This window comes from Atractosteus spatula, chromosome 2 (assembly GCF_055471065.1).
Source record: "Atractosteus spatula isolate fAtrSpa1 chromosome 2, fAtrSpa1.hap1, whole genome shotgun sequence".
Lineage (NCBI taxonomy): Eukaryota > Metazoa > Chordata > Actinopteri > Semionotiformes > Lepisosteidae > Atractosteus > Atractosteus spatula.
In genome coordinates this window covers 4,909,683-5,139,993 of record NC_142707.1, presented here as the reverse complement: position 1 = coordinate 5,139,993, position 230,311 = coordinate 4,909,683, and the positions used below count along the sequence as shown (strand labels likewise).

Here is a 230,311-nt window from a genome sequence, read left to right as displayed (position 1 = left end):
GGGAGTCAATTACCTTTTCACTGTAAAATCAGTATATTACTACTGAAGAATAAAGTCGGTTTCGGCATCTTATTATCCAAAAAAACTAAATGAAATAACAATAATGACGTAATGGACAAACACAGAAAAAAATCTAGCTAGTGGACAAACGTTTAACCACATAAATTGAATGGACGTGCAATAGTTTAACCATTTAAAGATTTTACCCGACTAATATTAAGTGTGTATCCAGTAATTAGCTAAGTCTTTTCTGTACTTGCATACGAGCTTGTACACACCTCTCAGAGTCTTTGTAATCTCTTTTATTTGAACAAGCATGTATAATGAAGATACGTCCCGAGTAGAGGCCTGACACTTCAAAGAAAAAACAGTATTTACATATAGATAGATGTGCATAGATTAAGCTTAAATGGAATAAGGATTGGAATTGAGGAATTTATTCTTGCCCCGATTGTTGACAGAATTTTTGAGTATTTTCAACACATACTCAAAAATGCCCATCTTACAGAGTGAATTTTAACACCCGGCGATTTCATTCAGACCTTTGTTAATGTGTTAAAGTGAACAATTCTGCATACCAGCCTGCTTGAAAGTAAAAGGTGTTGAAAAGACAGCACTGCCTTCACTTTCAGCAGTATATGAATGATACTTTGATACATTCAGGTTTTTCATTCAAGCAATATTTGTCCTTTTTTTTGTAATGTGAAAATGTTTTGAGAGCTTTTTTTTCCTTCATGAATACTCATCAACTTGCAGCAATTCATCACTAAAACAAGCACACCAGTGGCTGACAGATGAGGACAACACCCATAGAATGTTGTCTAGTAGTTCAAACAGGTATTTGTGCCTAAAAGAGAACTGACCATATTTAACGGTAAGAATGCATCTCAAGAAACTGTGGGGCATGACATAGTCTATGAAAAATATCTTCTTTCTGATTCCTCCAGGATGATTATTTCTAGTTCCAGTGTCTAAGATCAATATTAAATTATGTACCCCCACCTTCCAGCACATACTCACACTTTCTGACAGTAGCGGCCAAACTGGACCATGTTCACCTGGTATCACGGATTTGTATTGGAAAAAAATAAATATTTCTGACTGGAGTCAGAAACAGAATCATCATATCCAATTACTTCTCATCACTCAAGAACCTGAAGAGGTCCTTTTGCTATTGAAGTAGAAGAGGTGACCTTTATGAGATTTGAAATGTACTATCTGCTGTGCCCAATAGACTTGATTGCCACAATACAATCATGTCAAGCTACACAAAATAAGTCATTGATTCTTCATCTGCAGAATTCTGCAGATAAAACTAGATCACTCTGCCAAATTATTTGTATAAACCCTCTTTTGTTAAACAATGTTCTGATCTGGGTGTTCAATTCAGGCTAAGCATCTTTATTGTAATCATTGATTATGAAATAGCAGACACATTAAAGAAATGTATTTGTCTGATGAAAATGGTTTCACTTGAAACTGAAAGAAAAGGTTTTTATAGGCTTCGTATGGTAGTCTGGGGTTTGGTAATTAATCAGTCTTTTTTGAAGAGCACCTTTTCACAATAGTTAATCATAAAAGTGGCTTGCAAAGTGTAATATGGTGGAAGTCTAGTGTGCAAATTAAGTGATAGGAAAAAAACGTATCATGTCAAGAAAATATGCACTAGGTTAGCAAACCATAAATCAAAGATGTGATAACATTTTTAAAAGTTACAGCAACTTCATTTCCAGTTAGAAGAAAATGAGCAGTATGGTTCATAGTGGATAAAATTAAAATCTAGGTCACAACTTTCAGAATTACAGGTGCTGTGTGATCATGGATCTCCGAGTCCATCACTACCTCTGTATGTTTCTCCCAGGCTGTAGCTGGTTGCCAGCAGAGGCCCTAAATCAACTGAGCGACCTCAAGATAGAATATAGAATTGTCTGTGGGAGACCCTTGACTTTCTGGCAGCAGGAGCCCACCTTTGGCCAGGTACCTGTGTGTTTTGATGGTGTAAGTGGGTGCCTGAATGTCCTCGATTGGGTTTTAGAGGGAGCTGTATCAAATTCCTGAAAAACTGTTCTAATTCCAAGTCTTAAGGGATTGAAGAAGCCTTGGTACTCCTGAAAAGTCCATATACATGAGTGCATAATGTAAACTCCACCCCATCTGTAGTTTAAAAAGGATCTTATACCTAGCGGTTTGCAGGGAATATAGTGATAATTCAGAGAATCTAACAGAATGAAACACCATTTCCACCAGTGATATAGGCCATGAAGATTGAAAGAAGTGTTTCAATACATTTTCCTGGATGCCATGCAAGTAACCGGAGATGCTCCGTGGTGTCAAAACTAACAGTGTTTGTGTTCTTAGTTGTCTCTGAAAGATCTTGCTTTGAAAACCATCTCCACCCTCCTGCTGTTGAAGTGACAATTCAGATAGCATTGAGAGCAGCAGCAACGACAAATGCTATAAGGAAAGGTGATGTCTACAGTGTGATTTTCTCATTGGATTCTTGCTGAAGGAAGCAAGACACTTAAGGCTTAAAAACTGTTTTAATGACTAGAATCATTACCGAGTCAGGTAAAGGTGAGCTTTCTTTGTGGACAGGAGTCCTACAGACAATCCTCTTGGCCGAAGATGAATTAAAGAACCCTAACTAGACAAAATATTTGTTTTTTCTGTTTTAACTAAAAGGAAAAATTAACTTTCCAGAAAATAAAAGCTTCAGAAGAAGCTCAAAAGTTACCATCTTCTTAACATGTGTAGTTAGAAACAACAGCACTATGACTGTGTGGTTTGCTGAAGGATTTAATTTCTGGGGGGAAGAGTTCATCTGTGAGCACCTTGAGACCAAGACCTGTGGGATCTTTTAAATGCTTATACCTCCATACTAGAAGCACAAGAAATGACATACAAGAACTGATGGGTGAACAGGGAATTCTAACATAAAAGTAATTGAAACAACACTGGGTGATGGGGATGAATATAAAGTTAACACATACACAGTAGTTCAGAAAGAACGGCAGGACAGATGGATGTGTTGTTGAGGGAATATATATGAATCATGATCTGCTTATGAGTGTTGAAGCTAAAGGATACAGACAGTTTAGTTGGAAAACATTTCTAGTCCTTATCAATAGATGTATACTACACACCACCTACTGTAGTTTAGAATGAGTTGTTACTTGATGAGATTAGTAAAATATGTAGCAGAGGTGACGTTATATGAATGGGAGACACTTTGTAAAAGCAGCAGCAAGAAAAGGATTTTATTGACCTAATCTTTTCAAACAACTAGGACAGAAGTAATAATAATAAAGAATGGGCATGATAGAGCTTCTGGGAAGTTGTGATCACAGTAAGGTATCTTTTGATGTATGCTTTCAATCTCTAAAATGTGAGTCAAAATGTACAGGTTATGATTTCAGAAAAGCAAACTGAAGGAATGAGGTAGTTTACAGACAGTGAACTTGCAACTGATAAATAAATGACTTAATAAAGTTAGAAATAGCGAATCAAGTTTATAAAGTTAAAGGTACAAAATTAATTAATCTCTATAGGGTAATAAAATAAATAGAGGTTCATCAATGTGGTTGGCACAACAAGGTGAAGAAGCTCTAAAAATATCAAAGAATGTGCTTGTAAGACCTCGCTTAGTATATTGTGTTAATCTGGGATCACCATACCACAAGTTGGATATTATAGTCTCAGAACAAATGTACAGGAATAATCCTTCATCTCACGATTGTCACCATGTGGACAGAAAAAAGGAGCTTGATCTCTTCAGAACACAGGAGACTGAGAGGAGATCTGTTGTAAAATTCTAAATGGTTCAGGATGGAAAAGAATGAAAGAGATCAGTTCATTATTCATTCGAATGAAACTCTGACATTTTATTGCTTTAAATCTCGTAGTCACTTTGAAGTCAACAGATGTTTTATATGAAAGAAAAGTTACAATTCTTTACAAAAAGAATCACAGTTAGTTTTGTGGCCTCTGTCTGGGCACAATAATAGTGGTTCACATGATTTTAGAATAAATACTCCATTCTCTGAAACGTCCCTCAGTCATGTAGTGAATTTCAGGCACAGGCTCAACAACTGAAGGTTGAGGAGTTTGCAGAACAACTCAGATATAAAGTTGTATTAAAACACGTACATCCTTAATCTCACTTCGAGCACGGTGAAGGCACCCAACACTACCTAGATCATGCTGTGCCTACAGTCTGAGCAGCTGGGCAAGGAGGAATCTCTGGACTCTCACATGGGCTTTTCAGCAATATACCTAAATAATGCTGCAAACATGTGGAAAAAGGTTTTGTGGATTAACATTACAAAACTGGAACTTTGTGATCTAATTGCAAAGTGTTACATCTGATGCAAAGCCAACATGGTGGGCAGCATTATGTTATAGTTCTGCTTCTCTTCAGCAGAGACTGGCAAGCTTGTCCAGATTAATGGAAGCATAGATGGAGAAATGTACTGGCACATCTTAGAGGAAAACCTGCTTCAGACCTAAAATCCACCTTTCAGCAGGTCAGTGATCCAAAGGACAGCGCTACACTGGGGTGGCTTAAGACTAAGAAAGTGAATGTCCTTCAGTGGCACAGTCAAAGTCCTGACTTGAATCCTATTGAGAATGTGTGAAAATCAGCCTGCCAAGAAGAATGTACAAAGATTTCTCCAAGCCACTGTGCAAGGTTGGTAGAACGTTACTCAAAAAGCTTGTGGCTGTAATTGCTGTCAAAGGTGCTATGACAAAATATGGAGTTCACTGGTGCATATTTCAGTTTTTTTCCACTTTCACTTTCGCTGACATTTACTGTTACATATCTAACCTTTAGAAGTCTTCATTTTGAACATTTTGAATGAGATGTTAATTTTAAAAAATGTAGGCAATATTTTGTATTTTACAAAACATGACACCATGGGAAGACTATATATTTTTGCAAGGGGCTGTGTTTATTGCTGTGTTTCTCTTTCACCTGTGTTCTTTTCTATTATTTTGCTTGTAAAATGGGAACTATTTGAAAAGCCCTGCAGTGCGCATTTCATTCTCAGCTTTTAATATCTTCTGACACCCGTCTTAGGCTATGTTTGTATTTGAAAAGTAGACCACCGAGAACCATCAAGTGAGATAATGGGCTGTAAGTTTTATTTAGAACCCATTTTGTCATAAATAAATATTAACTTCTAAAAGCCCTTCCAGGGTAGCTTTAATGTTTATACCCTGACATATGAAGTACAAAGCCCTAGCTTTTGACAATATTCACATTAACAGAAATGCATGAGTCTTTTTCCTATTCTTATCCTTGAATTGTTTCACTTTTCTCCTGCATTATAGCCATTTCCTGCCTTGTGCATTAGGCACAAGTAGTGCTTGTGTTGTTTTGTTCTTCCACATCATGCAGCACGTTCTCTGACTCATCTGTAGGGCACACAGCTTTACCAACAATCTACTTTTTAATACTGAAACAGAACACATTGTGCTCATTCAACGTAATTCCTGTCCATCCGCCATAGTACAGGTGGTACAGGCAACCCTCAATTATTGTTGTCACCTTTCAGTACTGCAGTTAATGTGTTAAAGCAGGACGTTTTGAAAGCCAACAGTAATTAACTGAAATTCAGGAGGGAAGACAACAACTAGTCAATCTCACACATCTGTATCTAATCACCATCACCACCAAACTAGCTATATAAACCAAACTCAAACAGTTCCCTTTGCATTCTTCTTAGGCGTCCCTACTGCACCCATCTCCACCTTGCAGCTGCCCCTGGGTCCCCTCAGTCTGTGGCCAGGAGGCTGCCCTTCAATTGAGCGGGTTAAGCAAAGCCCATCTCCTGTGGTCCTCCCACCTCCCTAAGGATTTCTGGGCCCAGTTTGAAGACTGGTTACAGGCCCCTTCACCTCACTTTTTCCTGACTCCTGCCTTCATTATATACAGCGTCTTTCCACTGTTCCCCACGGCCCAAATCCTGTCAAACATGTTCTCTACACATCAGAGATCTGTAGAGAAGGGAAGGAGGAAGCAGAAACTCTGTGGAAAACAGAGGGTATAGGACTGAATCTCCGTACCTCAAGTAACTGTAACATGCTGCAGTCTTTAGCAGGGTTTGCTCTTTAATGACTTCCTGTGCGTATACTTTATACAAGGAACTGCATCAATGTGCAAAAATACTGTGGAGGACTGAGAAGTTCATTCCACACTGTCAAATGGAAAAACCTATTATATTGATTATCATGTAAAGGAAAAAAGTGGCATTTCTCTTTTTTTGGAAGGGATTCAAAATGACCTAATGCACCAGAAAAAGTAATTATTGTTATGTAACAGTTGCTTTTTCTTAACCTCAAGGATATGTGTTCATATGTACTGTTTTAGGGATCTATAATATTGTAATGTTTTCTATTTCATGATTTTCGGTATTTATTTGTGACAAGAAAATAAAGTTCTTAAAAATCAAAATCGTAACCGGGTTCAGCAAAACTTATCTCACCAAGTATTCACAAAGCATCCAAACCTTGGATGTTGTTGTCCCTAGTGAACTTAAAAAAAAGAAAAAGAATAAAGTAAAAATCATCCAGCAAATCACAAAGGACCCCAGAGTAAAATCTAAGAATCTGCGTGACTCTCTCACTGTGGTTAATGCGACCTGTTAATGTAAAGAAAACCTAAAAGCAGTGCTGTCCATCCATTTTCTATTTTATTTAGGTATTCCATTAATTTAGGCCTGCAGACCCTACTATCACAGTATTGTTTATAAAGTCTTGTGTTGAGCTTTTAAAACGAGATTCTGAGTCTTGTAAACAGGTGTATTGGCTAATAGTAGATGCACTTCCTACCCTCCAGAGTTCCATATTTTCTTTTCTAGGTTATAAATAGCACTTCAGTTTGTTCTCTTGTATTTATCCATTCATCCTTTGAGGGCCATAACAACTCAAAACGTATCCCAGAAGCACAAGCAAACTCCCCACGGAACAGGCTCAGTCTGAAATCGAACACAGAACACAGAATCTGTGAGACTGCAATATTATCCACCATGCCCCTGTGCTGCCCTACACCCCACTCATTTGAAACCCAGCAGGGGAGATTCCAAAACAAACAAACTAAGACGTTATTTTGTTGCAATCAAATGAGTGGGGATATGAGTCAGCTGTAGAGTCTGCCACTTGGTGAAAACAAAACTGCCTGATGTTGAATGTCTCCAAGATCAACAATATGGCAATTGATCTCAGAAAGAGCCCTCATACCCCCCACTCAAACCTGGATCAGGGGAGGATCAGCAGAAATGTTAGATACATATAAGTATTTAGGGACTGTTTTAGGCTGCAAGTTAAATTTTGAGGCAAATGAAGCTTAAACATTTTAAGGTTGATAATTTGTTGTATTATCTGTCTTATTGAATCTGCTCTAACTCCTGCACTGATCTGCTGGTTTGGGAATCTGATTCTGAGGAGTAAAAACAAACCTGAGGAGTATTGTCAAACTATGTCACAAAGTCATTAGTGCTGAACTCTCAGCCCAGACGTACATCTATCAGTTAGGAGTCTTGAATAAAGCATATCCTATCCTAGAGGACTCTTCACACTCTTTGTTTAATGAATTTCAATTACTGGTTTTGTTCTGTTGAGGGAGTTGAGCCAGTGATTCCCATGTTCCACACTGCATTTGACATGTCTCCTGTGACAGGGAATGTGAGCCGGTGATGTCACAGAGATTCACCTGATTGTGCTCCCACAGTGCACAGTATCAGTCGTGAACACATCAGTGGAGAATCTGTGATGTTTTCCCGTGGATGCACAATGAATTCTGCTCACATACTTTTGTGAGAGCCGTTCTTGCTGCTGTTGATTTGATCCCTTGGCTCACAGTAAAGTACCTTTACTGCCAAAGCTCCATTGCATTTCCTAAGGCAAAACAGCCTTTAAAGCCTGAAAGATAAAAAAAATACTTCTTTACATTTTTCTGCTTGGGGCCTCAATTTTCCCTTTTGCTGCAGGTCTTAAAATATTGAGTTTCTCATACGTGTGGGAAACTACTGTTGAGTTTCAGGCAGAATCTCATTACTTGTTTACTGGAATGTCTCTCTTTTATTCTTTGACTTCCTCCAGTCTCCTTACTTTAGCAGGAGAACGTCTAGATGAGCAGGGACATGTAATGAACTGCAGATGCCCATTTTCTGAAAACCTCTTAAGACTCATTGTTTAATATAAATGCAATTTCTCCAGTAAAGTGCAGAGAGCAGAGTCAACGTGAAATATACAAGACTGCTGTGGTAGATTAAAGGTCAGCTTTTGTGGTCTGGTGAGCCATTTAATATTTGTGTTTAATGCAATGGTAAAATGCGTGATTCGTAGGCTTGAGTGCACAGTAATAGCTCGATTACATTAACACGTTTTATTGGGAGCTAATGCATGACACAGTGTAAAGATGGCTCACAGACTTAAGATTTGGTGAAGAAAACAAAAGCTTCTGGATCTTCTCCTCCTACTGCTTTTTTAACTTTTATTTTTATTTTTTATTGAAGAAACAGTTTACATGTAAAATATGCATACAATTTCTGGCTTTTTTCCTGTCATCTTTTTTAGAACTATTTACATTGCATTGTCCCATTAGTGATGGGGGAGTTAAACTCTGCAACATAAGTACTTCAAATCTACATTAGTTTAATCATTACTGCAAAAGCAACAATGCAGAAAGATGAAGGTCATATATTACAGTATTTGCTAAACCTTTCTGACTGTAGATTGAGAGAAAATCAACTATTATAATGGTACAAAGTCTCCTTCCATTTTGCATGAGAATTTTGATCACACCAAGAAACAAGTGATCTAAGATGGGTGGCTTGGTAATATGTCTCCAGGCAAGTTTGGGTTTGACACCCAACTCGTTAGTTCATCGTATCATCTTAAATCTAATTTTCGACTTCTTTCCATTCCAAATAAACCTTGAGATTATTTTGCTTCACTCATTAAAACATTCTGTAGAAATCTCTACTGGAAGAGCTTGAATCTTGATAGCGTGTTTATCTTAATGGCCTGTGATCTAGATCCAATGGAAAAGGGGGGGCACGTTCCAATATAATCCTTTATTCTGTGAATTAAGGAACTGTACTTTAAATTGAACAATTGTGAGAGGTCATTTGGTAAATATACTCCAAAGTATTTAAAGTTATTTGCCAATTTAACTTAAATTTCTCGGTTAATATACAGCATCTGTTGGATTGTAATTGAAAGACAAGTTCACACTTGTCTTCGCTATATTTACTTTGTAACCAGATATTTAACCCAATCTCTCCAAGGCATCCAAAACCTCAATAAGACATCATCTGCATATAGTTCAATCTTATGTTCTTAGCCATTGATTTCTTACCCTTCACTTTGGGATTTTCTGCTAGAGTTACAATATTTAGAGAAAACAAGAGAGGAGACAGAGGACGTCTCTGTGTTGTACCTTTTTTAAGTAAAATCTGGGAGGTAACCGTTGATCATAATTTATGCAGAGGGATTTGAATAATTTATATTAATTGCATATATAAATTTATGATCAAATCCAAATCTCTCAAGTGTTTGATATAGAAAGTCCCAGCTGACTCAATCAAAAGCTTGTTCCGCATCTTGATTAACCAAAACGGACTCTTTCTATTCGATCTTCAATGTGTTTTCATAATGTGCAATATACGCCTAACATACTATCTTGTGTTCTGGGTGAAACCGGTTTGATCTAGATTCATCAGCTGAGGTAGAAATTGCTCCACTCTGTTGGCCATGACGGCAGCATTAATCTTACAGTCCACGTTAAGAACAGAAATTGGGTGAATAGAACCACGTCTAGTCCGGTCCTTCTCTTCCTTTGGTATAACTGAAATAATACTTCTCTACTTCGTTTGCCCAATTACAGGTGGACAGAAGTAGAGGAGCTGTGGGTTCTCTTCCTTGGGCAGCCATCGGTCCCTGGTGATTTGTTCGATTTAAGGTTAGAGAGAGTATTATACATTTCCTCCCTGTTTATTCCTGCAGTTCATACGGTATGCTGTACCGTTCCGCTCCTGCCCCGACCCCCGGTCATATGGACTGTGCCGTTGCCCCATGACCCTGAAACGCAGTCTCCCCTACTCCTCCCTGTTCCCCTCTTCGCACCGCATGACGAGCTGTGGCGAGCTGCGTTCCCATTTCTCCCCCTGGTGAACAGCACACTTCTGTAGCCAAAGGGCAATAAATCCTCTGTCTTTGTGAAGCTGCAGACCTGCCTCCTGCCTGTCCCTCTGTCGCAGTCAATGTCCGCCGAACCGGGTTTGGGCTGATTCGCCACAAGACGAATTTTTTTTTTTTTTTAGCGCTTAGAACACGAATACGAAGGTTTAAGGACTCTGATAATGCGGTCCCCCGTACGTTTACTTGTCAAGTCAGTCCAAACAGTATGAATCGAGTAAAATCAAAATTGCACTCGGGCGTCACGGACAGACCACGGGCACTGTATGTCTCCGAGCACGACAGGTCATTGCTCATCCTGGTCGTTCAAACTCCCAACTCTCCCAGATAACAGATGAGTGTACAGGTGCAACGGTCTAGTTTCCCTTACGTCTGAACTGTAACAGCAAGACAGAAGCAAGCAGTGCAAAAAAGCTGCCAATTTTGTGCTGATTTCGTCTCTCCAGTTCATTTTTTTAAAGGAATAGAGTAGATTAATAATAAAAATTAGAAAAGTTATCTTTAAAGCTAGCAGTAATCGGGTGATCTGCTAACACACATACAGTACATACTGTACTGCAGGGACTACAGTGGATAGCCATTCTGTGAGTAGCGCTCCTACACTATGATGTACAATATTTAGATTCTTAATAACATTTTAATCTCAACAGTTGCGTATCTTAAACTGTGCTTTGCCGCATTTATTTTGGTCAAAAACATGCCTCAAAAATGTTCCCATAAAGCAACAGAAAAAATATTTTGCTTTAAACTCTATGTAATTATTATAGAATATAATTTCGCAGTGTAGATTTACACAGAACTGTTTTTTTTTTTGCTTGACTACTAACATGTGTGAAACATTGTAAAAAACGAGCTGGTTTCCTCAGTGACCGATGACATCAGTGTGTTAGGAAAGATTTCTCCTGTCAGCCAGCTGTAGTAAAACTGCAAAACGTTTACAGGCACGCTGAGATGCGCTCGTCCCTTTCACACAGCGTGAAATTCTGAACGCCGGACTGGACTGGAATTTTTTGGTAAGAATGGAGTTTATCTCCCGAATCGAATTGTTGTACTTTTATATATAGATTTATATATCCAGATTTTATACGTGATTAATCATTTTACTGCCTTGTTTGCTTACTTAAAATATAATTTCACAAATGTTGATGTCTCACTTTTTATGCAATTCCCGATTCCATACGCACACGGTGAGTTAAAAACTTTTTCAACATTCGTTAAATGCTCGGCAGAATAACTGTGATTAAATTTTAAACCTGCCAGCCTTAATGTACATTTGCAATTTAATAACCGTTGTATACGACTATTATTCTCAACGTTTTTTTAAAAAAAACTTTACTCTGTTATTTTCCGTTTTACAAAACCGAGAAACGCAAAGAATTGCAGAGAACCTATGACAAACAATACGGAAAGAAAACTGGTAGTTTTTCGCACTTAATTTACCTGAAAATATGGTCGGGCAAGTTTCCCCAAAGCCCCTCTGTTAGACACAAAAGTAGTGTATTAAAGTGTCCGATATTACACGTATTAATACCATAAGAACTCTGGTTCGTTGTGGGTGATGAATACTTACTTAAATAACTAACTTAAATTACTAAAATGCAGCTGTATTGTATGTAATCAAGTTATTATAAAATGCAGGATTTGCCTTTTTATATACAGGTAGCCTACTGCTCGTTCTGTCAGGTGCGTACTGCCATATGGTTCCCTCAGCTTTCTTTATACATAAATTGAAAAAGCAAGTACTAGCACTCTTATTATGATTCTACATCATATACTATAGACATCACGATAGGAGTCTGTATGTGTTGTTATGTTTTATCTTGACAGTTCTAATCTTCCACAGATCGAAGAGATACAACATGATTATTTGTGTTGGATCACACCTGGGTTAAGGCTCGCAATTCAACGCTACTGTACATTGTAAAAATTAATTTCGCATTTGATTGCCCACAATTCCATAAAAAGGAAACTTGAAGAATAGAGATTTTTTTCCCCTTTGTCTTGTGTAACAGATGTTCTTATCGGAAAACAGTCTTCATAATGTTTACAAGGTTAAATCATCGTGGGTCTTATTATTTTGCGTTTGAAAAGGAAACTCTCCCGAACTATTTTATAAAGGTAGGAATCTAAATGCAACATCCCCATTACGGATATGTGTGGTTTTAAATCCACATAAACAGTTATATTTAATATGTATTTAAGATCAAAGGGACTGAAGAAATGTATGTAGTTGTAAAATGTGGCAACTTTTTTTTTACATTTGTGATGTAACATTGAACTGAGTGATTAGTGCTTTATTTTCAGTTTGCTTTTGTATGCTTGGTACAGCTTAGTTGTTTGCAGGTAAATACTAATGCGGGTAATATTCCAAATTAGATCGGAAAATTCTTAGAACATAATAAAGATTTGGTTTCCAACAGGGGTAGATAACTAGCTTATATTTCTTCATTTACTACTTGCTTACTAATTGAAGTTATTGTATTAGCTATTATAATAGCTCATCAAGCTTTTTCTTGAAGCATTCCGGTGAAATCAGCTCATATTTTCAGTTTTAAATGCATTTCCTCAAATAGTGATCTAAGAGAAAGGACATTTTAAAATGTCAATCCTGAAAAGTCATTTGAGATTTGCTGCTTTCTTTTTTTCTGATTTTAGTTTTTTGTGTGATTTTTAAACTCGCTAAAGGAGGTGGAAATCTTTTCCACACTTTTTTATTTATGGCAAATCTTAAAGTGCAGAAATGATACTGTGTTTAGTAGAAACATATTTTTTTGCTGGTGGTATTCATCTTATCTCACCATCTCACCTTCAAACAGAGTGATCCTTAAGTAGATGAGCCTCTTACTGCTACTAAGTGTTGTTAAGATGTTGAAGAAACAAATAGAAAATGTGGAAAGGAAGTGTCCGTTGAAGGACAGATAAGACTCACTCCCAAACATTGTTATTTAACACAAGTTTCAGGACGAGGTTACAGTTTAAACTCGCAGGTCTGCTCTTCTATGTGTAAATACTCGCTGGCTGCCCACAATTTGGACACCTCTTTTCTAGCTCCCCATTCCTCCATCCCAACTTCACCCTTGCAGCTGTCTCCCTGGTTCATTCCTTGTAAGCGAGGGGATGAGGTGTAATATGTCTAACCTCCATCCAGCACTTTTATTACCTCATTCGGGCAAATGAATGCCAAAATATTAAGTATGTGTTAGCGCTTAATATTTTTTCATTTAATTTTTGTTAGAATTTGACCAAACTACTGAAGTCTAGCTTGGGAATTACAGTCATGTGGTAGTTTGTCTACCAGCCCAGCAGATACACTGGGAACTCCTTTTCGTTGTTACTAAGGGGTAGAATCTGCCTCTCCACATTTTAAAACAGCAGAGGCTGAAAACATTTTGCATCCTAACTTGACCTCACAGAGTGAACATTGAGTGCAAATTCCATCCTTGTTTTTTTAAGCCATTAGGTTTAAAAAAAACTGTCTAGTTTCTACTGCACATTTAACATCTTAAGACGCATTTCCTTAGCTGCCTCTCAGAGACTAATGCATGCTTTTACTTCATGATAAGTTTGATATCTGCATGTCGGGTATATTAAAGTGTGCCATTTCACTCCCACTCCCAGTGCTTGTTAGGAGCACTTTTCCTGCATGTCTTATTTAATACCAGTGAGGGAGACAGCCTTAACCCTCTTCAGTGCACTTGAGATTTCCCCCACAAGTGCTTCTCTTCTTAAGTAATTAAACAAGTTATTAAATTGGCATGCAATTAGTCTTGGGCATGTGCGGTAATCTTGAGCAGCAGGGGCAAAATCATTTTTCACCAGTTCACCAGAAGTCAAATCCTGTAAATATTTACCATTCTTATTGTTAAAAGTGAAATAATCAATTTGTTCTTTATTATTGCCGTTTGCTATGGCTCTAAACAGTCTTCTCTAGAAGAACAAGCCTTTGCTCAAGGTAGCAGAACAAATAAACTCACAGTCCATCTGGCTCAGACACTTGCTTGTTTCCTCTGTAGTTCCCCCAGAGATAGGTCTCTAGGAAGAGCTGGGATACACCATGTAAGATGTAAGATTTTAACAACTCCCTAGTTCCTTCATATTAAAGTGCAAAGATATTACATTGTCAACAAAGATCCATATAGTGAAAGCTATGGTCTTCCCTGTAGTGACATACTGTATGTATGTGAGAGCTGGACTATAAAGTAAGGCTGTGCGTCAGAAAATCGATGCTTTCGTGAAAATTATTGAGAGTTCCTTGGACTGCACGAAGATCAAATCAGAGAGTACTCAGGGAACTAAACACAGATTGTTCATTGGAAGGATTGATACTCAATACTTAAACTCAGATACTTTGGCCATATAATGCGAAGACAGGATTCACTGGAGAAGACTCTGATGTTGGGAAAGATTGAAAGGAAAAGAAGAAGGGGGCGGAAGAGGTTAAGATGGATAGATAGTATTACTGAAGTACTGAATATGAATTTGCAAGAGCTCAGAGAAGCAGTTGCTGACAGACAGATCTGGCATGCTAAAGTCCAGGAGGTCACGAAGAGTCGGACTCAACTAAACAACTAAACACACACAGTTCCCTTCAAAACAAATTGTTATGTCTTGATTGTAATGAGGTGTCTACTGAAAACGTGTTCTTTTGTTATTAATAAATCATATTTTTAAATCACATTTTTGGCATGGACTAATCATTTATTAAATAGACAAGGAAGTGATGTTGCTGCAAAACGGTTAATTAAATAATGACTCCTAGATATCACAGCAACAAGCAATTTAAGAAATGTCACATCAGAAAAAAAATTTCTTCTGAAAAATGTCATTCCTAGCAAAACTTAAGATTCAAATATCAGGAATCAGAAATAAATGTGATTTTTTTATATGTAACTGTCTGTAGTCTAGTGTCTAACATTTTCCTTAAACCTCAAAATATAATCTCTTTCAAAATGGCAGCTTCCATTCTTGCAGCTAGGGTGTGTCCTCTGTGCTGCCATCTGTCTGTCAGAGTGTGCAGTGACAGGCTGAAGTGTTTTTCTCCAGACCTTGATAAGATAAGATCACTTTATTGGCCATATACAATTTCTTGTATTAGGAATTTGTCTTTTTTCACATACCCCAACTTGCTCTCCATGAGACACACAGACAAGGAGAGAAGCTTGGGGTCAGCCATTTATATAGAACCCCTAGAGCAGTGGGGGTTAAGGGCCTTGCTTAGGGAGTAGGATTCCTCTGTCAGCCATGGGATATCAACTGGCAACTTTCCAGTTACAGGTGCAGATCCTTAGCCACAGAGCCACTGCTCTGCCCAATGGAAACCCTAGCAGTTAATGGTTGCTTATTGCACCATAAAAGTTGGCAGTGTAGATGAGGGAGTTTACGTTTACACTTGCTAAAAAAGAGGAAAAAGGGATCTTATTCTAAGAATTGGGATCTTAGGTTGGTTTTTTTTTTAAAAGGCGAGAGATTAATTTGAAAAATGACAGAAATAAATCATCTTTTGCTTTCTTTAATGCAGAGTTACAAGCTCACCATGAACACGACTGCTGAAACGCTACAGTCCAACAGCACCTTCCTGCCCTACTATCTCCATTCCACTGCTGTGGTAGCCAGCTACATTGTGGCCTACTTCCTCATTTTCGTGCTGTGCATGGTGGGAAATGGGCTGGTGTGCTTCGTGGTGCTCCAGAATCACAGGATGCGCACTGTCACCAACCTCTTCATTCTCAACCTGGCCATCAGTGACCTGCTGGTGGGAATATTCTGTGTGCCTACCACACTAGTGGACAATCTCATCACCGGTGAGCAAGCAGATTACACACTATTGCATATTGTGTTATATCAAACCTGATGTTGGTCAGGATCCTTTCCATTATATTGCAAAGGAACAAGTAATAGGTTTATTCCATGCTGAAAAGAGAGGAAAGAAAACACAACGTTTCGGCCGTGGAGTCTTCTTTAGGTGTGAGAAAGACAGGGCAGTACAAAGGTAATGTAGCAGGAGAACAAAAGCTGGGAGAGAGGAGGAGCGAGGGGTGGGAGCAGGGGACAGACAGAGAGGCCAATCAAGAGGTGTGAAGTCCGGATAGGTGTAGGGAGGTGTGAAATAAAACCTACAATGAATAGAGAGAATTGAGAAGAAAAGTAGTCTGTCGTTAAGAGAAGGGGGAAGGTGTGATCCTAGCTGCAGGATAATTTTGGTTTCTGTAGTCTTTCTGATGTATGAGATCGGAAAATCATCTTTGAGAACACAGACGGAGAGATTAGAGTGGTCGTGGCCGTCAGAGGTGAAATGAGAAACAGTGGGCTTGGAGAGATCTTTAATCTTCACAGCCCTAACATGAAGCTTCCATTATATTGATGACCAATGGAATGCAACAATTTATTTTACATTAAAAACTCTTTGGGCACATACATAATTATATGAGTTTTAAAATTTGAGGAGCTCTTTTGATTGAGTAGTACGGTTCATTGACATAACAAAATACTTGGTGTGAGTCATCTTGGTTTCAGGCATCTCATTTGGGTTCAGCGTGTCAGAATTGATAGATTAAGAATCTGTATGAATAGTCTTTCAAAGCAATATAGTTTTAATTAACACAAGAACAGAAAAAGATATGACCAGCCCCTATGTGAGTAAGGAAGCATTTTTGCTATCTACATGATTGAAGGTGGCCTGTTTGTGAAAGAAATTACCCAAAGTTGAATAATCAGCAGATTAGTCCAGAGGAACCTTTTCTGTGAGGGACAAGCGAAGTCCTGGAAGGCAGAAAGTCACCACAGCAGCCCAGAACCAGCCCAGCCCATCATATTTGTCCGATCCTCCTGATCCAGTCTGCCTTTAAAGACTGTAATGCCCAGAGAACAAATTGCAGGAAGAAATAGCTGTCATGCATCAGCAGAATGACGGTAGTGCACCATTCACATGAAACTGATCTGCAAGCTCATAAGCCATTCGGTGGTAACATTGACAACTGAGAGATGAAAGTTCCTGGGGGCCAGAAAACATTTGAGGTGCCAGCACAGAGTATGTCTGTTTTCTCCTTCACAGATGTGAGCACAGTTCTCTAAGAGTGCCAGTTATATACTTGAAAGTGATGGTTCAGTAGGACGTTGCCCCACACTGACACCAGTGCTGTATGGGCGCCACCTGAGCAGACAATTTGAGACTTGTAGTGATTTATTTGCTCCCCTCAGATTCTTCCTTGTCTTGTGTCAAGAGAAGGAAAAGAACGAAACCAGAACAAAAAATCCCTTTGAGGCTCAGGTCTGCTATTTCATGACAAACCTGATAAGGTGGTAATGATTCATCACTGCACCTTCAATAGGAGAATTGGGGTCGGTTGACCTTCGCCACAGGCTTCAGCTACACAAGAAAGATTGGCAGAATATGACACAGTTTATCCAGAGGCTGGTCATAGTATATGCGCCGGCATGCCAGGCTTGTGTTAGTAATCAGGAAGGGCGTATCTGTTAGCAGCTGTGTAATATTTTCACTTTGACAGTGTGTCTCAGTTCATACTGAAAGTGTATCATGATTTTTTGGTCCATATCTTTGTTCACATTCCCTGTGACATTGTTTGATATCTTACTGTTTGTTTCAAATATTTGATTAAATCCATTAGACCTGAGCTTTTCTAAGTGCATCAGTATATGTATTGAACACTAAGCTGAAATAATAGTTTGTTTGATTAGACATTATTATAATTATTCACAACTCTTACACAGTTGAAAAGCTCAAGCTGCCCTAAAAATGTCATGACAATCTTAAGGGTCCTCCGGTATGACTTAACCACAAAGGCACTCATCCCAGCCCAGACCAAGCTGTCTGACCACGGGTTTTCTTTAGCTCTGTCTAGCTATGATATGTCTACTCTGTCACAAGGTGTTACCTATCTCCTTGTGTATTTAAGGGTATCTATTATTGCTAGTCTCCACACTGGCACTGACGAGATTTTGAGAATGTAATGTGTGCAATTAATCAGTTGTGTTGTCCTCACAAGCAAAGCAGAATATAGATAAAAACTAAAGTTTTGCAGCTGTTTATGTTTGTCTGGCATCACGTATATTTTACTGGGGTTGATATTGCAATGTATTGATGTTGATCTCGCGTTGTGTTGGATGAGTCCGAGTCTCCGTCAGAATGTTCGCTGTCTTATGAAGAGCACTTGTGAGTGGGTTCTGCTTTGGATACCGAACCCAAAACAAGAGAGCAGCTTTTATTGATGGTCAGTGCTGCTGTGTTTCAGGTTGGCCCTTCAGTCAGTTCATGTGCACCATGAGCGGTCTGATCCAGGGAATGTCTGTCTCAGCTTCTGTCTTCACCCTGGTGGCCATTGCGCTGGACAGGTAGGAGGCCGTTGTCCGTCACACTCGTCTGCAAAGAACTGCCTAGTTTGTGTGTCACTGTCAGTCATCATTAGAGGTTATGGCCTCTATCATTTTTCCAAAGAATATTAGAGACAGCGTCTCAATTCCCAAATAATAAATTGGGAATCATTGCAAATGTTCATTGGAACCTAACAGAGAAAGCACAAGCAATTATGTGTCAATGTAGTTCTTCATAAATGCCTTGAGTGGGGGTGAGATGTTAATAGATTGCTTATTCAAATATGTTTGCTTTCTGTGCCTAGTCTGTGGGAGTGCTAAAAAGAGCATTGGGCTAAATGTGCTGTGCCTTTAGAACTGTCTGTTTTTCTTTGCAGATTTAAGCAAATTTATACACAGCAAAAACATTACTATTATCCTGGGTTCACATCAAGTCTGGAATACCTCCTGTGTGAAGTTTGCATGTATCCATATTGCTGCTGGATTCTTTACATTTAAACCCCTCACCCGCATGTGTGTGTGCAGTGCGATGAACTGAAGTCCTGGTGCCCTGTGCCAGCACATTGCCACCCTCTAGGAATAAAGCAGGCACTGGAAATGAAAGGATGGAGTATGGGTGTACTGAGAGGTTATTCTGATTTCCGTGCTTGTCATAAGGAGTATAAATAGTGGGACAGGGGGAGTTAGTGACTGATTTTATCATTTTTTTTAAGTGCAATGAAAAGGGGCAACTGCTGTAAATGGAATGAAATCTAATTAATGTGCAAAAAAAAAATTAACAAAGTTGATTGAACAATCAAGTGACTACTGTACAACAAGCAACCCCCCAATTAATTTAAAAAGCAAACCATTTAAGTCCGGTCCTGACTTTAAACACATTGCACCAAGCAGCTGTGTTCAGGTGCACATGGTGGCAATTTTGTATATAAATGTTTCATCTGACTCTGACAAAAAAACTTTGGCAGACTGTTATATTTTAAATCTTATTCGGTATGCGACTCAAAGCAACAAGGTCTTTATGTACGGAAGGATCCAAATTGCTGGAATGGTTTCTAAATACATTTGCTTCATAATCTTCATAATGATAGGAAGCAGGCATTTCGAAAAAGTAATAAATTCCTTTTAAAAGTGCAGCTGGGAAAAAAAAGTGCAAAAGGGCAGCTTTTCAGGTAACCATGGCACAGGCAGAGCTTTGAATGTATGTATAATGGATACTGCCTGTTCTTTTAAAAGTGACTTTTTAACTGCCACTCCATCCTCAACAACTACCAGGCAATTCTCTGCATTTGGCTTCTGTATAATTATTCTTCATGCTCTCTTTTTATTTTTTTTTGGAACCCAAAGCTAATTAGTAGTCATTAATATCGGAGTTTGAAAGGTTAGATTCATTTGTTTTTGTTCTTAGTTATGTAGGAGTAGATTATAACTGATTTGAGATTCAGGAAGTGTAAAAACATACAGTACATGCACACTTACCATGGTGAACGTTATGAGATGCAAAGTATAGGGGAGAAATGTGTACATGCAGTGTGTATATAATACATGCACATTTCGAAAAAGAAAAATTGTACACTTGAGCAAGACACCATTCTAGGCCAGCAGTAACCGTAAACAGTATTTGTACAGCTCTTATTGTGCAGTTTTTGTATTTTCCATCTATTTATCTATCAATTTCCTAACTGCTTTGTCCAATCCAGGGTTGCAGGGGAGCAGGAGACTATACCAGCAAGAAAAAATCAGCAATTAACTGTACCCCCCTTTCTGTATTTAAGTATTATGTTACATTGTATGAGTCATCATTAAGGTCTGTCTTTTTAGCAGCACTTATGACTTCAACCATTGTGTTGTCAAATTCTGTCCTGTCCACATGGCTTTTGGAAATCTTAAAGCATAGTTAAATCCTAAACTTAATCCTTCCTTTGTTAACTGTGTTGATTTACCCCCTCATCTACCCACCTTCTCATCCTTTATTTCTTGTGTCTTCCAAAACTCACCCAGAGGAGATACTTTTGTCTGTTTATAGAGTAAAAGGTCTCCCTGCACACACGCTTTCAGATTTAAACCTGGTCTGCACTGTTGGTGATCTGTGCAATTTCACCAACAATCAAGATCTCTCTAAATAGAACCTGCTTGGCAAATGTTTTTTGTGTACAGTTTGAGTTGTGTGTTTTGAAGACACGTTTTCATTACTCACTCATATTTCTACCAATTTCCAGCAGTGCAGGAATGATACCAGTGCTTTCACTTTCAGCTGACATTACAATATCCTCACGGCCTCCATTATTAAACTGCTTATTAAACACATAGGGAGGAGATCACGTTCTTCAGTGGTTGCTTTTTTTGTTTTGACAATGCTGACATTTTTGGCTGGCATTTAGCTTTCCTCTAGAAGGGCGCCTGCTGCAGAAATTACTCCGAAACTCTGAACCTCTGTCTCCTGCTGTTTTTTCCATCAGAGAGCAAGTCTGTCCTACTGGAATTTGCATCCATATCTCCCAGACACCACACGCCTGTTTTTTTTTTACTTGATTTGCCCCGAAGACACTGTTATCAGATGCTCATCATGCCAGACACCTCAATAATAAGTGACAAAGCTCCAGTAAAAGCAATGTACCGAAATGTCTGACAGTTTTAAAGTAGCATGGGAATCACATGATCTAGTGATTCAGAATATAGCATAAAGCTATTAGTATAGCATCATGACTCTTTAGCCTCTCAAAAGTTGGATTTGTATTCCAGACTCTGTATTCCTAGAAAATACTCAAATGCCGAGGACATATTTTTCAAAGATTCTCCAACTAGTAACATCATCACAGTGTTCTCCTATTGTTGAAGGCATCTGAAGCAGCAATTTCTTTTATTTTCTTGAAGAGATCTTCATTAATATTAATATTGTTGCTACTGGGTAGGCAGCTGAGTTTCAGCAAAGTTCAGCAATGTTTGCTCTTCCCAGCTTGCCTTTCTCAAAACGGTTTGGTACATGTCCTGTTGTTATTTGGTATTTACTGTACATAGCTGTGTTCAGGCTTGTAGTCAAGCAAACATGGAAAGAGATGCAGATGATCATAGGGTGTTCCTAATAATTTACTTAGGCTAATGAACTCTGCAGTAAATCGTTAAGACTATCATATCAAATAAACATTCATCATGGAATAAAGATTCAGCACTACCCAGTCCATTTCATTAAGCCAGCCTCCATAGGAATGGACCATAGCAAGCACAGACAGAACAAGGTAGAGGACAGGCAATGAAGAGAAGAGAGAAGTGTTACACGAAAAGTAGCTAATGGTTACAGGGATACTGGGAAATCAGGGAAATCCAAGGCCATAGTCCAAACAAACAGTAAGTCAAAAAGCCAAAAGATCTTGAAGCAACAATTGTCCAAAGGAGAATCCAGAATTTTGTGGTCAAAAGGCAAGGCAAAACATCCAAGGGCCAAAAGTGGAAGCAAAGAATATCTTAGGGAAACAGGATGTGTAGCTCTCAAGGAGTGAACATAATACTGAGCAAAGCTGAAACAGGGAGCAGGGTTTAAGTAGGCTGAAGGGGTGGTGATGGGTTAACGAGGTCTGATTAACCTACGCCTCCCCAGAGTGGATGAGGTACGTACTGTTTGGGTGCCCTCTGGTGGCGGGATGCTGGTACTGTAACAAGAAGAAAGGAACAATCATCACCATCTTCAAGGCTGTTCGAGCTGTTCAGTCTTCAGAGCTGTTCTCAAGGAAGGTTCCTCTTTCTGCCAACCTGGGGTCTAATTTCTTTCTGGAAGTTCACTTGTGGAACTGTTGTGTGTGTTATACAGTTGTGATATTTCTTAATAAATATTTGTCGTGTGTAAGTTTGAATCCTGCTTCATACTGTATCATCAGAGCTGTAATGGAGAAAAAAAGGACACATGCTCTGAGTGCTCAGGTATTTTCAGGAATTCTGTTATCTGATAGCAGTATAATTAATACTCCAAAATATTTATTGATGCACTATACCAAAATCATAGTAAAAGATATATTATAAGATATAAGATATATTAATGTTCTTGATACAAAAATGCATATGCATAGACTGCTGCTGTGAGAAATGATTCCTTACGTTTTAAAAAAGTGGAAAAGCACTGTTCTGGGATAGACTAGGCCCAAAGTCTAATAGGAAAATGTATGGAGATGAAGTGTGTGGCATTGCGCGGGGGCGTGTTCGGTGTGGAGGTGGAGCCCTGGAGGACTTTCGAGTCACAGCTGTGAAGCCTCTATAAAAGCACACTGGACACCCCCGAAGGGATGAGCTGGGCGAATCCCAGAAGTGGGGGAGAATTTCACCAGCAGTCCTGGAGGGGATTGTACCCACGTAATGCTGTCGTTCTTTTTCTTTTTGCCTGTCCTGTTACGTATCTCTATCAGGGCAGGCACTCCTTTTTCACTTTGGCTTTGGCCTTGCGCGCCCTGCTCTACCGTCACCGTTGTGCTAGACGATTCTGTTGCCCAGGCTGGAGCTCGTAAGCCCAGGTTGGATATCGCGATGCACAGTGGCACATTTTCTTTTTGCTTTTTTGTTTTTTTTTCAACTTTTTTTTTGTGCTATTTTTGGTCCCTGCTAACCTCACACTGCTACAGGTGTCCACACACATAATGTGTGAAGTCTAGAAGACCGCTTCAGACAACATGTTAGGGCTGTGAAGATGAAAGATTTTTACAAGTCCATAGTTTCTCATTTCACCTCAGACGGCCATGATCGCACTGATCTCTCTGTCTCTGTTCTCAAGGAAGGGTTTCTCAACTCCCATAGCAGAAAGACAACAGAAACGAACATCATCCTGAAACTAGGTCCACACCGTCCCTCTTCTCTCAATGACAGACTTATTTTCGTGTCATCTTCTCTATTCTCATGCAGGTTTTGACTTCACAGCTTTTCACCCCTCTCCACTTTGCACTTCCTGAGTGGCCTCTCTGCCCCTCCTGCCTCCTCCCCTCTCCCAGCTTTTGTTCTTCTGTGCTATTTAATCTTTGCTCTTTGCTCTGCCCTTCACAGCCGAAACGTTGTGTTTTCTCTCTTCTCTTTTCACCCATTACTTGTTCCTAATGTGTGAAGTGCTCAGTGAGGGTTTGTTTTTTCAAGATTTGTAATTATAATATTACTTACTTCTTATATTTTGTGATGGACTGGTGTCCCGTCCAGGGTATACGCTACCTTGTGCCCGTTGCTGGGCGAGATAGGCTCTGGCAGCCCTGGGACCCTGAATTACATAAAGTGTTTCAAAATTGGGTGCACACACAAAAAATTAAATGAAAAAACAGATTTCTATACAGTAACAGAAAAAACAACTTGATCAAAATCAAGAGCACTACAGTGACACTCTCCTATCCAGATGCTTGATTATGTTTGCTAAAATCACATCATGATAAATTAATATATAAACCATCTCCCTTCATTTTGGCAGATTAATTGCTGCAATTATCTGTTTCAAGAGGAAGATGAATTGTGTTTTCATACAAAGTCCTAATACAATACAAGATCATAGACATTTTGATACACGGTATGATTGCCTTGTCATGTCATCGTAACTTAATTTCTAAAAAAGTCTCTGTAGCCGAAACATTCTCTTTTACCTTTCATTGTGGTTCCTTTTCTAGCGTACGTGCTGACACCTCTCATTCTTAAAGAAAAATGTTGTTGTTTCATTATAGCTTTATATAATATTAAAGAGAAAGATTTATCCTGACTATGCCACATACAATAGACAAGGGCCTCTCAACCCTATAGTCTGTAGGTTGCTAACAATGCAATATTCTTAAATTGGGTGAGCAATTGTGACTTTATGACAGAGAGTGGACACAACATTCAGACCCATAATGTTTGTTTTGTACTGTAGAAACAAAGTGGTTACAGAGAATTTTACTCAAAATGAAAGAAACTTATAAGTGAAGTCTTACAGCAAAATGCTTCTCAATATGATGGAGACAGGCATCAATTCACTGGTCCAATATAAACCACAACATAAACCGTCAGTAAACACATGCTGTTGAACTAAGACACAGACAAGACTGAGTCAAACAGCTCATCTAAAGGGAAGAAAGGCTTATTTACATTTCATAAGGAGAGCGAGTTCAAAGAAAAATTCTTTATGTTAACAAAGGATTACCCTCCTACCACCTGAATCTGTTGGCAGAAAATATTTTCTTCTCTTGGTCTCCCAGTGCTAGAGTCTTGACTGGGGTTTTTCTAGCTACAGAAGTAGTGTCATTTTTTCATTTTTCAGGACACTATGCAGATGATAAAATCCGGAGGGGTGTGCATCTCAGACACAGGGAAAAAAGACTGGGATCGGGGCTGGAAGAAGAACAGGGGGGCATGTCGATGGTGCGCTGGTGCTCAGGGTGGGGGGCATGGTCCAAGGCAAAGTCCAAAGTCCAAAGGGAGTCTGTAGGAAAATGGAGGGAATGGAAATGTCCAGGGCTGGGTGGTCCATCCATGACAGACATGACAAAGTTAAAATCCGGAGTGGGATCCGGGAAAGGGTTGGAGGAATAAAAAGGGATAACAGGGCCAGGCACTCCAAGCCCCGGACTCAGATGGTCAGGACGCCGTGATGAAGCCTATGCCATCGAGCCTCTCCTGGACTCGCTGGTAGGCGAGCTTCCGGGCGTCCATCTCCCAATGCTGAGCCTGGAATGGTGGGAGCATCTGGCTTTTGTAGGCCAGAGACAGGAGGCAGGTGCAAAAAATCAGGACAAACAAGGAAGAGCCGGAACGTCCTTAAGAGGAGGGGCTTATGATCATGACAAGTAGCATGTTCCAGGAAAAGTAAAAAAGAAGTAGGTTTGTGTAGGCCAGGGATGTGCGGCCTCTCAGAAGGGGCATGCCAAGAGTTAATTCATGCACTCATTTCTATGGATTTGCATGCCATTGTTACTTTTTTAATACCAAGAATAGTCCTACTTACATTTTGATTTTTAAAAATTCAATACGAAAATATAATAATATCTAACATTATTAAACTAATATGCATGTCTTAGTGTAAGCCCTTGCTTTCTCTTTCTGAGCTACACGCAAGCCTGAGTGTAGTTACACAGAGGTATGTTGATCCAAATACTGAGAGTGGTGAAAATGACAAACAGTCAAATTTCACTGGGACTTCGAACAGGTCATGAGACACTGTGTGTTATGGACAGGGTCTGCAGTCCGTGTCGGGTTTTGTTTTTGACCCTGTGCGATGTGGTAAGAGCTGGAGAAAACAGGAGGCGTGGTATGGGAAAACACACAGGGGTTTAATAGTGCACCAAATAACAGTGCCAGTCCGTGTGACAGTGAGCAGGGGAGACAAGAACGGCATCCAAATCCGAGCAGGTCTGAAGGCAGGTCAGGGCACGGTCCAGGAGTCCACCAACAGTTAATCCAACTTCTGACGCGACAAGGATGAAATTCCCGGGATGGGGGAACACACGAACACACGCAAAACATGGAGGTCCTAGGGTGATGGGGCGAGGCCCTCCAGACCCCGGGCTCAGGAAGCGGGAGGTGTCAGGAATGAGACCTATGCCATCAGGAGACAGACGTAGGGTTTCCTGGTGCCAGGCGGTAACAGGGTACACCTGGGGAGCATAGCAACAATTACGGGGCTAATAACGGGAGTAGTGGAGCGCCCTCTAGGGGAGGAATGTCGGGTGTGACACTGATGGCTTTCAGTAGCCTCGTGTGTTTCACAGATCCTGGAACTTTGAGTTTCACAGAAATTAGTATGCTGCTTTATTTTCTGTACCTCACTATGGCCTGTTTTGATAGACTCAGCCTTGCCTACCTCATCATTAAAGTTTGTAGTGTTCTGTCTGAAAATGTCTTTGGAAACTTGGTAGGACAAACGACGCTCTCACAACATAGAGAACAAACGGCACAGTCTTCATGTGGAACAAATCCCTATTCATCTCGCCTAAAGGGTTGAAATGAGTGAACATCTAACCTTCCTTTTTTAGCGACCGCCATTTTGTCCAAAATGTTTGACTTTACACTTAAGTGTGAAAATATTATCAATGGCACTGTTTTGGAGCTTTCCTGTGAAAACAACAGGCTAAAAATAACGCAGCAAAAACAACAAGTGAATCTTTTTTTTTCTATGCCAAAGAGCTTTTATTGGGTAGCATGTTGTACAGAAAACTACACAACAGTCAAGCAATTTTTAGCACTTTTTTAACTTAAATTCTTTGTGGCTTATTAGACTTCTATTGCACATGTCACTTTCATTGCACAAATCATTAAAAATATCTATGCATGCCTGTAGCGGCATGCGTGCTGTAGGTTGCCGACCACTGTGTTGTGTGTACAAGGAAATCTCTCTTGTTGCTCTGCAGCTGCTCCCATTCTGCGGGTTCTGTTGCAGCCTAATGCAATCAGCGCACCAGTCAGAAATCCTTAACAGATGGAATGACAGTTTGCCTAGATGCTTGGCAATTACCAGACTGTCAGGGTGGTGCATTGGCTGTAGTCCAGACCTGGAACAGAGGGACAAAAAGAGAGCAAAAGTGAAAGGAGAAAACAGTACTCCACAACACTTGCTACGTAACAGACTGTACAGCAATAATACTATCAATGCACCGTGCAAAACTTCAATCATCAAACAGCCACTACCAGGAAAAAATGCTGTTTGATTTTTATTAGATTTTTATACCAATTTTATTTGCAGTCGTTAGTACTCAGAATGAGTTAAAAATGTTTTAGGTGTGCTTCATTGTTATTCATTATGGACATCTACTGTATTCCTGCCCCACAAAAAGCACTCATTTTGCTGGTGGAAGCCTGGAATGTGTAATTATCTGAATATCACTGAATTCTGCAAGTGACAGCATATAATTGGCCTCCTTGGCCTCTCGAGTTTTTCTTAGCTTGTGTTATATCTTGATAACCTGCTGAGTGCCCATGATCTTGCAGTGATTTCACCTTTAAGGCCCTACTCCTTAAATGAGCTCTCCTTCTTTAAGGCAGCATGGAGCCCACAGCATGTCAAATGCCCAGCTAACCAGCTATGAAAAACTGCAATTTTATGCAGAAACATTAAGTTTCTGCACATCTGTGGACTCCAAAAGATGTGAGAAGGAAGCAAAAGATGAAAATATTAACAGCTTAGACATTCTAAACTTAGAGGGAAGAATGCAATATATATATATTTGTTTTAGGTTACAAAATACCACAGCTTCAATAGTACAAATTACTCTAATGTTAGTAACGTAATTTGGCACCTCTAATAACCTGGTGGTTTATACTCTTACATTTCTTCTTTTTAGTAAACCCACAACCCTTTAAGTCAGTTTGGATAATGTGTCTGAGAAGCAGAGCAATAATAATAGTTCTGAAGAATGCTGATGAAGAATAATTATTAAGAACTTATTAAGAATGATTAGGTTGTTCTTGAGGTGAATTGCACACATGTAGCACAAGTGAATGCAGTGGGAGTCATTGTACTATGTGTAATGCAACAGGATAAACAGTACATGCGTTTTGAAATCATTAGCTACTTTAAACCTCGGAACTGTAGATAAGGAAGTAGAATAAGTGAATAAATAGCTCACCTAATTACCTTAGAGTTCAGGTGGAAGGAAAACCATGGGATTCTGTGTCCCACGGAGGCCGAATTTAAAGAACAGTGTCTACCACTTCAACACCCCACCAAGCAGGCTTCATCTAAGTCAAATTAGGGTTTTGTTTTACTAGGAAGACGAAAGGTTATGTCCATACTAAAAGTAAAATAACAGAATAAAAAACACAATATGTCAGTTGTGCAGTGTCTTGCGGTGTGTGGGAAATGGCAGAGACAGCAGGCAATAAGACAACAGGAAGATAGACAAGACTTTATTGATCCCGAAGGGAAATTGATGTGTTACAGTAGTCCAGCCCAAGACAAGCAAAAAAAAAACAGACATCAGAATAGATGAAAAATTAGAATACGTACAGTAATACAAAATAAATATAAAATAAAATAAATAAGGAAAGGAAAACAAATGGAAATGGGTCGGGAGAGGTGAGAGGGGGGCTAAAGAGATGGAAATGAGACAGGAATTCTAGGAGTGAAAAGAAGAAATGTGTAGGAGATTTTGAAAAACAAAAGTCTGTGAGTAGTTTAAGAATAATTAGGGAGTTTTTTTATCTTGACTGCAGTGTCATTTTTCCTGAAAAGTCTCCTTTTTCAGTCTTCTTCCTGCCTGTTTCTACTTCCACATAAAAATATCTGATAACATGCAGACCCACAGCCTTTTAATGTCCTCTTCAAACCTCCTACATTCACGGAGGACTTAACTTTATTATTGTGTGACTGAATGCCAAGTCAGTCAGGTTTTACGGTCAGCTATCTTTGGCGCTGATATGCAGCATTCCAGCTGTCTCAAGTTCCTACACACTTTTTGGGAAAAATTGTATTTTCAGAATAAATTAAGGTTTTCCTAAAGTTTTATTTTTTCTATATACTGAGAGGTATTCAAAACCCAACTCTTGGTATTGGTACAAGTACTCACTTGTTGCATTTTTAATGCCTTTCAGTTTATAACCTTAAAAACTATAAATATAAATTTATATCTCCCCTTTAATGCAACTTTGGAACCGAATTGCTGTGATATACTTCACATTGAAATTTGCAAGCTAAAGGCAGAACAACCGTTGAGACACTGAAAAATTTATTTTGAGCTCAGACTCCAAACAATAAGGCTGGAGTTCCAATGACACAATCAACAGGGACCTTGATGATAACATTCACACCCTCACAGGCATATATACAAAAGAAGTATTCTGGAGCAAGACTGCCTCTTCTCCAAACAACAGTGGGATAGCAGCTGGCCTTAAAGGGCAAATCGTCATCATCATCGGAAATCGGAAAATGCTCACTAGGCGTCTTTTTGAACTCACCTATATATATTTAAACGTTAAATACCGGTTTCGTCATACCTTTTCTTCCTCCCTGGGCCACTTGCCCGCTTCCATTCCGTCTCTTCACAGCTATCTGTTCCAAGACCAGGCTTTCTAACCACCTTCTATTCCTTTACAGATGTTGTCGACATAATATCATCCCTAAAGGATTTTGCGTGAAATTTAATACCTTTTCTTTTGACTCTGATGCCACCCGGAGTAACACTCAGAGACTTCTAAAACAATTTTCTAGGAAACTAATGCTTTCTACTATTTTCTCCCTCAAAAAACAGATTATCCTTTCCAACAACAACATCAAAGAGGCTAAGGAATTTCTGCGGCTGACACCTCCACATCATCTTCCCTTCATAACTAACCTCATTAGATCTCTCAACTCTAAACTCTACCAGTTTCTCACTGCAGAGAAGGACAAAAAACTCAGTCATCTTCTACAGATGAAAACCATCAACACCCCAAATACCTTCACCAATCCTAACCTTGTTGTCACTATACCTTCTGACCTTTCCCTTTCACAGGATGAGCGATCCCTCCTCAGCAAAGGCCTCAGTTTTGTACCAGTTCCCAGGAAGCTGGACATCCCCCAGACCAATGTCGACCTTAACCACTTTTACCGCAGGATCCGTCTCAGAGCACATTTTGCTGACGATTCCTCTTCACAGGCAGCTGATAACAATCCGGTTATTGATGTCATTAACAACATCAATCCTAAACAGAGCTGTTGGACTCCCCCTTCTGGCCGTTTTCCACCAGTCGATTATTTCATTAACCAATGCACCAATCCAATCAAGCTCCCAAGACACTATGTCCAGTATTCACAGGTCCAACCTCACCCAAGGAGAAATTCAGTTGCTCCAGTCTCTCCGCAACAGAGATGATATCGTCAACAAACCAGCGGAGGCGCTGTTGTGGTGTGGCGTATCTTTGAGGCCTCTAGACAACTAACTGACACTTCTGCCTACTTTTGACTACCAAAAGGAAGTGGTATCCACCATAAAATAAGCCCTGCTAGAATTTTTCTTTTAGGTGTGATTTACCATAAAAAAACAATGTACTGTAAATAATCAAGCACTTTTTCAAAATGTGAAAATGAATATGAGTGTGTTTTAGTTTTCAGGTTGCCCTTTTTTCACAATACTTACAAGTATCTAAAAAACATCACCTTGTACATGTCGGCCTCCTGAAAATAGTGCCAAAATAAGCTTGGTCTAAAGCATGTTAACAGTGTAATAGGGCCATTTTTGCATCAATGTAAGTTGCCTCATTCTGAATTACAGACAATGATGGCAATAAAGCACTATGTATACATTGAAACTTTGTCTCTTTTGCGATGTAAATTGGAGGTTGTATGTTATCGTGTACTTGGTAGTTTCACTGTGGTTTCAAACGCATCGTCATTGCTAATTCATTCTAACCCCGAAGTCTAAAAATAGCGTTGCCGTTCCCCTTTAAGATTCTGAAGGAAAGCTGGGACATATATTTTCAAATACATTTTAAAACATATTTCTTTTTCAACATCAATTAAAATCTAAAATATGCTTTTGAGTCCTGTTTATTGTATTTCCCTATCACATGGACAGTTAGAAGAGGAACAATGAAAGAGAGGTTTTGCTAGGAAATTGCTTGGTGTTGTGAGCAGGTTTTGGAAAACAGGAACAGACTTCTCTTTTCTTTCAGGTTCTTTTGTATAGTCTACCCCTTCAGACAGAAGATGAGCATGTTCAAAGCTGTCCTTGCTATTGCCTTCATCTGGATGCTGGCCTTTGCAATCATGTGCCCTTCAGCCACCATGCTGACTGTGATCCATCTGAAGGACACCTACGTGATCCAAAATAATGACACCTACCCACTCTTCACGTGCTACGAAGACTGGCCTTATCCAGAGATGCGCACCGTCTACACCACTATTCTCTTTGTGCACATATACCTCATGCCTCTGGGTCTCATCAGCCTGATGTATGGGAGGATTGTGGTGAAGCTCTTCAGCAAGCTTGGGCCAGTGGGCCAGAGGTCCAGAGAGCTGCAGGAGGAGAGAAACTCTGTCTCCAAGAAAAAGGTGAAGATCATCAAGATGCTGATCATCGTGACCATGCTCTTCATGGTCTCTTGGCTTCCTCTTTGGACACTGATGCTTCTGACTGACTACAGAGACCTCAGCGAAGAGCAGATTGACTTTCTAAGCAGCTACGTCTTCCCCTTCGCCCACTGGCTGGCCTTCTTTAACAGTGGTGTGAACCCCATCATTTACGGATTCTTCAATGAGAACTTCAAGAGGGGGTTCCAGGCTGCCATCTCCTTCCGATTCTGCTCCCTGGAAAACATCCATCAAGAGGTTTACACCCAAAGGACTCCCTGGTCCAGTGGTTTTTCCCTGCACAACAAGGTCTCCAATGGAGAGTCCTTGGAGTCTACTGTGTGCAAAGTCACCAACAGAAAAGGTATCCCACAAGGCACTCCCAAGGGAACCCAGGGAATAAACCTAGAGGACATTAGTAGAATCACCACTCGCAGTGGAGTCTGTACAGCCTGGGAGGAATGAGGCAAGAATAAACTGTTTTGTATCCATCTCTCCAGGTCCCCACATGTTTAAGACTATAAAGTGCTGTTTGATGTCATAAATGGATATTCAAAATATTTACTGAGTCAATCATTGATAGCACCACTTGTGAAATATAATTGTTCTTAGTTGTTCCCTCCACTGGGAATCTTACATTTACTTATTTGTCACCTGATGCAAAATTCTCAAAGGTGTCCTAATTCCTGATTTCCATAGTTTCTCCTCCTCCCACTGTGTGCCTTTCATACATCTCCTGGGTAAGATCTAATGTTAATGATGGTGGCCAAGGTTACTGCCCTTTCAAACAAGCTGTTTTGTTCTAGAGTACCTCCATTAATGTATCAGCACAACAATAATCTATATTACTGTATTATTTAAAGTTTGAAGCAATATCTGAATGTCAAGTTTTTGTTTCATACTGAAGCATTCCACTGCCCTGGAACTCAAGACTGTGTGTCTCATCATGTACAAGAGAATTCCATAGTCGGGGAGCATCACACAATAACCCTCTAGCTCTAACTGATTTCTGGAGTTTTCTAAGTATAACCAGAGTGTCAGAGATTTCATATCTCAGAGAGGGTACAAGAGCATATGGAGTTAGTAGATGCTGAAGATGTTACTGCAGCAGTTTATAAATGAGTTACAGAATTCACATTCGCAACCAATTCTAACGACATTAGAACTGGTGTAATGAACATAAGAACAGTTCCAAACAAGAGGAGACCAATCACCCCATCCAAGAGTGGTGTTTCTAATTTATTTTGGTGACACTTTTATCCAAAAAGACTTGCATTTGCACAGGTGGGCATTTATACACTGGAGCAACCTGGAAGAAGTACCTTGTGCAAGGTGACAACAACAGCAGCTTACTCAGAAATTGATCTTAAGTCCAGAATGTAAACTGTTGCTCCACACTACAACCCTTGAAAGAATGTCTATTGCCTGAGAGTGGGCTTGCAACTGCATTTTAAGCAAGGTGAAGCCTCTGCCAAATTATATCCTGGCATATTGATGTTGATGTGATCATGTGAGTGGCATTCTAAATTGCATTTTGCATGAAGTGTCTCATAGTGTGAAGACACGAGTTTTCAAAGCATGTGTTATTTTTCTCCTGCCGAGATCTCTAATTCTAGCCACTCCTTTCCAGGTAAAAGCTGTACAATGACAAACAGTACACAGTTCCTGCTCCAATCGCCTTTTAATCTTTTGCTTTCTAATAGAACTTGGAAGGTTACACAGAAACATCTATTGTACTGAAAAGAGACATTTTGTCTGCAACTGACATTTGGAGATAACATACACATTAGCACAATCGTGTTAAGCTTTTTCAAGGTCTGCAATTCCAGCACAGCTCTACAGTTAACCAATGCTGGCCAAGTGACCTTAAGCATTTTCTAAGGTGTAATTATTGTGTGTGATGATGTTTAAAACTAATCATTTTCACATGGCAGCTCAAAAGGTACATTGAATGTTTTCTTGTTCAAAGACATGAATCATAGTTAAGCATTCATAGTTTCCTACAAAGATGAATTTGTTAAATTTCTTACTTTTCTCTTTTTCCATTTGGATCTTTTCTGTTTAATTTGTCTTACTCTCCACCTTTGAATTTACATTGCTGCTTACTCTACATCTAATGCAAAATGCACAAAGCTCTGTCGTAACAAAATGCTTACCTCTCCAAAACGTTAAAACTGTTGGAACAATAAAAAAATATTCTGCAAAAAGGTGTGCAACTACGGAAGCCTTTTAGTGCCAAGGAGAATTATTTTTTGTGTTTCTATGAGATAGTTTTGCATTTAAACAAGAAAATAATTGTGCTTTTCCAAGAATTTTATTGTGTTTATATGACAAAGTAACGCTTCTACACGTGATAGTTAATTTGTGAACAATATTGCCTACTATATCAATATCTTGTATTATATATGCAGTTATATTGTCCCATGTAAAGTAGCTTTGACTTTAACAACAGAAGAATATTGTCACACTGCTCATTTTGCACACAAAAAAACCTAGGGGAACATGTGTACAGTCTTTTGTATACATGAACTACAGCACAGTGTCAGTGCGCATTCTTCGGTTAAACGTGTGTCATTTTCGCTGTTTCTATGAAAAGCAAAAATGAAATGGCTTTCCAAACGTGTTATTCGTGATGTGAAACTGCAGAAACGTACTGTACATACGTTTTTTGTCTACTCTTTAAACGTTGAATGGAATACATTTACGATGATTTGACAGTAAATCGCTCCGTGGCACTAATAAGCTTCCGTATTTAACAGGTCCTTAATGAGAGTGACGAGAGAAGCTACTAGGCATTACCTTATTTGCGCTTGGCTTCATTTTCTTTCATTTAAAGTCTTCTGTTTTAACATGGCAGGGTTCTATGTAAATGTAAAGATGTACAGATTATCACTACCTAAATTAATCAATGCGCGGTTTTTGTAATCTGCAGTAGACCCCGCTCCACATAAGCAGGTTAGGGTGCAGACTAGAATATCTGGCAATTGTTATGTATGTTAAGTGCAGTATGCAGAGCAAGCCAATGTGAACCACTGTTATAAAGTGAAAGTGTATGTACAGTATTTAAATCATGCTATTCTTTTGTATCATGGATTTTCAGGCCAACAATGTCTCCTTTTCTGGCAGTGATATGAGAATCCAGTATCCTAAAACCATGTCGTGATGTTACGTTTATGAGCTGTTCAACATAAGTAAATCACTTTTGCTTCTGAAAGACTTTGACCTTCTTCCATCCTTTGGAGAAGATGAACACCATTGCAAGCAGGATGGTGGGGGTCCGTGAATCAGATAACGCCTATAACATTAATCAAATTGATGCAATAACACAAGAACAAATGGAGTTTATTTAATGAAAGTTCGGGAGGGATGACAACAACCAGGCTCAATCATTCCCAGCCGTCAGTGATTAGCAATCACTCCCTTCATCCTTCCTCCACCGAACGCTATAAATACCTAATGCGATATCTCCCACCCTCGCGTGCGACTTTTGCATCCCACCTCCACCCCAACTCCACCTCTGCAGCTACCCCTTGGTTACCCTGCGTGGGGGTTCTGGTCTCCTCGTCCTGTGGCCAGGAGGTCGGCCCTCAGCCAAACATTCGCTCCACAATAGTTCGTTACGCTTTGATTTTGGGCGTTGTCATTCCTCATGAATGATAAAAGAGACCAGGCCATTTGTTCCATTTAACTCATTTTGCAGTTAGTAGCTAATTGATTCAAGGATCTCTTCCAGCTGATTCTTCAAAAAAGCCAGCTATTATCTTGGACTGAAAATAGCTCTGCATTCTTAACAAAATGACATGGGCTCTCTATTTCTGTGCGTTTGACGTCAATTCTTTATGCTGAGCTCGGTCTTACAATAAATGTGCCCTGTGTGTAGTGCTGTACCTAAAACACAATAGCAGGTTCCCTGCTTGTGCCAAGAACAAGCAAATCAATAAACGTCTTTGCTGTTAATGTGTGTTGGTGTTTGTACGGTACAGAAAAATGACTGGATGCACCAGATGAAGCCTTCTACCTGAACATCCTGAGGTAAAATACGTCTTCTTTCCTTTTGTTACTTACTGTTTGTATTTTTTTCTGGATACAGTTTCTTTGTTTTTAACACTATGGTACTTTCTCCCTGTGTATTTTCCGTATGCATATAATGTGCACATCTCTGGTCATTGTAAAAATATTGATACCCAAGCCCCTCACTCATGTATAAGGTTAAACTGCTTGTTTTGGATGTATCTTCAAGTTCAAGTTCAAGTTTATTGTCATTATACTCATATACAGGTATATGGTATAACAAAATGCTATTTAGCAAGCTCTCAGACGATAAGTAGTACAAAAAACAATACAATTGTATAATAAAAGAGAGACAGAGACAACAGGCAGTGTGCGAAACAACAAAAGGTAACAGGTAATGTGCAAAACAACATCAGATGTGCAAAAACATACATGAACAGAATGAAATAAAGGATAGACAATTATGGGGAGTGAGCTTCTTGACGTGAGGTAGAGGTAGATTTCAATGTGTGTTTGAGTTTTTGGTAAGAAAGAAGGTGCTGTGAGGTTCAGATCGTAGGTGAGAGAGGCTGGGAGTTTAATAGTTTGATAGTGCGGAGGTAAAAACTGTCTCTGAGTCTGATAGTCCGGGCCCGAATGCTCCAGTACCGTTTTCCGGATGGTAGAGGGTCATACAGTCTGTCTGTAGCTGGGGTGTGTGGGGTCTCTGTAGGTGCAGCCATTTGCACCCAGTGTTTTGGACACTCGCTGGCCAAATCATTAGAATCCTCCATCAAGCACACCTCTGTGAGCAGAAAGATCAGTTACCGGGATCAGTTTAGTATTCCACAAGAGTCTGAAACTCTGCTGTCTAGCCACCTTCTATTCTTCCAGAACAATTTTCATCTGGCTACGGAGGCAAACTGTTTGAGAAGAATTCAGTCAGCTGTGAGAAATGAATTTTATGGCCTGTGTGTGTATATATATATTTTTAAAAGTCAATCAAAACAGTGGCGCCCTGCATGGATCCAGTTCTGGCAGTAATTCTTAAAGATGACAGGGCTCTCTTCAAGCTGAAAGTCAGAGATAGGACGACTGAGACCTGGGAATGGTAGACAGAGGAGATAGGGCTTAAATGCACACGCCAGGCAGTAACTTAAAGAAATTATTGTTCCCAGAAGTGAGCTGAGACTGCACATTACTATTGACCCCTGCCTGAATTCTGAGTGCTGTTTTCAGTCTGACTCCAGCCCAGAACAGGTATAGTGGTACCTGTTTCACGTTCATGCCTTAATTGACACACCTTGTAACTAAATAATGATAAGAGCTGCATTAAAGAAACTCTTCTTTCATACAAGTAATATATTCTTGTTTCTAAGTAATGAGCACTAAATGCACAGCTGGCAGACCTAATTATGTGTTTACATTAAAGGGACTCTCTTTAATTCAAAAGGACAGTGAGAACAAAACTGTTAGAAAAACGGACTGGTCAGGGTGTTGAATAAGCGAAATGTTACAGGCTAAGGCACTGAAACAGCAATACCTGCTCTCTAAGATGAGAGATGAAAAACAATATTGATCTCACTATCCCTCTTTTCTTAGTGATTTAACAGCAATTTCAAACAGCACATCTATCTCTGCCTGAAGCAGGGCTGTGATAAGCACGCAGGGCTCCTGAATGAGTGATGTGCTTCAGCGTTTTTAGTTTTTATTTTTTGTGGTGTGGAATGAACAGCAGCATGTTGTCGTTGCCCAGGAGTCCCACTCGTTTATCCAAATATTTTAAAAACAAAAGAAACCACAATCCAGTATGACATTCACACATACACAAGAAACCATAACAATTTATTATTAAGCTATATCCATCTATCCGCTTTATCCAATAGGGGGTCACAGGGGAGCTGGAGCCTATCCTGGCAAGCGACATGAGCAAGCAAGGAGATATACCCTAGATGGGATGTCAGTCCGTCGCAGGACAGATACAAAGACACGCACAAACACATCCATTTGGTATTGTTACAGTCCCAGCATCCCGCCACCAGAGGGCACCTCAACCTGTAGGGCCTAGTTCTTCTGCGTGGCAGAGGAGCAGATCAAGCAGACAGCAGCCGTAGCCAATACCTGCTTGCCCAGTGAGCCTACATCACCATGCCTCCCCTCCCCAAACCTATTTAAACCCTGCTCTTTGTTCAAGCTGTGTTCAGTATTGTTTTCAACTCCTAGAGCTCTTGATCTAGCCTGTGCTGAATTCTTCCTGGACTCCTCGCCTGACTTCTGGACTTTGGCCTGTTTCCTGACCTTGGCTTTTGGATTGTGTTTCTGGCGCTTGATATTAAACTTGTCTTCTGGCTTCATACCTTCGCTCACCTCTTGACCCTGACCTTGGAACCCGCTTAGAGTCCATTCCTGGACCTCTGGGTTGTGAAACAACCTAACAGTTATTGGCCTGTGTGAGGAAACCAGAGTACCTGGAGCAAACCAATGAAAACTTGAGAACATACACACTGTATGCCATACAGATGGCACCCCATGAACTGAACCCAGTACTAAACTATATGTATATACTTTTCAAATATAGATTTTCTGTATGTGAGATGCATTTTTAGTGACATTGCCACAGTGTTATAAGAGATCGCACTTTTTTCTGTTTGAATTTTGGTTCTGGAACTGCTGGTATATAAACGACTGACATTCAATAGAATATATCATCATCTTAATATTTCATTTCGTAATCACAGGTTAATTGATTTCAGTTGGATTTTTAACACATATTTTTAAATGTCCCTTCAACTCTGAAGGAGCTGGGCAGGATTTGCAATTGTTAGCATCCCTGTGCCATTTTCTGAGCTTTTGAACTGCCCTCATTCAGGTGCACTACCTGAAATGTCACAAATTGGACTCATGAGTGTTTTTTCTTCTCCTTATAACTTGTTATTCCCAGGTATATCAGTGCACCAGGAATTAATCACGTGTCAGGAGTTATTTAATCAGAATTAAGGGAGCAAACTCTTAAAAGCAAGTTGAGAAGAGCCTTTTTCAAGGTCTGTAACTGTTAAAGTTATTGGAAACCATACCCATAAAGTAGGGTGATATGTGAAGTGCAGGCAGATCAATTAAAGGTGTCAGCTCTGCTCATTAGGAACATTATAGCAGTACATGGTTTGACCACTAGTGGGAGCAGTTTACTTAGAGGAATATGTGAAACTGAGTAGGATACTTCAACAAAACACTTGAGCTGATTTAATGTGCATTATTATTACTTCTAATATTTTAGGAGCACGATTTCAGAACATACTGTCATGAGCCACTAATGAAACTGAAGGGTGGGATGTATAGAATATTTGGTGGGTAGCTGCGTCAGCATGCGTAGGCTGCAAAGGAACAAGTAATAGGTTTATTCCATGCTGAAAAAAAGAAGAAAGAGAACACAACGTTTCGGCCGTGGAGCCTTCTTCAGGCTCCACGGCCGAAATGTTGTGTTCTCTTTCTTTTTTTTTTCAGCATGGAATAAACCTATTACTTGTATAGAATATTAGCCTAGCTAATGCACAGCCTAATGGATATTTTGCATAAACACTGTACTGATCTATTTAAAGAGTTCTGCTAATTCACACATCATTTAATTATGTCTTTACAACACAGCATCAACAGCACTTAAAAGCACACAGCGGCTTTTTAACCCCTTGACAACAAAGTATGTGAATGTTCAATAGCAAAAACAGATCAGTAGTTCTGTACACTTAATAAAATATGATTTAGTTTTGGCTTTGCCATAACACAGGAATGTACTAATGTTAACATTTCATAAGGACAAAGACAACAACTCAAAACATAAACTTGTTTTTTTAAAGGAATAGAGGAAGTCTGATATTTTCTAACTGCTCTATTCAGTACAGGTTTGCAGGGGAGCCAGAATCGAACAGGACACAATGTGGGGTACACCCTGGCCAGGACGCCAATCCATGAGACAGACACAAACACATTCACACCAGGACCAATTTCAGAAGCTACTTACTCTGCTTTCAGTATGTCTTTGGACTGTGGAAGGAAAACAGAGGAGCTGGAGGAAACCCACGTGAACATGCAAACTCCACACAGACAGCAGCCAAGGATTTAATCCAAGGGCTCCAGCATGGTAGGAATGGTAGCAACTGCACTGCTGTACCACCACTCCCACAGAAATAGATGTCTTCCTGTTTCTTGTTCACAGCCCTAAAACTATGCCATCGGCATGAAAAGTCAAAAGTGTTAAGTAACAATTAAGTAATGAAATGTCCAACAAGTATAGAAAATAGGCCAATGATTTCTGGTACCCCAGTGCAGAGCTAGATATTTTGGTTATAAATGTAGTATGAGAGCTGTATCCCCAAATTCCCTGAATACAATTTATGCATCTGTATTTCCACTCAAATGTTTGCTGGATTAGTGGTCACTGTAGATGAGGGTTCTGCATTCAAGAATGTACAGAAAATGTTCAGTCAAGTGCTCATCTTTTCTGATGTTTCGTCTGCTGCTGATTTTAACTTCTAACAAATGTCACAAGAATTCAGCACAGAGTATACAGAGTATGAGCGGTTGGTATGTCTGAGCAAACCAAATGGGCAACATTTGAGCATTTTTACAGTACTGCAGTCGTTAAAGTGCATACTCCACTGGCCCCGTGAACATTAGTGTACCTTTCCAGAGGTGGTACAGAATGAATTAATTTTTAAATCATGTTACCAGGAAATGAGGTTGAGCGGAGGTCACTGTATTCAAGCTGATGATACAAGATTAGATGGTCAGCAAACTAGCAGCTGCTGTGATTTTCCTTCCAGTTGAGAGCCTGCATGAACAACTGGTGTTAATTCTTATTACTATTCAGTTAGGTGCACATCAAAAGACACTGAGAAGCAGTCTGGGAACTATACAATGAAATATCTGAAAGAAATTTACAATATTTTTTTCAGCACTTAGGCAATAAATTGACATTTGTTACAGAGAAACATATGTGAAAAGGGACAGAATTTTTTTTTACATGACCCCAGTCGATATCAAAATTACACGGTGAATAGAAAACCTAAGCAAATTGCTAAATGCCAAAAGAGTCAAATGTCACTGTTGACAAAACTGTGCAACACGTGCTCGAACTACTGGTCTTTGGACGGTAACGTTTTTAAAAATCACATGGTGGGCTCGGTTTCTGGGAAAGGATTTTTAACATGGAACCCCCGAAGATTAGCCTTAGGTCAAAGGCTCAGGGGTCAAATAATTCGGAGCCGACTCTGATGTAATGTGCTCAGTTTATTTGGGGGAATCTACAGGATTGCTTCCGATGTTTGTGTTCCTGGAAAAAAGACGAGCCACACAACTGCGTCTCTCCTCCCTCGGGAACTGTGAGGCTTCTCTGTTTGCGTTTGCGTTTGCGTTTTCGGAACAGAACAGAACGTGCCGCCCTCGACTACTGTATCTGCGTGGAAGACGCGATGGCCTCAGGGTCACGCGGAGCCCGTGTTCCACGCTGTTTCTCTGCCACTTGACTGGAGCTATTACGTTACGTAAGCTAAATATTCAGTTCTGAGGTTCTCCGAACCGGCGTCAGACTTTAAGCGTTAAGTAAAGATAAAAATGACTTCGATAAGTGCACGAAATTATCTCATCTTACCGACCGATAATATAAGTGGACTTTCGTCACGTTTTTATCTTTACATGTGCCAAAATTCTAAACGCTTGTTTATTTTTTTTCACTATTGCCTTCCAGCTTTCGGTTATCTACAGGCAAAATGTTCTGGACAAAAAAAAAAGACAGTTGAGCTGTCCCTGAAAGCACTGCCCTTGAGAATATAAACAGTTATTAAGACAAGATTAATAAAACGATTTTATTAGAACAACCTGTGCTTTTTTTATTAAACATTATTAATCATTACTAATGGGATCAGTTACTGCTCTGTTACAAGTCTATTACTGCTCAGTTAATCTTATGCATTCTAAAGGATTTATGAACAGAAGTGCAGGGCCAGTTGTCCTCACCCTTTTAATCGATAGTGGCTTATTAGATCCACAAAAGCATTTTAGAAATATAACAGTTTGGGGAAAAATATGATCAGACAGTGTGTTCCATAAGCGCAGGGGTATTCCTTCAATCTGTTAATTTTGTTGTTCTTTTCTTGCAACTATTGCCTCATATATGAATGCGTAAATGTTTGAGGAACAAGGACACTGTGTAGGGAGGTTGCTGTTTTATAGCGGCGGTATTTGGCATTCCCTATTGGGATGATGCAAGCCAGTGTGTATTAGGATGACTTGAAAGCTTACTTCCTGAAAACACAGTTAAGTAACAAAGTCATATCTGCAAACACAGCATTGTCCTAATTTCTAGCAGGAAATTTGTTTCCTGGGCAAATCAGGCTTCGCATAGTGGGTTGCAGACTGTGAACTATCTTCCTTCTGTCTCTTTAAATTCACCAAGGAAATTCACTTTTCTAGAGTACTTTTTCTTGAGGATATTGAAGGCGTCTTGAGAGAGATTCTTAATAACCAACTAACCAAAATTGACTCACCTTCTCTTAACAGAGGAGGGGATGTATTAAAAATGGAAATCAGCAAATGAATTCAATCTTGAAGTGTGCCTGCTTTTAATTCACATTGAAAAAGTTATACAAATATGGAGAGAAGAAGAGTCCTGCCATGTTTGTAATTAATTGCAGATTCTAAATGGAAACAGCTGCCAGATGATTGCTGTCACTCTTTCTGTAGTCCCTTATTCTATAAATGAGTCTTCTCCTTACACAAGAGGCTATGTGATTCAAGTAATGCGCTCTGAACTTTTACATCTATGCATTAGTAAATTTAATATTAGACATCTTTTTGATCTTTTAATAGCATTCTTTCATGTGGCTTTCCTTTAAGTGCACTTCAGAAAACAGAACACAGTACAAAATATACTATTTGTAATGAACAGACATCCTGTTAACCTTATGTTTAGTTGTAATTGGAGCAGAGGTGATTTAAGTGCCTTGGAATGATGTATCATGAAAGGCACCATATAAAATGAAGATTGTTATCATTACTTCCAATGTACAGGCAAATGAGATCCCAAAGTAAAAGTGATGTTTATCGGAGAACAAAACAGACTTTGGTTTCTTTAAACCAAGCCATACGGAAATGTAATTTAAAGAAATGTAAAACTGAAAGCATTGTTTCGTGTCAGTAATTCAATATTTACTTAAAGTATGAATAGGAGATACGGATATTTCTGTTTTGTTGAGACATTTCGAAATATATTAACTGATATCTACATGCCACTGTGCTGCTTTTGTCAAGCCTCTTAAAAAAATATGAAAATATAGAACAATATACTAGGAAACTTAAGAAATTTACATTTATATAGCTATTTATCCAGTCTTGTGCATAGTATTTTGAGAAAAAAGCTATTCCCTCCTGTTCTTGAGCAATTTCTGTGTATTTCTCAGACTGACGCCTGTCACTCCCAGTGCTCAACAACACCAACAGGGGCCAGTGAGCGCTGTAAAACGTTTTCTGAGGGTCCACTGTAGAGCGAATCATGAATGGGTAGAATACCTGAAAAGCCGTAGCATGTGGGGGGAGGGAAGGTGTTCGTTGCTCATGGTTTTTGTGCTCTGCTCCAGAAAGTACCGTGCAGACTCATGACCAGTGCACACAAGCAACAAAATGTGCAAATTGCCGCACTGCGTTTACTTCCAAACCTGAAACTTTGCCCCCTCTTTTCCAGACAGATGCCAGCTCTGTGTTGCTGACTCTCAGTGTTTTAATGTTTTACAGCTGCTATGTTGGCCACAGTGCTCCTCTAAACAAGCCTTGACTCCTTGCAGGCAACTTGATTTGGAAGTAAACACAGAGATAACTGACCACACCAATACTAATAAATCCTCTGTGAGTCCAGTAAGATACCTTTACCACAAACCACAAAGAATGAACCAGCAAGATAAGAACCCTCTGAGTATTTACACTCTCCGCCAGCTTTGAACCAGCCACAGAGAGGGCGGGAGTTTTATGCCCAAGCACAGCGGTCCCTGAAATTAGTCCAGAGAGTTCCGATATTGTCCGATGGCCGAGTGACTGAAACCAGTCGGGTTCTTCTTTTACCACAGAAAGTCGGGTTCTACTTGCCTGACTTAGTGAGAGAATACATCATCATCCGTTACAAAGAACAGACACATCTATTTGACATCCATCAAAAACTATGATATTTTGTAGTTTAGAATTCATAAAAGAAAAAAAAGATCTAAAGCAGAGATGTTAAGCCCTGTGTCATGAACTAATTCAAAATACAGGTTCTAAACAGATGTCCATCCTAATTTTGTCCACTACTTTAGTTGTTAAACAGGGTTAAAATCTGTTAACCCTCCTCCATTCTAGAAGGAAAGGTTGCAGCGTGATATCATGTTTCTGAAGTGAAATGTCATCAAAATATTTTATGTTAGTAGTGTGTTTAGAACTTAGTAGTGGGGTAATGCATTTTTTTAAAAATTTTGTCATTCGAGACTCTTTTTAAACAAAAAAGAGCTAAAGATATAAATGTGGCAGGAAAAAAAGCATGGAAAATACAGTAATACAACATAAAACGATTTAAATTCATGTGTTTGGGGGCAGCACACTCTGCTGGAGAAATTCAGCTCTGATGGCTTCCTAAGATGTTTAATAAAGTAAAAGATCCCTATCCATGCGCTGAATTGTAAGTTACTTTTGGATAAATGCAGGTTAATTAAAAGTCCTTCAAAATACTAGGAACTGCTATACCTGTCCTCTGCTCTCTGCCATATGCTTCTGAAATAGGCTCCTGCTTTCCCCAAATCTTACCAGGAATAAGCAGCTTTCTGATAATAGATGGATTCTTTAGGCATCCTGCTTCTCTATCATATTACGTAAGCAGAGAAGGTTCTTTCTCAACCACAAGAGAAACTTCACTAAAAATCATTATACATTACTAGAGTCTCACCTGAGATTGAGAAAACATCACCTTAACCAGGGATGAGGGGATTTACTGCAAGCAATATATCGTCATATTCCAGGGAAGAATTATATTTCGATGTTTTGCAGGAAAAATATATTTTAATAATGCTATACACTTAAATAGTTTTGACTATTCTTCACTAATCCATAACATTTTATATTACTGTAGTTTTAAGGCCAGACATGTTAAGACACATGAGGCTTGTCTGACCTCAAGTTCAGTATACTGTTGAATCCACAAGGTGTGGTCTACTGTACAATTTGTAAAAAAGATATTCCAGATATAGTCCAGATATTTTTTTTTTTGCAGAAATGCCATTAGGGGGGTGCTGTCTATCTTAAAGGTTAGGTAAAATACTAACAATGAAGGAATTACACAATTTTAAGGATGAATAATGGCATTTGTGGAGCTGTCTAATTGAAATTGCACTTTAAAAGTGATGCTTCTTGGACAGACAGAACTGTGTTGCTTGGTTACAGTGTTTACCACTCAATTTGTGATACAACTCCTGCAAAATGAGTAACTTCGCCCACGGTTAGCATTAAGAAAAAAAAGTTCTAGAGCTGCCAAAAAGAAGAAAAGGGAACATTTGCATGCCACACAATGGGAAATATGGTAGCTCCATTTTTAATTAAATTGCTTGAGTTCTGATTACACTACTGAGCATCAGATTGCTTATAACCACAAGAAATTCACAAAGTTATAATAAAGAAAATAATAAAAAACTACACAAGGTGCACTGGCATTGCATTCACCTACAGTAATAACGACAGTAATAATAAACATTATTTTATATGGTGTCTTTAAAAGCAGATCCTTAAAGTGCTTAGTAACTTGTCAGAGTGCTTAACAATAGTCTATGCCATCCCCAAATTGCTTCATAAATGTTCAAAGGGACTCACATCTGGTGAGTAGGCATCCACAGTTTAACTGTCATGTACCCCTTCGCAAAAAAGTGACTGTTTCACAAGCAACATGAGGGCACTGTCGTGCTGAAATATTGTCAGGTCAGAATGAGCCATCGGGGGAAGGTCACAGGTCTGCTCCCAGGGTTTGATCAATGATTGCCTATCAGTCAGATTGCTATCAATCACCACTTGAGGAGTTCACCGGGTTTTCCCCATTCATTGGTCTGTTTGGCACAACATTTATCATAATGTTTAGCTGCACCACACTTGCTGATGTTCCTTGGGGGTGTTGTGCTCAAAACCTTGATTCTTCACTAAATAAACCTGGCTTTACAGCTTACAGCTTGGCGGAGTCTACATGATTCCTTACACTTATATAGCACTTTTCTGGACACTCCACTCAAAGCGATTTACAGGTAATGGGGACTCCCCTCCACCCCACCTGGATGATGCGACGGCAGCTATAGTGCACCAGTTTGCTCACCACACACCCGCTATCAGTGAGGAGGAGAACACAGGGATGAAGCCAGTTCACTGCTTCATTGGTAGGCCTCAAGTGGTAAAGGCCAATAGATGATTTTGCCAGGATGCCAGGGGTAAAACTCCTGCTCTTCAAGAAACGCCCTGGGATTTTTAATGACCACAGAGAGCCAGGACCTTGGTTTTACATCTCATCCAAAGGACAGTGCCTTTTTGTATTAGGACCCACACAGACTGTGGAGTGAGTGCCCCTTACTGACCCCATTAACACCACTTTCAGCAGCAACCTTAGTTTTTCCCAGGAGGTCTCTCATCCAGGTACCGACCAGGCTCACACCTGCTGAGCTTCAGTGGATTGTCAGATGTGAGTTGCAGGGTGATATGGCTGCGGGCATATATGAGATATGAGATGACTTTTTCCAGCTTCCAAAATGCTCACATGCCCCATCAACTCTCTTGCAAATTAGGTGATTTAGTGCTTATAAAAAAAGGCATTCAACTTCATCAACTATGAGTGCCAATTATTAATAGAAATGACACCAGAAATACTTAATATCCAAAATCTGTTTTTTTTTCTACAAACAACATGCAACGATAGAGTGGTAAACACCTTGTTGTTCACGTTGTTAGTGGAAGTGCCGTTGGTGAACCTCTGGAACAGCAATTCCAGTCTGCAGCCCCTGTCATCAGGGCTTTGTTATGGAGGAAGTGTAGTCTTTGCATTGAGAAATACGAGTGAGGACCAATCCCAGCTGCAGGAATTACAAATTACTTAGCACTCTCCAACAAGAGATGAGGAATCTGGCATGCCTCAGCCGACACCGAGATAAATTGTTTAATCAGCTCTTAAATGTGCTCCTGAAGGAAAGTATTCAGGGGAAAACGCAAGAAATTTACAGCTCTGCTTGCAATGAGTCATCGATAAGATTCAAAGAACTGAAATTGATATGCGATTCCACAGCACTTATCCAATCATCGGGATTCAAGAAAGATTTCCAGAAGCAAACCGTACTGGAATAAGCACAGGGATAAAAAGGAAACTCACAAATGGCCCAAAGAACATGGTGATCCAACTAGAAGGAAATAAAGAGAAAAAATATATATTGTAACACTTCAGGGTTCATCACTCAACAGGGACCCAGCCTCTTGAGCCAAAGGGAAATCTCCCATCAGCCCGGCAGCTGCGGTCCCTGCTATTCACAGGGAAGGACGGTGACGTCACCGCTCTGGTAAGCCGGCTCTCACAAGCAATGGAGGCCGTATGCGTTACAATATTATACTTGTATTTGAAAGTCTCCAACAATATTATGAAATGACAGTTATATGGTTTCAGAAGGGTATTGAGGTAACTCACTAGTTGTTATTAATAGGGTATTGAGGTGTGAACTAAGAAAATTGAATAATCCGTGCTCTGTTTGCTGTGCCACCAGCGGTCATTGGCTTCTGGCTTTTTAGATCTCAGCAAACATCCACACTTTTCACTGTGTGGTTCAGACATTTTTCAAGCTCTTATGTCCGGATGCTAAAAGCTCTTGCTACTGTTGACTATCTACAAAGCTTACGGCAGTTTTGCCCATGCGGATTAAAGAATTTCAAGAAGCACAGTGTATTCTTTCTGTAGGAGCTTAAAGCCTTCTGAGTAATTTCTGACAATGTGTCAATTAATTTCTACACAGCAAACAAATAATTTGAGTTCCATAAGGTTAGTCTGTTAAAAGGTCTCACGGTATACGTTTACTTTTGGGAAGGTAAGATAGACAACACAACCTATTTCGTTTTTCAGAAAAAAAAATCTTTAGAAAACCGAGAGTAAAAAGACTCTCGCTGTAAACTGAATTTTCGCACGGTACTGTAAAAAACTTTTGCTTGAGCAGCCCTGAGGTAAAAGGGCCAGATCTTGGCCACCGTGTCCCAGCAGTTACATCCTAAATGAATCTGAGATCCCGCCTTTGCCACGCTCCTTGAAACCGCTTCTGAACTAAAGACATGTTGCTTGTTAAACATATCCGGGCCCGCCTCAGGTTTGGCCTGGCATCGTGTCCGATCCCCGATTCACACTCGAGATTTAAGGCGTCCTCGTGCGTCGTCACTCGTGACTAAAAAAAAAAAAGCCCTCACACTGGCTTTTCCCAATTTATTTCGTAGACGTTAACAAGAAAATATCGAAGGGTGAAATGAAGTGAAGAGCTGCCGTAAACGACACGATTCCTTGTAACATTCTTAATGTTCCGCGTCATATAGCACTACTGCTCCTTAGAAAGCGTTTTATTAGCGTGTTTTGACAAGGCTCTAGGTTAACTGCTTTGGCCTGCTCGTCACTCCCCCCTTTAAAAGTTTCTGTAGTTCTTGTTTCCAGATTTCTCTTAATATTATGTAGGCTTTAAAATGAATTTACGTATAACCTTAAAGTCGGCACAAACTTTTGATGTTTTTTTTAATGTGGGGTTTACGGACCGTCACAAAGAACAAACCAAACGCTATGATGATTTGTATCAAAATGCTATGTGCCCATTTTACAAGTTTTATTATGCGCTGTGCTGAATGACAGGTTTATGTTTTACAGCTACCTCTATGTCACTTTATTACATAGGCTTAGCCTCTAACTATATATGCCTGAGACAAAGGATCCTTATCTTGTTCGCACACTGGCTTGCGTAAAGCAAAATACTATTACGTATAGTCGCAACGCTGTACATGAATTTCATAGAGACGCTCAATTACTGATCTAGTATTAACTGCGGCAGCCAACTACTATACATGGAAAATTAGAGCACGTGTTTCTTTCTGTGCGATACATCTCAGAAATAAAGGCGCAGGCGCCGGCTGATGATCACAGACACAAGTACCGTCACAAGCGGTTACACAAGCTTCACAATTTAATTTTGGAAAAACGAAACACCCACAATCTGCAGGAGCGATCACCAGCAGGTTTAAAGGAAACCTTTCGTGCAGCCCTCTATAACAGGACAGCATTTCTATTCATTTGAAACACAATTTTCCCACTACCACTACCAGTTAAGTGAAAGTTTTGCATCTGTCTGTAATTAGCACTACATTCTGTATATCATGGTGTGTTCCAGTTGCAGAAATAAACGAATGTATTGAGAATTTGCACATTCCTTAAAACGAATTACGGATACTGCTAAATACAGCATATGGATGTCTGTAACTAAAACAGATTTTGTGGACAAACTAAACGTTTCACCCTTATTAAAACAGACATGTTGACTTTGTCAACCCAAAGTCCTGTTTACCTTCCGAGTTTTCAACCTTATTCTTCACTGGTCGATATGACGGGAAAAGGCATCGCAGGGCTGACTTTAGTCTTGGGCCTTATCAAAAAGGTGGCCTAAATTTTGGTTGGCCCAGGACATTTTCATTTAGGGAAGTATTCACTCTTCAGGGAAAGAAAGCCAATAGCTTAAAGTATTTTGCCAAAAGGGTCTAACTTGTAACAGAAAACACTACAAATAAATAAGGGTTAATTGTTTTATAGCTTGTTGTTTTCAGCCTGTTGGCTCATCGTCTCCTGTGATGCAGGTTGAATGTCCACAACCGGTCCTACAGATCTTAATGAATGTCAGTGAAGACATGCTAATTGGAATGTATGCAAATTGTTTGGTTAATTGGAGCTTTGAGGTCTCCAGACTATGCCATTGGTGGCCTATACCGTTTTTTCTGACTTGACACAAGGGCAGTGATCAGACCGTGGATTTCAGAGGAAAGTTTTGCTGAAAACTTTGTCCTTCTCGCTCTGCACACTAAAACAGTCTGCCAGGACAGCTGCATGGCAGTTACACCTAGTTCACAAACACCTCTCAGATTTCTCAACCTCCACAAAAGACAGTTTACAAAGAAGGAGTTTATTTGGTCCATGTTTGATCATTAATTAATCCAAGGATCTCATCCTGCTGTTTCTCGAAGGACGCCAAGGTGATAGCTTCCTCTACATGGCTGGGGAGTTTGTGCCACACTCCCACAACCCTTTGCGTAAAGAAGTGCTTTGGTTTCCAGTTTTCAATGCTCTTCCCCATAGTTCCCCCTTGCGTTTCACCGTTTATCTTCTCCATCTCCAGGGGCTGCAAACAAGACAGGATTATGGAGGGGAAAAAAATGAATAGGGAGTGGGAGATTCCCAAACACTGCTGGAGCTTTCAAAGCAATTCACAAGTACATGCCTGTTGTAAAAGGGGTAGCTAACACCTCCCTCCCGCGTTATCCCTTTGTTCGCCGTTTCTTTGCCCATTCTGTTGTGTGTCTTCTCTAATCTCTGTTCTCTGTGCAGGTTCTTAAGAGACCGATAAAAGAAGCTTAGAATGCTCCTTCGCTTTGCGGAGAAGCAGAACACTCGGACGTGGTTTGGTTACAGGGAAGTAGATACCGTAGATATTAGCCCGAGATAAACTGAAAAGCCAATTGACATCTTCCGTCCAGAGAAAAACGTACACGGCGGCTCCCGCCGAGAGCAGGTTCAATTACCACCCGCTAAAGCGCTTTTTCACATACTTACCTGAGGCTCAGCAAACAGCAAAGTACGGGCAATGTATCGGCGGTGCGAGGTGTTTACAAAGACAACAGACTAGCGCCGTGATTTGCTTGTAATTAACATTTTAGTTCTGTGCACATCTAAAGCAAAAGGGAAAGAAAAGATTTCTTTGAGATCTTAAAGAAACAACCATTTAGCTCAGTTCAAAATTACAGTCGTACCATAGCAATCTATCCCCTTTCATCTAATTCACCTCGCAAATTAAAGAAAATTGTTAATGTATACGTTGATCTGCTTCTGCTACTAAGGAGCAGTTTTTAGGACTCGGCGTGCTCTCGTCTAGTTAACATGTTGTGCACAACATTCGGGAACACAGAAACTTAATCGACGAGGATATAAATGTGAGTTTGCCATTACTGACCTAAGACAAGGAATTTAAAAAGTGCTGCGGTGGCAGAAATTCCTCGCCAGCCCACTCCAGACTCCCCACCCCCTTTCAGATCAGCAGTATCCACATTGCACAGCTGTTTGTACTAAAGACTAATTGACACCACCAAAGTGCTTTGTGTTGCCTGAAGACGGCAAAAAGATACTGTTTTGTCCGAACTATTTGGGGGGGGAACTACTGCATTCCGGTAATGTCGTGCGTGATAAATATAAAATATTAAAAACTCCAAATACACAGCAGTCTAAAAACACTTGGAAATAACGAGGTCAATTCCAAGCATTTTGCGCATTTATTTTTATGGATGGTTAGGTCGCGTCTTCAGAAAACGCTGGCTGTAGACGAATGAATTCAGATTGCCATATTTTTATTCTCTCTGGGGAGTCCACTGTCATTTTCCACACATCGTTCAATCGGGGGCGGACAAAAAAAGAATGAATATTGTGCCCAAACCATGATCTTCTTTTGCAAACTTTGCAGGCTGCCGTGCTGGCCCGGAGCCCGGGTTTGCGAGCGAATCACTGCCCCAGAATCGAGGCATTCTGAAGGGGCAGAGCTCACGTTTTAAAACCCGCCCTCCGGAGAGATCTCATTTCCCCCAAAACCTCCCATTTTTTTCTTTCTCTCTCATTCCTCTCTTCTTTTCCTCTACGTTTCTTCTCTTTCCTAAGTGTTCCCCCTCCTTACTTCTTAACCATGGGTCTCATGGCGAGATGGTTGTTTCTGCTCTCCGTCTTCCCCGTGTTATTGGCGAACGATGCGGACACGGAGGACCCGAGCTACGATGTGGAACTCACTGACACTTCAGATGTGATCGATTACAAGGATCCCTGCAAAGCTGGTAAGCAGAAAGAAGCCCCTTTTTTGAGATCCTTCCGATACCTTTGCCGAAAATCATATATGATGTTGGAACCCGCCGCTTAAAAAAAAACACAGGGAAGGAATAAGAGTAGGATATATCCAGAATGCTACGTTGGCCGATGCGATAGAAAAACAATATGCAGTGCATCATATAGATCTTGATGTTACGACGTTGATACATTTGTTTCGGAGTCTTCGTTACAAAAAGTTACCTCGAGATTAAAAAAAATAAGTAAAGTTTGGGGTATGCAACCAGTCAGATGAAGTAAATCCCTTACCAGGCAGTCAAAAACTACAGCAGAGTATTGCAAAGCCTTCCTTAGTGTTGAGTGTTGATAGGATAGACACGAAGTTTGAAGTCCTTTGTTGTCTATATAAAGCTTTTTTTTGGGGGGGAGCGTGGAGCTCCAGCTGTCAAAACATCCCAGTACTGGCCGACGAAAACCTATCTTTGTTTTGTCCGTTTTGGTTTCTGGAGTTTAGTAGCTGTCAAGAGAGGCGATCTTCTGTGCTTGGTGTAACCCGAAATCTTCGACGCGCGTAAAGCGTCGTTCTAATTTAATACCATTTCGTTTTTATTTAGGTACGTGGCGTTTACAAAATTGGAAATATTTTTTCAGAACTCGTTCAAACGTTCACTGTACGAAGAATGAATATCGAAATGAAAACAGGAACGTCAGAGTACAACCGAGGTGCTTTAGGCAATTCAACCGTTCCGCGGAGGCTTTTCGTACTGGTAATTAAAAAAGTGTGAATGAATGTTTATTTCGTAACAGCTATTGTTGTACGATTTACTGCTGTGAACAACCACGTATTTTCTCCCAATACTTAATACACACTGAGTAACTGTTAAAGGAACCGTAATGTGACAGTTCTGGCTTCGCTCTGTAGTGAACTCCGGCTCCCGGCGGCGTAGAGCTCTTGAGACTAATTGAGTATGGTTAAAGTAATTAAATCCTTACTGTCAGCCTTCCGAATACAGAGCATGTGCTTCAACAGCCAATGAAAAGGCGCAATGCTTTTTTTTTTCCCCCACAAAAAAATGCAGGCTCCAACTTGATGCAATTGTTACGAACAGTTTACTGTGTGAGGAAGAGTGTCATGCTTTTTTTAAGCGGGTGAAATTCAGCCTGTTAAAAAAAACTGATTGCTCTGCTTCTGACTGTTCAAGTACGACAAAACAAACATCTCAGAAAACGAGTGAGTGTACTTAAATCCCTTTCAATCACCAGAATGTCAGTCAGGGTTATAATATCAACCGCATTGCACAGAACTGTGAGACACCCCTATATTTTTCCATAACAGCTATTTATGATGCATAGAAATCGATTTCTTTATATATATAGAGAGAGAGAGAAAGCTCCACGCGGCTGCAATGTATATATAGTGCCTTGCAAATGTTTACAGTTCCTGCAAGTAGTATTAGTATTTTTCTATTAATATTAAGAGTGATTTATCTTTTTTAAATGAAACTTTTTGATTCAAAACTGGAATAATCGAACTAAGCACTAATATATGCGAAGGAGGTTGAATATGATCAAAATCTGCATAGACGAAATACAAAGTGTACTGCTTGCATAATTCTTGTTTTCCAGCTCCTAAATCGGTACTTGATAGCCAAGCAGCAGTAAATGCTGCCAAAAGTGCTTCTATTTGGCTAGCTGTCCAGCTTTGCACAGTGGGATGGTGTAATTCTCTCTATTCTCTTGAACGTAGTTGGTTGGGAATAAGTGATGGAATGCAGTTGTCAAGCCTCACCATACATTTTGTTATGTAACTGGGATCGTGTAAGAACTTGGACTGGGCCACTAAAAACCAGGCCCTGCAGGGCCCTGCTGCCCTGGTGAATTGTGTTTGAGATTCTTGGGTGACTTGAGCAGGTTTTCCTCAAGGTTTGTGACTGCTTTGTGAACCATTCAGTTTTTTCATCCTGATATGTTTACTAGTCTGTGGTGATGAGGATTAACACCAAAACACAATGCTGCCACCATCACACTTGACCGTTGGCATTGTGGTGACTGTGTGCTGTGCTGTGCTGGGTTTGTGCCAGATGTTGCACTTGGCATTTAGACGAGAAAGTTCAATTCTGGTCTCAGCCAATCATAAATGTTTCATTCGTATATCTGATATCTAGGCAGTGTATCCCATATACGCTTTAAGATTAGTCTTTCATTCCTGCCACTTTGTGTGCCACAGTGTATGAACAGTGATTCCATTTCAGGCATAACACTATATAAATCTTTCACTATTGGCTTCACAGTGGCATTTCTAACCTGTTTCCTGCTTGTCTGTCTGCTTAGTTTGGAAATATGGTTTGATCTAGGTAGTGTCTGGGTGTTCCAATGCACATTCCACTTAATAACAGAAGTCACTGTATGCAGTGACCTACCTCTCTACCTCTCTGCTGCCTCTCTACCATTGTTTCAAAAACTCCATGGTCTTCATGTGAATTAAAACTCAAATTCTGTCAAAGGGAACCAACAGAGATAGACACATGCATTCTGAAGTCAGGTTAATCTACTTTGATTACGCACAGACCGGTCTTTAACACCTGATCAGATTGGAGTTGCTATAGCACAGGGCTTCAATAGTTATTCAATTGTGGGTCTTCTCGTTTACTTTACAAGCAGGATTGACATACTATCAGCATATTTAGCTTTATTAGTTTGAAGAAGAGTAGATCACAAATATAAAGTCCTGTTTGAAAGTGTCATGATTGTGAGCTCAGACAACAACAGTATTTGGAAACTTTTCAGAGTGGAGAAGTCTTTTGCAAGACACTGTATACACATACTGTATACCTGTGCTACCCACACATGGTTAATTTGCTGCATGTAAGTATAGTGAAGGCAATTTTTCCTGAAGCCTTTAGATCAGAAACCTGGGATAATCTTTCATTTCATTAAGTAATAATTCTGTGAATGTGATAAAAAGTATTTTTGAATGAAGCAGTCGTTTTTTTCGACTGTAAGAGGAACTATTTTAACACTTCCAGTATTTTAGTTTCTAATGGAGAGGTTAGGCATCATGTATGTTCTTAACCTTAAACTATGGTACACAGAATTCTAGACTAAAATACTACAGTATGTTATGTACCTTTTTAATATTACTTTGCTGCTTGCATGATAGTCACATTTCTCAAAATACTATTACTGTATATGAGTAGTCAGATTGAGATCAGCTGATTATCCCATTTTAACCATCTAAAGTGTTTTACCATCTAACAAATTGTACATTTCCAAGCAACTGTGAAAAACCTGCTACATTAAAGACCCCGACTAACACATTAACTAGTGTCTTTGTAAAGTATTGAATTTTTTAAATTATTTGCTATATCTTATATTAAAAGATTATTTTGAACATTATACATTGAAGAACAAAAAGGGCTTTATTTTTTTCCCCCTGGTCACCTGTGTGATATCGTTTGTGAGGCTTCTGTAGAAAGGTACCATCCAAATGTAAATTGCAGAAAAGTGTGCGATGCCAAATGTTGTTTGAATTTTCCATTAACATGTTCTAGTCAAGCAGTAATAGCCATTGAATCACAGCAGCAAATGAAATAAGTCCAGTTGCAAAACACAGGCCATTCAGTTCATCTGGCTTGTTTGGTAGTTAGTAGCTGATTGATCCAGGAATCACTTCCAGCCATTCTTAAACAAAGTCAGGGTGCTGGTTTCAGCCACATAGGTGGGCAGTGTGTTCCATATTTCCACAACATATAGGATAAAAAGGTGCCAGCGGTTCTCAGTTTTAGATAAATATCCCAAATTCCCACTTGTTCCACTTCTCCGAAGAAGTCTGTTGGGCTCACCTTGACAATATATTTGAGGGTTTTGAGTACTTCAATTAACTTAAGTCATAGACTTCTCTATTTTATGCTAGAAAAAATCCTTCAGGCTATTATTATAAAACACTTCCTTAAGCCCTTAAGTCAGTTACTGTTGTGTTGACTGTTTCCAAAGAGGTAATGTCTTTTCTGGAATGTGGCGAGCAAAATGGTATACAATATATTGTGTTTTTAATTGCTTTCTCAAATTGTGTAGAAAATGTGTAAACATAAACACCTAAGTCATTTCATAAGTAGACTCTTCTATATTGGTTTCCCATTTTATAGTTTGTTTTTGATACCTTTACTTGTCTGTATGAAGTCATAACCAATGTATCCAGTCCCTGTAATTTCACAATTAATGTAACAATATTTACCTAGTACTCTTGCCCCTTCTATGCTAATACTGTATAATACAGGACTGCTGTCCTTCCTTCACCTGGGGCATGCTGGTGACTTCTTCCTGAAGTCATTTTAGTACATCGTTTAGTACTAATCATTTTAGTACATCAGCCATTTCACTTTCATTGTCTCGAAGTTTGCCATTGTTGTCCCAGATAAATTGTACTTCATCCTTAGATAACTTATTTATTTTAGCCTTTATCTCAATATTTCTTTCAGTTTCTCTCTACTCTTTTCAATATTCCTTTTTACCTGTGCTAGTAATACAGTGTACTTCCTTTTTAACTTGATCCTGTTGTTTTTAATTGTTTTAGAGAGTGCTTTCTTTTGCATTATATTTTTCAGAATTGATTGGTCGAACCATTTGGGATAGTATTTTTCGGGCTAAAATTTTCTCAAAAGTGGGATAAATATGTTCTGTTCTTGAAGCACCAATTTAAACTGCTGCTGTTTCATATTTATATCCCATTTTAATTCTGTTAAATGCTGTCTTTCCCTCAAAATCTGCTTTCCAGAAATGGTAAACTTTTGCTTTCGCACTGAACCTGTTCAGTTTCAAAATATGCAGGAAAGCATTAGGACATCATGATCACAGTTCCCTAATGCTTTTCTCACCTGTTTGCTTTAGAACTAATGTTCTGTTCTTCACCAATGTTTGCAGTGAGCCGCTTTTCTGTGTTTCCAATATCATCGTAATTGCCTGCTAATGTGGTACCTTCTCGCACTTCTGTATTATGTTATTTGTGTAGAATACTCGGCATTTAGCTACAAGGCTGTAATTAACCTGTCCCTTGTTTTGTTTTTCTCCTCAGTTTTTCCTTCAGTTCTTTGCTCCCAATGTATCTTCCACTAGTGTTTTTGGTTTATACCACCCCCCCCATTCTAATTTTGTGATTCTTGTGCAAAGATGACTGGAGCCATCTCATTTAGGTGTAATCCATCACGTCTGTTCAGATCTCCTTTGCCCTGACAAGATTTCCAGTGACCCAGAAAGCTGATGCATTCTTCTGCTCACCATGACCTCCTTTATGTGTTATGATGTTGTCGGATTAACATTTGTAGTTGTTCACCTTTACCTAGATCTGCCCAGAAGTCTTGAGTTTCTTCAGTTTGTGACCATGCTACCCACATTTGGTACAGATGGAAAGGGTGCCATTTGTACCAATGTCCCTTGTGCCACATTGGACAACAACAACTTTGGTTGTTGGCTTCTTAGCTAGGAAACTAAGCTTAATGACTCTTGACACTTTACCTCCAGGGAGAAGGCAAGCTGTCGTCTCATGGTCTCTGGTGCAGATTACCGGCAGTAATTGTAGCTGAGATCTGAGTTCAGCGTTTGAGATTTCAGGTCAGCGATAGAGGTTTCCTGTGAGCTGCTTTCATGAGCTCCCATATCTGATTCCAGGACCTGAAGAAGAACAAATGTTTTTGCCAATGTGCTGTTGGCTTGTGTTGTTTGGATAACTTGTTGAAATTTCTTACCACCTGGGACCAAGATCTCTCTGTTAGTTTGTCCCTGTTTCTTTGCCAGTTTAGGGTTTCTTCTCCAAACAAAGGGAACATTTTGTGTTTGCAGAAGAGAAACAGATGAGCTGTTTATCTACAACTGGTTAAATGCTGTCAGCTTTCCTGCCTGCAATTATCACCTTTTCACCCCCCCCCCAACAACACTTTGACTTGCAAACTTCTCTCTTATAGTTGACAATCTGTCTGGCCTGAATACACGCCTCCTCTCCAATTCAGTTTCAGTTTTGTGCTAATGAAGGCAAATGACTGACTATAGTAACTGCAGTCTGGCCAAGAATTTCTTAGCAAAGTAGAAAATTTCTTCCCCTGGCTTGTTTGTACTACCCTCAGTGGTCTCCTTCTTAAGTTCATAATATCTGTGGAAGGCATGTCTATGATCTGATGTAATTACAATAAGTACTCAGTTAAAATTCCAGTACAAACTTAAGTTTGAAGTTTTTGTTCCTCGCTGACTTTGAACAGGTCTTAAAGGTCTGAAAATTTGATGTCAGTTTCCCTAGAATTCGAATCTGACAGGAAAGTTGGAATTCAAATTAAATGGACATAAATTGAGTCTCGCATAAATGTAGTTTGTATACTGAATAAATATAAATTTGGTCTTCGGTACAATATGTGGAATATATGCCTTAGGTTTGCTACTCACTTCCTCAGAAGTCTGTGCTTATCTTGCAGACGGTTATCTAGAAGAATTTGAAAGTAAAATGATCAAGGACTTTGCTAGAGCTACGCTTCCTGTCTGGCAGAACATACATTCAGAGACAGTGAGCTGACCATAGCACTTAGGCTGAGTTTGATATGGAAACAGAGCAAAACCCCTCATCACTGTGTGGTGTTTTATATTGCAATGCTTTAGTGTCAGTGTGCTTTTTGGAAACTCTTCCTAATGAGTCACAGATAATGGTTGAGTCTGCTGAAGATGATGACATTTGCTGCATCTCAGCTTCAGTACAGTCATGCTTTTGCCTTTCATGGAGTGATAATGCTACTTTCTCACCCGCAACGGAGTATCACCTTGACAAGCAGCTGTGGTCATTGTTCTGTTGTTTCTACATATACACTTTAAATCTGAAGATCCAGATGTTCAAAGCAATATTCATGTGGTGTTAAGTATATTAAAATAGTTTGTAGCAACTGGATTTAAAACCATCTTTTAGCTGTATAGACAAACCTCGAGTTACGTAATAGTTTGGTTCCGGACACCCTTACGTAACTAGAAATTTACATAAGTCGAAACACCCATAAATAACACCCCACAGACTATGCATACATGTGTACAGTACTGTATAGTACATTGATATGTCAGGGAACATGTTGAAGATGTTATTTCTGTCAGTTTCTTTCATGTGGAGCACACATAGAAAATTAAGTTCAATAATTATTAATGCAATGTTGTATAAATATAAAAAATAGAAAAAACGTTAACAAAAAATATTTAATTTATAGTACATCGTTATGTCAATGAACATGTTTTAAAACTGAGGTTATTTCAGTTTTTTCATATGATGCACACACAGAACATTAAGCTCTGTACTTAATAATGTAATGTAATATAAATACAATAAATAGAAAAAGTATTTAAACAAAATATTTTGTATCATTGTTGCTCACTGTAGGCAGCGTTTTAGTTGTGGGTGACAAAAGACTTAGTTGCTCGATGAAGAAGAAGGAGATGCTGCAAGAGGCCAACACATCATCATCAGGATCGACATCGGCTTCGTCAACAGCTGAGGCAGCGCACGACTCGTGCGACGGGGAGGACTGTGAAGTAGTCGGTTGTTACGTAGTGCGTTCGGTCACATACAGTAGTACCAGAACGCTGGTTCGTTATTTTTGTTGACTTTAAAGGGGCAGATCCTTTCACATGCTCTTTGATATGGGCTGCATCCTTTACAATTGTACTCACTGTTGACACTGAGAGTCCACCTTCACATTTCTTTATCATTTTCATTTTCATCTCCAAATCAATTTTTCCTGCACATGTTAATGGGTAGTGCACGCTTAGCGTCTCTTTCCTCTTACCTCTTTCCAGTCATGATTACATGAATTCTTTTAGCAACTGACCGGTAGCAGGTACAAAGCAAGACTGAAGGCTGAGGGAGAGAGAGGGAGCGCACCAAGTGAGCACCTCATAGCTTGCGGAGGCTCATCACTAGGTGCAGCAGTGGTGACGTAGATAAGTAATGCTAAATGTTCATAACTCGGGATTTTTACTGCTGACCTTTTAGATTCATTTGCGTAAAACCGAGATTACATAAATCGCCTATTTCCTAACCCGAGGTGTGTCTTTTTCAATCATTCCATGAGCAGTAATGATAGCGCGCATGGGAATGAGAAAATATTTATTTCGTGCTAAAAGGAACAGAAAAGAGACCAACGTTTTGGCTGTAGAGCCTTCTTCAGGTGTCATACTCGTAATGTTAATTTAAAACCCTCCCTTTGAGAGTAACTGCATCAATGTTTTGGCACTATTTTTCAGTGAGGCCTGAGCAGAGAATTATTTGTTGTTACTGAGGTTCTGTGTAGTGTGATCTCAGTTAGACAAAAAAATACAATTTCATTTTTTTGGTTAAAAATGTACCCTACTCATATAGAGGTATATAGAGGTAAATGGAATATATAACTAAAGGAAATAATGTTATATAATATGCTAGTTGGACCTCACTTGGAGTATTTTGTAGTTTCTGTTGAGCACACCTTTTAAAAAAGGTCATTGCCCGCCTAGAAGAAGTTCCATGAAGAGCAACCAGAATATATCCAGGTCTAAAGGCATACACAGGGTAAAGGATCTGAATGTCTTCAGTCTTGAAGAGGGGAGTTTAACGAGTACTGGATTCAAGTATTCCAAATTCTACTGATATTAACAGAGTTGATCCATTGGGTTACTTAATGTTCAGCAGGAAAACAAGTACACAACTGAATGTTGTGAACGGTATTTAGGCGATCAAGATGCACTTCTTCACACAAAAGATTGTGGATGTCTGGTACAAGCTGCCAAATCATATTGAAGCTGACTCAGTGGGGAAAAACGGCAAATCATTTAAGCCACAAAGCTACTGAGTAACTAAACTTACACGATGAGCTGGGTGGCCTCTTTTTGTTTTCAACTTTCTTCTGTTATTCCATTCTAATACCACTACAAATACGACTTTCCCTGAAATTCTGAGCAATCTGAGATTTTTAGAGTCAGATGACAGTCATTAGAATTCACTTACGTTACGGAAGAGATGCATCTCTGACTTTTCCATAGATAGCCAAAGATTCCTGAGCTCGCTCAAACTAATCTGCTCTGGAATTTAGCAAATAATATCTTATCCAGGTCTTGAATCAAGCATACCTGGGCTGTAGGGTTTAGTCTGTGCTTCAGCCTTGTGACCTTTACTGGTTAACACCTCAGTGGGGGTCCTTGTGATTCTGTGGGCTGGAAAAGAAACAACAGGGACAGTTTCATTTACTGTAGTCTCCAAAGGATGCTTTGTGATGAAATATTCTACATTCTCTTCAAATGCTTGGTCATATTTGTTCAGACATTTCAACGTTTCATACAGACCTTCATTAGCTCATTGATTTTCCTTTTGAATGTTTCTTTTACAAATAGATAAAGCAGCTGACAAGCTAAAGAGAAAGAGATGAGGGTTCTATGTGTTAAATGTCTTTACAGCAATGTATTGTTGAAACCAAAGATTTATTGCAGAAACGGGCTAAAACATCTAACTAAGTAAGAAGGGATCAATTCAAGAGCTCAGCTGGAATGAATCTCAAGTCAGAGTGTTTTACTCTGTTCATTTTAAATCCTTAGAAATAAAATGTTGCACATGGAATAAATAAACAAAAGCTTAAATCAGGTTTTCCAGAAGAAGAGCCCTCTTCTATTACTTGAAATGTGAAATGGTTGTTCTCTGATAAAGTAACAAGCGCATCCTCTTTTAGCTGATCATACTGTGTGCTGCGGGCAAGGAATGGAGGATGATTTGTTGCGATATAGGCATATTTACTTCTTGTTAGCACAATGCTGGACACTGGAAAAAATGAAACTAGACTGGGCTTGATGTATATAATGACATTTTGGAATCCATCAAAGTAATTTTACAGAGTTGACGCCTTACTTTTGGCATTCTCCACCCCCAAGGGTACAAAAGAACTGGAGTTTGACCTTCGTGAACTCCCCAAAGTCCTAAAGGCAGCAACATAACCCCCTAAGTGCCTTAACCCCAGTGGGTCAGTTTATTTTTACACAACCATCTTATGTAGTTTCTTAGTTGCTTCATACTATTGTAGGGGAAAAAAAACATGTACTCCATGAATTTCTTAAGCTTTCAGAGGACAATTGCAGAGAGTTTTGAGATTTTTTTTCCGGGAAGGGATGAGATGTGAGTTGGGACCAGTATTTTTTAAAGCTTCTAAGCTCTTTAGGAAATAGGGAAATATCTTAAATGCACGATTAACCCACAGGCCCTTGCATTAAATATAATCCATTGAAGACCTTTCAGAATAACTCAAATATTATCTCCATATTTTGTCTTTTAAATAACTCTGACCTCGTTGTTGCACAGCGTCTTCTTGTGATCAGTACAGGAGTGTCACATTACGGGCTGAAGAGATATTCCTATCAAATTCCTGTTTGTTACTTTGATGTGGTCCCCATTCATGAATTCCTATTTTGTTTGCAGATTTGCTGTGTTGTTCACACAGTAGTCAGATAGCCCTCAGAACACAATAAGAGAGGTCTGATTGGACCTTCGGGTGAAATGTGAATCTGTTTTTGTGCTTCCATACTGAAGATGACACGCGGTAAAAATAATGACTTCTTTCCATCTGCAGCTATGATTCTCCTGAGTAATTCACTTTCACCTGGGCACAGAGCCACAGCAGCTCCCCCACTGTTTCAGTGTAGGCTGAGCTGAGCATTTTTCATCACCTATGTTGACACACAGGCGTCAACAGTTTTTGCATCTGACAACATTGCTGCTATGCTAAGTTATGATCATCACATATTAAGCAGTTCAGATATGAAGAAAAGGTTCTTGTGACACCATTCTTTCAATTTTTGTTGATTGTATATTATACACTTAAGCAAGTCACCTGGTACATTTGCACACACTGTTCACTCACCATTCAGCTTGAATCGCCCATTTCTTGATTCTGCTGCTGTATGCATGAATGTTTAAGATGAAATTCCATCAACATAGGGTTTTCTGGTCTCATGTAGGAGGACCCCATGACTTGGGGATGAAAGGCCCATTTTCTCAGGAGACTTGACAGCACATTGCGAAGCCGGTCTCACAGTAGGTTCCAGCTGCATGTCATTTTCAGTATCAAATCACCAATGAAACTATCAATGAAACTATGTTGCAAGGCTATCTCTAATGTATTGGGCATTTCGAGGGTTTCTCAGCACACTCTGATCTCACCTCACAATGTGCAGTCTGCGTTGCCATCATCGGCCTCCTCTTTGCGTCTTGCAGGCTTTGCTTTGGTCGGAGAAGTTTGAGCTGGTTCATGGTAGCTCACCTCATATTGAATGACAGACACCCATCCCACCAATAATAATAAACGTAGCTGATGACCATACATGTGAGTGTAACGCATACAGCCTACCAAAACACACTAACCACTGCCGGAGCTACTGAGACAAATGATGGAACATATCGTACAGGAAAAGAGAATGGATAAGAGCACGAGTATGTGAATGACATACATGAATCATGTATATTATAATGTTCCTTGACCAGCCAGATGCGGAGTTGTGCAGAGATGCTGCACTGATGAACACCTGTGTTCTGTGCTGAAGGATGATGTACAGATTCTACTGCTGGATACTGCACTTATCTGGTACCGCATTCCAGATCATGAATACTTTTACTGTATCTCGTTATGCCAGATTGTGTATTTATGTCAATTCTGAGTGGTGGATTTCATTACTTGATTTTTCCATAAAGAATTGATTCATTGTGTATTTCTAATTCTGCAATATTGAATTCTTCTGAATTTCTTTCCCTTTTAAGATCAGCCGGCTTGTGCTATTGTTCGTGTCTGTTAGCTTAGCCTTTGGTGTGAGGACACTCAGACTAACCAGCCCCTGTGTGGAGCTTCCAAATATTACCAAGGAAATTAGCAATTGCATAATTCTAGGCAGTTGCAAGTTATTTGCAGTGCATGCTGAAACAGAAGAGGTATATTACAATAAGGCCTAATATGTTCACCTAAAATATTTAAACACATCTTCAATACTTTTAGCAGTTGTGCGAGAGTTTATAAGATTATGTAACCATGTATGCTTATCCAATACATACAAACCCAAGTTCTTGTGTAATTCACTCTCTGCATACTTGCAGTCTGTTTTCTCCTTCCTAGGAAAAAGCAAACAGAAATACTATATACAGTATTCTGTAATTCCAAACCTTCCACCGTGTGTGTGTGTGTGTGTGTGTGTGTGTCTTTGGTTTATCGCGCATTGAGTTTTGTGTAAGGACTGAGCAGTGCGTCGTGCCTTTGCTGTTCATCTGCTCCACAGATGTCTGCCATTTCTGCGCTGTGATGTTTAAATCAAGCATTTCTTTTTAATCACTCGCCTCCATGTTCCAAATCACATCTCTGTTGCATGCAGGCGTTTAATAATCCACAAGGAAGGCTCTTTCTGTCCTGGATTTAATTTGCTTTCTGCTTCAAGGTTTTTTTTTGTATCTTATATAAGAGGTAAGTAGTGTATGAAGAAACTGTGATTAGTTGTTAAAAACGTCTCTTTTAGTTTCACTGGCTTTTGTCATGTTTAGTATACTAGAAGGCACCTCCCAACACCTCAAAAATAGTTTCTCATCGTAGTGGATTTTGTTATGGATTCTTTCCTTGCTGGGGTCAATCCTGAAAGGTTTGTTAACCACCCGTATCTGTAAATGTTTAGTGATCCAGGTTGTTCACAGACCAAGTCACCTCAGACTTACAGCAGGAGCTGATTCTTTTGGAATGCGGTGGGTCTTTGAAGCGTTATCGACACCCGTGGGTGTTGTCAAGAAATGTTGAGATTAATACGGAAGAGCAGTGCTGCAATCAAGAAAGAAATATATATATATCTCGTAATTACTTGATAATTATTATTTAAGAGATCATTATCTCATATCTACATGACAATTCTGTCGTGATCATTGTACAATTGATTATTTGAGTGTATGGACAATGTATTCCATTCTGCAATGACAGCACCTAGAAGCTACCGATAGTGTTCGTGAACCTGTCCAACGACTGGGGTTTAGTCATAATGGAATCTTGCAAATTTTAGCTAATGTGAACGGTATTATTCTAAGAATGAGGACACTCAGACGTACCCTTAAACAAGATAGACTCTACTGTGCAATCGACTCTACTGCTTAAAACTGAAAGTCAGGTAACGATAATGTAGGTGTTGAAGGACAATTGTGCTATCCCGTGATTATCACATAAAGTATCTCTCAATAATGAGATAATCATATTGTAAATAATTAATGTGTAATTAGCCTAAAACATTTTATAGCCTGAGACGTTGGCATGTTAATCTTTTGTATCTACAAGTGTACACCATTGATATTGATATTCTTGTCTGTGAATTTGGAGGTCAAATAAGTCTGTACTATGGTTCCATTGTTAATCACATAATCTAACAGTGTTCCAAGACGACAAAGTGTATTTTGTTATTTTGTAGACACCTGTAACTTCAATTAATAAATAATACTATTACTGTTATATAATTATTTCAGTGCTTACATAACTGTTTCAGCTTTTATAGTATTTGCAAAGCAGCTTGCTCTAGCCGAGTTTTTATTATTAGAATTAGTATACTTTTATTTGTAATTAACATCCAATACAGCATATATTAGTAGTTTTATGCTAATAGCGAACATAAATGGAGTTCGATGTGGTTTAAAATTTGAAACCACTATGAAGAGTTGATTATATTCAAGTTAAATGCAGTGAAGTGGTCAAATACTACAATCACGTGAAATGTCTGTGTAGTTCTTAGTGTAACTTTGTAATAACAAAAGTCCATAAGTATGGTTTCAGCCAATCTTCCTGTGGATTTTGACTGGGACTTTGCCTGTGTTGCTCAATTCCCAGAATGGTGACCCGGATGGTATTGCTGTCTTTGAGCAGAAGAGAGACCGCTCAGTACATCTGCTGCTTTACTCAGCCCCACGTGATTTCACATTGTATGGCTGAAGTCAGAATTTTATAACTGTATTTTTTTCTGAAGGCAGTAGTGGTAAGACTTTTAACAGTAGCCTGACAGTTTCACCTTGTCTGGGGGCTTTTTGATAAACTCTACAGAGCAACTGGCATGCTAAAATTGATTATTAATATGATAATTGTGAGATAAACATCTCTGCTGTTTAGCTATGCCACAGAAGAAAAAAAAATTTCCTAGCTGCTAAATTGAATTATTGTAATCTAGGATGGCACTATGACTCCGAAGCTAATGTTGCTCCCTCACAAGTCTAAGATCTTTCTCTTTGGAGTTTGCATGTCCTCTCTGTTGTTGATGAGCTTTTGCATCAAGATGCTTTTTGCCATGGTCGTCTTGACTGGTTGGCTGCAGGAACTGTTTTTTGGCCTTGCAGATCAACTGGAGTAATGCTAGAGCTGCCTGTTCCCTTGTTATTGGCCTGGGTTTTTTCTGTTTATATTATGACCTCATTTTGTAGCTTTTATTTGACCAGCTTTTGTTTAACCTAGATAAAAAATCCCCTTGAGACTGGGCCATAGAGCGCTGGACAAGAGAGTGCAAAGTTAAAAGACCTATATGAAGAAAAATCCTGATTTAAGGCCCAGATTAAGTCAAAAGGTCCACCCATATGCTAATAACAAATTCCGTTCACACCAGTACATTTTATCAGTGATGACTTTGTGTGCCAGAGGCTTCTTACATCTTCTAACTGGAAAACCACCATAACGTGTCGCTCTGGGGTGTTTGTGGTTTGTGAGTGAGTCAAAGTTTCGAATTAATCCTGGCTCACATACCACATACTTGACATGAGGAATCGCATCAAACGTCTTAAGTCAGTGGTAGCAGTCTTCCGTTATTAACCATTTTATTAAAGCTTCTTATTCCAATTGATCCTCGCTTCCTTTTTTTTGAAAACCGTGCTCAATTTATCTTCTTTAGTCGTTATAGCTCGACTGCTGGGTGAAAGCCTCCACAGAATTGTGTCACCCACTTCAAGTCTTCAGCCATCCTACACAGATTCTGCAAATTTAAATTCGTTTTCCATCTTACAGGAGCAAGTAAAGGTTAATTCCGCACTGAAAAGTAGAAGAGAGCGACTCATCCGTTCTGATATTGAGCCTTCTTCAAGCGTTGCCAAGTGTGGCATTTGCTCTAAGTCTGGAAGGTACAGTCCTTTTGTAATGTGCAATAATTTAACATTTTGCCGGTGAAAGGTGTTTTTCTTATCATACAAGATTATTCTGGACAGATTGTGCAACCCGAACTTGAACTCTTCGAGCAGTAGCTGTTGACATCAACTCCTCCCAAGAGATCTCTTTTTTTTTCCCCAAAATGTCCAGAGAAGAAAAAAACCCTCATTTATCACAAAAATGTCCAAAGGGCAGAAAGACTTAGACTTGCACAGAAACTAGATATTTTAAAAGCCCTATCAATCTGATTTGTAAAAGAGTGTTAAGAGATGTAGTATCTAGCAGGCTACTTTATTTCAGTTTAATTTAGAAGTTGGAAACTGAGAGAAGAATTTAGAAGTCAAAACTGATTTTCCAATGTCTTCTAAGTGCTCTTCTGTATGTGGCACTTGAAAATATAAAGTAAATTAAGTCTTATAAAAATCTTTACTTTTCAAATGTTCTGATTTTCTAAAACACAATTTTATAACCTTTCTAAATTGCACAAAACCTACATTAAATACAGTATTATCACAAAAAACTTTTCCCTGTGTGCATTGATGATGGTATTGGACTCTTGAGCATACTATTACTTGCTTATAGTGTTTTGTATTGTCCATATTCCATTTTTGCCACACAATATCCCTTTAAACTCACCTGTGTCTGATTTCGTTTTCCAGTTATAAAACCTCATCTGCTGATTAAAAACCAGATGACCTTCTCTTCCCTAACATCACAGTGACAGAGTGTTCTGTCTCATCAGTCCCCCAGACAGTTTGGTGCTGCCAGTGATCACTAATCTCAGAGCCCATGTATTTTGCATGCCAACCTTACAGTTCACCAATTGATATGTAATATGGTTACACACATTTTTTTTCCAGTTGTTGAATAAGACATCCAAATGTGCTACTGTGTGCACAGTTCGATTATGGATAATGATGATTATATATAATTATATATTATATAATTATAATATATAGGTATACATCCAGTTTCTATCATGTGGCATCAAACTATAGTCCTAGGAAAAAGTAGGAATAACCTGAGCAAACATCTTATGCAAAAAATATCTTAATCTTTTCTCCTTTGTTGATGTTCACGGTACAGTAGTACAGCAGTAAAAAGGATCAACAGTTCCTCTGGGGCTAGCAAAGTCTTGGAGATCTTTCCATAGCATATGGAATTGTCCTTTGCCAACTGTATGTAAAGGACATTAAATATTTAACAGTGGTGTACAGCATTCGAATTCTGCAGTAGTCATCAGAACATGGAGCCATTCCCTCTGCTTCGATCACATGCATTACATCATCACTGATGATGACCAGGCTCTGGTACCTCAATCTTTAGTCTCTTGTACTGTTTCTTAGCATTTCATGCTGTATGTCCAGCTTCTGACTATGAGACTTCATCATTACTTGTAAATTGTCAGTATAAAATGCATTTCGTTACAGCACAGGCACACTTCTTCAATTAAAAGAGTCTGTCGAGTGAAAGTCAGATGTCTCTTGAGGCCATGGCTGCTATAGTATATATGCACAAATAGGGACAGGCTTTTAAAATCAGTTGTAATGCACAGGTTATTCCTTATCAAAAACATATATATTGTGAATCTAGCCAGGGCCATTTTATGTAACTAATATTAAATAGTTATGGTTTCAACGTGACAAGAAAATGAAGTCAAACCTTGATATATTGGCAAAACTGAAGCTTCTCATGTGACTGATATTCCCAAATTGATGGTAACTGTCCAGGCTGGGCTGTGTGATGGTGGGGATTTTCAAAGCAGAGGGAGTTTCTCTTTGAGTGTTAGGTATCCTGAAGGGAGCTACTGTGTCAGAAACTAACTTGACCCAGTCATGGGCTAGCACAGCCCTCCCCCAACCCTCTCCTGTGTCCGCTGGCGAGGTAACTTTCCTGTCGTTCTTTGGCACTCAGTACTAGAGACTGTAGGTCATTCACTGCTTGCCAGGGGAGATCACAGCTGGACCAGTGTCAAGGTCCAAAGACTGGGGCCTTTGCCAGCTGGTCAAGGCAGTGCACATTCTGAGGGGATGTTTAAGCCTGTCTTGGGAACCTTCATTTGAGGAGCCAGATCTTCGCGTGCTTTGCTTTGTTTACTTCAGTGACATCATCACTAGGCAGGGCTAAGATGGCCACCTGGCCCCAAAATTTCAGATATAAGATATAAGGGTCATCCTCCATCTTATGTCATCGTCTTTTTTTATTTATTTATTTTTTTAGGAAAATTCAGTTAAATTGATAGACAAAATCTTTCAATTTCTCTTACAGAAGGCATATTCTAAATTTTTCACTTTGCAAACCACTGTGACTGACAAGTGCAATTAGCATCTGTGGTCCCCGATTCATTTTTTCCAAGAGTCTGTAGCTGCTAAAACTTTAAATGGATCACAGTGTTGTACTGGGCAAATCCTGTGTCGATTGCTGCTTTCAGTAAAGAGCAGAGCAGTAGAACTGGGTTTTAAATTAACACAGCACAAGTTCAATGGGTCAGTCTTGCTGGAGGGCATATTATTTTTATTACAGTCTTTTCTTTGGAATGTGTAATACCAAGAGACCTATTTTCCAAACTGGGTGGATATTTTTTTAAAAAATATTTCTTAATTGGGATCACCAAGCGAACTGGTGCAAGATCAGTACACACCTCCTTCTTGGTGACTCCTATTTTTGTGTCTGTTTATTTGTATTTTTGTCTTGTTTCAAATTAAAAATCTGAAGAGAAAGTTGAAATTTTTGCTCTTTATGAAAAAGATCATTTTTGTTGTGCCATTATTAAGAAAAAGAGCTGCTAAAGAATTGTATCCTTTTATCTGTAATCCTTGTCTGTTTCTTTTATTCTGACCGGTGCCTTTGTAAAACTTGATCCCTGTCTTGTCCTGAAAGCTCTACCTGCCTGAGGGACCTTACAGAGTCAGGTGAATGTATTCTGAAATCACGAGAACTTCTTATTATTGCACACAGATTGCAGGCCATTTAAAAATTGTGTGATGTGATAAAGTAATTATGAGCACTTCATATAATTTAGATTTGCTGCTGCAAAGGTGGTGAATACTTATGCCATTCATACATTTTATATTTTGGATTTTTCTTTGCAGTTTTTTGCTGACATTTAACTTTTTACACAAACACATTCGGTCTGGGCAAGTTTTGATTCATAATGTTCACTTTAAAATGACATGTATCTATTTGTAATTTAACACAAGCAAACAGGCATCATTGGATGGGAGTGAAAACGGGGTCTTTGTTTTTTTTTGTTGGAATAATTCAATTCAATTTTTTTAATATATCGGCCTTTCACAACAAGGTTGCCCCTAGGCGCTTAATAAAGCAAGTGGCCATACATGTTGTGAATACAGAACAGAAAAGACCAGAAGACAATGGAGGAGAGGAACCAAAAACTCCTTAGCAGGGAGAAAAAAAACCTCTAGGGGTGCAAGGTCAACTGGCTGCCCAACCCCTTTGGGCATACTAACATTATACAATTAAAAAAAGGAACAAATGAATGAGGGTGTTAATACATCCATCATGTCTTCTGTATGTCAGTACTCCATGCAGATCTCTGTAGACCAGCAAAATCCTCCTAAACGATAGCTATATCCACAATGTCCCTCTTGGATCCATTGCAGTGATGCAGCATCCAACTCAGATGGTGCCCAGCCCGGGCGCCATCCGGACATGTGGGGAGGAGAATAGGAGAATTTGGTCTGAACAGATGTATCTACCTGGTGGGCCAACACAGAGACACACAATGGCATGTACAGTATAGCAGCACCAGGAGCCATAGTGGCAGCAGGCTATAATGTAAGAATAAGTGTCTTGTGCCATGTGGTGCCCATTGTGAAAGAACTGAAGAAATCCTGCATGGCCTTTTAAAAGGCTCTCAAGAATTATATTTCCACAACATAAATGATTGACAGTTAAACAATCTGTGATACATTTTAGAGAAAACAGCCTTGTCAGATCTGAGGGAAATGTACAGTATTTTTGTTCACTTTGTGTTGGCTTGTAGTCTTGAATGTGTCAAATTCAGTGTTTTGGAGTTGTAAAATGACAGATTGAAAAGGAAAACAAACCCTTAAGCTCTCCCAGTTTACATCACTGTTTTCTTTGCCTCGTGTTATTCATTCTCATCGTCTTAGGCTTGTCCCCTCAGCCGTGTGAGTGAGTACCAACCTGTACCAAAAAGCTCTTCACCAATTCACATAGCATTGGGTTTGTCTGGAGTTGTTGGAAACTTTCTTGCACATATCCAAAACAAGAGTAGTACATTAAAAGTCTCAGGGTGTTTCTTGAATGGAGTAGGGGTGTTAACTTAGTGTCCTGGCCAAATTTCCTCCTGGCTTTTACCAATCATGGCCTCCTCATAATTTCCATCTCTGAACTGGTTTCATCACTTTGCTCTCCTCCCCACTGATAGCTGATGTGTGGTGAGTGGATTGGCGCACTTTGGCTGCCATTGCATCATAAGATAAGATCGCTTTATTGGCCATGTATAATTTCTTGCATCAGGAATTTGTCTTTTCGAATACCCCAGCTTGCTCTCCACGAGACACACAGACAGGGAGAGACACTTGGGGTCAGAGCGCAGGGTCAGCCATTTATATGGCACCCCTGGAGCAGCTGGGGTTAAGGGCCTTGCTCAGGGGCCCAATAGAGTAGGATTCCTCTGCTGGATTTGAACCGACAACCTTGCAGCCACAGGTGCAGATCCTTAGCCAAAGTGCCACCCCTCCACCTGGTGGTTTAATTCCTGCTTATATTGTTTCTTCATATAATGTCAGTATTACATGCTTCAGTTACTAGCTAGTAGAGCTTGAAATCATCAAAACATACATGGAAATCTTAGACACTGGACAGTTGGAAGTCTCTTTTTTCATCTATATTATGCTTATGTTTCTATTTTGATAGAACCTAGATAAATACCAATATGGAACCAAAAGGCATTATTTCTGGAATTATTTAGAAATTACTTAAAGGTTAATTTGGTTTTGTTACATTTACCGCTAGTCAGCTGCCCCTTTGAATGTTTTCAAAACAATGTTTGAATTACTCGTCTTGTGCTCAATTAAGCAGTTAAAATGAGAATTGCAGCCGAAGGGTAGACAGTTGATTTGAAGTTAATCGCATTTGGAATTCAGTCAAACTGTGTGGTACCGCATAACTCAGGAGATAAGCATCATGGTTCTTCTGGGGGGCAAACAGGCACATTTGCATTTCTTTAGGCTTAAATTTTTAAAATACCCACAAGCTTTTACACGCTCATATGAAATTCCATCAACCCTGCCTTTTAGTTTAACACGAGTCAAAAGATTTTTCCACAAGATTTAAAATTGAACTACAAGTAACAATCTTATTAATCACTGTGAAAGCATCCTCCCTGAGAAATGCAAATAACATTTAATTGACAAGAACAAACTTAACTGATTTTTATCTTAATTTGGTTGACCCTGTGAGCTTAGAATTGTACTGAACTACATATGACTTATTCCTATAATCACATGCTTTTTCTTACCTGCCTTAAAGCGAGTGTACTGTACATAAATTCTGCTTTGAGAAGGGTGAGTGGGGGTAAGTGTACCTTTGAGGTAAATGAACCAGCTGCAGGTCTCTCAGCAGCCAATCAGACTCCAGCAGGTTTGTGAATGCAGGTCTGTTACCTAGAAACCACTGCTCAACTTCACCATTGACCTCACACAGTACAATGTATAGGCTCATCCTATGGAACTGTCATGGTAGGGCTCCAGGAAGAGTTATTTACTCTTTTTTTGTAATTGTTCAGGCCTACATTTTAATTTTGACCAGATGAACATTTTAGACTCCTGTTCCCACAGTCCATAAAGGGATAGCTCAATACTCTAGATACGGGCAGAAGAAAAGTCAAAACAGGAGGATTAGCAAACCAAAGCAGTAAATGAAATTCAGAAAGATTTAGATACAGTTCAAGACTTCGCAAACGCCTGGAGGAGGACCAGGTGTTTAATATAGACGAGGGCAGGATTTTGTATGCGGGTAGAAAAAACCAAACTGTAAATACAAAATGGGCGACCCTGAGATCAACGGCTTCTGAAAAAGATGTATTATTAATGTTGACACCTCTCTCAAATCATCTAGATAATGTGGGGAAACACCTGATCTAAGTATTTAGAATCATCAAGGGCAGTGACAAAGTCAACCCAGTGGACTCCTGGCAATGGCCCACTTGTGCTCCGCACTAGTTCAGTTAAATATCTGAGTCGTATAGAGTCTGTGTTACTGCAGAGTTAAACTGATTGGTTTTGGAGGTGTGCATGCCCTAGTGCCATAATTCTGCAGTGAGAAAATACCTGTTATGAAATTTTCCATTCTCCTTCCTCTAAGGTCAAGGACGCCCTAATGATAGGGTGATTCAAGAGCATGGAATCCATGTGCAGCACGGTCAGTTTATTTAGCTTTAATCACAGAGAGGCACTTCTCCTGATGTGGCATGATTCACATCCGAGGGCGAGAGGCTGAGGTGAAGGAGTCTGATCAGCAACAAGGCAGCTAGCTGGGATCTCCCAGCTGGAGGAGTTAAATGCCCTGTGTTGCTTTTGTGTTGCACGTTCTGTTGTAACGTGGCTGTTTCTGTGCATTGTAAAAGTGAAAATGGGTCGCTTGAGTCTGTTTTGAGTCTGATTTCAGGCAACATTCAATCAGAATTTTAGAATCTGTTGCAAAATATGTGACAGTGAGAGTTTGCCAAAATAGCCCACTGATCCTGTCTTATCCCCGAGGTTATTCTTCACTACTATCACATTATGACCAAATTAGAGTCTAAACCAGGGACCACAAAGCCCCCTTTAGGGTTTTGTATAAAGAAGTGCAAAAATACCTTAGTTAAGAGGAAAAGCTCTCATGCACCAGGTGTAACTGTTCTATTATATGTAGGTATCCCCAGGGCAGGAACCACTTTGACTGCTAAACAGGGGCAGTGTGCATGTACAGTATTTAAGAACCGTGTTCAGTTTTATATGTGAACAAAAAGAATGCACTAATTTGAAGCTACTGTTTTTTTTAATATTGTGTTGATCACTTGAAGGCAAAGTTGATGTAATATCTGTGTCCAGACAATTTTGTTGTATTATTTTTTAGATTTGTTTTGTGCACACATATAGGTAATGTTGGGGAAAAAAAAGATCTGTTCAAGGTCTTGACTAGGCTCATCAATTTCTGTTCAAGAAACAAGAAATGTGTCAGTTGTGAAATTAGGATGAATTTTTTGCAATGAAAATCTTTCTTCAAATTACCACTGATGCATCCTCTGCGGCAAGTAATTTACACACAGTTTATACCAACCATCAAAATAAACGGAACACTTAAAACTGCAACAAATTCACAAAGTTATTATTAGGAAAATGGCGATCTTTCTTGTAGTGGGGCCACTGGCTGCTATGGGCTCTATTTGAAGGTCACAGACTGGTAGTTTGTTCGCTCACTGATGAAAGTCATGCAAGTTGTGTATCTGCGACATTGTGGTCTGTCATTGGCGGACTGTTTGTCCGTAGCGTCTAGCCAGGAGATTGAAATTGCTGGCTGTGAGCAGACTTAGTCTTGCCCTTAAAATACTGGTGCTTTAAGAGCCTTGTCCTCTCGATAAGTTGGGAACATTGATTCTTTTTTGCAGTTTTTAAAAAAATTTACATCAGCCTTGACATTCATCCAATCATTGGATTGTCACTTTATCGTCTGTGCTCAATCAATTCTTTCTCTAATGAGTATTGTGGTCAGTCATGAATGAGCAATTAATCAAAATGATGCCAAAAATTTAATCAATATCCAAAATCCATACGCTATAATTTTCTATAATACGCTATGCAGTGTTAATGTCTTGAACAGATATCACTTACCTTCTTATGGAAAGCAGACCGGTCTGGAAGAAATCACACCTTGCGTATATTTGTTTCCTTCTTGTCACATCTTGCTGCTTTGGCAAAATAGATTTTTTTTCTTGGGACTAATTGTGAATGTCCACACTGTGGAGAAGCATGTCAGAGGTGTTGATTGGTTTCTCCTGGACACGAGCGCTCAGTGGTGAAGCGTTTGGGTGTGATGCTGGACTCTTCTTTGGTGTATGCCCCAGTTCTTTAATTTGAGCGGCATTCCCATCATCTGAGAAAACACCTGAATTTGAATTTAAATTCCTGAATGTGTTGCTGATGGCAAGGATACAGAGGTGACTCTTAACAGGCTTCAGCATGTACATAAACTGGATTGTTGGCGTGCTTACCTATTACTTCAGTGCCTATATTTTTAATGCATCTGCAATAGCTTATAAAGTCCTTTATGGGCTTGAGTTTTCTAAACTTGAGAACATAACTTATTACATTGTTGTTCTGAGGCATTAAACTTTCAGCTGCTGCGTTCCATTTCCCTGGAACACTGAATCCTTGAATTCCTTTAAATTGAAACCCAGCAGTTTTTTCAATATGGCTTTGTGTAGCTGTTTGCAACTGGGGTTTGTTTTGCATTTGCACTTACTTTTTTTGTCTCCTGTGTAGTATTGTATGGTGCTCTGGAGTGCAGAATGTTTGACATGGGAGGTGCTATATGAAAATAAACGTGTGATGAAAACATGTGCTGTCTTTATCCCTCCCAAGCTGTTGTGGGTGTTGCTTCGGTCAGTCGGGTTAAGGGTGGGTGTAAAGCAAAGGAAAATGACTAGTGATTCAGCTTTTATTAAACATGAAATTCTGCAATATGTATGTATTTAATTTTGTACTTTCTCTTGCTATCCATATGAAACACAGCTGCCACCCCATTCACGCATAAATCGTTGGCTCAAAGCATTCCATCCCAACTTCACTAGCTTGCTTTTACAGTCGCCATCAGCACCATTTGGGAATTCAAAGTCGAACATCTGCAAAATGGCAAAGAGTTGGAAAGCCCTTGGGTTATAAATCACCCGTAAATTAAGATCTCAGTCTGATGTGCTGTGCTGGGAGGTTTGGAATTCCCAGGACATACTCCTGGCTGTAAAACTGGATGACATTTCGTAAATGATGCATGCTCTGCTGGGGTGGTGTACTCTTGGGTAAGGATGGACATACTGTGTGTGTGACTCAGTCTCATTTCCTGGTCTTGTTCATTACATTGATTCATTGATTCACGTCTTTGCTATTATTATAGGGACTTTCTTTTTTTTGTGCTAGTAGATGCCGATTTGGTCCTTTTTTCTCAATACAAATCCGTTTAAGTAGTGTGCTCGGACAGGATTCCAAGAGCTTTTAGTATTTTTCGTATAATGCACAGATTTAAAGTTTCTGAATGCAGAGCTAAATGAGCATTTCCTTTTTGTCCTTGAACAAGGAAGTTACAAGATGATGCCTTTTGCAGGCTGTAATGTCTGTGGGAGTTTTGACTCTGATAATTATCCATAACATGTTAGTGTGAAGCTTAGGGATAGTATTGGCCCCTCATTGAGTGTCTTTTCATGCCATTAGAAGAAAGACCTCTTTTACTGAGGTTTCAACCAGGATTGTTGATCTGTTTTCATGAGTTGTATTACATAGGTGGGTCATATAGAAATGGCAATGATGGGAGATTTTAAGCTAATGACTTTATTTTTAAAATGAAATTACACCTACAGAAACCTGTAGTTAAAATAGCATTTAACAGATTGCTTTTTGTTATGTTCTAGCATAATTTTATACGGAAGCCTGCAGCTCATGGAACAGGGAGTCTAGTCCATTTTACTGCAGTGTCTGAACATTTCAGTGCTTTCTTGGTTCCAGAAGTAGCACACACTGGGTTTCTTTAAGATCACCTTACATGCAGACTGCACATACTTCTCCAGTCATTCAGGCAGCACTGTGAAGAGTTTTTGCTGTCATATACTGTATGAGCCTAAAATATTGTATAAGGTAACAGCTGTTATATCATGCATGGTTATTGCTAAGCCTAAATCAAATTGTTTAAAAGTTTGGTTAAATCTTTGTTGCATAGATGAGCAAGCATGGCTGTTAAACTTTTTGTAACTTTACTGCAGATAAGTTCCAGATGGGATGGGCAAGAGCCACTAATAGCTAGCTTCCATTTGCCACTTGAAGCATCAAGAAGAAATTTTCAGACTTTATATAGTATATTATAATATTTGTACAGTGTAAGGTGGAATGAGAAGTCATAGGAGAACTCTATCTCCCATAACACTGTAACACAGCAGCATCTGATCTGCACAGTTAGTAAAGGATGCTCTAATACATAACCTGTTTGTAGGAACTGTTTTGAATAACTTAATAGGGGCCCCGTTAACTAGAACCAAATTCTGAAATGTCTGTTTTTTTTTGTCAAGACCAGGGGCTGTTCTAGTATATACTATTAACATACTTTAGTCTTGCCTATACCTATACATCAATTATAAGCTAATTCTTCTGCTGAAGCTCACTTTAATGAAGCAGGGTTATGTGCAAGGCTGGTGTACCACCATGGACCATCGTGTTCTTGGGCAGCTCAAGCAAGTGGCTGGTTGCTGCTCGGGTGGAGTTTCTCCTTGTTGATCAAACGGTTGTCTTGACGTTGGAGATCGTGCCCCTTACCAGCTCTGTAGTTCTACTGGGCTTTGATGCTCGAGTGAGGGACTGCGGAAGTACCTGGAGAGATTTGATCAGAGCAGCTTTCTCCATCTGATCCTGAGCAATGTCGTGTTTTTGGACTTCTAAGCTAATCATAGATTGTCCATAGAGAATGTCATGTTTAAACAAAAGGCTGCCCATAGGTGTACTTCAACATGTTGGGCCAAAGGTTGATGTTTGGTTTCACAGTGGTATCATCAGTATGTGTTTGTATGGTCGTATGTTCTGGACACTCAGGTGAAGAGAGGGGCAGGGCTGTCAACTGAACACCACTTGGCAATGTGTTGGAATTGACACATGGGTATATCAGTGTTGTCCATTTGGGAATGGCTGTTAGATGGCTCCGTCTGGAAAGATTTCAGCACCTTAAAAAAAACATCTCCTATTCCAGGTGAAGTTTTAGAGATTGAGTCAGAGTGGTTTGTGTTCAGACCCTCAGGTTTTTGGCAGCTGTGGAAATCTGTTGCCTGATGGCAACCCTAGGACACTATAGTGGACACCGGTGATAAGGACACCTGTCAAATTAAAGAGGAAAGCAATTTTGAGCAATACTCACAAATTTGTCTACTTATTTGAGACGGATCAGCTGGCCAAGCCTGCTGTGATGATAAGACTTCTGGATTCAGGATAAATATGTACAGACTACAGATTCAGTCTTGACTGTAGGAGAGTACAGAGACCTAGAGAAGGCAAATTCTTTCAGGGGTCTTGTGGGAGGTGCTGCAGGACTATGGGTTTCCAGCACTGCTTCTGTTTGCTGTCTGGTTCTTCTTTCTTTTTTTTTTTTTGGAGTGAGAACTGAATGGCATTGTTGAGTTTATTCAAGGTGAGCTTTGAACTCCTCTCTGGGGCATCTCCTGTCCTTGTTCCTGTTAGTGATTTTCAAGAACAGGATGCCAAGGTGCAGATGAGGCCTGGAAAATATCCAGTGTGATACTTGGTGGATTTGAGTTAGCGTCTCTGCTGTTTGCAGATGATGATGTGCTTCTTCCTTTGTCCTGACTGTGAACTCTAGCACACATTCCAACATTACATGTGAAGCAACTGGGATGGAAATAATTACTTTCTACTCTGCTGGGTGTGTCTAATCTAATCTGTCAGGGCTGTCTCCAGAAAATAGCAGGGGATTGCTTTCTCCGGGAGATGGGCGAGCACCTGCCATGGCTAGAGAAGTTGGAGTACCTCAGGATATTCTTCATGAGCCGTGCGTAATAGGAGTTGGGAGATCAGTCAGCGGGTTGGTGTGGTGCCTGCACTGTTCCAGGCAGTGTGCTGATCTGTCAGTGGTGCAGCAGGAGCTGAGATGTTCTCAGATGAAGCTCCGGGTTTGCAAGTTGATCTCTGTCCTCATCCTCGCCCATGAACGGTTGAAAAAAAGGTCCTGAATTTTAGGGAAATGCCTGAAAGGATAAAACTGAAAGCGCAAGCAGTGAAAGTAAGCTTGCTGGGCTTACTTACTATGACAGAATAAGGAGATCAGCTATCCAAAAGGGCCTCAGAGGACAGGGGCTATTCCTACAGGGATTGAAAGGGGGCTAGCTAAGGTGGTTTGGGCACCTGATATAGATAACCTTTGGAAGACTTCCATTGGAGCCATATGGGACATGGCCCACTGGCTGGACACCTCGAGGCTGGCCCCGAGCACATTTCCAGGGCAATATCCTCCATTTGGCTTGGGAACTGATGGGAATCCTCCAGGAGGGCCTGGAATCTGTCACGGGGAAAGCTCTCCGACTTGCTGGCATGGCTAGGAAATTGGACTGATGAAGAATGGGTGGATGGATGGATAACTTGCTTGATTTTTTTATTAGCAAGCTTTTCAAGTAAGACAAATCAGAATAAGAAAGCGGCATCGCAAAAGGTCATAAAGTGTTTTTACTGATTATTTCACTAGAGTTTTATTTATATGTTAGAAACAGAAAAACCCATCCTAAATTAGAAGAAGTTTAATTTAAAAAAATCATTAAAGTTTGCAGAAAGGCATCTGGAGGTCTGCTCCTGCTTTCAAGGCTTGTAGAGCCAGCCATGAATCTTACTGTTCTGATATCACAACCTACGCTAATATCAGATGTAAAGTTCGTTTTTGCCTTTTATTTGATGAACAGAAATGAGATGGGAAATGCTGTTTGTATGCTAAGTGCCATAATCTGAAATCCTTCTGTTACTTTCCATGAGCTCTGGAGCGTACATGAACATGCAATGTGGCGACACAGCAGGGATACAGCCCTGAAAAAGCTTCAGCTTCTGTCATTAGAATACACACCTTCTTACTGTGTGTCTATGCATTCTCTTGGCTGTTTTATGACAGTGAAAGATCTTGAAATGTGTGCAGATTTGTTATTCATGGCTGTGTTATGGGAGATGAGATAAGTGAACTTTCTGGTTTTTCATGCCTGTGAATATGGCCTGCCTCTTCTTGTGTTTGAGCTTTACACCTTTCTTATTGCTTTCATTAGTTCCTAATCTGTTTTCAGTGCTGAGAGGTGCCCTCCACCTTTGTACAGCATTCTTTCACTAAGACTTTTTAGTGTTGGGAGGAGAATCATGCATCAAAATAGTCTTGTTTACCTTATGTTTGAATTTAATTTGAGAGAAAACCAACTGCTTTTTAACCACAGAAAGTTTTTAGAATTTGAACTGAAGTCTTGTTGATTCCTTGCTAAAAGGAAGAGTTTGTTTGTTATGGTGCATTCAGAGGCAATATCCTATCTTTTTCACTTTGTTTTACATGTCAACTTTGTTTATTATTTCAATATCTAGTCAGTAACCACTTCTGAAAAAAAACATTTTCTAAATACTGTATATGCCAAAAACATATCTGCAGGAAGAAGGACAGGATATGTATCTAAATTCCTCTGCTTTTGATTTCTGTATAGGCTTAAAGTAGTTGCATAAAAGAGAAGCTGAGATAGTGCTAAGCTATAATTACAGTGATATACAGTATTACCAAACCGAAAGGCAAAAAAGAAAGGTGATCATCGCAGACGTGCACTGAAAGAAAGTCTTTGAAAATTCACAAAAAAAACACTGAATAACTGAGATTTTCATGTCTTTTGGGGAATTAGTAAAGTCATTACCTGGATATTACCCATCAGATTCCAATTTACCACATGTGATGAGCTACTTAAATCACTGAACTGTAATTAAAGTTTCATTACCTTCAATTAGAGGCAGAACATCCAAAAATAAACTGTGAAGAACTAAGCTTTAATAAGGACATGACCTTCTCACACTCTAGAAATGGGGTGTTCATACCTGAATGCTCTTTATAATGACACTATAAGCACAAAACCACCTAAATACATCTCCTTAGAGTGGGTGATACCTTGTGAGAGAACGTTTCATTAAATGACACATGAAGTCATACACTTGGCATTGATGTGCGTCTTTTGAGAGCATCTACTATATAGTATGTTAGACGTACTGGGTTTTCAATGACAATTAAATCCTCCTTAATACAGGATGTAATATATTTCTCAGCAGGGCCAATATGATGTTCCTGAACCCAAACAAAAGTGTGTTAGACCAAATGTGCTTGACAAAAAGCATTAAAGATGATCCATGACAGAGGATGGAGGCCAAGTTTTTTCTCTGTCCAAATTGATGTGGTTTTTGGATCAGACATTTTTTTATCTGTCCACAGTAAAGGGTTTTTTAGCATCTTTAATCTCACAAAATCTTCTGAACACAGTGGAGCATACAGTGGGGAAAATTGACCTCTGTGCAGTGTTCAGATCCTTTTTGTTTGTTTTTTTTCTTTGTTAAAGACAAGCCTGCACTGCTAAGTGCTGCAAAATGCTCATTTATTTATTTTTCGTGGATTTTGGGATGTTTTGTTCGTCCAGGAAAGTATGGAAAGCTTTGCAGGGCTGAAAGAGCTTTGTTAACAAAAGTGTTGGGAATCTTTTTGGCCTTTGCGAGGATGCCTCTAATGGATTAAATCTGATGTCTCCCTCTAAAGCTACATCAGCTTCTTTCCGAAATTATCTTGCCTCCATTTCAATCAAAAGTTTCAGAAGCCCCAAAACGCCCATTTTGCAGACTTGCATCTAAGAACTTCCTTCCCCTTTTTCAGCCAAGACTAATTCCATTAGCAGTTTAAAAACATTGGGTGTTTCTCCTGTAATTATCCATTAAATCTACCATCAAGCAACATTAATTTTGGAAAAACAAGTAGGAAACAATTTGGATTCACCTTTTTCTGGGCGCCGAGTGTGAATAGAATTAATCTAAGTATGGAGAACTCTGGAGGCCATTTAGATGCCTGGAGTAGCTGGTGTATTTAGGATAAATTGACAAATGCAAGCTGCAGTCAGAAGCAATGTTCTCAGCCATTTGTGAAGCGCTCGGACAGTACTGCCAATAACGAGCTACTTGTGGGAATGTCTTGCCTCCCATAGCTGGCACTGCAATGCTAATACTACAGGATAGCGCACTTCCTCACATTTTACACCTCTTTCCCACTTGGGTCTCTTGAAGCGGTACCGAGTGAGTGCGGGTTGGTACTTTAACTGCATCAGCATGCGTAGTCTGCAAAGAAACAGGTACAGGTTTATTCCACTCTGAAAGGAAAAGAAAAGACTCACAACATTTTGGCTGTGGAGCCTTCTTCATTTGACACCTGAAGAAGGCTCCACAGCTGAAATGTTATATCTCTTCTTTTCCTTTTTGCATGGAATAAACCTTTACCTGTTCCTGAGTCAGTGCAGTCTACTTGAGGTGTCAAGGAGAAATGCCATCTCACCTGCTCCTTTCTCCAGATTTGCAACACACTTGGCCTCTGGTTCCCGAATTAATGGGATAGGAAGCTTGACACCAGAATATGAATTTGAATTATTCACACCTGTTAACTAATACATTGCACTGCTGTATGTCGGGGTGCATCACTGTGAATTGGACACTGGAAACTGTTCAATGTTAAATTATGTCCATTTTCTCCATGACTCTCCATCAGCTCCTGCATAATTCTCTGTGGCCTGAGATGATGATGATTTCTTATTTTAGTAGTTACGTTTTGTCTATGGCTGCCTTTAGACCAAGGGATATAACTGCTGTTCTGTGGCACTGTAGGATCGCAGTTATACCGATATGTGAGATCTCTTAATGGCTGATAGAAATATGTTTACTTAATTATAGCAACATTACCCTTTTACTTGATGCTTAGGTTGGAGTCCCTCTTTGTGGTACAGTAATTAATTGAATGCAGATTTTCTAGTCTATACTTGTCCATTTCATGGCCATTGTTTGGGTAAAGACTGGAAAAGAAGCAGGGTTTGCTGAAATATTTTTCTTTTCTTTGTTTAACCCAGCTCAAAGCAGATGAGGTCTTGAAATAATTGTTGCCATCTGAATGTACTAAATATCAGTAGCATTCCTGACTTTCTGCAATATTTAAATCCACCATGGCCAAAACGTTTTTTTTTGTTTCAGTGTTGTCTGTTTCTGATTTGGTTACTTTCTAAACATTGACTTTCTGGAGGGTGATATGAAGTGATTTATAGATGTAAAGATGTCATTCCAGAGGCCCTTCTGAAAGGCCATTTCCTTTTTTCTGTCACTTGCAAAATTCCATATTTGTAATCCGTTTGCATTTCTCCAATTTAGTGCCCTGGTTTTGACTCTTATCCACTGTTGGATAAAAGCAAAATCCCAGAATGTGTGTATATATATATATTGGTTTGTGTGCATACTCAAGTTGTAAGGGGTGGGGGAACAGGTATTTGTTTCAGACATTTCCTACCACTGCAAGTGTTAGCCCCTGAAAAAAGTCCCAGCACCCTGTAGAAGAAGCATGATTTGTTTACGAGATTGCTGGTAATGGATATGAATGAAGCATAAGATGGTTGTATATCACTCTGTGGGTGAGGGCTCTCATTGGTGTGAGGCCCACTGACTCTCAGTGGTCAGTAAAAATCGCAGGGCGTTTTTTTTTAAAGATTAGGGTTGTAACCCTGGTTTCCATGGCCAAATTTCCCATTGGCCTTTACCAATCATGGCCTCCTAATAATCCCATCTATAACCTGGGTTCGTCACCCTGTTCTCACTGATAGCTGGTGTGTGGGGAAGCGTACTGGCGCACTATGGCTGCAGTTGCATCATCCAGGTGGGGGCTGTACATTGGTGGTGGTGGAGGGGAGTCTCCTTTACCTGTAAAACGCTTTGAGTGGAGTGTCCAGGATAGTGCTACATAAGTGTAAAGAATCATGTAGATTCCACCAAGCTGTAAGATGTATATAAGCGTAAGGATGATGATTATTATTGTTGTTACACACAGGTTTCACTTGTGCTGTCAGAACTGGGAAGTGAAAAGGTGCAGCTGTCTGTGTGAAGGTGCTGTGTTGGTAGACGAGCAGTGAGGAAGGTGATGACAGAATTCTGTGAGGAGAGAGGGATCTGGAAGAGGTGAGCAGTGTGGGGGCAGAGTGGAGGTGAAGGCATATAGGGCTAAGTACTGTACATACTTCTGCAGACAGCAAGGGCTTTAGATTCGATGTCAGGGACCTTTGGTACACCTGAAAAGTTCTGGTAAAATACTCCATTTTATGCATGCATACAGTGTAAGTTGCTTTGGATAAAAGCACAAGTCAATTAGTAATATTAGAAATTAATAAGAGCGCATTTCGGGATTGCTTCAGCGATGTTGCAGTTTCTAGCATGTCAGGAGTCGTACTGTATGTCAGGTGTTTAAGTAAGGTGATGTTTTTTGTAACCCACATTCTGAAAGTGCAATTTAATTTAATTAAAGTCTGGATTCCTGGGTCACAATGGAAATAAGCAATTCATTTCTGTTTTTATCACCCTTTTGATCTTTTACAAGCTTAGGCTATGCAAATCTAAATGTTAAATGTATTGTAATTAGGTTTGATGTGAAAGTTCGGGGGTCCATACAGCACAGTAGACAGTAATATCAGGCAGTGTGTTTTTTCCCCATACACTACGAGTTGTTCTATACCTTTTCAATGATCAATGCACTGCTTATACCAGTTTATTTTTGCTGTATGCTTTCCAACCATCTGTCTCGAGAAGCATTTTTGGAGGAGTTACCATGGGAAACAAGATCAAACTTACACCATCACCCTAATTTTGTCTAAAGGTGTGGGTTAAATGCGAGGGTGGGACACTGCTGGTGTACCCTTGGACAAGGTAGTGTGCTCAGATTGTTTCAGTAAGAATGTCTAACTCTATGAATGGATACAAATTTAAGTGTCTTTGGTAGAATTAATACATATTTTTATCTTTGTTCTGTTTGCTCTGGCATTGCTTTGTTTATAGAGAAATGAACACCCTGAAATGTATTAAACCTTAACAAAATAACCAAAATGTGTGCAATAGAAAACAAGAGCTGACACACAAACGTCAAAAAGAAGGTAACTAGGACAGACTGTGCAGATAATGGTTTTTTTTAGCAGCAGTGGCGCCACCTTCTGGTCTCACAAGATCTCAGCCATTGCAAGCAAGGCAGGATGTGGTCAGTATTGGGGATTGGGGACCTCCATAGAAATGATCCAGGTTGCTGCTGCAATTTTTGTTGTGGACCAGTAGGTGGTGCTTTTCCCTCTAGGCCAGAATTTCCAAATACATATTCCAGTAAGGAGACTGGGACACTGTCTCCCCTCCCTTGAATGAAATACTAAACCAATAAGATAAGATAACTTTATTAGTCATATACAATTTCTTGCATTAGGAATGTGTCTTTTCGCATACCCCAGCTTGCTCTCCATGAGACACACAGGCACACAGATGGGGAGAGAGAAGCCAGAGGTTAGAGTGCAGGATCAGCCATTGTACGGCGCCCCTGGAGCAGTTGGGGTTAAGGGCCTTGCTCAGGGGCCCAACGGAGTAGGATTCCTCTGCTGGCCATGGGATTTGAACCAGCAACCTTCCAGCCACAGGCGCAGATCCTTAGCAACAGAGCCACCGCTCCGCCCTTGCCAATGGTGGTTGTTAATAAGAGCAAGGATGATAAACTTTGTTTCTAGGATTAATGCCTGTCAGTACTTGTACAGTCTAGCCTGCCTAATGTTCCCCCTTAGTCCAACTGATAAAATAGTTCTCATTCAAAACACAGAGTGGCTACAGCGAGTCACCCAGGTGTGGGCTGGATTGCACATTTACTCTAATGCAAAAGGCAGGCACTTTGGGATCTTTTGAGGTGAAAAGCGCTATATAAATGCAAGGAGTTATTCTGGTAACTTTATTTTTGGAGAGTGGTTTTGCGTTGTGACGTTAAGGGTGTCTATTCTGCGTTTTTACCCTTTGATCATGAGAGAAGCACAAATCACTGTGCATTTCTCACACTGCCCTATATAAACTTGAAGCCAGCACTCACATTTTCAGAGCAGTCCAAAAATGTTGTGAAGTGATATGCCTCTGTGAACGAGCATGGACACTGTGATTTGTTATGCTATGGATGGTTGATAGCATCAGGATAAGTGGTTCACTTTGTTAATTTCCAAATTGTTATTCTGCAAAACTACTCCTTTACAATTCATGTTTTGGTGTCAATCTCCAGCATCATTACAAACATATGTTTTTACCACTCAAGTCTGGAAAGATTTCAGAGGTACAGTACACACAGATGTATGGTATTGGAATTAATGTTGGTGACTGAGTTCTATCTTATTGTCCTTTATCCAAAAATAAATAACTTTACATACATCCATCTGTTATTAATAAGCTACATATCCTGGTTATCATTGCAGAACGCCATAGCCTATCCTGAAAGCACATGATGCAAGATGGGACTTACCGCATATTACTCTTGTCCGTCATAGTGTTACAGAAGAGAAGACCATTTAGAACAACCAGTCAACCCTAACAATTATTCTTGGTGAGATAGGAGGGAACTGGACTGAACATACAAACTCCATACAGACAGACACTTGAGTAAGGAGTTGAACCCTGGTCTTTGGAGCTGTGGTGCAGCAATGCCAGCCTAAATGTCACCATGCCGACCCTAATCAACAAATGGAACAACAGTTTTGAAACAAACATTTATGCACAAAAGCCAGAATGTTCTTAAATGTAAATGCATTATTACTGGAGTCTTCGGTATGGATATCTAGCTTGTGCATTTCTAAAGTGTCATTGCAACCCCTATACTAAAATGTTGCTGCCACTTGCACACACACACACACACACGCACGCACGCACGCACGCACGCACGCACACACACTAAGTCACTCATCAACTGCAAAATTAAGACAAAAGCAAATCGCAGCTAATTTGTGTGCTGGCTCACGTAAAATGCTTGTTAAAATGTTGTCAATGTAACAGTATGCACATGGAGCAAATGTCCTCTTACTTCTGCAAGCCGGCAGTATCTTGGCATGCGGGGAGCAGGAAAGCAGCATCGACAGTCCTCTGAGTGGACATTTCTTTTTTCTAGAAGCACACTGCCATAGCAACTCTTAAGTCACATTGTTCTTTACAGCCAAGTGCTGATTAGATTCTCCCCAGCAAAGAACGAAACAAAACGTGTACAAGACGCTTAAAAGTTAAAATGATGACCATTGAACAGATCTTAAAATCAAAACACACAAGGTGGAGCGTGGAAATTAATTGAAATTTCTATTGGCTGAAGCAATTATGTGCTGTGCTGAAAACCCTTTGCTATAGGATTAAATCTGACTAAATGACAGACACAAATGGCACTCAAGCAGAAAAAACACTCTAGGAATTTACTTACTTATTACAAGGAAAAGTGGTGCATCTTCCTTCTTAAATGAAAGCCGAAACAGTAATTGACTGGTCACAGTCTGGTGAATGCAGTGTCCAGACAGGCTCAGTGTGGGAGGGAAATTATAAACTTGTCATTGACTGGCTTTTGTGCTCAGGCTTTTCCTATCAAACAAGTTCTTGGCTACTTGCATGTCTCTATTTGATATTATAGTCTGTGCTCAACAGCCTCTTGCATTGAGTTCTAAGGTTCCAGGGTGTAACAAGCCATACAACTTCCATCTCAGTACACCTGAACCAGTTTGCAGTCATACTGGGTTAATAGCTTGAAGCATTCTCCTCTTTTTGCACACTCTGCCTTATCTTTTCCAAAAAAATTGCTTTTTCTCAGCCAATGTAACCTACCACAAGCCATTAAAACAAGGATGTCTTCATCAAAATAGTATTGTATCACTCCTAAAACTCTCCTCAGTAAGCAAGTTACTCACTTGCAAGGCTTTGAAATATTTGGTTCCGTCATACATTTCTGAATTCCTCCATGTGCACACTCCTTCCTGTAGGATTGCCCATTGTACTTGGAATTAAATGCCACATTACTGATGACCATGACTTTTCTGTAGATGCTCCATTTTTATGCTTTCCTGTGACCCTTTGAGAGACAGATTGACTAGTTTTAAATCTAAACTTAATACTCACTCAATAGGCAATGATAAACTCTTACTATACTGGCCTATGCTTGAATGTCTTACAGTTTGTATTTTTATTTTTATGGATTTTTTTTCATTATGTATAGTGTGCTTGGGTTTGGAAAGGTGCTGTATAAATAGAAATGATCATTTTTATCATGTGCTTTACTTTTTTGCTGCTTGGTATTGTTTTGCAGAGTAGCCAGTTACAAATGTGTTAATTCCCTGTTGATTTCTCTGTTACTTTAACTTCTTCAAACTGTGATCTTGATTTTTTTTTCCTGCAGACCCGCTTAAGTTATTTTTTGCAGACACTCTGTCTTGCCCAGTGAGATATTTTAAAAACATGATTCATTCAGACGTAATTCATTTGAGCATATGTATCCCAATTAAATTGTGCTTTAACTCGCATCTTTAAAATATAACAATCAACGGCATAAATTTTGTTGCAAGCTGCAGACTCTAATGTGAAAGCCAGAACCAGATGCTGAATGTTTCGTGTTTGTTGCCAAATGTTGAGTAAACATCCACAGATAGATGCTTTTCTGATTTGCTTGAGCAACTTATAAAATGTGTGGTGGATCGACTTGCTATGCAGTGGGAGTCTCATCTCTTCCACTTTTGCCCCATACAGGGGGATTCACTTTGGTGTGTGAGAATTGTTTTGGTGCCAGACTGAACCCATTTGGCTGGATACACTCATTGGTTTTCTTCTTGCTCTGTGCAGCTGCCTTTCTGGGAGACATAGCCCTCGATGAGGAAGACCTCCGCATGTTCAAGGTGGACCGGATTGTGGACATGACTCGCCACACCATCACAAAAGTAAATGACACCACAGGTGAGTCTTGTCAGTTAGTCGTGTCAGCTGTGGCTGCCTGGATACCACCTGTCTTCAACATGTCCTCTTGTCCTGACAAAATTACCACAGGGGAAACGCCTGAGTCAGCTGTCAAAAGATTTGTGTTCTGTGTTGACAGTTCTCATTGATCCCTATTAGTATTTCTGCTTCTTGTTTGCTTTGCTATTCCAGTGCAAACAGAGCAATGCAAAGACTTCCGGAGCCTGAGGAAGAAGGGAGGAGAGGATCTCGGTATAATGTTTGGTCTAATGGGTTTCACAGCACTGTGTGACATGTTTGTGTCTCTACAACACTGACGGTAGATTAGCAAAAAAGAAAGGTTTTCAGACACTTTCTGAAAAAGAGATGGTATTTGAACGACACTGTAGATGGATAATAATAATAACTTACACTTTAATATGCTTTTTCTGGACACTTCACCCAAGCGCTTTACACAGGTAATGAAGACTCCCCTCCACCACCACTACCAATGTGCAGCCCCACCTGGATGATGCAGTAGCACCTGGTTGTTTGGATGTTTTCCCTGTCAGTATCGAACTGTTGGTGGGTTCTCTTTCATGGAGAACCCCCATCAGAATGGAATTAATAAATAATACAAGAGGTAATAACTAAAAGCATGGAATAAAAGGAGCTGATTTGACTACTTGTTCAATGGGTATGCCTTATGATTGCTAATACTGTACTTCCAAGGGATATGTTGGATTGTGGTGGTGTGCTGTCTCAGAGATGTTCTAAGATTTGTTGACAGCAAGTCTGAGGGGAAAGATTTAAAAAATGTTCAGCAGTTTTATCCACACATCAGAGTTCCTTACCTTGTTTTGTACCCTGGTACTATGTGGCTGCTTTCCCTCCCCATTGGAGTCTGCCCACCACCCCCTACTTGTTGCTTGTCAGTGCTTCCCACTCAAGCAGGCTGCTGCAAATGGGTTGTTTCTGGCCTGTGTCCACTTGGCTCTGAATTTGTGTGAAGTGTATCAAGTTAAATTGATCACATTGATTTAAATGCTCAAACTGATGCTTTAATGCAGCAGTGAGCCCTTCCCAGATTTATTATCTTGAGATTCTCTGATGTTACAAAGAATATTCTAAGTGTTCGTAAGTTCTGTAAGCTACATTCAAGTGCTAAAGATTAATTTGACTCAAATCAATTGGGTATTTTGTTAGACCGCTGTTAGAAATGATTCTTAGGTTAGTGAAATTTCAGGCGTCCTGCTCCTGTATTCACCTTGTAACCACTATCTTATAAAATCAAATTCTGATTCATACTGTACACCATATCCCCGGATCACATAACTGTTCCTAATGCACACCATTAGAATTGACTGAGGAGGGTTAAATACCTTCTGTCTCTGCCACACGAATTAAGCCTGTTCTTCTGGAATTGAGCAGCCTGTTCTCCTCTATGGCACTGTGACAGTATTCTGCGTTGAAAAGTAAGTATGTAAGTCAAATGACATTTTGGTCACGGAGTCTTCTGATCCTAAAGAAGACTTGAAAGTCAGAAACATCATATTTTATTCTTTATTTTTCATTGTGGAATTCACTTCTTCTTGCTCCTCTCTAAAGCCTGACATGAAAACTATAGGAAATTGATCCACAGACTAAGTCAGATGCTGCGAAGTGCTTCTGCTGCAATCAGCTCTGCCTCACTAACACTGAAACATATAGTTTGGTCCTCCAGGCTCTGTAGCTCTTGTGACTGTATCTCTGCAGTGCTGAGTGGACAAAGTCTGTCAAAGCACAGTTGAGCTGGTAATTATAATGCAGGTACTCCTGTCTGAGTTTGGCCCGTGACTGCTGCCCTACTCCAGCGGTGCAGGGGGGGTTACAGGAAGCACATGGCTTTTCGGAAACCTGCCAGCTTTTCCTCTTTCAAGGCTGGTGTCACCCTAGCTCCGTTTATCTGAGCTGAAGTGCAGGGCTGCACACTCGCAGGGCCAGTAGCAGTGCTGTTTTGTCTACCTCTTGTATCAGTTTTGATTAAGCTCTTTCCTCTGCAGCTAATGGCTGTGTCAGCCTCACCCCAAAACACCCCCCAAAAAAGACACTGCAATATCGCTAGGGAATTTGAGTCCCCTGGGACAGAGGTATTTTTTTGTTTCCACCTCTGTTTTGTGTTATTTAAGGAAATACTGAGCATGTTGCCTTATCTTGATTGATCGTGGCTTGGCTGTGGTTTCTGAGAAGGATGTTGTGTTTTGGCAGTTAGTTCACAAAGTAGCACAGTTACAAACTCTTCATTGTCCTTTTGTTTTTTAAAAATCCTTCCATCCATTTTCTGACTTCTTCATCCAATTCAGGGTCTCAGCAAGCAACGGGTGCAAGGCTACACCTTGGACAAGGTGCCAGTCCATCACAGGGCACAGACACAAACAGACACCCACACACTCACACCAGGGTCAGTTTTCCCAGAAGCCAGTTAACTCACCACTATGTTTATGTACTGGAAACCAGAGCACCCAGACCAAACCCATGCAAATGCAGGGAGAACATACAAACTCCACACAGATAGCACCCCCAGTCTGGAATTGAACCCAGGGCCCCAGCGCTGCAAGGCAGCAATGCTAAATACTGCACTATAATGCTGCCCAGAATTCTAAATCATTGCATTTAAATGCTTGAAAGAATTTAAATACTTAGTCAAATATAATAATAAAGCACATATTATCATTTATGGTTATTTTTTTGTTTACACTGTTTCAGGCAGTGGTACTGGTTGTTATCCAAAGTGAATGAATGTTTACTCGTTTATTGAACACAGTCATGTCACGGATAAATATGTTTCATTCACAGTGGTGTTAATGGAAAAGTCACGCTCTTGGAATACATGTTTACTGGGCATTTACATCACATTGTAAATATGAACCTGAAGCTGAAAACTCAGTAGTGGGAAGTATTACAACCAACAGAAATGAATAAATATGGACAGTAACTGGAGGTGAAGCCAGAAATATGCTTGCGATCTTTGGTGCATTGTGTACAGTAAATCGACTTGTGCGCTTTCCGCTATTTTGCTGTCTGTCAGAGGACTATAAGGAGGAAACTGAACTGTTGGAGCTGGCCTATCTCCCAGTAAAACCATTATATATAAATAAAGACAAAACAAATAGAGAGCTTTGCCAAATGAAAATGAAGGGCCTTCCCGTAGACATAAAGTGACTCAACAGCAGGCGCAAAAAAAGAGCAGATGCAAACAGAGCAGCTGGTTTAGTGGTGGGGAGGGGGGATGGAATTTTTTCTTCAAATTGTAGCCGTGCGGTAACTATATAGCAGCTTTCAGGTGTAATGAGCTGTACTCTCTCCATCGCGCACAGGGGCTCCAGCGGACGAAACCAAGGGGAACACCAGGCGGCTGAGGAGGCGGGCTAGGAGGCGGGGCAGGAGGGCGGCGACCTCGAGGCCGGAGAGGGTGTGGCCAGAGGGGGTCATTCCCTATGTCATCAGTGGCAATTTCAGTGGTGAGCCCTTTCCAGACTTCTTCGTGGCCCTGCACGCTGTCTGCATCTCCCTTTTCACCTTCTGTCTGGGTGTGCTTGAAATGCAAAGCACTCCCCCATTCCAAATGTTCCTGTCTGTTGAAAATGCGCGTTTCACATGACTGCACCTGAGCCGCGCTAGGGTATCCTGAAGTCAGCAGGGCATCGGTCGGGTTGCTAGAGTTGCTTTTATGCCGAATCGACCAATATTCTGATATCGCAGATATTGTATGTTAACATGAGAGTGCTCAGGAGCTTAATCCAGCACAAATGCTGACAGCCTTGTAGTCAGTGGAGTGTTGTTAAGGCTGTGTATCTGCTTGTCTCTTGTGAGAGTGGTGTCAGCACAGGGGTCTTAACGCAGTTCCAGAGGGATTGGTATCATATTACTTCTAACCAGGCTTTGAGTGATTAATAGGTGACTGTACACCTTTAAGGAAGTGAATATCCTGTGTAATCAACTGTAAATCCTGTATATGAATATATAGTTATGAATCTAATGGTTTGCTTATTGCTAGTCCTGTAACACCAAGTGAAAATGTATATTTGCAAGTCTAGGAGACTTGAAGGTTAAGGCAAAGGTAGGTTAGAATCAGATCCTAAGGACCTTATAGCCTTCTGAGGTTGTGACAATTTACAAACCGTTAAGTGAATGAATTGACTCAGTAATTTTAAATCATTTTTGGGTTTTATAGAAGTTATCATTTTCAAGTTAGTTGTAAAGATTGTAGTGAAAATGAAAACTACACATTTTTAGCAACTGAAAAAACTAAATGCACTGCAATGATAATCAGACTATTGGGGTAAGGTCTAAAAACGCTCTAAAGACACCTGTATTTCAACAGCTATAATAGCCTAAAATTGTACTTATTAATTGCTACTAACAAATTTAAGTAATAAATTAATGAAAGAGAAGAGTTTTAATGCATTACCCAATTAGTTTGTCTCTCTCTTGTTCTAAGATATTTTCTGTGATTGATGGTTGTTTGTTCTGAACAGATGGTTTTTGCTGGGCCAGCTGCTAGTCCCAGGAAAAAGCTTCAGACCCAGCTTGTTGCTGAGAAAAGTGATGGGTAGAGCATAGCATTCTTGCAAGGTTTTTCACGGTGTGACTCAGCTGTTGGTCATTCCTGCTGCCAGCTGAGGTGAGGTGGTGTGTGGTTACGGTCTACAGGCAGTTAAGGTAGTTAAGGTGTAAACTGGTCCCAAAAATATTTAAAACCGTTGCTGACGGAGTTTTGCAAGATACAGCATTTCCTGTGAAGGATGGTGATCACTGGCTCAGAAAAAGAATTGTTGAATGATTGATTATTAAATAGACCAATCAGTTTATTGACTGAAATTATTGAACTGACAGGACAATTAGAGATGGAAAGGTGGTATGAAATTGTAAGCTGTATGCAAGTGTTAAATGTTGAACTCAGGTTTTAATCATAAATATTGAATTAATGCTATACTAAAGCTCAATGAGATTTACAGGGCGTATCTTGATCAGATGAAGTTACTCAGTGTGTAATTTTCCATTATTTCACCATTATCTATAGCTATAATCCAGACATGGTATTCCATGCTTCACACTGGAGAAATGAAATGCCGAGAAGAGAATTTAGCTCTAGAATAAACCATTTTTATTGCACCATAGAGACCCTTTGCAAAAGGCACACCTATTTAAATTAATATTTTGAAGTATTAAAACTGATAGGGTAGTATTAAATTCATGTTATTATCTCGGGATAGAGAAGTAACAGACATTCTCTACATAATGTCTAGGAAACAAGGCAGTGTACCCAGCCCTAAAACATTAAAATGGGCAGCATTCCCCAATGCAGTAATGTTGTCCAGTTTTCATGTATTGTATGAAATTCATAAATTTGTGAAAGTATGTCTTTTGTGTTCCTCATCAAGAACATGACCATGACTCTTTAAAGAGCCTGTTAACATCTTTGTGTTCTTGGTCTGGCAAATATTCACCGCTTGTGTCCTGAGTCAAGAAAATCAAAAAACAATGAATCTTTGAATCTTTCTAATCAGTTTGAAGGTGTCAAACCTGTTCAGTTTGATATATTTATATGACAGTTTTGTAAATGCTGTATGAAACTGTCGACCTTTGCTGCCTTGTTTTCTAGACAGTATCTAAAGAATGTCTGTTACTCCACCACCTCCAGATAATAACATCAATTTAATTCTCTCCCATCAGTTTTAATGACTTGAAACCACACACCACAGGTTCACAGAATGCTTCACCACGATTAATGACTCCATCTTGAGTGGGAATCACAAGCTTCTGTTTACCTCAAATGATGTCTCAGGAGATTTAGTCATGTTTTGAAATGTGGTTCCTTATTAAGTTCATTAAACTTATCGGAGTTCAAATTGGTCATACTCCCTTATTCATTTAATGTACAGTAGCTTATGTGTTATAGCAAATGGATACATATAGATCCCTTCATTTTAAAGTTAATTTAGCTTTTATCACAAAGAGCTACCAACAGGGGTGGCTAAAGGATTTATTAATTCAGGTGAAAATAACAAAAAATAAGGATTAGATTTCTTTCTTAAACACTCCTTTGAACAATTGTGCCAGCATCCAAAATGTACTGCAGTTATTATTACTTACATTATTTAAGAAAATTTTAAAAAGCCACTGACATGTGGTTTTCAGTCATGCGTGCCTTAATATTAAGTGTTTATCGCCTTCCCTAATATGTATTAATCACGTTTCTTTTCTCAGATGTGTAAATGTGCCTACTTTGACCTGCCCATTACACTTTCTCTCACATCATCCTTTTCATATTACTGTAAAAGGAAATGTAGCAGTTTTAGCAGAAATGTTTGGAGGAAAATAAATATGCAAAACTTAAGAGGTCTGCTTTGATATTCACTGCTTATAATTAGGAAAGGCCTGTATAATCCTTTTTGTAGCAGAAAAAGTGACCGCATAGACTAATTACACTGCAGTCAGACAAGAAAATAGTACTTTCTTTTTAGTCCAGCACAAGTTAAGTGTTTGTGATTAAGAAGCTGTACTGAAAATGTTTCTTTCCAGCCAAGACCATGAGATTCATGAATCTCATGAAAGCATGGTGGCCAAGCCCTCCTGTCTTGTTAACGAGATTCCTGCATGGACTAATTAACCACTAAAGTGTGCCCTGGTTTCGAATGAAGGTGCATCCCAGCAAAGAGGGTCATCATCACTTTTCAGCTCAGAAAAAGTCCCGAGAAGAATTCAATGGGATAACAAGATAAATTTAGGGTTTTATTTGTCTCAGTATTCTGAATACTTTACTTTCAAAATCTGTCCTCTTGGAGTATTAACCAACCTCAAAAGACAAAGAACTATAACAGAAAATATAACTGTGAAGACTTATAAGAAACAAGTCTCACAAATGAGTTCAACTTGCAGAAATGCCTTACAAGTGTTATGTAAGATAAGTCTTTAAAATGTGAGCATCAGAACATATTTTGTAAACCAATAAACACCTTTACTATAAGTCCGGGGTCATACATGATACACTTAACATATAATGTATGCGTTCTTAAACTCTATCCATAAGCTTCATCTAGAACATTTTTATCTGGATGTAATAATAAATTAATGAGTCAAATACATGTTTTATTAAAAAAAAACTTTAATAGTATTTCTACTGTTATTGCAAGACTGGGTTGTGAAATAAATACCCAGAGGCCTCATTTCTACACCCATGCTGTGTCAGCCGTGCCTGCTGAAGAAAAACTAATATTATTAAAGACTGGTTAGATTAGGGTAAAATTAAATGTCAGTCACCTTTTATTAAAGTTTCCTGAAAGCTGAAAGGGAAGAGGTCTTCACTGTGGTGGAACTGCCTACTGTTGAGAACTAACTGGTCTGCTCTATAATAAGAACCTTTGATGGGAACCGAGACCATCAGAGCTGTCCCGAAACCTAAGAATTCCAAATATAGTATCTAAGTGGTTTTTGAAGGCTGCTAGTGTGTTACATCCATGCATCTGTGTGGTTTGTTAGGGAGGGACAGAGCTCAAGGGACATTTCCAGGGAGTTTAGTGTAAGATGGGTAACAGCAACATTGCTTAGAATGTACTTTTTTTAAGACCTAGGAACATCCATCTGAATATTTACAAATTAGGTAATAAAATCATTGTTTTCTGGAAGTCAGAACTTTATGTGGGCAACTTGGATATAAAATGAAAGTAAACCTAATGCCATTTATTATTATATAAAAGGGTGTCCATTAGGCCTTTATGAATCACAAATACTTCATTTAGTTGCAAGTTAACCTTAAAACTACTTTCATCTGAGGCAGAAAGCATAGAAAATAGACATTTAAACATATAAAATGACAAAGCGGATTGACCAGAATTCAGTGGTTTGTGATTTGTGCTAGATAACCATGAATTGCATAGAATCCATGAGCATTTTGTTTAACTGTTGGGCATTTTCCAGCTTTCTGGGAACTATTCTGAGATGAAAGCAAATTGTAGAGGAGAACACGATGTACAAAACTGCGACAACATGACAAAGATCAAATTCCACTATATGCACCAGGAGTGTGTAGTGTAAAGTTCTCAAAGGTTGTTATTATCAAATTGTATGCGTTTTATTATACGCCTCAAAAAAACTACCATCATTTTAAAAATTGTGTCTTGAGATTTCAGAAGCTAGGTCAGGCTGAGTCTGCTCTCTGGGAGATCTCATGAGGAGAACCAGATCCCTGCTAGATGTGGTATTAATAGCCCAATAGGTGGCGCTATTCCCTCCAGCCCAGTAATTCAGAAAATGATGGCCATTTATGGTGACCAGGGACGCTGTTAAATATTAAACCCAGGCCCTGGCTAGTTGGCCTTTATCCCTTGGCACTTTCTGAAAGCACAAGGGAGTTAATCCTGGTGTAATGGCTAATTGCAGACTAGTCTTCCTAAAGCTCTCCCTTAATTAAGGAATTGAAGCGATTTCTTGCTTGCTGTGAGAATGCTGCTGCAGATGCAGAATGGCTGTTGTTCATCACCCTGGGAGAATGGAAGCTACTTTTCAGTGCTGGGTGAAGTGGTTCTGCTTCATTATATGTAAAGTACTTGCAGATCCTTTGGGATGAAAAGAACTATATAAATGAAAAAAGAGATTATTGTTCTTGGTACAAAATGAGCTGTTAGTCGTTTTTTGGCTGTTATAACATTATGGGAAACCCTGAGACCCATTAGTTACTGCTGTCTGTATTGGGACATGCAGCAGAATAAGAAGTTAAATGCTAAGAAAAAGTGAATGTTACTAACTACCTACTTTGATATCTGGGACGTGCTTTGTTTACTTTGCAGAAGCACTACGAGCAGCGACAGAAAGGTACCAACCAGGTCAGGAAAGCATTTTGGAATTTGACTCTTAATTTCTTACCTCGTTTTTTCTGCTTTTCTTTTCGTTCAGGCAGCCAGCGAGCAATATTCCGGCAGGCGATGCGCCACTGGGAGAAACACACATGCGTGACATTTATCGAGAGAACGCTGGAGGAGAGCTACATAGTCTTCACCTACCGCCCATGTGGGTGAGTCTGCGGTCATTTCCTCTGGCGCAGGATTCCAAAAAGGCCAGAGCATGAGAAAGGTTACCATTGGATGTGATCATCCATCGTATCTGATCTCCAGCTGTTGACTTTATTGAGTCATTAACCACAATATTCCCTTATTTTCCCCATACCCTACTCCCTCCTTATTCAGTCCTCAATTAATTGTTGTGGATTTCTTCTGTTTTGAAGTACAGTAAGTCTCTCCAGAGAGTCTGCTGGTCAGTGCTGAAGAATGCCAGGCCCATCTTTGCTGGAATTAGTGTGGTTGCTTGTCTGGAGTCTTTGCACATTTTCTAAGGAGCTGAACAGAGAATTCTAGAAAGGAATCCCTTGTGTAAATTACAGTATATGGCTTTGGCACTATAAATGTATGCAGTCTGTTTTTGTTGTCAGTATTTTCCATTACTTTAACTTTTTCACAGCGATGCAGAGTAGGAGGAAAAAGGAATTGTGTTTCACTGCCACTCAGACTCAAATATTTGCATACAAAACAGTGGGACTTGGTAATTTCAGTAGTACCACTGCGTATTTTCCACTTTAATAAAATCAAAGGAAAGCCTTCGGAGTTCATGGCTTGGCCACGTCACGTTAACAGTAAATTAGAGAGTAGCCTCCCTTTGCTGAAGGGTGGAACATGTGTTAACTGTCACAGCAGTGTGCCGTGGGACAGAGTGTTTTTGACATGAAAGGTCCTATCTGCTCCACCCTTAGTCCATAGGCAAAGTCACCATACTGTTCTAATTGTCTTTGCCTTTTCTCTCTGTCTTTTGGGTGTATTCCAAGTGCTTGTCAAAAATCTTGACACAGTAGCACTGGAGAAAATTGAAATTCTTGGTCAGCCCACGGAGTTGGTTTGAGCGCTCATAGCTGCTGTTTGACATTCCTCAGAATGATTTTCTTAGTGTCCTAAAGTGCCCTTCCTCTTAAAGAGAGACCGGCTGAGCTGCCAGCCTGAAATCTGCGTAGCTCAGGGTGCTCCAGTCCCGTTCCTGGTAGGCCGCTGTGTCTACAGGATTTTGAGGTCTTGTTTCGGCGGCAGGACCTGAGGGGCAGGGGAAAACTGTTCCATTGATCGAGCTAAGCCACTAACCAGCTGATGAACTTGTTAAGAGCAGTGCTGGAATGAAAGCTCCCAGACTCATTGGCCCTCTCCCAGAGCCAGGATTGGACGCCCCCTGCTGTAGCTGTGTAAGAGACTGCAAAATGGTGAAGATCTGATTCCACAAATGTAACCGTTCCCTGAAGGGTTGCATTAAGTCATTGAGGGCCCAGATGGAAGTTCCCTGGGATTCTGGGGGGGGTCAGATTTTGGAAATCTTCCGTAACATCCTTCACTGGATGGGGCCGCCATCCTCTTCCCAACAAGCCAAGTGAGTCCCCTTGCCTTAAGCCCACTCTCTTCTCTCCTGCAGATGCTGCTCCTATGTTGGCAGGAGAGGGGGTGGCCCCCAGGCCATCTCCATTGGGAAGAACTGCGACAAGTTTGGCATCGTGGTGCACGAGCTGGGCCACGTCATCGGGTTCTGGCACGAGCACACCCGGCCCGATCGAGACGAGCACGTCAGCATCATTCGGGAGAACATCCAGCCAGGTAACCATGGTGACTCCTCCTCCTGCGGGCTGAGGTGCGGAGTTGGTATGGGGTGGTGTCACATCTGAGTGAGATTGGTAGCAATGCGATGAAAGACTGTAGCGTTTTGTCCAGGGCCTGTGGCTGTCTGTATAAGGAAACACTTCTCTTTCTCAAGCCTGAACTTCGGCCTCCTCTGTTCCTGTTTCTGTGTTGTGGTTTACCACCCACTGTTTTTTTCTAAAAAAAAAAACCCAAAACAAATCAAGAATATTATATTCTTGGAACTTTTCTCGGTACAATAGTGCACATTCAGTCCACCACAATGCTGTTTCTTAGGATGATAACTGAAGAGATACATAATGTTCCAAAAATAAGCCAAATGAATTCATAATAATTGAATTATGTCCATGTGTTCTGCTGGCTTTATAATCTTTTCATCTGAGTGCAGTATGGTTTTCTACATTTTCTTGTCCTCTGACAGGCCAGGAGTATAACTTCTTGAAGATGGAGCCGGAGGAAGTGGATTCCTTAGGAGAAACCTATGATTTTGACAGCATTATGCACTATGCCAGGAACACATTCTCCCGGTAGGTGTCCAGCATCCCAGATGTGGAAAGCTGTACTCTCTGGCAAAATTCTAGAAGAAGAACGAGCACCGTATCATGGTAATCATGTGTAAAAGAGGGACCTTGATGACCCCCACACATTTGTAACTCCAGAATATCGCCACATAGGTCTGTGACCTAAACATTCTTTAACTATCATGGCCATTTTTAGTGGTTTCTTGTATATACATTGTGTTTAAAACAGTGTACATTGTGATGACTTTATACAGGATAAAGGATAACAGAGCGGGTGTATGTGTTGGTGTCACAACATACGTTATCTACACAATGAGCGACAGGTTCAGAGAATCCTGCATAAATGATATGTTTCATTACTGCTGATTATTGATTAGATTAGCTTAAGTACAATTTTTTTATAGTAAGCAGTTCGATAACAGGAAACTAAATATGATCCTAAATGGTTCCCTTGAATAATTGAAGGCTTTTGGTAAAAGAGAGACCTTTGTAGAAATAATGTTAATACATTAAAAAAGGAATCATAATAATAGCACTTTTTTAGATATTTAAGAACGTTGAGACTACTGTATATTAAATTGTAAGAGAACATGTAGCGCTTTAGTCTTTTCTCAGCATTTGGCATATAGTTAGAATAAAGGCCCGTTTGTCATTCATTGCCTTAGGCCAGCAGCAGAATTTGAACGCTTCACATGAACCAGGGCTCGTCTCCAAATGTACAGTATTCAATTGTTTCTGCTTGGGCATTTATTCAATAGTCCACTGCTGCTGTGCTATTGTTCCTCCTTATGTTTGTCAAATTGTTAACTCTGCTGAACAGTTTCTAATGGGAATTTTCAAACTACTCATAGCATCGTCCTTATGGGTCTTGTATTTCAGCTTCTCAAACTACTTAAAGACGTAAGTCAGGGGCCACAGGTCATTGGTCTCCTCAAATCAACAGCATCTTTAGACTTAATACAAAGAAATAAACTGATGTAATTAACACTAATGTAAGCTTTCAAATTGGGTCCAGAGTTTTTGGCAAAAAAACCCCCCACATACTCGCAGGATTGTTGTTCTTGAAGACCAGGATATAATAAGAAAAATGTATTTATGGCACTAGAATGAGAACCTAGTGCCTAGTGCCTTTAAACCATAATGATTTTGTTGGACAACACTACAACACTACAGAGCACTCTGACGAGGCAACAGCAGTTTTTGTTGGCCAGCAGGTATGGTCTCTGGTTTTTGCCGTTATAATTTTGGCTGACATTTTCCCCTTGTCATCAGATATCTGACTAGAGAAAACGTCTGAGTTTATTGGTAATTAGATTTTGAAAAATACACTCCTTTCCAATAAGAAACACATTTGTACTGAATTATACCTTTGCAGTGTGCTGTGAATAATTGTTTTTTTGTGAATAACATGCAGGTAATCGTTAGCAGAGTTCATTATAAACAGCTCAATGACACTCTTAATATAGCTGATGTAGTAGAGGTTACAAGGAACTTAGAAATAACCTGGAAAACATAGCAGTTACTGAATTGATCCTTAATTCTTGCTGCTGTTGAAGTTTGAGTAGCCCTAGAGCAGTGCCTTAAAGCCCAGGAAATCTAGAAACGTGACATTAATGTAAAATGCAGAGAAAATGTGGTGTTAAACTATCATAAGTGAACTGTAAGCTGAATCAATTTCAGTTAAGTTTGAAATTAGTTAATTCTGAAGTATCAGTTAGTTATTAATAAGTGGAAAGTCTGATGATCCGCATAAAGATCCACATGCAAGCTTTCCTGCCCGTGCTCCTGGTTTTGCCAGCTCACCCACAGTCAGCTTGGTGTCGGCCGAGGACGAACTTTTGTCCCATCTTTTAAAGACCGTTTGCCATTTCCTGAAACTACCTACAGTACATTCACCAGCAAATCTGAAATTGTAGACGATGGCCTTGGCCTGAAATATTCGATTATGTGGCGCCAATGTCGCAGTAACGTCCCATCGGCCTCCTCCGTTTAAGAGCCGAGTTGAAGGCGTTTCAGGGGAAGGGAGAAAGGCTGAGGTGGTAAGGTGTCCTGGAAAAGCGTGTTTACAGTCTTCAAGGCTCCTTATCTCACTCAGCCCTTTTCCATTAGCTCTTCTCAGGTCCCTCCCAGCACGGCCTGCTGCAGCATACTTCAGTGACTGAGTTATTACTGTGTCTGCTGCAGAGTAGCATATGATCCTACCCGAGCTTTTCAAAACTTCCTTTCCAAATTCCTTTTACTGATATCTGATTTATTACAGACTTGTACGATCTTTTAATTGACTTTCCATTTTCACTGGAACCCTATGTGCTGTCTTGAAAGGAGCAGCTTATATCCTTGGCATTATGTTGTTGTTTAGTTACCCAATCTTTGTGTGCTCTCTCATGTTTGATCTTTTTTTCCATTCTTCTTTGTGTTGGGCTAATTTCTATGGTGAACAAATGCCAAGTGCCTGCCCCGGTGGAATATTGCTCATGAAAAGACCTAGGACCAAGGAGTGTTTAGGGGGGAAGGAAATTAGTGTTGGAAGAAACATTCAAGCCCACTGAGGAAGAACTACAGTACATCTTTTAAAAAGCAGTGAAAAAAATATATAGTATATATCCACCTATACTGTAGCTGAGGTGTGTTAAGTGGCATACCAATAGTTAACCATAGTTAACATTGTGGCAATCTTTTATAAATAAAAAGTTTGAAACCAGTTTCACTTTTTTTTTTAGCAGTCTTCGCTGATGAGCTAACTTTTTGTTATGAAGCTGTACAGAGTGGCTACTTTTGAGCTGCAAAAGTAGCCACATACTGCAAATACCTTAAACAACTTTATATTTCGATAGAATTAATGTTGTATATAATTGTACGTTTCTTGGTTTTTGGATGATACTTATTTAATATTTTTATTATAAATGATAGCGGTGGCTGTCGCCCAGGTGGTTGCATTTGTTACTATTTTCAGCAGTTATTACTCTGCAGCAGGGTTTGGGCCAGTGCTCATGCTGTTGCAACAATTTATTGCAAAATGTGTGGAAAGAAACATGGCGTGGAACATTATCCATCTTCACGTAGCGTCATCGTGACCTGTACCTGACCTCCAACATGTTTTTTAAAAAATGCCAGATTAAATTCTTCACCCAGGAGCTGGCATGCATGCTGTGAAAGTGACCCATGAGGTTGGAAACTGGCCAGTTGGCAGCTCTGGCACTCTGATGGTACTCTCTTTTGTGACCTTTGTCCTCACCTAGAGGATCAGTTTAAGCAATTTAATGTACAAAAAGGCCCCCTTTAAGATGCCAGTCTCATTCACTTAATCCTTCCCTGCTTGTGAGGAGCAGATTGTGTGTGGGTATAGTCCTGTTCACACCAAGCCATTTACAAAGTGTACTGTACATTTAATATTGGCCTAACTTTGCAGCATGATTTCAATAGAAGAGGATGCATTTTATTTCACAAGCTGGGTGGAGACTGAGATATCCTTAAATCTCACTCGATGGCATTGGTTTCCAGAAATAGTTTTAATTGATAGAGGTATGGCCACATCATGTTTGGCTACCACACAAACTGTGGCATCGAAGTCAACGTTTCTTGTTTAATCAGCCTACATTTGTGTGTGAGCTCCCATTTTCCTGTGTGTTGTCTCATATTGCTTTAAATGTTTAATGAAGTGTTAAAGAAAAGAACAGCATGCATCTTCTGCCTGGCATATAGACCAAACTGAACAGGACAACATGGCAAAGATAATTAGAGATCAGCTGTTGGATGTTAGCTACTGAAACTCTGAATCTAAGCCATTTTACATATGCATGTTAAAAGCATTTGCCAGTTTCAGATATTTGATGACACCTGCCTACAAAAATCAAACTGTAGGTATTGTAACATAGCTGTTTAAACACTTGCAATATACTGTTGCCAACACATTGCTGTGACTGACATGATTTAGACTAAGTTCTGTACGTTTCAAAGCAAATATTATATTTTGCATAATGTTTTACCACATTCTTGGTTTTCAAAATAAATATGGCATATTGTATTGGTGGTGGCTAATTTTTATTTTTAGATTTTTTTTTTTAATTTCCAAGCAACATTGTATTGGTTACTTCCTCAGTAACATGGGAGTAGCCATCAGACTGCTTTAATCAAATTACTCATGCTGTGGGTGTCAAATGTGTCTATCATTTGTTCCGGACCAAGTGATAATTTGCGGATTCCTTGATTCGTTTAAAACGTGAAACGCATAATTATAAGCGCCGCAGAACTTTGAGAGCAAGCCAGAGACTTGCTCAGAAGTCCCACTGGTAAGCAGGCACCGTGTGGAATGAAAAAAGAAGGAGGTTTCATCACAAGTGTCTCGTTTATCCCAAGCCAGACAAATGGTGGCTGGTTCCTCCTAAAAGCCTGTTGACAAATATCTTTTTTTGGTGACTTTTGCTGAAGAGGTTTTGCATTGAACAGAACAAAAAGAATTCAGACGGGGGAGGTGCTTCAATTTGCCTTGGCTGCAAAGGACCAAGCAGAGGTTGATCCTGCACTGAAAAGCACTTTCACACCAGGAGAAGACTTAAACAGCCAAAACGCTGGGCCTTTATTTTATTCCTGTCTTCATATTTCACATATGTGTCAGATATTATGACAATAGGCAATCTGGTTTTATTGAAGTCTCTCCAAATATATATTTTTTTGTATTGTGTAATTAATGGGCTGGCTGGAGAGCCCATTACTTACTCTGCTATATATCACATCTCACCAGCTATTGTTTAGGACAGAGGAGACATTTGATTGGGTGATTAAGGTTTGTAATGGTCAGAGCAGCTACAACAGCAACTTCTCACTTGCGTATGTCCTTGATTTGGGCTGTGCAAAGCGTTACTTTTCTTTTTTCTGCCTGTGCCCCTCCCCTATTTTTTTTTAAGTGATGTCGCCAATATGAGAGCTATCCTCCAAGACACTCAAGCTGCATTCATCTAGTTAAGGAACAGGTTAAGGTTTATTCCATGCTGAAAGGAAAAGAAAAGAAACAACGTTTTGGTTGTGGAGCCTTCCTCAGGTGTGCCTAAACGTTGTCTCTCTTTTCTTTTCCTTTCAGCATGGAATAAACCTTTACCTGCTCCTTTGCAGCCTATGCATACTGACACCGCTACCTAGTTGAAATTCGTCTAGTTATGAAGACTTGGGGGCAGAGCAGTGGCACCGTGGCTAAGGATCTGCACCTGTGGCTGGAAGGTTGCCGGTTCAAAGCCCGTGGCTGGCAGAGGAGTCCTACTCCGTTGGGCCCCTGAGCGAGGCCCTTAACCCCAACTGCTCCAGGGGTGAAAAGACTAATTCCTAATGCAAGAAATTGTATATGGCTAATAAAGTGATCTTATCTTATACTTTTATCACCCCAGGTCAGTGTCTTCTGAATAAATTGGTTTTATGGGATTCAAACGAATGTCTTTTTTTAACGTGTTCATGCTCATGTAGTCTGGACCACACCTGAAACTCCAGAAAAAGAAAGCAAAGACCCAGTAAAAGATTAACATAAAGAGAAGTTTAAAATGGTTATTTGCCAGTGTTTGTAAGATAACATTTGTTCAGTGTCTTCAGAATGCCGACAAGAGTTGGTCAAGACTTTGAGTTTTGGCAGCATACAGTTCTTACAGATAAGATGAATAAGAATCATGCTGTCTTTTAGGAAATGTTTAAAGCAGCACCAAATACGATCAGTTATGTCAATGTTCCTTCCTGGATTGTAGTCTGTTGCCCAGTTTTCCCAAGCTGTTTTCCTTGCCTTTTCCCACATGTTTGGGACAACACAGGCTGACTGTACACACAAGCACAGAGAATGACTAGCCAGCTTGTGATGATTACGGGTTTCTTGTAATATGAGAACCAGCTGTGTGGAGGGAGTTTTTTTTTTCTCTCCATTGCGCTCGCAGTTTCATGCTAGAGGCTGTCTGAGCTGGACTGTGCAGAGCTCGCGGAGAGCAGACTGAAAACAGGATAGTGTGTGATCCAGCGAGTGCAGAGGGTTTGTGGAAAAATTGGCCAGTCTGGAAGGATTTGTACTGAACCTCATTGGAGATGCTGGTTCAGTACAGTCCTTCCAGAAACAGCTGCATGTGGTCTTTGGAAAAGATCCTTGGAATCCTTTCCATTGTTTAGAGGATCCACAGTTTTTGGAAATTTAACCATATCATTGACTGACCAGAGTTGAAGTAACTTTCATGTGTTGTTATCCTTTTGAGTTTTCCTTTTTTATGTATCTTTTTAATCCTTGAGTAGATTCATTTGCATGTTCTGTAGACTCCACAAACAGTTTCTGTAGCTACAGGCTGTTTTGCACTAACTGGGGCTTAGTGCCAGGAGGCCTTGTCTAGACTATTTACTCTTACTGCTGTTATGTCCTTCGTTTGTCCCGGCAGCTCTCGTCATTACCAAAAGATTATAACTGAGAATCGAGCATGACTGTATTAAAGTCTCTGCTCTACCTAATCAGCAGGACACACCCTTAAATAGTGCTATGTGCAACAACTAATCATTGTGATTAAACGCAAAACCTTTTTCACGAGCATCTCAGCCTCTGAGAGCTTTCTCTCCTTCTCTTCTCAGAGCAGCCCAGTCATACATCACATTGATTGTTTTGCTGTGACACCTCTGTTAAGTGCGCCATTTAACCTAATTAACCATTTTATCTGTTAGGGGAGAGAACAACAGTGTCCAGATGCTGGCAGCACTAAAAGAAACATTGTAAAGTTTCAAGGAGAAATGCTTTGCAGTTCACTATCAAGCATCTTGAATGAAATGAGGGGGTTGTGGGCATCTTGCTTAGTTGACATTCCTAAGTAATCTGTTTGAAGCACATTTGAGGTGTCTGACATGCAATGTCCCGCTCTGTTATCTTCAGTGTTCCATGGTAATCTTTCCTTTTGCGGGTCATGATCTGGAACTTCCACCAGGGATCAGATTAAACTAGGGTTTTCCCTCTTGTTTCATTTTCTCGCTCCTAGCCCAGTACATAGTGTCTGGCATAATACTTTGGAGGAATTTCAAGGATTTGTGCCTCTTTACAACATTCATTAACCTGCATTGTAAGTGGGGATATTGTTTGACATGATTATATGGCATCTTCATATTTTAAAAGGTTTGTCAGGCTTTTGTTTATATCTGCTTTTAGAGTTTTGCTTAATTAGCTTTGAATTGATCCTCTCTGTGGGAAGCCCTTGTATTGTGTTGGCTGTTGTTTTAAAGATTTCATGGATGGCGGTGATGAGTCGAAGTGGCTCCTCAACAGCAGAAACAGGTCCCTCTTGTCTCCGTCTTCCACACGTCCTGAACTGTTTTGGATAGTTTTTGGCCTGTGAGCAGAGTAGGGCCAAGTCAAATAAAGACCTGCCAAAGTGTCTTTGTCTCTCCTGAAACCAATTGGAGTGCCGCGTTCACCATCAGCCAATGGGCTGTTTCTCAGAGCCAGCAGGAACTGTTTAAACTGTTAGCTCAGAGGCCCCACTGTTTGCACATGCCTGGAGTTGATGAGCATGTCGCCATGGGAACTGAGTGGGATCAGACCCTTGCTCAGCCTGGCAAAAAAAAGACGACAAAGTATCAAAATGTCAAGCTGGAACAGCAAATGAAAAGACCAGAGCCTTCTGGTCCTTGTTTTCTTGTGTAGTACACATTCCTTTTAGAGCTCCAGCTCCCCAGATCCTTTCCCAACCTTGCCCATGCCAAAGAGGTGCTTGGAAACTGAGTTCTGGGCTTCTTCAAGCTTCAGCTGGTTCCTTTGTGAAACAGGCAAACTGGAAGCTTATAGACCACCTAGGTCCTTCATTGAGAACCTGGCTTGAGTTGTTCCTATAAGAGGACTGGTGACTTCACATCCATGAGTGGTCCGGCACCTTTGGAATATCATTTGGATCAGCAAATGCAATGACAATTTATAGTCCTTAAGGGAGTGTTATTGTAGATTGAATTTCTGTCCATGGAAGATACATTCACTGTCGGAATTCCATTTGGGGAATGGCATTGTTTTACATAACAGAATTATTGTTTCTTAAAGGGCTGAAGGTAGGTGGTGTTAATGCGTTGGCTTCTTTGATCTCAGGTTTCCTCTGTAATAGATAACATATCACAGTGCTAGAGATGGATTTTTCTGAAAAAAAAGAAAAAAGAAACTGACTCCAAAATATGGTCTTTGTTTTTGTGTACCTTTTGGCACACTAAGTTGAAGATCTGAATATAATCTGCTTAATCTCATCAAACAATAAAATCTCCCAACCCTGTTACTCTGAATTTCTCCACAGCTGTTACTCCCTGGCACTGGTTTGCTTTGGCAGATGTCTTGCGCACTCAGAATTAAACTAGTCACAGCTCGGCCTACTGAATCGCACCTTGGAGAGCTGGGGTCAAAGAGTGCGTGTGTAGTTTTGGGTTCTGTGTGCTTCAAGAAACACCATGTTTGCTCAAATCATAGCTCAACCGAAAATGGAAATAGTTTGAGAGAGAGGACGTAGCCCATAAACCTCATATAAAAAAGTATAAAAATGGTATACTACTGTATGTGGTAAGTCCACCTTTCACAGCTGTCATGACTTTGTATTTCTTCCTTCTCCTCAATGCCTTCCTTAAGGTCTTTTTTGGCTCTTTCTGCCTAATAGAAGGGGAGTCCCAACAGTCTTGCCCTCGAGACTTGATCAATCAGCCAAACAAGTCTGTATTTACCCACCAGATTGTGCAGTTCTGTGGAGGTTGTCAGCCGCTGTTGGAATGTACTGAAAGATTATCCCAGGTCTCTCTCTGCGTTTCATTTTGCCACTTTTCACCCATTGTTGACTTTTCCTTTTGGTTTTCTTCTTCTGTGACTTAGAGGGATCTTCTTAGACACCATACTGCCTCGGTACGATGTGAATGGAGTGCGGCCTCCCATTGGTCAGAGGACAAGGCTCAGTAAAGGCGACATTGCACAGGCACGGAAGCTGTACAAGTGTTCAGGTAAGGGTGACTCCTGTTTCCCAGAGAAAATTCACAATTGCTCCAGTAAAGAAAGGATCTTGTGTTCTTGGCACCTGAGAATACCTAACTTACTGTGCATTTTAATGGGCTTAGTGGCCTGAATGGCCAACCGTCTAGAACTGTAACTGTTCTTATTTCCCAAGCTGTGATGCCGTATGCCTGTTCTGAATTGTCCTGAACTGTAGCTTGCTATCTTGGAGGTGTAAGTATGGAATTCAGTCCTGACTTTGTCAGCACTGTGCACAACTTTGAAAAGGAATATATTTTTCCAGAAAGGAAAAAGGTTAAAGAAATCTGAAAAAAGTCACCATATTTTTTTTTTTTGCCTGTAAAGATTCTAAAAATAACATTAGTCATTTCTTGACAGTTGTCCATAACTGTATGTATGGCATATAACTAGCGTGGCATACAGTACATCTTAGAATGGATTTCCCTGAGTTTTTTTTTTCTGCCATAATGTCACGTTTCCTGGCATCGGAGAATGACTCTGAAAACGTCTTTTTTCTCCCAAAGAGGATTGCGGACATTTAAATCAAACATAGGATTCCCTTAGTCTCTGGAGAAGAAGCCCCCCTTTCAGGGCTGTTTTTCTGAGAGTAAACAAGACTTCTGTCTGAAACTTATGGTTGCTTGCCAGGGGTGGAATTAGAGTGGAGTTTGTACAGTGGAAATACATATCCATCAACCAACTTTCCACCCCCCTGCTTTAAACCCGTTGTTTTGTAAGAGCTGATAGCAGGAAAGTGGCAGCAGCTGGCGGTGATGAGACACCGTTTCCCCGGTAACAGTATCCATGTCCCCCTGGATACATGAGAGAATGTAAATAGTGCACTGTGACAGGAAGTTTACCAGTGCTTTCTCAGAAGCAGGCAAATTAATAGCTTGCCCTTGGACGAGTGAAGGATCGCTCCTCTCCCTTTTCTTCCAAGTTACGCCATGGAGGGCTGAATGTGGGAAGTGTAGGAGCTGGGAGCAAATCTTTTCCTGTCACTGGTGACAATGCCTGTGAATGCTGATTGCACCACAGTTGATGCACTCCATGTCACAGACTCAGGAAAAACAAAATTGTCATTTGACCCCATGGTCTGTTTCTCTAACATCAGAAATTTTTTTGGAGATGATCGTTTGTTGCTGTTAGTTTGTTAACAGGATGACAGTCTAGCGGAAGTCCTTGTTCCAGCAGCATTTGTGTAAAGACGTGCCTCCTGTTCTCAGTCTGGAATACCCCTCATTTCCCGCTGTCCTCGTTCTCATGCTTCACTGTCGAAGCTGAAGACATCCATAGCATTGTCCTTGTCAATACCTTCAAGGATTTTAAATATTTGAATCATGGCACCTTATAGTTTACTCTGTTCAAAACCTACAGAGCAGAATTGCCTCCTTTAATTTGGTGCACACAGCTATTCGGAAGTTTGGTCATGTTCCAGAGACTTGGAACTTTAAGTATTTCAGTTTCCTAAATAATGTTTGTGTCTAACTTTACACCAGTGTTATCAAGAACAGTAGTAGCTTTGGTGTCTTCGTCTGTAACATATTTAATACAGTACTTATTACCTTTTATCACACAGAAAAGGAATTGCATCAATAATATTTTCATAGTGGCGTCCTTTTGAGCATCTCACTGGACATTTTTTTTTTGGACAACCTATTGAGGGGCAAGAAGAACTTGTGGATTTTATTGTGCAGCAACACATTTTTTTCCATCCTGACTTCTTTCGCTGTTATTTTCCTTCTCACCTCCTGGTTTCCATCGTGCTGAGCTCTTGCATCCAATGTAACTGCCTGCCTTTAATTTAATTAAACATATGGTTACAGACGTTTCGACAGCCCGTGGAGGGAAGTGCGAGCTTCCATCTGCCATGGAGACAGTGAATGTTTAGACTCAGACTTACTTCCAGACTTAAGGGAGATGCTGTTCAGCCTTGGTGTGATAGCATATTGATAATTTAATTGGTGTGCATGGGTGGGATATATACATACATGAAAATGTTACCAGTTTGTTCTTTTGTAAAATATACTGCTACAAATGACAGCACTGTCATTCGAAATGATCGTCCCTGTGTCAGGTCCCTTTTTGCTATGTGATTGCACTGCTTACTCCAGCTGAATTAAATTACAACATAAGAAAGGCAGCAGATGAGAGGGAGTCATTCAGTCTGTCATTCTTATTTGGTATTTAAGTACCTAAGTGAATCTATATTTTTATCCAGGTGCCTCATGAAGGTGTCCAGAGTTAGCCCGCATCTCTGTGTGTAAAGCAATGATTCTTATTTTCATTCGTTTAGCCTCCTAAATGAATCCCCTTTTATTTTCTAATTCTGACACTGTGTACTTTTTTCAATGCTGACTCTGTACTTTTCTCCGCCTTGAAGGCAGCCAATTTAAAAATTTTTCTGACCATTATCTCTGAACTTCATCGTTTTGGCTTCATAAACTTGAGGAGCGTAGAGTTCCTTCGGCAGGTTTTAAAGGAATCGCTCTTCTTACTACTGGCTGAGGTTAACAAGAACTATTTCTGAAAATGAAAAAAAACAAGCAGTGTATCTGTTCTGTACTACAATTGCTCAGCAGTGTAAAACAAAGCAACGTAAAAGGGAGTGCATCTTCCTACATCCTGTGTGGGTCGCTTTTCATTTGTCAAAGGTTTAGTCCATGGTTTTGCCTACATTTTCCCTTTTTGGCAAACCACTGGCTGCTTTTTCAGTGCTTGCTCTTTTCTAATTTAACTAAATTGCTAACTATTCAATCATTTAAATCATTGCTATAGATATGGAAAACCAAAGGCCCAAAAATGGATCCCTGGAGTACACCACTGCTTATATTTGCTCAGTTAGAGGTTATGTCCCTTTTTTCCTTTTTGTTAATTTTAGTTTGTGTATTTTCTTGGATTCCTACAGTATTTAGTCTTAAAGCTGGCCTTTTGTGAGGGATCTTATCAATTTTTTTCTGGAGATATAATGCATTATGTTATAAGCTTAAGAAATAAAGGACAGTTGAATGAGACCTTACTTTTCAAAATCCATGTTGACCATCTCTTAAAGTGCCATTATTTATTCAATCTATTATTTCTGTTCCAAACTGGTTTTACCAGTAACAGAGGTAAGACTGGTCTTTAGTTTTCTGGTTCAGTTTTTTTTCCCTTTGTAATAAATTGTTATTAAATTTGCAATTCACCATCTGTTAACACAGCTCCCATTCTTAGTGACAGTTGAGCCTTCTTGATTAAAGGTCTGTACATAATATCTCTTATTTCCTCAGGTACAGCTGTGAAAATACAGTCGTGTCTTATATAGTAATATATTAGTTTTAATCTGCCCCACTCTCTATGTCTGTAATGCTAGAACCCCTCAATAATGTTGATGAGAAGGAGTATTTTGAACAGCTGTTTCTCATCATTGTTTCTTATATTTCATAACAGAAATTCTATCAACAAGCTACTCGTTTATGCTTAAAAAAACGGATCCTTTTGTGTTTTTCTAGAAAACCTTTGAGATGTAATGCATTTTTCCTCTGTTTTATATCAACCCATTGCACATAGTGGACACCCTCACTTCAAAAACCTTGATGCAAGACTCACAGTTTGAATCACAATTTTGAATCTTTTACGAATTCACAAACGAATCTCTCTAAAAATGGAAGAGGAAATGGAGATGATATATTTTACAAGGTACCCTTGGGACATTTAAGCCAGTCTGTAATCTTTTCTGAAGATTTATAATAGTTTTTTCCAAAGAGCCCAAGATCAAAACTGAGATAAAAACATAAATAAGATAACTCAAAACATGCCTCATAAGAAATTCAGCAAGTAAGCAATGAAACAAGGAAAATTGTTACAGTATGCTTCTGCCTCTGAATACTCCAGCAAGACTCTATGTATGCCCTAAGCAATGGTAGAACAGCTATGAACTAAGGGTGCCTTGCAAACCTTTCGGTAAAGAAGATCAGCAGCTTCAAAAAGGGTTGATGGTTCAGCTCAGCCATTTTGGCTGTTAATGCACTGTATTATAAATTTGACTTTTGTGGAGCTGAAGCGCAGAGCTCAGGGATGATAGATCTCTCTCTAGATGTTTGAAGTGAAAAGTGTGCCTGGTTTTGGCCTGCAGGCCAGATGGAGGAGGATGATGTGGCATTCAGTGGGGGTGGGGGTGTGTGTGGAGAGTCTTTGGGGTGCACAGCTGATTCTGGAAATCTGGCTTTAAAATATAATGTCATTCCTCTCCCTGAACATTCCAAAAAAGTGATGTCAGCCTTCTGTGTTCCAGATCTCTTGCTAATCGATCTTAAATAGAACCCCAGCCAAAATTCGTAGGCATCCCCCTACAACCTTGTATGCTGGGTAATCATTTGTAAAGAAATAGAGAAATTATTTTTAGATGTGCTTTGTAAGAAAAGATGCACTCGACTCACTCAAGTACTTGATGGATTCGCATCCAATCTTATTCCTGTCTATAGCGAATATCTTTTTCGGTTTTGTGCTAAATACTGTTAAGTCCCTTTTTGTGTCATTCCTTTCAGTTCAAAAGATTACATGAACAGAATACACGCAGCACCGAGTGCCTGATTATAGATGCTTTTCAATTCAATAATGTCACTTCATGTCTTATAATTTTCGTGATAAAATGTTCTTTGAAAGTATTCATTCCACCCACCAGTTCAGTTCAGATCTCTGGTTTCCTGTCAATGCTGTTATTTACTTATTCTTTCGTTTCCCTGGAACACTCCTCATCTGACACCTGTGACATAAATTGCATGCTTTACACGCGAGTGCTACTTTTTTCTCCTACAGGCAGTTCATTGTACTTTATGTCAAGTCTAGTGCTTATTCTCTTTTTTTTTTCTCCCTCTCACTCACACTGCTGATCTACGTTATCATCAGAGAAACTAAATGCATCAACAGCTGTGGCTTTGAACAATAATAAAAACATTCCGGTTAACAGGGAAAGTCAACTGTTATGCTGAGTCAAATTCATAGGATCGTTCATAGAACAGAAAAAACAAAAAGTACAAAAGAAACTTAGTTAGCAGGGGCTGCAGCAGGCAAGAAAGTGATAGTTCTGTTTTTGCAGTTTTCTGTTATTCTCCTTTGGTGTCGATGTGTCAATGAGCCCGTCTGTCTGGCCCGTTTGGTACTTAGTGGTTAATTGATATAAGGTTCTCATTCAGCTGTTTCTTTAATAGAAGTCAAGGTATCAGCTTCAGCATCATGGCTGGGTAGCTTGTTCCACGCTCCCACAACCCTGTTTTGTCTCTGGAGCTTTTCACAACCTGGATGCACAGGGCTGGAGACTGGACCATCCGGTCCTGAAAGTCCTCAGTAGAAATGACGAAACCTTTTTGGCTTTTTCTTTAACCCTTTTGGTTTGGTTTTCTTTCTCATATCACTTTTAAACACCTTTTTTGGTCTGTCTTACTCTTGATGATGAGTCTGAATATGAGTAGGGGTAAAAGAGATATGGACTGGGGTCTGGACACCTCCAGTTGGGAAATTGTGGTTGGATGGTTCATGCTATTCATGGGTATGTTGCTAAAGTTGCTAATAAATTGTACGTTGAGCATGACAGACCTGCCTGTTCCCACTGACCGATGTTCTGTCTGGCCTATGTTTCTGTAGCTTGTGGGGACAGCCTGCAGGACAGCAGTGGGAATTTCTCCTCGCCTGGGTTTCCCAATGGATATGGAGCCTACATGCACTGCATCTGGAGGATATCCGTCACGCCTGGAGAAAAGGTTAGCCACCCATGAGAACTGTAACTACGATATACACAGTATTGGCCATTCCACAGCCTTTTGGGGAACGACTCTTCTTGCTCAAGTTTTGAGAGTTTGCCGGATGGGTTTATAGTTGGCCTTGACCAAGTGAAACACTGAACTTTAAGGGAAAATGTGAGCTGGAAAAGTGGAGCCCATTTATGGAACCCAAATGATGCAGACTTTCTCCTTGCTCCTTGACATTTTGTGGTGTATGGTTTTGGCGGTTTCCTTAATTACACTTAAGAGATCACCATGTGTGGAATAAATACACACCGTGGAGAGGTCTGGGCAAAGTGCATTTTTGCAAGTAGCAGTACTTGACTGCTGGGTTACACCAGAGTCTTCAGACCCACGTCAAAAAGGTGTTAACTAAATGCAGATCAGGGGCTGTTGTGTACTTCCCTCCCTTCAAATGGGACATTTAGACAGAAGACAGTGAGGTTTTATAAAATCAGATGAGAGGTGGGTGTGCTATTTACAGTACAGTATATATAAATACCTGGTCTGTTGAATTGTACAGCATCTCAATAGTTTACTACCTACCAGTACATACTGTATTGCCTTTGATGTTACTGTGGGATACAGTATGTAGTTCTCCTGTTGCCTAACTTAGAAAAGAATAAGGCATCATTCACTCTGCTGTCCATTTTTCATTGTGCTAATGTTAGAAACACCATGATCTGAAGATGTAAAAATAATACTTTCAGATGATGATCTGTGCTTTACTTTGCAGACATGGTGACTGCTTTGTTTCTCAACCCTTCCTGATCTCATTTCAAAAGACCGAGAGTGTTTGTTGTTTTATGATTATCCATTGGTGAAGAAGTTCTTTTATGAAAAGAAGGAGTATGCTATTTTTTAATATTGAGCATTGAGAATAAATAATACTTAGAACAGTGCAGTATCAATATATGATATCATTCCTTTCCTGTATTTTGCCTTTCTGGCTTAATTTGCATGCTGTACACTACTTGACACACTTTTTGGACCCTTCTTTCTGGAACATGTCTTTCTGAAAACTGCCGGAGAACCAGATGCATTTTACTTCTTTGCTTGAGCAGGTGTATGTGAAGACTGTATGAACATAAGCAAAGCTACCAAGGAGAGCATTGTGTTCTTCTTGTCTCATCTTTTGTGATGGTTAATTTTTGTACTGTTGAAAGAGCATCCAGAAAATAAAATTCGAATTCTACGACTGCTTGTGCGTCACAAAGTGCCTCTTGTTCTCAAATCTGAACATAACAATTTATCATCTCCTCTTGTGTCCCCTGCCTCTGGCCTCCATGTTGAATTTGATGTCCTGGTGACTAAGCAGCTCTTGAAAGAATTTCAGACAAGCGGAGAAGGAAGGCAGGCTTCTAAATCTCATTCACTTCATCCCAATTAATCAAGTCTCTTGTTTTAAGATCATTCTGAACTTCACCTCTATGGATCTGTACCGCAGTCACCTTTGCTGGTATGACCATGTGGAGATTAGAGATGGTTACTGGAGGAAAGCACCTTTGAAAGGTAGGTACAGTACTTTCATCTGATGGTTGACCACACTTTAGTCTTTCAAGTGGCAAGTCTTAATGTAAACTAAGTGTTAATATCTGACATGTAGAGGTGTCAGCCTTTGTGGTCCCGGATAAATTCCACCTTGGGAATACCATGTCGACCCCCCCTTAATTCAATTGGTGAAGCAATTTTCCCCCATGTTGTGCTATATAGTGGGGCTGATTCTTCCAGTTGGGTGAGTGCCACACTGACTAGTTGTAGCAGTTAAGGTATTGCAGAATAACCATCAAAAAGCAATTAAATGCACAAGTGAAGAAATATGGTGTTTTTGTACAAACAGGTGAAACGTTCATCTTTTCAAGTCCTAGCAATGCTGAATTGTCAAACTGGAATGGGATCCAGTAACTGAGAGTTTTAAACAACAACTGCGGTTTCCTTTTATTTTTTTTTCTTCCTCTGTTACGGCTTTGTTGCGCAATTTGCCTCACCCAGCTTCCTTTAATTTTCTCGTATACCTGCTGTTATATTTTAATGGAAATCAGGACCGTCAAAGAGATGAGTGTAAAATTTCCCGTTCTTTTCTCCAGTTAGAGATTTCCTGCATCAAGTGACGCACAGGAGGAGTTAGCATGTGAATTGCTCTGTACCTCCTGTAGTTTCTTAAACAGTAACTCTTTTTGCCTGTTTTCCCCAAATGAAATCTCCCAATTACTTCTTCATCAGTCAATTAATTGATTTCTTATTTAACAAAAGTATCTTGAAATGAGCAGAACTCCTGTAACGTGAGAGAGTTACTCCCCATGCTGAGGACAGAGGGATAATCAGTCTTGTAAAAGGAATATTTACTTATAAAATATTTAGCCTTGTTTTCTTATTAAGAGTTATTGGGTATAAATCATTTCAGAGACAGGACAAGCAGGTTATAAAAGGGAAGATTTTGATATGTGTAATATGGTGGTTTAGACACCCTTAGCGTGAATAAGGATTGATGAATCTCTTGTTTCAGGCCGGTTTTGCGGTGATAAACTCCCTGAACCCATCATCTCCACTGACAGCAGGCTCTGGATTGAGTTCCGCAGCAGTAGCAACTGGGTTGGAAAGGGTTTCTCCGCAGTGTATGAAGGTAGAGTCTCTGTCCCCCCGGACCTTGTGAGGAAAGCCTATAAGCACAGTACATTTGTATATACATAAATGGAGTCCTCCTAGGCCTATGGCTTATCAGGAGCGTAATACAGCCGACATCATTGAGTATACTGCTCTCCTTGGCTGCTTCCAGGCATTTTTCAAAGTATTTGTCCTTTTCTGCCTAGGTTTATTTTGGCTGTGTGGTTAAGTGAGGCTGACGGCTGAGCATTCTTCTGGAGACGTTCACAATAGCATGTGGCTGAGGGTGTGTCTTTGGTTCCATCTCACAGCGATTTGCGGCGGTGAAGTGAAGAGAGACAACGGGCAAATCCAGTCGCCCAACTACCCCGATGACTACCGGCCCAACAAGGTGTGCGTGTGGAAGATCACCGTGGCCCAGGGCTTCCACGTGGGCCTCACCTTCCAGTCGTTCGAGGTAAAACTCGTTTTCAGTCTTGTTTTTCTTTTTTTCTTCCGGAGTTAGCGCTGTTCTGAGGTGACGGCAAGTTCATCGTTCATTGGCAGCACAGAAACAATAAACTCCCTGGAGCTTTTCACAAAGTCGTTTGAAGGAATAAATAAAGCTTACAGCTGTGTCTCAAACCCTGCCACCATTTTCCCCACTTTCCCTACATAATACTACCCAGCCCTTCCTCACCTGGGTGAATTGAATAATGTTCTTAACAGAGCTGCCTTCTAGACACTCCTTCATATCAAGTGTCAAATTCTTCTGCAATGGAGAGCAGTCAGCATGTGTACCAGGCTAAGTCTTATTGATCAGAAGCACACTGGTTACACCCTTCATAGAAGAATGAAGTGTTGGGCACATACAAGTCCTCAGAAGCCCTCTTGAATCATCTAGCCAGGACAGGCCACTACTTGAGAAGGAGAAGGCAATTTGAAACCCAGACTGCGTGTCTATGTCAACACTGGCCTAACAAAAATACAATAAAATTGATCCAGTTATGTCAAAAATCAAGTTTGACTGCATTTAACATCCAGAATCGACTTTTGGTCAACAGTTCTTATAGGTATTTTAAGAGCTATATCTTAGTTTTCAAAACACTAGTATAAGATCGTGTTGTCAGCTGTTATTGGCCTCTACAAACAGAGCAACCAGGAAACCAAACCCAGGTGACTTCTGATTTTGGCAGAATCTGCTTATCTGCTAAAATATCACTGAGTAATCAAAGAGTGTGTGCGTTTGCAGATCGAGAGGCATGACAGCTGTGCCTACGACTATCTGGAGGTTCGCGATGGGAACACGGAGAACAGCCCCTTGCTGGGGCGATTCTGTGGCTACGACAAGCCCGACGACATCAAGACCAGCTCCAACCAACTGTGGATGAAGTTCGTCTCGGACGGTTCTGTCAACAAGGCTGGCTTTGCTGCCAACTTCTTCAAAGGTAAGAGGGTGGCGATAACGACGTTAAGATACAATGGAGCTCGGTAGAGCCAGAGTAGCTCGTTTGGTGGGCCCTGGGCAAACCGAAGATATTTGTGTTATTATAATAGAGTTTCATATTAATACTGCAGTATTGTCTTTTAGCACATTTCATGCTCCAAGCTGGAATTATAAATGGTGCTCAAGAAGGGCGGTAGCTTGAATATACTGTGAATTTGAATTGGTTGTGGTATTAATAAGGAGGAAAAAGGGTGACACAGAAATTATGCAATAACTGAAAAACAACTGTCTTACAAACCCTTCAATAACTTCATCAAATTTCAGGGACACTAATGTTCTAAATGCATTGATATTTACAAGTGATTTGGTTTTCCTTCCTATGCTGTTGATTGGAGGCAATTTTTCACATATATCATCAAAGAAAAGGACCGTTCTCCAGAACAGCTAGAGTGACATAGATGTCCACTTGTGTCCCTGGTCTAGACAAGATCATTACTGATGTTTCCTTTTTTAATTGTCCTGCAGCTTCACAAATCTTGCAAAAATCCAAGGAGTTAAATTGTATACAAAACCCAATACTTGATTTGAACTTTGTGACTTAAACGTAGGGAAGAGTTTCAAAATAACCAGAAAACATGTGATTTTACAGTACAACAGAAAGTAAAGTACAAAATTCTGTTGTATTTAGACATAAATATTCCTTTTTTTGAAGGATATACAGAGTTGCCAACAGGCAGTGAAGTGGTGCAGGCCTGAGGTTTTATTTTTTTGTGTAATTCATCTAAGCCATCACCTTGGACAAACAAAGGTTTGGAGCGAAAAGTCCATGAGAATGGGTGAAGACATGGCTTCACAGGGGCAGGGCAGGTGGGAGTGTGGAACAAGTTACCCAGCCGATACCCCGGTTTATTTCAAGAAATGGCTGGATGAGATCCTGGGGTCAATTAGTTACGAACTACAAAATGAGCTTGACAGGCCGAGAGGCCTCGTATGTCCTTACAAGCTTGTCTGTGTGTCTGCAAAGACTTTCTTCTGATATGGGTCACGGAGACGATGCTCTCCTTCTCGCTTCAGAGATGGACGAGTGCTCGAAGCCCGATAACGGACGCTGTGAGCAGCGCTGCGTCAACACGCTGGGCAGCTACAAGTGTGCCTGCGATCCTGGATACGAGCTGGCCTCTGACAAACGAAGTTGTGAGGGTAAGTGAGTGGACAGGGTTTGCAGGATTCAAGCACCTCTCTCTCCAGTGGAACAAGTGCTGTCTGCAGAATGAGAACCAAATACTCTCCAACATACAGTACAGTGGCACCACTAGAGCCTGTGTCTTTATACGTTATGGTACATTTAACTGTAACAGTAATTTCCAGGTATTTTTTCTTTGTTGTGATTTATACAGTTTTACATTTTTCATCCCTGAGACTTCACTTGCATGCTTTGTAAAAGGGAGGTAGGGTGCCGTGGTACTTGTGTTAGTTGCCAGGACAATGGAGATATTTTATGATAAAAAGTCTAGGACTAAGGCTAAATATTCTTCATGTAGTATAAAAGACATTTCAACATAATAATCTGTAGCTGACCAAAAACCTGTTTTACTGCCAGCCTGATCTTTTGGATTGTTTGCATTTCTTGCCCGTTTTTCTTACTTGGCACTGCTGTTCATGAAAACATTGCCTTTGATCCCATCTAGTGGTGAATTTGTGTTATTGCATCAGAGAAAGGGGTTATCCCAGCCAAAAATGACTTGCTTTTGTATCTCTTGTGCTAAAAAATGAAAGCATTTATCTCTGTACTCGCTGGAACACTGTCACTGCTGGGGAAACGCCAGTGTGATGCCTGGCATTGCTTCTTCTCTGGCACTCAACATGCCACCCCTGATTTTAGATGCCTTTTTATTTATATTGATTATTTTAATTGACTTTTTTGAATCGGAACAGTTATTTTTTACAGTCTGAGTTTTAGAATTACAGCACAATGCAGAGCCTGAAGGTGAAAAACAAATGAGAAAAGATAAGACTAAAATCTAATGTAGTAATGAGACATTCCTGAAATACTGATATTCCCAGAGAAGAGGCAGTGAAACATGTTGGTCCTGCTTGTAATGTGCCGTGTGTCCTTCTGAGCACAGCTGCCTGTGGAGGCTTCATCACCAAACTCAACGGCTCCATCACCAGCCCAGGCTGGCCCCGGGAATATCCTCCCAACAAGAACTGCATCTGGCAGCTGGTGGCGCCCACACAGTACCGCATCACCCTGCAGTTTGACGCCTTCGAGACCGAGGGCAACGATGTGAGTGTGACGTCCAAAAACGCCAACATCATCCAGCTTGTTTCTCCCTCCTCTCAGAACATCAATAATGTGCTCACTTACTGTACCTGCCTGACACTTCTAAATCCAATACAAGATGCATCTGCACTCGTTCATACAACTGAGTGCTTTTACCGAAGCAGACTGGTTGATGTTCCTTGCTCAAGGGTGCAGCAGTGTCTCACCTGAGATTTGAGCCCATAACCTTCAAGTTATGAACCCAGAACCCTGACCACTGCTCCTCACTGCTGTCCTTGTGAAAGGTGCTTTACTCGTTTTGGGTCATGAATATTTTTCACAGTTGACAGCTCTCGTGGATCCTGATGCTGTGCGTATCTTTTACACGGCTGGTCTTATTTTCCTTCCTGCTCTCAGAACATGGAGTTTGATACTTTAGCCTTCATGCGCTGTGCTGGTTTCCTTGCTCTGCTCCTCAGGTGTGTAAGTACGACTACGTTGAGGTGCGCAGTGGACTGTCGGCCGACTCCAAGCTCCATGGAAAATTCTGTGGCGCTGAGAAGCCCGAGCCCATCACTTCTCAGTACAACAACATGCGCATTGAGTTCAAGTCGGACAACACTGTCTCCAAAAAGGGCTTTAAGGCACATTTCTTCTCTGGTAAGTCGAGTGGAAGACTGGGACACAGTAGCATTCTGCTCCCTGGAGGAAACGGAGTCACAGGACCAAGTGCAGTTTCGTTTTTAAACGATACATTACAATGCTATATTATCATAATTATACAGCACTTTTCCTTCTTTATCAAAGTCCTGTTTGGAAAGAAATATACAGTATAGGAAGATATTAGGCTTCATTTTTTCTGGTGATTAAAATTACTTGAATTTTGTCCTGAATATGACTTTAGTGATCTAAATTAGATTTTACTTGCTGCAATTAATTTTTACATCGAACCAAAGAAATTATTTATAGATTAGTGTTTTGGAGGTACATCTTCATCCTATATGAAAGAACAGGTTTTCATGAATCATTTTAATCGGGAGATCTCCTGCACACATCTCTTTTGAAAGAGACCCCACAGTTTAAATTTGTTGTTCTGGTTCGTTATAATTAATAATAAATCCTTATACTTAAATGATGCTTTTCTGGACACTCCACACAAAGCGTTTTACAGGTAATGGGACTCCCCTCCACCACCACCAATTTGTAGCCCCCACCTGGATGATGCGACAGCAGCCAGATTGCTCCAGTATGCTCCCCCCACACCTGCTATCGGTGAGGAGGAGAACAGAGTGATGAAGCCAGTTCAGAGATGGGGATTATTAGGAGGCAAGATCTGTTTAAGCTCAGTGGGAAATTTGTCCAGGACAGCAGAGTAACACCCCTACTCTTCTCAGGAAACACCCTGGAATTTTTAATAACCCTGTCAGTATACTGAGTATGGGTCACACAGAATACCCACACAGACTGCAGGGTGAGCACCCCCTGCTGGCTCCACTAACACCTCTTCCAGCAGCAACCTTAGCTTTCCCAGGAGTCTCCCATGAGGTGAGCTGCAGTGAGCTGCCAGGTGTGAGTTGCAGGGCGATATAGCTGCTGGCTAGTGTCAGCACAGAGTCCAGACTAGACTGGGCAGCGGTGGTGATTGTGTTTGCTGTCCAAGACCACCCTCTCAGCGGACAATCTCTTGAAAGCCCTCCAGGTAGCCTCATCGGGGGGCGTCTTCTGTGTTTTTTGGCAGACAAGGACGAGTGCTCCAAGGAGAACGGCGGCTGCCAGCACGAGTGCGTCAACACGTTCGGGAGCTACACCTGCCAGTGCCGCAGCGGGTTTGTGCTCCACGACAACAAGCACGACTGCAAGGAAGGTACGCTCGCGGGCGCCGAGGGAGGCCCGAGCTCCCTGCCGTCAGCCTTTTCCCGCCAACTTTGACGTTGACACCAGTTCAAGGAGCTGGGCGGGGTCCTGACCACTTGCTGTTTCTTCTGCAGCTGGCTGCGACCACAAGGTGACCAGTGTATCCGGTACCATAACAAGCCCCAACTGGCCCGACAAGTACCCCAGCAAGAAGGCATGCACCTGGGCCATCGCCATCACTCCAGGGCATCGCATCAAAATCGTAAGTTATTCCCGGTTTTTCTGCTCTGCGTGGGGCCTCAGTGGCATTGCCTAAGATGATGTACCTTGTTCCTCTTAAATAATTTGTGCTTTCAAACTTGCAGAAAATAATGATTGATTCTGCTGCATACTATTATATTGGTTATCATCATATCTCTTTTTCTTCAAGTGCATAGGTGACTTTTCTTAAGGTTATTGCAATACATCTTGGGCACAGCAATTTCTTTGGGTAATTTACAGTGGCCAACAATTTCTCAATTTTCTACCTCAAACTTCTGAGTTACCAACTTTTAATCAGCTGCCTACTACATGCCCTCGTGACCCCAGAAAGATGTATATGTCCTCCATGAAATCAGTTCTTTCTCTTTTGCACTGCAGCACCAAATTATCAGAAGGAGGCTCAGATAGTAATTCTGCTTAGTAACCGGCACCCAATGAGCTGTATGGGTTGATAACATGAGGCAAACGGAAGAGGTCCACATAACACATGATGGTAACCGACCAATGCATTTGGTTTTTTGGGGGGGAATCTCCATCATAGTCAACCTGGGACATGGTCCAAGCACAATCCTGTGATCTCTAGAGCCTGACCTGTACACCAGGTGGAGGTTTTTACAGGTTTGGCCACTGGGACTCATCATTGTATTTTCCAGCAGTGGCAGTAGCAGAAGTCTTTTCTGTCTTGCAGGCTTTCAATGAGATTGACATGGAAGCTCACATGGAATGTGCTTATGACCATGTGGAAGTCTTCGATGGGCGAGACGCCAAGGCGCCCAGCCTCGGACGATTCTGTGGCACCAAGAAACCCCCTCCAGTCATCTCCAGCGGAAACAAGATATTCATCAAGTTCTTCTCAGACAACTCGGTGCAGAAGAAGGGATTTGAGGCTTCCCACACCCCAGGTATAGTCGTGAAATCATGCTTTTAAAAAAACTCCACAGCCAATCAGGGTTTTGTTTATAAGAGCTTTTTTTAAAAAAAACTGAAGATGTCATCAAGTGTTGTTCTCAGTAATGCTTCCAGAAGATCATAATTTCCACATTGTGCTGCTTTATGTATTGTGGAACAAACTAGAACAGAACTTAGGGTTGCGACCTGACCATTGTCAAACTTCAAGGAATAAAGAGATCGGACAGTTACATGTAAGAATGAATGAGGTTAAGATGGTTATTTAACTGGATTCCAGAAGCCGTAGTCAGCTTTAGTATCTTCTCTGATCGAGTCAGTAATTTCAGGAATGAGTTCTGTTGTTGGAAGTGATGCTGATGTATTCATGTCATCAAGAACGATTCTACTCATCACATAGCTGTGGAGATGGATATGTTTGCATCTTTATAGATCACGGAGCTCCTTCAATAGAGAGGAGGGGTACCAAATGACCCTGAAACTTGATGGGTTTTCCACAATTGTTTCAAAAATAGTAACATAGTTTCCTTGTTTATTTTATAGCCTGATATATAGGCAATATTAAGAAAGACATTGGAGCATAGCAGCACTGATGACTTGAGGTTGGCAGTAATACTTGGTTGTAGGTTGTGGATTGTTACCTGGTGTTTCTGAGGCCTAGGTTTTTAATTTGGAGCTGTCTTCTTACTCACGTGTGGCAGAATGCGGAGGACGTCTGAAGGCAGAAGTCAAGACAAAAGACCTGTATTCCCACGCCCAGTTCGGGGACAACAACTACCCCGGAGGCTCTGACTGCCAGTGGGTCATCTCAGCAGAGAAGGGCTACGGAGTGGAGCTGATCTTCCAGACCTTCGAGATTGAAGAGGAGGCCGACTGTGGATATGACTACATGGAGCTCTTCAATGGCAACGACAGCAAGGCACCCAGACTGGGGCGTTACTGCGGCTCTGGGGTAAGGAGCTGGCCACTGCAGTCTTGGGTCTTCTGGCTCTGGCTTTCTAAAGGACTATAGGTTTGGCTCTTAAAGCCGTATTTTTAAGAGCGAGGACCTTGGGGGATAAAATTGATCTTGGTAAACCTGGTTAAATTAAGATGTATAATTGTTTGGTGAGAACAATGTCCTGCTCTTTTGAGCCAAAACTGTTGCTGCTTTCCCAATTACTATCTTGTGCCAAAAAAGATGTGGCCATAAGTGGGATACGATTGAATGGATATTGTTATCTTTTCATTATTTGGCTGGTTTTTCTATTTTTGGCAACAAAATTATAACAAAATGATTTAATTAGTAGATGCATGCAATGTGATACGTTATGTGCTTGAACAGATCATTCTCATAATACTTTCAAGATGGGGGGGGACATAAATTTGTGTTACAGAAGGCAATTATGTTTTTTTAATGTGCCCTAAATTAATTTGTCTTGTAATTAATGGGCCTGGGCTCCAGTTTTCGGGATAACTGATGAAAATGAATTGTCTTTCAAACGACAACAATAATGTTGCGCAGTGCCTTGAGTCACAGCAGGATTGTGTTTTTGTATTGATTGTATTGCGTTTCAGGATTGTATACTTATCTTTTTCGGTCTGCTCCTTCAGCCCCCAGAAGAGATCTACTCCTCTGGCGACTCGGTCGTCATCAAGTTCCACTCGGACGACACCATCAATAAGAAGGGCTTTCACGTTCGCTACACCAGCACCAAATTTCAGGACACACTGCACTCTCGGAAGTGACCCCTGAGGGGCCGGGCGGGGCGGAGGGGGTTCGCGGAGAAGCGCCGGCAGGCCAGCCTCCGAAGACCCCTTAGTCGCAAAGCTTAAGACCACGAACAACGACAGCAAACACAACCTAACCTCGGCACACAGAGGCACAGGGGCTCGGCCCCTGACTGTGAGGATTAAAGCCATCCGTTAGCAGACCTTGTTTTTACCTTTTTGAATTTGTTTGATTTTTTTTAAATAACGGTTATGGTGGGGGGGGGGGGGAAGGGGGGAGAGGGGTATGTGTTTAATGGCTAAGAGGACTTCTGGGGAAATTTCTGACCTTGGATTTTTTTTTAAACCACGAAGACTTCTCAGGATCTGTGAAAGAGCAGGGATCGGATGATCAGATACCTGCCTTTGTCGGACTACCACATCGCAGGGACGAAGCGGCAGAGAATCTGCACCCAACCCTGTTTCTCTGGGATAGTCCTTGCTTGTCACTCTCTCTTCCTCATCGTTAAACGGACAAATAAGCTAATTGGATTTGTGCTTTTGACATACGTTTGTCAGACAGTTGCATGTGATCACAGGAACAAGCACGGAACCATACAGCTGCAGTATTAGCATTTGTAATTAGCATCGTCCTGGCTTCCAGTCCTGGGTTATTATTCATAATAAAAGATTTTTATTACCCTTAAAGAGGCAAATAAATAAAAAGAGCAGTTGTCTTATTAAAGGACTAATAAGAAAATGTGGCCCAAGTTTGCTGGTCATTAATTGCTTACCTCCGGAAGAGTTTTTAAGTCCTTGTCGGCGTTAAGATCAAATATGTTTCAGCAGTTTTAATTTCATTACCAGGGGTCTGCTTTGCAAATCCTCTCTGCCTACAACAGGTCAGGCATCAGTGGTGAATGTAAGATCTTATCCAGTTTGAATCATACTTGAACCAAGACTTCGTCTGTTATATATTGTTTCATCTTTTTGTTTTTTGTGTGTCTACCTTATTCTGCTGCCTGTAACTGTATAGTTCTCTCCAGCTAGAACTCTTTTTCTCTGAAATACTTTACAGGAGTAAAATCCTTTCCTGGTGGGATATGGGCAGTATGACATTTTTATTTAAATAGGAATGCTTTGCATCTTTTTACATAATTAAATGTGAATCCTAATTTAAGTCTAGGTCTTAAACCCAGAACTGCATGCCAGGCCTCTGCTAATTCTCTTTCCAGGTTGAACAACAAGATTCCCTTGTGATAATCTGCCACCTGGGTTAACAACTGGATTGAAGGCTTTAACCAGATAAGCAGTGTCCTGCATCCCAGTGATTGTAGGTTCTAATTCAGTTTGTTTTGCTCACAGGCTGTAGTCATCCACAGGGGCCAATAGGACTGTGTGTGTTCTCTGGCAATCTGGGAATATGCCATGAAACAGTGAATCCTGAGGCTGGTATCGGTGGGACCCAGTACAGTTTACTCATTTTCCTATCCTGTTTCCCATTTTGGGTTAAAGTTATGGATACAAATTATATACTCAAAAGCACATGCAAGGACATGTGCAAACCTTTGGCTTTGCTAGATCAATGCAAGGGAATGGCAATATGTTGGTATTAATTATATTTTACAGAAATGGAAAAGGTTCATGATCCAAAGCACTATGATTCTTTTCAGTTGAACTGCTCAGACAAGTGTGTTAACAGTATTAAATATGTCTGCCTACCTGCTTCAGTGATACAACTTGGACAGGATCCTGCAGTTCATGAAACTCCCGAATGAAATATATGATTTTTTTACCCTGCAACAGGAGTCTTATCTCTTTCCCTGCTTTTGTCATTTCTCCTTGCGAGATGAAAGCAGAAATTTTGAAACCGAAGCCAGTCTTCCCATTTTATTATAACCTGACATTTAAAAAATCATTTCAATATCTCGCTAAAGGTACACCCTTTAGAAATGCAAATAAAAAAGTAGTATCCTATTGATGGTGAAAATACATCTCTATCCTAAATACCTGCAATACTGCCTGTGATACATTTTCTATAAGGTGGATCATTCTGGCGATTGGCTTTTTATATCAGCAAGGTCTATGAATTAGTCCTGTGCATCTGCATTCATCATCAAACACTTTTGCCCTCTGTGCTGCAGTACTAATTTATATTTTCTTCCTTCCAGGGTGACCTAGTCTGTTGCTACAAGTCTCCCCATTGACGCGACTTTCATTGAGTAAAGTCTTCAGCTCAGCCACTTAAACTGTTACTTTCGTTACCCTTCAAAGCTTCTTTGAGTGAGCTTGCTTTGTTTTACAGAACACTTTATCAGTCTTTGTGTTGTGTTATGGAGACAATAGGAGAGTTTGGTAGGAGAGGGCACATTCGGTTTTACTTCTAATCTAAGAGCACAGGTGTTGAGATGAGAGGTTGCTTTCACAAAGCAACAAAATGAAAGTTACATCACAGTTTTGGATGAAGGGCGCAAACACTTTTCAGACATTCCAGGGAATCCTTGAGATACACAACAGTTATCCCTTGTTTTGTTGTCAATTCCTCTGCTTATTTGGTCGCCTTTAAGAATAATTGACAAAGTGATTCAGATAAGTAACGCACAAAGAGAAACAATATCTTCCACACTCACTAAGTATATTACATATCCCGAACATGCAAACATTCCAACATCTTATCCCAAATTTTGGAATGCTAGTCTTCAGATTTTAGCTTGGACCATTAGCGTTTTTGTTTTGCTGAGCCAATCTGGCCAGTTTCCACATGAAGGAAGCAAGACTGGTATAAACATCAGGTTCCTTCATCCAGGAAAACAGTGGTAAGATTGTTAAACTGCTATCCATGTCTGAAATCCTGCTACATCCCTTTCTCTCAAGCAATAGCAAATTACAACTGTTGTTTGTTTGTTTTTGTGCCTCCATAGCCTGTAAGCAGTCATTTTCAGTCGAATGTCCACTACAAAACAGGGAACAAAGTAAAAGTACATGTAACAGTCCAGGGACAAGCTGATGACATGACCTGCCCACACATTATAAGGCATGCCTTGTCATGTCGATCTAGATAAGACTATTTGCCATTATAAACCACAGTGTGACTGGGGCATTTCAGTAAACCACAGATATATTACCAAGGCCTTCACCCCTTTTCCTACTAGTAGCATTTTCCTTGTGGTGAATTGTATTTTGTTATTCAATAAATGATGCTGACTTGTCGACTGTGTCCACTCCTTTTTTTCTCCCCATCTGCAAGCTCCAGTCTGGCTTGTGTACAGTAGGTCTAATATTGTCATTGTGAAAGCAGTGTCGTGAAATTATTTTTCCATTTCTACAAGGCCAGGCCTCCTGTGTTTCTTCTTTTAAAATATTTTGCCAGCACCCTTCTTGGGTTGGGCCTTTTAACAGAGTGGCTGGTGTTTTCTGTTCCTTCTGTAATACTGTGTGATCCCACAGTGATAGTTTTTAAAAAGCAAAAATTGAGTTTATAGGTGGATTACATGGGGCTGTTTGAATTCCTGCGATAGAGCAATGCCCCTGTCGGATGAGTTGATTTGATTGAAGTGGGAAGTCGCCAGGTTCAAAAGAGTTTTTTAAGGCTTTATTTTTCCCCTTTCTGAGGCTTCTCAATACGTCAAATTCATCCCCCACACTCAATACAGTGGTGATTTCCAATCCTCTAGTTTGATGCTGAATGTATCTCGTACACAGAGAGTTCAGAGGCCACTTCTGTGATCGGTAAAGGAATATCCCGCCTGGACTGTGGTGCAGGCTGATATCATGTTCAAGATCATCATATAGGCCGTGTCCCAATTCTCACTCTGCGCCCTAAGCCCTTCCTCCAAGTCCACACTTCTGTGACGTGGAGCACCTGTGGACTTCATCTGCGTGAGTATTCAAGGGCGAATAAAAAGGGAATTGGGACACTTTGCGTGACGTCATGTCTCGCTGGTTACACGGCTCGCGGTGAAACTTCTGTTGTTGATGCTTCTTTTCCAGTGGCTAAGTGCAGGTCGGCAGATATTTTTTTTTAAAGAATTTTTCGTGCTCCACTTTCAGTTTGATGAAATTGAATGTCATCTCGTCTATCCCAGCACAGACACGTAGGGACGCGTCGTGTTCATTCATGTTGAGCAGGCTTTTCTCAAAACGGGCGAAGTAAACTAAGGAGAACTTGGCTATATCGCTCTCTGTTTATTCAAAGCTTTGTATTACTAAACGCATTTCATATTGTCTGTCCCAGTACAAAAATCATAGTATGAGGAACATTACGGGTTCATTCACATTCATTCAAAGTTAAATACCTCAAAGCTTTATATTACTAAATATTCCATGTATAAAATACACCGCAGGTACAAAACACTCACCAGTTGAAATGGGGTGACGAAATAAAAGCTTCATGTCAAAACTTCGCACCTAGAATACATACAGTATGAAACTAAAGTAGCCATATACAATTCTATTTTTAAATAACATGAGTTATAATACTGTAAAAAAAAAAACTTCTCTTTGCTTTGATAGGCTACAACATGAAACGTCATCATTCCGCAAAGAATTGTGGGTAGTTCCTTGCAGCGGAGTCCAGAGAAGGGCACATTGGGGACGGTTGTGAGCACCCTTGTGAAACATCACATTTAGAAACGAGACACCCCGAGCCCTGAGACTTGAGCGAGAACGTGCGTACGAAGGCCGTAAGACTGGAAGTGTGGGTGCTGGGACTTGGCCATAGACTCCAGTTCTTATGCCTGTTTAATGTGGACTGACTCCACAGACTTGTCCTCCTCTTCCTGTTTACAGTGACCACAGTCCAAGCCTGGTTCCTCTTGCTTAGAGTGGACCACGTCCAGGACTTCCTTTTTAAGAAGTACACACTCCACTGTAATAATGTACCTTCTGTACAGATCATCTTGGTTGTCTAGCACCGCTGGCCTTAAAAAAACATTACTCATTTTTAATGAAGAATAACTCATTCGAAAGAAGATGTACAACCCACGGTCAAAGATGAAAATCGTTCTGTCAAAATATAACGCTTGTTTTGTAGATGAGCAAGAAAAATTACACTATGTGGGTTACAAAACTCATTTCGCACCTGCTCTTGAATTTTATTTTGAATGAACAACTGAGACAATATCTGTTTGTTTGATTCTGTTGTATATGGCTTTGTGTAAACTGCATTTTTTAAAATACACATTACAATAGATTGTTACATTTTGGGTGATGGCTCTATCACTGTGTTTAAAGGATTAATTGTTGGCTGCTTCTTAAGATAAGCAATCCTTCTTACCTCTATTAAAGTATATAGTATAGCACATCCCTTTACCATATATACTGTATGCAGAATACTTTAACTAATGAATAAATACATACCTTGTAGCATTTCACTTGTTTTCTGGCAAAGTGCAGAGGCATCAAGGTGATGTTTGTTTAGAAAAACCAAAGCATTGTTATTTTATGTTTCCATTAAAAGCACTGGCTTCTTTGCTTTCTACAGACATGGCCAACCCAAACACAGCACCTGAGAAACTTTGGAATGACAGCCAAAAACAAAGTGATTGTCAGAGCTCTGGGTTTACACAGCTTCACACAGTGCAGTTCATACAGATTTCTTTCTGAGCTCTAAACAGTAGCGTGTAATATTTATTTAGTTTGATTATAATTTGACTGAATATTTTACATGGGCATTTTCTATTGAAGAAATCAGCCACAGGCTCAGCAAAGACAAAAATTCTAGAATTCTGTATTAAATAATATTCACATATAAAAACCAGAAGCGCAAGAAGCACTAGAGGCACATATAATAAAACATCTCTTTTATGGTTATTCTACCTGTTTTATTTTAGAAATCTAGAGATAGTATTTATAGGTTGTTTGCAAAACTCTTCAAACAGTCACTCTTGGTAGGGTCTATTTTCTAGGAAGTCTTAGTTCTATTTCTTGTTAGATTATGGAAATTTAATTGGAATTAACTGTAAGACTATATGTCAGTTATTTTCTAGCGGATAATATAGATGGATTTAGATCAAGTAAATCTTGGTTAACTAAGTTTTTATTTTTTAACAAGTAATATTGTAAATGCACTAAAGCAGAACATATGATATTTATTTTTAGAACATTTTTTGTAAGTTCCTCAAATTACAGGCAGTATTCATTCAGGGACACACAAGTGTGTCACAATTGCAGTCCCTGCCCCTTAAGGGCACTCCGGCTCGTTCACTTTTCAGTTGATTTTGTGCACCTGCTCCCTGTTCCTGCCTCCCTACAAAAGCCAGACGCTCACTCTGTTCCGGGCTCGGCATTGGCTTCCTGAACCCCCCGACCCTTCGCCGGATCCCGCTCCGGCTTTTAACTTTGTCTTGTTTGTCTTGGATTGATCACCCGGCTCTGGACATCTGCCTCACCACGGATTTCCCTTTGGACTCCCTTTTGGACTGGACCACCCCCACCCCCCCCGTTCGTACCAGCCCTGTTCCTCGTCTCTTCCCAGCATGTGTTCACTCCCTTCCGGATTGTGTCGTCTGCATAGGGTCTTTAGAAATAGAAATAAATTAAATAGAAATAAACTGTGATGTAATCTAGCTGGGCTCTGTACTTGAACTATTGCTTTTCTGATTCATGATTCAGGTGTAGTCAGTAAACTACAGATGATACCAAAATAGAAGGATCAGCCAAACACTGTAGTTCAGTCAATTAAATTTAAAAAGATTTAGATAAAAATCCAGATTGCAAAAATACCTGCAGATGACTTTTAAATGCACATGAAAGCGAGGATGTGAATGCAAGTAGTACAACCATCAACTATAACTACAAAAAGGGGAAATGCTGAGCTAGAGGAGGCTGCCTATGACAAAGACAGGTTTTTGTGTTAACTCATCATTTACATCCACTAGACTAATTCACGACTGACATCCCACTGAAGCTCAGCAAGTGTGAGCCTGGCCAGTACCTGGATGGGTTGGTGGAGCCAATAGGGGGTGCTCACCCTGCGGCCTGTGTGGGTCCTATTGCCCCAGTATAGTGATTGGGACACTATACTGTAAAAAGGTGCCGTCCTTCGGATGAGACATAAAACCGAGGTCCTGACTCTCCGTGGTCATTAAAAATCCCCGGGTGTCTCTCGGAAAGAATAGGGGTGTAACCCCACTGTTCTGACCAAATTTCCCCCTGAACTTTACCAATCATGGCCTCCTAATAATCCCCATCTATGAGCTGGCTCCATCACTCTGCTCTCCTCCCCACTGAGAGCTGGTGTGTGGGGAGAGTACTGGAGCACTATGGCTGCCGTAGCATCATCCAGCTGGGAGCACTGGTGGTGGTGGAGGAGAGTCCCCATTACCTGTAAAGCGCATTAAGTGGAGTGTCCAGAAAACTCCTATGTAAGTGAAATGAATAATAATAACAACAACAACAACATTATTATTATTAAATTGTGGAAGCAAATGAAAAGGCGAAATTTTAGGATATGTAGTCAAAAGTGTAGAATTCAAATCAAGGGCTGGTACTGTATGTTAAATTGTATAGCACTCTAGCAAGACACTTTCCATAAAACTACATGGAAACAAGTATTCAAATTCCTCGGAGGCATAGACAAAGTCATCTCAGTGGATTTCTTCAGAATAAACCCAGAAACACGAACCAGAGGATAAAAATGGAAAACGTGAAAATAAAAAGGCTTTTATCGAGAAACGTCACTGCTCTTTCTAATTGGGGATCAACTGGGGATTGTGGTATAGTTGGTAAAATAGTGAAATACAGAGATATACCAGATTGGAGGATTAACCAACACAAGCTGCAAAGCACATTCCAAAACATTTAGGTAGTATTCAAGACTGAGCAGATGTCTCAAATCTACATTATTCGAACTGATCCAAGTCTCAGAAACTACTAACTCCCCCCCCCCCCCCTTCCCAAGATAAAAGCCTCTGATCCGACAGTGTTAGTGGGGAATCTGAAGACCTGCTGTTCGGCTTTTTACATTTTATGATCAAGAGCGCCATCATTTGCACAATTACAGCGTTGACGATCCGAGTTTGATTTAGTTTTTTGATTAGTTCGAGCTGTGAGGTATTTCGTGAAAAACCCTGCGGGACAGGACTGCCTGGAATGACGTGACAGGCTCTCACAATCAGCACCTAGGCCAGCGCCTCGGCCCCATCCGCGTCCTTGCGCCAGATCCGCCAGGGAGCTGCTTTGTCGACGTCATCGATGACGCGGGGGAGCGGAGGGACCCGCGCGCGCATGCGCAGTGGGACTTCTCGCTCCCGTTATAGCGAGTGCTGTGGCAGGTTTTCGCAGTGGTCGTGAAAGATGGCGCTGAGGGCGATCAGAGGGATGGTGAACGGGGCCATGAACGAGCTGTCCTCCACCGTGAGCGGGACCAAAGCTGCCGGGGCCCGCGAACACGTACAGGCTGTGACCCGGGACTACATCTCCCAGCCGCGGCTCAGTGAGTAACAGTCGCAGGCTGGCTTTCTTGTGCAACATCGGGCACCTACAGCACTTGGGGGCAAAAATGTTTTTGATTGCCGCATTTCTGTCGTATTCAACGTCATGCAGGTAGTACACGATGTTCTTGACATGGACGATTTTTTTAAAAAAATGTCATTTTCGTTGTTTTTTTTCTTGTTATGGATAGGCTTTGACGATTTCGGATTGCATGGCTGTGGGGGCTGTGATCAGTGATGCGCAGTGCAGTTTAAGAATGAATGACGTTCCTGAGGCACGACTTCGGCTTCTTTTTGTGACCTGTCGTGTTAACATCTTTTGTAACACGTCTCTTTTCAGCTCTTCCGAAATTAATTGTGTGCAGTTCAGCAGCAGGAATCTTTATGCTCGATTTAGAAATAGAAACGTACTGGAGGTCCAATATACAGACGGAGCGAGGGACAATCAGCTGATCAAAATGACATCTGCCTTTTTTTGTGGTAAAATAGCTACTTGCTGCTGGTTTTTATTAGCCTCTTTTTTTTTTTGCAAGTCGATTCCCGTCTGAAAGACGTGACGAGATAAAAACAAATATTTTCGATGTGTTGGAGCAAATTTGTTATTATGACCTTAGATAATGTTACGTATTCTCTAACACCAATACTGTAATGCCCGTGTTCAGCCAGATTAGACGTCTTGCGGGTTTTTTTTGCCCGAATCGTTTCCCTGTTCTGTTTTTCAAGATGGCCCAAACACCTTTGAAATCAAACGCTTTATAAATGTACCTCAAAGGATGTGTTCAGGCATTTGGCCTTGCCAGAGAGAATAGAAGTACCCTTAATTTAACATTTTAACATTAGTGTGCGTTGCAAGGGATGCCTGAAGCTGGAGGTCAGATGAAAGTGATAGGATTTGCTTTTAAGAACTGGTACTGTATCAGTTTGAGCAGCAGATGTTTTCTACTGTGGTACAGTATATGCCCCTTGTATTTACATTGGAGCAGGCAAATTTTTCAGAGGCACTGAATGGATGATTACAACACCCCTAGCGAGGTTAGTTTAGAAGGAAAGGTTTCATTTTGTATGAATTACAATGTCTGAAACAGGCGCGAGTTGCATAACTGCGGACGTGTTTGCCACAGGAAAACATTGCAATTCACAAGCAACAACAAATATTTCCAGTCTCACCACTGCTTGAGTTTCTACCCATCAGTAATAATCCGATTGGAAGCTAGATTTCACATGATGTTTTATCTGGATTCCTCTTATCCTTTGTGCTAGTGCTGAAAAGGATTTTGACCATGAAGTGCTTTGTTTTGTGGTAGGTATACTGTAGGTATATATTTCAATTTGCAGCATGGTAACTTAAAATCAGCACCAGCATTGTCAACTATAGTCTTAAAGGCTGCAGTGAATACTGAGGAGAGTGGTATTGTATACTGGTAACATTATTAGAAGTGTATAAATACAAACTGTAAGGAAAATGAGCCTTGTACTCCAAATTCAGTCTTATTAGTCTTCTCATAATGGTTTGTTTTCAGCCTGTTATGTGAAACTGTGATATCTCAAATGCCTGCCAGCAGTATATCTACAAGAGTAGGGTACTTCAGTTCCCAGCCCGTGTTTTGGGGAAAACCTGATTTCTAATTTTCTCCTCCGCCTGCCAGACATGGGTCTGAGTCACAGACTGTAAGATGGCACTGTCTCACGGAAGATATTGTGCTGCGATCTAAAGGAAACACTGATTTCTGACTAGCAGGACAACACATGACAGCACCTGAGAATGATGAAGGCCTAGTTTTTGCTTGGCACTAGAGAGTACCGAGTATAACTGCATGCCAGTTGAACAGAGATGTGCTATTTTCTTCACAATTGTTAATGCAAACACTGACAGAAATTCGTATTTTAGAGAGAAATGTCAGCATTGGGGAGATGAGTCGATTGCACAGTATTTTGATCCATCTGATCCATTTTGTTCCTGATGAGGAACAAAAGCAAGCATGTATTATCTCTTAACATTTGTATATCAAAATTGTCCCAATATAACATAATGATTTAAATATCTGGTGCCTTATGGCTTATGTCCAAAGAGTCTGCAATTTGAAAAACCTGATTTGGAGTGGTACTGTTATATAGATAGATTGATGACAATAAGTAGTTTGTAGGTAATTCATACCTTAAGAGAAAAAGTAAAAACTCTGAAGTTGTTTTTATTATTCAAAAAAATTTAGAATTGCCAAGATGATTTAATTGCCTTTTTATTTTGATTTTTTAAAATAGTTGTGCTCTAGAACAGGGGTTCGCAGTGCTGATTCTGGTGGGCTTTGAGTTACACAATTGAATCTTTAACTGACTACATAGTAGGACTGATTTGAACTGTTTCACCATTTTCAGCTTTTAAACCTGTTGGAGGTCACCTTTTAACTGTTGCGTTTCATAAGTACTTTGAGTAGAAAAAATCCAAACTTTTTTTAAGTTTAAAATATTTCAATCAAGCAGCTTGTTGGCTCTGTTAAAGCTTCACGAGGGTTATTATGCTCAGCTGGAATGAAACCTGGCAGCACTAGGAACCCTGGCTATAGGAGAAGTGGCCCCAGAAGGCCACAAGAGTTTTTATCTTCTGCTACCATGGAAAAATGTCCCGAAAAAGTCCCCTTTCCGTCTTGTGACCTGGTCACCATCATTCTCTAGTCAGCTTCCTGAGAGACTAGAAAGGGGAACTCAGCTTTCTGACTGTACTCCTGGTGCGTGACTGTTCTGGGATGGGGGTGCTTAATTTGTACTGCTGTACTGCTCCCACAAGTATGGTAAGCAAGGAATTTCACACTTCCATACTGCAGATTACTTGTTACAATACAATGCCAGGATTCATCTGAGTTCACAGCGGATTTAAAGGAACAGTGCGTGTCTTCTAACATGGAGTGGAATTCCAGACAGTGACCCAGAAAGGAAGTAGGTGCAATTGGTAGTTGCCATTGGTGCTTTGTGTGGCTCATGGTGGAGGAGGTAGTAAGTAGAAGGTCCAAAGAGAGGAAAAAACACACTTCTAAATTTTAAGAAGGTGCTGTCCAGAGAGAAAACAATATGAGAGAGTTAGCAGGGTATAAACGATAAACTATATGTAAGTTGGGCTATACCCATAAACCTTGAATTCTATTGCATGCGCTTAGGCAGTACTTCAGAAACACTTTAGGTCAATCATTAACCTCAGAACCGTGTACATTTTTCTGTTTTCCTTGTGGTTTCCCAGTAGGCGCTTGAGCTCCAGGGCGTTACAATACAATGCCAGGAGCTCACACCCGAAGAAGGCTTCACAGCCGAAACGTTGTTTTCTTTCTTCTTTTTTTCAGCATGGAATAAACGACTAGTTCTGTGTTTGGTGCCATAAAAGTCTATTCTGTCTCGCATGCTCTGTCGGTCTCAATGGTCTCAGTCATGCAAGTCTGAAACAAGTTGGTCACATGGACAAAAAAAACAAAACGTATTGTGTTTTTAAAGTAAACCAATGATGATCTATCCTTCTGGCCAATATATTGCCTTCTCTGTCTGTGTCTGAATTGCTTTACGTTTAAATCAGTCGGACTGCTTGAGTGAAGCTCAAGCAGATCCCATACCTGATACTCCTTTGCGATTAAAATTAGCTTTAATCCCAAAACGGCACATGACATTTCATGACAAATAGGAACCTTTAGTCATATCAGCCTCAAGGAAAATCATGACACACAAAACCAAATTGCTTAAAATTGCAATCAAAGCCCAAATTTTAAACAACGTACATTTGATACACTGTTTCAAACAATTTGTGCCTGTAAAGGTAAATGTGGGTTTGAAATAATTCTGAGCTGATTTATATGGCCGGGACCATTATAGAACACTATACTGTATATATCATAGCTGATGCCTTCTGATTTCTCCACAGCTTATAAAACTGTGTCTGGAGTCAATGGACCTCTGGTCATTTTGGATCAGGTGAAGGTAAGAAAAGGTTTCTTCGAAGATAGTTTTCTTAAAACTCAACAAAAAAATGTTTTTCATTGTTACTTCGGGTTCTAACTTTTGATCTACAGTAGTTGTGGCACACTTGGCTTTCTGAGTTTTCATTTTCATAGAAGGCTTTAATTTCACAGGGTGTCTCAAGCTTAGTGACCATGCTTGACTTCCAGCAATACAGCTGTCAATGTGGCGGTGTTGTGTTAATAATTATAATTGTCCACATTAATATTATGCAGTCAAGCAGTCCAGAACACTGAATAAAACAAGGTGGTGTAGTAGTAGCAGAATAAATAGATGTAAATACAGTGTATTATTTCTCTCTTTTCCAGTTTCCACGGTATGCAGAGATTGTGCATCTGACTCTTCCTGATGGCACCAGAAGAAGTGGACAAGTGCTGGAAGTCAGTGGATCTAAAGCAGTCGTCCAGGTCAGATTACTCTTGGACAGCTCCTTTATCTGTTGGAATGTACTGTTTGTGTTGCATAATGTGACTCGCAGGTACTGCAGCTGTCATAAAGAAGTGTGGTAAGTTGAATGGTCTTGCATTTTACAAGATGTATCATCAAGCTACAGATCTAGTGACTTACACAGTAAAGCAGAAATACCACACAGAATACATCATGGGCAACAACATGCAGGGTTCTAGAGCACACTTGAGTATTGAGCGTCATGACAGAGCAAAGACGTGAGCAAGAGTGCTTGACGAACAGCGAAGCCCCCAAGCTGCAGTGCATAGTCTGAACATTCATTGCCAATGTAGGTGGCAAATTTAACATGAAACTATGTCTTTCGCCTTTATGGTCAATTAATTAATAAAGCAGATAGAAATGCTAGATATAAGTAGATGGAAGTTATTTAAATCGGTTCTGCTGAAATTTGGGTGGTAGCTAAACAGTAAAACATCACTTTTACCAGGTATGCAGAAATCCACTTGTACTAGACTGCAGTTTTTAATAAGAATCATGTCTGCCCAGGACAGTCTAATTCTGGGCAGTGGTTGATTCTTAAAAGCAAACATTGTCAATTAAAGGACAGTTGAAACTCACTGCTACTTTTCTTTTTTTTTCAGTTAAGAATAGGGCAGATGAACAGCATGATTTTGTTAATAGCAGCTTAAGGCATAGAATTAACAATGTGCTTCACCTTTTTGTTATTATAGTGTAGTGATTGAAGTCTGTTCCTGTACTACAAGAACTTGCACACATGTACTGCCTCACTACACACAGCTCGTGCCTGGAGAGGCGAAAGACTATTAGACCTTGGACCCCCAGAGATTTCCTCTTCCCTTTTTGGAGCTTTTTCTTTTGTCTTTCCTCCATGCCTGATGATTACAGTGATACTCTATGATACACTAAACTACTTTACATCCACTCAAGTTTTCTTTCAATTTATTGAACTGTCTGCATAGTCTGTGTAAATAACTGTGAAAGCGCTCTGTGACAGACTGCTGTGAAGGGGACTATATAAAAATATGGAATTGAATTTGTGCTCCCAGGTGTTTGAAGGGACGTCTGGGATTGATGCCAAAAAGACGAGCTGTGAATTTACAGGAGATATTCTGCGCACACCTGTGTCAGAAGACATGCTGGGTATGTACACATGCGTGAAGTACATTTGATACCATGTTGCCAGGCTAAAATAAGGCAGTTTCAAAAAATTATAAGTGTATTATTTACAGAACATTATTTAGGACATTTCTGAAACAAGAGCACACAATCACATTTTCATAGTTGGACATGATTGTCGTAACCATACATTACAGGAAAGTTTTGTTTTTTGTATGTCAAGACATGATCTGTCCTTACACACTGAAATCTTTATAGATTACATTGTTACAGCATCAAGAAAATGTGTGTTTTTTTACCACTGATGCACTAGACAGAAATTCTCCAGATGTAAAGTGAGCTCTGCATAGGGCCTAATATAACAGTACAGGTTCTGAGTCAACACTGCTTTTGTCCGCTTAGCAGACACTCAGTGCAATAAGAGGATAAATAAAATAAACTTTCATCTTCTAGACACTTTAGGAAAGCGATCCAAAAGGCAGACAGCTGGGATATACAGTTAAAGGAGTAGAATTAAAATCACAGACTGTTATGCTCAAATTTAACAATACAATAGTAAGACCTCTAGAATATTCTGTACAATTTTGGTCACTATAATGCAAAAAAGATATTGCTGATCTGGAATCATTCCTGAGATGAACAACCAGATACGTTCCTAATGTAAGTGTAGGACATTACTTCCAGGCTAAAAGAACCAATTTGTTTTAGTCTTGAACAGAGAAGAGACTATAAAGGGACCAGATTGCAATGTTCAGATTCCTCAAAGACAAACAAAGTCGCCCCAGAATCAACAGTGAAACACGAACCGGAGAACACAAAGGAAACTCTTGGGGAGGGCTTTTAAACTTGAGAACCGGAGAACCTCTTTTATAAAGTGATACAGAACAAGGTACCCATCCGTGCTCTTGAAGCTGGCAATCTGGCTTCTTTCCAGAAAAGAAAGAAGGATAAGGTCCTCAGATCAATTGGATACTTAAAAGCAAACAAGCTCGATGGGCGAAATTATCTTTTCTCATTTGTGACCTTTTTTATGTTCTAATTGATAATGCAGTGGTATAAACTCCTTTACGTGAAGTATTCTATATTCTACGAGTTCAGGAACTTCATTTTGATTATGTGTTTCCATACTGAACGGGAATCTTGTTTTCTTTCTAGGGCGTGTTTTCAACGGATCAGGAAAACCAATTGACAGAGGCCCCACCGTATTGGCAGAAGACTATCTGGACATTATGGGTATGGTCTGAAGTCTGTCAGACAGAATTGCCGCATACAGGTGAACGGCCTGTATGAGCTGAGGCTTACAAGAGTGCCGGACTCCTGTCTCTGAGTCTCTGGTTGAATTGCGGTGTGCAGGAAGGGTAGTTGTTTACTTGTTCTTACTGATATATTACCTAATGATTTGCACCACACATATCGGTTCCCAAGTTACAAACTGTGCACACTAACATATCCTGAGAACATGGCTTCAAAGAAGAGTTCCTGTGGCATCTCCACCCACCCATCCATTTTGTAACGACTTTGTCAAATTCATGGTCATGGGGCAGCCGGAGCCCATCTTGGCAAAAATACTGGGTGCAAGGCGGGGTACACCCTGGATGGGACGCCAGTCCATCGCAGCTGAGCATACACACACCAGAGCCAATAAACCTACCCGTATGTGTATGGACTGGGGGAAGAAACTGGAGCACCCCGAGCAAAGCCAAGCAAAACATTGGCCAACCCCATGAACACAGCACTTCAGGAAGTGAACGCAGGGCCCTAGTGCTGTGAGGTAGCAATGCTAACCACTGTGCCGCCCCTCTTATGGCGACTGAAACTGGAAAAAGGCAGCACTGGAAAGTGCAGTTGACCATACTTCATTGAGTATTGCTTAATTAAATGAATTGGTTAATTGCATCATATATGGCTGGTCCCGTTTTAAGCGCCCTGTGTTTTAGAAATGCATAATTCAGTTAAACCTTAGATGAATAATTTGCCGATTTGACTAAAGATGGATGATATTGGATTATTTTCTGCATTTTATTATCTAGATAACTGCATAAACAGTTTCCTGTTAGTACAAAATGCAACTGTGTGATCCTCGTTGCTGCCTGGCCATGCCAGTTACAAAGAAGCAGATCACAGCGTGACAAATCAGATGCAGGCTAGACTTTTTGGGGTGGGATAAGACATCGGGGTCTGTGAAAGGTGAGAGAGAGTACCAATAGAAACTACTTAAGTGTGATTAAAAGTGAGTACATTTCTGTATGCAAAGGGTTGTAGAAGTGTGGAAAAAGCTACCCAGCTATGATGTAGGAGCCAGTACCCAATATCGGAATCAGCTGGATGCGACGATCCTTGCATCAATTAGCTACTAATTACCAGACTATGTAGGTCGAATGGGCTCCTCTTTTATGTTCTGTTATGTAACCATTCTAATGTTCTAGTCTGGTGTGAAAGCTGGACAGCATGCTAAGAATGACTTTTAATACTGTACGTCGTTACAGACTTCAGAAATATTGAAAAGAAATGGATACAAGACTCTTAAATTACCACACACTCTATGCTTTCCTCTGTGCTTAGGCACAGTGTTTAAAGTTTGTTTTAATCAAATTTAACAGAAAAGGGTAATGAAACAAGTCAATTACAGTACAACCCTACTATCAGTATTTTGGTTTTATTTTGCCTGTGTATCGCAAAATCCATTGTTAGGGGGTCAACAGTGAATGGGATGTACACTAAACGTGTTATTAAAATAAATACTGTATGAAAAAAAGTTATCATTTCCTTTTGTAAAGATAAGAATATATTCTCACCACTTTCTTTTATACCATTTTCAATAATCCATAATACCTTCATTCCAAATAGGTGCGCTCATATCAGACCCTCTAAGTTGCCCCGATGATGTGTTGCAGGCCAGCCCATTAACCCTCAGTGCCGTATCTACCCCGAGGAGATGATCCAGACTGGCATCTCTGCCATCGATGGGATGAACAGCATCGCCAGAGGCCAGAAGATCCCCATCTTCTCCGCTGCTGGCTTGCCGCACAACGAGGTGGGGAAAGACCTCCGACCTGACCTAAACTGAACATGGGAACAAGCAACAGGTTTATTCCATGATGGGGGAAAAAAAGAAGAAAGAAAACACAACGTTTCGGCCGTGGAGCCTTCTTCAGGTGTGAGGAACCTCCACAGCAGGCGTGAGGAACCTCACACCCGAAGAAGGCTTCACAGCCGAAACATTGTGTTTTCTTTCTTCTTTTTTTCAGCATGGAATAAACCTGTTGCTTGTTCCTTTGCAGCCTACGCCTGCTGACGCAGCTCCCCACCTGAACTACTAAACTGAACATTCTTGACCAGTACAGCAAATTTTAAACAGCCTGTTGGTTTCCAGTGCAGTGTGGTGTCTTGTGCACAAAAGACTGAAGACCTTTGCTCACTTGACTCTTCATTCAGATTGCTGCCCAGATCTGCCGCCAAGCTGGTCTCGTCAAGAAGTCCAAAGATGTGATGGATTACAGTGAAGAAAACTTTGCCATTGTTTTTGCGGCCATGGGTGTAAGCATTTTATATTCGTATTTTGTGGCATGGTTTAAATCACTCAGTGACTTTCTTTTTAATTAATCTTTTTTTTTTAATTTTCAAAGTTCTCTTGGGTTTGGTTTAATTAATTAAACCATGCTATGAATTCTATAGGTGCCCCAGATCATTTTTTAGAAGAGAAAAAAGTGCATGATTCAAACAGCATGGAAGACTAGTAATGTTCTATTACTATTTATGCATATTTTTCTGTTAGGATTTGTGGTGCAGAAGATTCTTTGTCATTGGAATATGTTGCTAAAAATATACAGTAGTACCACAATGTTCCACTTGCACACTGTGGCTTTGGAATAATATATCTTTTCACTTCACTTTTCCCATAATGCCATGAGCGTCGTGCATGTGAAATGCTAATTTAGGATGATTAAAAACATTTCAGACAATGTACTTTTAAATTATGCTTACGTAAACTTGTTTTTTAAAAATTTAACCATGTGGATTTTTCACGCAAAACTTAGTACATATTGATGATGTTGAAATGTTGTTACCTCAGGTGAATATGGAAACCGCAAGATTCTTCAAGTCGGACTTTGAAGAGAATGGCTCTATGGACAACGTGTGTCTCTTCCTGAACTTGGCTAATGATCCCACGTATGTCTCTCCTTGCTTTCTGTTGTCTGTTTGGGAAAGTCTGAGGGAGATTAATATTTCTTGGTGTGGTCTGATTAGTATGCAGCGTAAGATGTCATTGATAAGAATAAGACAAGCAAATATCTTTTTTTGCCCACTCCATGTTATACCTACTGTACCTGAAAACTATAACGGATTCATTCAACATCAGGTATAGAATAAAACTCATTATTAATGGATCAGCAAATTGGGCCAAACAATGTCCCAATTTGCAGGTCATAGTGTAGCTGCTGAATTCATGACGGACATTGTTTTATTTTCTCATTTAAGACAGTTTTGGATAATTTTACTATACAATCCTAAATGTATATGGTGTATCTAAAAATATTTAGGTGCAGAGAATTAAAATGTCATAACAGGAGAAAGAGGATTGTTGCAGTTGACGTGTTTTTGGGGTTTTGATTAATCGCTTGGTCCGACGTCCTTATAGAATTGAGCGCATCATCACTCCACGGCTGGCTCTGACCACGGCCGAATTCCTGGCCTACCAGTGTGAGAAACACGTGCTGGTCATCCTGACGGACATGAGCTCCTACGCTGAAGCTCTGAGAGAGGTATTTCATCTGACTTGCCGTTTTTTTACATTTTAGCACCTATGTCAAAGTAATACATAGCGGAGGCCTTCCATCTCATTGTAAAATTTAAGAAAATGCGATGATGCCTGTTAAATGATGGAACTGGTAAGCCAGGTTCTCGGGACTGTTTTTTTGAGAAATCCATCGATCTGATACTGTTACACCTTTAGTTAGGGGAATTTAGAATCTACTACAGCAGGGATCACCAGATGTGGTCCTGGAGAGCCGCAATCCAGCAGGTCACCATTAGGCCACCCCAGCTTCTAAAGACATGGAGCAGTTCTGCTGTGGTCAGTGATCACCTGAACAATTTAGAGATAATTTATAATAATACTTCTTTACACTTATATAGTGCTTTTCTGGAGACTCCACTCAAAGTGCTACAGGTAATGGGGACTCCCATCCACCACCACCAATGTGTAGCCCCACCTGGATGATGTGACGGCAGCCATATTGCACCAGTACGCTCCCCCTACACCACCTCTCAGTGATGAATCCAGTTCATGGATGGGGATTATTAGGAGGCCAGCGTCCCGGCCAGGTCTCCCCCGGTAAAGGACAGGTGGAAATTTGGCTGGGACACTGGGGTAACACCCCCTACTCTTTTCGAGAAACACCCTGGGATTTCTAACGACCACAGAGAGTCACGACTTCGGTTTAACATCTTATCCGAAGGACAGCGCCTTTTTACAGTATAGTGTCCCCGTCACTTTTCTGCAATGTTAGGTTCCAGCAGCAACCTTAGTTTTTCCCAGGAGGTCTCCCATCCAGGTCCTGACCAGGCTCACACCTCCTGAGCTTCAGTGGGCTGCCAGTTGTGAGTAGTAGGGTGGTATAGCTGCTGGGTATTTAGGACTAAAATCTAAGTAATCTTCATCCCTGAAGGACCTCCGTTCTCTAAATTGAATAAATTTCTTGTTTGATTCATCAAGAGCTCCCAGCGTGGCTTGAGGTTTTGCTGTTGTCGTTCCCAGGTGTCTGCGGCCAGAGAGGAGGTGCCTGGCCGGCGGGGTTTCCCTGGATACATGTACACAGACTTGGCCACCATTTACGAGAGAGCTGGCCGAGTGGAAGGCAGGAATGGGTCCATCACGCAGATCCCCATTCTCACCATGCCCAATGACGGTAAGCGCTGGGCCGTTACAGCCGCGCAGAAACACCGTTCGATTCGGTTGTCCGGGGGCCGTGTTGACAGTAAGGACAACTGTAGATGAAGTTGCAACTGAAACGCCTTTTTAAAATGACATAATCTGATGAATACAGCTGCATGTTAACTTGTGTGGCAGCAGTGTTACAAATTTAAAGACGTAGATGGAGACCACTTTGGAAAAACCCACTATCTGCTGCAAATGGTATTGCTGAACAAGTAGGAGACACTCTTCTCTTTGGATCACAATTTCCAGTCCTAGTGAGGTGTCCAGAGACATTGTGCTGTAGAAGCTGACACACTAAATCAGGGCCCTGACTACTTGCATTAAAGATCCCAAGGCCCTTTTTAAAAAGTATCTAATGATTGTGCTCAAAGGGCCCTCCTGTTCGTGGTTTCAAATGCAGCTTCTCTTTTTCAGATATTACTCATCCTATCCCTGACTTGACTGGCTACATCACAGAGGGTCAGATCTATGTAGACAGACAACTGCATAATAGGCAGGTGAGTGGATGTGGACACAGTGATGTGCAGCTTGGAGGTTCTGTTTCTAGGCATGTTCATTAAGTCCTTGTTCAATTGTTTATGGCAGTACAGCTGTGTTAATTTTAATATTGATAACTATATAGAGTTAATGACCTGCATTCACTTTGATTTGTTAGGTCAGGGCTTGGTGTCTAATTTTTGACACCATGGAATAAAAGTTTATGATGTTATCCCCCCCCCCCCATTTTTTCATACCCAATATTGTTTGAGATAAAGGTCAAAATGAAGGATCTTTACCTTTCATTCTTTCAGAACCGTGATCTGGTATATTTTTAGTCTCTCCATGATAATATTCAAGAAATGGGCTTTGTTTGGCAGACGTGTAACTTGAAAGCTAAACTCGAGCTTCATTTTTCTCTTCCTCGGGTGTTTTATGACTTAATTAAAACCCAGACGTGATATTAAAAAAGAAGAAAAATGGAAGAGTGAAACAAAAAGCCAAAGCTGGTCGATTTATTCATTGGAAAACCCTGAAGTTCAAGAATGAGGAACTATGGCCAAGGAGGGCTACAAAGTCCTTTCCTTTTTGGATCACCTGTACTCTGTTACCTTATTTGACATGCGGTTAAGCAGCCAAAATGCCTCCATATTCTTCTGAGATTTCACAGATTTACCACTATTGTTTGGTAAAACAAATCTGGATGAAAGGCATACCATTCCCGCTACATAATGAATGCATTGATTAAACCTGCCCTTGCTGTAAACCCTGTGATTATCAAAAGGCGTCATTCCATATCGTTCAGTTGAAGTGGTCTGACGGAATGAGACAGTGAGAACAGACGAGCAGCTGATACTCTCGTCTCCCTGCAGATCTACCCCCCGATCAACGTACTGCCCTCCCTGTCCCGACTGATGAAATCCGCCATCGGAGAGGGAATGACTCGGAAGGACCACGCGGATGTGTCCAATCAGCTGGTCAGTACTGAGTGGTCTGATCTCCAGATGCTGCGTACATGTCCATCACCTGATTTCATACCTTGTGACCCGAACCAGCACAGTTTCATGTGCGAACACACAAAGGTTCTCCTACACAATCAGAAAAGTCATTTCAATTCACTTAAATGCCACTGTCTTTTTTTTTTGTGTTGGCTTTTATTGAGCGATAACTCTCACACAGTATGGCTTTCAAAGCTTTCAGCTGGTTTGAACAACTATCAAGACAGTAGATTTGGGACAAGGGAATTTCTTTTGATGCTGTTGTCAGTGTGCCAGTTTTCAGGCTTCTCTTTGTACAGGATTCCATTTCATTTTTTTAGGTTAAGGCTTTGCGTCTGATTCATAGCACCAGGGGGGAAAAGCACAAAAAGGCTTTAGAAAGTAGAATCCCTTTTTTCCTATACCTGTAAGTGCTGAAAGAACTATTCATGACTGGGGATTCCAGTGCTAGTTTAAAGCCCACTCTCTTCCCCGCAGTACGCTTGCTACGCCATTGGCAAAGATGTCCAGGCTATGAGGGCGGTAGTGGGTGAGGAGGCTCTGACTGCAGATGATTTGCTGTATCTGGAGTTCCTGCAGAAGTTTGAAAAGAACTTTATTTCTCAGGGTAAGAATGCTGACTTCTGATCGTGTCTGATGATACACTACTTTCAGTTGCACAAATTGCCTTTTAATACAATTTATTGTATTGCACACATCTGTTTGTGTAGTCTGTGAAAGCGCAGTGTGACAGCTTGCCGTGAACGGTGCTATATGCAATAAAATTGACTTGAATTCTGAGACGTTTTGGCCCATGTGCAGAAGGCTCCTCAATTCCTAAAATATCCTCATTATCTTTGACAATGCTGCGGGCGCCACCTTGTGGCCATTTGTAATAGCGCCCCCACCACCCAAGCTGCTGTCTGAATGTCTTCCAATGCCTCGTGTCTGCAGGTGCCTATGAGAACCGCAGTGTTTATGAAACCCTGGACATTGGCTGGCAGCTGATGCGAATCTTCCCCAAGGAGATGCTGAAGAGAATCCCGCAGAGCACTCTGGCCGAGTTCTACCCCAGAGACTCCAAACACTAGCTCCGTTCGACTTCCCCGCCCAGATCGATCTCCTGCCGTGTCCTCCCCTCTTTCTGTTTGTGCTGTTGTCTGTTGCTCGTTATTTAAGCCAGATGAACATATTGTGGAAGCTTCAGTGTTGCTGTATAATTACACCTTACAGAGTTTAAAATATCTACGACCCTTTCGGAAGTCGGGGCTTGTGAGTTAAATGGTTGGAAAGTATAGCCATTTCCTGTAGAATAAAATAATTAGGTACTGGCGCAACAAAGGTAAATGACTTCGTCATACTGCTATCGGACACCTTTCTGTATCCATGACTGCAGTGCCACTACAATGACCGGTCTTTCACTTTATCTGGTGCAAAGAGATTTGGTCCAATATGGACATACAGTAATGGAATTGGAAAATCTTCCAGGGATATCAACAAAGCCACGTATAGTGCCAAACAATGATATTAAAGTAGGCCATCACTTATCTTGTTTAGGTAATGTGCGTCTTAGTCATTTAAAGATGCCCCAAAAAAAGTTAGACATGCTAGTGCTAAATTCTCTCTAAAATTACAAATCTGAGTGGATGTTATTGGGAGTGCTCAAAGGGTAGTGCCATTTGTAGTTTTCCACTTTGCTTTACAGCTCAAAGAGTTATTTTTCAGGTGGAGCTTGTCTGCGTTTTTTGGTTATCTTTTGTGTCTTTCTGGGAATAGATCAAATTATTTTGTGTTCAATACACTACAGTCTGAATTGGTACTGTACCATTCCACACAGTCAATTTCTGGATATGTTTCTGTGGTTCCAGCTGAGGAAGTGTTTGTGAATTGACATTCAGAACTTTCTGAATGCAGTGCCCTGTGGGCCATTTATGAAAGCCTTAGATATTTCAGAATGCTTTTCAGTAAGTAATTATACAAGAGTTCACCAGGACTGTAATTCAGTGAAGCGTACTTTTTCAGCAAATCCAAATTATTCTGAATGAAATATTGTCTTAAAGTTTCTTTAAACTGTTTTGAGAAATATTACTCTGGGCTTGAAATTCACATCTCAAGATTACTTAAAACCAAGAAGTCTTAGGTGGACAAGCAACAAGCCGAATGTTCTCGCCTGTGTAAATCTTATGTTCTTGTTAGTAAAAATTGGTTGAGGTAATTCAAGAAATGATCAGTTTTGTAAAGAACATTGTTTTCAGCATTATAATATTGCTGCTTCTGTTACTTAGACGTAACCCCAACATGACAGCATGTTCTCGTTACTTCTGACCTCCTGCCCAAGAAACTGCATGCTGTTGTATGTGGCGTTCCATATTCATACACAGCATTGCAAAATGTTTAGTTTTACTGGTGTGGTATTAAACACATTTTTAATCTTTTGATTTCTTTGTTTTTAGTATCATTGCAGCTACTGTACATACAGTAAGTATAATATACAGTATATTATGCTGTAGTAGTTCAAGTAGGGAGCTGCGTCAGCATGCATAGGCTGCAAAGGAACAGGTTATGGGTTTATTCCATGCTGAAAAGAAAAGAGAAGGCTTCACAGTGAAAACGTTTCCTTTCTTTTATTTTCTGTATGGAATAATACCGTTACCTGTCCCTTTGGATATTATACTGTATATTCACTGCATCAGCTTTATAGTGATATTCTATTCAGATATACAAAGATGGATTAATCTACATTTAGTACTATAAAATGGATAGTCCTCAATACACTCACTGAAACCAATACTATATTGCTAGTGATCTATAATTATTTTCTATGCATCAAAGGAATGTACTTTGAAGCCGGTACATTTATATATACACTGTAAGAGAAAGAATGGATATTTTAAACTTTGTTAATTTTAAACAAAAACATGTATTTTATCATATCTGTTAACAGTTGACTGTGATCCCTGAATAACGCACTCTGATAAAACTCTTCTGTGCTATACAAAAACACAGACCTGGCTTTTTTGTTGGAATTTTGATAAACTATTTTAGTTTTTTTTTTTTGCTAAGTGTGTTGTATTTCAATGCATTGTTGCCATTGGTAAGTCTGAACATTGTACTAGCATTAGGTGCCGTTACAGTATGTTTTATTTGGTCACCAGTGCATTCCATGAGACTTCCAGATATATATATGAACTTATATATTTATTTAATATTTGCCCCACTGTTGCAATAACGCATGTAATTCAATTTGTCTATAAAACTGTCATCTGTATTTGGAATAGATTTGGTGAATAAATATAGTTACTGTTAAAAAATGTTGTTTTTTCATTTTGTGTTCCCCAAAATATCATAACTATATATAAATTAATTGTAAGTCTCACTTTTTACAAAGCTGGTAATACAATTCAAAGTAAAGTACATCTGAAGAGCACAGTCAAGTGGTTTTGACTTACAGTACATACATCAATCCGTTTCACTGCCACACAATGATTATCAGATTGGTTTTTATTAGCTGAAATATGCCATCCTCTATCACTTTGGTCCACATGATAAAGAGTCGATAACTTTGCAATAATGTGTTCAACCTTGGAATACAAGTATTTTTATGATTAGTTAGGTCTATGTGTGGCTGGAGTGAAAATCAGTCATGCACTGGACATGAACAAAATTAATTCCACATTGACAAAAACAAGTATTGGAAATACAAGGTGTTAGTTTATGAATGAGATAGTATGAATGTCTTAAATAATGATCAACCACAGTATAAAGAAAAGCTAGCTGTTTTTTTTTACCTTTTGTAGCTAATATACACCTTACATATTACATTATTAAGGCACCTATTAGCCACAGATTACTTATTTGCCTGCACTGAACAACCTGTGCTTCAGTAAGTTATAACAGTACTAAGCGACTAACAGGTCATCTCTAGCGCAAAGTGGTCTTGTTGCTTCTTACCGTATTAACAATGTTTCTGCTAAACCGGGACATTATTATAATGGAACCTATTCTGATAGCATTCAAGTTTGGTTAGAACACAGTTGTCAGTCTGTAGTTGGAAGGTGGACAAACTAGAATTGATGACTGCATAGACCTTTAATTTTCAGGTTTTACTTTAGTTAACCAATAAATATCTGGCGCGAATATAGCGGTCTTCAATAGAAAGCGTTAAGGTTCGCAAAGTACTTAGACCTAGAGAAATTTTAAACACGAATTACGACACACTTTTCAAAGACAAAACTTTAGGCATGATCCATTTTCAATAGTTCTAGCCATCATACTATTTTCTCTATAAATAGCTGCTCTCGTCTCCATGCCCGGCTCTAGTTGTCAGGAGCAGCCTGTCTGTGTGAATGAAGCCGGTCACTTTGCGGCAACCAAAACGAAAAGTGTTCCCAGCGCATTTGTGAAAATCCTGACTGAATCTGATGGGGTCCTGAGTTGAACCGACGCTTAACAGCTCTTGACCCTTTTAGGGCTTGTTTGGTGAGCTGTTTTTTTTAAGTTGCTCATTATTGTGGGAAAAAAAACAGGAATTAAATTAGTCCTAAAAAAAACTCCGTGCTGTCATGCTCACATGAGCCACGGGACACCGCGATAAGTTAGTTCCAGCGCGTTCGAAATTTTGCATGCGCTTTGAAAGACAAATTTCTTTTAAGACTGAAACTGGCGCTTGGGTACCGACAGGCTGATTGAGCGAGTTAATTGATGCTTGTGATTGTGAGAGTTTTTAAATAGCTGTTGATCAGGTTCAGTCGTACAGGAGTTAGGTAAGGTGTGCGTCTCGGCATGTCCGGAAACATTTGGACGTCCTTGTGTTGTTGTCAGAAAGGCCAAGACAAAGGTTTGGATTGTAAATTTAATTCGATATATATTTTATGTCCTGTTGTTTTGCTCTCATATTTGCTTATCCAAGGCCTCTTGCAACCTCCCCAGATGGCCGACAGCAGGCGGGGGGAAAGAAAAACAACGAAACGCTACGAAAGGTCGAGAATACTGAGGTAAGGCTGAATCTTCCGATGTGTTCTGAATCAGAGATGTTTTTACCAATGCCAAGTCAAATATTGCGTGTGGCCATAAAGAGAGCTTTCCGAGTCAGAGAACATTTCTCTTTTTTTTTCCTCCCTTTTCAGCGCGACCCGGTTGTTCATCAAGTTGCGCACGTGAATATTGGCTATCTGTCTGCGGTGTTTGATCAGAAGGAAAGCTTGTCTAGCCGAGAAGGTAGCCGTCCTGCAGTGGTTACTGATTCTTTCACATTTAATACTTAACGCGTTCACAAAAGTGGTTTAATGTCGACGCCATCGACGATCAGTTTAAACGGGCAGCGTGCCTCGCACGCTTCGGTTCAATACGCCACCGCCCCTCCGTGTGTTTAAAAAGTTATAAACCTTTTTAATTTTAACCTACATCAATAACGCAGGAGTGTTCTCTCCGTTGACGCCTTTTTGTTTTTTTAGATTCGCGAGGGCGTCTGGAATCCACCGGACACCAACAGGATGAAGTGGCCGTGAGCGAGGCTGAAGAGCGAGGTGTGCTGGGTTTCCCGGGACAGGTAAAGGTGTTCTGGGGCGCCAGTATGAGTCCAGCTCCTTCAGACGTTTTTTTTTTCTGTTAATATGCAGAATCCTACAACTAGGCAAAAGAGCAGTTTACAGTGTGAAACGGGCATCCCACCCTGGGCAGAGATAACCTTGCTCATCTTTTTCTTCTGAAGGATGTGTTCCAAGCTGTGATCCTTCTGCACTGTGTAAGGGAAATATGTGTTTCAAATTAAAAGCCATGCACTCTTGATGTACTGTACTGCACTTGGTGTGTTTGAAGGTTTTTCATGTAACGCCGGTAACTCGTGGAAAAAAACCCTGCTGACTGCAAAACGTCAAACCTTCATACAATACTATGCTTTTTCTGTGCCTGTGATCAGCTCTGTATGCTGTTGTTTTACAAATAAGGATTATTTAATTGGGAAATGCTGTGCAGAACAGACAGCCCTCTGCTGTATCAATACAGATCTATTTTAATTAAACACTTCCAGTTAATCCTATTACGTTAGTTAAGGGCGAACTATGTAAGAGAGCTGAGGGAAAGCCAGGAGGCTTGTGGGTCCCCAGTTTTTGACATCCCTGCTGTTTGTACAAGGAGGCACCTAAAGTTTGAACTAAAGCTGATGTAGTGAACATCTTCCCCCTTAAATACACTGCACACTGACCAGCTCAAAACCATCTTCATGTTTAACGGCTTTTTGATGTAGGAAAGGTTTGGCTGGACTTGACACTGGTAGGGTTTCAGATGATTTTGAGTGGAGCTGTTTTTCAGGTGGTCGAGGGGGAAGGCCCTGTGACGCTCAGCTATAGATTGATACTTTATTGTCCACTTGCCTTTGGCTTCTCCCACAGAAGTACAAAACATACAAGCAAAATATCGGAGTCACATGAAATCACAACAACAGTATGTGATGCATAAATAGTTGGATAGATAGATAGAGGGGGGGATACATTTTAATACCTTCATTGAGCAGTTTTATTACAGAGGGGACAAAGGACTTTCTGAAAGGCTTCTCTCTCCACCCTCTCTTCCTCTGCAGAGCGGCGCGGCTGGACCAGCAGTGCTCAGCTCAGAAGAAGAGCGAGGCTACAGGCTGATCAAACAGCAGCTGGCAGTGGCAGAGAGGGAGAAACGCGAGCTGGAAAAACAGGTGCACCAGGCTAACCAGAGTGTCCGGGACCTCAAACACGAGGGTAAGTCTTTTTTTTTTTTTAATGATGAGGGGCTTCAGACCCACATTCTAGGACATAACCCTGGAATTAAATGAATCGTCGGCAAACGATCAGATATTAAACCCTCCCAAGTGCAGTATCTCCTGACACCACGGAACGGACACTCTCCCAACCTTTTGGTCTGGCTGTGCTATTAAGCTGTCTAGAAGTCTAAAACTATTAATCTTGAATAATTCTTGTTTAACTTAATGACTTGTTTGCAGTTCAGCGCTGATATTTTTAAATTGCTTTCACTATGTACATGATGCAAACTAGAGCAAATAAAATTCCTCAGGACTGTCTCTAGAACACAGTTTCCTACAGTATCTCCTTTGTCTCTTTTTCATCCCTAGCGCCAGTTAGGACATGTACCGGGTGGGGCCTGAAATTGTGATGGTACTGGAACTATGCAGTCAGTCAAAACAGGGGCCTGAATATAAATATAGTCATCCTGTTAGTCTAGAAAGATCATATCAGGGAGTTTTTTTAAAACAATTTTACCCCCCATTCATCCATTCATCCCTTTACTAACTGCTTTATCCAGTTCGGGGTCACAAGGGAGCCGGAGCCGGAGCCTATCCTGGCAAGCAGTGGGCGCAAGATGGGGTACACCTGGGCAGACACAGAGACGCATACAGTTCCCAAAAGCCAATGAACCTACCAGCATGTCTTTGGAGTGTAGGAACAAACCAGAGAACTGGAGGAAGCACACACAGACACGGGGAAAACAGACGGGTTCAGTTCCGGGGGTGCTAAGGCCCCAATGCTGTGAGGCAGCAATCTGAACCCCTGCACCACTGTGCTGCCCTAATGCCCAACTGCCCCCGCCACGGCACCTTTCCACGGAGACCTTCCATAGTATCATGTTTGTGAAGCTGCAGTCTGCTCTCTGGCTGTGTCACCCATGCCTGCCTTTCTCTCCTTTTAGTTGCCGTTTTACAGAAACGTCTCCAGCTGGTGGAGAACCCACCACACACCCTGACGCCTCCCAGACCGCCCACCCCGCCCCCTCTGCCCACTCCTCCTCCTCCTCTTCTCCACCCCCTCAGGTGAGACAGCTTTGGCTGGGTCATAAACCCAGAGCTTGGGGAAAACTCTCCCCCTGACAGGTGTCCTGTGGAGCAGAATGTTAGTCTCCAGGTAACATTTACACATCATTTCTGTCACTCACCACTTTTGTATAATGCAGGCTGCTGCTTGGTAAATTAAAACTATGAAGCTTTAGAATTTGTCTGGACAACCGGATTGTAAGTGTCTGTCACAAAACATACGTGTATACACATAAGACCAATTTGGCCTATTTGGTTCATTTGCTTACTACTAGCTAATTGATCTGAGAATCTTATCCAGCTGTTTATTGGCATTTCCACGTGGCTGTTCCAAACTCCCACAACCCTTTGTGTAAAGTGCCTCTTGTTAGTTTCAATACAGTCACCCCTTTGTTCCACTTATACAGAGTAATTTACCATAAAAGTTTAAACAGTGAGGACTGTCGGAAGTCAGAATCTCACATAAAGAGTGAAGTTTTGTTTTTCTAGACAAACTTGAAGTAACTTTTCTTTTAATAAAATGGCGAAGCTTGTCTGCTTCACTTGTGACTGTGGTGCTGAAATGCTCGATTCCTTAAGTACTTTTGTCTGTTGCAGATCCTTATTGTCAATCATCCAAAAAAAGAAGGACTCTAAAGAGCAAGACCCATCTTGCACACAGCAAGGAAACCACTCACCAGCCTCTCCTGAAAGAGCTACAAGTGTGTAAACAGCTGGATATCTCAGTGTCAAGATCTGTATGATGAAATGTTATGACTTTGAAATCTTGTTGTAGACAGAAATGTGAAATGCTACTTTTAAATAGGTAGATTTCATCTGCCATTTTGGCTGTGTACATTTTAGAACTTTTCTGATTCATAGATTTACTGATGTTTTATAAACAATCACCTGAGTGACTACAGTACATCTTAGCTTTGTCCTGAATAGAGCCAGTGAACCCATTCTCTTCAAAGTAAAAAACACCTTTTCATATTAAAAGCATTAAAATCTGAAGTCCGAGTTTTACTATAAACCCGGATGATCTGGCTGTTCTCTTGTAGATGACGTCTCTCCCAACCATCAATGCCCTGGCATGAACGAGGTCCTGGAAATGATCAGAAATGGGGTTTCCTTAAGACGTGTTATACAGGTACAAAAGGTAAGACCAGATCATGAATTATGTGAATATTTTTCACATTTGCAATCATGCAGCTTCATAGTGACACCTTTATAAAGCTGGCATGCTACTTTTATAAAAGGAAAATGCCCTTTAGAAGATCAGTAGGCAGTGCTGATCATACTGTATACGGACTCTGGGATGTATGCAGTACTCCTATCTACCAGTAGAGGCCTGTATTTTGTTTACTTTCTGAAATGCCAGTCTTAAAATATAGATTATACCCATTTTTATTGAAAGTAGCTGATCCCAGTTTTTTAAATGCCATTGAGACACAATCTCCCATCCCCATCCAAAAATCTACTCCCCAGGATTTTCCAAGCTCTGATGCTGTATTGGTTGTGAGCCAGATAACTTCTTAACCAAAAGACATTGACCTTATGATGTAGAGCAACGTGCTTTTCCTGCTCTGAATTTGTTTTAATCAAGTTGCATAAATGTAGAGCCTTGGGGCCTTAAAGATGTGCACCTGACGAAAACATCGGCATTTTTTCCCCTCTAGTAAAACTAGGGTTGCTTTACTTTAGGAGATGGTAGCAGGAAAATATTGTGCGATTCAGTATTCATCCAGTTAACTTGCTACTTTTTTTAAATGCGATGAATTTACCAACTCAAATTTGCAGGAGCCAAGGAGAGGCATACTGAGCCCCAGCTGTTTTGTAACTGCCTGGTGCTCGGTTGGTGGATTGCCCAATGAGGACATTCTGCGCTAGATTTTCATTTGAAGCTAGTCTTGGGCATTGTTGGCAGGGATGCTTAAAAACCACTTCTGTGTTCATTTGGCTCTGTGCTTTTATATTGGCTTGATGTCTGTTTAAAGTAAATGAAAAGGGACTGGGAGCCATTTAACTTGTTGCCTGGGGCCTGCAATGACCTTACCTCTCTCTTTGTGCCATTTTTGAGGGGACTTTCAAAGACCTCTGTGACCAAGAGGAGCAACTGGAAGTCAGCAGCAGCTCCGCAGAGCCTGAACTCGAAACCATCCTTAAAAGGAGAAAAGAAAGTGTGGATCACTTTATCTCAGGTAAAATACTGTGATTTGAGAAGACCATGTCGGTGTTGCTATCCCAAAATTCAGTCCATGTGTTTAGGGCGTCTATTGTTAGTCATTCTTTTACTCTTTTTATTTTAATTGTGTTTCTAATCTTGGTCAGCCTTCTAATTGCCAGAATTCCAGACTTCCCTTTTGCATGACTGGAGCTCAGTTCTCCTTCTCCTCCACTCAGATTGCAGGCCCCCAAGTGTCTTGTTCAAGTTTTCTATGGCCCAGAAGTTATGGGCTTAGCCCTGGGTCACTAGCCGAATGAGACTGGGATTCCCCATGTGGCGCACAATGGGCAGGCTGTCGCTGTCAGCAGCGGGTTTTAGTTGGCTTGGTCCCTTGGCAAAACAGCAGCTCCTATGACTTGTCAGGTCTTGATGAGGGCTGTGCTGGGCTTCCTGTAAGGATGTGGGGCTGGTGTCATGGCAGGGGCGCATGAAGGACCTGTAGAAGCATGTCTGCAAACCCTCATTCATCTCCCCTTATGGAGCAGCATTAGTTGCTGTGGATTAAATTGAAGAAACCAAAGTGAGTACGTGAAACTGTATTAAAATACGACTGTACCTCATGTTGTGATGTTATGGGTGCCATTGTCTGGATGATACTATTAGAGAGAGATGAGCTTATCGTTTAGTCTGCTAAAGATGCCTGCGTGTTAATGTACCCTTATCTGACTTTGAGGCTCAGAATAAAACCAGAATTTACACCCTCCTATCAACAGCTAAGACCAAACCTATGCATTTGATGGCATTTTCCTGTTTTCCTTTGCTAGCAGCTTTCAAGAGATTTCTTGCCCAAAACCAATGGAAAGCCACCATCAGAAACTGGATGTGATGTTATAGTTTGTGATTGGAAAGTGTCAAATGATTTTTTAGAATCTAAATAAGTTTTTAAAAAGGTTTGAAACCATTACTTCTTTAAACATCCTCTTTGTTTGAATAGAAGACATGCAGAAATGTTACTTTAGGGTATGTAAGAATGTAAGAGGTGACATGCCAGAGAATGCTGTTCATTTGGAAGCTAGGAGCTAATTGATCCAAGGATCTTATTCAGGTGTTTCTTGACAGAAGCCAGGGAATCAGAAACATGGCTGGATGTCCTTTTGAAACTTCTTCCTTAAGGATATGCTTTCTATTCTGTTTGAAACACTTCATAGTTCTCTTTTATTTTCCTTGGTGTGTTTCAGTGTTAAAATTGGTGAGACTTTCTTTTGAACAGTCTGTCCTGCTGCAGTGTTGCCGCTTTGAAAGTCACTGTCCTCATTAGCATACTGATTTATGGGCAGATGGCTCTTTTGAAGAGGATTCTGCAGAGGACACTGGTCAGCGCAGGCTGGACATGCCGGCCAATATCTTCCAAGTCAGGAAGAGTCCTGGAAAAAAGAACCCTGGCTACATCTGCCAGGATCAGGCGGAGGGCCAGGAACATGGAAACTCATGCAGGTAAGGACAGTGTTGAACATAAGGCTCACTATCCCAGCCTGTAACATGAGCTACAGATGTCTGGGATCATGCACTTAATTCCCTTCAAAATGATCTTGAATTTTGAGTTGCAAAATGTTGGAGGTACAGTATGAAATGCAAGAAGTGTGGCAGCAATATTGTCTACATCTGCATGTAGCTTGTGATATGTTGCGGACTTAATCACTGATGGAGCTTTTGTTTATCTGTATAATTGGGGTTGTCACTATGCCTAGGCATTTAGAACAGACATTAATTCTCCAATTACCTCTAGACCAGTTCCTATACATAGCATTTTTCATCCCAAAGAATACCAAACAACGTTGTCCATTACTGAAGTGTAGCATCTACATGTTTAATTCATAGCAGCTATTTTGTTCCAACAGATCAGAAAGAAAAGTGTGAATTTGCCAGACTAGTTTATTTGGGGGTTAATTTGGGGGCTAAATTTGCAATCTAGCAGACATGTCTGTTCTTGCCAAGAGTGGCTTTGGATCTTGAATGATCAAGTACTCCTCACTTCAGTTTAACATCTCAACCAAAGGATGGATGATTAATCTTTACAGATGAATCAAAAGAGTCTGGTTTTCAAACACTAGCACAGAATCTGCCAGTTACAGAAGGCGAGCTAGCCTAGCTGCACTTTTTAAAGCTATAAGGATGATCTTTGTTCGAGCACAGAACCATGCAAATTTACTTCAGCATTCACCCCTCCAGCTCCAAAGATAAGCCAGAGATTAAATGGAATATTACCTGTTGGCTCTTTTATTTTGGCAGAATATAGCCTTTTTTAAAGTGATAATGGCAAAAAAGGGTGCAGAGTTAGTGCATTTTCCCATTTCCAGCAGCCCATAGGTTGTGTTCTCCACTTCAGAGATCGCTGCACTGCCTTGGGCATCACGGTAGCTTTATTTTTTTCAAATTCTACAGTGTCACCAACAAGCAAAGAGAAAACTGAATGCACTGTTATTTATATGTTAGTTTAATTTCACCAAGAGAATTTGTGCCTATAGATGTCAGAACCATATAATGGTAAAATAAATCCTGATGCCACTCTTTATCTCTGCATCCCCCTAGCGGTTTATAGCTGTAGCCGGTCTCCTACAGCTGTGCTTCAAAGCAGTGTTAGATACTTTGTTCTGAGAACTGCATGACATCTGATATTCTTTGATGAATGTACTGTACTTCTGGTAGAACTATGGTTCAGAACTAGGACCACAACCATACGCAAGTTTGGTGTTTGAGTATCAGATCTTTTATCCCTGTAAATCAGGGGTCTTGCATGCCATTCCTGGACGCCCTTGTATTCTGGTTCTGTTCCACTGTGATTTAATTTGGAAAATTAGGTTGACATATAAGATTGTTCTCTGGACTTTTACAGTTGATCATACAACTTGTGCAGTTGATTAATTTTATGGTTACCTATTGACCTTGGTGCCTAGTTAAAAGCATTATATTTATGCAGCTAATTAAATATTTAGAGCAGCTACGTAACTGAGAATAAATAAATACAACTAGAACAAATATGACTAAAACAAAAACCAGAAGACAGTAGAATCTCCAGGGATTGTTTGAGATCCCTGGTGTAAGTGCTGGTGTTGATCTTTGCAGGGAATCGGTGGGAAAGCACCTTGAATCCAACAGTGAGGCTGGAGACGAGGGCAGCACCAGCAGCACCCTCCCTGTCACATCTCCACTGGAGGTTGGTCAAGTGGATGATCTCTCCTGTCCTCCTGATCCAGAAGGCCATGCTGAACCATGTTTCGAAGATGTGGCTTCAATGGACCCCAGTAATATGGACCCTGAGACAGAGGATCATGTCATCCTTGGAGCGATTCTTACCGATTTGATGACTGCCTTGAAGAACCAGGATCTTTCAGACGATGGGACTGCTTTAAAGGATCAGGATGACACGGATACTGTAATTAAGGCAAATCCCCATGTGTCTCCAGAACTTCCTGAGCAAAGCCAAGAACCACAAGACATGAATGAGGAAGAATGGACTGATGTGAACCTGGAAGCAGTGCTTACATCCAGATCAGACCTTTGCTTTAGGAAAACAGTAGACCCTGATGAACACCTTGAATGCCATAATATCAAAAACAACCAGAACAATGCTCAACTAGATGTATTGAATGAAATTAGTGTTGAAGACACCAAGCAAACCCTTCCAAAGGCTTTAGAAGATGGAGATGTGGTGTCTTTGAAGGAAGCTGATCTAGTAGACCTAGATAAACACATCACCCCTTTGCTCTTACAGAATGGTGCACTGATGGCTCCTCCAGCACAATCTAGTGGACAGCACGATCAAGGTTGTATCTCTTCTGGCACTGCAAAGGTATTGAAAGGAGATTTCATAGAGGAGAGTGTAGATAGTCCACAAGAAGCAAGCCTGGTGCCCAGAGATCACCAGCCTCTTGAAGAAAGGGCCAGCTTTGTTGTAGGTCAAGGAGATGTGTGTCCCCCTCCGGAAACCACCCTTCCTGCTCATGTGAAAATCCAGAATGTGAAGAGACCATGTGACTCACCTCACTGTTATCTGCCAGGCACTGATCTCCTTCCAGCTCTTGAAGATGAGAGAGATTCCACTGACTCTGACATACCTGTGTTCTTTTGCTAAGGATCCTGTCACACTTTGTGATTGATCTATGTTGACCTATGTAGTGCATAAATTGGCCATTGTATTTTACGTTTGATTGCATTGTTCAGCATATTTTGTTTTATTAAATAGAGAGGGTTGGAAACCTTCAGTTTTTTTTAATCCAGTATTCAGTTTCATGGAAGTATTTTTTCCTTGGTGCATTTGCAGTTTTAATTGACAAGTTTGCTTTGAATAAAATATTAAATGAGGCATTATTTGAAATTGTTGATATTGTTGTGAAATGCATAAATTGTGTAACATAAGCACAGAGAACGTAGACCTAAAATGTATGGTAAGTTAGTGATCCTGTCAAATCAGTATGAACAGTGATCATGTACTAAATGTAGAACATGATGGAACATTTCTCTTCTTAATTTAAAGTACTTGATTTGACTAAAAAACTAGGCCATTTAGAATTTTAAAAAACGTTTCTCTGGCAGTGTGGATGACATTTGGAGATATGCAACTTGCATTGCATGTTTCAGTCTTTTCACAGCATGTACAGTTATTTTTGAAGTGTGACTTATAAAGTGCACTTTTCAAAAATATTTTACTTTTTGTATGTGACATGAGTATAGCCATGGGAATTTAACAAGTAAAATGATTTTTGCTGCATAAATGTTTACAAAAGAGAGTGAGGAATAAATATTCAGTTAACTAAATCATATTTCCCGTTTGTGTCTCGGGTGTAACCTAGTGAGGTGTTGGTTAAGGATAAGTTCTAAACGTGGAGTATTCACTGTAATATGAAATGCGCTATAATAAATGTTGACGCTGGTACAAGAGCAGCAGCTCATTCAAGAATTGGTCAGTGAAGCCTTGTTTCATTTTCAGTTTGGGGTTTAAATCTGCCCAGATTCTACACACCCCTGTGGCCTTTCTGTACACGCAGTCTAGACATTACTTGGATAAATTGCATTGCTGCTTCGCAGTGCTGGGGCCGTGGGTTCATTTCTGGGGTGCTATCTGTGTGGAGTTTGTACAGTATGTTCTCCCCGTGTTTGTATGCATTTCCTCTGGGTGTTCCCACAGTCCAAAGACATACAGTAATTGGTAGGCTATTTGGCTTCCAGGAAAATGGGGCCTGGTGTGAGTGAGTGTGTGCCCTGTGATGGACTGGTGTCTTGTCCAGAGTGTGTTCTGCTTTGTGCTCGTTGGTTGCTGGGAGGCTCTGTCTCCCCCGTGACCCTGTATTGGATAAACAGGATAAAAAATGGGTGACTAAAAGCTAAGTGGCATTTCCTTGCTGAACAGATTATTGGTATATAAAGCTCATTGCTCAAATGTCAATTACGTCTGCCCAGTAAACTGCCCATTTAGGTTAATGCGGTGTAAAAAGAAGGTGGATTAACAAACTGAGAAGGACAAACTGATGAGCCTTGCAAAAAGGTTCTTGTAGTAGAACTTGTAGAAATAGTACCACCGCCTCTAGATGGCCTGCTGGAGACATGGAAATGTGCAATGTGTAGCCAGGGTAAAGGAAAAGATCCAGGGATGGTATTTTGTCAGAAATAAAAATGAATGAGCCGTGTGTTAATGATTTCTACCACATCGATGTTCCCTAAGTGGGCTTGAAACGGATGTCCTCATCTTTTAAAGATCTCTTGTCACCGTGGCTCAGGAGTGAAGATTAAAGGAGGAGATGTTCTCCCGGTTTTTGCATGGTTTTCCTCCAGGTGTTCTGCAAAACTGAAAACATGCTGGTAGGCAGGGCAGGCACAACCCATACTTGGGCCCGGGTGCAAGTAAATACAAAAGCCTCCCCCCTTCCCCGGCTTCCTTCTCCCTCCGCCAGTGCACACAGAGCAAGAGTGCAGAATTACAATGGACTAACATATTGAACTTGATACTTGGTAACTTATTTAAATGTGGAAAAACATGGGCCTACCTCACAACTTGACTCGTAGCAGCAAACTTGGCAATGATATCCCTGAAATCCACCTGCCCTGCAGTGCTGTTCTCGATAGATGGCAAAGCTGGAGCTGACAGTCTTTCCTGTGACAAGGTGGACCTTAGATAAGTTTTGATCAAATTCAGTTTGCTAAACGAGCATCCAGCACTGGCGACAGCAACTGGAATTGTTAAAAACACTTGACATGCAACCACTGTGTTTGGAAACCTTTTCCAATGGTCTTTTCTGTTTGTGTTTCTCGCTATCCGCTTTCATGTTGCACCCTAACGAACTTTGCTTAGCTCAGCGTAAGCTTGTCTGTTGCTCAGTCTTGCAGGGGAACAGGTCACGTTATCCAATTCTACATATTTTGGAGTGAATGCGGCAATGACCAATTGCGAATCATCCGCACAGCTGTGTTTTCCCCATAGATCATTGTTTTATTTAAAAATATGCCAGACTGATATTGAGAATACACTGCGTTCCCCGCCCCTGACCTATGAACTTTCGTTCGTTTATTTTACGGATGGTCTTTTCTCCAAAAAAAAAAGCTGTAATTTGAGTTAGCAACTCACCCCTTTAGATCTGGGCCCGGGTGCAGTTGTACCCATTGCTAGTGCCCATTGCTTGCCTGGTAAGGCTCCAGTTCTCCAGTTTCCCTTGCAACCCACCACCAGGCCGTGATTTTGGTGGCCGTAGGCCCAAGGCACTTTCACTCCGAAGTGTTCAAAAAGAGGGGAAAACGCCAATTGAATTGCGTCGAGTGACATGATGCACTTTAAACTATTCTAATGCTAAACCATGTGATTGATGGAGCGCGTTCTAGTTTCTAGAACAGCTGCTGGATAGCGTATGATTGATTTGGAGCACCTAGAGTCGATTGCAGGCATGTTGTTTCAACTCGTTTTTCATTAGTCACGTCGGCCTGCCTAGGCTGTGTGCTTACACCCCCTAATGGGAAATAGGCACTGGCCTCCACTGGATAAGCAGGTTAGAAGATGGATGATCTCCTGTTCATGGTTTGTGTGATAGTGGATTACTAGTAGCACTGATGAACACGCATAGCGGTGTCTCATTCCAAAGCATACACAGGCAACCTCAAGTTAATGGAGTGTACAAATAGTCCAGTTTCAAAGTGGTTTTATCTCAATTTTCATAGACCATGTAAATTCCAGGACATTACCATTAACAAGTAATCATTGTGATATGGATGAATTAAAAAACCTAGGGTCATCTGCAATAGAAGAATAGAGAGCTAAGTGTGGAGTGATAATATGATAGCATGGAGGATTAAACTAATCTGTATGTGAGAGGAACCGTAGCTATCCGGCAGGTGTGTGCTATAGTATATTGGTCCCAAATTGCAAGGAAGCTCAATTACTAATAGTATGTTCTTTAAGAACACTATACAATCATATTTAGTAAAATAGTGTCCTTAAACTAAAGAACTATGATTCTCATCAATCCTTAAATGCAAAAAGATGTTTCTATTTAAGAATTGTAAATCATTTGCTACTAGTTTCAACCAAGGGAACAGCCTGCCAATTCAAAATGACTTCAAATAGGTCCTTTACTCTCTACAGTGTGCAGTAAAACTCTGTTTTGCACTGCATCTTGAATCTTAGGGTTTTTTAAGGGTTGCTGGTTGGCAATTTTGCACAACAAATGTTTGAAATGATAGATCAAAATTCTCATTCTCAGAAAAGTCATGTTTCTGAGGAAATAAAGGAAACGAGTGTGCGTTCTCCATTGCAGCGTCTCTCACCCTTGACCCTGAGCGACCTCTGATTCTGTTGGTTTACATTCCAACGGGACCCTTAATCCCTAGTGCTAATTGATGCATGTACTGTAATTGATAAGCTTGCTTGTTTAGATTTTTTTTGCCCTGTTCTTGGTTTCAAAAGTATATGAAACAACTTCAGAACACGGAACTTTATACAGACTCTTCTCATCTTAATGATTAAGAATAGCTCCCCCTTTTCTGACTTCAGACGATTTTAATGGGTGATCAGTTTATGATGATCAGACACAGGGGCGAATGACGCAGCAGACGCTTCTCACAAACGGCGTTCGTGTTTTTCTGTGACCTGTCAACCAAATTTCAGCCCCCTTACAACGTTTTTTTTAAAGCTGAAAGAACATTTTAAAGAAGCACCGAAAGCTGGGAATCTAAATCAGTTTGCCCGGGGATACATCAGTTTTGGAAGCGGCACAAAATCCGCTTTAAAAAAACTAGATTTAAGTTAAAAATTTCATTTACCAGTGATAAACAAGGAACACACGTGGTTTCTCTCGAAACGCTAATTCGTTGATCCTGAATAAGGACTGTAATACACCAGATAATGGTTTATTCTAGGACACAAAATAATTTATTGAATATTTACTCAAACCACTACCGTGGATTGGGCATTGTACTGTACATATTGATGTGCAAACGACTATGTAAATCATGTATGCTTTTCATTTCGTCAAAAAGTAACATTTTCGTTTTTTAATGATAGCGTGTAAGGCGTTTTGGGATACGTACAGTATTCCAACATAATATAATCTTCACGGTACGAAAATGTTTTTTTTTTAATCTCTCGAAAAGGCCATTTTGATCTAACCTGTTCTTATTAGCAAAGCCTACGCATTTTTACAAACTAAAATGCTTGAGATCATCCAAATACAGTATTACGGTGACTTCATGTTTAACTGCCCAGTTCCCTTTGAGTAGTAAGGGAGTCTCTTGCTGGAAAACACCGACAAAGTTATTAGACAAACGTATGGAAATATTTCGTAGAAGATTACATTTTGTTATGTTACAATCTCGCACTTCATTCTCTTAAAGCTACGAACGTCGCAGCGTAAGATCAAATACTATATCAAGTACTTGATTGATGAAATGTAAGGAAATGACACCGTTGTAAACCAGAGCTGTACACGTAACACCGAAATGTCAGTCTTCGACAAATTTAACGACGTTAATTTACATGTTGTACTATTTGAAGAAAGATTTGTATCGCCATCTCCATTATACTGAAATGAACTGTAGCTGGGTTTGTCCAGCTTTAATGGCTGACGGATTCTGTGATAGTGTAGGAATGACTCACATGGAATGTTAAATTATATATCCTTTAGATGAAATGTTAAACTGGGGTGAGGACTACATGATCATTAAAGATTCCATGGCACTGTTCATAGGTTAGTGTCTTGACTCCATTGTGTCAGCTAAATTCCACTTTGGGCTACAATCTAACCTCTCTTGAATGCCCCCTTTATTCAACTAGTGAAACAGTTTCTCATGTATGCACCTGGTTTGTTGCATAATACTGGTGCATAATGGTATCTGTGTGTCATTAAGCAGTTTGGTATGAAAAGTGCAGATTGATTCCTGATAACTGTAATGTAACAGCAGATCAGAGCCTGTTTTCAAAATGCTGTGGTATGGGAAGAAGGCTAGTGACATTGATTCATTGTTGAAAGCAACAGCAGACCTGGCTAATGCATCCATTCAGACAGCTTCAGGAGGTTCACAAAGCCTTGGTGGAATAAAAAAAAAACACAGGTCAGGTTAAAAGATTTGCATGAGGGTCTGTTAGATGAGTCATTCCATGTCTTCACAGAAACGTGGAAGCTAGTGTCTTCACAGACTAGTGGAATTGGTGTTGCAGTGTTGTAGACCAAGTCATGTGATGTTATTTACCTAACCGCTTTATACCATACAGTATTGCGAGAAGCCGGAGCCTAACCAGCAAGCAACGAGTGCAAGGCAGGGTACACTCTGGACAGGGTGCAAACCATAGTTTCCCAGGAGGTACTGACCAGGCTCACACCTGCTTAGCTTCAGTGGATAGCCAGTTGAGAGCTGCAGGGTGATATGGCTGCTGGCACCCATAGACCAAGTTTCTGGACATTTTAATTCATATATATACACTTCTTTTAAAGTGGGTACACAAGAAAGCTATGTGTTGTCACTGTATCTTCATTTGCCAGTAACATTGATTCTGAAAAATGCACTGTAGTGAGTTAAATCCATAAATCCAGTCTGTACTGTCAGAACCTCAACAAGATGAATAAGTACCACTTGTCTTTTTACAAGAACACATTTACCCCTTCAAAGATAATCAATACCTTTTGGTTAGTTTAACTTCAACAGCTCTTGGATTTTTATTAACACCTCCTTACTGTTGCACGGAATTCAACCATTAGGAAACCAATCATGAATGATTTATTATTAAATTTATTTATCATTGCGTAGAGCTAAAATCTGACTGCTTTATAATGTAGAATGAGGCGCTGCACTGTAATTAACGTTAACAGCACATACAGTAGAAGCTCTTTTGTGAAGAAAGGCCAATATTTTCACAAAAACATTGTGTGCAAAGATAAGTTGACATTTCAAATGCTATACACAACCATCCTACACGTTTGCTCTTTTTACGGTCATTAATTTCTTAAATTTTCAAACATAACGTGTTCCTTTGGGGGCACTGTGTAGAAAACTCTCTGGTGCGATTCAGAATTTGACCACAAGATGTCGCTGACACACCTAAAATTGACAGAAAACGAATCTGGGGGACGGCTATAACATTAGGAAAACATTTTTCTAAGCTAAGGCAAAAACAGACCATTCACCTACCAGTAGCACTACTACTGTAGACATATATATATATAAAGGAGTGAGTGTAGTTTTGGAACTTGCTTCTTATCTTGTAATACCTGAGATTTTCATCGTTAAACTTCGCACAAACACTAAAACAAAGGGGAGAGGAGGATAAAAAGGAAACATGTTCTCTTTGATCCTCTTGATTTCGATGAGCTGCACAATTTCAAATATAAATGACCCTGATTATGATACTGTGGGGGCTGAATTTGGCTCAGCGTGGTTGAACCAAGATGTGTCTCCGCCAGGTCATAAGCTTTTCCTAGTTGGCACCCCTGAGTTGACTTAGCATGGTAACTTCCTATACTGACATCTTTGGAAGTGATAGTTAATGCTGTCTCGGAGAGTCCAAATGATGAACTATAGGGGGATGTTCGGCTCAGTAGTGAACTCCTAATGTAATTCAATTCCAAATACTTAATTCATCCCCCAAAGGGGTACATTTATGTGAGAGGTAGCTTAATAAGAGACATTTATTATACTGAATCTGAACACACCATTTTCCATTTACAACATAAATTATCCTGATATAATAAAAGCGGCATAAAATCTATTCTTTTTTTAAATGCCAATTTTCGGAGGCTGAGTAAAGCCCTTCTCCGATGCCCGTGGTTGTCAAACTGATTCCAGCACCGCCTCGGTAAGGGAGATAGACCCTTTTTCTGAAAACACAATTAGGTTCCCTCAAAAAAAAAGAGGATTACTGTATATTTTTAACACACACACACACACAAAACCCCGCTGTCGCCGTCAAATGTATGCGCTGGCCTAAATTTGCAATTTGAGCAGAAACGCCAGTGGCATTCGCGAAATTGTGCTGACGGGGTCTTAGTGAGGTGGTTTTATTTAAAGTCGTTCGGATATGAATATCATACTGCCACAAAATATCTGCCGACCTCCACGGCACCCGGGACACCGGCAGCCTGCTCCGGCCTCCCTGGGGACACGCGTGTTAAGGCCCGTGGTACGGGGGTCACTCGCTCGCTGACTTTGTCCGCGTTTTTTAATGCGTTATCAGCATTCAACAAAATAAATGCAGAGACGGCAGGGACTGCAGTGGCGGCTCCCTGTGCTTCAGTCCTTTTTTTTCTTCTCTTGCAGCAACAAACATTGTTTTAAAAAAAGGAAAGTCCGAGTAACGTGATTTGAAAGCTGAACCTCAATTTTTTTTTTTGCCTCTTCGCAGGAAGGAAAAGCGATGCGCTAGATACATTTTACAATGGAAAAAGTTTCCCTTGGGGGATTTCCTGATTGATTTTTGATGACTGTAAAATAATGTTGTATTTCCTAATACTGGTAATCTCTCCTCTTCCTTCAGTAGCGCCAAGTGCAGTTTGCTCAAGCACCCAGAATTTCCGCATATTGGAGCTCACAGTTGATGTTGGTGGGACAGATGGACAACAGTCATGCAAAAGGACACAGCAGCTAATTAAGACGGGGAATGGAATTTTAATTATTCCCAGCTAAAATACCCCAAAGAAAAGCACAAGAAAATAATAGCAAAACAATTATTTAGTCCCTCTCAGGTGGATAGATTGCATGCAGCCATATTTTCAGAAATAGATGCAATACTGTTGAAGGACTCCTTAACGTGTCTTTTCTAAAATATATATATATATTTTTTGCCAAGCTGCTTTTGAGAATTCAAGGGGCAATTTCCACCTGATTTGAAGTTTCTCGTGAAGATAACTGCAGCAGTTGCAAAATATCCACAGAGAGCACGTTTTACTGATACACAATGAAAAACCCTCATCCTGTGGAAAAGATGAAAGATGAGAAGACCTTTCTTTTATGTGTCAAAACGGAAGCTTTAATGGCATCTGTGGATGGGCTTACCTTCCTAGAGAGACAGTGTGCTAATGTATTCCCCCTTCTCAGCCATACATGTTATCAAGGAAGGAGGGGACTTTTGCTCTGTTCTCTTTGGGCATCACGGCCATCAGAATCGGTTTGTTTAGTTGAATAAATCATTACAATACCTTTTATACAGTGTGATCCATTAAGCAGCAGCTCCCAGTGCATTAAGTTCATTTGCACAACTAATTAAAATACCAAAATGTGTTGATAACGCACAGCCGTTTGTCTCTGAGCTGAGCCATCTGAGAAATATCAGTTTATTAAGAAGATTACAGAGAGATCACACACACACAATGCCTCTTGCTCCGAATGTTCTTTCCATAAGGGGAAATACAGGCAGACAGATAGAAGCTGAAGGGTTTTCTAAAATGCACCACAGCTAGTTTTTTTTTTTCTAAAACGAAGATGCTGCAGCCTCTGGGGTATCTGTCTCCTAGTCTGGAGAATGTTCAACACATTTGCAACATGCCAGAGAGAGTAAATTGCAATTTGTAAGCGTTAGAGGAGAGGAGCGAATCAGAAAATCGACTTATCTACTGTAGCAATCATGAATTCATAAATTGGCTAGAGGGTGATTGTAACCATTATTAATAATAGTTATAATACATTAGAGAACGCCTTTATCCAAGGCCAAGTTTCTTATAATGTGAAAAGGCAGGCATCATTTGGCATAAAAATATAATGAATCAGAGTTGAGCAGTCTACCCAGCGAAGGGCCTATTGATATACTTGGGCTTGGAATTTTCAGTTGGTGGGTGGAATAAAGTATTGACTTAATTGAGGTTATTCTTGTATTCTTTCTATCTTAGCTCCTCATTAGCGCATAGTTACTTAATTTAAACGTTGATTGGAATTAACTTCAAGAAGACCTTATTTTTAGACATAAACAGCTCCTGAAACGTTGGAGACATTACTCTGGTTGGGAAATGTGCTTTCGATCTCTTTGCTGTTTAAGAGTTCGAAGAATGGAAAAGATCTAATTGCACAGATTGCTGTTTCAATCAAGGAGTTAAATTACTAACTTGGAGCTAATTAGGAATGAAGCTCACTTCTGCTGAAGTCACGAGGCCCAAATCTGGGAAATTTTCCCTTATACTACCTGTATCTCTCTAAGGGTTTGTCCTTCAAAAGATTCTTCTGTGTAAGATGTTTTAGGTATTTTTCAAAGGCTAGAAAAACTGAGACATAACAGAGTTTTTCCTGGTACCATCTCTGTGCAGACAGTGCATCTTAAAAGCAAAAACAAAATGGATTCCAATATCTCACTTATACAGTAGTTGAGCAAACTGTTTTTGCAACTTTCTGAAATTAGTTATTTTACAACTGGAATCAATATTTCCAAATTAACCAAAGATGATAATCTACCATGATGAAACCAGGTTTAAAGCTGTGATTTAAGAGAGCAAGATGTCTTGTTCGTGTATGGACAATATTAAAACTGAAGGCCCTTAATAGTCTGCTGGCTCTTAACTAACCCTGGAAGACAGCTCCTGTAGGCAAACTGCAGAATCAAAAACATCTGAGCTCAATGAGGGCCAGACTGACTTGATTATGCTCCTTTCAATAAAAGGTTGTAGAGAAGGAATCTGTTGTGTTCACAGCCCTCAGCTGCTCAGCTCATTTTTTTAACCAATGAATATAATTTAGCTTTTAAAGCAGGTTATATTCTGAAAAGGTGCATTTGTCTAAAAGCCTGTTTTTTTAAAAATGCTGTTTTGTGTTGCATTGCATATGTCACAGCAACTTTCTCTGTACTCGTCTAAATACATAATTTACAGATTTGCATAACAGTCAGGCTCAGGTAATCCCACTAGAACAAATCTGTATGTATTAAATTTGGAAAAATCAGCAACCAGCCCTGTAACTGTTTAGTTCTGAAATCGAGCATTATGATGCAAATCCTGTACAGCACTGCTTCTTTACAGAGGTGATGGTGGTAATACACAGTCATCAGATCTTGTATAAAATGATTTAATCTGTCCGTCCTGTGTGGTCATTGGACACACTGTTTGCTCTATCTGAAAACTGAAGCCAAACAGCCTTCCTGCTGCACATGGGAGACACAGTCCTTATCAAAGAAGCTGACAGTGTTCATCCCGGCTTTGAGGCTCAACAGTAATAACCTTCTGCTCCTGGAGGGCACTGTGTCTGCAGGTTTTCCAGTCCTGTTGCGCGCAGCAACACTTGAAGAGCCAAGAGAAGCTGTTGAATAACAGTGAAGCTAGTAACCAGCTGGATTAGCTTGCTTGTGTTGGAATGTAAACCTACAGACACACCTGCATCCAGGTCCATGCTTGGGTGCCCCTTGAGCAAGTAATGCAGATACGTTGCTCATAATGTTATCTGGCTTTTATGACCGCAGCAATATGGAAGGTATGCTTTGTGAGGCGATATAAATTGGTACTTCAGGGAATATATTTCCATATACAAACAACACCGGTGCACAGACATTGCTGGTTACAAGTTCTGGTATCCTTGGAATATACGGCAGTGCCCACTGGGTGATGGTAGTGTCTCCTGGTCTGTACTTTGTGTCCAGATCTGTGGCTCACAGATCACTGTGATGGCTGTTTGAATTGCCTGGATATTTTCAGAAGCACCCAGTACAACCAAATTACAAATATTTAACTAAATACAGTTTTGAACCAATTAAAAAGCTAGAGTGTAAAGACCTTGTAGCCTCCAGTTATTTTGAATAAAGTATAAGGTCCTGGCTGTATTTAATGTAAACATTTATCTGCTTTTCTGTGTATATGAGCTGTCTATGGTGAAAAATTTTAGAAGTGCATGGATTAAGGTTGGCAGGCAAGGTGCGTTCATGACTGATATTGCAACTCTGGTATAATTTTACAATTTGCTGCTGCCTGGAATCTTGACCTGTGAGGTAAACATTGCAGGAAAGGAGAGTAAGACTCACGCCTCATATTAATTAGTACAATGGTGCCTTGAAAGAATGCGTCCTGTTGGAAATACAGTAGATGCTGAGTCAGCCTATTATCGGATTTAGCAGTGGTGTAAAGGAGAGTGTGTATGGGTAGTGATGAATGAGCTGCAGGATGATTAATACCTCTCTGGGCCCGGCGCTGATGTTAGCCCATTGCTTTCCCATGGGGACACCTAACACAGCTGTCAGGTACTCATTAACTTCCCCCTAATGCATTGTTGTGTGTAACGTGTAGCCTGTTTTTGTGATGCATGCCGTTTAACAATTTCCTTCCCACACAGCACCAATGTTTAAAGATTTTGCCTTACACTATTATTAAGTATTATATGCCATCATGTTGTGCTATTCATTTACTGTTTTATTGATTCTTTTATCTCTCACTGCTTTTTCTTCTCTGCAACAGTGGGGTGAGCCAGGCTGTCGTTGTAAAAGTGTTCTCGGTTTACTTATCTGGTTAAATCCATCCATCCATTTTCGTGTCACTTCTTCCAATTCTGGGTCATGGTGGAGAGGGAGTCTATTCCAGTAAGCAGTGGGCACAAGGATTCACCCTGTACGGGATGTCAGTCCATCACAGGCCACACACCGACATGGACATGCTCATACTCACATCAGGGCACTTACCAGAAACCAACTAACCTACCTAAACCGGAGCACATGGAGGAAACCCATGCAAACATGGGGAGAACAAACTGTACCAACTCCATGCACCAGATAACACCCAGATCAGCAACTGAAGCATGGGGCCCCAGCACTTCAAGCAATAATGCTCACCACTACAATACTCTGATCTGGGTAAATACAAATATTATTCATAGTATTGTCATGCCACGTGCATGCAAGGTGGGCTGAGAACAGCACCTGGGGGCGGGACTATGGGACTGTATTTAGTAGGGCGGAGGCTGGGAGACAGCCTCCTCCCTTCGTGTGTGTGTTAGAGTAGGTGCAGCGCTGTAACCCCTGTCCCTGTGTGTGTACCTTTCCTGGTTCTGGTTATTAAATGTGTAGTTCAACCCCTTTTCCTGAGTCCTACGCCTGCTCCATTCCCTGCTGAACCCTGTGGGCGTTACAGTACAATACCATTTTGAAGGGCTTGTGATGAATTTGTTTTCAAGTTCTTTGAATGTTCTATACCGAGAAGAAGATAAACCCAAGAAACTTTGACTCAACAGTCCATTGCAGTTATATTATATTACTTTGGTGATCCTGGGATTGTGGTATCTGTAGAACTGCTCAGCTCTGAGAGCAGGCCAAACACTGCTATGTCAAGCGATCAAATATTTGAAAATGAATAGACTGTACAGTCTAAATAATGGAAGATTATCTTGCTGTGAAAAAGAGATAGAGGGTGATCGATAGACCTCAATAATGAATTCAGGCAGTGAAGCTGTTTTATTAACTTAGAGATGGGATCAACAGTTTATTTAAAGATGTAAAAATACGTGATACCGCAGTCATTCACAGTACAGTACCCCATCAATTTGAACTTTTTTCTTAGAAAAACTGATTTTACCAGAGCTAAAACTGTCTGGCATTGGCCTCTATAAATGTACACGCATGCACAAAACCACTCTACTTCATTTTAATGCAAATTCTCAACTTAGCCTGGTAATTTTTTTTTGTTTGAAAAAGTAATGACAATCTTTTCTCTCTAAAATCTGAATCTGCGAGATTCCAAAAGAAATCTGCGCTGATGTTTGAATTGATAGGTTTGCACTACTGCCTATGTAAAGATCAATAAAGTGTGGTTTGTGAACTGCAAGCTTACACCCTGATGAAGTGCAAGGTAGATTAATAATGCTTTTTGCTCAATGATGGGGAAAATTGACTAATTGACTAGGGATAGCATTGCTGTCCCTGGGTTAAATTTTAGACTTAGGGTGCTGTTGGCGGGGAGTTTGTATGTTCTCCCCATATTTATGTGGGATTATCCCAGATGCTCTGGTTTCCTACCATAGGTTAATTAGTTTCTGGGAAAATCCTGCTCCTTTCTCATGTGTATTGCATAAAGAGGTTAGATAATAGATGGATGGGCTGTTTTAATTACTTTTTTCATCAGTGCTGAAAAGGTGCTTTGTTAAAGACAAGCATCGTGTCTTTAACAATCCAGTCACAATAGGTTTCGTTTTATTATATGGGACGTGACTACAGTATAAAAAAAAATGATACTATTGCACTTAGAAAAATATGTGTGTGTTATTTTGTATCAGAGATCTAAATGAGCCTGGCACCTTTGAAATTGTGCGTATTTGGATATTTGTGTGACATTCCGTATGGACAGTTCAGCGTGAGCCGTTTCACTGAGTGCGCTACATTTTTTTTGTTAACCACTAGGTGTCACTATTTTTAAATGGTGGGATAGTACTGGTTTATAAGCCGCACAGAAATAGAGTTCGCCGTCGAGTTCTGCGCTGTTAATTAAGGGCTGTTAAGAGTACTATTAATGGCTCAGCATTGTTCATTAATGCATGTTAATTGACCCTTTAACAGAGGTGTTTCTTTTCGCCACAATTTACTTTCTATGTCTGGTTTTCAAGCTTTTTCGAAGTCTCGTTGCATTTTTTTTCTTTGGTTGTTCTGAATCACTTCTGCAGATACGGCGACATGATTCCAGTCATTTAATCAAGAAACATCAGCCCGAAGGGCGGTAATTTCCCTCTAACTTGATATCCGGAATAACACAGGTGTCACGCATTTAATGACGCCTTAATGTACTGCACCTTGCAGCTGTCACAGCAGTAACGAATTGTCTTAATAAAAATTAACAAAGGAATTCCAGTGCCAGACAGCCATCTCCTTAATAAAAACTATACCTTAAAAATACCCACTCCGTAAGTGTACTGCTGATAATGTTTTTCTATTTGTGCAGTCATTATTGTTTTCAAATGAACTTGGTCTGGAGATGTACTGTAGATGTTTCAACTCTTCACTTGATATTAAGTGTTTGTCTATTTCACACGCTTGTGATGACTGGAAAATCCGATTGTTGGCCGGGGAATATTGGTTTTTATGTTTTGTATGACATTATCTGCTGTTGTAATTCTTCACTTAAGGGGAAGTTATTAAAAACAGAACTTCAGTAACAAACGTGATGGTTACACCCATAGTCATTTACCCCTAAATGATGAAAGGCGTTGACAATGAGAATGGATCCCTCTGGAAGGAGAAGGAGCTGATTGCCTTATTACTGTGTCACTGAGCAGCTATCAGTAAGGGATGAGGTGAGAACACTTAGGTTACTTATTCTCTTAACAAACTATTTAACGGTGCAATCTGGCTTGAAATTGGGATAATATGTAATTTGTCTGCTTTAGGCTCTCCATCACTATAGTGTATGCCTCAGCAGAAGGACGACATTACAATGTGGAATCTAAAATTGTCTTCCCTGAATTCAGATGATTGAAAAACAGAAGCCTTTCTTAAATTTTTTACCAAGCATTTTTTTTTGCTTGGTAAAAATCATACATAAATTAGTTTTATTTAATAGACAAAAAAGTAGTAGACAGGGGAAACGTGATTTAGACATTACATTGTAGTAATATGCCGGGGTATGCCCAGGTATTCAGCTCATCCTTTCTATTCTTTTATAGTTTCTGGAAAGATTTCCTTCTATGTACAGTACTGTACATACACACATAGATGCTACACTCTCTAAGTAAATGTGAGACGTAGCAAGAATATGCTGTGTGTATTTAATAAGCCTTGTCCAACAGTGTTTCTTTTCATTCAGTGTGGAACAGTTTATTGGAGAAATCATTTTGGTTTGGTTTATTTGTTAGCAATATATGACTATCACACCTCATTTATGGACCCCTGGTCCCTCTCATATTTATATATTCTATCAGGACTCCGAGGTGTTCACTCATAAACCTACAGCTGGACTTGGACACCTTCTGTGTGGCGTTTGCATGCTCTCCCTGAGTTTTCATGGCTCTGGTTTCCTCCCAAAGGCATGCTGGTCAGGTCTGATTGACTATTCTGATCTGTACCTATGCGTCTCCATGGCCTGGCAATGGGCGAATGAGGACTGTCGTGTCGCCACAGCTCTCAATAGAACAAGCGGTTTTTCCGATAGCTGGAATGAATATGGCTTTCACAGTCTTTATCTTATTCAGCAGCCGCATGAAAAAGGCAAGAGTCTAGACTCACGAGCTTGTGTTTTAATCTGTCTCATGGGGCGCCGAGCACAGCCGCATTGCTGAAAGTTTATCCTGTGACAAGGGGATTATGACAGGCAGACCACATATGCAAAAGAGCTGATAGTGCCCCTGACTGTGGCGAGACCAAAGAACGAGGCCTCGTTTGTGCACTGCCCCCGACAGAATCATCACGGCTGGCTGGTGTCAACTGGATTACTGGTATTTCAGTGCGAAGGGGGTGGGTGCGTGTGGGGAGGGGGGGTAGACAGATGGCTGATAAAGCTAACTAGCATCCCACAGGACAGACCCCCAAAACAAAGAATGAGCCTTCCTTATGAACACCCATTAGATCCCAGTGCAGCTAAGCAACCATGGGCCTCGCTGCTGTGACAGGACATTTTGCTTCCTTGTGTTTATATGGAAACATCATATGTGACCTGGTTTCCCAAAGAAATTCTCTTTAAGGACATTTCTTAACTTAGAGTTTTAATACTTCTGCTAAGTCCTAAAAAAGCTTTGGAGGAGTCATATCCAGCATGTTCAATGAGTGTTATGTTTAATTGGTTTTGGATGCATGAGAGATATTGCCAGTATCAAAGGCTGATACACTCAAAATACAGGTACATCAATTACAGTATGTGAACATTGAAATGACGTAACTGTGGGGCATTTACACTTTGAAATACATGTATTTACATATAAATCGTATGATCAATATTGTAACTGCGTTATAACATTTAGCAATGTGCAATACTTTGTCTAATCTCTATCTAAGTTTTGAAACATTGCTAGTTCTGCAGTGTACATTTTTCAATACATGTAATTGCCCATACTAATCTGAAAACTGAACCAGTAATTAAACTATAAATGTACTTTTTTATTTTACATTTGTTTGTAATAAGTACATAATGTACTTATAATTTTGGTTATATGATTATATAGGTAAATACATGTATTTCAATGTAGGAATGCTACATTATCACAAAGTAATAAAAGATGTCTTCTATCAATTATATTACACTGTAATTACTTTACCTTTTTTATGAAGCGTGTCCCAGAACTCTTCAGGAATGCTCTCTTTGAACAGATTTGGTTAAGGAGGAGCAAGTGAAATACGTATAAACGTCTTTTGAACTTGATGCCTTTAAATATAATTAAATAAAGCTTTCTTCATTGATGAAGTCTTCAATGAAGTGCTATATATGCCGATAGTATTTACAGAGGGATTTTCAATGCATGTTTGCTTCATAGCAAGACTGAGTGATGTGCTCCCTTCAAGTACTTGCAAATAAGGAAAATATTTGAATGTTTGAATATGAATATTGCTCAAACAGCGCTTGGAGTTAAAAAAAATTGGAGCAAATTTCCTAAGCTTTGCACACGGTCTTGTTAAAACACTTATTAAATGTAGTACAGCCCTCATTTCGTAAAAGGAGTGTGTGAAGATAAGTGATACTCTCTATATTCTAAAATTCTTTTCACATCTCTCATGGATGTAATAAAAATGCTAGGAATCAACAGATTTTAATGATTTTTTCCCTCTCTGATCCATTGTTCCTTTGTTCCAAGCCTCCTGTTCACCTCATCATGACCACACAAGGCCTTGCACTATGTTACAGATGTGCTTGTTAGCGAAAGGGATTAAACACCACAATTTCTCCAAACACACGTTTCCACTTTCTGTTCCTTTTTTGTTTAGTTAGATACCTGCACAGTGTTCTTCAGTGTATTGTGTATATTTTACTGTCTAAAAGCTTTCTCATCTCCAGTGATTTCCAGGTATTAATCCATATTTACATTATTAAGTCCAAGAGAGAGTTCTATTTGGTAAATTGTCAAAAAAAGGTCACACCTTCAATGGTAGGTAATGTAAATATTGGGTTTGGGGGCTCTTTATGGGCTTTTTCCACATCGATTTTTGACCAACAGTTCTCCAAGACAATGCCAATGAATACCAATTTTTGTCTTTACTTTACATTTTGTATAGTGTTACTTGTCTTAGAGTTCTAGGAACATTCATTTCAAAACATTTTTGTATGTGCTTTTCATAATTAATTGTAGCTAGGTGAGTTTATGTATATGCTGTATTTTTATTTCTGTAAAAGCTCTGTGATTTCTGATTGTGAAGAGTGTGATATCAGAAGAAAATAATATTGTTTGGTTTTGTTTGTAATCTCATCATCTATAAACCCAGTTCATATTGTTTCAAAAACACCAAATCAAGAAAACACTATGAAGCATCGAAAGCTTTATACAGTATAAACAACCTGAAGGATCAAAACTTTGTTTTATAATTACCATGTCATGTTTCATAGTTACAATCTAGATGGGTACAAAGTTGTTTTAATTATATTGTTTGTATAGCCTTTCTCTCCTGGGAATTGATTTAACCTAGTACCTGGACATCCTATTTATAACGGTACTGTATTTCATAAAAGCTGGTAGAGGTATTACTAAAATTTGATCTATTTTTAAAAACTTTTTTTTTCTCTAAACTCTCTCTCATACAGATAAAAATAAACACAAAACTTTCACTACATGACAATTTTTTCTCTTTTTGGTGAACTGAACAGTTCTATATATACATATAATACTGGAGTGGCTGTGTTAGTTATTTTTATATTTTCTTTATTTTATTGTCAAACAAAAAGGTGACTGTTCTTGCTAGTACTGAAGTGTTGCTTCCAAATGGAAGTATTCAGCTCATCTGCCTATGTGGCGGTTCCGGTCATATTGAAACTGCTTTTTTGGGCTTGACAAGTCTGCTTTCCTCCTTCTGCAGAGAAGCTCAGCTGCCTTACCTAGATTTATTAGAATTTCCTTGAAAAGCTGCCTGGCTTGTTTGTCTGTTTTGGCTCAAACATTCCTGTTTTCTGATGGAATTTCAGTAACATGCCAAAACCTGTATGTTTTTTTCCCCGTTTTGTTATATTCCAAGATTTCCCCCCCTTTGTGAGCTTGGCACCTTCATTGTCTCCAGTATCTTTGTTTTGTTAACTTTTAATTGCGCTTAACATACTTGTTTGTACTGTATGTGTTTCTCAGATGCCAGATGGAGAGATGTTAATATTTGCCTTGCGATATTCTCTTTTTTTCTAATCCCTGGCTTCACACAGTAGCATGATACGAGCATTTAGATGCTTCAGAATATTGTATCTGATTGCAATATTTTATTTTGAGAAGTGTTAATGGATGTTCCAAAACACCAAATCTAAATCAAGCTTCTTGACAGCCAAATATAGTGCATAGGAGAGAAGATATTGGCTGGGGCGTCTTTCCTCTGAAGGGAGAGTTTTGACAGTAAGCAGTGTAAGGTAGATGTGGTTGGTGTGCCAGTGAGTTGTAGCTTAATTTGATAAAGAACATGTCTTTTGAATCCCCTGATGTTCAATGCTGAGCTTGTTGAACTTGCAAAGTGGATAATCCATTCCATGCAAATGATCGCAAGTCATTACAGCCTAGCGTGAACTCTTTCGAGGTCCAATTCCAGCATCTGCAGTGCATTATAGAGGGTTTGGAGGATCGTCATTGAAACTTAGATATGGAGTTCTATGAAACTGCTATAATGATTATGATTAGAATTATTTTTTCATCCTTCCATCTTCTTAATTACAGTAGTCCGTTAATTTGCCAAAAACCATATAGTGCACTTTTATTTGTGTTGATCGTTTTTTCCAGTCGTTCTTTTCGACTTCCTCCTTACCAACAAAGAATTTTTAGTGCCTTCTTTATACTGTTGGGGTCACATGTGAAATCAATATTTGGTTCCCAAAGGGTCTGGTTAACCATTTTCAAACCTAGTTAACTGCACCCTCAGATAAGACTCGATGATCTGTCTTCATGCACCATGATGAAGAATAGTATTCCAGCTTTTGCTTGATTAGATTGTGAGTCTGTGCCTCCAGAGTTAATTTATGCAAAACTCTTTATGCCTGGCTGTCGGGCTGTCATCAGACTCCCAGCAGGAGCCGGTGAATTATCATAATATCTTCTGTTGATGCTGATGCCACTGAGCAGTAATATATGAGGGCATTTGAACTGTTGTCAAACAGTTGGAGAGTTTAGGGATGGTAGAGAAACATAATGAAACTCCTCTTTCTTGTATGATCTGTCATGAACACTGCAAACCTCAGCTGACAACATAAGAAAAGTATTTTTATGTCATTTGAGAATGAAGAAAAATCACTGATAATTTTATAAGAGCAGCACCAGGAGAATAATTTCTATCGCCCATGTGATTGAAATAAATGGAAAACCTGCCTATTTGAAAGAACTCAGACGCCTCACTTGAATCTGAGACATGCATCCTGACCTTGTCTCTCGCACATGTTGACTTCGGAAAATCTCATACAGAGAACTCATCTGGTTCCTGGACATGGAGATGTTTTGAGATCTATCCTACTGTATATTGGAGGTCTGAGTTGCAGTGAAACTGAAGTTGTTTTTGCCGTGTTTGTCAGTTATAACAGTTAGATTTGTTTTAAAAAAGGTATTAAGTAGCGTTTGCTGTATATTATATTATTTTGATATCAGGTCTTGCCTTGTAACGTGATATTTCCAGTTGATCTGTTCATCTGACTTTACATTTGCAGAGTTGATGAAAATCCAGATGTTTAGATGAACAAGTAATAGGTTTATTCCATGCTGAAAAAAAGAAGAAAGAAAACACAATGTTTCGGCCCTGGAGCCTTCTTCAGGTGTGAAAAGAAAACTCGGCCGTGGAACCTTCTTCACACCTGAAGAAGGCTCCAGGGCCGAAACGTTGTGTTTTCTTTCTTCTTTTTTTCAGCATGGAATAAACCTATTACTTGTTCCTTTGCAGCCTACGCCTGCTGACGCAGCTCTCCACCTGAACTATTGTGTTTAGATTGTGAACAGTTTACATTAACTACAACATCAATAAATTCTGAGAACATAAGTGAGGTTATTAATGAAAGGAGGCTGTTTGGCTCCATCTAGCCCATTTAGTAGTTACTAGTTTATTAATCCTGGGATCTCAGGGCGAATTTGTTTTTATGGAACAGATTTCTTAGGCTTTTTTTCTACTACCTATTCTAAAATTGAAACAGAAGATGGTCAGCTTTGATTTTGATTATGAACAATGTGCTTGTCTAGGAGGTTTTGGCTCTCTGTAGAAAGCTGAGCCAGGTCATTCTGTACATGACTGAGAGGGCCATTATACCTGCCCTCCTGTGCTACATAAACGCAATTATTACTCTTATTTGTAGCAGTTTCAAGCTGTTGTTTTGAAGTCTTTCCCAAGAGAGCCACAGCATATTTGTTTTATTGCTTAAGTTGCTTAGTTACTCTCATTGTTTAGTTAAATGGTCAAACTACACTGTGCTCTCCAAGCCACAAGAGTGTTTAACAGGTACTGTACAGCTTAGGTTGGCAGCTTTTCAATTTTGTTTCATGCAGGTTTGTAGAGCAATTTAAAAAGTAATGGCTGGTCTTCAACATTTAAGATCTTGTTTTCCATCTTGTACTCTATTTGCTTATCATTTAAACATTGTAGATTGGTAGAGTATCCTGTCAAGAGTTTAAAAGACTACACTTGGAATACCTTTAAAGTAAAAAAATGGTAATAAAACAGGCTGTGAGGGTAAGCTGGTGTGCTTGTTGTCAGAAGCCCAGATGTGTTCGAGTTTTAAACTTGGGTCTACAATTTTTAAGCTATAACGTCACTGGGTATAATGAGTCACGTCTTTTCTTGAAAGGTTGTTTTTAAGGGATTTAGGTTTCTAGCAGTAAATTGTGGGATGGGGGAGGAGGGATTTTATAACATGCTTCTCCAAAGAACATCGCTATGAAAGGTGCTTTGGTAACAATATCTCCCTTTACTGGGGTGTTTAATTGAATTTGGGCAGAAGGTTCTGATGCAAAATGATAAGTCTGGCAGAGAGGAGGGGGAGAGCTTTGGTATAAGTCTAGACAAGTAAAAGCAGTGAAAGGGGATCATTTTGCAGAGTGGATTAGCCTGGAGGAGGTATGCTTGCTTCACTGATAAGTGCTCATTCAGAGTGTGACTTCACGACATGGTTTAAAGAGGATTATATTTAAATAGGAGCCTCGATTTAGTTCCTCCCCAGAGGTAATTTTGGTCGGTTTTCGTATTTGAACTGAGACACAGATATCACATGAGCTGAAGACTCATCTGGGCTGTTTTCAGCTGTTTTTTTTTCCCCAAAGAGGTCAGATGAAATGTACAGACAAGTTTAAATGAAAAAGTACATAAAAACAATGTTGCATAATAGTCTTTTTTAGAGCATGCTAAAACAGGCATGGAATGTTGATGTCTGCAGTCATTCAGAAAGTTTCAACGAAAGTAAACATCTTAATTGGGACAAAAACGCAGTGGACAGTTGCATAATGATGCAAATGGAATTTAAATACAGTAGCTCCAAAACAATCCATCCCTCCAGGAATAGGAGAATCTTTTCTTATCAATGCATTTCAGATTTTATTCTTAAATAAATAAAAAAATATACAGTACATAAATAACAGTGCATTTCAGATATCTTTTCTTGTGTGTCACCAGCCTTACTGTGACTGTTTATTTAACACAGACGGATATTGACAGTGTTTGAAAGTTCAGGTGCAGGAGAAGAACCTCTGATGAAATTTCTGCTAAGCCATTGGCATCATAACATGCAAACAGAGGAGAAAATCCTGTGCATAAGTGTTCAATTTCTTTCCAAGAAGTAAGACTTTGACACTTCCAAAGCACTTTTAAAGGTTTTACTAGAAACAAAATATGAAATGTCATTATTTACATCTCAGGTTCCCTGTTTCTCTTTCATATCCCTTCTTGCTTCTGCAAAAATTCTGCAGTCATGAAACATAGTTTTATGCAAATCCTGCATATATGCCTGTTTTGTGCAGAGGCATTTACTGAGACATGGTAGTCTGGCTTTAAAATTTCTGCAAATATCAACTTTGCTCTGACCTGGATTTTCCATTTGTTAAATGTCTGAAGGGAAGTGATGCTTCTCCAGCAGAGACACTGCTGAAAAATGTAACTCTCTAAGGGAACACATTTGCATATTTAAAATTGTCCTCTACAATGCAGAATTTTACAAAAGCATCATGGGATATGAAAAAAGGGAAACAGAGACTTAATTGGCTGCATTTAATGTTTTACAAACTAAAGTTTTGAAGGAGGTTTTTTTCCTGAAATTATTAGTTCTGTCTTGTTTTGCATAATTTTTTCTACTTTTCTGCTGCTTCGGTCATTATTTTTGGAGTGCTGATTGCCTTTAAATGGAGAAACAACTTCGGAAAAGACTTCTCAATAGTTACCGCAAGGAAGTGCGCAGGGGAAGAATATTAATGTTGCTCCCTTTGATCCCTTTGATCCAATGATAAAACATCATTGTGCAGGATAAAAAAAAAAAAACTTCCTCATGTCACTGCCCCTTTACCCAGCTGTGAGAAGTGTATCAGAAAGTGTATCAGAAAGTATGCTGATAGCCAGGTGAGAAATTTAAGCTGAATCAAAAATGTGAACAAGAAGGTACATATTTTTGTAACAAACAGGAACACAGCTCCAGGAAAATAGTGTACTTTTAGCGTTCTGTTAACATGTGATCGATTCTAAAGTGACACACATCCAGGGTGTTGATTTAAGGCTGAGTCTACCTGGATCGGAAAGATACATGTACCAAGTTGCACTTTCTTGTTATTTTCATGGTATTGTGACGACTGAGTTCTTATTCGTCAAAAAGTTAAACTGCAGATGACCAAGCCTGATTTCTAGAGTCTTTGTTTTGTTAATGTGTCTACTGAGAAAAAGAAAAGGCACCAGCTTCATTTGGGATATAAAGAGTGAAGTTTTGAAAATGCTTTGAAATTGGTGATACAACAACTGAAGTGCATTCTATTCCTGCCTTGGCAAGAAAGATCCAATCGAAATGTGTACAGATCTGTTTTTTGCCCTGATAAGGCTGATCTCCCTTTATGAAAAACACTTGGTTAGTACCCATATGGTAATGCAGACTACAAGCCAGCTGAGATGAACAAAAACCAAAACCAAAACAAATTGATTGTGCCTAGTACTTTAAGTACAGTATTTAATTTTTTACAAAAGATGTACCCCACAACCATATAAGGGTGGATGGTCTAGAAATCGTCTCAAGCGTGTCTGTAATGACTCTAATTAATACCGTTTGTTTTTGTGAATGTTTCTCTTCAATTCTTTGTTCTGAAGAAAGCCAAACCAAAAAAAAAATTGGAAGAATCTTTGTTTGCAGCACTCAATCAAACACAAAGTTTCCGGAATAAACTGGGGGAATACATAGTTGTCCTTCTTGTTGTGATCCGTCAGGCGTCTCTTACACAAGTCTGAGAGACCGGAAAATATTCTGCAGCAGTAAATTGCTACTTAGCTAGATTATCTCTCTACGTTTCTACTTTACCAATGAAGTGACTGGCGGTAAGGAGACTCGGTTACACCTTTAATCCTTCACAGGCTTCAGCGTTTACTTGAGTACTTTACAAATAACCTTTTCTAGACCACCTTCCTTTACAGTTACTAGTGCTTAATACTGTCAGTCTTGTCATCTGCTACTTTTGTTTTTTTAAGGAACAAATATGTTCATTTACTGTATCTCTGAGACACATTGCAAAAGATTTTTAATTACTCTGTAAAATGGCAGACGGGTACACACGAACAAGGTCCTGAAGGCCAGGAGATGCGCCCAGTTCAAGAGAATGCTTTTTAAAAAACTGATGAGTGCTGCTCACAAAGCAGCAAACGGAAGGAAGATAATGACTCCCTTCTAAATAACGGTGGCAGTGTGGACAAGTCTGCCAATTGGCCTATGTGCATAGTACCTGTAAAATATTGATACAAGCCTGTCATGTATTGTTAATAGGGCTTTTATCTCCTGTCACTGCCATTCAGTGCTGGTTATCACTGGGATCTCGTTAACAAAATGCCCCTTTAAGGCCCCTGTAGTGTTGATGAAAAGTCAAGGTTCCATTATCTCGCCTCTTTTGTACCAAGCCAAGCCTTTTTACAGGCACACACGCAACCCATTAATCAGCTGGGTATTTTGAGGGACTGCTGTAAAAATAATTCCTCAGCCAAACATCTGTTTTAGAGTACCCGATTGTGTCAAATTGTGCTGGCTAAAAGCGTGCAGGAAAGCATTTGTATGTTCCTCTCCACAAAAACTTGTAATGGTGGAAAAAATAATATGATTCTCGAGTTCCTTTTTTGATTTTTGTAGCATTTTCGAAACAAACAACAAATTGTTCACCCAAAAGACGGCTTATAATGTTATAAAACGTTTGCATTGTAATGTGGAGTGCTATTGTGTCTTTCATGTTCCATATTTTACAGTATGTGTTTCAAACAAACAACACTGGCTTTGACAAGGCACAATTCTTTTCCAGATCTCTCCAACCTAACACCTTAAGGATGCTGAATATGACTGTAAAAAAAAACAATGACAGCATATGTTAAGAATATTGATTATCAGACCCCTCGTGTGGAGCAGTATGCATTCTGAATCCTGCATTTGGGGTTAAAATCCTGCGGGAGCTCTAACTAGGTCACTCCTTCTCTCTTCTCTAAATACACAAGACGGATTCTGAGGCGAGAAACTAAGTAACTGTTATTTTACAGTCAGCATTGTGAGAGCAAAATGGAATGATTAAACATTGCTAAAGGAATCTATTGCTTTAAAAACGGTCTTGTTTTGCTGCAAGTATATATATATTAAAGCCAAGTAAGGCATTTATTTTCAAACATATGGCAGAGGTGAAGTATAGCTCTTACATTTCAAACTTTTCACCTCTTGAAGGCCTCCACTACTACTCAGTGTTACAATATTGGATCCAACTGCTTTGGTATAATAAATAGGTAACAAAAAAAGTCAAGGTCAAAAACTTCCACATGATACACAAATCTGACTTGCAGCTGATGTTCATACATTGGTTCCATGAAAAGTCAGCTGCAATCTGTTTTAATTAATGCTAGTGGCATATATGGTTCCTGGCACAGCCTTTTTAAACTGCTTCCAATCTTAAAATTGAAGATGCTTTATTTGGCCACACATTGTTAATACGGATCAGGCACTGTTCATGGCATGCACTGGGGTCAGTGCATGGAAATACTGACGCTTTTCATTCCCAAGGGAAGTTTCCTCAACAGAGGGGTGGATGAGGCACCTTGATGTGACAGGACTGATAAAATCAAAGTGGATCTGTGTCTGCTCTGTTGGTGAAGGTTTCTATATTTCAGAACAAGATACCTTTTTGCTCTTTGTCGAAGGCCACTAAAAACCCTCTCAATGACTGTGAAAACTGCATGAGTAAGCAACTTGCTTTGACAACTGAAGCTGGTTCAGTATTATTGCACGTCTGGTCTTCGGGATTACCAATCTTTGAACATAAATTGCATCATTTTCTCATTTCTGTTACCTAATAGCACCACTTCTGTGCAAGTTCTGAGTCATGCAATAAGAATATTTAGACCATAATTCTAGTAGGTGAAACATCTATAGCAACTTATTTGGGGATAAATCCATTAAATTAGATGCGCTGATGCATTGAAGGGGTGCTTCTATAGTATAAGGATCTTTTTTTTCAAATGCATGTTGGTCTTTTCTGCTTTTCTAATTTCAGTTGGATGTTCCAGCGCATGGAGAGGTATAGTATTTTGGTACTATTTTTTAGCCAATAAATATCCAGTGGATATCAATATAAACCTCAAGCAATTGCGACTCCAAACTACTATGGAAAATATCACTGCAGATATCGAAGGGCAAAGTTTATGTAACAAAGATAGCCCAAAATCCTTGGGAAAGGATAAAGACAATTCCTGAAGTGCACCACAGGGAAAACAGACCTCTAAGGGTGGAGAATGTGCTTTTTCCATTATTTTCTGAGACCAGGTCTTGCAGCATCCTGTGAGGTCATATCTCAGTGGCTATGATGTCCTCGTAGTGAATGTCTGCGCTTTGGATGTCCATGTCTAGTTCTGTCCGACTCTCCAGCTCGACGGTGAGCTCTTTCAGGATTTTCTCCAAGTCCTGATTCTTCTTGTACATCTGCAGGTAATTGTGCTGCAGCTGCTTCTGGTATCTGATGACTTTCTCTTTCTCCCTGTTCCAGGTTAGCCTCTCCAGCTGGAAACTGCTTGCCATTCTCTCCTTCTTCTGCTTCTCCTCTCTCAGCTCCGCCCTCAGTTTCTCCACCTCTCTCTGAAGGGCCTCTGTGTCCTCTGGTCCTCCCTTCTGGCCCCTGCCTCTGCTCTGTCCGGCCAGCCCCCGGCCGCTGGCCTCGGATTTCCTGCTCTGCTGCTCCTCTTTGGCCAGAGCCAGGTCCTGCTTCATGTTCCGGATGTCTGTCTCCAGCTGGCCCACCTTCTCCCTCAGCAGGTCTGCCTCGTTCTTCTTGCGCTGCAGCTCGTTCTCGCAGACCTGGAGAAAACAACAGCAGGCCCGGGTAACGAGCAGATCCGTGCCTTCAGGGAATGTGGCAAAATAATCAAATCCAACGGATGGAGTCAATCTGCGGCCCAGTGCAGTAACTAACCTACTCCTGCCTGAACAGTTTTTTTTAAAACTTTGCTTTAAAAATATTAACAGTTTTATGTGTTAATTACTTTTGTAAACGAGGCCCCAGTGTCAAAGTCTTAAGCATCTTAAACGTCTTCTGCTCCTCCACGTGTTTAAAAGCCATTGTTCTTCTTATAGTAAATTGTCTTTCTCAATGATGAAATTCCTATACGTTAATTATGAAAGTCTTTAAGTACTTTAAAATTTAAAAAGAATAGTTGTAGAATTCCACACAAACTCCTTAATAGTTAATGCAGTGATTTTTTTAGTCAACTTGAATTAATTATACTCAGCATCTGTATGTTTAGATCATTTGTAAAGTAAGTGTAAGTAAAAGTAAGGGATTGTTTAAGACACAGTGTAGGGCTAGACAGTGTAGGGATACTGTAATTAAAAAGGAAATAATGCTGGCCTTTTCCTACCTCCACCTCCACGGTTCGTGCACGGACAGACTCCTCCAGCTCCTTGATCTTCTGCTGTAAGGCTTCCATCTTGCTTTTGGTTTCCCTCAGGATGGCTTTCAGGTTAACTATTTCATTCAGTTTGTGACTTACGTCTCCCTGAGATTCCTTCAGCTGCTGTTTTAGCAAGGAGATCTCTCCAGATTTTTGGCATACCTACAAAAAACGTGGAGAACCTTTTGACCCCAGGGAATCTGGTGCTAACTGTATGCATTTCCATGGTTATGCAGAAGAACGTTCGATTGAGCTCAATTCCGAAAGGCATTGGGGTTCTGGAACAAGCTACCCAGCACTGTGATTGAAGTCAATACCCTGGTTCCTTTTAACGATCAGCTGGATGAGATCCTTGGATCAGCTAATTACCAAAGGGTCTACAGGGGCTGAATGGCTGCTCATTGGTAATTTTATGCAGGTTTCTCCAGCACGTCATACAGCATCATAGAGAAAAATCTAACACAACTTAGCACTACAGTAAGAGCATTGAAAGACTTACTTCCCACTGAGTTTCCTCCAGAGTTGGAGCCAGCTGGGTCTGCTCCTTCTCGTAGGATTTGAGCTTGACCTCCAGCAAGTCTCTCTCCTGCGTCAAGTGCGTCATGTCGTCCTGGAGCTGCTTCTTCTCCTGCTGGAGCTGGAAGACCTGCAGCTGCAGGGCCTGCTGTGCCCTCACTGCCCTCTGGGAGACCTGCCGCAGCTTGGTGGAACACCTCTGCTTCAACCCCTCCATCTCCTCCTTGCAGTACTTCTGCTTCTCCTCAAAGAGCTGGCAGGTGTCCACCTCTTTCTCCTCGAAGCTGACCTGCAGCTCCTGCAGCTCCGTCTCCCTCTCGAGCAGCCTCTGTTCCAGCTGCTGTATGAGCGTCTCGTCCGTGGAGATGGGCGACCGCACGCAGGCGGCGCTGTCCGAAAAGGCGGCCTGTTCGGGCGGGGTGCCGTCTCGGCCCTGCGGCCTCGGCCCGATCTCCAAGGAGGGCGCGGCCTTGTTGTGCGCACGGCCACTGCTGCCGCCGTTCTGCGACGGGCTGGTGTTCTGAGCCGAGACCCCGCATCTAATCTGCGGGCCCGGGCAAGTGCTAATGTTGTCTATCTGACAGCTCCCGCTGGTGCTGTGGGTTGGAAGACTGGACATGGAGTTGCGCCCCGAGTCTGATAAAGTACCAGAGTTGTTATCTGGCTTTGGCTCTGGCCCATTTGCGGTTTCAGCGGGGCTCAGCCTTTTGCTTATGATATGGTTCAAGTTGTTATGGCTTTCTGTAGAATTGCTGTTCCGTGGAATCACTGGTTTAAATGCTGTAGGCCGTATCAATCCCTTTTCAGTGCCCTGACAAAAGAAAATACGAGGTTACATTGGCAGGACACCATAGTGTGGGGACCCTGTTTACAGGCAGAGGTCCAAAACATAAGGAATTTTTTGTTTCTGGTCCCCAGGGCTCACTTTTCAGCAATAGCTTCAAAGGGAAAAAACAGAGTAAATGTCATTGTCAATGATTGAAAAATGGGAAGAATGTATGTATTCCTTACAGTATATATTGCTGTGATGAAAGACACCATCTTGTACTGGTCTCCCTTTTTTATTTTCACCAATATTACCTTAACTCCATAAAGGCCTGTGCTATCTCAGTAAAGTGCATTCACTACATTTTGAACTGTATGGAATCATGAGCTGGTTTTGTGCTCATCACACTGTATTGAGGTTGGTGGGGAATGCAGTAAAACAGGTTTGTTCTGCAGTAAACAGGTTGATTGAATGTCTGCATTCAAATCAGCACATTCAGTGGTCTGGAGGAAGGCTGCTTTAAAGTTACTTTTCATATTTCTTTCCTTTAGTGCATTTTAAACTTAGAATTCACTTAACACAAAAGAAACCTGTTAAATACTTGTCAATTTCAGAATAGGACTGGCTGCATTTAATTCAGCTGTGCCACTTTGAATTCTCATGCAAAGTTTTTGTTACACACTCTATCATTAACCTACGTGATCATATTGAATTGCAGTTTGTCAAAACAGTATGTACTATCAAGTGAATTTGCCTGTAAACTGTTACTATTAAAAAGATTAACTTCACACAGCAGCAGTACAATGCCAATAAATGCATGCAAAAGTCATCCATTCTAAGAAAATATTAACATATTGTCCATTCCATTTGCATGGAATGCAATTCTGTAGATTAAATTTCTGAATCTGACTTGTTACAAGCATTTTGAACCTGATCTATAAACTGAAAATAAACGACACCCTTCTAAGTAATTAGGCTACTTGATTTGCATGGAAAACCATTAGATTACAAATCACCACAGGGTGCTTTTAAAAATCCTTAATAAGTGACTGAACAAAAATCCTGTAGATGCAAATAAAAGAGCTAAACACAGGGATCATCTTCTTGCAATTAACGACTTTTATGCATTTCTCCTGTGTTGTTTGATATCTGGAGGTTGAAAACAATTAAGTTGACCAATAATCAGGAATTCTTTTAAAAATTAGCATCAGCACCTGTCCACAGTTCCATGATCTACCACTAATAAGCTCCTTCAATGAGTTTAAAAGGGATTTGTAAGAACTCGCATTTGGGGAAAACAAATCATCATGCTTTCCCTGTATTAATGTGCATACAATTAAAAATCAAACAACCCATAATATATTGTGAGTGGTCATGGGGTCAGTCCAGGGTGCTCGTTACTGTAACAGAAGAAATGTAGCAGGCTGTTGTTTAACACTGTTGAATAACCCCTTGACATCACAGAACTCGTTAAATCAGACATTCAGGTAAAGACAGATTGTACCAAACATTTACAACATGCAGTTGTTTCCTTGGGTTACCACAGCTTGTCATAAATCTGTGCTATTTTGCATTTTGCCCTAATTCCAGTTTGCTTTTTTTAACTTGGAGAACAGGAGACTCTACTTTGCACATGGAATTATGGGAGTCTGGAACAAGTGGATGTTACAGAAGCCGATACACCATTACTTCTTTCGAAAAAGGGCTGGATAAGATCTGAGATTCAGTTTTGCAACCAAATGAGTCAAATGGGCTAAATGATCTCCTCTTGCTTGTAACCTTTCTTATGCTCTTATTCTGCCTTCAGTCTGCGGGTTGAATTTTGAAATCCTAAGGTTAGGTTACCGAAACAGTGATGGGTACTAATAAATGTAATTAAACTTCTATTTTTAGATTCTTTTCCACTTTTAGTCACACCATGATCACATTTTAATTGCTTGTGGGCCTCTTTTAATAGCTCTGGACCTGAGAGAAAAGCAGGGCACACACTAGGCAATATGTAGAGTGTGTATACATTGCTAATCTAAGCCTATGATGCCTGAGTGGAGAAAGTTGAACATTTTAATATGTATCAGAGGAATGAGAAGCAGAGAAATTTGTAAAGAAAGCTAATGATTTAATTACACTCTTGTGAGCCAAAACCTACACTGTGAATAGGCAATTAAAACTAATTACTTTTTCCATCTAGCGTATTTCGAGCAATTGGTATTTTCATCCATTCAAAATAGTGCTCTGCACAGATCAAGTAAAAGGGTTATTTTTTGTTAAAAATCCATTAAATTGTTCATTTATGTTATTGTAGTATATATTGAGAAGTACAGGTCCAGCCCGTTTATATGAATATATGAACCCACATGCTAAAAAGCTCAGGTCTGACCTTAATAGAAGTACTGTAGTTCAGGGTAGAGGGAAACAAAAAGAAGTGTGCATTTGAGATTCTTTGTGCCTTTCCAGTGATAGAATATGTAAAAGACTGGATCTGCAATGCTAGCGTCTATGTGAAAAAGGGAAATATAGAACAACATTTCAAAACTGCACACAAAACGTATGATATGGACTTTCCCGCTAAAAGTGAGTTACGGAAAAGAAAAGTGGAAAAATTAAAATCTCAATTAGCAGTAGTCGGTTTTTATGAGGCCTAATACAAGAGGGAAAGCGGCAATCATCACATCATTCCATGTGAGCCACATCCTGGCTCAACACAACAAGTCATTCAGGGATCGAGAAGTCATAAAAAAATGTTTGCTGAGGCTGTTGATTGGCTGTTTGGAGATATCAAGAACAAACATTTTTGGCAAGGTTCAGACAGCTGGTGCCTGAAATCAAAGAGTTTCTCAAGTGGTGAATATGCCCAATTAGAGGATGACCAGTGGCTTCTGGATTTAGCATCAAGCATTTAGACTTGACTGAACTGCTGAATGAGCTGAATGTCGAGCTGCAGGGACAAAATAAAAATTTCATCAACATGACCAGCAGTGTCACCACGTTCAAAACAAATTACAAGTGTTCTCAAGTAAGCTTCTCAGTGCCAATACTCACATTAAGGTGGGATATTCTTTTTTCTAAAATGGGGAACATCACCGGTTCAGTGTAGCATGAGTCACTTGCTTTTATTTGGTGTCATTTTAGGGATGGGTATCATTATTGTACTGATGTGCCCACAGTCTGTTTTTCCTATATCAGAGCTTTAAATTCACAGTGGTAGATCGCGCTGGACTGGCAAATGAAAAAGTAGATCTTACATTAAAAAAGGTTGGGCACCCCTGCTTAAGACCCTATAATCCATGACTGGAATTATCTTGTTTAACAAATTATTTCCATAACTTTTTTCCTCAAGTGTGAGCTTACTGCATAGGAATGTAGCCTCCAGGACTGTACAGTTATACATGCCGTCTTCTGCTACTATCACTGAACTGCAGGTTAAGACCCCTGCTAGCTGCTCCTACTGTACATGATGAGCACTCTGACTTCCACAGCAGTGTAATGAACACAGTGACCATCTTTACTTAAAGAAATAAAAGCTCATGGTACACCTGACTATTTGATCCAGTTCATGCTGCACAGGCAATCCCAAGTAAAAAAAAATGCTCTATCCCCCTGTACACAGGCCTTTCTGTAATGATTTACGGCACCAACATTTCCCATAAAGAACAGAAGCCATTGAAGAGAAGTGAAGAAGGTAAGCTTGTTGAATCAGCATTCCTGCTCACTGACTTCATGCATGAACACTTGGAACCTTTCCACAGTCTCAGGTTCTGGCTCGCTTTGGGTATAAAGAGCTATTGAGAGGAAGGTTTGCTTAAGCATGACCCTGGCAATGGATGAAATCTTTTTCAGAGATCAAGGCATTCTTACCTCATCAGTCTTGAGCCTTAATGAAGTTGACCTGACAACAGAAAGCCTTCAGAGTTTCGGTAAAGGGCTCACGGATTATTTTCAATCTACTGCATTTATCTTGTGTTGGCCTTTGTCAGAGCTTAGCACCAACTGCCTCACAGCTGGGCTTTTTTTCCCAGCCATAGAAGCATTTAATTCTAGTAAGGATGGCAGGATAAAACAGCTGACCCGAAACACCGCTGTACGAAATCACTTGTGTTTTCTGGTTTTTAACAGTTAAATTTGATTCTTTTACATTGCAGCATCATGGACAAAAATAAAAAAGTTCAGAGTTGTAGTTCTAAAAAGCCAATGTTTGTCTGTTGTGCGGAAGCTAGTGTTTCCATGTTTAGAATTACTAACCTAATTAAGAATATTGGTTTGTGGAATTTTGACTATTTTTATTTATCCCACCAACTAAAAGATGCAAAGTACAATTGTAGGAAGGAGACGCATGGCAACAGCCTCACCTCCCAGAGGGCACATCCATACTGATTCCATCCATCCATCCATCTTCTAATCACTTTATCCAGTCGCTGGGGAGCCAGAGCCCATCCCAGCAAGCAATGGGCTGGATACGCCCTGGACAGGACGCCAGACCATCACAGGGCTCACACAGACAAGGACGGCAACACACACATTTACACCAGGGCCAATTTTCCCAGAAACGAATTCACCTACCACTATGTCCATGGGGATAACATACAAGCTCCACGCAGATCACACCCTAGTCTGGAATTGAACCCAGGGCCCCAGCTCCGGGAGGCAGCAATGCTAACCACTGCACCACCATACCACCTCCTTAGTTATTCAAGTATTTCAACGGCACTGACAAAGTCAACCCCATGGACATCTCCAGAATTAACACATAACCACTTTGCGCCAGAAGATGCACACGGAAACTTAGGAGAAGTGCATTTAGAACTGGGAACAGGTGGTGCTTTTTTACAGAAAGGGTTGCAGGAGTCTGAAATAACTGGTGTTTAACTTCATTAGTTTAACTTCCACCCCCCTGCACATAATTGCTCCCCGGCTGCACCAGTGGCTGTAAGTGTGTTTCCCAGCACTCCTCCCTCCACCTCAACACCACCATTGCAGCATTTTCTCCCTGGCTCATCTGGGGAGAAGGGGTGTGACAAGGCCGATCATTTTCTTAGCCAGGAGAGCTGACACCAAAGTCAAGACCATTCCTTTATATTTGTCGGCTGTCATTATCCAAATCGACTGATCTACTGAAACCCAAGAAGCTGGATGGACCAAATGACCTCCTCTGTTTGTTATGTTCGCAGGTGCCACTGTGGCTGGAAGGTTGCCGGTTCAAGGTTGCCTGCGGCTGGCAGGGGAATCCTACTCCGTCGGGCCCCTGAGCAAGGCCCTTCACCCCAACTGCTCTAGGAGTGCTGTATAAGTGGCTGACTCTAAGCTCTTACTTCAAGCTTCTCTCCCCCTGTCTGTGTGGCTGTGTGTCTCATGGAGAACAAGCTGGGGTATGCAAAAAGAAATTCCTAATGCAAGAAATTGTATATGGCCAATATAGTGATCTTTTCTTATAAACAAAAGATGAACTCCCCCTTACTTACCTTCTCGAGCTTCCCAGAAAATGGCACCAGTCTGGGGGGCGTGATGTTGCCAGGCTCCGTGCCCGCCGGTCCCTTTGGGTCTTCCGCCGCTATAGTGGGCCTCGTACCCTGGCATTTGGGGGCGGCTCTGGGCTTGTGGCTCACCTTGATATAGAAGAAGTCCTCGCTCCTGCCCGCTTGGGAGACCGCTTTGGTATTGTTGTTGGCCGAGTCCTGAGCAAATCCGTAGCGCAGCAATCCGTCGGCGTCCCGGCGCGTCTTCTTCGCCTGGGGGGTCTTCCTCAGCTTGTACTCCGTAGCCCGGCAGTGCTTACTGTGGAGGCTGTGACCCGAGATCAAGCTGCTCACGCTGCCCATGGTTCTGCTGGCTTCAGCAATGGCAAGGCGGAAGGGGAAGCACGTTTGGCCTTAACGCGTGCTGTCGAGATCTGAGTGGTAATGGTACGTAGCCCGTTCATAGCCCCAGAAAGAAACCTGTATGGCTCCCATTGGTGAACCTGCATAGAGAAAGAAAGTTGTTAGGCATCGATCACCTCTCCATTGACAGAAACTAATTTACACCAAAAGAGGTTGAGATGTCCTTTGCGCTGCCATCGATCGTCTTTCATATTTAAAGCACTGGAAATCAATTGTTTTTGTGATTACAGATGGTCTAGGGATTCACATGAGTCTTTACACCTCTTAATAATTGACCTTGAGTGTGTTAAATAGTTCTAAAATGTGCCGTTTCCTATGGCAAGAAACAAAAAAAGAATAGGACCTGAAGCTGTTAGACAAATCACAGCTGGAGCAGAAAAGCAACAAAAGCAGAACAGGAAGCTATTGAACACTGACTTTGACAATCTGGGCAGGTCTTTTACATAATGCCCAGTCTTTTGTAGTGAACATGTACTACAGATCTAATTCTAGATGTGCAAAACAAAAAGGCATACATTAATATTTCAGGAATACCGCACTAAATTAAAAATGTTAAGTAACTTTATGAGGCTGCAAATAGAATAAAATCCTATACTTGTGCTTCATTCATCCATTAATGGTGATAAGTCTCAGGGTAGAGATGGCAGGCAGTTAAGGTTTTATTATTGAGATTCCACTGACTACTATGAATGAAATAGACCCGTTGAGAGAAGAGCAGAGAGCCTTAAGGAGGTCATCTGTAATAGTGCATGCTCTCTCTAACCTAGCCAGTAAATGATATTGACAGCTGAAGTACAGGGCAAGCACTCTGGCCAAGAATGAATCTGTCTATGTCAGACAAAACGGGAGGTGGCAGCAATATGGAAAATATTAAAAATGTATGCCAGTTCCAGTAATGTTTAGGGAGTAAGAACCCTTGCAGTCTTGAGCAAGTTACTTAACAGAGATCACACCAGTTAAAGGTCCTGTTGTATAAATGGGTCTCCAGCTCCCCAATGTAGATTAGACTTTGTTCCTAATTGACTTACCTGGCAAAATTAAGGAAAGAAAAAATGTCAATTTTTGCAGATCCAACTCCTGTACAGTCAGATTAAAAGTCTTAGGATAGTTAAACGTGTAGAAATGTAATCAAGGGCTCGTAGGTTAACATTTTACAATACACTAGCAAGACCTCATATAGAATACTGTATGCAATTTCGTTACCATGGCGAAAAACCCAAATTGTTGCTCTGCAAATGGTCAACAAAACTACAACCCTGGGCACAAAGCAATGGCCGAATAGTAGAACTGAACACTTCTAGACTTTAACAGAGAAGACTATGAGGGGACCTGATTCTAGCACCGAGAGTCCTTAAGGGTGGAATTCTTCAGAATGCACAGTGAAATGCTAAACTGAGGACACAAGTTGAAACTACATGGAATTTAACAATTGTGGCACAGCTTAACACAAAAAGGATGGGGATCTGGAACAGTCAGCTAGTTGGTCAAACTGATAGTCTAGCTTCTATGAAGAAACCTCTGAATCAGATAACCCAAACATTTAGCTACAAGTAATCAACTGGGCTAGAAAGGCAAAATAGAATCCTCTCGTTGGTAACCATTCTTTTGTTCTTAATTGATAAAGGAGTTTGTTCAGAGCACTGGTTGAATTGTGATCCCCTGTTATTCAGAGAAAGAGCCTTGGTCATGTCACTGGGATACCTCAAGCAGTGCAATCTGTGCTGCCAGGAATAGGTTTGAGATTAGACAGCGACCCCAGCAGGCTCAGGTGGGACGCCAAAGCTGACGTCAGCAAGAGACGCTCTTCTGCTCCAATTCGTGCCGCACCACCTGTGCACTGCTGCACACCTTGAACAACCTGATGGACAGGTGGGTCAGAGGAGTCTGTCTGAACTTCCTTTTCCTCTGTGTGTGTGTACAGGGGTCAGAGCCATGTGCTGAGATGTCAAAACACTGGCGATTCCACATGGAGAAGATATCAAACGAAAAAACAAAAACTGTGCCCGTCACTTGGCCACAAAAGTTTTGCAGAGTCCACAAACATGGACTGTAGGGCTGTAGGGCTCAACACTAAATGGACACAACTTCCTGTAAGAACACATCACTGATTATAAACAGGGCAAATTAACGTCAAATATAGGTGACCTGTCTTGAGTTTAAATTTCAGTTTAGAACTAAGCAGTACAAAGAACTAAGCAGTAAGTACAAAATTTTAAATGTGCTCACTTAGTCCTATCTCATATTAGTGAAAACTGAAAGCACAGTGAGATTAAGCCTGAATCTGACATAAAACCTGAGTTTTCTAAAACATTATTATTGTAATCCAGTGAGTGAACATGGAAAAGTATTATTTTTCCCTGCCTTTATTAATGTATGATTTTGGGTTGCTGCTGTCGGTACAGTACAGAACAGATGAGGTTGAACACATTTCATCAGTACAATCTGTTTAAATTTACAGCTTGTAGATTCTATTAGCAAAGATCCAGGTGGCTTTCCTACTTTGTTTCCCTCTATAAGCACTTAATTTCATTGGGCTGTGAGCCATGCTCATTTGGCACAGTGAACTGTACTATAATTAAAAACCTCAGATTTATTTTTTGGGGGGAATTGCTTCCAACATCCCCAGCAACGATCACCAAGCCACAGTTCACTAAGTATAGGCTGCACCACCTTTGGTGTAAATGGGACCCAACCCTTCTTTATGGTCTTCCATCCAAAAACTGCTTATGGGCCCAGGTGTTGCCAAAGGGACATTACAGCTCACCAGGGACTAAGCTGGAGCTGTTTTAAGTCATCATGCTGGTAACAAAGGCTAGGGAGGGGGCTTCAAAAGTTGATAAATGGGGCTTTAGGCATCTAAGCCACCTGATCCCTGCTTCAGACAACCATTTACTGAATTAACAGGGAGATTTAACTGCTGTGCATTCTCTCTGCTGTAATAAGCAGTGGAATTTCATTTGCCTTTTAGAAGCCAGACAATTTGCAGTTCCTTTAACTACACTGTTTAACGTGCGACATTTACAAAACGTTTCCACCTGCATTTTTATGTGAGGTTAATGCATAACAGAGAGAATGAGACTGTAGAGTGTCAGGTTCCTTTCTTTTTCTACCAGTTTAACAGATTTTACCACGTGAATGTAGGCATGTAACTCTAAAAGCTTATTTGGTATAACAGCAGTCTGCAAAAAGAACTGAGTGAATTCTATTTTTTCTGATTTTGCAACGCGCCATAACTGTACCCCCACAAGCAAGTATTTATTTTTAATTAAACTCCAGGTATCCGCGGTTAAAAAAAACGAAGATATGTGAACACCGCACGTAACGTCCTTCAACAAAAAACACCGACTTCAAAGACGACCTCACAGGCGCATTTCCCACGCTATACAGCTACGCTTGCTCCCCTTTTTTTGTGAGGAAGTCAGGTACTTTAAAAGTACAGACAATGCTGTAAAAAGTCCGTTTTTGCTACAGTTATCTGCACACCACTGCACATATCCTTTGGTTTGATCTTAATGGGTCTTGTCAAGAATGCATTTATATTTCAGTGCAATTGCGCACATGGCGCGCTTGGGGTAACGTTATACGCTTTTATTTTGTCTAAGTCTCTCCACTAAATCCACAAATCCCCAAAAAGACGAGACAAGACTGAGAAAAAGCCAACGAGCGTTGAATGTAGGAAGAGATACGACTTACTGGCAGCGCAAAACATCCCCTTGAAGTGACAAGTAGACCTGTCCTCTTCCTCGGCGCACGGAAGACATGCGTTCCCCTGTATGAACCAGTCAGTGAATATATCAAGCCAACAGCCAGCCAGCAACCATGCAGAGGGGCGGGTTTCTTTCATTCAACAACCACATTTTTGCATAACTGACATGTAAATACTGCCTTGGAATGGGGAGGGGGGAACCTTTGCCCCCCGGGGGGTAGAGTGTACAATGGCTGCTTCTTAACGCAAACGTGTGCCGCTAAAGTGATTAACTCCCATTCCTCACAATGGCTTCTTCACGCTGACTTTTTCTTCGTTCAGCCGGCACACTTTCTAATAGCCCCCACAGATTTCCTTTGCCTCCTCCACGCGTCGTTCTGTGCCAATAATGAAAACGCCGAGATTAAAAGAAAAACCAGTTCTCTTTGTTAGCTTACGTGTGCCACCTCTCTGTTTAACGCTGCTTTCCCCCCCGAATGTTTGCTGAGGAAAGCAAGATACTGCTGCCGACGACGTATTCTTGAATGGATTCTGAAATACTCCTTATTGTTGAAACGCAGGATTTAACAAAAGGATGGCGTTTTTAACAGAGGGAGCTACTGTATCAAAGTTTTCCATTTTCTATTCAACATGAACGGCGCGATACGTCTGGGGAGTTTTTTCAAAGCAAGAGTAACAATATCTTTAACGTTGGTGGATATAGTGACATATATTGATACACGAGTCTTTTATAAGTTCGTTTTTATATATTTAGCTGAAATCCAGCTCTAGTTTCCAGTATTACAGCACGTGTTTAAAAAAAACCCATCGAACCAACAGCTCCACTTTCCAGTTCACAATGGTTTTGTTTTGTTGTCGAATCGTCTTGCTGATAACTGAAGTTTTATCCAGGACAAGCGCCTTTTATTTTTTTCTCGTTGCGCAGGACAACATATTTCTACCGAATCTGTTAACACATCCAAGCAAATCATTTTCCTATCCGCATCTAAGAGTTTTCAGCAGTAAGCCATCGAATTCTCAAACGGGTTGAACAGGTGCAAATTAATAAAAATCACAAAGCAATGAAATAACTTGTGGTTTTTCTGGGTGGTAAAGCTAGGGTGCTCATTTAAAGATTCAGAGTGAGTAAGAATTTTTTAGTTGATGTCCCAAACTGTAAAAAAGCGGATTTATTTTAGCTTGCCAAACTGATTGTCAAAGAAGGAGTACAGTATACTGAGAAAGCCACTAAACACATAATAAATTCTATTGGTTCCAATACTAATGCACTGCATCTTAATGCCATTCCCTGTATTTTAATAATCTGTATTTCTTTGCTGCAGCATGGATACCTCTATCACAGAATAGCAATGAGCTGTGTGTTGACACTGGGATAGTTTCTGGTCCTCTATGAAGGTTTGCATTATGGTCTTGGCCACAGGCCCCTGCAGGCTGCCCCTAGGCTGAGCATTATTCTGAGAATGAAATGGCTGAATTCATGCCAGTGGGCAGGACAGGCACCAGACACACTGCAAGGGGTGAGGTGAGGAGGGGGGAGGCAGACAAAGTAACAACAAGGAGTTGTTGGAATAAGAGCTGCTAGCTCTTCAGGAGGGAGACATGATGGCGCAGTGGTTAACATTGCTGACTCGGGCCCTGGGTTCTCTTCCGGACCGAGGGTGCTATCTGTGTGGAGTTTGTATGTTCTCCCCGTGTTTGGGTGAGTTTCCCCCCACAGTCCAAAAACATACTGTACTGGTAGATTAACTGGCTACTGGGAAAATGGACTGTGGCGTGAGTGTGTGTGCCTGTGTTTGTGTCTGCTCTGTGATAGACTGGCATCCTGTCCAGGATATACCTGGTCTTGCACCCATTGCTTGCCGGGTAAGGCTCCAGCTAACTCGCAACCCTGGAATTAGAAGACATGGAAGAGTACCTATGGGGTTGACACACTGGTGTATGAGAAATAATCTTCCCTTCAGAGATACAACAGTTTTTCAAAAGAAGTACTCCAACCTACTGGGTTAGCTCAGTAGCCTAATAATTTCAGTAAACAAAAAATGAATTAATTAAACAGCCTTTCTTGCAACAGGGGCAACAAAATGAGTACTAAGTGAAAGAGACTAATGGGACTTATATGGTGAATGGTATTGTCTGTACGTCCCACACAGTGCATAATAACCATGAAGAAAATTAACTCCTCCATGTCGAATTTTAGCTGTGTGTTGCTGAAACTATTACAGCCGTATACAGTGGATGATATTCCCTGGATTATTTTCTGTTATATGAATTCATTGTGTTGCAGTCTGGGGCTGTACATTTTAGAACTTGTTTTCGAGGACATTGATTCATTTTCTTTGCTCGTTTTCCCCTCAGCCTCTAAGCAAGCCAGCTTACTTTTAACTGGAGGCTTCCCAGAGCAAAAAAAGGAAGAAAGCAACTAATTAATTTGCTTCTCAGTTGGGAATCCTAAGGCACACAATGCTGTGCTGGCTAAGGCAGAAAATTATGCTGCCTAGTACACGGCAGATGACTGCAACTGTGCCTTATTATTGCCCCCCCCCACTGCACCTTGAAAAATCATTTAATCCTTGGACCAAAAATGAGAAGGCATAAAATGCAGTTTCTGCATTGAATGTCCTCAGTAGAAACTCTGGAATAAAACAGGAGTGTTTGTTCTAAAACATTCTCCTCCAGGTCACAGTCAATGACTCACAAAGCTTAGGCTGCTTACTGGTCAACAGTTCATCCACTTTGTGTGGAATTGTCTTCAATTTGCCTTCCAGGGACGGAGGAGGACAATCAAAATTCTGCATTTCTACAGCAGACGACGTTATAGCAGAATAAATCTGATTGTAGAGCAGGCAAAGGTGCAGTGATGTCTTTTGTGAAATTTTTAGTCCTGTAAAATTAGGAGGCGGCTTTCTGTGTCTGTCTCCTGCTGATTGTCCCAGTAGTACTATAACTGGAAAAGCTTAGGAAATACAAGCTTGTTTTGCAACTCTGATGAATCTCCTTTCGTTTTTTTAATTCATAGATTTTATAAGGTTGTGGACTGTTACTAGTATTCACTGGTGCTGTATGCGGTTTTGTGAACTTCAAAATTGTCTTCTAGCATTTCTCAGAATTTCTTAAGCACAAATAACCAAACCTAGACAGATTTTACCCCTCTCAGCTCTTTTGGATTTCTGTAGCTGGTCTTGTATGCTAAAACGAAGCTGTTTTCAGCTCTATTATATAATGACCTATATCAGTGAGAATAACAAAAGACTGGAAGCTCTTTTTCCAATTGCATCTCAAAAAGGAACAAAAATTGGATGTAAGGGGAAGCTTACACAATGAAGAAGAGATGTATGTTGCTAAAGAGAGACTTTTAAAGACCAAAAGATGAGTGACAGATACCAAAAATGAAGAAGTTACGACAATGTCGCAGTTCAAAAGGAATGCTGAAAAATGTCATGACGTTTTGTATTGTGTTTCATTGCTATTGATCTCATTTTGGGGTCAGCAGGGCTCCTGCTCCTGCTTCACAGCTTTTGCATTCTGGCTTAGATTCTGGACCTGGGTGCCTTCCATGTGGAGTTTGCATGTTGTTTCTTTGTCCTCTAGCATTTTCTTCAGATGATCTGTTTTCCTCCCATCATGTGAAGACATTGACTAGGTTAACCAGTGTCTCTGCATTGTCCCTGAAAGTTTGTTCTGTGTTCTGCAATGGACTGGTGTCTCAAATCCGAGGAGTAGTCCTGCCTTGTAGCTTAGGCAATCATGCTTGAAATTAGCAGTTCTATGATAATTTGATAGATGACCTCTTCTGGAGAAGTGGGATCTACAGACTCAAAAATTAGTTTAGTTATATGACCAGTTTAACAATTTTCCATTGAATTTGATGTAACTAATGCAAGACGATCATATTAAAAAATAAAATTAAGAAGTCAGCATAATGGACTCAAAGATGCCTGCTGTGAGTGTTCAGTGATGCAGTCCATGTGTAAACTGTCTTTGTTCTTCTGACTATGTTTTGTTCTTGACAGCTTTTATTGCCTTAACAGAGTAATAAGGTACTATTAAAAACAGCGGCTGGTGTTGTGCATTCACTGCCTCGAACAATAGCAATTACTCCACGATTGACAAGTGTGTTGAAAGCTCCTTCATGGATGACGCAAATTGTGCAGTTGGTAATCAGGATTTGCACTGAGGTGTGGTTATTTTTTTCTATGGTTGACTGGCTTTTGTGTGCTCGAGTCTGGACAGCCTAGCAGTCAGAGCTATTCTCTTAAACAGGGTCCAGCACTACAGGAACATCTGTTCAAGTGTTAAAAATCCACAGACCAGCTAGCACCTCCGGCTCTTGTCCAGATTGTGTGCAAAATATAGAAACAGTGGAGCGCAACACCTGTTTTGAATAAAGAGAAAATGGTGATAAATGATGATGAGAAAAAATAGAAGGACTTGACTGACATGCTTGACAGTAACACAGGATAAAAATAAATGGATAAAAATTGATGTAGCTGTTTAGGGTTCCTGGCAGCAATTGTTATAGTTTTTATTTTGAGGAAACACTTGAGAACTTCTGCATCTATTCAAATGTTTGTTTCCCTGTGTGTGGTAGCGCTAGGAATTTATTTAAATTCCCACTGTTCACCTGCACATTCATTAATACAAGCTGTAGTCAGAGTGATGTTAAATCTATTTCGAAGTAGTTTTAACGTTCAGAACGTCAGTCGTAAAATGATGAGAACTGTGCCTCCTTGCCAGCTGTTCCATCCCAACAGTTAATGCATTGGTCACATCATCAGTTTTGGGATCAGATTCTGGAGAAGCTGCTTGGTCTGATCGCATCAGTGAAGACTGTAACAAGTGAAATTTGTAGGACAATTGCCAATTAGACTTCAAGGGAAGTATGCACTGTTTGACAGAAATAAGTGCTTTCAGCAAAAGGCATTCATATTTTGTACTGTTCTTGAAAAGCTGCCAATGTGCTATGACAGGGAGAATCTAATCAGGTTCACACACAAAACATGTTTCACCTAAAATTTTGGCTTGAAAATGGAAAAGCTTTTTAAAAAGCCTTTATGTTAATGTCAAGTTCTGCATTTATTACGTCAAGCTTTTGTATTAATGTACAAGCCCTACCTGTAAAGCTCAACACCACGTACTGTATGCTGAGTCACATACTGTATCACCTTGGCTTAGAAGACATAGGGTACTGAAAACCTGTACTGATGATGACGCTCTGCCAGGCTATTTTTTTGACAAATAAAGCTGCCTTTCAGATCTCATCTGGTTAAATACAATTACTAGGTTGAAGAAGCACTGTAAGCACACTATAGTATTTTTCTTCCTTCTTGCATTCCTTCAACTTCAAGCACTCAGTCCATTAAACTCCCAGGAAAGACAACTTCACATTGCGTCTCGCCATAGAAGTCTGCTTTTACTTACAGCTTGCACATTCAGGGCCTGCTGTTATTCTCCATCTCCCCTGCAAACATTCATTAGCTCAGCGGCAGCTCTTTCTGCTATAATGGAGTTTTCTTTCATGCTCTCTGTACCTGCAAGAACACCACTGCTGTACAAGGGGAATGCTCTTAAGCTGCTTAATAGGTTTAAAGTGCAAAATGGAGAGAGAGAGGCCCAAGCACAGAATAATCAAAGCAGTTACTTATAATGCTGAGTTACAAAAGGTGCTTTTTAAATTGAGACTTTCTTTCAGTTTCAATGTTACAGATGATATTTGTATGTTTTAGTAAAACCTTTCAACCTCATGCTGCTTAATATCTGGTGAGTTTTGGCTACTTTTGAATTAGTTGAATTAAGGGCAATAATTACACGTGGTTTCTGCCTTATTCCGAAGTGCCATGTCATTTGTTTGGTTTCGTTCATAAATCAGTGTCAAGTCATTTTGTTACTTCTACATATGCAAAGGTATAGATGGGGTGACAGGGGGAGGGGCATGTGAGAGAGATACTGCATGCAAAGAGAACATCTGGGTGCAAAATGGATATAGGCAGGCAAGCGAAAGTGTGCGAGATTAGGATCTAACCTTCCTCCCGAACCATCACTGATGTCGTCTCTTCTTGAATGACAGAACAGTGTCTGAGATTCTCTTTTCTCACATTTTTAATTGTGAGGCGTAAAAAGTACACTATCCCCATTTTGTACTGGATTATACCGAAACCAGATGGTAGAACCCTTAAATACTGTACATACTACAGTATATCACATTACGTGCACCAGTGAGGATTTTAACAAACAGATGCTGGGACAAATGCACATTTCCAAGTGACATGAATCAGCCTTGGAAAAAGCCAGTTTTTAGGTTAGTAAGTACTGAAACTGTGGAAGATGTTTTATCTGTTTAATAGGCTTTTTAGACTTTGAGAGTAAGTGACTTTTCCACTCCTTTAGCGCCTAAGACATTGACCAGTATAGAAAGATTTTACACATAAGGGTGTGAGAAAGAATCATTGACGTGTGAAGAGCAAGAATGTGTGGGAGTTATGTACACTGAGTCTGCACCATTCCAAGTGCTACATGACAAGCCTGCCAGAACTTGGCTGTCTAAGTGGATTAGCAGTGGAATGTGAAGATTTCCACCTGTATCTGTAGCTGTCTTGTACAAATGGGTCCTGGAATAATTTCTGTCCATACACGTTGCTCACCTATTTTTTAAAGACTTGCAACAAATAAGGACTGAAAACTTTTTCATGATCAGCATATCTCCTTTAATGTATTTATTTCCACTGTTGCTGCTTTTAGCATCTGTTTTATAGGAGAGTCATTGAAACTTCATTGAAATCCTACTGCTGTTGCCAAAGAATCATGTTTGTAACTCTAAATGACCTTGCATGCAAATGTACAGTAATACATTTGAACTGTCTAATGTGAGATGTTTTGGACTTTGTTTACCAAATATTCAGGTACTTAGCAATTGAAAAAGCTATTTGTGAAAATCCCACTTAATCTGCTCATTGATTTTTAGGGGCAGTGTCATGGCCTGAGAACCCTTAATTGTCAAATATTGCACACACTTCTACAAGGGCCAATTTTTCTAGAAGCCAATTAACCTACCAGCATCTCCTAAGACTGTAGGAAGAAACCAGAGTACCTGGAGGAAACCCACACAAACACAAGGAGAGCATACAAACTCCACACAGATAGCACCCCAGGTCTGGAATTGAACCCAAGGCTCCAGCAATGGAAGGCAGTAATGCTAATCACTGTGCCACCACACTGCCCTTAAATCAGTTCTGTTTAACAGAGTACCAGGACAAGGCCATTTGGACTGAACACTTCATAGTACTAAGTGTGGAAATCAAGTCAAATTGTGCACAGTTGCTGAGCCATGATATCGAGAAGCCACATGCTAGTGCTGAATACTTATTTCGCTTTGTTATGCCCTCTGGGAAAAGACTGTGGAGGATTACCCAGGCTAGGAAATACATTTAGCCAGTTACAGGCAAACAAAATCAATGAGGGTGGCTGTGTGTCGTCCATTGTCATTGGGAATTACCATTACGACAACAAGAGTTTTTGGTTCCTCTCATTAAATTAAGCAACAAATGTGGTAGAAAAATAGAGTTGTGGTGAGGTATAAAAGATAAGATTTATCTTGTAATTTATTGCACTAGGGAGTATTGTGACTAGTACAGTGATTGTGATTGTTTTGGTCTAGAGCAAAATGTACTCCAGGTATTCTAAAGGGATGTTATTTTTTTAATTTTAAATGACTAGAAATCAAACAAATTGGAAACATGAGACTTCATCTAAACCGTGTACATCTAGCAAGAGTGTCAAAAAAGGTAAATAAAATGAACAGACATCTTATGCAATATGCTGCTGCTGCTGTGAAATTCATTACTACAGTACTATGAAACTTCGGTTTTGCTTCATAAAAAAATAATGTAGTAGTTACGGCTGTAAAACGTTGCACTCAGCCTGAAAAACATTCGCTCATTCCTTTTAGGTCAGGAGCAAAATATGGAAATCTAATCTCAAATGTTAATTCAAGATTTAACTCTCCATAACACCAATATCATTTTACTTACTGAAATGCTATTCTCTTTTTAAATTCAGATTTTGAGGTTGTATTGATGTATATCACAGAAAAGTATGATGATATTGTTTTTTAGAGCTTTAAGAACGTTAGTTTGTAAAACAGATTCCTGACCTTACCTATTCTGCCTTATTAGACAGACACGCATATGTCACAGTGTGTGCTTTTTATTAGGCCCATCTGTTCTTATACAGGCTTATTAACGTGTCCATGGGGTGTGTTCAGTAAGCAGGGCACTATGTAATGTTCTGTTTAATGCCCTGTTATCTGAGAACACTACGAAATGCTCTCTAAGAGTATAACGAAGCTGTTCTGCTGGGCGTATCTGTGAGAGTAGAGTGATGATCAGCCTGCTACATTGTACAAAATCTAAACAATGTGCTTGACCCTTAAACTATCCCATATTCTTGTTTTAATCTATTCTTGGTCTATGTAAATATTTCCAATCATGGGTTTCGTATCTTCAGTCCTGAACTGCCACATTCCTGACCTACTTAATTATGTCTGGAAGTACACATGCATGTATGTGCACAAAACGTTTTTCACTGAGGTTTTTATAGCTCCATTTAAATTTGAAGCAACTTGGATAATCACTGGAATTATTGATAAGTTCAATATTAGATCATTGAAGGTTTGCTACTGTAAGCATCTGCAGCACTGTTGCCTGCTGGGAGTACTGGGTTTCTAAACCGCATTTTTTCAATTTCACGTTTTCAACTGCTTGTCTTGTATTCAGATCTGTAACTTTCAGGGAAATAATCTTGTCCTTTTCTCATCATCATTCCCCCAAAACACTCAGCACTAATGTTATTCACCCGCAAAATCACCTCTTTTGTGGTTTGTATCAGCTCAGCTTGTGCTAAGCAACAACAGAAAGCGTAGGGGTCCATTCTTTTAAAAAGTTTTTTTTAAATTAAGCAGAGCTGATACAATAGCAAAGTGTAAAAAGACCAAGAAATGACTAGTTGGTTGTCAAGGCAAGATTTAGTCTTTTTCACAAAGTGGCTGTTGCAGTTTTCTGTGGCAATGCTGAAGCAATATACTGTAGTTGTCCAACCCTGGTCTTGGAAGGTACGTCTGTCTCTGGTTTTTCTTTCCTGCTCAACTCTTTATGAGCTAAACCAGCTGGTTACTGACTTAACTGGACCAGTTTTAGCAGCTTCTCCCAGCTCATCAGGTGCTCCTGCTTTAAAGAGACCTTAATGCCTGCAGACACTCTGGCCCAGGACCAGAACTGGATACCCTTGGTCAAGGAGAACAGCTCTGCTAGGAATGTCAGCGAGTGGAAGGAGAGGAAGGTGAAGGCTGTGCAAATGATAAGAGACACACAGCTGTGAAATGTAAGCAAGGAACCAAATAATTTTAACCCTTTAGGTTAAGGGTTTTCAACCGCACTTTAGCTCCCTGAAATGGCTCATTCACATTTCAGGGGGTGCAACAGATGGAGAGCTTGAAGTAAAATTCATAAAGGATTCACCCTGATTAAAACAAAAAAAGCAAACAGTTCCCAGAGGTATTTCTATTTGGGGTGAGGGGAAGCTCTTGATTGGAAAAACAAAAAAACACTAAAACATATGTTTTGTGGTAGTAAGTTCTTAATTAATACAGCCAAAAGCACTGTAATTCCAAGTGTCTCTCTTCAAGAAACTCCCCAGTATGCCACTGTGACACGTTTGCATGCAGACTGTCTTATCTAACCTAATTATTCTGTAAGCCAGTTTCCCAGAATATGCTGGGCCATCTGCCCAGCTGCTTACTGATGAATGGGTTGGGGACTGGAGTGGGCCTCCCCTCACTTTCTCTTTGTTCAGGTGACCACAGTCCTGTAAATGAACAGACTTGACCGCTGACCTCTCGTGTGATGAGGTCCCGAATGTGTTTCCTGGCACTCGGTGAGGATTTGAAACCTAATTACTTATAGATCAATATAAAAGAAAAAAAATAGATGGATGAGGACTTTTGAAAAGCTATATCTTATAAAATGAGTTATTAATAATGAATTGCTGCCACCTAACTGTGCCCTATTGTACTCTGTCTAAGACTACTACTTAGTCAATTTATATCACTAACAATGGCTGGCTTTTACTTTTACTATATTACCAATAACTCAGACATAAGGTTGAGCATCCAGGTACCTGAAAGAAGGTTTTAAGTGCAATGATGTTTTTAATTGACGTATTTTGCAAAGAAAGAGTTAGGTCATTTATGGAGCTCCCATTTATTCTAAGAAGTGCTAGTGAATAAGATCATTTAAGATGTAGGGAGTTGATAATTACTGTATATCTGCAAGTGCATATGCATGTACTGTATGTAGAAAGACTTTTTCAGTAAGGGGACAATTGTAATTTCTGTTTGGATGTCTTTGAGCATGGCCTTTCTTGCTGTGTTTTAAATGAATGCATTGGAAGGCATTAATAAAAAGAAGTACCTCACACTTGTGTGCACTTAATAAACACCACTATTTGTTTTTAATATGCAATTGAAATGTAATATCCTTTTTCCCCCTGAAACGTGCCTTCAGTTAATTGGATCCGAGAAGCGTATCTATGTGGAAACAACCCTGATCCTATTTCAGCACTACAACTAAAACGAATTTCATGCACCTTGTATTTCCTCACTCACTCGAAATTTAGATAGACATTTATTATGGTGTTTTAGTCTTCAAAAAAACTTAAGTATAATTTCATGTCTCGCTCTTCACTGTGCTGATGTTTATGATCAGTCACAGCTTTTAGAATTACTACTGCAATCATACTCATTGTCAGAATCGTCTCAGAACAAAAGAAACATCACCACTGTTTTCCTGTCTCATGTGCATTGAGCAGATTTCTCTCACATGTATGACATTTTTTTGTGATTTATTTTTCTTTCTTTTGAGTAAGTGTAAATGTCGGGGGAACTTGAATAACATAGTAAATTAGGAATAACAATGCTGAAAGTTGTTTTTTTGTAACATAAAATTAACAAATAACACTGCCTTTGCAAAGGCATTTGGGCCATTTAAGGAAAGATAAAGCAAAAACACAATGTTGCTCGAGATTATTCTACTACAAAGCACCAGTGCTTATACAGTGCCTGTCAATACATCTAATCTGGATCAAACTGTGAAGCAACGGACATTCAGTTTGTGCCCTGGATATGGTGGCCAGAATTCAGTTTTCACATCTAAGCTCCAAAAGAGTCTTGCGTCTTTCCAATTTAAATGTAATACTGTTCAGAGAAATTGTCTCAGTGTGTGTTACCCTTTGTATCCCCAAGTATCCCCAAATTCTTCATGTGTAAGAAGGAACCCACTTGATCCTCTATTGAAGTGCAGCTCCCTCCTGGGTGACACACCACAGTCATCTGCAACAGCAGCCACACTACCATCGGGTCAGGTGGAGACATGAGAAATGGATTCACCATTTGAATTAAGAGTGGAATTGAAAGAACGTGCATGCTCAAGCCCAAAGTGCAACAGTGCCATGAACATTTTTAATGACCAAGTAGTCAGGATCTCAATTTACATACAGGACCACCATTGGACATACAGTATTTTATATCAGACATGACTACCCTTGGTTCTGTGGACACATTGAACTTGTTATTTGACTAGTCCAGATCTGCTTGATCTTTAGTCACTCGAGGATGATATTTGTAATTCCTTAATGATTGGGGCTTTTCTGAGACCAGGGTCCAAGTTCTAAATAAATAGTTGTAAAGGTGATCATATAAAGAGTTAAAGCTCCCTAATTTGTTTTATCTTCTTTATTTCTTGTGTGTTTTTCTGCATTTATAGAGTACAGCATGTTAATGTACAGTATACAGTACATTACAGACTTCAGAATAGACACACTGCCGTTCTGAATCTCTTAGTTGCAGACAGATTAAAGCAAATGTGGAGTCACAATGGTAGAGAGGAATGTAGTGCAGAAGTTAAAAACATTATGTGTCAATAAACCTTTGAAAAAGACTTAAAATTAAAATGCCCAGTAATAGGTGTGTCAATAAACCTTTGAAAAAGATTTAAAATTAAAATGCCTTGGAATAGATGTACATACTGTAATTAGTAAATGTCCAGAAAAGTAGTACATTACTGTTATAATTCCACAAAAAAGATGTTTCTCAAGATCAGCTTGGGATACAGTCATGAAGCCCCACATGTATCCTTGGGATTAGACAAAGGAAAGAGTAGGAAAGAAATTTCCTTTTCATTTAGACATGGAAGACCTGAGACGCAAGACTTCATTGTTTCTCAAGTGCTTTATGATCTAACCAATGCAACCAGTACTGTCCTGGTGGGAAACCTACAGACAATTCCATTGTGATTCTGATCTATCAGGTCCTGCAACAAAGAGCAATGATGCTTTGGCCAGCTGCCACTCTGCCTTACATATAAAATGCATTTTCACAGACCAGTGAGGTACAGGGAGTAAAGATTTAAACTGGAATAATTGTCAAATATTGTCAAATATTTTGTTGCTGTACTTCTTGCAGGGCATCCACATGCTCTGCAAGAGCTAGCTAGATAATTTAAAAGTGCAGATTTCCAGCACTCTACTCTACTCTACTGGTATATAACTCTGCTTTTTTCTTTGCTGAATGACAGATTTTTTACAGCAATTCTTGTAAAATACGTATTTTATTTTCTAAAAGACATTATACTTTTTTCACACTTTTATGAAAATATATTGTGCTCAATAGATGCCTTCTATACATGTGATCTACTAGAGTAAAGATTAAAGAGCAGTGACTAAATGTGTAAACACATGCTCTTACAAAAATTGCCTGAAGCTTTCTATATATAGATGTCTCAATGTGTCTTTAGAAATTTACAGTGGTTAGGAGTGGTTTGGTTGTCGTAATTCTGCAAGCAAGGATGATATTGTTGCAAAGTGTTTTTTAGAGCACATTTCTAAATAAAGAATCTCAACAAGAGTATTATATCCAGTTTGCATTCATAAACAGTTAAAAAACTTGTTACATTTTCAGTCCTCTGTTTCTGAGAAGGGTTACAGTTTGTTATCTGTTATCTGTATTCAAAGATGTTAATCCCTTCCACTCTTATTTGGAAGTTTAAGCCTTTTGAATCCCACTTCAAAATTTGTTTCTGAGTTCTTAATCTCCTAAACAGAGGTAATATTTCTACTTGTTAATAAGAAATTCAAAGTACAGAATTCATCCTTATTGACTTTGATTTTACTTTGCATTTGAAAAACTCTTTTTCTGATTCAGGTAAACCACAGGACACTCACTGAGGGTTATTCAAAACCATTTACATATATTTTGCCTGTAGAAAACAATTACTCCTCTGACTGTATTGGTATAATCTAGGACAAGCTGAAAGACTCAGGTGTTAACATTGTATGGAAATTGCCATGGTCTCCTTATTTGCTTATGCTGGTGAAAACCTTGTAACCAATTTTTCTTCTTTTCCCTTGTTTCCACATAAAATATTTTCATTATACTTAATGTGAACCTTACAATATGTTTTGTGTTCAGTCCATGTAAGTAAGCCCCCAGTATTATTTCTCAGTCAAAAGAAAAGTAAAAATTATTCCTAAAATAGGAATATTTTCAAATGTTCTGAATCTGAATATGAATCTGGCTATCCTACAGCACGAAGGTCTGTATTTTTAGTGGGGATTTACTTTCTCTGAAACCCTTGTGGTTGAGATTGACTCACAAATCCCAGCTTTCAACTGTGTGTTTTCATTGTTTTGCTTGTTTTAAAACTTACGTACATTCATACCCTCCGAGAGTCCTTTAATTATCCATTAAATAATGGGCTGTTAGATTTTAGCATTTATGTTTAGTTTTCTTTAAACTGCCAACATAGCTCAACAGTGAGTGGTTAAATTCAGTAAAACCTGTGATCACCGAAAAATCATATTAATGTGCTAATAAGGTCAGATTTGTTCTCACATTATCTCATATTAAGACTGCAAGAAGGCTTAATGATTTAGAACAGATCATACCTATCTGTCTCTCCACATGTCTCATTTAAGAACTTAGCTGAATAATAACAAAATAGTAAAACAAGACTCCTTCATAATATAGGGGTGGGGTGGTGGTGGTGGGTAACAGCAATAGGAGAGGACACCTTGTTAGTAATGCTGAAGACAATTAGTAATTAGGGCCATTTGCCCATACAGCTCAGGCTTCCACTCATTGAAGATCACTGTAATTTTTTGCTTGGTAGCTTGTTTATATTTATATTATTTATTGCATTTATATCCTTTTAATTAAGAAAAGTTGACAAAATGGGATTCTCACCAGAATTTTTGTTGCTAAAACATAATCTTGTGTTAGTAAAACATGACATTAGCCAAAAAAAAAAGCATTTAAATGTCCTTTTAGATGGAAACAAATAAAACATGCATTAAAGCCTCCAGGTGACCACTGGAAAACCAGGTAGCAAAAATACTTTTCCCCAAAAAACTGATTTTTATAATTAGGGCTTTGTTTAGAATATAATAGGTAATGGAATAATGAGTTTGGCCCTGAATGAAAATTCAGTCTTACGATAAGACATCTTTTAAGCATCTAAGCCATACTGCCCAAACAAGCATCAAACCCTCTGTTATACTTGCCTTCACTGGAGCACTGAGGATTAGTCTAGCTACTGCAGGAGCTGGCTACACCTCTACTCATCTGTCAGTCAGGGCCGGTTGTCATGGATACACAATCAGACAGGAATCCTGTTTCACCTGTGGGCAATTATGACCTCCCCTGTCTCAGGTGAAGCAGTGCTGCATATTGGTGGTGGAGGCGTGGAGTCCCCATTACCTGTAAACATTTTGTGTCCAGTGTCCAGCATTTCTGGACACTTTGAGTGGAGTGTCCAGAAAGGCACTATGTAAGTAAGTGTAAGCTATTATTATTATTATTGACATTACTTTTTGTGATAGCACAAGGAGTGTCTATGCTCACACAGATATTCTGACAAGACAGAGCTCTGCTTGCTTTTCCCAGCCCTGCTCCCAGATTGCCTGAGCCCAAGAGCAGATTTCTTAGGGTAAACTGTGGATGAATTCTGCCAGGATGCTTCCTCTTGTTCTTTCAAATGTTGGAATCATTTTCTGTGAGCAGCAGGCGCGAACAAAAATGCTGAGAATGTATTCTGGTACAATAGGAGACAATTGCCGGTGGGCATTGCGCAGGGGCCTGCTGCATTATCAGACTACTGCACTACGGTTATTTTTTTATAAATATTTTGTATTATATTGAAAGCTTCCTGCACAGTGCTAGTGATACTTGGTAGGTGTGACCAGTGCCTATATAGAGTCAGCATGTCTTTAGACTGTAAAGTACTATACAAGTAGGTATTCTCAGGGCAACCCTCCACCCTGTTCTCCTGTAGCAGAATGAACCAGAAACACATGGTAATGATTCTAGAAAGCACCTCATTACATGTGATGAAACATTGCAGTACTTTGCAAACCAAGACATGCAAAATATATCAAATTTTGAAACAAAAAATGTATCAATCCAGTTGAGACAAGATCAATAATACTTCTTATGACTTATTCTTTGTCTTTTCTTTTAGCCATTTTCTGGTTAATGAATGACATCTAAGCACGGTAAAAGTATGTGCTGTTAGAAGAAGGTGGCAAATAATGCATGCAGGCATGAGTTAGAAGACTGGTATCAGCTTGTGGACTGCATCACCCTGCTGTGGAAGACTTTGCCGTTGAAAAGAAATCAGAAACACGAAAATCAGCAACACGAGACAGAGGTTTAAATTCCTGCCTGAGAGAATCAAAAAAACATCAAGACCATAGCTCTTGCGGTTCGTTTCAAGTTGCTGTAAGCTCAGAACCCACAGAGATATCAGGCCTGAAAGTCTATGAAATCTAAGACCTCCTGCCTTTTACCAAATATGTTAGGATAGCAGTATGAGAGAATGTCTTCTAAGATTAATTCCAGAAAACTGTTCAAGATAACCCTGGTATTAGCTATCAATGGGGTTTATAAAACAGACAGACCAAAAGTATTGAATTTCAAGGGTTCATGGAGTCTAAAGTCCCTAGTGTGTGTGCTTGTTGCTTGCATACATATATTAGACTTCACAGGAGTGATCACAGTGAATTGATCTAGTGTGGCTGTGTATATAATTTTCCTTTCAAACATTCTAAAGAAGTTCAAACATGCTGTAAGACCTTGAAATGGCCTTATGTTTGTACAGCATAATTGTCTGTGTTACCACAACTGGCTATTCACTTTCCAGGTGTAGCTTTTTCAATAAATGAAAATGTCTGTGTGCATTGCCTATAATAACCTGCCATCAAAAAAGACCGACTTACAAAGAATGATGTATTTTTGTAATTAATTGTTTAATATACACATGACACATTTGAACTGTAGTAGCTCAACCTTGCCTCGAGGTTTTTGGCATTAAGTACATTGTGTAACCTATTGTTTGCAGATAGTTACCAACTCATTCATTCATCTGCACAACATAAAGATGCCATTTCAGACTTTGATGTAGCCAATAAGTCCTTATCCAAATGGGTCTTGCTGAACATTAGTCTGTTTTGCAAGTTCAGAACCATGCAATCATGAAGACTCATTGAAAAACTAAATTGAAAGTTTTAATAACATAAACGACTGATACACACACCCTTGGATCTGCTCCTATGTTAATTGAAGGCCATTTTCAGCACATTCAGAACTGGGAGGTGCTGCTTTACTCAGAGACTTGAATTTCCTGCTCTGAAGCGGTCCGCACTGGTGTCAGGGTCTGTGCTCCACAAAGAGGGTGTTCTCTTTCAGCACCCAAACAAATCCAGGAAATTCCATGTGCTCCTAAATAGGTAGCTGTGCTGGAGCTGACTCCTGGTTCTGGCTGCAGTGGATCAAGAATTCTTTCTTCATACAAGGTCAAGGGTCACATTTGTTATATTGTTTGCAGTGTCAGGGCCCTACAGTGTTTACTACATAGCAGTAAGGTCTCAAAATATGCATTTGGGTATTTTCTAAACAATTTGAGCCTGTTGTTCAAAAACATATTGTGTAACACAACCAATTTTATTTTCTATATGATTGAATACTGCACACATTGTATGCATCTTATTATACACATATAATGAATTTTAAGATTCTGCAGAGATACACATACTGTAGGATTTCCATTGCACTTTCCTGCTGAGTTTTGGACTTTGTTGGTTAAAATGGTGTTGGTTTGCTGTTTTTTTTCCATTTTTGCTGTCATACAAAAACACCCCACTGAGACACATAAGGTTTTCCTAAGTAGGTCTGACCAGAGAACAAATGAGACTATCATTGACTTTGTACAGGATGAAGTGCAATTAATTTAAAAATAACTCCTTTTCCTTTTTCAGTTGATAGACACTGGTTATGTTTCCCAGTGAATGAGAAATGGTGGAGACACTACCATCCGTCCTAAGCAAATTGCCAGGTTTGTGTGAATAGCAGGCTTGATTCTCTGAACTCTTGTCTTGGGGCACTGAAAACAGTGAAAGACAAGCTGTATAATCAAGTGCTAGTTGCTCCTTATTACAAATGCATTACATGTCAGCAGCACCCCACAAAACAATATAGAGCTCGCTCAGGCCGAAAGATGCTATTGTGATGCAAATTATGGGGTGGGGAAATTATACCATGTGTTAAAGAGGAATTGGAGGGATCTTTCTATAATTGCACAGCACAAATAGAAGTCGGTGCTTATAGAGCAAATTAAAGCACTTAATTTAATATTTGTCCTGGTTTTACCATAAAAGGCAAGAGTGGCATCACCAGTGAATGGGGCAATCTAATCTCCCGTTAAAGTTTTCTCCACATGTAGGTCAGTTTTTATCAGACACGTCTGAAAAATATCATTACTTTAGCAGCTTTCAAACCCTATGAGAAATAAAAGAAAAACAGCAAAAAAAAAAAAATCCTTGGAAAGTTTTTAGATTATCTTATGGTAGGGTATTGTATCATTGCTGAGCAAAGATATTTTTCTTTCTTATGAAATTAATGATTTTGGAAAAAATACTGTACATAAAACATTAGCTGATAATTTATTTATATATGGTTCAAACTGTATATGGTTTCCCAACAGGTACAGCGATATATTATTTTTTGTAAGGATGTGTTCCTTTTGTCCTAATGTGTAAATGTTATGCATAAAGTTTTGTTCATTGTAGCGTCAGTAATTAAAATCTGCTGCTATTCCTCTTTCTCTATCATGTGCATCTACGAGTGACAGATACAGGACTGAAACAGCTGAGACCAGCATTAAATCACAGCTTCTTCCCAAAGAAAAGTCTGCTTGATGCCAGCTTCCCATCTGTCAGATGCTTCTTGCAGCAACCCAGAGGAAAGGTGCTCTCAGATACTGGATTTAGGACCTGTGGACTCAATTCTGATTTAATATGGGCCCAAATACGTAATGTCCAGTCTGTAAAATGCTTGTAGGAGTAGTATAGACCCAAAGACATGATCTGGATATGGACAGAAATCTAAACACATCATAATCCCTTACAAGCATATGAACAGATCTTTCAGGGACATTCAGCATAAGACATAATGAACAACAGCTTCAGACGTCACAATAAAATTACAACATGACGTTTCTAGCTGCTTAGCCTTGCTGGTTCCATTGAGCATCTTGCTGCCACCAGCTAGACTCCCCATGATAGGCTTCCAATGTAGATGTACTGTAGATTTGCCTGTGAGAGGTTGTTTTAATCAAGATGGATTGTCACAGTAAAATTGCTTGAAATCTAGCCAGGATGACTTGCCACTGCCACCCCCACATTGAGCTCACAATACAAAATGAGACACTGTTCAATTCGCCATTGAACTGAACACAGCAGAAACCAAGCAGGCCTTTCATACTGGTTTCCTATTTAAAAGTCATGACACTGTGCACTGGCTGTCCTCAAGAATGCAATTAAGTTGTTACAGCCACTCAGTCACAGAACATTAGACCAGACTGTAATTGTATTGTGAGTAAGCTCAGCTGAGGAGGACTGAGGTAGCAGAGATAGGACTTCACCTACTGTATGTAAAGCTGGCAGGTAGAGCATCTTTACTTTCTAAAGCTGCCATTTCTTTTTTCTACTATTTTCTGTCAAATTTCATTATTGTGTAAGAAAAAAAGAACATGGTGGACATCTGAAGAATGCAAGGAAGCCATACTCTTTTCTCTGTTTACAGTATATCAGCTGACAGCTTTGTCTTCTTTGGGCCTGCTCAAAAAGTTAAAGCTTGAGAACTTGGACTGCTTGCAGTCTTAATCCTCCTTCCCTTGAGTTACATTTCTACACAAGGAGCATTCATCTCAAAGTATTCCTGTGGCTGTGAGAGTGTTTTCTGAATGCAGTAAACTTTGATTGGTTTGGGGGAAATGTCTTTGAATTTAACAGGCATGAGGGATTCACTAATTCTTCAGGCAGGTCTGGGGCTGGCATTATCACAAGGTTTCTATGGAAACAGTTTTGGCTCTCTGCTATATATTTTGAATTTTCAGGTTCATATTCCACACATCTAATACCTACTGTCTGGCTCCCTTAATACCAAAAGCAACTTTTTATCAAGCAAAGCTGTTTAACGTCCTGTGCCGTTTTAAGGTTTGAATTTGGTTTCTTCCTTGGAATAAGAAAAAAGGAATATATCGGAATGAGGACATTTTTTTAAATTTGTCTGGAGCTGTGAAACCCTAAAGGTGAATTGCTAAGATAGTGCTCCATAATCTCTCATGTGTTGCCTGAGAAGACATTAATAATAAAACGTTTATGGATTACACCCAGAGAAACAATTTTAAGGATCTGTGAATTCTATTAAGAAAATGGCCTTGCGTTTTATTACGCCAGACCAGTTGAAGTCAAAATTCTTAACTGAAAAGGTACTAGACAGAACATTAAAAACCGGTACCTACTGTAGAGCACTGCACTTCTCATCACAGAATTGAAGGTAAATAAAATTTGTACACTTATCAGAATCTGGCAAAAACTGTTGAATCACACAAGCATGCCTCCAGGAAATGAGGACACCATTTAAAGTTGTGGAAAGAATAGTATCTGTATCATCAGACTTGTGTGTGCCAGCTAAAGACTTTGATCACACTGAGACAAACAGCAGGACTGTATTGAACTTATGTTAACTGGCCTACATAATCAAAGGACAATAGTTATTGTGTGAGGAATCATTATTCTGCTGTAGAGGTAAAATATGAATTAAATATTTTGTGATGTTGTTTTCTCTCATCATATTAAGCTTATCATGGCATTTGTAACTCAAGGATGGTCTTACACTAAACCTCAATGTCCACTACAAAACTCAAAGGTACAGTATAGTCAGTGAATATACTGATGTGATGTGATGTGATTTACTTTTACCTTACCATGATGCACATTACTGATTATATTGAAAGTTAGAGTAGAGTCACAAAACTGTGCAGATGAAAATTTCAAGCTTGCACACCCTGTGTCAAAAACCGTCAGTGTCATTGCTCATTGGATATGATGTGTCTGGTATCCTTTGGTTCCTGTTGGTCTTTGTGGATTTTTGCAATAAGTCTAAAAAGTCGCTGATAAGAAAGGTTTGTGAAAGCTCCTGGCAGCGCATGAAAATTGTAGTACAAATGCATCTGTTGAAATTTCAGGCCTTGGTGTGCTGTAGCTTGTGCGTACAGTGACACTGACATATGCAACGCATGAATTTTGTATGAGAAGAGGGTCTGCAGAGTTCAGAGCTGCGTGGTTAAAAGCAGAGGCATTTACGTAACTGAGTGAATTATTGAAAAGGAGAGAGGCTTTCCTGCTGCAGTCACTCAAGGACCCTTATATCTGTGGTCTGAGTCTTTTATTCAAAGCGCCCACTTAAGGAGCATAAATGATACTTTCACATTAGAATTATTGTGGCTTAATAGTTTTTAGCATGTTGGACTGCAGCATACATCTTATCTGTCACATTCTTCGTAATTTACCTCCTGCGCTCAGTGCTGTGCATGCCCCTGTTCAGTTTTTTTAAGCGTACAATCGCAGTAAATTGGATAATCCACTTAGTTCATTTGTGAGGAGTCAGAAAATGAATTACCTCTTGCAGCTGAGAAGTGGTGATTCACATTTACTTATTACTTAAGCACACAAGGAACCACGAGGAGCAAGTGTCCTTTGTCAATGAGCAGCTTTGATTGCTTTTTAAAGAGATGTGAGAAGCAGGGCTGGACAAAAATGACTTTTGTGAAGGTTAAAATGAATGCCGCACATGTGAAGTGGGTGAGCTTCTCTCTCCCATACCTAAACAGGAGGTGAATCATGTGCTCCATTAGAAAGTAAGCAGCATTCCATTACAGTCTCAACATGTGCAGAACATTTCTAATATTGGGCTGTGTCCTCTTAAGATATCCACCCTCTTTGCAAAAGATACCATACCAGGTTTCACCTTAACTTCATCTTCACCCCAAAGTGTGACTTTAATGCATATCAGAACACACACACAAAAAAGAAATAGCAGTTGGAGTTTGCAATCATTGAAAAGAACGTAACCCAAGTCTGCTGGATTATGTTAATGCCAGACACTTCATTTTTCAGGAATTAGCTGACTGCCTTGTTTTCTGCTTAGGATCGTTAATCTAAGGACAGCAAAGATACCGTAGCCATTAGTGCTGCTAATTCATGACATCTGGATTCCGTTCCAGCCCTGGATGTTTGTTTGTTTGTTTGGAGTTTGCATTTTTCTTCCGTGTTCATAAATTTTTTGATCCAGTTTTCTCCCCTCTTGCAAAGACTAGGTTTAAGTGGCCCTTTCTCTGTGGCTTTCTGATGTCCTGTCCAGGGGGGTGAAACAGTCATGTGCTGTCAGTCCTTGCTTACTCCCCGTGCTTCTGTGATAATCCCTGGTTTATCATCAAGCATGCTAATATTATAAGGTTAATTTCTACTTTTGTGGATGGACGTGGGCTGTTTTTAAAACATTTTGCACTAGATCATCGCCTTAATAAGGCATTGAAAATACTGAAGCCTTAACCACATGTGTTCTAAATGCACATTGCTGATCCTATACAAACAGCACCAAAACATACTTAAATATGACTGTAGTCTCAAACTTGAGCTGACAAAATGACGTGAACCTTTAAGAAAACGGAGCTCAAAGAGAACAAGGAAAGAATAACCTGTGCAAAAGAAGGCAAAGCATGTTTTTCACCAATTAGACTGTACAATCACACAGGAGCCTGCAGCCAAGATGAATGGAGATGAATAACAGACTGTCATCCTCAACAATGACAGTCAGCAAAATCATCACTATCATATCAGAAATAATACTACAATAAATAACTGCTGTAAATATCCCTCACCTTGGTAAACTGACTCATTTTATGCCAGACTCAATGGTGTATTATTGTGCCTTTAATTTCTAAATTAATGTTTCGGCATTTCTTTTTTTTCTTTCAGGCCTGAACAGTTATACACTAAGTGTCAAACACTAGTCATAGCTCAGATCTCAGCCTTGAGATCAGATCCACTGTGATTGACACGAGTCAGAGTCTGGTATAAGACAGGACCAGATCTTTACAGTACAAGATCTTTGAGCTTCCCACTGGCAGTCTGTTGTGCGAGATTTCCTGAGCTCTCAGAGGACCTGTGTATTCCTATTGCACATGGCAGTATGGCACTCTGTCATGTTAAAAGAGACAGAGATTCTTGCACTGACAAAAGTCGAGGGACTGATGGACATGGAAGTCCTCTGTTTGATGAAGATCATTTTTGTTTTTGTTACCATGTGGTAAAAGAACCAGGACAGATCAGAGAAGATAGATCCAGTTTAATTCCTGGACATGGAGGAATGACAACACAGTGAAGATAAAATACAGTATCTCTAAACACCTCCAGGACTGACATGGGTTAAATGTTAGCAAGGCGGCAGTTCTTCATCTCCAGGAGAGATTTCAGTCGATAGTTTCAATTAATTATTATTGCCTGTCAGTAGGGCACTCAGTGTTCTCAGGCAGCTCGGAGCACTGAAGTGATTGGAGCCTGTCCAAAAAATCTTTCAGACAGCTTGAACAGATTGTTCAAGACATTTAAGTTAAGCTATTAGACCTACAATAATTTGTACCATTAAGTTAAGATATTTAATACATTTCAGTATCAGACTATTAGGTGATGGATAAACAGTTTTTTTTTCTCATGCGTAAATAGTACCCCATGACATTACTCCTCTTTTAGAAAGTTAGCAAATCTCTTTGTAATTGCATTTCTTGTACTAATGCATCAGAATTGTTTCTTGATTTAATTTCTGCGCTTTCTTATGACTTTGGATTCTACATTTTTAAAGCTTCTCATCTGAAGTCAACTGATTTGTCTTGTTTGCCTAGAAAATTTTATATTGTGCCCTTTTCCCTGAGGTCTTAGGTCATTGTGTAGGAAGATTTTACCTTTATGTTTGTAAATTAGAAGCTGTTTTGCTTCTAATTTGCTTCTATCTTCAATAGATTTTAGAATTATGTTTTCACAATCAGTAATGCTAATGAATTGGGCGATTTTAAAATCTTGGAAATATATACATTTGCTCTCCATCTGGACTGAATACAGAAGAGGATTCAATGTTGATAATGCTGTTCTCCATGTGTATGGTACCTGTATCTCTTTGTGTTTTGTTTTCAGGTATACAGTATTCAATCTTGCACACATATATTGAAATAAACAATACAGACATTGTAGGTAGTCTCTTGTCTGCGTTCTTCTGAACATTATGTGTATGTAAGTCATAGCCAGCAAATGGATTCTCCTTAATTTGTTGTACATTAATATCTGGAAGTGAATTTGTAGGTTTTCCTCATGCTCAATTAGGATTTCTCCAGGTGCTCCTGTTTCTTCCCACATTCCCAAGACGTTAGGTACAGTATGTAAATTGGGATCTGTAAATCCCCCTGTGTGAATGTGACTACTGTAGGTATGTGTGAGTAGCCTGTGATGGGCTTTGTCCTTTCAAGTGAGCATTCCCACATTCTGATTTTGCTTCCAGGATAGATTCTGAGGTTGCTGCCTCCCTTACAAGGAAAAAGCATCTTTCTGATCACAGAAGAATTACATGTACAGTATATAGAATTATCACTTTGGAAGCATATTTAAACCACCTATCTGTTGTGTTTTTCATATAAATTTGATGTTGGCTTTGACCACAAGGGAATGTATTTTTGTAAGAGTTTTTTTCATCTTCATATGAGCTGCTCCATGGACATTACAAATGCTGAAATCACATTAGGTGGTCTGAATCCAAAATGTATTGGTGGTTCTCTGCAAAAGTGGTATAACGTTATGTATAGTTGTTGTACAATGGAAATAGTTACAAACTCAAATTGTTTTTGATAGCATCATCAATAGATGCGTCTTTTTCAAAACCATGACTTTCATGGGGTAAATGGGAAAAAAAACAGCTCAGATCCCAGAAGGATGATGTATTTGTTTGATGACAGAAAAACACCCACAAGGAAGGTAAAATGTGCTTTATCTTAAAAAAAATAGAATTTGCCAGCTTGGCTCTAGATGCTGAACAAAGAAGAAAATCTGGCCTTGAATAAGTACCACTTGGTTAATTAAAAGTCTTTTCATTCAGAACAGGGAAGGCAACAGAGATAATGTTTTGAAGAAAGTTTTACTTTGATCTGCAAAGGAAGTTTCACTGCCCAAATTCAAAAACTAACACTGCAGAATCGTACTCTTCAGTTTTAACCTTGAACACGAGTGGGTCAATACATGCGCTTAAATCATCTATAAAAATATGTCCCTGGTTCCTAAGTAGAGAGATATCTTTTGAAGCAGAGAGGGGAGTATTAATTCCATTGGGAAAACTGATGTAAAAAGGCAAAAGTACGCAGTAGCTTTAATGAGTGAGAACCAAATTTATTTCTGCTCTATTTGCCTGCAAGAGATTGCATTCGTCTCAAGTCTTTTAGGACATACACAAGCAACGCCAGGGGGAAATCTTTGACAAGAATAATATCTTTTCACAAGCCCAAGACCAGCAAAAACTGTTTGAAACTGTTCTTCAGCTGTTCCTGTTGTACAGGCTTTTTTCACCTTTCTGTTCTCAAGTCCTTGAAGTGGTTTTTATTCCTTATCACAGCACATTTTCTTTCTTCTGTTTGTCATTGAAGAGGCCTACTGTGCATGCGGTTTTGAATTGTACTTTTGTGGCAGGACCCATGCAGATGTTGGTTATCGGGTTTGCCATGATCAAAGATAATATTCCCCTTCACCGAAGATGAAAACAAATTAAAATCATTCTCACAGCAGGGTCTTTGTCAAAACCAAACTTTGACCCTTCAAGCTGACCACTTATGTGTTTCTCTTTGACCCATATAGTAGGAATGTCATTTCAGAAGGAGTAACGCTTTTGTGACTATTTTAGTCAGAGCTCAAGCTTGAGCTTCACAAAATATTGAACCCAAGAGTGTGTCTCACGTGTCATTAAAGGACATTTTTGCAGGGTCTTGTAATAATGACCTCATTCTCTAAAGCTACATACAGTACGTGCTGACTGAAGAACTGAAAAATAAAGATAATGTGATGATAATGTAGTGTGGATTGCCACTAGTCTGGTAGATATCACGTTGTCTTAGGTCATCTTCTCAATGTGATGTTTCTGCACATTAAGGCTCTGAGCAAACTTTTTCCATCTTAAAATTTGGAACGCAAGTTATTATCTGTCCGAACCTTTTTTGTGTAGATAATCCCTTCTCGGCAGAAGTGCCTTTTATTCGCTTTTATAATTGTGAATGATTCACCCTCCCCACCCCTAGTGCTCAGCTGATATGTTACAGTAAGGGAACAGGTAACGGGTTTATTCCATGCTGAAAAGAAAAGACAGGAAACACAATGTTTCGGCTGTGGAGACTTCTTCAGGTGTGTGGAGCCTTCTTCTTCACACACCTGAAGAAGGCTCCACAGCCAAAACGTTGTGTTTCCTGTCTTTTCAGCATGGACTAAACCCGTTACCTGTTCCTTTGCAGCCTACGAATGCTGACACAGCTACCTACTTGAACTACAGTACATATTACAGTAAGGCTGAGTTTGAATCAAGCTTTTGGAAAGGATTTATTAGCCCAGTGGAGGTCAGTTCCTGAGTTGAAGTGCCTGATACAAGGGATTTCAAGAGCTTAAGGACCAGTATTTGAAAGTAGTTAGTGTAAGATAAATCTGTAATCTCTCACAATTTTCAATTTGCATTTTATTATATTCCATACTTTACTGTTGCCGGAATGCTAATAGTGCCTGGCTTGAGTTTCAAATACTGTACATACAGTGTGGTGGAAAAGTAACCTCTCTTGTAATGTCATGCTTGAATATACAGTATTTGGACATATTTGAACTTCACCTAGTCCTCACCAAGTACTAACAGAAGACAACACTAACCAGATTTGACAAATAATACATAATAATTCTACTTTGTCATTGCTTATTTGAGCAGTGATTAGCTAATATTGCCGACCCGCCAGCAGGAGGGCATAATGGATAAGGGCCGAAATCCCTGATAAAAGCTGGGTTCCATCTGATGACATCAATTTCTTGCCAACAGCATCCGTAGATGTAACCAAGAAGAATAAAAAATAAGCCAGCATTCAATATCTTCATGTGAAAAAGTAAGTTCTACCATCTCAATGGAAAGAGTATATAGATTCATGTGCACCAAAACATGTGCAAACAATTAGATGATCATTATGAAGTGATTCTAACTGTATATAAAATCGGAATCTTTGTCAGTCTGGTCTAAAGCACGCAGGTTTGTAGTAACACATCATGCCAGAGTCAGAAGAAATCTATGGAAGGAGTCACAAAACCATTTCAAAACAATATGAAGTCCATCATTCTATGGTAAGAAAGATAATCTACAAAGGAGAAGTTCATTGCCAGTGTAAAATTCTCCCCAAGATCTCACCATGTGGTGCCCCCTGAAGTCTCAAAGAACCACCATGAGTCCACCATCAGACAAAGATTGAGACTTTCAGTCCAGCAACTAAAAGTGGATCATGCAACAGAAAAATGTAGATTTGCTTGTGTGACAGAGCAAATCCACAACAGAATAGCTCAAAAAGAAGCAATTCTGGATTTTAGAAGGACCAAGTCAAAGTCTAAGCCTAAACCTTAAACAGATGCTGTGGCAGGATCTAAAAAGAGCTGTGCATACAAGACAGCCCTCAAATATCAGACTTAAAGCAGTTCTGTAAGGAAAGTAGACCAGAATTCCTCCCAGGCAATGGGAGAGACTGATCAATTCTTACAGGAAATGTTTAATTCAAGTCATTCCTGCTAAAAGAGGTGCCATCAGTTACTGAATCAAGGGGTGCACTTACATTTTAACACAAACTTAACAATGTTAAATTATTTGAGGATAGTTTTATCTACTATTAGGACTTAGGTGAGGATTAGGTGAAGATCAAATATGTCTAACTAGTATGTTAAACCATAAAATCTTAAGAAGGTGTACTGCACCACTTTATTTCCTCAGTGTTAAGTGGATTTTCCTGGTATGTGCTGGGAGAGAAGCACACTCTTCGATATTTAAAGCTCAGGCCTGCCCTGTGCATTGAGCTAGAAAATAGCCATCACTAGGGAGATGGTGATAAACTTGTCATCTCGGAGTAAAACCATGCTCTTGATGTGTGGCATTAGTCAGCAAGAGATGGTTTAGATACCTTCCAAGTCAACTGACTGTAGCCTGGTAAAAAGTATCTCTTTGGGATCATCCACATTCAGCCATTCTTTACTCTGTTATGATTTTGAAGGTGTTGATTGTGTTAGTGAAAATATTGAGTTCCAGTTCCCACGTAGTGCATGCACATTGTGAATTTGACCATTGGTATGTGGTGTCGCCACATCTTCAAACCCGAATCTCAACGGGCTTTAGGCAGCATCTATACAGTAACTTGGTGCCGAAATCAAACTTGAAAGGGACTCACCCCTCCTTACAACAAGGAACACTGGCTTTCCCACGTTAGAACCATCTTCACATGGATGCGAAACACGTGTCCATTCATTATATTCTTAAACTCAGATATTTGAACAGTGACTTTTGGTACAGCTGGCACCCCTGCCAAACATGCCTCTGCCTTGATTAAAAGACTTAAAACTGCCCTGTCTACATTTGCTTGAAATGCCTAAAAGCAACTCTGCAACCAAGATCTGCAACAAATTCTACTATGAGACAGAGGTGTCAGGTTTATAATGAAGGGGACTTAGATCACAGGGTGGAGAAAGGTTTTAAGGAATGTAATTCTATCAAGTACAGGTTAAGCTCTATGCTTGACTCATGTCACCTACTTACTGTGACCAGGATTCCCCATGTGGCAGTGCACTACTGGCTGGGAGCCACTGACGGTAGGGTAGAATAGTGGACCGGGGCTCTCTCAGCCTTTACTGTCACAGAGACCTCTGCCATCTCCTAAGCACTTGAAGGCTATTGATGCTGTGGGTGAGGGACATGCCACCCCTCCAATCAGAGCTGATTGTCTAGTAGGGGGTGGGGTTACTTGTGACATATTAACAGATGAGTGGCTGGAAGGTGAAGAGTTCAGACCTGTCTGTGTACACTTCCTAGTTAAGGGGAGCCTCACTGTGAGAGAAGACACAAAAAAACGTTGCCATTGGCTGTTCCAGATCGGCTTAATATTGCGAAAATTAAGAATAGTTTTAAATTCAGAAAGATGATGGATCTTAATTTCCACTTAACTGTTTTGGATCACTAGTGCACTAAATAGTTTGTTATCACTCATTACATTCCTGGTAGTTTCTATACTGAAAACAAACTTTCTAATGACTCACATTTAAAGCATCAGATTCCCTCAAATTCAGTGCTACCTACTAGGTCGGGATAGAGCATTCTAGCAGTTTCAAGGAGGAACATAACCACATGTCCAGGATTATGAGTTTCTGAAAGAGGATTCTGCCCCCGCAGTTTCTATGTACACACCCAGAGACACATCCTAGCATGTGAAGAGGCTGTTGTGATGTGAAATTCAACGTGTCTGTACAGTTCACTTGTTTACCTCTTTTCCTCAGTGTCTCTTTACTTTGTGAGTTAAGCCTAGCAAGAGCGCCACATGATCTCTATGTAACATAATGGGAAAAGACGTCTAAACTGAAGCAGAGTTGTGTCCACAACAGATATAAGATTCCCTAAAAAACATTTGCTTATAACTAAACACATACTGTATAAAACAAAATAACATTTGTGTCTGCTGGAGGGATGTCCAGGGATCTTTAGAAAACCTTAACAGGTACTGTATAAATAAAACCAAGCAACGCACTTTTCCTCTCAAGTGTGTCAAAAGCAAAGGTCAACCTGCTGAATTAATATTACACTAAAACATTCTTAACTCATTTGTCCAGCAAAGATAGAAGGATGTTTCTTCTTTGAAAAAAAAAAGTGTCACTTGACGTACAGTAGATCATATTATGGTTCATTAGTCTTTGAGGATACATTCATAATGCAAATTATGAAGTTACTTGAACTTCTAAGCAACGGCACAAGAGCGCGTTCCACAATCCATAAAATTAACACAAGCCTAATTGGTCAGCACATGGGGCCATTTCATACAGATGTGAAACCCTAAAAATAAACCCTAGGTGAGTGGCTCCTCTGACTAACTGAGCATCTTAAAATCTACTTGTATTTTTAAACTAAAACAAAACTGGACTCCCGAGAAGGACCATTACTGACTGTAACTGTGTAAATGTATACAAATGAACTGATCTCTACCCGCCAGCATCAGCAGGACAACAAAGAACTGCCATGGGGGCCTGCAATCAGTCTGAGAAATCTCACCCCCCCCCCTCCAAAAAAAGTGTTTACAGCTCAGATGTCCTACCTTCGGTCATGGTGTCTGTTCAGGCGGTTATAGAGGACGACTTTCTCCAAGCTGCTGGCTCTGTGTTAGACTACGCTGTGTTTGGAGCAGCGCGGGCAGACGGTGCCTCCAGTCTGAGGATTTGCTCTGTGCTCGTGAGTGCTCAGTAAGCCCATCACCCAGGATGTGCACACAGTCACATTCCAATATAAACACACTCTCTCTGGCTCGCAGCCCAGGGCCTCTGCTATCCATCATACCTCACTGCTGCCACCCACCAACAGCACTCTGCCTGCTGATTGGAGCCCTAGCGCTGCTAGCTGAAGAGACATGGCATTTCCAGTGTGTGGCTAAAATGAATTGCTCTGTATAGCAGAGAGCTTTATATTCTCTGTACCTGTCCAACAGTCCCGTACCTAGATGATCTATTGTATAAGGGTAAAACTGTTGTATTGGTCTCAGACACTCAGCTATAACTGAATGTGATCGAAGAAACAATAGCTCTCAGGTGAAATGCTGCTAAAAGAAGACTTCTCTATTCTTCCCTTGTTGAAATCACTCTTTTGTTTAGATTTTTCTTTTGTGCACTGTTTTTGAATTCTATTATTTCAAAGCATTAAGAAGACACTGGACATTGTAGAAGATGAAATTCCAGTAAATAAAAAGGAACTTTGGATGGTGCAATACTTCAGTCCTATGAAGCTTTCTTTCAGACAAATGCTACAACACTTTACCAAGTGCTTTAAAATGACTTTGTTGTTGATAAACCTCATAGGGTACAATGATAAAAACCATCTGATCTGTTCCTGGGAGGTTCCTGCATAGAGACAGCAGGCTCTTGTGTGCCCAAGACCTGCATGATCACTCCACCCAGTTTTGTGGCTAAATTTGATTCAATCAATCAATTCTACTGATAAGCTTGATATACTGTTTTAATATTATAATTGGGGGGTGACATGGTGGGGCAGTGGTTATTGCAGCACTAGGGCCCTGGGTTCTGTGTGATATCTGTGTGGAGTTTGCATGTTCTCCCCGTGTTCGCGTGGGTTCCCTCTAGATGCTCCGGTTTCCTCCCACAGCCCAAAGACATGTTGGTTTTCCAAAATTGGCTTTTGGAAAAAATGGTGTGAATGTGTGTGTGCCCTACAATGGACTGTCATCCTCTCCAGGATGTACTGTACCCT

At 40.1% G+C, this 230,311-nt stretch overlaps 5 protein-coding genes across 7 annotated transcripts; 4 read left to right on the top strand and 1 right to left on the bottom strand.

Moving 5' to 3' along the window:
• The first annotated feature begins 15,733 nt into the window (after nucleotides 1–15,733).
• Nucleotides 15,734–31,960, top strand: npffr1l1 (neuropeptide FF receptor 1 like 1). Its single transcript, XM_088905916.1, has 3 exons — nucleotides 15,734–16,001; nucleotides 18,450–18,549; nucleotides 31,099–31,960. Exons 1-3 carry the CDS (start codon nucleotides 15,734–15,736, stop codon nucleotides 31,958–31,960), a joined length of 1,230 nt encoding a protein of 409 aa, XP_088762042.1.
• Nucleotides 31,961–51,395: 19,435 nt separating this feature from the next.
• Nucleotides 51,396–128,708, top strand: LOC148839044 (bone morphogenetic protein 1-like). The gene is made up of 20 exons (XM_088908829.1): nucleotides 51,396–51,619; nucleotides 88,450–88,560; nucleotides 91,896–92,039; nucleotides 97,474–97,591; nucleotides 99,025–99,203; nucleotides 99,667–99,772; nucleotides 108,603–108,727; nucleotides 114,360–114,475; nucleotides 115,906–116,008; nucleotides 117,003–117,119; nucleotides 117,412–117,557; nucleotides 118,332–118,527; nucleotides 119,601–119,726; nucleotides 120,653–120,813; nucleotides 121,269–121,449; nucleotides 122,528–122,653; nucleotides 122,778–122,905; nucleotides 123,593–123,806; nucleotides 124,512–124,762; nucleotides 125,404–128,708. Exons 1-20 carry the CDS (start codon nucleotides 51,475–51,477, stop codon nucleotides 125,536–125,538), a joined length of 2,928 nt encoding a protein of 975 aa, XP_088764955.1. The 5' UTR covers nucleotides 51,396–51,474; the 3' UTR covers nucleotides 125,539–128,708.
• Nucleotides 128,709–133,717: 5,009 nt separating this feature from the next.
• atp6v1b2b (ATPase H+ transporting V1 subunit B2b) lies at nucleotides 133,718–150,172 on the top strand. Its single transcript, XM_088908803.1, has 14 exons — nucleotides 133,718–133,933; nucleotides 137,830–137,885; nucleotides 138,233–138,331; nucleotides 139,400–139,493; nucleotides 140,625–140,702; nucleotides 142,364–142,503; nucleotides 142,905–143,006; nucleotides 143,542–143,639; nucleotides 144,109–144,232; nucleotides 145,228–145,378; nucleotides 145,822–145,904; nucleotides 146,757–146,861; nucleotides 147,360–147,489; nucleotides 147,816–150,172. Exons 1-14 carry the CDS (start codon nucleotides 133,795–133,797, stop codon nucleotides 147,950–147,952), a joined length of 1,536 nt encoding a protein of 511 aa, XP_088764929.1. The 5' UTR covers nucleotides 133,718–133,794; the 3' UTR covers nucleotides 147,953–150,172.
• Nucleotides 150,173–151,643: 1,471 nt separating this feature from the next.
• Nucleotides 151,644–160,939, top strand: LOC148839042 (uncharacterized). Its single transcript, XM_088909206.1, has 11 exons — nucleotides 151,644–151,698; nucleotides 151,791–151,855; nucleotides 151,988–152,078; nucleotides 152,315–152,409; nucleotides 153,439–153,592; nucleotides 154,539–154,659; nucleotides 155,257–155,360; nucleotides 155,700–155,797; nucleotides 156,719–156,839; nucleotides 158,143–158,299; nucleotides 159,929–160,939. Exons 1-11 carry the CDS (start codon nucleotides 151,644–151,646, stop codon nucleotides 160,935–160,937), a joined length of 2,070 nt encoding a protein of 689 aa, XP_088765332.1. The 3' UTR covers nucleotides 160,938–160,939.
• A 21,930-nt stretch (nucleotides 160,940–182,869) lies between these two features.
• Nucleotides 182,870–229,212, bottom strand: lzts1 (leucine zipper, putative tumor suppressor 1). 3 transcript variants are annotated; one of them, XM_088927542.1, is made up of 5 exons: nucleotides 229,149–229,212; nucleotides 195,192–195,688; nucleotides 188,953–189,780; nucleotides 188,421–188,615; nucleotides 182,870–187,860 (listed from the first exon to the last, which is right to left on the bottom strand). In XM_088927542.1, the coding sequence occupies exons 2-5, from the start codon at nucleotides 195,546–195,548 to the stop codon at nucleotides 187,354–187,356; spliced, it is 1,887 nt and encodes a 628-aa protein (XP_088783668.1). In that variant the 5' UTR covers nucleotides 195,549–195,688; nucleotides 229,149–229,212; the 3' UTR covers nucleotides 182,870–187,353. The 3 variants fall into 3 exon arrangements, with proteins under 3 accessions (XP_088783668.1, XP_088783678.1, XP_088783659.1); XM_088927552.1 differs by lacking the exon at nucleotides 229,149–229,212 and adding an exon at nucleotides 199,302–199,400 and having other exon boundaries at nucleotides 195,336–195,688; XM_088927533.1 differs by lacking the exon at nucleotides 229,149–229,212 and adding an exon at nucleotides 199,302–199,371.
• Between the last annotated feature and the right edge of the window lie 1,099 nt (nucleotides 229,213–230,311).

Coding starts and splice junctions, on each gene's coding strand:
- LOC148839044 (XM_088908829.1), top strand. CDS start 51,475: ATGGGTCTCATGGCGAGATGGTTGTTTCTGCTCTCCGTCTTCCCCGTG. Junction 117,120..117,411: donor TTTCTCCGCAGTGTATGAAG/GTAGAGTCTCTG, acceptor TCCATCTCACAG/CGATTTGCGGCGGTGAAGTG. Junction 123,807..124,511: donor TGAGGCTTCCCACACCCCAG/GTATAGTCGTGA, acceptor CACGTGTGGCAG/AATGCGGAGGACGTCTGAAG.
- atp6v1b2b (XM_088908803.1), top strand. CDS start 133,795: ATGGCGCTGAGGGCGATCAGAGGGATGGTGAACGGGGCCATGAACGAG. Junction 138,332..139,399: donor GATCTAAAGCAGTCGTCCAG/GTCAGATTACTC, acceptor TTGTGCTCCCAG/GTGTTTGAAGGGACGTCTGG. Junction 139,494..140,624: donor TGTGTCAGAAGACATGCTGG/GTATGTACACAT, acceptor TTTTCTTTCTAG/GGCGTGTTTTCAACGGATCA.
- lzts1 (XM_088927542.1), bottom strand. CDS start 195,548: ATGGGCAGCGTGAGCAGCTTGATCTCGGGTCACAGCCTCCACAGTAAG. Junction 189,781..195,191: donor TTTCTGGGAAGCTCGAGAAG/GTAAGTAAGGGG, acceptor TTCTTTTGTCAG/GGCACTGAAAAGGGATTGAT. Junction 188,616..188,952: donor TGGAGGAAACTCAGTGGGAA/GTAAGTCTTTCA, acceptor CGTTTTTTGTAG/GTATGCCAAAAATCTGGAGA.
- npffr1l1 (XM_088905916.1), top strand. CDS start 15,734: ATGAACACGACTGCTGAAACGCTACAGTCCAACAGCACCTTCCTGCCC. Junction 16,002..18,449: donor AGTGGACAATCTCATCACCG/GTGAGCAAGCAG, acceptor GCTGTGTTTCAG/GTTGGCCCTTCAGTCAGTTC. Junction 18,550..31,098: donor GTGGCCATTGCGCTGGACAG/GTAGGAGGCCGT, acceptor CTTTTCTTTCAG/GTTCTTTTGTATAGTCTACC.
- LOC148839042 (XM_088909206.1), top strand. CDS start 151,644: ATGTCCGGAAACATTTGGACGTCCTTGTGTTGTTGTCAGAAAGGCCAA. Junction 152,079..152,314: donor AAGCTTGTCTAGCCGAGAAG/GTAGCCGTCCTG, acceptor TTGTTTTTTTAG/ATTCGCGAGGGCGTCTGGAA. Junction 155,361..155,699: donor CTCTCCTGAAAGAGCTACAA/GTGTGTAAACAG, acceptor GTTCTCTTGTAG/ATGACGTCTCTCCCAACCAT.